Below are 206,921 nucleotides of genomic sequence, written 5' to 3'. Positions count from 1 at the left end.
AGAGGGAGGGAAAGCCAAAGGGAGGAGCAAGGCAGGAAGACAGGGTGCATGTGCATGTTCCCCCACTGCCTGCAGCTTTGCACTGTGGGGCACAGCCCAGACAGCTGGCTCCTCCCCATTCCTGGCACCGAGGAGGGAAATCGAGGCACAAAGGGGTGGAGAAAGCACTCCCCCGAGATGGGTCTCCCATATACCAGCACATGGGGCGTGGAGAGTTCTCGGGAAACAGCCACTCAATTTGAAGCCGCAGTCAAAAAAGCGAAGGGAATGTCAGGAACCACTGGGAGTGGGATAAATAATAAAATGGGAAATACCTTGTGGCCACCATATAAATCCAGGGGACGTCTACACCTGGGAACTGCCTGCAGGTCTGGTCACCCCATCTCAAAGAAGATACTGGGAAAAGTAAAGCAAAGGGCAACAAAAATGCTTTGGGGGATGGCACAGCTTCTGGTTGAGGAGAGATTAAGAATACTGAGATCATTCAGCTTGGAAAAGGGAGGACAGAGGAGGGATATGACAGAGGTCTAACAAATCTTAAATAATGTGGAGAAAGGGACTAGGGAAGTGCTATTTACCCCATTCACATAATACAACCACCCAATGAAATTAATAGGCAGCAGGTTTAAACCCAACCAAAGGAAGTACTTCTCCCCACAGTGGACAGTTAACCTGTGGAACTCCTTGACAGGGGATGTTGTGAAGGCCACAAGTATAACTGAATTTTTAAAAAAAGAATTAGAACAGTTCCAGGAAGACAGGTCCATCAATGTCTATTAGCTAAGATGGGCAGGGATTCAACCGTATGCGTCTGGTGTCTCTGAATCTCTGACTGCCAGAAGCTGAAACTGGACAGGATCACTTACTAATTGCCCTGTTCTGTTCACTCCCTCTGAAGTATCTGGCCATGGCCAGAGTTGGCAGACAGGACACTGGATTAGGCAGACCATTAGTTTGACCTAATATGACCATTATTATGTTCTGAAAAGGAGCAATCACATTAGCATGTGGCAGTAGTAGGTTATTACCCTGTATGTATCCAAGCCTTAGGGGGAACCTGACAGCCTCATTGCTGGTGTCAGCCAGGTTTTATGTGAGCATGAGAGGCCCCCTTCCCTGAATGACAGAGGGAACCTGCTGCACCCCCTTCCTGCCTGATGACACCAAACAGAGCCCCTCTTGCTTTCCTGAGGGACATGCACAGAGCAAGCTGTGTGGGACTCAGCAGGCTGCAATCAAAATAGAGACATGAAGGGAGAGAAATAGGCAACAGTGTCCATCGCCTGTATGCATCCCCAAAACTTACCCATGGCCACCCTCCACATGCATCTCATCCAGGGGTTCTCAGCAGGTTTGAACCCAGGACCTTAAATCCACACCCAAGCCACTTCCTGATTCTTCCCTAACAACCTCCCTTCAGTGGAGTCATTTTGTTCTCTGCTTTCGTTGCTACCAATTTACCCAGTAGAATCTGCATCACATTCTCTCTCCCCCGACCTGGTTCTGAGGCTTGGAAAGGGCAGGTCGCACTCCCCAGTGAGTAGCTCGGAGTGAGGGGCTGACTCCCACCTGGCCCTGATAACTTATAACTCTCTACTTTAGTAGTTTGTTCCAAAACCTCCTCTACTGACACCTCAATCTTGGACCGCTCCCTTGATTTGTCACCTAAAAAGATGGCTCAGGGCTGGGAATCTCCCGCACGTCCTTTGCAATGAAGGTGGAGGCAAAGGATTTGTCTCTGCAACCGCCTGGTGTTCCCTGAGAGCCCCCTTGGCACTTCCATCCACCAGTGGCCCCACTGATTGTGGGACAGGTGTCCTGCGTCTGCTGGGATGGCAGTGGTGACAGGCTGGACGATGGTGGTGGAAGGCCTGGGGTTCAGAGCTTGCTGTGACCCATGCTGGAGTGGGTTTGTGTGTTTCCTGGTGGGGTTGGGGAGGGGGGTCCCTCACTCTGTGCTGCAGGTGGGGTGCCCAGGGCCTGCTTATCCATGGCTCTCACTCCAGAAATGCTCTGCCTGTCCCTAGAACATCTCCCCCTGCCATGCCCCACATCTCCCCCCGCAATGCCCCACACAGCTACAAGAGCTTGCGCATGTGCGATCTCCTCTGGGGACAGATGCCCGGGCAGGCGCAAGCCTCCAGTTCTCCTGAATTCCAAGCATCCCCATGCTGGGACGAATCTGTCTGAACTCGCTAGGCCAACGTGCAATCCCCCTAGGCCCTGTGGGAGCCGTTAATGCTTAACCGGTTCAGAAAGAGGGACGCTTTGGAGAGATCTGCTGGGGGGGGAGCAGGGGGAGGAGTCCATGACCTAGAGCAGAGGCAGGCTCTGGAATGAATCCTGCAGGAGGGGCAGGCTAGTCATTTCCCTGCCCCAGCCTGCAGGAGGTGCTGTAAGGAGTGCGTATGAGAATGGGGGAGGGGCAAAGTGGGGATGGACAAGAGGTGATTCCAGCTGGTAGGGGGGCAGCCTGGTCCCACCTCCTTGCACATTTACAGCAGAGCAGAGGGGGCCCTGCCGCCATTTGGCTGTAGTGGCCTCAGGCCAGTGAGATCCAGAGGGGACACAGTTTCCTCCAGCTCTGGGCATCTCACACGAGACGGAAGCCAGGTTTGAATCGATTAGCCGCCCCAAATGTCAGTTCGTGCAGCCAAGGTCGCCCAGCAATTCCCTGTGCCTTCCCCCAACATGGCGAGCACCTAACCCTACCCCTCTGAAGCCCAGGCACGATGAGTTACGGTCCCTGCCACCCTGCCGCATGGCTTCACTTCTTCCCCCGTGGGCCTCGGACAGGCTCAGCGCAGGCAGCGTAACCCGGAGAGGTAACATGCAAGCCTGTAAAGACTTGATACCTAACCAGCACAGAAAGGACGTCTCCTTTCCCAGTATGGCTACGTCCCGCAAGGGCCAGACTAAGGGGTGGGTTAGCTGGGCAGCTGCCCAAGGCACCAACCTGTGGGGGCTGCAGCGGCCGTCCGGGGCAGAGGCCGTGTTAACCCCCGCAGCACCGGCCAGCAGCACCCTTCCCCCCGTGGCCGCAGGGCCCTGCCTGGCCAGGTGCAGCCCACCCCGGGTGGCCCCAGGCCGTGCACCATCGACAGTGGCCAGGCCAAGCGGGCAGCACATGCACCGTACGTCAGCTCACGCACCTCGGGGGTGGGCCCATGCATGCGCCATGCGCCTGGAGGCAGGGCCGTGCACCCCAGGGGCAGCGCTGTGCACCTGAGGCCCAGGGCGCCAAAATGGCTCGGGCCGGCCCTGGTCCCACAGACGCGGGGCAGGGCCTGGCCAAATGCAGCCTGCGCTCGTGTATGCAGGCTGGGTTATTATTGTTGGAGAGGCGTAGGCGGGGTTGCCTCCAAAACCAGAGAAAGGCCTAGACCCGCATCCCAGAACATGTCCAAGGGGGAAAAAAGGTAGTGAACTGGCTTTGGGCTCTGGGTGTGGCCCAGTCCCGCCTTCCAGCTTGGCTGGAAGATGCTTAGTCAAACCCAGTTTAGGCTCGGCCCAGGGGAAAGTTGCTGAAATTATCTGGCCTGCAATATCCAGGTCAAACTCCCTGATCCTGTCCCTCCCCACTCCCAGCCCCACAGTTTCTGACTCTCCAATAAGCAGGCGTGTGCCATGGTGAACACCGCCGCCGTGTTCCACGGAGCTGCACGGCCACCTCCCACTGCACACGTTCCGCCCGCCTGCGCTGCGCTGCGGGAGCCAAGGAGAGGTGCGTGCGTGCCGTGAGGGGTCACGGCCCCCCCTTTCCAGGGCACTGCATGCTGCAGCAGAGGTGTGAGGGGTCTTGCCCTGCATTGCAGCAAGGGCTGAGGATCCTTCACAGGCCTGGGGTGAACCCTGCGGGCAGGGGCAGCAGCTCCCCTTTCTATTCCTGCCCCTACAGGGGGAAACACAACCAGGGCACCCCCTACAGTCAGGGCACAGCGCTGCAGGAGTTCTCCCACTGCAGCCCCTGCGTCAGTGCCCAGTCATAGAGCTGAAGGCCAGAAGAGCCCCACCAGGTCATAAAGTCCAACCTCCCAGCACCGGTCCCCAACCCAACAGCCCACGGGCTGCTAGACTGTTGTGTGCCATGGGCAGAGAACAGGGGGGATCCAGCATCCGAGCACTTCCCCCACTTCAGTGGCCAGCTCATCTTTCCAGTGCAGAAGAGTCCAATTGAAAGTCAAGCCACCGGAAGGTTACTGGGCCTCACCTGGGCTTCCTCGGAGCTCGGCTTTGCCCTGGCTGCTTAGCACTGCTTCCTCCAGGCCAGATCCCCACTGCCTCCCCCAGGGACCCCTGGCTTCCAATAGAGCCTGCCCTCAGCAGCATGGGCCGGTCTGCCTGCTGGCGCTAGCTCCTGGATCACTCCACTGCTCATAGTCCTTTTTATAAGGCCCAGGAGTTCCTCAGGCTAACACCAGACTTTATTAGTCAGCCAGGAGGCAGGTTATTTTCGCACCGGTGCAGCTGCCAAGGGGCTGTGATACTGGCCAACATCCACTGAGGCCTTAGCAAAGAGCCAGTGTTAGGCTTTCCCCTGCATCGCTCACAGGCGATGCTCCCACAGGGCTCTGTAACAGGCTAGTCTGGGCAAAGGGCAGAGTTAAGGTGATGTTGCAAGTCTAGTGTGGCCCTTAACTCTGTATTTCCTGGATTTACATTTAGCCACGTGCCACATTCTGGAAAGGCTGCGTCAGTGGCAGCATTACATAAGAACAGCCACACTGGGTCAGACCAATGGTCCATATAGCCCAGTATCCGGTCTGCCTACAGTGGCCAATACCAGATTCCCCAGAGGGAGGGAATGCAGCAGGTAATTCTCATGTGATCCCTCCCCTGTCACCCATTTCCAGACAAACAGAGGCTAGGGACACCATTCCTACCCATCCTGGCTAATAGCCATTGATGGACCTAACCTCCATGAATCTATCTAGCTCTTTTTTGAACCCTGGTAAAGTCCTAGCCTTCACCATATCCTCTGGCAAGGAGTTCCACAGATTAACTGTGCGCTGAGCGAAGAAAAACTTTTGTTTGTTTGTTTGTTTTAAACCCGCTGCCTATTGGGCAACATTAAGTCTGCACTGAGAAAGTATTTGAGCATTTATTTTTCATACTTTTGAAACATTAAATCTCACCCCATCCCACTGGCCAGCTCTTCCCTCCCACTGCCTCCGGCACCTAGGCAACAGTTGTTCCAGCCATGAATGTCCTGGCTGCTTTGGGTGCCTTCACGGCCCTGCAATGTCTCCACACCCTGCCTGTCCAGGATAGCCCCCCACCCCCTCCACACTATGGAGAGGGACCTGCCAGTCCAGCCACTGAGGAAAAGGAGCAGCGATTAGCATGGAGTGGGAGGGGGGGATGTTTTTGAGGGGTGGGGCCAGTGAGATAGGGCAGCGTGAAAGGCAAGCTAATCTAGGAGGTGAGACACTTAACATAGCACAGGGAAGACCTGGTTCAAGTCTCAGGTTGTCCATAGTACCGCCAGGATGAGGTTACACTGGAAGTAATACTTTTCCAAAACAGCATGTGCTAAACCAGCCCCCGCCTCCTGAGATAAAGGTGCCGTCCCTGAGGGTATGTCTACACTACCCCGCTAGTTCGAACTAGGAGGGTAGTGTAGACATACCCTGAGTGCCCCTGGTGGGGCAAAGTCCTACCTGACCCTATACTGCTGTAAGGCTAGGGGGCAGGGTCTGTATTCACGAATGCCGTGAATAGCACTAGAAGGAATCTGACCCTACCCTTAAACCATCACCCCCCACACCTGTAACAACCAACGGTTTGGGGGAGGGGCTGCTGGGTCCCAGGCCACCCCACCCAAACCCATCTGGGGGCTCGGCCTGTGCAGCACCTTATGCTGGGGGGGCCTTAGCTGAGGGCCCCCGTGTTTGGAGGGGTGGGGGGAGCAGTGGTGTGTGAGGATGCTGGAGGAGGAGGATGGGGGGTGTCTATGAGGCTAAAGAGAGTGGGGCCCCTGGTGGGGGAGTTCTCAGAAGGTCCTGGGAAGTGGAGTTTCCTGTACAGGAGGAAATGAGGGTCGCTGGGGGGCGGGGGGCTCAGCCCCAGGGCTTTGTCTGCCATTTAATGGAATGTAGACATGCCCCTCTCTGGGCACAGGAGAAGAAAGGGCCATTTCAAGGCAGTAAAGGGATTGAGCGGGGCTAATCCATCCCGCGCATGACTGACCGCAGGGAAACGCACGGTGTTGGGGATTAGGCCTGGGGGGGCTGGAGGCCGCTGAAGAGCCGGGCCTGCGTGCTGCTCATTTCACAGCCAACTAACGCCACGTGGCCCGGAGCTCCTGGCACCTCCTAGAGACAAGCGTGGGGATGGGAGGGGGCCCAGAGCAACAGCTCTGGGTGCAGGGCTTGGGGAGGGGGCACAATTGGTGTCTGAGCCCCTGGACCATTGCGGGGGGAGATAGCCACAAACTCCTCCATCAAATAATCCATTGCCACAGAGCCCTGCCAGCCACTGTCTATACTTCCCATACAGGCCCCTACTGACCTTATCCACTGCCCCACACTGCCTTAGTCACCCCCACACGCCTGCCAGTCTCAGCCTCCCCCTGCACTCCCTTAACTGCCACAGCCACCCCCACACACCTACCAGTTCCATCCACCACCTCACACCAGTGTTCTCTTTTCCATCCATGTGCAGAATAACTGTTGTTATGTGCACCAAGTCATGTGTGAATGAACACCACCAGGAGAAACACAAACCTGGCTGTGGGTACTGTGCTAATTAGCTGGGCAGCATTGGGATTTCTCCTGAGTGTCTGCATAAGCATTCAGCTTACAGGGAACACTGCCCCACACCCCCTTACCTTCTTCATCCACCCCCCACACCTGCCAGCCTCATCCACCCCCCCACAACCTCTCACCTGCTTCAACTATCCATCCCCCCACACCTGGTGATCTCCTCCACCCTCCAGCCTCACCCCCCAACCCCTTATCTGCCTCATCCACCCCCATGCTCCTGCTGATCTGATCCCTCATCCCCACCTACCTCAACCTTCCCCCCACCCTCATCCATCCCCACCCATCTCTTCCGTTCACCCTTACACCCATCATGGGCTTGCTCCATCGACCCCCGCCCCTCTCCTCTTGCCCATAGGGCCTATGCCGGCCCGGACCCCTGCCCTCTGTGTGTGGGGGGAGGGTTGCCCCCTGGGCGCTCTCACTGCGGGGGAGCCGGGGGGCGCTTTCCCCCGGTGGTGAATCCCACCCTGGCAGCCCCTTCCTCCCCGCAGCCCCCCATCACCGGCCTGGCACCGGCATGCCCCATGGCAATAGCCAAGCCAGCAGCAGCCCCTGCTGGACAGACATGGAACAGCACCCTTCTGGCCCATTGCAGAGGCTGGTCATAAAAAGGTGTGTGAGAGAGAGAGAGAGCGATAAAAGGGTGTGTGTGTGTCTGTGTGTGTGTGAGTGTGTGTGAGATAGAGAGAGAGAGAGCGATAAAAGTGTGTGTGTGTGTGTGTGTGAGAGAGAGAGAGAGAGAGAGAGAGAGAGAGAGAAGTGTGTGTGTGTAATCGGCTGGTCATAAAAGATTGTGTGTGTGTGAGAGAGAGAGCGATAAAAGGGGTGTGTGTGTGTGAGAGAGAGAGAGAGAAGTGTGTGTGTGTGTGTAATCGGCTGGTCATAAAAGATTGTGTGTGTGTGAGAGAGTGATAAAAGGGGTGTGTGTGTGTGTGTGAGAGAGAGAGAGAGAGAGAGAGAGAAAGGTGTGTGTGTGTGTGTGTGTAATCGGCTGGTCATAAAAGATTGTGTGTGTGTGTGTGTGAGAGAGAGAGAGAGAGAGAGAGAGAGAGAGAGGTGTGTGTGTGTGTGTGTAATCGGCTGGTCATAAAAGATTGTGTGTGTGAGAGAGAGAGAGCGATAAAAGGGGTGTGTGTGTGAGAGAGAGAGAGAGAGAAGTGTGTGTGTGTGTGTGTGTGAGAGAGAGAGAGAGAGAGAGAGAGAAAGGTGTGTGTGTGTGTGTGTGTGTGTGAGAGAGAGAGAGAGAGAGAGAGAGAGAAAGGTGTGTGTGTGTGTGTGTGTGTAATCGGCTGGTCATAAAAGGTTGTGTGTGTGAGAGAGAGAGAGCGATAAAAGGGGTGTGTGTCTGCGCCTGCGTGTGTCTATTTCCTTTGGTTCTCCAGGGGAGTCACTGCGGAGCCTCAGCCGGGATGGGTCTCACAGCCAACAGGGAGACACCAGGGACAGCAAAAGGCGGGGGGGGGGGGAGGGGACCGGGACTGGGGTCCAGCTGCTGAAACGCTGCCGGTTCCCGGCGCAGCCCGGGACCGCAGCCACTTTAGGCCCCGTTCTCACAGCTTCGGGCCCCCCCGGGCCGCCTGCAGGGGATCCCCGCCACGCGAGCCTGCGGTTGGCATGCGGCGAGGTCCCCTGGCTGGGAGTGTCGCCCCCTCCTCGCTGCCCCCACAGGCCCCCCAGCGACATCAGCATCTGCGCACCCCTCGGCCGACCAGTCACTACGCGTCAAAGGGCCCGATCCGGCCGGCGGGGGTGGGGGTCCCCTGGATTTGAACGGAAGTAGACTCAGGCACAAAGGCCCACACAGACTAGCTGAACCAGGGGCCCGGGACAAGGCCAAGGTGTCCGGCCCCCGGGCCCTGAACCGCCTCCTCTCCCGCCCTGAGGGGACGCACGTGGGGTGGCCGGTCATACACACAAACCCCATCGCTGAGGGTCGCGCGGGGTTGGGGGGCTCAGGAGGCCCCTCTGTGGGAACCTCCCCCCAGCCCGGCGCCCACCCCGCCCGGAGGCCCTGCGAGCCCCGGTCCAGCTTCGTCGGAGACCGAACATGGACCCCCCAGTCACTCGGCGGGGAGCATCCCGGTCCGGGGGTCCGCCCCCCACACCCCGCCTGCAGAAGCTCCGGCGTGCACGTGGGACCACAGCCGGTCCGGCGGGCACCGGCTCTGCGCGCCCCCTCGGGGCTTCTCTCTCCGGGGATTGAGGGGGGGGGTGCAGCCAGAGGGGGGCTCTCCAGGTGGGGGGCGCAGCCCAAGAACAGGCCCCTTTCTCCAGCTCTTTCCATGCCCCGTTCTCCATTCCCTGACAGCGCGGGGCACCGCTCCCGGGCGCCCTGGCCACCTGCCCGCGGCCCTTCTCGCTTTGGCCGGGCAGGGCCGCAGGGCGCCTGGCAGCGCTCGTCTTTCGTGCCAGCCTTTGACTTGTTTCTTTCCCTCTTAGGCGACCCCCTCTCCAGCCCGGGGCTCCCGCTCGGGGAGGCCTCGGGGGACGGGAGCCCGCGCGCTGCTGCGCCCTTAATTCGCTACAGCTGCTCGGAGGGGCTGGGGACTCGCTCCGGTTTGATCTCCCGGAGCGCCTGCCTTGACCGCCGGCCCCGTGGGACGCGAGGCCGCAGCGGGTCCCGCCAAGCCGAGCGCAAAGGCGGGATGACGTCTGGCGAGGCGCAGCCAAGCGCTGAGCGAAATCGGAGTGGGACCCGAGCGGCCGCAGAAGCCTCAAGAGCCTAGGGAAGCCAAATGTGGCCACCGGAGACCCCGGCTTGCCTGTGAGCGCAGCACCCCGGGGAGAAGCGCAGCAGGAGGCGGCGGGACCCCGCCAGGAAGCCAGGGACCATCTGCAGGGCCTGAGCCCGGGTCAGCCTCAGCAGGGGGATTTGGACCAGCCCGGAGACCCAGTCTGCTGCCCCCAGCCTTGTCCAGCCGGCAGATCCGAGCTGCGGCCCCTTCCTCCGCAACCCCTCACCTCTGGGCTCCGCTATCCCTTGCGCCAGGGGCAAGCCCTTATTCCGAACTCTCCTGCTGCGGGGGGGAGGGCGGGGGGGGGATGAGTTGGAGGGAACCTCCTGGACTCAGCCGGGGCCGAACAGATGCTGCTGCTTGGAGCTGGCTAGGAGAGGGGTAGGGTGGGGGTGGGGTGAGGGGGGGGCGTGTGAGTGACAGACACTCACATTCATTCCCCCCCTCCCCATCTGGATTTGCTCCCATGCAGAGAAGGATTTCGGAGCACCCGATGGATTTACACAGCCTGGACACTTGACAGAATTAATCTCGACCCGGGGTGATGGACAGTCTGAGAGCCCCGCGCGGGCTGCCCCATAAGAAGGGACGCGTCTCTTCCCCTTCCCATTGTTAGCATGAGAGCGCTGTCTGGGTCCGACACAGATGTCCCGTTCCACGGAGACCCTCCTCGCCGGCTCTATAAGAAGGAAGGGGCGCTGGGGTGCTCTGGAGATGGCTGGAGGATGCTAAGCGCTCCACAGCCGTAGACCATCAAACTTTCCCCTAGCGGTTTAATTCCTCTCTGGGGAATCATTTCTAAGTGGCTGCCAGAAACCAGAAGATTGGAGCCTTTCCTCCAGCATTTTCATACTTCTGGGGATGCCAACGCTACTGCGAACTCCAGTGGGACACCACTTCTGATCTCGAGTCTATTTTTAGCCTTTTTTTTTTTTGGAGTGTCTCTCCCTGGATCTATAGATTTATGGATCTATAGATTTATCCGCCGCCATATGCATCATCTCGCCGTGGGGACCCAGCAACCAGGCAGCCCAAGAATTCTACTCGCAGCAGGACTTTCTAGGTCGATATTTTCTTTGGTCGTTTTTATTTTCTTTTGGCCTCCAGACAAACTAGGCTGGGGAAATTTTTATGAGCCCCTGCCCTGCCGCCCAAGCCATGAGACCTGTGGCGTTAATGGTAGGGTTGAAGACATTGTGGGTTCTGGCATTTTCGTCTCTTTCCAACACGCTGGCGGTGAATAACAGCGGGAGATGGTGGTAAGTGTCGGCTCCTGCATTTCGGTCCCTTTTCAGGACCCCGAGCTCTGGCGTTCTCCCGTGGCCGGTGGAGGGAGAGCGGAGCCCAGCAGACAAGTGCAGAGGGGGGCTGAGCTCGGTGCAGGCAGCTGCTCTCCATAGGAGCTCAGGTGTTGGCTTCGAAGGAGGAAAAGCGCCTTTCAAGGAGCCTGGACCAGTTTCACCCACCCCCAGTCCCGCCAGCCCCTCCAGCCTTTTCCCCTGCAGACCGATTACACCAAACCCTTTTCTGTGCCCCTCTGTCCACGGGGAGAGGGGGAATTGCTGAGGGAACTTTCTATAACTTCCCCCCAGACACCCAGCTCCATCCATCCCCACGCAGCCCGGGCGGTTTAGACCCACAGCACGCGCGGGGCGCATTCAAGGCCCGTCTGAGCCCGCGCCGGACACCAAGGGTCTGTCCACACACGCTAGACGGGCCGACACCTGCTGCACCGCTCCGCGCGGACATCCCGCCCTGCGCGCGCACGGCGAGGCGCGCACCCGCAGGGCCCGGCAAGGGCTGCAGGTGTCTTGCCAGACAGCCGCTGCGTCGGTGCTGTACGGGTGTGCGCGGGGGCATTAGGCTCCGTGGAGGCACATTTGTCTGACGGACTATCCCATCCCTGCGGTTGCTGGGGGTGGAGGGGGGGGCAGCGGCAGCTCCTTCCCCTCCCTGGCCGGCTCTGGGAAAGGCTTCGCCCTCCTCTTGTTTTAATTACTGCCTAGTCCGGGCCTGTCGGGCTGATTTAGGGCGGCGGCTGGGGGGGGGGGGGGTACTTGGCTTCTCCTCCGGAGCACAGCCTGGAGCCAGATCCTGCACCCTGGCACCTCGGAGCTGGGAAGGGCTGTCAGAGCCTTCCTTTTGGGGTCATTCCTCGCCCATGAGCCGGCTTAATGGCCAGCTTAGGGCACGTGTTCTGGGGGTCCTAGTGAGCAGAGAAGAGGGGGCTGGGAGCCAGGATTCCTGGGTTCCACCTGGAGGGGAGTGAGGTTCAGTGGCTAGAGCTGGGACTCAGGACTCCTGGGTTCCACCTGGAGGGGAGTGAGGTTCAGTGGCTAGGGCTGGGACCCAGGACTCCTGGGTTCTACCTGGAGGGGAGTGAGGTTCAGTGGCTAGAGCTGGGACTCAGGACTCCTGGGTTCCACCTGGAGGGGAGTGAGGTTCAGTGGCTAGGGCTGGGACCCAGGACTCCTGGGTTCTACCTGGAGGGGAGTGAGGTTCAGTGGCTAGAGCTGGGACTCAGGACTCCTGGGTTCTACCTGGAGGGGAGTGAGGTTCAGTGGCTAGAGCTGGGACCCAGGACTCCTGGGTTCTATCTGGAGGGGAGTGAGGTTCAGTGGCTAGGGCTGGGACCCAGGACTCCTGGGTTCCACCTGGAGGGGAGTGAGGTTCAGTGGCTAGAGCTGGGACTCAGGACTCCTGGGTTCTATCTGGAGGGGAGTGAGGTTCAGTGGCTAGGGCTGGGACCCAGGACACCTGGGTTCCACCTGGAGGGGAGTGAGGTTCAGTGGCTAGAGCTGGGACCCAGGACACCTGGGTTCCACCTGGAGGGGAGTGAGGTTCAGTGGCTAGAGCTGGGACCCAGGACACCTGGGTTCCACCTGGAGGGGAGTGAGGTTCAGTGGCTAGAGCTGGGACCCAGGACTCCTGGGTTCTACCTGGAGGGGAGTGAGGTTCAGTGGCTAGAGCTGGGACCCAGGACTCCTGGGTTCTATCTGGAGGGGAGTGATGCCTAGTGTTAGATGGGGGTTGGCGCTAGGACCCCCAGGGTCCCGTTGGTCTGTGCAGTCTCTGGCGGGCAGGGGAGGGGACTGCACTGATCACGGCCGCTCCTGCGGCTTGCGGCATGGCGCCTTATCCCCTGCCCCCGCCGGCCGCAGGGGCATCATCAACGTGGCCTCGTCCACCAACCTCCTGACGGACTCCAAGAACGTGCAGCTGGTGCTGGACCCGAGCCTGCAGCTGCTGAGCCGCAAGCAGCGCAAGCTGATCCGCCAGAACCCCGGCATCCTGCACAGCGTGAGCAGCGGCCTGCAGAGCGCCATCAAGGAGTGCAAGTGGCAGTTCCGCAACCGCCGCTGGGACTGTCCCACCACCCCGGGGCCCAACATCTTCGGCAAGATCGTCAACCGCGGTGAGGCAGCAGGGGGCTCCCGGCGGCGGGGGTGGGGGGAGGCTGAGAGGGGGAAACTGAGGCAGGGAGGGCGGCAGGCCCAGGGGCTCCATGTGCCACGCGGCCCCCTCTCCCTGCGTGGGTCACACGCCCCTCCCCCCGCCTAAATTGGGTGTTCCCTCTCCATCCCCGCGCGTCACACAATTGGCCAGGGATGTGACATGACGTCACCTCGCCTTCCCTGATTGGACGCGCTCCCCCCCCCCCCCGCCACACGTGCTCAGGGGATTCCTCTCCCCACGTGTCCCCGGCCCGCCAGCGGGGAGACTCGGGATGTGCCAGCCCCAGCGCCTCCGCCTTCCTCGGTCAGTGGCTCCCGGGTTCTCTCCCGGCTCTGCCCTGCCACTGTCCCGCTCCCCTAGCCTAGGGGGCCCCCGGTGGAGGCCTGGTCGGTGCAGGCCGGCTGCACGGTAACACGTGCCCGCCCAAAGGGCGGTGCTAGTGTCCCCTCCCCACGAGACGCCAGGGAGAAAGGGCCAGTGACCTGGGGGGGGGGGGGGGGGTCCTTTCTAAGGCAGAAATCCCGCCCTGCCAGCCGCCCCCCCCAAGCGCAGGAGTCCTGGGGCCCAGACTCTTCCATCAGAAGGAAAACAGGCAAAGGTCAGGCCTTGTCCCGGGGTGCCCCCACCCCAGAGCGCCTGGGGCGAGCCCCCGTGATGGCTGCAGCCTCCGCCCCGCATAGGGCCCCCCCCCCGGTCACAACCCACCTTCCCCCTTGAACAGCCTCTGCGGCTCCCCGGCCTCTCAGTTCGCTGGGGGGCACCTACGCCTTCCACCCCGTCACTTCCCCCTCTCCACCGCTAGGGGGAGCCAGGGAGCGCAGGATACAGGCGAACCTGGCCTCAGGTGGGAACCCACCTTTCCTGGGCCCGTCTCAGATAGAGGATGCGGGGAGCTTCCACCAGCTGGCACTAGGTGTGTTACCTGACCCTGCCAGGTACTTCTCCAAGGTAGAGCTGGGAGGCAGAGGGACTCAGGCCCAGCCTGGCTCAGCCACCCCCCACCCCGCCTTTGCTCCATTGTCATCTCTGCCCCCCCTTCCAGTGGCTGGCCAGTGTCCTCGGGTGCTCTCCAAAAGGCCGATGGGTGCAGTGGGGGTTTGGCAGCTCCTGGTTAGCTCACTGCCGGCTGCAGCACCAGCAGGCTGGGACCAGTCCCTCTCCTGCACTCTGGGGTGTCTGCATTAGCCCCCACACAGTGCTGGTGCCTGAGAGCCTCTGTTCCCTACCCCCAGGCTGCCGAGAGACGGCGTTCATCTTCGCCATCACCAGCGCCGGCGTCACCCACTCCGTGGCCCGCTCCTGCTCCGAGGGCTCCATCGAGTCCTGCACATGTGACTATCGGCGCCGCGGCCCCGGGGGCCCCGACTGGCACTGGGGCGGCTGCAGCGACAACATTGACTTTGGCCGGGTCTTTGGGCGCGAGTTCGTGGATTCCAGTGAGAAGGGGCGGGACCTGCGCTTCCTAATGAACCTGCATAATAACGAGGCGGGAAGGATGGTGAGGCACATGTGTGCACGGGCGGGTGGGCACGCGGAGGTGTGCCTGCCGCAGGGGCGGGGAGACCACCTATGCGTGTCTGTGCACGGGTGTGTATGTCCGGGCATGTGGGGAGGCCTCATCTCTGAGGCCCTTTGCCAGCCCGTGTGGTCAGACATACACTGTACACCATTCAAAGGGGACAGCGGGAGCCCAGGGAAGGGAGGGTGGAGGCGTGATGGGTGGAGCAAGGCTGGGGCTGAGCCAGGACACGCCAGCCCTGATGGGCAAAGCCAGGGCTTCAAGTCCAGGCGTGCTGCCGCGCGTGACCCTGCCGGCATCCAGCACATGTGGGAGGAAATGACGCCAATTCCTCTAATTGCAGTAAAACCCCCCTGGACAGGAGCCCTGGGAGCCTCCGCGGGCTGCCTCGGCATTCCAGCGTGGGGGCAGGCGGAGCGCCGCAGGGACGGCGGCTGCGGAATGGTTCTGCTCAGAGCAAACCGCCTCTGGCCGGAGCTGTCAGACGTGCTGGCTAACGAGCGAGCATGGGCAGGGAGGGCGCGCACATAGTGGAGGCTGCCATGGGCACCGGGCTAGGGAAGATGGACTGGGGTTCCACCTGGGCACTGTTATGGGGAAGCTCACAGCACCAGGGCACTGCTGCTGGGAGGTTCACAGCACTCGGCCCCTGCTCACCACGCCGTGCCTGTCTTGCAGACCGTCTTCTCCGAGATGCGGCAGGAGTGCAAGTGCCACGGCATGTCAGGCTCCTGCACCGTCAAGACCTGCTGGATGCGGCTCCCCACCTTCCGCACGGTGGGCGACTTCCTCAAGGACCGCTTCGACGGCGCCTCCCGCGTCATCTACGGCAACAAGGGCAGCAACCGGGCTTCACGGGTGGAGGGGCCCCACCTGGAGCCTGAGAACCCAGCCCACAAGCCCCCCTCCCCACACGACCTCGTCTACTTCGAGAAGTCGCCCAATTTCTGCACCTACAGCGGCAAGGCGGGCACGGCGGGCACGGCGGGGCGCTTCTGCAACAGCTCCTCCCCCGCTCTGGACGGCTGCGAACTCCTGTGCTGTGGGCGGGGCTACCGCACACGGACCCAGCGCGTCACCGAGCGCTGCAACTGCACCTTCCACTGGTGCTGCCACGTCAGCTGCTTGAACTGCACCAACACACAAGTGTTGCACGAGTGCTTGTGAGCCGGGGCAGGGCAGGAGGAGGGAGACAGAGGCCACTGACTTCCCCAGGGGGGGGATCAAAATCAAGACCCCCACCCTGCCCAGCGAGAGCATTGGCCCCGCTGCAAGATGGATTCTGCAGCCCCTGTAAGTGCAGGGTGGCTCTGAAGCCTCCGCTCCCAATGGCAGACCTGGCTCCCTCGCCGCAGGCCTGGTCCAGCCTAGGAGCTCAGATCCCGAGAGGCCATAAAGACACTGAGAGGAAGGGGAGGGTCAGGCAGACATGGTGGGAGGGACCATCCCCTGACCCCTCCAAACTCGTCCAGCCAGGACCACTACAGGGAGGCGGAGATCCCTCTGTGCCACCCTGCAGGTCTTATCCCCGGGCACATCTGGATCAGCAGCCTGGATCCCGTCCCTGGCTAAATACCTCCCTGGGTCCTTTGCTGATGCCCCTCGCAGAAGGTGGGGGTGGGCCCCTGCACTTGGGGGCCGTCACTGCGGAAGGCCAGCCCCTCCTCCCTGCTGCTCCCAGCCCTGGGCAGAGAGGGTGCCCACAGATGTGACCTGCCCTCCGTCCGCCGCCGTGGCCAGGCCAAAGGCAGCTCGCAAAGCGCCCGGCGCCCGCCCGCGTGTTTACAACTCTCACCGATGCCACCTGGCCGCTTCTCGGAGGCAGAGCATTTTGCCAAGGCCACGGGAGGAAGTCCTGCTTGGTCCCAGCTGGGCAGAGGCCGGGGGAGCTTGGTCCGGAACGTGCACTGACGAAGTGGTCGGTATCGCCAGCCTGGTTTTGTAAATAGAATATTTATTGTGAAGGGTTTTCTGTCCCTTAGCCCAGGCCGGGGCGGGAGGGGGTCCCCTCGCCTGTCCCCCTCCTCGCGGGGGAGAAAGAGATCCCCCCCCTTGCCTTTTGGTTTCTAATTAAAATAATCAACAATGCTTTGTGACGGATCTCATTCACCGCGGGCTAGGGAGGAATAAAGGATATTATTTTTATCGACCCGGTGGAGCTTAATGTGGGGAAGGGGGGTTAATTTGCACGCCGTGGTGGCATTAACACCAGTGCAAAGTGCACAATAGAGCCACCCTGAAGGAGCAGCACTTTCCCACAGCTGCTGCACTAGTGGTAGTGAGCCCACCGGGAGAATCCACCCCACGCCCAGGACAGCTGGTTCCAACGGTCGCTGGGACTTATTTCCAGGTTGAACTGATCCCCTTCTGCGTCCGGCCACTGGCCTCAGGCGCCCGCTGCCTGTGGGGAGTCTCACGAGGGCCGTTGACACAGAACTATGAACGCTACACCAATAGCTGTGCCGAGTGGCTGCGAACCAGTCGCCACGCTCCCCCCAGAGGTGGCTGCATTCTCCCCTCCCCCAGGCTCCTCTCAGCCGCCTGCATCAGACACACTCTCTCCGCTGGGCCGGGTTGGGAGATCTCTAGCTGGGTATGAGCTTTGGATTGGGCGGGATCCTTCTTTTACACTAGAGACAACCTGCATTCCCCCCACCCCTTGCTGCCAGACCGAGAGGGGAGCTGTGGCACCCAGAGCTCAGCCTGTCACGCGCCCTGCGCTTTGGCTTCGGTGCAGGATGCAGAAGACCTGGATCCCAGGCACCACAGCTCCTGGGCCACATCGCCCTGCCCTGATCCCGGAGCCTCAGGCGGGACCTGGCTGCACCTGGGGGCTAAAGCAGGAGCAAGGAGCAGGCCGCGAGGTGGCTGTGAGCCCACGAGGCTACGTGCTCTGCCCTTGCCGCTTGGGCCTGGCTCCCCCCTCCAATAGCCAGCCCCCAGGATAGCGAGTCCCCTGCCCCCGGTCTGGCACACTTGGCTCCCCACCGGCTTTGGGGTTTCAGGAGCGTAAGCGAGTGCGTAGGGAGCCAGGCGCCTCAACCCCACAGCTCCCTTCTGACAGGGAGAAAGAAAAATCCCAAGGCCCTGCCCCCGCCGGGCGGGATCAGCCGGAGAGCAAACCGCCCGCCAGAGCCAGCACTAAGTGGAAGCAGGCAAGGAGCTGGGGCACTGTCTGGGTGGGGAGGAGGGAGCCACCGTCACATCCCCCCGAGGGCCTGGCTGCCAACATGCTGTCAAACTCCTTGCCACAAGCAAGCACATGTGCTGCCTGATGTGCAATGCCGGCTAAGGCCACTGTCCCAACCTGCACCATCTGGTGTGCAATGCTGGTGAACACCCCTGCACCAGCCCGTGCTGCCCAGTGTGTGATGTGGGTAACACCCCTGCACCAGCCTGTGCTGCCCGGTGTGTGATGTGGGTAACACCCCTGCACCATCTCACACTGATCAATGCACAATGCTGGTGAACACCCCTGCACCAGCCCGTGCTGCCTGGTGTGCGATGCGGGTAACACCCCTGCACCATCTCACACTGATCAATGCACAATGCTGGTGAACACCCCTGCACCAGCCTGTGCTGCCCGGTGTGCAATGCGGGTAACACCCCTGCACCAGCTCACAGTGATCAATGTGCAATGCTGGTGAACACCCCTGCACCAGCCCCTGCTGCCCGGTGTGCGATGCCAACGAAGGGCCCTGCTCTAGCTGGCCCAGTCCTGGCTGGTCGCCCTGGGGAAGAGGATGTTGAAGAGCCAGGACACTCCAGACACAGTTCCTCCAGAATTGCTGCACACAGGAGTCACCGCGCCCGCCATGGACTGCAGCCCCCTCTGTGGTGGAGGGGGTAGCTGGTTAACAGCCACACAGTCATGATGCGTCCTTTCAAGGTCTAACCTAATCCATCCATAATGCTTGTCCGTCTCTCAGCAGTTCTCCTGTGCCCCTCACCGTGCCATCCAGGCACCCTGATACAGTGGGAGATCTGGCCTTTGGCATTTGCTTGGGGCTGTGGGGCTGGTGCCAAGGGGTTTTAGCGACCGCTGGAGGCAAAAGATGCCAAGCCAGTGAATAAGCATTGGCCAACGCTGCCCCCTGGCCAGGAGCCAACAGCTCATGGGCAGCAAAGCGAGGGAGCGGGATGTTATTGTAGGGTGCCCTGCTTTCATGGAGCCTGATCCACTGGGGCAGGGCCTCTAGGGACAGTGTTTTCCCCTGCTCTGTGGGGCCAGCTGGGGAGGAGCTGCTGGCTGGCTTGTGCCAGACCTGGGCCCTCCACCCTGCACCTTTCCCTGGGCAGAATTTTCCATTGGCTTTTTTAGCAGGGTGGGCAGTGAGCGCGGTGCCTGTGAACCCACCGTAGTGGTTGGCAGGTTGGTGGGTTCACCCCCAAGCCCAGTGGGCACCCACTAACTGTGGCCACTCGCAGGGGAACCCCGACCCTGACCCAGCATTACAGCCCCAGGTACAGGGAGGTACACAACTCCCATTGGTTTCAGTCCTGGAGACAGTCCCTAGAACACTGGGTGCTACGCTCGTGAGATGTGGCCCTCTGTGTTAGCGCTACCCCGAGCAGAACAGGAGGGGTTCTCCAGGCTGCTGACACAGGAGGGGCTGGGCCCACTCCCTTGGGGCAGGCCAGGCCAGGCCACACCACTGGTGGTTAAACCAGACAAATGCCAGCTGGAAGAAAAGCTCGGCCTTTTCCCACTGATACCGCCGAAGGGAAGTGGCTTTGCCCTGTCTTGCCAGCTCCAGCTGCTCCTGGTCCCCTTCTGATCTCTGTCAGGGATCGGCACTTGGCACCCCGCCCCCCCCAAGAGCCCTACGGAGAGCAGGAGGCAGGCCACGAGCCAGCGAAGCAGCATCGCACACGGGACAGTACCAAACGCTCAGCAATGACACGGGGTGCGGGTCCAGAAATACCTTCCAGTGGCGCTAGTGGAAAAGCTGATGCTTAGAAAGAAGAAAGAAGAAAAAAAGTCCCTTTCTCTTGCCAAGGTAAAAACATTCCCTGAAGAAATGCACGAAAAAAAAAACCCCGACTGGAAAGAAACACATCCCGAAATAACCCTCCTGTAGCATCCCCGTTGTCTGCCAGGAGCTATCTCTCTGCTAAATTCTGCCATGGTCGGGGCATGAAAATAACCCTGTTTGCCTGCGGTGGAGAGTTAAGAATATAGATAATGACATTCTTATAAGTCACCTCTGTTACTCAGTTTTTCCAGCGGGCTTGCTGGGCCGTATCGCACCTTCAGCAGACAAAGCCCCCTGAGATAGACACACTCACTCACAACTGGACTGCAGGGTGCAAATTAGCTGGGCTTTTATAAATACACCGGGTGCCTTTAAATATAGCTCCCCGCCCCCTCCTCCAGCCTGCACTGTTCTGGGCCTGAGCTGGGAAATGCACGCCCTGCCCTCCCCAGCCAGTGGAAAGCCCAGCACAGCTGGGAAGCTGCGCACATCTGGAGCTGGACTTTCGAGAAGGGCTTGTTGTTGTTGGGGGAGGGTGGGGTTTGGGAGCTGAGCGCTGCAGGAAACGTGCCAGCTTTTCAGCGCACGAAATCGTGCGTGCTGGTGTCACGCACACTCGCCCTCGCCTGTGCCACACACTCCCTGCGAACTTCAGCTTTGTGCTGCGCAATGGAGGCTGCGGCGGTGGGGCCCGAGCACCCAGGAAAAGTTGGGCCGTGAGCGCCATCGGTTTGCCGGGGTGGGGGGGCTCTCTCGGCCAGCGGCTCAGGGAGAGAGCAAGCGAGATAGGGGGTGGGTGAGCTAGGATGGAGAAGCTGCGGCCTGCACAGGGACCCATGGGATGCCATTTCTGGGACCAGCCAGGCCTGCCCTGGGACAGACTCGGAGAGGGTTCGGGAGAGATGGGTTAAGGGTACCTGCCATCAGGGTGCAGGGGAGCTTGGCTGTGTGAGACGAGCCAGCCCCCTTACCAAGCTGGCCAGGGCAGCTCCTGTCAGTACAGCACTAGCAGCTAGAGGGTGTCGCACGGGCCTAGCCAAGGTAGCCTGCGTCGTAAAGCCCAGGGTGGGCAGTTCCTCTTTGCTCCTGTGGGCTCCACCCTCTCTGGTTCCTCCTGCCCCAGCCAGGCCTGGCACCACTGTGTCATGAAACAGCTGCTGTGCTCCATCCCAGAGGTGGCTGCCTCTCAGCAGTGAGAGAAGCGAGAGGAGTGGCTGGCACCAACCCAGCCTCTCTCTCGGGGAGGACAGGGGGGTTCCCACCTTTTCAGCTACATTGGTGCAAATTCCCTTCACGCCAGGATCACGCCTATCACCAAAGGGGCTCAAAGGAGGGAGACCCCCCTCCTGGACGCCAGCGGGTGCGCAAGATCGGGGCCCTTAATACCAGGGAGGGGGAGGAGAGACCAGATGTGGCGTTTAGTTCATGTGCCCCCAGCCACATCCTGGCCCAGGGGAGGGGGCTGTGGTGGGAACCCAGGAGCCGCTCCCCTGCACCGATTACTCAATGTCGGCTTTAGCTCAGCCCGGTTCATATTAATCCTCGGAAGTAATTTAGCCGTCTCCGCTCGCAGCCCCGTCATTGTGGCCCAACCAGCCCCTGGCCTGGCTTCTAATTAACTCCTTGCGCCTCCGGTTTTGTGTCCCGCGAATACCCCACCTTGTCGGGCCCGCCTCTCCGCTTCCCCCCTCCCCGGGAGCATTCCTGTCCCGACGGGCCAATGCGCCCCAGCAACCGTGGCCGGGATCGGCAGTAATCCGCGGGCACGCCGGCATCTGCTGGGAAGGCAGCCCGTCACCTACTGGCTGTTAGGTGACCAAGGCCTGAGAGAAACAATTAGGGACAAAGCTGCGAGCCCCAGGGGTCTAATACAAACCTTCATGGGACGGTTGTGTGGCATTTGGGGAGTTTAATGAATTGTCCATCATGCTTTTCAGGTCTGCTCGGCCGGGCTGGATTAATCTGAGAAACCACAGTGGGTAGGAGCCACTAAGCCTGTATTTATTACTCTTCCATTGTAACTAATTGAGGTAATTATCTGTGACTCCAGCCCTGCCTAACAATGCCGCTTTCACGCCGCAAAGCTGTCCCCCCCCCCACGCAGCTCCTCTGAGCCGAGGGGCCGCAGCGCAGCGCAGCATGGGAGAGCCGGCAACAGCCCACAAGGCCCTGCGCCTGCCAAGGGGCAAACGCAGCCCCTGGTCCGGCCACGGGCATCTCTGGGAGCGCGCGAGGTCTCCCAGCTGGCTCAGTCCGCCTGGGCAACGGGCTCTAGCCAAAGGAGGATCTAGGCCGGGCGGGGCGGAGATGGAGGCCCCGGATTCACAGGCCTGCTCCTTTCCCATGGGCAGGTTGCTGCCAGCCCTCTGGAGTCCTGCGGGGGGAGGGGGCTGGTGTGCCCAGATGCTGGGCCAGGGGTTCAGGGCAGGTGTGTTGATTGTGAGTGCCCCGCCCCGGTGCCACTCATGCCTTGCCAGAGCAGGTGTTGTAGCTAAGGGGGGGGGAGGGCAGGGCCAATCCTGCAGCAATCTGAGCCCGTTGGTGCCCAGGCTGTTCTCCCCGCACTTCTCCCCTGCACGCACCTTGCACGGGTGAGAATTCACCTCCCTAAGGTCCCATGCAGGACTCCCCCCCCCCGTAGTGCTGCCTTGGCCTACTGCACAGCGCCATCTTGTGGCCACCCATGGGTACCGCACCCCAGGAAGGCGGGCTCTCGCTCTCCCTGTGCCTTGCCCACCTGCACACCCCCAGATCCCCCTCCTCTATTTCCCCTTCTCCACCCCCCTCCCCAGCCTCTGCTGCCCTCCCCACTCTGGCCAGCACCCCGCCCCCTCCCGGGCTGGCCTGCACAGTGCTGAGCCGGGGGTCCCCACCACAGGGTGCCTAGAAGGTGGGGAGCAGCCGGCCCAGGTGCTACCCCCGTGGGGACAGGCAGGGGGCAGGGAGCAGTGTGGAAGTGGAGGGGCCCTGTCACAGCCCAGCCTAGCACCATCTTCCCTCTGACTCCCCCTCCCAGCTGCAGAGAGCAGGGTGCTATGGGGTAGGGGCAGGGGAACAGCTGAGCCAAGCACCCGGCGCAGCCTGCCAGCCCCACAGTGGTGGTCTTGTCAGGCCCTGAATTGGGGCAGGGAAGGGAGCTACCAGCACCCCACTGGCCCCCGCCTCTGCCCTGCTCCCAGCCTGGCTGCCCTGCAGCGGGGTGGCCTGGCTGGCACAGCACACGGCAGGGAGGCCTGTGATCACAGGCAGGTGCTTGGCTCCGGGAGGGTCTGGCACATTCTTGCGGGCAGGGCCAGGGTCCACTTGCACACGCACCCCCCTCCCGTCTCACACACACACACTTGTGCACCTTCACCTACCCCCTCAAGCTCTTTGTGCTGGGGCTCCCACCTGGCACTGTCACGAGGAAGCTCACAGCTCAGGCCTCAAGAGGGCACTGCAGGGAGGAAGCTCAGGCAGGCTCCCAGCTCCTCTTGCCTTCCTCGCCTGATGCTGAGCAGAGGCAGCAACTCCTGCGGCTGGGGAGGGGGCAGGAGATAGTGCTGGCCCAGCAGGACACCCCATCGCCTGCCCTGCAGGGGGGCAAAGGCAGCTTGGTGGGGGAGTCAGGCAGGCTCCAAACAGGTGTCCCTGGGGGCCAGAGATGGAGCAGCCTATGGGTGCTCTGGGCGCTCCCCAGATTTGGTTTACATGCCTGGGAAGGAGGCAATCTAACCAGCTGCTCAGTCTATGGGGCACGGCTGCAGGCTGGGAGCCCGCAGCCCCCAGAGAGCCCCCTTCCCATTCCCCATGGCCTGGGCACCAGCACAGCACAGCACAGCGCAGCAGCCTGACACCTACCCAGAGCTGCCCCCCTTGCCAGGCCAGCACCAGCTGGGCCCCAAGGAGAAGGGGCTGCTGCCCCATCTGCTCAGGAAGCCGACCCTCCTGGCCTGGCCTGGGGGCTCCAGGAAGGAGCAATGCAGCATCCTCCATGTAGGGAACTTCCAGGGATCCGGCCACCCCAAGCAGCCCCGTGTTAACATCGCCCCAGGGTCACAGCCCCCTCCAGCCCTGGGTCTTGTACTCCCAGGACCCCCAGATCCCACCTCGGGGACTAGCTGGAGCCTGAGGGCGGGGGCTGGGAGAGGGGAAGGGCAGGGGCCAGATCCTGCTTTTAGCTGCAGCACGTTATTGGATTCCAGGGCAGCCCAGCTGCAGTGAATCTGGGCCCCATCCCTGAGGGGTCAGGCTCATGGAGCAGCAAGGAGGGGGGGCTGCTTAGCCCTTGGCCCCTGGGGCTGCACAGAGCAGGTGGGGCCTGGGACGAGCAAGCAATGCAGCTCAAGGGCTGGCACCCAGGGATCCCACGGCTGGCACCCAGTGGGGCCTCCTGGACCGGCGCTCAGCATCCACTCAGACCTGCCCCCAGTATCCCAGCCCTGCCCCAGTGATCCCTGCCCCCAGTGCCTCCCCCTCTGGCCTGACACCCACCACCCCTTACACCCAGTGTCCCCCCAGCTCGGCCCAGCAATCCTGCCACCTCCTCCCCCCTGCGCTCCTTGGCCTGGCCCCCAATGATCGCTGCACGCAGGGCGAAGCTGGAACCAGACCTCCCTGCATGAGGCCAACGGCGGGAGCCTTGCACCAGCCCCCAAAGCCTGAACTTCCCCGGCAGAGACCTGCGTCCCCCAGCAGCAGCACAGCTGAGCCCCCCGTAGACAGCCTGCCAATGAAGGTCTCCCCAGCCTGGCTCCCCTCCCCACAGCTCTCCACCCCCCACCCCCAGCCTCCTCTTCAGTGTCCCTGTGAGCAGGGCTCTTGTGTGGCCACTCAGGAGACATTCCAGTGCCGCCCAGCTGAGCACCAGCACGCCCATGGCTAGGGGCTATTTATATGGGTGGTGCACATTCACACATGCCTCGGTGCACATACAATTATTCCGCACATGGGTGGAAAAGATTAGAGGGAACATTGCCCTGCACCCCTCCAGACCAGTCCCCTGCAGTTCTGTACCCCCCAGCCCAGCTCCCCACAGGTCTGCGTCCCTCTCAGCCCCTGGATAAATATCAGGCATATGGAGTCCCTGGTCCCCACTGAGAGCCCCTCCCCAAGGTTTATCAGGCACTGAGGTTACACAAGGCTCTGGGACTGTCAGAATCATTCTGGTTGTCGCTCTGCAACGTGCCCATCACCCTGGTATTGTGACCCCAGCCTGCCACTGTGCACCACACTCCTCCTTGGCCAGGCAGGAGGCAAGCTGGCTTCTCCCCCCCCTGCCAAGGGCCAGGCCCTGCTGGCATTGGGCCCAGCTGGCTCCATGCTGTGGCAGAGGCCTGGTGGCCAGCAGGGTGGGGCTGGGAGCGAACCCCAGGCCTCAGAGGGTGGCTGTGGTCGAGTGAGCAGCCGTTCCCGGCTGTGGTGAGCCAGGGCCCTGGGCGTGTCGCTCGCTCGTGGGGGCTGCTTGCTCTCACTGGGCAGTTCAGCAAGAGGCCAAGCCTGGCCTAGCCCAGCCCCAGCCTGTGTGGCCAGCAGGGAGGGAGGTCAGGGCTCCCCCAAACCGGGGGGCTGCAGGGAGGAGGCTGGGCCTGGGGAGCTGTTCCAGCCTGCAGGAAAGCAGCAGGGAGACATTGGCCCGGCCCTCTCCCCAGCCAGACTCCTTGGCTCTTGATGGCTGGGACCCCGATCCCAGGACTCGCTGCATCCAGAGGCAGAGTGCAGAATTCATGGCCACACAGAGGGGTGCAAGGCTTGGATGTGTGCATACACAAGTGTGAACTCACACGTGGGCATGCACACACCCATGAACGCACACCCACACACATGCGTGAACATACACATGCATAAACGAGCATGTACACACATGTGCATGTAGGCACATATGCGTGCACACATGAGTGTCAACACAGGCACATGCTCACATGTACACATGGGCTAATGCACACGCGCATAAACACGTGCACGTGCTTTCGCAGGTATGCGCGCACGCACACACGTGCACAAGCGTGCACATGCACACCATAGGGCCAGCACCTAACGTTCACCCTGGTGGGCTGACCTTTGCTGGGCCCGGCTCTGATTCCTGCCTGGACAGCGCCTGGCAGCAGACTCCCGGCGATCCCCACCTGTCCAGCAGCTGATGCAGCAGCCGCGACAACACAACCTTCTGGTAATCAGGGCCAGATTGCAGGCTGGGGCCTGGCGGGACGGACCCGCCTTGGCACAATTGTCATTTGGGACAGACAACAACTCGCGTCACTCCAAACGCGGCAAGGCCGGCGCCTGAGGCCTGTGGATGGGAGGGGTGGGGGCAGGGGGTCTCGGCCACCTCCGGGCACTGGAAGGCAGCTGAGTCTGGGCCAAGCGCAGGGCCTTCCTGAGAGTCCTCTGCTCCCTCCCCAACCACCCACCAGGTGAAGGAGGATTTATCTCGGCCTGTCTGTCCTGGAGGACGCGCCAGCCCAGGCAAATTGGAAGCAGATTGCCCGGCCAGCTTGGGCGTTACAGGAACAGGGCGGGCGGCCGCTTGCTGTGACTCAGGCGCTCACTCCGGCGGGCGGCCACGCTCCTCTGCGGGCGGCGGGTTCACATCTGGAGCCCCCTTACTGTCTCACCACAGAACACCTCATTCCTACCCCCTCCCCTCCAGAGCTGGCTGGGGCTGCTGGCTGCGCTGTTTTTCGTGCTGCCGAGAGAGAGAGACTCAAATACAGCTGAGCCAGAGAGCAGCAAGCAAAACACAGTGCCAGCAGGGGGCGCTGTAGGGTGGGGGGGGTTGGCTGCAGGGCAAGTTCCCCACTAGTCCAGCCCTGGCCCCTTGCAGCAGGGGGCGCTGTGGGGTGGGGGCGCTGGCTGAATGGGGAGTTTCCCACTAGCCCAGCCCTGGCCCCTTGCAGAAGGGGGCGCTGTGGGGTGGGGATGCTGGCTGCAGGAGGAACTCCCAGCTAGTCCAGCTCCAGCTCCCACCAGCAGGGGGCGCTGTGAGGTGGGGGGTGCTGGCTGAATGGGGAGTTTCCCACTAGCCCAGCCCTGGCCCCTTCCAGCAGGGGGCGCTGTGGGGGTGGGGCAGGCGCACTGGCTGGGGGTGTAGGGAAGTGAGCAGCAGGTCAGTTACCCAAAGGGCTGTGCGGCTTTTCTGTGTGTTTGGAAATTCAGCACTTGGCTTGTGCCCGGTTCACACCAAGCGGCATAAGACGGTGCAGGACCCACCGCCGGGGGGGGGACGTGCTGCCCCGTTCCACTGCCCCCGAAACCTCATGGGATGGCCATTTCCCCTGCCCTGGGTTGGGCTGGCTCCAATCCCGATGGCTCACCCAGGCCAGGCATGCCGGAGATTCCTGTGCTGTGCTTAGGGCCGGCGGGGTGGAAGGGGGGAGGAGACCAGGCTGGACAGACCAACAGGACAAAGGGGGCTTGGGACATGGGGGAGTCGGGGGCTCCTTCCTCTCCCTAATGGGGCCCCCTCCTGCCCTGGCCGCGGTCTCCTACCCCCGCAGGAAGGGGGAGTTTTCCCAGCCGGAGGGGGTTGCAGTGGAAACGCGACAGACGCTGCTCAGCAGAATCCACCCAGTGACGTTGTGCTGCCCCGGGCATCCCAGACGAGAGGCCCCTGTGGTCAAGCTGGGATCTGTCCTAATTGCAGGTCTGCCGGCGGGCGCGGGCAGCTCCTGTGTCACCCGGCACAGTCAGAGGCTGCGTGGCCGGGGCCCTGGGCAGCTCGCCCAGCCCACCTGTGGGCACCGCCGCCCGCTCTTCCGCCATGGCTGGGGTCAGGGGTCAGGGGAGCCCATGGGCCCAGCCCGGCTTGTAGAGCTGGTGTATTGTGCGGCACCACACTGTGTGTCACGTGCACATACCTAGCACCTTACAAACACACGCTCGCCCACCAAGATGTGCACACGCGCGTGCACGGTCCACGCACACGGCCAAATGACACCCACTCACCCATCAACGTGCATGCACACACACATACACTATCCATGCACATGCCCCAGTGACGCGCACACTCACCTACCAACATGCGCACGCGCACACATGCAATCTATACACACCCCAGTGATTCATATGCTCACCCACCTCCGTGCACACACAATCTCTCCACACCCCCTCGTGACTCACCAGTGTGTGCGTGCACCCCCCCACCACAGCCGTGTATTGTGCCAGCATTTACCTGTCACCATGTGTGTTCATGGGTCCCATGTGTGTGTCCCGGGGGCAGACTCCGAGCACGCACATGAGGAGGTGCGTGATCACACCCCTGGGCACACCCTCTGCGGGCAGGAGCTGGCCCTGGGTATGGCGTTTGGGGCAGCAGTCCCATGGGGGGAGCTGGGGGGAGGACCCAGCGCCCGCCCTTGGCCTATGCTCAGACCCCCGGGAGGGCGAATGAGTGATTCCCGGGGGCGCTCTCTGGGGGCTGAGGTCAGGCAGCAGGACCTGGGTTTCGGGGTAGCGCAGGGAGGGAGCAGACATTCTGGTGCGGGCCTGAGCTGGATTGAGAAAACCATTTTCTCAGCAGGGAACAGGGAGGGTTTGGGCTGCACTCGGCTCATGGAAACCGTCGGCCTTGCCTTCCCCCGCTGTCTGTGGCATGCCCACTGCAACGGACCCCCAGCCCCAGGGGGCCTGACACCCCCTTGCTCACAGCACCCAGGCCCTCTGCTCCACCTCCCCCCACACCCACTCACCAGGTGGTTCACCTGGTTCAGCACCGAGCCCAGCCCAGCACCCTGTGCTCCCTGAGCTGACCCAGTCCCGCAGGGCTCTGCTCCAGCCTTAGGTGGGGCTAGCCAAGGTGTTGCCACAAACCCATGGCTGCCTGGCTCAATGCAGATCCCTGGGATGACTGCAAGACCGCAGGCACACGTCTTGAGTGTCCCTGCCCCGGCCGCTCCCACTGGCGGAGAATCCCTCCTAACCGTCAGCACTACAGGGCTCATGACCCACAGGAGGGTAGAGCTTATTCCAGTCGCCTGGGCTCTGCGGTCTAACCTGGGGACAATGGGGGACAGGCCTCAACAGGAAACATGGGGGGGTGGAGAGCAGATCTCAGGGACCCCCTGCCTTGCGGCGCATCGGTGGAGGGAGGGCTCAGCAGGCCAGGCAGGCTGGCCAGTGGTTGGAGCCTTTCTCCTGGGAGTGGCTGGGTCCAGTCTAGGCCTTGCTCAGTGGCTCTGGCAGGGGGCTCCCATGTGAGTCGAGTTGGGTGGGTCTCAGCTTGTCACAGAAGCGCCTTGCTGGACCTGCCCGGCCCCAGCAGAGGAAGGCGCCCTGGGCCCAGCGTGGCCAAAGCCTTGCAATCAGGCCCTGCCGGTAGAGAAATTCAGAAAATACCGGACACGTGCAATGTGCAATGTCCGGCATGTTCTGCATTTCCGGCTGGGTGCCGGATGGAAGCCAGGCGGGGGAGCGACTGGGAGGCGGGGCCACGATTGGCGCTAGGAGCCTCTAGTCATGTGCAAAAGCTGGGGGGAGGTCAAGGGGGGGGCTGGGACTCCCAGCCACTCCCCCCACCCGGCTTCCACTAGCAACTCGAGGGAGTGCCTGCCGGGGCGTGGCCCCTTGGACTCCGGCTGCGGTCAGTGGCTGCACCCCCTTCCTCGCCAGCTCCACTACCCGCCCCCCTTCCTCCGGGCCCCACCTCCTCCCGTCCAGCCCCATGGCCCCCGACGCTCCTCAGCTCTGCTTCCCGGCCCCCCTTCCTCCCAGACCCCCTGCCCGTTCCTCCCGGCCAGCCCCGCGGCCCCCCCAACTCTGCTTCCTGTCCTCCCCCTTCCTCCTGGCTAGACCCCCCCGCCAGCTCTGCTTCCCGCTCTGCCCCCCCCCCCCGGCCAGCCCCACCCCCCTCCCGGCCGATTTCCCCATCAAGTGTGTCCGGTTTTTTGGTGGGGTCTACCTGGTAACCCTACTCAGCACCTGCACCTCTGGGGTTCTTCCTGCTGTGGGCTGCATTTTACCCCAGGGCAAGTGACCCCTGGGGAAGGCGGGGGGGCGTGATGCAGGAATCAGCACAGCTCCTTGTGCAATGGGGACCTGGCCCTACTGGGTGTCCCCCCCGACACCCAGCCCGATCCACAGGGCCAGCGCCGTTCCCACTCCACCTCCATCCCAGCTGGCTGTGTTCATGCCTCGTGCCAAGGGGGCAGCCCACAGGTGCTGTGGGACGTGCCGTCCAGGGGGCACCGAGCCCTGCCCGTGCTACAGCCAGATGCTGGGCAGAAGGGCAGGTGGGCGCCACGTGTGAGGCTGGCTCCCAGGGGAGGACCGAGGCAGGACTCCGTTAGGGGGCTGCTGGGCACAGCCCACACCTGCAGTTCTCCCTAGTGCTCAGCCAAGCGGTGCCTGCCAGGCCCTAAGGGCCAGAGACCAGAGTCACCAGCTGGGACTCCCAGCCTGGGCCATGGACAATTGGAATTGAGCGCCCAGCTCTCCCGCAGAGCCGAGGCTGAGCAGAACTTTGCACTGGGGCCCTGGGGCCACGGGACTGGCAGCGGCCCCAGCGGGGAGCCCTCCAGCTGGGGGGAGAGGGAGCATAGGCTTTTTTTAACCTGCCGGGTCCCTTTAAAAAGGAACAAGGAGAAAAGTCATCGCAGTCCTGAAATAGGGCTGGCGGGCACCGCAGGGGGCGGGCGAGCGGCCAGCGCCAGGCCTCTGTGTTTGTGGGCGGAGTCCTCGAAAAGGCTCCTTAAAAAAGGAAACGGTGAGTCGCTGGCTGCAGGGTCCCGCCGGGGGTGGGGGTGGGGGTGGGTTATTTACCCGCCTGACTCAGCTCGCGCTCACCCTGCCCAGAATCTGGGCCAGCGCGGCGGGGGCCGGAGTCGGGGCCGCCTGTGGGCTGGGGTTAGCTAAAGGACAGCGAACGTGTCCCCACCGCGAGCCCGCGGCCTGGAATGGAGCCCTTTGGCTGAGGGCCAGGCAGGGGCTCCAGCGACGGAGGGGGGATGCAGGGCTGGAAAGGGAGGCGTCGGACTGGTTGAGGGGGATGACTGGGAGCAGGCCCGGGACACCTTATTTCCACTGACAGGAAGAGAGTGGGGTCTAGTGGTTAGAGCACAAGGGCCCGGCACCAGGACTCCTGGGTTCCCTGGGGACTGGGAGCTAAGCGGGTTGGCTCCGGGGGAAGCAGGACTCCTGGAGTCCAAGTTCATGCCTGGCACCTCCTGGCTGCCCTTGCGCGTGAACTCCCAGCCCGGCCGCTGCAAACCTGTGTCGGGTAATGACAGGGCGGGCGGGAGGGGGAGGAGCTGGTTTTAAATAAAGTGCAAATTGGACACATTAGCCCTGCGGTTTGTTTTCTTTCCAGCTGGGGGATCCTTGCCCCATGGGCAGCATGAGTAACAGGTGGTGGCTGTCCCAGCGGAGGGGGGTTTGTCATCACATTCCCCCCCTTCCCCGGTGACTCACTCACTGGAGTCCCAGCAGCACCCCCCCCCCCCCCGTGCTCCGTGAGGTCAGAGCCCTCAGCCACTGCCCAAACCCAAACGGGGGGGGGGGGGGCATTTCACTCACCAGCCACACTAGCCGGAGGGGAAACGAGGGGAGGGGAGTTGCAAAGTCCCAGCACTGAAATACTACCCCAGGATTCACGCATGGGGTGGGGCCAGGACTCCTGGGTTCTAGCTCTAGATGGGGAGTGGGATTTGTTGGGTTGGAGCATGTGGGGGGTACCAGCCTCCTGGGCTTTCTCCCAGCTCCGGGAGGGGACTGGGGACTAGTGGTTAGAGTGGGGTGGGTGAGAGCCAGGATGCCTGGGTTCTTGCCCTGCTCTGGGAGGGGACTGGGGACTACTGGTTGGGTGGGGGGGCAGGACACCTGGGTTCTCTCCCTACTCTGGGAGGAGAGTGGGAGCTAGTGGTTAGATTGGGGGGTGCTAGGAGCCAGGATGCTTGGTTTCTCTCCCAGCTCTGAGAGAGCAGTAGCCCTCAAGGGCTCCTGTTATTAATACAGGTTGCTTGAGGGGACGCCTGGGCCTGGGGTGAAGCACCAGCAGACATAGAACCATGGAACCCAGCTGGGCCTTGGAGGGCCCCCACCTTGTGCAGCGGGTGGGGGGCTGTGGCCAGGTGTGTAGCAGAAAGAAGATGAAAATTGGGTGCCTCATGCCCTCTAGTGGCGGTTCAGGGAAAGGCACCTCCCAATTATTGGGGGGGGGGGGGCTCCCACCTACCCTCCCTTGGTGTATTTGGCTTTGACCTTTGCACCAGGGATGGGACGCTCACCCCGCCCCTCGGGGACTCAGCCACTAATCATGTGCTGCTTTCACATCACAGGAGCCCAAAGTCTCTTTCCCCAGCACTCACTGCCTGCACCCAGCACTTACATGCAGCTGCCTCTTGGGTGGGGCACAGCAGCTGCTTGGAGGCCCAGGGAATCCCTCACCCAGCAGTGAGATGCAACCACCTCTGGGGGGGAGCCCCGCAGCTGTTGCACAGCAATACTGCACAGGAGTTTGGGGCAAGCCTCTTAGCGGAATCCAGGGCCGGAGCAGCCGCAAGTAGTGAGGGGCTGGTGAGGTATAAGCTCACAGAAACAGCAATAAGTCTGGGGCAAAGGCCGCCAAGGGGTTTATTTCTCTGCAGACCATTTTACAGCAGGTTGGAGTGATACAGATAAGTCTGGGGACGGACACAGACCCCTCCTTTAACTGCCCACGCCAGGGGCTGGAGCTCTGGCAGGGCAGCTGGTCAGGGTGCAAAGCTGCAAAGGCAGAAAAACGATGAAGAAAAAATCCCCGCCTGATGGGGGGGGAGGGGTGCAAACCAGCTTGCTCACGCAGATGCTAAAATTCCCAGGTACGGCTATGCCAGGAATCGTGCCGAATGGGCACCGGGGAGGTGCACCCGCCCCAGACTATGCAGGAGGTGAAGAGGGAGCCCAGCTGGGCGGTCTTGGGTCGAACGCCGGGCTCTCCCTCCAGTCAGCTCTCTGGGCTGGGGAGACCTTCGGGGGGGTCGGCCTGCTCCTCCCAAAGCAAAATGGTATTTAGCCTGGGCACACCCTCCCAAGCTAAGCCATGCCAGGACCTGCTCCTCCCTGGTACACCCTCACCTCTTCTGGACACACCCTGCCAGGCCCCACCCACTCCTGGGACCGCCCCTCATGGGTTTGCCCCAGGCCCTGGACATGCCCTGCAGACCCCAATGAGGAGAGAGGAGGGCAGGAGCAGTGGAGAGGAGCGGGGACCCTCCGTCACCCTCAGTCCCGTCTGAGTTCTGTGTCTCTGCCCAGCTTCAGCTTGTCCCCTCCTGGCCCAGCTCCCAGGCTTGCAGGCTGGGTCCCGCAGCCACCCCTGGGGGCCCCCCCTTGCCGGCAGGGACCACGGTGGTGTCAGAGCCGCTGCTGTCCAAGCTGCTGCTGCTGCTGTAGGCGCAGGCCTCGTGGCGCGGCCGCAGCCTCCGGGCCATAGGGCCACGCAGGGCCGGGTCCTCGGGCTCTTCGTCCGTGTCTGAGTCGGGCGCCGTGTGGCGGCGGATGCGGGACACGGCCTCGCGCAGATCATGGGTGCACAGCGCCGGGCGCTTGGCGTAGGGCCGAGCATGGGGGGGCATGGCCCGCGGATCCCCATGACTGGGAGATTCCCTAGTGCAACGGGGGCCCGGCTCCGTGGGGGGCTTGGCCCCAGGCCCAAGGAGCCCCCTGGGGGTCTCCCTGCCACCCAGGTGCCCAGGAGGCTGCTTGGGGGAAGTGGCCTGGCAGGCCAGCCCAGGCGCTGTGGGGCCCCCAGCCAATGGCTCCAGGCTGCTAGGAGGGGCTGCTTTTGCCTGCTGGCCCCAGTGCCCAGGGGTCCCACGCAGGGCACCGGCCTCCTGTGGCTCCACCAGATCTAGTTCAGCAGCAGGGAGCCCCAAGATCCGGGCTGCCCGCTGCCCCAGGGAGCTGTGGCCAGGCGAAGGGGGTGGGGGCCCCGCTGCCTGCTCGGAGGCCCCAGGGTGGGGCCGGTTGGCCTGGAGCAGCCTCTGACAAGGAGAGACTGGTTCCCGGGGTGGGGGGGACCCCAGGAGTTGCACCTGCTCCCGCCGGGGAGGCGGGATGTACTCGGCCCGGATCACCACGCAGGTGGCATCGATCACAAACACCCCTCCGTGACGGCGTTGGCCTGGAGTGGTGGGGGACTGGCCAGGCGCCTTCCGCCTGGGGCAGGGAGAGGGAAGCGTCCCAGGCCCTGCCCGGCCCCTCTGTTCCCAGCCCTCCTGCTGCCCGCTCCTGGCACTGCCCGCAGGGCTGGGCGCATAGCCAAACCCCCAGCCAGAGGGCAGCCGCTGCCAGCCTGGGGCAGAGCCGGTCCCCGCCGTCCCCCAGCCGTGGGCCTTGACAGACCCCCCAGCTGCCCGGGGCAGCGTGTGGCTACCGCCATCGGGGCTGGACAGAGGGTGGAAGAGGGACTCGGCTGAGCAGCGCCGGGCTGCACCCGCCAGCCCCGATCCAGTGCGGTGGCCGAGGGAGCCTGACCCGGCGTGGTAGCTCCAGCCATTCAGGACTTCCTGGGGAAGCCTGGGCCGCCGCTGATGGGGGGCTCCTGAGCAGCGGGGGGGCTCCGGGCTGCCTCCGGCAGGTCCCTTCCCACGGGGCGCTGCCCGGCCCCGCTTTGCAGCCGGTGGCTTGGGGGTGGTGCGGGGCCGCTTGGTGGGGAGGGTGCGGTGGGGCGCGTCGTAGGCGGGCGGCGAGATGTAGGGTGGGGGCCGCAGTTCGTTGGGCTTGCGGCTGCTCTGCTCCACCCGGAGCCGCCTCAGCATGTGGGTCTCGTAGCTGGGGGGCCCAGCCGGGAGTGGCCCCCTGGTGTCCCCTGCCAGCCGCCGCCTGCCTGGCATGCCTTTCAATGCCGCTTCCCCCAGTCTCTCCGGGGGAGCTGACCAGCCTAGGCCCCTCCCGCCCACAGAGCCGCTGCGGGGCTTTCTCTCCTGGGGGGCGGCCTGGTGCCCTCCTGCTGCTCTGCCCAGCAGCCGCAGGCTCCGGGGGTCACAGCCAGAAGGCGGCTGGGGCTGGGGAGGTGCCTTGCTCCACATGGGGTCCTGGCGCTCGCAGGGCCTCGGGGACCGGGCTGGCCACAGCTCCGCTGCGAACCGCTTCTCCAGGCATCTGCGGGGCAGAGACAGCCGCTCAGGGGATACATCCACACCACCCACTGGCAGCCCGGCTGCAAGGGGGGCTACGGAGAGGCCACTGTGGGGGCAGGGATCCTGCTAACTGGGGCGCCACGCAAGGGTGGAACATGGGTGACCCTGGCACCACCCCCGCCCAGCCTGGCAGACGCCCTGGGGCTTTCCTGGCCCACGGGGCGAGTGGAGGTGCCCTGGCTGAGTCTGTGAAGGGTCTGTAGCGGTCAGGCAAAAGGAAGCGTTGGCCAGCAGTGCAAGGGGGCACCCTGTGTGGCAGGATGTCGGGGAAAGTGGAGATGCAGCCCGACCCACAGCCCCATCCTACCTGAGTCCTGGGCTCCCCCCAGCTATGTCAGTGTCCCCCACTCCTAACTCACAGCCCCAGCTAGACCAGCTCTGGGCTCCCCCCAGCCCTGCCGGTACCCCTCACTCCCGCTCACCCAGTCCTGGGCGCCCCCAGCCCTGCCGGGACCCCTCACCCCTGCCCCGCAGCCCCTGCCAGCCTGGCCCTGCCGGTACCCCTCACCCCCGCTCACCCAGTCCTGGGCGCCCCCAGCCCTGCCAGTACCCCTCACCCGTGCCCCGCAGCCCCTGCCAGCCTGGCCCTGCTGGTACCCCTCAGCCCCGCCCACCCAGTCCTGGCCGCCCCCAGCCCTGCCAGTACCCCTCACCCCTGCCCCGCAGCCCCTGCCAGCCTGGCCCTGCCGGTACCCCTCACCCCCGCCCCACAGCCCCTGCCAGCCCAGTCCTGGGCTCTCCCAACCCTGCTGGTGCCCCTCAGTCACGACCTGCAGCCCCTGCCAGCCCGGCCCTGGGCGCCCCCAGCCCTGCCGGTGCCCCCCCCACTTCCCACCAGGCAAGCATAGGGAAAAGCTTTGCAACATGGTGCCCTCCGCCCCCGCCAGGATGACTGATCTAGCGAGACAGGCCCTGACTCACGCGTACTCCCCCGAGATGCTCCGGTAGATCCAGGGGGTGCCGGGGGCCTGAACAGGCCAGTGCCCTGGGTCCATGGTGCTTCCCTGGCTGCAACAAGAAACTGTGTTAATCTCGAGCACCAGGAGGTCCGTCCGCTTGCAGATCTGCAGGCGCCCAGGGCCTGGTCCCCGCTGCTGCCCGGGGCCCCCCAGCGCCGAGCAGCCCAGCATGGTGCCAGGGGACTTGCTTGTCCGGTCGCAGGGAGCCGGGCGTGCCCACGAGGCAGAGCTGCAAGGAGAGGGAGGGATGGGGGCTGCCTGTGCCCACGGGCTGCTGGTGAGCCTGGGAGCTGAGCGCCAGGGCTGTGTCGGCAAGAGGAGCAGCTCTTTGTGCGGGCGGGTGAGTGCCAGCCTGCCAGCAGCCGGAACAGAGCGTGCACACGGGGAGACAGGCACACGGCACGCAGCGTGCGCACACCCCCGCCCCTCCCCGTGCAGACACACAGCCCTCCAGCAGGGCCTGCAACCCGGCATCAGCCAGGACGCCTGGCACGGCCCCTTCTCCCTCTGCCCTGCAGGCGCCCCGACCCTGAGCTGCCCCCACGTACCTGCCAACAGGCACCTGCTGCAAGCCCAGCCGGGCAGAGCTCAGCGCGTTGATGCGGATGCCTCTACAAGGGACAGTTACCTGCGGCCTGTGACAGCCTCTGGAAGGGGCCCCGCAGACAGGACCCCCAGCCCTGCCGGCACCACATCCCCCCAGCCTGCTGATGGAGGGGGGGGGGGCACTCAGAGGCAAGCCTGCCTAGTGGTTAGAGCCAGGTTCTATTCCCGGCTCTGGGAGGGGGCAGGGGGCTGGGACGCCTCCCTCGGCTAGGGCCAGCACCGCCTGTGCATGGAGGCTGGGAGCTGAGCCTGCCATGGGGGAGTGGCGGCATAAACACCCGGGGGAGGTCGGGGCTCAGACCCACCCCAGGCCTTGCACAGGGACCCCCCCACATCGCCCCAAGAGATGCAACAATCACACAAATTATAAGGTTTGGCACAACGTGCTGCAGCCCACGCGGGCTCGGAGCGAAACCTAGCAACGAGGCGCCGGCATGGCAACCGTCCCGGAGCTGGGCTCCAGCAAGGGATGCACCGAGGGGGCTGGGGGTTGTGCCTCTGGGTAAAGCCGCGGCGCGGGGGCAGGGAGGGGGCAGGGCGGGGCTCTGACCGGCCCCTGCTCAGCACAGCGGCCAGAGCGCCCAGGTGAGCGGGTCGGCTCAGGGCTCCCTCCTGGGCCAGAGCAGGATCTGGGCCCCAGGGCACAGAGGTGCCAGGCTGGGCCTAGTTCTGGAGACGAGGTTGTACCCAAGTAGGGAGCCCCCTGCGCCCATCCCAGCAGCGGCCCCGTGTGCATCACGCCCCGGGCTGGATCAGAGCCGGCACCCTGGGGCGCCCCGGGCACCCTACCTGGCCTTGACGCCAACCCCGGCTGGGTTGCAGGGCCCTGGAGCCGGGCCCTTCGCACTGACGAGCAGGCGGCTCCGGGCCGTGCTCTTAGGCAGCCCCCCGGAGCCTCCCACCCGGCAGGGAATGTGCCTCGCTCAGCACCGCCCGGGGAGGCGCCAGGGCTGTCGGCGCCATGCCAACGGCGGGGGAGCCGGGGACGGAGATGCCAGAGGACTTGGGGGGATCGAAAGCCCCCCCCTGCCTTGAGACCCGTGTTCTCAGCAGGCCTGTTAGCGGCGCTGCCCGGCTTGGCGCTCACTGGAGCTGCAGACCCCTGACCCGCCTCAGCCAGCTGGGTCAGCCCCCCTCGGGAGCTGCAACCCGAGCCTGGCACCCCCCTGCACCCAGCCCCCACCCCAACACCTCCCCCTCTACCCATCAGCCTGCTCCCAGCCCCACCACCCTGCAGTCTGTACCTCACCCCCTGGTGAACCCCACCCTGCAGCCCGGACCCATCACCTGCCCTCCCCACCCCCCTGCAGCCTGTGCCTGGCACTTACCCCCCCACACTCATTCCCTGACTCCCCTCCCACAGCCTGTATCCATCACCTCCCCCCTGCAGTCTGTGCCTGCTACACCCCCCACGCCCTGCAGCCACTCCCTGACCCCCCCCCACACACCCTGCATCGTCCTGCCCTCCACAAGCAGCTAATTAGTTCGTTCTGCTCCCAGCCTTGCCCATCCCCCACCCAGTCGACAGGAGGGTCCAGTCTGGAGGGAGTGGGGGAGACTGGCAGTTGCTGCCCTGGGTGTTGGGGGAGGCGTGGGGGGGAACTGGCCCAGGAGCGGGGTTGCTGGGCCCCAAGGAGGCTCGTGTGAGCAGAGGGACCTAGGTGTCCTGAGCACGAGCCAGGCACTTACCTCCAGCTCATGTTTCTGCCCAAGTGCCCTGGGCCTGCTCTAACCACTAGCTCATGCTCCCTCCCTGCAGCCACCCTCAGCCCCTGATGCCCTGGCCACTTCTCTCCGCCCAGCCGGAGGCTCCCTGCTGAGACAGGGGGATCAGGAGCTGCTGGAGCCCGGCTCTAGCCCCCGCGCCTGGGGGAGGGGTCCGGCAGCCGCTCTGGCTTCCAGCCTTTTTAGAAAACCCACGGGTGGAACAAACAGGGATTTACCGGCTGGACAGTGGCGCAGGCTCAGCAGCGTCCTGTCCCAGGGATGGTTACATGGAGGGGCAGGGAGGAAAGCAAACCCCCCCCCCCCGCCCCCTGCTGGCTGACCCACAGGGCTGGGCCAGAAGGGGCTGCAGCGGAGCTGGGGAGCGGGCACAGGCCAAGCTGGGGAGAGCCTCCTTGGGGGCTGCAGGATTCTGTTCCGCTCCATACAGGGACTTACTCCTCCCGTTCTCAGCTCCCTGCTACCTGAGCACTAGGCCACGTGCCCCCCAGCTGGGCTGGGGGTCTCGCCCGCCCGGGGAGGCAGCACAGACGTGCAGGGCAGGGGCTGTGGGGGTAGGGCTAGGAACCTGCCCCGCCCTGACAGGGACCTCCACCCAGAGCGGGGGATTTCCCTCCCGGACCCAAACAGTCCCCAGGCGGCTGAAGCCCATTGCAGGTCCTGGCTCCAGTGGCCCCGGAGAACCATCGATCCCTGGAGTTGTCGCACCCCCCCAGCTACGCCGCGTCCACGTGAACAGCCTCTGGCCAGTAACCGCTCCTAGACACAGGGCCTGGTTTTTATTAGACTTGCAATAAATGAACAGTGATGGGTGCAGCGGGGGCCGGGGCGGGGGCCCAGACACAAGCCCCTAGACGCTCCTCGCCCCAGAATCCCCACAAGCACTAGCCCAGACCCGCCAACGCCAGGCGGGATGGGTTCCAAACCTGGGCCCGCGAGGAAGAGAGGGAGCCAGGCCCCGGCCCACACCGAGCCAGCTCCGGAGACAGGCTACAAAAATGGTGCTCAGTAAAAACCGCGGGCGCACTCTCTGGGGAAGGTCGTGGCAGATGCCCAGGGGCACCGGCCATGCAGTGCTGCAGGGCAGGAGCTGGCTGAGGACCCACACTGGGGCCGGGAGGAAATAAGGAAACGGATCCAGTTCCCAGATGGGAACGTCGAGGGTCCCGGAGTGCAGAAATGGGAACAGGCCTGGTGCTGGGGGGCAGCTGATCGCAGAGGCTTTCCCTGGCCAGGCAGGAGGGGCTGGCAGCACCACCACCGGGTGCCCGGCCAGGCTCCACCCAGGCGAACGCCCACATGGTGCTGGAAAGGGCTGGGCCCGGCCCTGCCCCATGCCCCGTGGAGGGAGCAACCAAGCCTGCCCCGGAGAAGGGGCTGAGTTTATTGCTGGTTGTTGGCTGGCATGACGCCCCCCCTCCCGCTGGCTGGGGGAGAGGGGGAAGGAGGCAGGCATGATGCTGGTGGAGCCGTGGCAGAGCCAGCAGGTGATGCATGGCTGGGTGGGGGGGCCTGGCCTCCTTGGTCCCTGTTACTCAGGCCCCCACTTCAGCAAGAGTCTCTCTGCAGGCAGCACGGGGCCGCCCTCAGGGCCGGGGGCCTCCCGGGAGCACCAGCGCCTGCAGGATGTCCGAGAGCGAGATGATGCCCTTCACCACTTCCCTCTCGTCCACCACCACCAGCCTGTGGACCTGCGCAGACAGACAGACGGACGGACGTCAGACGGGGCGCTGCAGCCCACGGCTCCCTCCCACGGCAGTGCAGACCCAGAGGCCGGCCGCCCAGCACGGACGCTGCCTTGGGACAGGAAGTGCAGGGAGGAGGCGCTGGGGGCAAACGGGGGACTGGCTAGGACAGTGCAGCTAATGCCACACCCAGCCAGGCCCTCCCCCGGGCTCCCATCCAAGCTGCTGGGCTGTGTCCCTCCCCAGGAGTTACAGGAGGGGCCCTGCGGGCCACGGGGACCCCAGGGGAAAGGAAGGGCCATGAAGGGTCCCAGGGTGGGGGGAGGTTACCTCGGCCTCCACCAGCCGGTTGATGATGGTCTCCAGGGTCTCGTGTCGGTAGCAGGTGCGGACGCCCTCGAAGTACTGCGAGCGATGCCTCAGCGCCTGCGTCACCGTCACGTCCAGGTTGTTGTAGGTCTTCTCGGCCGCCAGGTTCTGGGGGCGGGGCTGGGGGTGAGCCAGGGCAGGGCAAAACCTGCCTGCTCCCCTCACTCTGCCCCACAGAGACCGCGGCACCCCCCCACCCCGTTCCACTGGCCCGTGCAGGCAAGGTGCCCCGAAGGCCCCCCCCAGCCTGCAATCCCTCCTTGTCCCAGCACCCGGCACCCCCCCACCCCGTTCCACTGGCCCACGCAGGCAAGGTGCTCCAAACGCCCCCCCCTTCCCAGCACCTGGCGCCCCCCCCACCCCGTTCCACTGGCCCACGCAGGCAAGGTGCTCCAAACGCCCCCCCTTCCCAGCACCTGGCGCCCCCCCCACCCCGTTCCACTGGCCCACGCAGGCAAGGTGCTCCAAACGCCCCCCCTTCCCAGCACCTGGCGCCCCCCCCACCCCGTTCCACTGGCCCACGCAGGCAAGGTGCTCCAAACGCCCCCCCTTCCCAGCACCTGGCGCCCCCCACCCCGTTCCACTGGCCCACGCAGGCAAGGTGCTCCAAACGCCCCCCCCTTCCCAGCACCTGGCGCCCCCCCCACCCCGTTCCACTGGCCCACGCAGGCAGCGCCCCCTAAGCTCTGCATTGGGGTCAGTACCCGGCTACCCCTGGAGCTCCAGTACTTACAATGACGTCGAACTTGGAGTATATGTCAACCACCCGACCTAAGACAGAGGGGAGACACTGGTTAGATGAGCACAGGCCCCCCTCCCTGCCCCACAGTGGCTGCAGGGTGGGAATCCCTCCCCCTAGCCAGATGGGTCCGTTCCAGCCCTGCGGGCTCTCTGGGGGCTGGGCCTGGTTGTGGGAGCGCAGAGTTGGGGGGGGGGTAAGGGTGTGAAATTGTGGTTAACCAGCGAACTGTGTAGTCGATACAATTGGAGAAGGGCCGCTCTGCGGAGCCGCAGCAGGGTAGCTCTGGCAGCCCCCCGCACCGCAGCTCAGCAGATGCCGGGTCCTTCCTACATTTCAAGTGCAGCGTCCCAGGCTGGAGCGAGCTGGGACTGCTCGGTCCCGGCTCACGCTGAGTGAGCCAGCCCGGGCCGCTGCAAACAGGAGCTGCTGCCGGAGCAGCCTCCCCTCGCCCCCCCGCCCCGGCTGCCTCCGCAGCAGGCGGCACCACGGAGACAGTGCTGGGGGGAACTGGCTTTTAAGCCAGCTCCCCCCCAGCACCATCTCCCGTCCCCAGCCTTGCTGCCTCTGTATGAGAGGCAGCAAGACGGGGAGGAGCGGGGGGGAGCGCGAGTGGTCGAGTACTCCACTCGCGGATACACTCACGTTACTCCACTGCTCTGTGACATCCCTACTATGGGGCCGGGGGCTGGCTGGTGTCTGGGCCAACGTGGGCTGGGACTGACAGCAGTGCAGGTTGCTGGGGATCCAGGTGGCCAGCCGGCACCTCGACGGCGGCTCAATTCCCATGGCGGTCTCCCCACGTTGCCTGGCAGCTCCCGGGAGCCCAGACTGAGCGCCAGGAACGTGCGGGTCCATCATGAGCTTCCCGCGAGGGGCACCTGCAGCCTGAGGAGGGGAGGGACATGGAGCAGCCAGGCAGCCCAACCTGGGGAGCCACGGGAAACCGAGAGCCCTTTGCAAAGTCCTGCTGCAGAGACGGAGCAACGCTCTGGTCTGGGGGTGCGCTCAGGATCGGCATGTTCTTGGGGGGCTCTGGTTCCGCACCGGGGGTGTCTCAGCTTGGCCTGGCCCCCCGGGGGGGGGGGCTCAGCTCAGCACCCCAGGAGAGGCAGAGGACAAGCTGGCAGGTAGCCCAACGTGCTGAGGAATCAGTCGCAGCCCCAAGAGCCCCCCGGAGCAAGGGGCTGGCAGTATCCTGCCGCGAGGGGAGGCTCCAGACCTGCCCCCTGGGGGCGGGGGGAGACAGAGACCACAGGCTCAAGGGGGCAGCGGGTTCTGAGCTGGGACACGCCATGTTCTCCACCCCCCCATCCCGCTCACCTGACTCGTCCACCACCGGCAGGGCGGAGACGCGGTGCTGCACGAAGATGCCCAGGGCCACGTAGAGGGGCGTGTTGGCACGCACCAGGGCAATGTTGCTGTAGGTGCCAACCCGGAGCTCCTCCAGCGTCTTGGCCATGAAATCCGGCTTTGGGACCTCGGCTATCTGTGGGGACCGGGGGGGGGGGGGAGCCGTGAGCCATGGGGCACGGCCCAGCCCGGGGCGCCCCCTGCAGGGGGAGGGCGGGCGGGGCAGGACTTACGAAGAGCTTGAGGAATTTAAGGATGCGTTTGTGGGTGAGGATGTAGAGCGTGTTCCCCGAGGCCGGGTCGATGACGGGCAGCCGGTGGATCTTGTTGCGGATCAGCGAGGAGACGGCGTCGAAGAGGCTGCGAGACAGAAGGGGGCAGGGTCGGTGGCAGCAACGCCACCGGGACTCCTGGGTTCTCCTCCCAGCGAGGGCGGGCCAGGCCGGGAGCTCAGCGCAGGCCTCTGGGGCCGCTCTGCCAGCAGTGGGTAGCAGCCTGCAGCCCCAGAGCAGCCCGCCCCTGCAGCACGAGGAGCCCCCCCCCTTCCCACGGCACCCTGGGCTCTAGGGCAACGCACAGAAATAATCCCATCGCCCCCTTTCCCAGCGGGCACGGGGGGGCGCCAGCAGCGAAGGCCTTACCTGGCATTGGGGGAGATGCAGACCAGGGGCTTGAAGGAGTCTTGCAGATACACCTCTGTGGGGAGAGAAGCCGTGCTGAGCGAGATGGTGACTCACGGGCCTCTGCCGGGGGTGGGGGGGAGGGAGCTGGTGGCGACCCACGGGCCTCTGCCGGGGGTGGGGGGGAGGGAGCTGGTGGCGACCCACGGGCCTCTGCCGGGGGTGGGGGGGAGGGAGCTGGTGGCGACCCACGGGCCTCTGCCGGGGGTGGGGGGGAGGGAGCTGGTGGCGACCCACGGGCCTCTGCCGGGGGTGGGGGGGGAGGGAGCTGGTGGCGACCCACGGGCCTCTGCCGGGGGTGGGGGGGGGGGGAGCTGGTGGCACGGTGCCCGTAGTGCAGGGGGGTCCCAGGCAAGGGAGGAGCCATGACAGGTGGGCTCAGGGTCCAAGACGGATCAGCTCTGCCCTCGGCACAGGGGGCTCGGCAGCGCCCAGGGGATCCCAGCCCCCCATCCTTGGCAGCGCCCCATAGCCCCTGCTTCCATTCCCCACACCCGGCACCACTGCACCCGCCCCCCAGCACGGAGGCCCGTGCACCCCCCTCACCTCGCCACGTCTCAATCTTGTGCTCCTCCAGCTCGTAGATTTGCACCTAGATGAGGGGGGAAGGGTGTCAGGCGACCGGGGCGTGGCTTGGGGACTGCGAGGCAGATGCAGTCCCCAGGGCCAATACGTGGCCAGGAGCAAGGGGCCTGACCCTGTTATGGTGGGGGGGGGGCCCTCAGCTCCACAGGAACGAAGCTGGCAGGGTCCTTACCAAGGCCGACTTGTAGTACCGATGGAGGATGTTGATGAAGTCGGTGATGGTCAGCATCCCTGGTGGGGAGAGCGCGAGTGAATGGGGCAGCCCCAGGCCCTCCCACCCCCGGCTCTTCCACCCCAGCCTGGACTTACCCACAAAGCTTTGCGTCTTGCTGTCCCACAGCGGGGCGGCCCGCACGCCGTTGGTAACCAGAGCAAAGAAAGCTTTCTTCACCTGCAGCCCAACACATGCCCCGCGTCAGACCCGGGGGGGGGGGGGGGGGCACACCGGTCAGAGTGCCTGGGGCGGAGTGGGAGAGGGCAGGGGCAGTGCCTGTCTGAGCTGTGGGGGAGGGGCTAGGATGGGGGAGGGGCAGGGGCAGTGCCTGTCTGAGCTGTGGGGTGGCAAGGGGGGTGGGGAGTGATCAGTGCTTGCCAGAGCTCGGGGGGAGGGGTTAGGATGGGGGAGGGGCTGGGGCAGTGCCTGTCTGAGCTGTGGGGTGGCAAGGGGGGTGGGGAGTGATCAGTGCTTGCCAGAGCTCTGGGGGGGGGGGGGGGGCTAGGCCGGGGGAGGGGCTGGGGCAGTGCCTGTCTGAGCTGTGGGGTGGCAAGGGGGGTGGGGAGTGATCAGTGCTTGCCAGAGCTCTGGGGGGGGGAGGCTAGGCCGGGGGAGGGGCTGGGGCAGTGCCTGTCTGAGCACTGGGGGCCGTGCCCAGGGAAGCCCATCTCTGGGCCTTGTGCCCCCCAGCCTATGCCCATCCGTGCCGTGGAGGACCCACGCTGGGGCGTGGCACACAGGACGCCCAGGCGCGCACCCACCTGCAGGGAGGTGTCGAAGACGACCAGCTTGGAGCTGGTGGGGATCAGGTCGTAGCAGCGATGGGACTTCATGAAGCAGGAGTAGACCCCACTGCCCGGCTCTGCCTCTGGGGGGGGGAAAGCAGGGACCTGCTTCAGCAGTGAGCCGGGCGGGGGGAGCCATGACTGCGGCGGGGAAAGTCTGAGGGGCCATGGGGGGCCCTGGGGTTTTGCTCCTAGTCAGGGCACATCCCCTGCTGCATGGCCCTACACCCCGGGCCTAGCTCAGGCTCCCAGCCTGCCTGGGTACTCGCAGGGCAGAGAGGAGGGCCCATGGGAGACAGGAGAGCTACAGACCAGCCCCCAGGACATGAGCGCCCCGGGCTGTGAGCCTGCCGAGGGGGGAGCCGGGGCCAAGAACTGCGCCGGCCGGCACAGGGGGCGGTAAATCATTCTGCCATCAAGGGCAGGGCAAGAAGCAATGGGCTTGAAAAATCGCCCTGCCAGGGCCGGTCTGGATACCACAGGGCTGGGGCCTTCCCGCCCGACACAACCCACCCCCCGGGGAACCAGCCCTCACCTTCCGGTGCCAGGGGGCACTTCTGGGCAGCGCTCTCAGGAACCGGGCCCTGCAGACACAGAAATCAGGGGCTCCCCGGTAAGCCACAGGCCTGCGCCCCAGCTCGAGACCCTCCCGCAGAGCAGAGCCGTGAGACGAGCTGCACTCCCGCCCTGTACCACGGACCCAGGGCTTTGGGAAGGGAGCATGGCAGCCCGGGGACCTCCCCCTGCCCAGCCCTGCTATGTGGGCATCCCCCAATTGCTGCTCAGCCCTGCTGCTGGGGGCAAACCGGCTTCCCCCCAGCCCTCTCCGGCCCTGCTGCTGTGGGCAAACCGGCCTCTCCCCCCGCCCCGGCCCTGCTGCTGCGGGCAAACCGGCCTCCCCCCAGCCCCCTCCGGCCCTGCTGCTGTGGGCAAACCAGCCTCTCCCCCCTGGCCCTGCTGCTGGGGGCAAACCGGCCTCCCCCCCTCCCGCTGCTGCAGGCAAACCGCCCCCCCCCCCCCCCCCCGCGGCCCTGCTGCTGCAGCACCTCCAAATGATTTGTTAAGGAGATTTTGGAAAGCCCCCCCCCCCCCCCCCCCCCCCCGGAAGCAGTGGCACTGGGACCCTCTGCACCATGCCCGAGCCTACCCTCCCCGCTCAGGGCAAGGAGCGCAGGATGCAGGGCAGCCGGTTCCCTTCCCCTGCCTGCTCCCAAGGGGAAGCCCCGCTCCTCCCACCAGCGGTTGCTGGGCCCAGCTGACTGGGAGAGCGACTTGCCCACACAGGGAGGCAGCCTTAGGAGAGGAAGGAATCCAGGGGCCCCGGCTCCCAGCCCTTGCTCTAAACTGCTCTTTCCCCAGTGCACTGTTAGCTCTTGGAGCCGGCTGGGACAGTAACTGCCCCCCGCATCGGGCTGGCAGGGCCCACTCAGCCAGGGAGCTCGCGGAGGGGAAGAGAAAGCCAAGCCGCACTTTTCCTTTTCCGAGGCAGAACTTGGCTCCATCCCAGGGCTGGCCAGGCTCTGGAGGAAGCTGCGGGCCTTACTTCCTCTCCAATTACGCTTCACAAACCGCACCCAGGAATCGCTTCGCATGCCTCCGACAGGCAGCCTAGCGCTCTGACGCACCTAGCGGCCACGTCCTGGCAGCATTGCCCCATCAGGTGAACCGCTGCCAGGGCGGGGCCCGGGAACCGGCCAGTCCTGGATCAGGCCAGGCCAGCTGCATCTCAGCACAGATGCGCTGGAGACCAGAGACCACCGCGGCTCTAGGCCCAGTCCTGTTAGCTCATCCCACCATGGCCATTTTCACACAGGCAGGACTTAGACCAGACTTGGCCGCTCAGCCACAATCTTGCTAACCCCCCTAGAGGTGGTCGCCTCGCTGGGACTCGGGCTGACTGCAGACTCCCGGACACCCCTAAGCAGAGGGCTCTGCCCCTTTAAGATGGGCATTGCTCCAGCCTGCCCAAAACAAACAGCTGGAGCTGCCCCTCCCAGCACCCAGCTTCAGCCACACACCTGGCCTCTGCTGCAGAGGAGCGTGGCCTTGGGGATGCCTGAAAGGGCCCAGCTTGGCCAGTCAGAAGATGCTCCCCCAGCACCTCTCAGGTCTGTGTCTGGAGCCAAGCAGCAGGGCTGGAATGAGCACTAAGGAACAGGGAGCAAGTCCCGCCCGGCGTGGTACTCTCCAACCTCCATTGGCTGCCCTGGGCTGCATGCTGGGAATTTAGCCCCCTGCCCGTGCCTGGCTAGGCCAGGAATGCTGCTTTCAGCCCAGGAGCCCAGAACCTGGCATGCATCAGCCTCTTGGCTGGGGCACGGGGGAAGCTGGGCTGAGGCACATGAGTCCACAGCGCCTGGCTCAGCCCAGCAAAATCCCAGGAGTGGGAGATGGGGGATCCAGGCGATACTTGAGTTGGGCCTTGAACACAGCGGAGGCTGGGCAGGGGCCTTTCCCGTGCACAGCGCCAGGGTGCCACTCGCTTCACTGGCACGGGACAGCCCAGAGCCCCTCCGCAGGGCTGCGCACACACGTCACAGCTGACCAGCGGGGACACAGGCGCCGGGGAGCGCACTGGGCTTTGGGCAGGAAAGTCCAGGCTCCCCGCCAGCTGGACGGGCCAGGGCGGCAGAGGGAGGAAGAGAAACACCCAGCTCCCGTCACCCAGTCGGAAAACTGCCCTGACCCCGGACTCTCAAGTTGGTGGCCGGCCAGGGAAACGCAGCAGCCCAAGGGCCACCTCGGGGGTCACTGCGCTGGCCCGGCCCAGGGCACCCTCACCCCAGCCCCAGCCCCAGCCCTGTTCGGTTCCTGGCGGCTTGGCCTTTGGGGGCCCGATCCGGGGGGGGGGGGAGGCGAACGCAGGAGGGGGCCCTATGGGGGGGAGGGAGCGAGGGCCCGATCCAGGGGGGTGTCGAAAGATGAGGGAGAGAAGGGGGGGCCGATCGGGGGATGGGGGGGCCCGATCGTGGAGGACGGAGGGCTCGATCCGGGCGGGCGAACGCAGGAGGGGGGCCCGATCCGGGGGGAGGCGGGGGACGCGGGAGGGAAGGGGGGAGGCGGCCCCGATCCGGGGGGAGGCGGGGCCCGATCCGGGGCTGGCGGAGGACGCGGGAGGGAAGGGGGGAGGCGGCCCCGATCCGGGGGGAGGCGGGGCCCGATCCGGGGGCTGGCGGAGGACGCGGGAGGCGGCCCCGATCCGGGGGGAGGCGGGGCCCGATCCGGGGCTGGCGGAGGACGCGGGAGGCGGCCCCGATCCGGGGGGAGGCGGGGCCCGATCCGGGGCTGGCGGAGGAAGGGACGCGGGTGCCCGATCCCGGGGGCGCCGGGCCCCCCCACCCCGGCCGGGTCGGGCTCTTACCGCCTCCATGGCCGCTCCAGCCGCGGCTCGTCTCGCTGCCGCCGAACGCCCGGGGGCAGCAACGGGACCGGGTCACTTCCGCCCGGATCTACTTCAGCCATTTCCGCCCGCAGAGGTCATGTGACCGGAAGTAGGCCGCGCGGGGGAGGAATTGACGCCTGAGGCCGGTGACCTTTGCCCCCCCTCCCCTTCCGGAGCCTGCACGACCTTCCGGTTCACGAGAGCCGGGGCGGCCCCGCGGAACCCCCCGGCCAGCAGGGGGCGGGGCGGGGCAGGAGCCTCGAAGTCTCCTTCGGCGCTGGGGAGGCCGCATCTGGAGCGTTGGGTCCCGTTCTGCCCCCCCCCCCCCCACAGACTGGACGTGGCGCTTTGCAGAGGGGCCAGCGGGGGGGGGGGGGGGCGACCCAAATGCTGAGGGGGCTGGAGCACGTGACCTACGAGGAGAGGCTGAGAGACTCGGGTCTGTTCAGTCTGCAGAAGAGAAGAGCGGGGGGGGGGGGGGGGATTTGAGAGCAGCCTGCAGCTCCCTGGAGGGGGGTCCAGAGAGGCTGGTCTCAGTAGTGACAGATGCAGAACAAGGAGCAATGGGCTCAAGCTGCAGTGGGGGGGGGTCCAGGTTGGATTTTAGGAAAAGCTGTTTCCCTAGGAGGGTGGGGAAGCACTGGGCTGGGTTCCCTAGGGAAGTAGTGGAGTCTCCATCCCTAGAGGTGTTTAAGTCTCGGCTTGACAAAGCCCTGGCTGGGTTGATTTAGTTGGGGTTGGTCCTGCCTAGAGCAGGGGGCTGGACTTGATGACCTCCTGAGGTCTCTTCCAGTTCTATGATTCTATGATAAGGGGATGGTTTGAGAACATAACAGGATCTTGGTAACTAATTGACCATTCATTATCAGTGGGAAATAGGTCAATGGAGGGATGATAGAGAACTTTCTGGGTGTCTGGCTGGTGAGTCTTGCCCACATGCTCAGGGTTTAGCTGATCGCCATATTTGGGGTCGGGAAGGAATTTTCCTCCGGGGTAGATTGGCAGAGACCCTGGAGGTTTTTCGCCTTCCTCTGTAGCATGGGGCACAGATCACAGCTGGAGGATTCTCTGCATCTTGGGACCTTCAAAGTATTTGAAGGCTTCAATATCGGAGATATAGGTGAGAGGATTATTCTAAGAGGGGTGGGTGAGATTCTGTGGCCTGCACTGTGCAGGGCGTCAGACTAGATGATCATAATGGTCCCTTCTGACCTTAAGGTCTATGAACCCCAGGACCCAGGCGCCATCGAGTCCAGGCCTCTGCCCAAGGCGGGACCAGCCCCACTCGGTCACCCCCGCCAGGGCTGCATCCAGCCGGGACCTCGGCCCCGCTGGGGCTGGAGAGTCCCTCCCCCCCTCCCTAGGGAACCCGCCCAGCACCGCCCTGCCCGCCTGGGGAATCATTTTTCCTCCTCTCCCACCTGCCCCCTCCCCCACTGCACCTTGAGCCCATTGCTCCTTCTTCTGCCACTCTCCATCCCCTGTGGAACCTCCCTTCAGGACCGCTCTGCTGTCAAACCCCCCCTCCCTCTTCTCTTCTGCAAACCCAGCGCACCCCCCTCCCCCCACACCCAACAAATGGTCTGGTAGCACTTTATAGACTAACAAAACATATAGATGGTATCATGAGCTTTCGTGGGCACAGCCCGCTTCTGCAGATGACCGAAGAAGCGGGCTGTGCCCACGAAAGCTCATGATATCACCTACATGTTTTGTTAGTCTATAAAGTGCTACCAGACCATTTGTTGGTTTTTTTCTGTACAGACTAACTCAGCTACCAGATCTCTCAGTCTCTCCTCTTAGGTCATGCACACCAGCCCCCTTATCATTTTGGTCGCCCTCCGCTGGACCCTCTCCAATGCATCCACATCCTTTCTGTAGTATGGGGCCCCCAGGTAGGGGCCAGTTCCTGGGTTATGTGTTGCACCAACTCCAGGCATTCCTGCAGAGTGCAGCCTTGGGCACAGGCTGGGACGGGTGCACCTGCCCCTTGTTATAGCAGCAGGGAAGGAGCAACCGGTCCTGAACATTGGAGGGAGGGAGGGGAAGAGTTATGATCCTTTGGGCACCTCCAGCGCCTATGCAGCACTGGGCCAGAGTGACGGTCTCCAAAATCTCTTCCCAGAAGACCGTATGGGAAGCAGGAGCCAGGAACTTGAGCCACATTTCAACTGAGGAAGTGGGGGAGAGAACACACACAAGCAGAAGTCCAAGATCACCCAGTATTTAAAATGCACCTTTATTTTTTTATTTAAAAACAAACTCAGAAGCAAAATTTGAAACGCACTCTTTGCCTCTTTAAACATAAATTATATACATTTCAAAATTATATCCAATACAAAACATGCCACATACAAGTTCATTTTTTTGTTGTTTTTCTTTAAAAAAAAAGGAATAATTTTATTTCCCCTCCATTCTTTTCTTGGTTACGAAGGACAACCTCGCTGTACAGGATACACACACACACACAAAATAAAACCTCAAACACAAAGGAAGATTCCTCACAGAGTCCACACTTGCCATAGTTTTATTTTAAACTTTATTTTTTTTAAAAAACCAACAAAATAATAAATGGTTATTTCAGGATCATAAAAGGTAAAACTTAAAATATAATATCTGCAACTGTAAACAAACAGAAGTATTGGACAAGGCTTTGAATGCAATTTTACAAGCAGAGAACTTTAAAAAAAATCAAATGTCAGCTCTGGGACTGGATTATAGTTTATATAAAAATTAAAAACTGTATAGGTTTTCCTCCCTCCCCAGCTAAAATCTACAGAACTATTTTATACTCTAACCATAGTCTAAAAAGTCAGACAACCTGCTATATTCTGTTCTTTACTCTCTCCCAGCTTTAATCCTTTTTTGTAGTACTTTTTAAAATTTTTTATTTTATACACTTTACAGCCTTCCAAGTTAATGGAAAAAAAACAAAAAGTTATACTGGCTTTTTCTCTCTCACGCATATTTTATTTTAAAATAACATCCAGTGGTTTTATTATTGGTAAAAACGTTTTTTTTTCTCTACACAGCTCCCATTTTATTTACAGTTTTAAATTTAAATTTTTTGTATATTTTTTATTTTATTATTCCCTGCCCTCACCCCAAGTTTTAACATTTCATTTTAAACCTTTTGCAGCTTTGAATAGTTGCGGAAGCAGCTTTTTAAAAATGTGACAGCTCTTCTCTCTCACTCAAAATCTTTTGATTTAAAAACATAAAATGCCCTGGGCTCCCTGCCCCCAGATTTCATTCCCCCCCCCAAAATAATCTCACTTCATTTCATTCCCCCTCACACTCCAAGAGAGCAAGGAAGTTTAATACAAAACAGAACCCTCCTCAGCTGAGTCAAGCAGCCGTGGCATGGGAGAGCAGAGAAGAGCAAGCTCAGAAGTTTGTTTCTGATTCTTTCCTGGGGGACTAGGGGTGTCATGCCTTTGTGCGTTAAGAGATGTCAAACCCTACAGTTTAATGGAAAAGGGCAGTGAGAGCAGGACCTCCTGCCCCATCTGGTTTACAGCAGTCTTTGAGGGGCCCTCCTGGACGAGCAATAGGATGCTGTGGTGGGGAAGGCCAGAGCAGGAGAAGCGCTGCCCAGTTTGTAATGCCCACCAATCCTCTCTTCTCCCCAGCGAGTCCGCCCCTGGCAGGAGGCCCCTGGACCTGTCACATACGGGTTTTCTAGCTAACAAGACAAGAACAGCGAGCAGGGAAGAGATTTGCTTCCCCCAGTTTAGTTATGGGACATGCTCCCCTCCCCCACAGTCCAAGATCTCAGCCAAGCAGAGCACAGAAGAGAGCCCCCATAGATTCTAATATATACAAGCTAAGGTATAAATAGATAAATACCCCCCATACCATGCCGACATGACAGACACAGGCAGCCTCCAGAGGCCAGCCTAGAGCAGCAGTTCTGGTAGCAAAAGGGGGCCTGGTGGGTGGGGGAGCGGAGTGGCTGGGGCAGGACCCAGAACAGCCCCCCTACCCCACAGCCAAACTCAGGAGTGCGGCGGTGGCAGCCAGCTCTCTGCCTCAACTGAGGATTCCTGGAGCTCGGCCCCCAAACCCAGAGGCTTGACAGGGTGCTCAGTGCTGGGGGGGCTCTCGGCGGCTGCTTGTGCCATGCTGGGGAGGTGGGTGGAAGCAAGGGGAGGGTCTTGGCACATTCTAAGTAAAGCCTCAAACCGCCACCTCTCCGGAGTGCCCAGCTTTGTGCATGGTGGGAGAGCAGCCAGGAACACCCGAGCATCCAACTGGGGGGGCTCTTGGGGGGTGGGGGGGAGGGATCCTGAAACACTCAACTTCCCAGCTGGAGGGGGATGGAGATACTTTAGGGTCTCTCTCCTTCCAGGTCTGCGTGCAAGGCTACAATCTCCCTCAGGCTGCCCTAGGCTCCACCCACTGCCACACCTTGGATTCCCCAGGCTCCGCCCACTGCCACTAGTTCTCATTCAGAACTAGGAAGGTTGCATGTGGTCAGTCTCGGAGGGAGGGTCACATTGAAAACAGCAGAATCTAACACTTAAAATGAGGTAGGTTTGGGTGCAGATGCTCCTTGCGTCCATGGGGGAGGGGGGACTTTTCTGCACACGGCTCTCCCCAGCTCTGCTCTGGCAGCTGGCGCCTCCTTCACATGCTCACGGTGCTTCCATTGACAGAACAAGAAATAAACCGAAACCCAAGCGAGCTCTGTCTGTCTCCAGAGAGCCCAGCAGAGCGGGGCTGGGAGTTTTGGGATTGTCAAGCTCAAGGAGTCTCTTTGTTACCTTGGTAAGTTAGCGAGCAAATATTATTAGTTTTGTTTTTTTTTTAAAAAAAAAAACAGACTGGATCTGACCTCCCCGTGGGTCCGAGAATGCGGCCGCCCCACCCCAGATCCGAGGGGGAGCACCCCACTCGCCCCGCATCCATCCAGTTATTTACAGGTGCTTCAGTGAGCAAGGCGGACAGAGCTGGTTTTGTTGATGCCACAGGCCCCGTCCTCCTCGCAAAACAAAACAAAGAAAACCCTGAGTTGCCAGTTCATCAGTTCCACTTGTGGCGCTGCAGCCGCCCACCTGGGGAGAGCAGCACGCTGCCAGCAGAGAGCCAGGGCCACGGCGCGCCAGGCTGGAGTGGCTAGGGAGAGAACCAAGGTCCCTGTGCTTTCGATATGCCCTCCCTGTGGAAGTTAGGAGGGCGGCATCTGCTGGGGGTGGGCAAGGACTGGTGCCCCCTGGCCGTTGGAACCGAAAGCGGCCCCGGCTGACCCACCTGCACCAACCTCGCCTCCTGGGTTCCAGATGTGGGCGTTCCCCCTGGGCCAGCTCTGATCCCCCCTCCCCCTGCATGGCAAAGGGGGAGGAGAACCTGCAACAGAGGCCTCCTCGCAGCAGGCTCTGCTGCCCACCAGGGGCTGCTTGTGACTGGTGCCCCCGCAGCGGCTAGTTCATCCATTTCCTGCAGTTCCAAGCTCCGCAGTGGCAGGGGATCTTGTGCTGATCGTCTTCAAAGTCAAACTGGTAGTCGTAGGTCAGCTGGGAGAGACAGGGGCGGAGTCACCTGGCCAGCAGTCATGCCACCAGCTGCCAAGCTGCCTCACCCCCCCCCAACCCCAGAGCTCCTGGCCCAGGGCAGCCCCCACCCGCCCAGTGCACCCCCTCCTGTCACAGTGCAGCCCTGCCCTCCCCCGGCCCAGTGCACCTGCCCTCCTGGCCTCGTGCAGCCCCGCCCCATCCTGGCCCCGTGCAGCCCCCTTTCCCCACATCCAGTGTAACCCCTCCCCCTGCCCAGTGTAACCCTGTCCCGCTCCTGGCCCACTGTATCCCCATCCCCCTCTTGGCTGCCCCTGACTCTGCCCCCTCTGAACAGAAGCCAGTTCCTCTCAAAGCGCCAGCGCTCCCCCCGGGGGGGATCTCTCCCAGATGCTCTGGGCAGCCGGCAGGGTAACGCGCCAGGCAGACGCTGCCAAGGAGGACCCTACCCAGGGCACCAAGCTGCATGCCAGGAGCCCCTGGCTCCCAGCCCTAAAGCCCCACCCCCTGCATGCCCAGTGCCCTACCTCCTCCCCTTTGGGAATCCGGCGGCTGGAGATGATAATGATCTTATCTTCCTTGTCAAAGGTCACGACCTCAGCCACGCAGTTAGGGGCGCAGGAGTGGTTAATGTACCTGGTGGGAAGGGCGGAGAGGAGGGCATCAGAGCAGGGATCGGGGGACAAGGAGTGAGCCCAGGTGGGGGGTCAGGCCCTGTGCTTCTTTCTCTCCTCCCCCTTCAGGTGGCTGGGCACAGCTTGGGGGTCAAAGACAAGACTTGAGCTGTTGACTCAATGCCCCCATGCGGATTGGGAAGGGAAAGGTGCTGGACACATGGGGTGGGGGGCTGGAGCCAAAACCAGGACTCCTGGGTTCCAGTCGCAGCGGTGACACTGCCGAATCCCCGTCTCACTCTGCCCCCCGGAGCCCTCCGCTCAGGGGCTGAGGCGGGCCAGGCTGGCAGTGACGCGCCTGGGCAGCTGGTCTTTCAACCCCAGATCACGCAAGACTTGAACCCCTCAGCCACTGCCCCGTGCAGGACAGGGACCTGGGGACTGCAGAGCACCTCAGCCGAACCAGTCCCCTGCCCTGCCACACTACCCCAAGCAGTGCGCCCCCCCCCCCGGTACGCCCCAGCCCCTCACCTAGCTGGGCCCCCTGTCAGCGTGGCGTCGATGACGTGCTCGTTGTTGATGCGGAACATGTAGATGCCGCGGTTCTGGAAGCCGGAAGAGCAGAGAGAGCTAGTTACGCAGCCGCAAGGCACAGGCGTCCCCGGGAGCCGCCCAGGATCCGAGACTGCAGCCACTTCCTGGGCCGTCTCCCCGGGCAGGAGATAGGGCCACCCGCTGGATGCCCTCCCTCTCCCCCCCCCCGCCCCCCGGGCAGAAGATGGGTCCCTCCCAGGAGGCTGCCCCGCGCACCTGCTCCTCATAGATCTTCTCGCGCCGGTTGGCCACCTCGTTGCGGATGATGGTGCCGATGTACTCGATGACCATGGTGTGCTTCTCCAGGTCCTTGGCCGCGTACAGCCCCAGCCCCTGGATGCGGGAGCGCGCCAGGTACACGTTGTTCTTCCACTCGGTCTTGAGACGGCGGTACTGCGAGGACTTGGAGTGCACGAACTGCTTGCTGTAGGGCGTGTTGGTCTCGCCCGTGAAGGTGCTCTGGTAGGCCTTGGACATGCTGGTGCTGTTCAGTGTGTGGGGCCTGCAGCAGGCAGGAGAGCATGGGCACGGGGCAGAGGGGAGCGGGCGCAGGGCACAGCGGGGCGGAAGGTCCAGTACTGCCCCCCTCTGCCAGGACATGAGGCCCCAAACGTAGCTAGGAGAGCCCAGCCAATTGGGCCCCGTCTGCACCGGGCCTGGGTAATCCCAGCTCTAACCCAGGCCAGGGCCCCCGCCCCAGTGCCTCCCCCTGCCCCGCTCACCGTTTGTAGTGGGTGAGGATCTTGGGCTCGGAGCGGGCGCAGCCGGTGGGGTTGATCATGAGAGGCAGCTCCATCAGCGGGTGGCGCCCATAGCGGAATAGGTAGTTCTGGCAGCTCTCCACGCCCGGCAGCTGTGAGGGACGGAGCAGAGCCCGTGGGACGGGTGGCAGCGCCACAGGCCTGGTGTCCAGAGGGGACCCCTGTACCACACCCCGGCTTGGCAGGGTCTGAGGGCTTCCTGGACACGCCAGCAACACCTGCCCCTCCGCTGGGCCAGAGGGCCCCACCCAACGGCCCTGCCACTCCCCAGGGGAGCGTGGATCTGAACGTAGTGCTGGGTGCTGTGTCCCTCCCACCCCCCACTGCAGGGAGACGCGCCGCCCCCCCCGCTTCCCCCACTGGGCAAAGGGGGGCAGCTCCCTGGTACGTACGGACTCGGCGATGCGCAGCACCGCGTGCACCGTGAGCCCAAACAGCTCCTCTCCCTTCAGGTATTCAGGGAAGAGCCGCAGCATGTTGGCCTCCTTCCTCATCGCCGCCACCGGCTCAATGATGCGGTTCCAGACAGCTGGGGGGAAGAGGGAAAAACATGAGACCCGGCTTCCTGACCTGCTGTCCGCCACCGCCCCTGGCGCTGCCCTGTGGCCTGGCAGGCCAGCCCAAGGGATCAGCTCCCCACCGCTGGGAAATGCAGCCAGAGATCTGCTGCCAGAGACGGGTCACCCCATGCTCCAATGCAGCCACCTCTAGGGTGGGACACGGCAGCTGTTTATACAGGGATCCTCTGGAGCCCGACCGGCAGAGAGCCGAGAGCAGCCTCACCCTGCGGCGAGGAGTCAGAGAAGACCAGGTCCTCCAGGCCCTGCTCGATGACCTGCACCACGAACTCGGGCCGCCCGTTGTTCTCGCAGATGGTGCAGCGGTAGCAGCAGCGGCGGTTGTTGGTGCGCAGGCTCCAGTAGATGCGGGTGGCCTCGAAGCCCACGGGGTAGAGGGCCGTGACACTGTGGAAGTCGGCCATCTGGTGGGGCAGCAGCTGGCCGATGGCGTGGAAGAGCAGGCCGCCCACGCGGAACATGTGCAGGCGCTCGCCCCGCTGGATGATGCTGGCGATCTGCTTGACCTCGTCGCGCTCGATGTAGACGCGCCGGAAGACGGTGAAGGTGCTGAGCTCCTGGTCGCAGGGGCCCTTCAGCTTGTGCAGCGGGCACAGCATGGTCTTGTCCTTGAAGAACATGCACTTGGCCCGGATAGCGCAGGCGAAGTGGTAGACGCTGGGGCAGCGGATGCGGTTGCAGCTGTTGGTGGCGCCGGTTTTCTGGCACAGGGAGCACTTGGTGAGCAGGCCCCGGTGCAGCGCCCCCTCCACGTTGATCAGCGCCCCGCCCTGCGTCTCGTACACCTCCGTGGACCACAGGGCGCAGTTGAGGTGCACCCAGAGGTCCAGGTCGAGGTTGAGGAGGCGGGCAGGCCCGTCGGTGGCGCCGTCCCCCTCCTCGTGGCAAAAGCAGCACTTGCGCAAGTCCCGGGGCACCTTCTCGGGCCGCAGGGTGGCGCCCAGCCGCTCGATGAACTCGGCGAGCTCCTTCTCGCCGTCCTGCTGGGCGCCGCCCTTCTGGATGGTGACGAGGAAGCGCAGCCGTTTCCACCGCACCCCTTTCCACTTCTTGAGCCGGGGCCGGGACTCCTCCCCGTCCTCCGGGGGCCGGGAGCGCTGCTTGAGCTTGGGAGGCGAGTGCGCCGCGTCCTCCCTGGCGGGCGGGGAGGGGGCGGGCGGGGAGGGGGGGCGCCGGGGCCGGGGCGGGGGCTGCCTCTGGGAGCCTGTCCCTGTCGGCGGGGCTGGAAGGGGACGGCACGAAGGGGGACAGGGGAGGGGACGGCTCCTCGGGCAGGGTGGAGAGCTGGCGCACGTCCAGGTTGGAGACGTTGTTGACGTAGCAGTGCTGCGCGGCCTTCTCCAGCGCCGGGCTCTCCTGGGGGCACAGACGAGGGCGGATCAGAGGGCGGGCCCAGGGCCTCCCTGCCCCGCGGAGCCAGACGCTGCCAACCCAGAGCGCAGCCGGCCCCGTACTCTCCTCCCGCCCCCCCGGCCAAGAGACACGCCCTGCACGTGAGAAGCGCCCCCCCACTGACCTGTTTGAGCAGCGACAGGATGTCCAGCTCGTTCTTCAGGCTGTATCCCGGCAGCATGGCGTCAAACTGCCTCAGCCATTCAGGGCCGGCCTCGGGGCCTTTCCCAACCAGCGCCGCCTTGTCCTTGCCACCCAGCGCACCTACGAGAGAGGCGGGTCCGCGTGGCTGCACTGCAGGCCCCCAGCACCCGGGGGCGGTGCAGAAACCCTCTGTCCACAGGGCTCCTCGTTCCCTGGGGGTCCCAGGGCTGGCACCTCCCCGTGGGGCTGCCCGGTACTCACTGGCCCCGTCCGTCTCCACCTTCTTGGCCTCGGGCCCGGTGCCGGGGAACAGCACCTCGTAGGAGCTGGGCATCTTGACGCGCAGCAGCTCCGCCACGGCCACCATGACACCGTTCAGGTTCTGGGGGGAAGAGGTGGGGCTGGGTCAGAGACGTGACCTCGCTGGGGCCCCCAGCCGGGGCTGTCGGCAGGGGCCGCAGGGAGCCCCAGCCCCGCACGCACGACTTGCCCACCTTAGCAGCTGCGGCCGAGACGGTCAGCATGACGGAGACCTCGCTGCCCTTGCCCTTCTCCCAGGCGAGGCCCTGGGCCAGGGCCACCTTCGTGCCGCGCTCCCCGAAGGGCTCCAGTGCCTCAGGGGGCTTCGTGTCCGAGAACACTGAGAGCAGAACAGACAGCTCAGGTGTGCACAGCGCCCGCTCCCGGACCCCGGCAACCAGCCACCCCGAGAGGTCACCCCTGTCCCCTCCCCCGGCACCCAGTCCACCTGCTCCCAGACCCCAGCAGCCAGCCACCCCGAGAGGTCACCCCTGTCCCCTCCCCCGGCACCCAGTCCACCTGCTCCCGAACCCCAGCAGCCAGCCACCCCGAGAGGTCACCCCTGTCCCTCCCCCGGCACCCAGTCCACCTGCTCCCGAACCCCAGCAGCCAGCCACCCCGAGAGGTCACCTCTGTCCCCTCCCCCGGAACCCAGCCCGCCCGCTCCCGGAGCCCGGCAACCAGCCACCCCGAGAGGTCACCCCCCTGTCCTCTCCCCTGGCACCCAGCCCGCCTGCTCCCTGACCCCAGCAGCCAGCCACCCTGAGAGGTCACCCCCTTGTCCCCTCCCCCGGCACCCAGCCCGCCCGCAGGGCCCCCCATGCACACACTGGTCCCAGCCTCCCCTCACCCACCTCGATATCCCAGCTCCCTCCTCTCCCCGATCCCCAGCCCCATCCCCCATGCACACACTGCCCCCAGCCGCCCCTCGATATCCCAGCCCCCTCCTCCCCCGATACCCAGCTCCACGGGCACCCGCCCCATGGGCTATCCCAGCCAGCTGTGCCCACCTGGGATGCTGGCCCTGGGGATGATGGGGATGACGGGCGACAGCACCCGCTCCTGCTGCTCCTGCGGAGCCTCGGCCAGCAGGGGGAAGCGAGGCGGCTCCTCGCCCAGGATGCTCTCTGGGGACGAGGCGGGGACGATGCTGTCGGGGGAGTCGCTCTCCTCATCGCTCTCCATCCTGAGGGACGACGCTGGTGAGACCTCAGGGTCCCCTCGTCCCTCCCCCACAGCCCCAGGCCAGAGACACCCCCACGCCCACAGCCTGGGCCCCTCACCTGACATCCTCCGTCTGGTTGTGCGGCGGAGTGGGCAGAGCTGCCAGCAGGTCCAGGCTCTTCACTTCCACGGCAGATGTGTCTGGGCAAGGGAAGGAGGACGAGGGTCAGGGAGCACCAAGGCCTGGCACCGGGGACCCAGCATGTCAGCCCCTCCCCCCACCTCCCCAGTGCTACAGCCCTGCCCCCATGGTCGCTCCCCCATCCTACAAGTCCGCCCCACCCCCACGAGCCCTGGAAGAAGCTCCTCCCACAACCCATCAGTGCTTCGCCCAGGCTGGCCAGCAGGGGGCACTGAGGTACAAGCAGCCCTCCCCCCCACCCCAGAGCTCACTGCTCCCCTGGGGAGGGAGCAGGCTGGCAGCCCCAGCTACACCCTTGTTCTCACCTTTCCGGCCTTCGGCTTCCTGGGCCTGGCCCGGCTCCTTGGGCTGCTCAGCCAGCTCCTCCGAGGAGGTGACGCCGTTCACCATCTTCTGCTGCACCGAGGGGGGCGGGGTGGGGGGCAGCGAGGAGGGCGGGGTGGGCGGGTTGCTCAGGTTGTTCTGCCAGGAAAGGATCCATCTCAGTCAAGGAGCATCCTGCTCCCTCTCTCCAACCCCGCCCCCCCCACTCCTGCTTGCCCGCCCCCCAGCCCGCCCCCCACCCAGCAGGTGGCTCAGCTGTTAGCACAGCCACAGATGGAGAGACCGAGGCAGGACCCTGCCCAGGTGGGGCTGGTCCGCGGGGCCAGCCCGGCACGGTACCTTGGTGAGCAGCTGGCTGTAGTAGTCGGGGCTGCTCCCCAGCACGGCGCTGCCGAACGCCCCCTTCAGCTGGTTCTTGCCATTGATGGGGCTGCTGCCGAAGGGCGCGAAGAGGCTGAAGTTGGCCGTGATGGTGGGCTCCACCAGGGGCAGCAGGGAGAGCTCCTGGGGGCAAGTCACAACGTCAGCCCAAAGCACGGGAGAGTGGGCAGCTTAACCCCTCCAGGCTGGGGCATCACCGCCCACGCCACGCCGGGCTCCAGCCGGGCTCGGGGCCCCAGCGTTTGCATTCCCGCGCCAGACAGAGGACAGATGGAGAAAGGAGGCCCAGACGCGCCCCCCTATACTGAGGCCGGGGAGCCCCCCCCAGAACCAGGCCAGGCTCCGCGAGGTGCTGGGGGCATGTCAGAGGGGAGCGGGCCGCACGCAACGGGGCCGTTACCTGCTTCAGCTGCTTCATTAGGGCCTCGCTGGATTTGAGCCCGTCCTCCTTGCGCAGCTTCTTGCGGGAGGCAGCCACCCGCTCCCCACTCTTCTGGGCCCGTTTGGGCTTCGGGGCCAGGGGCTTCTTGCTGGCAGAGGGATCCTGTAGGGAGAGGGAGAGTCGTCGTGGTGCTGGCACAGCCAGTGCCCCTGCCTTGCTTCCTTGCCCCACCCAACCTCCCGGGCACCATCCCCCAATCCACACCTGGGGGCAGGGAATTGAGCCCTCCCCCCCCAACCTGCACGGTGGGGCATGGGCGCATGCTCTGGACACCACTGCATTTACCCCTCACTCGCCCCCCTGGGACTTAACCCCCCGGCTCACCTCTCTGCCGGGAGGAGCCGCCTGCAGCCGCTGCTCCAGCCCCGAGAGCTTGCTGTCAAGGTGCCCATTGAGCTCGGGGTGCAGCCCCTCGGCAGAGCGCTGCGACGCCAGCTGCACGTTCTTGGCCCGCAGCAGCTTCTGCAGCAGCAGGTGCCCGGCCTCCGAGCGGGCGCCGGCCAGCAGCGAGCCGCCCATCAGCAGGTTGTTGGCGGGGGCGGGCGCCGGCTCGCCGTTGGCCTCGCGTTTCACAGCCTGGCCCCCGCCCAGCACGCACTGCGCCAGCTCCTCCTTCGGTTCCTGCTTGATGCTGACCCCGGGGGCCTCAGCGGGCAGGGCACCCACTTCAGGAGGAGAGGCCGGTGGGCCTGGCCTGTCTCCCACCTGCCCGTTGACTTGACTCCCGGCCAGGCCTGGGTCTGCTGGCTTGCGCGCTGCATCCGTGGGCTCCATGCTGGGAGGGGAGCGGGGGCCCTGCGTGGCTGGCTCCCAGTGGCCAGGAGTCCGGGTGAAGGGCTCTTCCCCAGTTTGGCTGGGCGGTGGCCTGGGGACTGGCTCTGCCAGGAGACTGTTCTGGGTGGGCGTCAGCCTATGCTCGGGCTGCACCCCGGGACTCGGTGCCACGCTGGGCGGCCTGGCCACAATGGGCGGGGAGGCCTCCTTTGGCTCGTGGGGGCTTGGCTCCTCGCTAGGCGGGGGGTGCTGATGCAGAGAGCCCAGGCTGACCATGCCCATGGGCGGCTGGACCGGGGCGGCTGCCGGCGGGGCCGAGAGTCTGAGCACGCCCTGCTGCGGGCTGCGTCCCGCCAGCGCCGTGTGCACCAGCTCCGCCAGCGGCTGCTGCGGGGAGCTCCCTGGCCCCTGGCTCAGCGGCGCCCTCTGCTGGCCGGCGGGCCCCTGCTCCATGACAAACCCCGGCTGCATCTGCTCCGCAGCGGCCGGCCGGACCTGGAACACCGTCCCCGGCTGCCTCAGCTGCTGACGCACCAGGGAGCCCTGCGGGGCGGAGGGAGGGTGCTGCCCCGGTTCCAGTGATGCCGGCGCCTGCCCAGAGAAGGGGCTGGCCTGCCTCAGCGCCTGGCTCTGCTGCAGCAGGCTCTGCTGGTGGCGCTGCACCAGGATGGCTTGCAGCTGCTGCTGCTGCTGGGGCGTGAGGTGCCGCAGCTGCGGGTTCTTGGAGATGACGCCTTGCAGCTGAGCTCGGATTTGGCCCATCACCGGAGCCGAGACCTGGCTGAGGATGCTCTGGGCGTGGGACACGGGCGGGACCAGCATGCTCTGCTGCGGCTGCCCCAGCAGCCCGGCTTTGTGCTGCCCCGCTGGGCTCGGCAGCCGCTGGCCCGCCAGGCCTTTTGCTTGCTGCTCTAGGCTTTGTGCTGGCACCGGACCCACAAGTCTTTGCGGTGGCTGCTGGACCATGAGGCTTTGCACCTGGCTCGTCACGCTCCCAGGCTGCTGCTGCTGCTGCTCCGCCAGCAGCGAGCCCTGCGGGGCCAGCAAGTGAGGCCCTTGGGCAGGGTCCGGGTGAGGCTGCTCTGGCCTCATGGTGCCCCCCACGGGCGCAAGCCCCCCGCCACTCTGCAGCGGCTGAGGAAGCAGGGTGCCTGGTGGCTGAGCCCCCTGCGCGCGTGGCAGCTGGTGCGGTAGTGAGCTCACAACATTCGGCTGTGGGGAGGGCAGCAGGAGGTGCTGCGGCGGCTGCCCCTGCTCGGCCTGCTGCCTCGATGGCTGCTGCTCTCCGCCTAGGGGCGCCAGCTGCTCCTGGCTGGCCAGCGCCGAGGGGTTGAGGTTCTGAATGCCCTGATGCTCCTGAGCGCCCATGGGCGGCTGCCCCCCGAGGTCCTGGCTGCCCAGCCCGCCCACAGCGGCTGTCAGCTGAACCTGATGCTGCCCCCTGCCCTCGGTGCCCTCTGGGGGCAGCACAGAGCTCTCGGGCCCTCCCTGCTGCTCCCTGGCAGCCATACCCTGTGGGGCAGGCTGAACTCCCTGACTCAAGTGTAGCAGGGAGGGGGACTGGCCCAGGCTCCCGTGCTGTGAAAAGTGCTGCATCTGCTGCTTGGCAGCCTGCCCCATGAGGCCCGGCTGGGTGGCCTGCCCCTGCCCCACGAGGCCCGGCTGGGCAGTCTGTCCTTGTCCCTGCCCCACGAGGCCCGGCTGGGCAACCTGCCCTTGTCCCTGCCCTATGAGGCCCGGCTGGGCAGCCAGCCCCTGGCCCATGAGGCCCGGCTGGGCCTGGTGCTGTGCTATAGAGTTCTGCTGCTGCTGTGTCAGCAAAGTCCGTGATGGGCCCAGAAGTCCTGCCTGCTGCTGCTGCTGCTGCTGCGGTGTTAAGATCAGCCGGTGGCCCATGAGGCTGTGGGTCTGTGGCACCAACTGAGGCGAGCCCAGCACCCTCTGCTGATGGGGTGCTAGCAGTACCTGTCTCGGGGGGTTCTGGTGGCCTGTGACACCCTGGTGCTGCAGCATGGACACCTGCGAGTGCCCCAGCATCCCGGGCTGCGGGGAGAGCTGCTGGACCAGGATCCCCTGCGGCTTGGGACCCATGGGCTGCCCCCCAGAGCCCTGCTGGGGAGCAGGGGGCTGCTGCTGTTGCTGCTGCAGCGAAACCTGTCCCAGCATGCCTTGCTGCTGCTGCTGCTGCTGCAGTGACACCTGTCCCAGCATGCTCTGCTGCTGCTGCGATACCTGTCCCAGCATGCTTTGCTGCTGCTGCGACACCTGTCCCAGCATGCTTTGCTGCTGCTGCTGCGACACCTGTCCCAGCATGCTTTGCTGCTGCTGCTGCGATACCTGTCCCAACATGCTTTGCTGCTGCTGCTGCTGTGACACCTGTCCCAGCATGCTTTGCTGCTGCTGCAGTTTCTGAGCCAGCTGCATCCTCTGCAACTGCCTCTCTTGCATGAGCCGGGTGTCAGTGGCCAGCCCCCGGAGCGCGGGGTTCCCAGGGAAGAAGCTGTTGGAGGGGCCGGGGAGGGCTGCGTTTCCCAGCTGCTGCTGACCCATGAAGGACAGGCCCTGCTGGGCTGCCACGGAGGCACCACCCTGGGGCAAGCGCAGGTTGCTTGCTTGTCCTGCCAGCTGGCTGGGCTGCTGGCCCAGGCCTTGTGCCCCGACTAGGGCTCCAGCTTGCTGGGGGAGCTGCTGCTGGACCCCATGGGCGGAGAGCAGCTGGCCCGGGAGCTTGGCCATAAGCCGGGGGCTCTGCGAGGGGCTGAGGGCCAAGGCGGCTGAGCTCTGCTGGTGCTGCTGCTGCTTGTTGCGGTACTCTGCCATCAGGTTGGTGTGCTCCTTCTGCTGCTTCCGAACCTGCCGGGGGGAAGGGCGGGGGCGCCGAGTAATGTATCAGCCTGGCCTTCCCTCTCCTTATGTGCCTTGTCCCCGACCCGCCCGGCACAGCCCTCTGGCCTCCCCGCCTCCCCCCGACCCGCCCGGCATAGCCCGCCTGGCACAGCCCGCCCGCCTCTCCCCAACCCGCCCGGCACAGCCCGCCTGCCTCCCCGGCGCCCCCCGACCTGCCCGGCACAGCCCGACCGCCTCCCCGGACCCCCCCCGACCCGCCCGGCACAGCCCGACCGCCTCCCCGGACCCCCCCCCGACCCGCCCGGCACAGCCCGACCGCCTCCCCGGAGCCCCCTGACCTGCCCGGCACAGCCCGACCGCCTCCCCGGAGCCCCCCGACCTGCCCGGCACAGCCCGACCGCCTCCCCAGACCCCCCCCCCGACCCGCCCGGCACAGCCCGACCGCCTCCCCGGAGCCCCCCGACCTGCCTGGCACAACCCTCCTGCCTCCCCGGCGCTCCCCGGCGCCCCCCGACCTGCCCGGCACAGCCCGACCGCCTCCCCGGCGCCCCCCGACCCGCCCGGCACAGCCCGACCGCCTCCCCGGAGCCCCCCGACCTGCCCGGCACAGCCCTCCTGCCTCCCCCCGACATGCCCACCCTGCCCTCCCTTGCTGTGCTCAGTGCCCCCTGACCCAACTGGCACACATCCCACCCTGCCCATTTTGCCCAGTGCTCTTGACTTGCCCGACACACCCCGCCCAGCCATTCTGCACAGTGTCCCCGACTCACCAGTTTACCTCCCCCCCACTTTGCCCAGAGCCCTCAACCTGCCCATCAGTCCCAGCCCAGGGCCCCACCTCCCTGCCCCCACTGGACTGTAAGGGTGTGTCTAGACTACAGGGTTTTGTTGACAAAACTATCTGCGTCCACACTGCCGCTGAGTTCTGTTGACATAACATCGACAGAACTCAGCAGTTTTGTCGACGCTGGTAAACCTCATTTTACGAGGCATAACGCCTTCTGTCGACAGGTGTAAACTGTCCTTTGCGTCCGCACTACCATGTCAACAAAGCAGCTTGCTTTGTCGACAGAACTCAATGTAGTCTAGACGCTCTTTGTCGACAGAAGCCTGTAGTCTAGACGTACCCTAACAGTCTCCTCCAAATGCTGTAGCCCCAGGTGGTTTCTAGGCTGCCTCCACCCCTGCCCTCTCGGTGCATCCCCCACCTGGTCCAGCTGCTTCTGGATCTTGCTCTGCTGCTCCGTCACCAGCTTGAGCTTCTCGGCGTCGGCCTCGGGGAACTCGCGGCCGGCCTTCTTGGCCGTGCGCTGCTTGGCGCACAGGGCTTTGCGGGACTTGCGGTGCACCCCGATCTGCTCCTCCAGCACCTTCAGCTGCATCTGCAGGAGCTGCTGGGTGTGGAACAGCCACTCCTCGTACTGCCGCTGGTCTGCCTCGTCTGTGGAGAGGGGCACGGGGGTAGGACGGAGCCGTGGAGATGCACTGGGGGAAGGGAGCCCCAGCACCCCCGCCCCAGCTAGAAAAACCATCCTCTCCACTCTCAGCCACGCCCTGCAGCGGCCATCAGGAGGGCAGGGCTATGCCCAGAGCCAGCCCACACAACCCTCCACATGCCCCCTGACCTGGCCGGGGCCCCCCAGCACCAGCTACTTACTGATGACGCCCTGAGCGAATGTAGGTGGGTTGGGGCGGGCCTGGGACAGGTCGTTGCCAGTTCGCTCCTAGAAGAGGTGGAGAATGTTTGTGACCATGTGTACCCTCCCCCCACGCTCACACACTGCCACATGCTGCCCCCACCCCCAACGCATCCCTGCCTGCTGCTCCCCCCCCAACATCTCTCCTGGCCCCCCACTCTGACCTCCTCCTGCCAGAGCCCGTGCACCCCAGCTGTGAGGGCGATTCCCAGGGCAGAGGGCCGAGACCCTCCCGCTTGTCTCTGGAATGGTGGAGGAGACGCCCTGGTACTGGCTGGGCAGGAGCCGTGCGCTCACCTGTCCGCTCCCAGGTGGGGCGTGGTTCTGCATCTCGGCCGTGGCTGGAGCTCCCGAGAGCCGCTGAGCCAGCAGGGACACCTGCTGCCTTTGGAAGCAAAGCGCGAGAGAGGAGTGAGCCAGGCCCGGCTTCCGCCCCGGCCCCGGCCTCGGCCGCCCACCCGCCCCCAGCCCGCGCCCCCCTTACCTGCTCATCCCAGGGGCCACCCCAATGCTGCCCTGAGCCATCACCTTCTTGATGCCCTTCAGCGCCACCATCTTCGCCTTGGCGATGGGGTCCATGATGTCCTCCGCAGCAAACTTATCCAGGTCTGCGAGGAGAGAGCGTGAGGCTGCTTCCCCCGGCCAACGCCCAGCAGCGCGCCCAGCCCATGGGAGGAACGGCCGCCCCCTGTGCAGGCGTCTTGGGGCCCCAACCCAGGGGGGAAGGGCAGCTCCCGCGCACGGCACACGGGCATGGCGGGAGGGTACCAGCTGCAAGAGTCTGCTTGACGGGCCCCGGGCTGCCCCTGCCGCCCACGCGGATAGCCTGCTCAGATGGGGGGCAGGAAACAGGACGGCTCCCCCCCGTACGAGCTGTGGAGAAGCAACTCAGCCTCCGCCCGCGTTCAGCCTCGGCCGGCCAGCTGTGGCGGCCCCGTGCCTGTGGGTCACCCCGGCTCCCTCCGGCTAGGGGCCCAGAGTGGGGCAGCAAGGTGTGGCCCTCTCCTGCCCAGCCTGCTGGCTCCTACCTGTGTCAGGGAAGAAGCTGTTGGCCAGTTGCTGCTGCTGCTGCTGCATGAGGAGCTGTGGGGGTTTCATGCCCATGGGCGCCGGCTGCACCCCAGGCATCTGCTTCTGCACCAGCACCTGCTGCTGGCTCTGCTGCGGGGCCAGGGCCGGCTGGACGCCGTGCTGGGCTGCGAGGACGTGGGGCTGGGGCTGCGCCATCGCCATGTGGGGGGCCAGTACCTGGCCCTGCTGGGTTCCCACCACCCGCTGCTGCTGCTGCTGCTGCTGTGGCGTCATCAGGTTCTGCTGCCGGGCCACCAGGCCCAGCTGCAGCTGCTGCTGGGGCCCTACGAGGCGGGGAGGCTGCCCATCCTGGGGCTGGCCCGGCCCTGCCGGGTGCGCCAGCATGGAGTGCGGCGGCGGGGGCTGCCCAGCCTGGAGGTGCGGGGCGCCCCCGGGCAGGTGAGCCGACATCTGCTGCTTCTTCTGCAGCTCCTTCTTCTCGTGCTCTAGCAGGTCCTCGATGAGCAGGGGCAACTCGCTGGCCACCAGGGAGCTCTCCATCTTGTCCAGGTCGTCGGGCGGCGAGTGCTGGGCGCCGGCCAGGCCCAGGGTCCCCCCATCGAGGTCAAGGAGGGCAGCGCTCTGGCTGGGGGCCAGCCCGCGGCCCGGGGCGGCATAGGGGCCCTTCTCGGAGCCGGAGGTGGCAGCGTGGCCATTGGGAGGGAAGGGGGCTGTGCCGAGCCGCGCAGGCCCTGCCCCGGGACTCAGCAGGTTCGGGCCGGGCTTGAGGGTCAGGCCGAGAGAGGCCGCCATTTTCTCCGCCCCTTGGAGGGCCTCTGACTTGATGGGGCCTGGGAGGCGGTCGGAGGCCCTGGCATTGAACTGGCAGGGGGGCGTCTTCAGGCAGCCTTCCTCCAGCTTGGGCTGGATGTTGGCTGGCAGGGAGGCCGGCTTGGCTCCCAGGGCGCTGGCCTGGGCCTTGCAGGTCAGGTGTGGAGCTGGTGCCGTGCTGGAGGGGCAAGGGGCGGGGGGCCCCAGCTCCTTGGTCTCCCCAGGGCCCTTGAGGCAGGGCCCCACCGGCTCCCTCTTGAGCAGGGCCTCGCGCTCGGCCTTCTCGTTGGCCGACTCCACCAGGCGCAGGTGCTCGTGGAAGATGTCCTTCTTGTCGCCCGTGTCGAGCTCGGGGTCGGTGTAGGCCAGCAGGTCGAACTCCTCGCTGTTCAGCAGGTCGTCCAGGTGGGGGTCGTTGGTCTCCAGGCTGTCCAGGGTCCCCAGCTCGTCGTCCCCCTTGGCCACGTCTGGGTCCAGGCTCAGGTTGGCCAGGTCGTCGTCGTCCTCCAGGTCCTTGTGGGCATCAAAGTCGTCGTCCAGGTCAGGCTCCACCGGCACCTCGCACGGGAGCCGCCCCCCCTCCAGCGCCAGGTGGCTTCTGCCGGGAGCCGGAGCCGGGGCCAGCGGGGGCTCCGTGGCGGGGCCGTCCTTGGGGCCGTCGGGGCGCAGGCCGGAGCCGGAGGAGAGCGGGCGGGGCGGGACATGCTGCAGCTCCTGGCCGGCCGGCGGGGGCAGCGAAGGGCCGCTTTTGAGGTGAGGCCCCTGCGGGGAAGCAGCCGAGGGAGGCAGCGGGGCCGGGAGCTTCTGGGGCGGCAGGCCCGGGGCTGGCAGAGGCATGACGGAGGCGCGCAGGGCCTGGCTGGAGCTCTCGTCGCCAGGCAGGAAGAAGCGGGGCCTGGCTGGAAGGCCCTGCTGGGCGAAGGGGGCGCCCATGCCCCCGGCTGCACTTTTCTGGGCGTTGTGCCGCAGCTCGATGAACTGGGCCCCGAGGGCGCCTGGCGCAGGCTGGATCGGCTCGGCAGGGCCCGCCAGGCGCGTGGCCAAGCCGCCCAGTGCCGGCCGGCCGAGCTCATGGCCGGGCGGCTGCTGAAAGCGGGCAGGGCCGGGGAGCCGCACGGCCGCCTGCTGCTGCTGCCACAGCTGCTGCTGAGGAGAGGGCCCCTGGAACATGCCGCGCGGGAAGAAGGTCTGGGGGGCTCCCACTGGTGGCCTGCAACACAGACAGAGAGTCAGAGAGGCACCCAGCGACCGGCCAGCATGGGGCTCAGGGCCACCGGCCGCCTGAGGCAGAGTCACAGCCAAGCAGCTCCCTACCTCGCCCTCCCCAGTCAGTGGCATCTGGGGGGGCTGGAAGTGGCCAGCACGACATCCCCCACTGAGGGGCTCTTGTCCCACAGGCTGAATCCGCATCGACCCCACTGATGCCCCCCCCACACCTGCCACCCGGGGCCTCCGCAGAAATCCCTCCCGCCCTTGTGGATTCGGGAGAGGGGAGCAAGGCCTCCAGGACTCTATTTGCAGGCCTCAGTTTCCCTACACGTAGACGAGGGCAGGGCCTCCCGGGTAAGCCAAGTGCCCTGGATTCCCTCCCTTTAGAGGGCAAGAAGCCAAGGCCTGTGGGGTCCACAGCACGCCTTGCCTGCAGCAGCTGGGGGTCACGCACCTGCTGTTGAGATCCATGGAGGAGGGTGTGGCAGCGGGAGGCGGGCGGGAAAGCCGCTCCTCCGGTGCGAATGCTGCGGGCACCATGACTGGGCCGGGGAGTTTGCCACTGCTGGGGGTTGCAGGCAGGTTCCCGAGGGTGTTCTTATCCTGGCAAGGAAAGAGAGTGAGCCCGCTTGCATCTCGACTCCTACAGACCCTCCCCACTCCAGCAGTACGGGATCCCAAATTCCCTCCTGACTCTAGCCTGGGCTGAGCTCCTCTGCAACCCCCCTGCTGCCCTGGTTGAGGATAAGCCCCATCCCATTCTCCCCAGGTGCTTTGCCCAGACAGATCCTGCTGCAGGGAGTTCCCCAAGTGACAGGGCATGAGTCACAGCACACGTTACTCTATACAGGGCAGTCAGTGGCTCTCCACTTTTTGTGGGGGGGAGCCCCAGAGTGATTCCCCTTTGGAAGTCACATCAGATTGCGCAGGGGAGTGGGGTTGAGGTTGGAGGCTGACAGCTCACGACTCCCCATCACAGGCTATGGGATGCCCCTGCCATCTATCCCATTCCCAGAGGGGCCTGGCGGGAATGTGGGGCTTGGCGAAGGGCTGGGATGGCCAGTGTGGACGGCCACAGCCACATGGGTTGGCGCCACCTGTCAGGCCAGCAGCCCTGGGGCCAGCACCATGTGGTCCACATGGCTCAGGTGTGGCTCTCCTGGTGCCCCTCTGCCCTACCTGTGCAGGCTGGTAGGATGCCAGGCCCCTGAGCTGCTCGAAGGCCTGGCTGCTGGCTTCGGCGCTCCATGGAGCCTGGGAGGAGCCCGTGGCGGCGGCCGCGCTCTCTTTCTCCTGCCGCAGGTTGTTCCTCTGGATTTGCTGGCGGATGAGGAGCTCGCGGAGTCTCTGGCGCTGGGAGATAAGGGATGCACCATTACAGCAGGGCCCTGACTGCCCCTGGACAGCACCAGGGACAGGGGAGGGGACAGAGCATTCCCTGGAGAACGTGTGCCTAGATCGGGAGGGGAAACTGAGGCACAGAGTGGGAGAGGGAACTTGCCACGGAACTCTGGCCATGCAAGGGGATTAGAGGGCAAAGAGCCACGTCCCTGGCTCCCGCGCTACTTCGTATCCTCTAGGAGTCATTACCGAGTCCCTCGGATCGGCCCCCACCTCCGCCCCCTGTGCCTGGCTCCAGGAGGGCAGTGGAGTGCAGCGGTTAGAGTGGGGGGGCTGGGAGCCAGGAGTCCCACCTCCGATTCACCATGTGCCCGTCTATGCTCTTGCCCCGCGCCAAGCCACCCCCGGGGGCTCAGGAGAGAGCCGAGTCCTCACCTGCCTCTGCTTCTCCAGCTCCGACTGGCTGATGTTGCTGAGGGTGCTCTCCTGGCTGATGGGCAGCTCGGGCAGCTCCCGGCTGGGGACAGCAGAGACCCCCGACACCACCTCGTCCCGCTTGTCAGCTGGCGGCGCCATCCCAGCTCGGGGCAAGTAGGCCAGGGAGCCGTCCTGCTGCTGCTGCTGGGGGTGAGGGGGCTGCTGCGGCAGCACGGAGGGGGGCCGCAGGGGGGAGAGGCTGTAGGTCTCAGCAGGGCAGCTGCCAGGCCCCAGGGGGCTGCCGGCCTGGTGGAAGCCGGGTGAGGAGGCGTAGCTGGCGCTTTGGGGCTTGCCCATGGGCTGGCCGGAGGCGAAATGGCTGTTCATCCCGTGGGGCTGGTGGGAGGGGGAACCCTTCAGGGGCTCCGAGACAGCTGGGGGGAAGGTGAAGCGCATTTGGGCCTGGGCGCCAGGGAAGACGCTGGCTCCGGGGGAGCGAGCGAAGGGGGGCTGCTGGCTCCCCAGCCCCTTGGAATGAGGGTCGCTAGGCTGGGCTGGGGGGAAGCCCCCTCCCGCTGGGGGATTGTGGGGGACCGGAATCGATTTGAAGCCGGAGTCGGGCATTTGGGGCCGGGGCGGCTTGTGCAGAGGGGCAAAGGGGTCCCGGGACTGGGGGCGCGAGGGGGGTCTGGAGTAGGGGTCAGGTGACTGGAAGCGAGGGGTGACAGGCGACTGGCAGCAAGCCTCGTTGGAGAGTGGCCGGGGGGTGAGAGGGGACTGGGAGCTGGACTGGGACTGTGGGCTGGCGGGGACGCGAGTGAAGGGGTCGGAGGGCAGGGACCTGGGGGGGAGAGGGCAGCAGCTGTCGGGAGGCTGTGGCCGGGGCGTCAGGGGGGGCTGGGAATAGGGGTCCGAGTAGCAGGACACGGAGGGCGACTGCCTGTAGAGGTCGGAGTGGCTGGGGGGCGAGGGGGCCAGGGACTGGGGGTGGGGGTGCGCCAGCCCTGGGCTCTGAGGCTCTAGCTGAGAGACCCGAGGGGTGAGGGGGGCTTTGAACACGTTGGCTGCCTTCAGCTCGGCGGCGGAGAGCTGGGAGGGGGAGTCAGCGTAGCCCATGGCGGCCACGTAGCTCGGAGAACACATTCCCAGGCCCCCTTCCTCCTTCTTCACCTGCAGCCCCCCGGCCTCCAGGCTCCTCTTCTGCTCCCCAAAGGGAGGGGGCGAGAGCAGCGGCTCGGGGGGCCTGGCCCCCGGGCTGCCCGGCACCGACAGGTTGTCCAGAGAGCCACTGAGGCAGCGAGGTTTTAGGAAGGGGTCTGGGGTGGAGGGCTGGTGCCGGGGGGTCCCGGGGGAGGTGGGGTGGAACTCTGGGGGCTGGGGGCCCAGGGCGGGCCGGGAGGCAGGCAGCAGCTGCTGCTGCTGGCTGGGAAAGGGCTGGAAGGCAGCTGCAGCCGTGGGGCTCTGGCCCAGGGGCGAAGGGAAGCGCGTCTCCAGCGGGTAGGCGGGGGCCATGCTGTAGGGGTCGTGCGAAGGCACTTGGGCGGGGGGCTGGGCAGGAAGCTTGAGGAAGAGCTCGCCGGACTCAGCCCCGGCTTCGGCGCCCGCTGGGGGCTTCAGGAACCCGTCGGCAGAGCCGGGCAGGGCCAGCGGGCTGCTCATGTAGACAGGCTGCCCCGCAGCGCCCGGCAGCGCCCCCTGCTGGGGCGGGATCCGCAGGTGCAGCGAGGGTCTCTCGGGCTTGCGCAGCACCTCCCCTTTGGTCTGCTTGTTGATCTGGCTCTCGGCCTGCTGCAGAGACAGTGCGGGACAGGGTCAGTGCCCCGGGGGCCACGGGAGCCTCTCTGCAGTGCAGAGCCCCAGGGGGCGTCAGGTCAGAGTGCCCCCCACCCCCCTACCTTGGGCTGTGGAAGGGAGGGGCCGGCAGAGTCGGAGAAGGGGCCAGCCACTCCAATTCCCCCCCCCCAGTGGGTCTCTGCCAGGCGGGCCTTGGGAAGGAGGGCAGAGAAGGCTCCTGAGCGCACCCCCCCGCACGTACCTTCTGCACCTTGTTGATGCGATGAGCCGCCCGGTTATCTTTGGCCTTTTGCTGCACAAAACACAGATCAACGCTCAGAGGAGCCATGAGACACCCCGTCGCCCCGGGACCGCCCCCCGCAGGCCCGCCCAGCAGACTCACCAAGTAGGGGGCTTTGTCCGGGGGAGGGACCTTTCTCCAGAGCTTCATGATCTGTTTGCAGCGGCTGGACCAGTCTAGGAGGGGGACAGAGATTCACGTTACAATCGCCCCCCAGTCGCCAGCCCCGGCAGCCTCCAGCCGGAGCTTCCTGCAGTCCAGGGTCTCCATCAGGGCAGCGGGAGAGACGTGCCCCCAGCCCGGGTTCCCCACGACGCAGCATGAAGGGCTGCGTGCAGCCAGTGCGGAGAGCTCTAGGGGTAAATTGCTCCTTAGCCAACTTGAACGTGTCATGCCAAGAGGACAATGGGTAAGGACTCCTCCACCCCGGAGAAAGCACACGAGGCCCTCACGCCGGAGAGGACTATGGGTAAGAGCCTCCACTCAGCCAAGGGGGTCACGACAGGCTGGTTGTTGAACCCCACGCACCAAGCCCAGCTAGCACCACGCCCGCCCCCGGGGGGGGGCACAGGCAGCTGCCTACCTGGGTAATCCTGCTTCAGGCTGGGAAAGTTCATGTTGGCATAGAGTACGGGCGAGATGGTGGACAGCTCGCCCAGCTCCTCGTCCTTCTCCCAGCGCTGGAGGCTCCGCTGGTTGTAGGAGAGCCCATCCCCCTCACCCTCCGTGGTGGGGGTGGTGGGCGTGGAGGGGGTGGTGGCGGCCGAGCTGCTGGCCCAGGGGCTCTCGGGCTCACAGTGGTCTGGGCTGAAGAAGCCGCTTCTCTCCCTGCACGGGGGGCAAAGCCCACAGCTCGCGTCACCCGGGGCGGTGGGCAACGCCAAGGGCACATGCCAGCCGGGACGGATTCCAGCCCCTGGACTGCAGCTGCAGCAGCCCCCAGCTCCGAGACCCACATCCGCCCCAAGCCCTGGAGGACCCACATCCGCCCCAAGCCCTGGAGGACCCACATTCGCCCCCAGCTCCGAGACCCACATCCGCCCCAAGCCCTGGAGGATCCACATTCGCCCCCAGCTCCGAGACCCACATCCGCCCCAAGCCCTGGAGGATCCACATTCGCCCCCAGCTCCGAGACCCACATCCGCCCCAAGCCCTGGAGGACCCACATCCGCCCCAAGCCCTGGAGGACCCACATCCGCCCCAAGCCCTGAAGGATCCACATTCGCCCCAAGCCCTGGAGGATCCACATTCGCCCCAAGCCCTGGAGGACCCACATTCGCCCCATGCCCTGAAGGACCCACAGTCGCCCCAAGCCCTGAAGGACCCACATTCGCCCCATGCCCTGGAGGACCCACATTCGCCCCAAGCCCTGGAGGACCCACAGTCGCCCCAAGCCCTGAAGGACCCACATTCGCCCCATGCCCTGGAGGACCCACATTCGCCCCAAGCCCTGAAGGACCCACATTCGCCCCATGCCCTGAAGGACCCACATTCGCCCCATGCCCTGGAGGACCCACATTCGCCCCAAGCCCTGGAGGACCCACAGTCGCCCCAAGCCCTGAAGGACCCACAGTCGCCCCAAGCCCTGGAGGACCCACATTCGCCCCAAGCCCTGGAGGACCCACAGTCGCCCCAAGCCCTAGAGGGCCCACATTCCCCCCGTGCCCTGGAGGACCCACATTCGCCCCAAGCCCTGGAGGACCCACATTCGCCCCAAGCCCTGGAGGACCCACATCGCCAAGCCCTGGAGGATGCCGTGATCTGTCCTTCCCGAGGGCATCAGCACCACCCGCCTGGCAGGCGCCAACGTACCTGTTATCGAGGAACGGGGACTGGCAGACTCCCGAGTAGGGCTCTATGGGGACAGCGGAGGAGAGAGAGCCCAGAGAAACACTCCCTAGGAGGGAAGGCAAAACATGTGGCAAAGCTGGCAGTAGGCATTAGAGCCAGCCCCCTCATCTCCAGCCCCCCTCCCACAGGCCCCTGGCCAGGGAGAGCAAAGCCAGGCAGCTGTCTGGCCCCTGAAGAATCCAAATGCCTACCTCTCCTCGCCCGGTACCACCCACTTCATTGCACATGTTGCGGAAGCTAAGGTTCGGGAGGGGAGGCCTGCCCCCAGCGACATGGCACTTCCATGCAGGAAACAGGTCCCCCAGGGCTGTGCTCCAGCCCCGAGGCGACTCTGCCTCTGCTTAAACCAGGCTGCACAGCAAGGGGCTGGCGACGGGGCAGTAACAGACAGCACCCCTGGAGGACAACCCTTTCACGGGGCTTTGGGAGGCGGGTGCAATTTAGCAGCCAGCTGCCCTGAAAGGCAGCACAGCCTCCCCCGCCACGCAGAGGATAGACAGCTGACCTTGCAGGAAGGGCCGCTGAGAGAGCTGCGCCCGGTTGGGGTCTCGCCCTGCCATGCCGGCCTCCAGGCCAGCCGTCACACAGTTCAGCTGCTGCTCCCGCTCTGCAGAGCCCAGCACGTCCTTGAAGAGCTGCTGGACGTCTTTGCTCTCCATCTTGGGCAGCTCTGGGGGCAGGAGGAAGGTCAGTGAGCGCAGGGCTGGGGAGCTGGGTGGCCTTCCGCCCTCCTGTGTGCAGAGCCACCCCCATCCCATTCTCACCACCTTACAGGGCAAAACTGAGGTGCAAGATGCGAGACACCCCCCGCACGCAACTGGCAAAGCCAGCCAGGGACTCTTGAGCCCTCCCTACTCTAACTACTAAACCCCACCCCCTCAGAGCCCTTTCCAAGCAGATGAAAAGGTACCTGGACAAAACAGAGTCACCACCATCCCCTGCTTGCTCGGCAGCTGCTCTGTGTGACAAGCTGCAGGAATGGGCGGCAGGTAGGGGAGGCTGAGCCCCGGACAGTCAGGCATGGCCCCCACCAACACTCGCTCCCCCAGGCTCCCACTTTGGCTGAGCTGCTGGGGCCACGCCACCCGCCTACCTGGGGCTGGGGGACTGTAGCATCGCTGCATGCTCTCCCTCCCGGTGCTCCAGGGCTGGGGGGCTTCAAGCATTAGCAAGCCTGGGGCAGGGGCTGGTGGCCATGGCGGGGGGGTGGGGGGGGGGCACAACGATTTGGGATTCCAGGGGGCATGGAAGGGAGGAGGTTTCAAGTGGAAGGGGCAGGGCTGGGGGTGAAACTCCCCCAAGCCAGGTGGTTCATGCACTGCCCATGGCTGCAGGGACTGGTCCCTCCACACAGCCAGGAGCTTCAGCAGAGGGGAGCCACAGGATCTGACTTGCCTTCTGATCCCTAGGAGCTTCTAGCTTGGGAAGCTGGCCCAGGCAAGCCCCCTTGCCTTCGAATAGGACACTGCACCTTCCAGGGAAGCTGGCACCAGGCCGGCAAGCCACATTCTGGGCTCCAGTACGTTTGCTGAGGCCCCACCGTCTCCCACTGACAGACATTAAGGTCTCCCCAAGATTGGGGCCCGACTTTCCCCTTTTTCCCCCTTCTCACCAGCCCCAGCTGGCGTCACCACAGAGCTGAGGGATGGGAAGCAGGGAGGTGCGAGGGGGAGTAGGTGGCCTGACCTTCTGTGGGGATCTTGTCAAGGTCGGAGCTGAGAGCACCCTCGCCTGGTGTCGCCGGCTTCTCGGTGTCCCCGGGATCTGGAGAACCTTTCGGCTCCTCTGCCCCTGGGAGAGCAAAGCACACAGGGCCATGACCAGTGTTCCCTGTAAACTGAGTGCTTAGGCACCCGCCCAGCTGATTAGCACAGCACCCACAGCGGAGCCTGTGTTTCTACTGGTGGTGCACGTCCACACGTGCCTCGGTGCGCGAAACAACATTTACTCCACACGTGGATGGAAAAAATTAAAGGGAACATTGTCCAGGATCCCCATCCCCAGCCGGCAGGGCTAAGTGTGTAGGGTCGTGACCCCCCCCACCCGGCGGGGTGAGTCCACCAGGCTGCACCCCCCCACTCCCACCCAGCAGGGCTGTGGGTTGATCCTCCCAGGGGCTAGGAGCCCTTCCCAGCAAGAGTAGGAACTGAGGGTGATGTTCTAGGCCACAGCTCTATGGTTCCAAAGATTCACTCTAGGACTCCAAACCATAGAGACTCCAAATCCTCCAGGACCAACCAGAAAGGTGCCATAGAGTTGTAGCTAGAGTGGCACAGCTCCATGGCCGGGACTACTGGGGGGGACACTCTAGGCAGCATCTCAATGGTCAGGGCAGCCGGTCAACAAGATGGGGCGCTCTAGGCTGGCTGCATTTATGCAAATGAGAACATGCATATTCAAAGGAGAGGGCCACTTCATTTGCATAGCCTCTCCAGCTCTCTGTGCCAGCCTGCCATAGTGCAGAACCCGGCCCCGCAGGGCCACTCTGCAGCCCCGGATGCCACCCCACCCCTCAGCTCTCAGGGGCCAGGAGAACTCTGTGGGCCAGCCCAGCAGAAGGCGCTCACCTGGGTCCTCAGCCTTTGCCTCTGCCCCTTTCAGGTCCTCCTCTTGGGCGCCCAGGGTGCTGCTGTCCATGCTGTCGTCCCCTGTGGAGTCAACGGAGGGGAACATCGAGCCAGCCCATGGCACCTCCCTCCCGGACACCAATCCCAGCCTCCTGGCACCACCCATCCCATACAATCCAGGTGCCCGTGCCCAGCCCCTCAGACCCCTCCCCACCAGGCCAAATCCCAACAACAAGCCATGCACTTTGCCAACCTCCACCCAGAAGCCAAGGGCATCTCTATAGATCCTTTACCTTTCGGATGAGTGGGAGTCTCCTTCCCTTCTCCAGGTGCCTTCTGCAGTGCGCCAGGCACACCAGGGTCCACCCTGGGTCTGGGAGCCCCCTGGCCAAAGGGCGGGCAAGCTGCTCCATCTCCCACACCCCCTGCAGCCAGCAGGGCCTTCCGGCTCAGGTCCATGAGTGCCTTCCCGAAGAAAGCTTCCTGCCGAAGGAGTGGGGAGGGGACAGAAGGGGGCGGGAGGAGACGGGGGACACGTGCCAGAGTTAACAAATGGAGGACACCCACCCTGCGAGGAGCCAGGCCCCCTCCGCAGCTCTCTGTCCAAAACTCCCCCATCATCCCATACCCCTCGGCCCCCAGCAGCTGGGACACAGCCCTGTCCCCGCCACAGCCTGGCTTACCTGGAGGTAGGCTGGGAACATATCCTCCAACTTGCTCTTCTTCCTGCCTCGGCGTTTCTTCTTCTCGTCCCCCTCCGTGGCACCCTGCTCCATCGCGCCTTCCACGGGGATTTCTGCTGGTGGACCTGTGAACAGCAGCTGCTGTTACTTCTGCCCTCCTGGGGGGGAGCAGACGAGCCCAGAGACCTGGGGCCTTCCTGAAACGAGCCAAGCCTCCATTGCCTCCCCCACACAAGCAATGGTGCAGCCCCACCTCCCTGCACAAGAGTCCCAGAGCTAAGGGGGGAAGGGTTGTGCTCTGTCCCAGCCGCAACACAGAGGTTAATGCCAAAGAGCCAGGCACTGCCTGGGCACACACGGCTCCTACCGTCCTCCGGGTGCCCCTCGGCGCTCAGCACCTCGCGACACGCCTCCACCAGCGCCACTGAGCCCTTCTTCGGGCGGGTATGGGACTTGCGCTGCCGCACCATGAACCCCCCGATACCTGTGGGAGGCAGAGCAGAGCGAGAGGAGTTACAGGGGAGGCTTCGCCCCACAGAACCAGGCTGCCGGAACCAGCACCCCTCGCTTCCCGCTCTGATGGGCTGGATCCGTCTGGACGGCTCAGTGGCGGAGGCCCAGAGGGGCCCAGCTGATTCGCGAGCAGGCGCAGGAGCACTCACCAGGGCGGTAGGGCTTCCGCTTCCTCTTCTTGCATTCCTCCAAATCCTCCAGGCCTTTCCCCGAGTCCACGTCGGCGCCCCCATCCCGGTCCGGGCTGGCAGCAGCTTCCAGCTTGATCTCACACTCCATGTGCTCTACGCCCACTGTGCACCGGAGGGGACACGTTAGAGCAGGACACCCCCCCACAACCCTCAGCCCCACTACGGCAGAGGGAAAAAGTCAACGGACAATCCAGACCCCCTGAACTCCACCCCCCCAACCCACACCCGGCCCCACACATTGCAAGCCCCTTCTCCCCACACCACCGACCCTGGAGGAGCTGGTTCTGCCTGTCAGTGACAGAGGGGCCCCCAGGGTACCCCTCTCTCTGGTGCATCCACCCTGTCAGGGCCCCCCAAAAGCCAGCAGCCACCCAGCTGGGCACAGCAACCAGCTTCCCTCCACCCCCACCCCACGCAGCTCTGCCAAAGGGCCAACCTTTAAAGCAGGGGTGGGGGACCTCAGGCCCATGGGTTGGATGTGTCCCCGGCTTGCCTGGGCATGGCCCCCAAAGCTCAGGGCTCCCTTCAGCACAGGGGGGTCCGTGCAGGTGCTCCAGTCCCCCTGCTGCTCACCCGCGGGGCTGGAGCCACAAGACCCACTAGCCTAGGCCGCTCTTGGCTCTGGTGGGGGAGGGGAACGTGGGGCCCCTCTCCTCAGTCGGGGGCCACAGCTGGGAGGGTTCGGGGGGTTATCTTTTTGCTTCTCACTTGTGTGCGTCCCCCGACTGATTTTTCTGTGGGTCAGTGGCCCCCGACCCACAAAAGGTTCCCCACCCCTGCTTTAAAGGGAGCAGTCCCCACGAGACCCTCCCTCCCACCCCACAGCCCCTCCTGCGCGAAAGGCTCCCTCCTCTGTGCCCATCCCTCACAGCGCCAATGACCTCAGGCACTGAGCACAGACCTGCCCTTCCGGGCACTGCAGGAACGCATGGGTGCCACCAAGAAGGCGGCAGGGGGCAGCACCCCGGGGCGCCGTGCCAGCCAGCGGCAGGGAACGGGGGCCGCGCGCACTCGCGGGCCGGAGGCGGAGGGGAGCGCACCTTCACCCTTCAGCGGGTCCTCCCCTTCCAGATCCCCGTCCTTCTTCTCCTCCGTGCCCAGGCCGTCGCCCCCCTCCAGGCCGCCCTCCCCACTCAGGGGACCCAGCCGGCTCTTGCGCTGCCTGCGCTTGTGCAGCGGGGACATGGACAGGTTGCGCAGCACGGCCATGCCCGTCTCTGTCAGCCAGACGCCTTCGAAGCGGAAATACTGGGGCTCTGCGGGGGAGGCAACGGGGCCAGACGGCCGTTACAGAAAGCAGGCTCTCCGCTTTGAGGCCGCAGGGGGCCGGGGGTCAGGGGGCCTGGGTTCTATTCCCGGCTCTGGGGAACCTTGGGCCAGTCCGATCCCACTGGGGCCGGGTGCAATTCAAGGCGAGGAAATCCCACAACGCTCCCCATCCCCAGGAGCCAGGAACGGAACCAGAGTCCTGGCTCCCTGCCCTAACCATTAGGCATCACTCTTCTCTGGGCGTCAGGAAGGAGACAGCCCCAGTGAGCCTGGCTCGTTCCATCCATCCCAAGCATTGACAGGACTTGGGGCTGCTGGGCAGCTGGGAGAGGGCAGATCCTCCCCCTCACCCCACCCTGGGCTGAGGGCCGGTTCAGCCAGAGCCCCTTGGGGTTAGGGTGTGGGGCTCTTGCCACGCCGATGGGGCAGCGAGTGTCGCCTCCCCCACGTGCTTACCCGGCTCCTTCATCTTCACCGGGATGATCTCCGGGGGGGCAACCGGAACTGGGGAGGGAAACAGGCAGCGGTAAGTCCCCAGAGCTCCTGGACCGCTCCCCCCGCCCAGCCCCTCCCCACCGCCCCAGCACCTGCCTCCCGGCGCAGGGGAGGCATGGACGCACCAACTGGCTTGACCACGTAGGGCTGGCAGGAGCTGCAGTCGAAGCCCTCGTCCGCCGCCTGCTCCACCTCCTCCTCCGTGAGGAGATTGTTGCACAGGGCATGGAGCCACCTGGGGGAAGAGGGTCAGGTAGTGGACAGGGCGCACCGCGGGGACGCACTTGGCTCCAGGACGCCCTTTGATGCAGGCGAGCAGAGGCGCTGGATCGGGCCGGGGCGGCAGAGCTGTGCTGCTCCCGGAGGGCAGGGTGCCCCCACGTGGATCCCGAGCGCCCCGGGATCCCTCCCAGCTCCCTGTGCTGGGGGCACCGAGGAACCAGCTGATCTCATCCCTTCCTGTGACCCGTTGGGGCAGGGGCCAGCCCCAAACAGGAGCTCTGCAGGCTCCAGCTCAGTACAAGCAACTCTGGTCAGACCCCCCCGCCAGCGCAGCCCACGTGGCGCCCCCCCGCCCGGCAGAACCCCGAGTCAGGGTCCACAGACAGCCTGAAACGACCGCGCCCGGAGGCACAAACCACCCGGCTCTCGGGAGGGCCGTCGACTCTGGAACCTAACGCTGCCCTGGGCGTCTCCGTGGCTCGGACGCCGAATCTCACCCATCGGCCCAAGGAGCGGGGACGAGTAGAGCTGGGGCGCTCATTTGCATATTCCGCTGGACGCTGTCCCAGGATCCCTAGCGGCTGCTCCCAGACCCAGGGACCTGCCGCAGGGCTGAGGCCCAGAGTGCACGAAGGGGGCTGGGGCCGGACTCCCGGGACAAACCCCAGCTCAGGGTGTCGGCGGGGAGAAAAGGGGCTGGGCCTCACCGGTCGCAGTGCCTGCACTGGATAAGCAGGTCGTCTTCCACGTACTTCACCCGGCACACGGGGCAGGCCACGAGGCTGGCGCAGGGGGCGCAGTGCGTGTAGTTGTTCTGCCACTCGCAGTGGAATCCGGGGGAGACCGCCCCGCACTGCACGCAGCACACACACCTGCCAGAGAGACGGGTCAGCACCGGCACAGCCCCTCCCTGCCCCCCTCGTGCCGCACCCCACCCCTCCCCCAGGTCTCACTGCCCTCTGCGAGCCCCACAACTGCCCAGCACTGCGGCTGCCCAGCAGCTCCCCCCTTCACTCGACTGGGGCGCCGCTCCTGTCTGGCCAGGGCCCCGGCTCTCACCACTTGCACTTCCAGCCGCCCTTGGGCACGGTGTGCAGCGGCGGGTCCAGGCAGTAGGTGTGGTAGCTGATGTCGCAGTCGTCACAAAGCAGCAGGCGCGAGGGGTCGGAGGCCTTCCCACACACCTCGCAGACGATGCACTCCACGCAGCGCCAGCCCTTCAGCAGCATCACCTTGGTGATCTGGGGGGCACAGCGGGGCGGGCGCAGTGAGGGGCAGGGAAGAGGGAACCCGCCCCCGCCAGGCCCCGCACGGGGAGGGGGAGGATCGATGGCACAGAGGACACACCCAGCTCAGAGCAGGTTCCTGGGGCAGAGAGGGAAGAGAGGGCCCAGGCACGCCGCCTGTGGGGCCCGCGCTTGGGAACCCAGCCCCATGCAGGGCTCTCGCTGCAGGGGGCCCAGCAGCACGGAGGCCCAAGTGAAATGGAAGCTGACAGAGAACCTGGGTGCAGGGGAGCTTGCGGGATCTGGCACCTCCCACTCTGCCTTACCTTGCTGTTGACGCAGTAGGGGTGGTAGCACTGGGAGCACTGGGAGCAGGCCAGGAGATGCCCCTCTGCCCCGCGCCCAAAGCTGCCGCACACCACACACATGTCCTGCCGGGAGAGACGGATGTTGGGGGGCTGGGGAGATACACACAGCCCAACCCCCTGGCCAAGCTCAGAACCTGGCTCCTTCCCCCTCTCCCGCCCAGCAGAGCCTAGAACCCGGCTCCTCCCCTCTCTTCCCAGCTAAGCCCAGAACCCGGCTCCCCCCGAGCCGAGCCCAGAACCCGGCTCCTCCCCTCCCTTCCCGGCTGAGCCCAGAACCCGGCTCCTCCCCTCCCCCCCAGCCGAGCCTAGAACCCGGCTCCTCCCCTCCCTTCCTGGCTGAGCCCAGAACCCAGCTCCTCCCCTCTCTTCCCGGCTAAGCCCAGAACCCGGCTCCCCCCAGCCGAGCCCAGAACCCGGCTCCTCCCCTCCCCCCAGCCGAGCCTAGAACCCGGCTCCTCCCCTCCCTTCCCGGCTGAGCCCAGAACCCGGCTCCTCCCCTCCCTCCCAGCCGAGCCCAGAACCCGGCTCCTCCCCTCCCCCCCAGCCGAGCCCAGAACCTGGCTCCTTCCCTCTTCACCCCTCTGGCCAAATGCAGAACTCGGCTCCTCCCCCACCCAGCTGAGCCCAGAACCTGGCTCCTCCCCTCCCCCTCCAGCCGAGCCCAGAACCTGGCTCCTTCCCCCTTCACCCCTCTGGCCAAAGGCGGAACCTGGCTCCTCCCCTCCCCCTCCGGCCGAGCCCAGAACCTGGCTCCTTCCCCCTTCACCCTCCTGGCCAAACCCGGAACCCGGCTTCTCTCCTCCCCCACCCGGGCTGCTCCCCTCCCCTCCCCGTCCAGAGCCCGAGGCCCGGCTGCTCCACCTGCATGAGGACAAACTTGTCCGTGTTGGAGAAGAGCACCACGGTGTTCTGCATGGTGTCGTCCTCATCATCATCATCGTCCTTGCTGGGGGAGCTATCGATATCTGCCAGCTGGGGGAGCAGGAGAGGACGGGGTGAGAACATGTCACCCCCCCGAGCCAGGCACCCCGGGGACGCCGCTCAGTGCCAATCCAGCTGGCTGAGCAGAGCCGAGAGCACTAGGTCCTCCCTGGAAGGCAGGGTGGGGGGGTGGCTTACACACTGGGGCAGGGAAGCAGAGCAGCACAATGGGCCCATACCTGCGCTGCAGCACCCCCCAGCCTACAAGGCACCCCCTCTTACCCCAGCCAGCCCCCCCACCCACCCACCCACCACAGGGCTCGTCAGACCCAGCACCCGGAGGCCTCTCTTCCTGGCCTGGGATCTGAGTCAGTGCTCGCCTCTGGACCCCCCGCAACCCATCCCACGACTACCCAAGGTAGAGAAACTACCCGGAGTGTGGGCCACTGGGGGGGCGGGGGGGTCGTTGGAGCCAATCAGAAGGGCCCAGCTCCCGATTTACCCCCAGGGGGTCGCTCATCAACCCCAATGCTCCTGACACCGGGAGAGGGCTGGGCCCCCACAGATCCCACCCAGGGGAGTGGGAGGCCCCACAGCAGCGGCTCCCAAGGGCCGGTGGGGGGGCAACTCTGGGATGCAGCCACCTCCCCCCGGCCCAGCCTTACCGCGAGGGTCTCAATGGATGAGGTGGTTGACTTCAGCCGAGCTCGGCCCCGGCCCCGGCCCCCCTGGGTCCCGCCTCGGGGGCGCCTCCTCCCTGGGAAGCTGCTGCTGCGACCCTAGGGCCAAGGGAAGGGGGCTGGTACAGCAACGCCCAAGCAGCCCAGAGCCACGGGACCTGCTCCAGCCGGCGCAGCCCCCAGGGAGGCACCAGGAGATGGCACAGCATCCCCCCATGCCGCGGGGAGACTGCCAGGGGCTGCCCCTATTTCCCCTACACCCCACCCCCCAGTGCCCGTTAACACCTTCACAAAACAGCCACCTGGGGATGGCGCTGACAGCTGGGCGGGGGGAGGTGGGGGCAGGGCCCCAGCATGGCTCGGGATGGAGCCAGGGCCCCCTCCCTGCCCCACAACTTGGCTGGGCTGGCAGGAGCGCCCAGCGCCAGAGAGATTTATCTGGACCGAAGAGCCAGGCCCAATGGCAGCGGAGGCCGAGAGACGACCCCCTGCCTGGTGCCCCTGCCACCCCCAGCCCACCCCCCAGTTACCTGCTTGACACGGGAGCGCCCCGGGGAGCTGCGCCGCCGCCCTTTCTCGCCCTCGCCCTTGGCTCCGGCGCCCGGCTCGAAGAGCAGCGAGTCGTCCGTCTCGGCCAGCGAGTCGGTGCAGTGGGGCAGGGAGCCGGCGTCGTCCCTCTGCAGGCTGATGTCCGTGGACGTCATGCCCAGCTCCATGGAGAGCGAGCCCCCGCCCTCGGGGTCCGGAGAGCCCAGCAGCGGCTCCGAGCCGGGGAAGCTGCTGCTGGTGTCACCCTGGCTCAGGTTGGAGATCTCGTTGACAATGTCCGACTTGATGAGGGTGGGGCGGGGCCGCAGGACGGGAGGCTCGGGGCCCCCCTCCTCCCCACGCTCCAGCAGCTTCCCGCCTGCCTCGTACGCCTCCAGCGGGGTGGCTGGGCCCAGCTCCTCAGGCTCCAGCAGCATGGGGGAGCCTTTAGGCTCGCTGGAGAAGCTGACCGGCGTCTGGCTGGACTCGGGGTCTCCTGCCCCCCGGCTCTCCTCCAGCCCATCCTCGCTCAGCTGGGGAGAGCATCGCCCCTCGTCCCCCGCCGGCTCCAACCCGGTCACTGCCGCCTCCTCCTCCTGGGCTGGGCCTGGGCTGGGCAGAGTGTCCATCTCCACAGGGCTGGCCGGGCACCCCTCCTCGCCGCCTGCTGTCTCCATTGCCTCCTCCTCCTCCCTGCACTCCATGGCTTCCTTGGCCTCCGGAGGGGCTGTGGGGGGTGTCTCTGTCCGGGGTGGGGAGGCAGCAGCAGACTCCTTCTCCATGGGGGCCTGGGGGCTGCCCGCGGGCTCCAGCGGGGTAGCGGTGATGGCAGGGGGTCCGGCTGGCTGCTCCGGGGCTGGTTCCTCTTTGGCACCTGGCGGCAGCTCCTCCGGGCAGGCGGGCGACGCAGCAGCGGGGTCTGGGGAGAGAAACAAGGAGGGCGTCACTTTCGGGGCGCTCGGATTCCCCAGGACCTCCCCCCCACGCACCCCACTTCACTGGGTGGCTGAAAGCCTCCCAAGGGAAGGGCCTGACTCCCAGAATGCTCTGGGGCAGCCTCAGCCCACTGCCCCCTCCCCCCCCAAGACAATGTCAGAATCCACAGACCCTCCCCCCCCCGGGACATCCGTGGGGCACCCCCTCACCGGCAGGGGGCGGGGCTGGTGGTTCAGGGGCCGTCTCGAGGGGTGTCAGCTCCGTCACCTCGTCCTTGGCAGGCGCCTCCTCGGTCTCCTCTCCCTTTGGGGTGGGACCTGCGGGGCAGGGAGTCTGGTTGGGGGAGCAGGAGGCGGCCCCCCCCTCCCCCCCACCTCACCCACTCCCTGGATCAGCAGGCCCGAGCGCAGGGCCCAGCCACTGCAGGCCGAGCAGCGCCACCTAGTGCCTCCTGCTAGGCAGCACCAGTCCCCACCCCCTCCCACAGGGGCCAGGCTCAGCCTGGGGGTCCCTCAACGCCACACCCCACCTGCCCACCTCCCCGGGCTCTCCCAAGCATCAGCCACTCCCAGGGTGGGGGCGGGGGGGTAGAGCTACCTAGACAGAGGCAAACACAACCCCTGCTTATAATGGGAAGAAACTGAGGCCCGAGGGGAAGGGTTGGCTGAGGATCATGCCTTGCCTCTCATCACGGGGCTCCTTCCTCCCAGCTGGTGGCGAAGAGGAAGCCAGAGACTCCTGGCACCCAGGGGTAATTCTGACAGGCCCAGGCCGAGGCCAGGGCATCCCCACTGCTGTGGGGCCAGCACAGGGAGGGGCAGACGCTCACCTAATGGTTTGGCTTCGCTCTCCAAGGGCCTCTCCTCCTGGGGCACGGCCCCATCCGGCTGCGGATGTTTCTGTTGCGCTTGGCAAGCCACGCACGTGGGACCCCCTGCCGTGTCACTGCCATCCGGGGGGATGAGCCTGGGGGGGGTAGAGAATGAGCCACGTGAGGCGTGTCCGAGAGCCCCCGACCCTGCCAGCGATGCTGAGGACTGGGGAGGAGGGATCCAGCCCTCTCTCCGGGCTCCCAAACCAGGGCAGCAGCTGGAAAACTCCCTGAGCCCCAGCGCTTCCAACACCCACCTCCCCTCCCCGGCAGCTGTGGCACTGGGCAGGCCGGGCCCTGACCCTCCTGCACCCAGGAGCAACTCACGTCTGGCAGCTGTGGCAGCACCGCGCGGCATCGGTGCCCCCGGCCGTGCTCCGCTGCCGCTGGCGTTGGCATCCCTCGCACACCGAGTAGTTCTCGTACCAGTGGCACCCGGGGTCGAGCGCCGCGGGCCGCGAGCCGCAGTCAGAGCACACCCGGCAGCTCTGGAGGGAGAAGCGAGTCAGGGGGGGCCAGCCCGCACGGGGGGCACACGACCTTTCCCGTAGGGGACACTGGCCCTGGAGCGGGGGGGACTGGCTGGCTCAGCAGGGTGGAGAATGGGGCCTTTCCTCTCTATGGGCCCTGGCTATACCCTGGCTGCAAGGGTCAGGGACTGGCCAAGAATTTTTTCCCAGGGGCTGCTTCAGAAATTTTTCCCCGGGGCCACACCGGAAGGGGCGGGGCCTCAAGCGGAAGGGGCGGGGCCAGGATAGTCTGGGGGTGGGGGAGCACGTGAAGTCTCCTGCCCTGCCAGGAGCTCATGGTGCTTCTAAGCTCCCTGCGCTCCTGGGAGGAAACTTCATGCACGTCCCCCGGCCCTAAACAGCCTGGTGGCAGGCGAGCAGCAGGGCCTCCGCGGGCTGGCTCAACAAGCTTGGTGGGCCACAGCCAGCCCGTGGAGGCCCTTTTGCCCACCCCTGCCTTACAGGTCCCGGCTCTGACCTGGCCCCAGTGCAGGGATGGGCGACTGGCTAGCTCAGGGTTGGTGCTGTGCAGGGATTTCTTCCCCCCTCGATTAGGCGTGGGAAAGACGGGGGGGGACACGTCCCTGTCCCTTCCCCTAGACACTCCAGCTGGGACGCTGGCATGGGGTGAAGCCGAGCAGGCCCAGCTCTGTGGGACGACCTGGCAGGGTGGGTGTGGAGCCCACCTTGCACTTCCAGGAGTCGGTGGGAAGGCTCTCGATGGCCGGCTTCAAGCAGAACGTGTGGTAGCCCTTGTCGCAGGCCTCGCACACCAGCATCATGGAGTCCGCGCCGGGCTGTCTGCGGGGAACAGGCTGCCGTCAGACCAGCCCCAGGCCCCTCAGCACCATCCCGGCCTCCCCCCCGAGACCCACAGCCTGTGGAGAGGGCTGGCGTGGCATGGGCACCTTCCCAGCAGGTCCAGAGACATGGAGGCACCCAAGGACAAAGCAGCACAACTGAGGAGAAAACCGAGGGGCCCGAACTCCCAGTCCTGCTCCCCCTCACCGCACACACACACTCTATCCCACAAGACCCCAGTCCCCTCCCAGAGCTGGGGAGAGAACCCAGGAGTCCTGCCCCACCCCGCTCTAACCACTAGACTCCACTCCCCTCCCAGAGCTGGGGAGAGAACCCAGGAGTCCTGCCCCACCCCGCTCTAACCACTAGACTCCACTCCCCTCCCAGAGCTGGGGAGAGAACCCAGGAGTCCTGCCCCACCCTGCTCTAACCACTAGACTCCACTCCCCTCCCAGAGCTGGGGAGAGAGCCCAGGAGTCCTGCCCCATCCCACTCTAACCACTAGACTCCACTCCCCTCCCAGAGCTGGGGAGAATACCCAGGAGTCCTGCCCCATCCCGCTCTAACCACTAGACTCCACTCCCCTCCCAGAGCTGGGGAGAGAGCCCATCCCAGCCCCCACTCCCCAGACCAGGCAGGCCAGTGCAGGTCACACAGGGCCACCTACCTGCATGTTTGGCAGACTTTGCACTCGGGACACTGCCAACCGGAGCGCTTGCGGGGCGTGATGGTGATGTCCAGGCAGGTGCCGTGGTAGTGCAGCCCGCAGCTGGTGCAGAAGAGCAGGTCGCGCAAGTCCCCAGGCCCGTCGCACACCATGCATCGCGAGTCCTCTGGGGGTGGGGGCAGGGAGTCAGAGAAACCAGTCCTCCTGCTGCCCCACCACCCAGAGCTCTCCTCCAGGATCTCACAGCGAAATCCACCCGGTCCCCCAGCTCTACCGGCACAGCACTGCTAGATCCAGGAAAAGCCCCCAGGAGTCTGGTTCCCTGCCCCTCCCCCCACCTACTCTAACCACTAAACCCCACTCCTCTCTGTGTCGGGGATCAAATCCAGGATTCCTGATTCAGAGTCCCCCCCCCTCTTACCACTAAACCCCACTCCCTTCCCAGAGCTGGGAGAAAACCTAGACTCCTGGCCCCAGCCCCTCCCACTCTAGCCACTAGACCCTACTCCCCATGGTCCCTTAAGGTGCACTTTATCCACACCCAACCACCACCAGCCCCCAGGCAGCCCGTCCCCGCCCTTCCTCGTGCTTCACGGCACCCACTGCTCAGAGACCCCCGTGGCACCTACCCATCTGCACCGCCTCAGCCACGTGCTCCGGGCATAGGAGCCGGAGGGTTTTCATGGACTGGAAGGAGCCACTGGCAGCTGCGCACGGGAAGTGGTAGTGCCGCGGACACCCCTCCGAGTGGCACTGAATGGTAGCACCCATCCTCTGACAGTGTTCACATTTCTGAAAGCAGCAAGGACCCCCCCCCCCGATTAGTGATGCAGACGGACGGACAGCCACTGTCGCAGCCGGGGAACCCACCAGCCCTGATATGCAGCCGCCTCTGGGGTGGGGTGCAGCAGCTGCTTAACAGCTATGAAGCCACATGAGGCAACGATTCCTCTGAGATGCAGCCCCCTCTGGGGTGGGGCACGGCAGCTGGCTCAGGACAAATTCACAGCCTGACAGATTGGGCCAGGAAGTGAAGGAGAAGCTCTTGGCTGTGCATAGTCAGGGAGGTGACCGCAAACACCCGGGGGGCGTCTGTCCAGGAGTCGTGCCAAGCCCCTAACCCGCCTCAGAGGTCTCTCCTCGGGGGAGGGGGGGGGGAGGATGCCAGGTTGACCCTGCTCAGCCAGACACCCAACATGAGCACAGCCCAAGCGGTCACCTCTCTCCCAATGCCAGGGGGCCCACAGGCTCTCCCCCCTTCCCATCTGCAGCCCCCTCACCTGCGAGATCCCTGAGAAAACAGCTTTGCCCACGTCACTCGGCCCGGATCCAGTCTGCGGCTGCACCCCCACCGACCAGGCCGCGCACCAGTGGTGGGCCCAGCAGTGCCCTGTAAGGGGAGGCAAGGGGTTAATGGGGCATGCTCAGGGAGGAGTCCCCCTTCCAGAATTCTGCCTGGCAGGCGGAGTGTCCTCCACAGACACGTCTTGGGATGCCCCAAGGGGCACAGAGCGTCCGAAAAGAGATGCCTGAGCTTCACAGCAGCCTTTGCACCCGTGTCCCCAGGATGGGGGAGCACTGGCAGAACGAGGGGGTGAGGGAGCCTAGGGCTGGAGCAGCATGGGGGGCAGGATAACAGAGGCTCCACAGAGCCGGGGGTGGGGAGCCTAGGGCAGGGACGGCATGGGAGAGAGGTGGCTGGGGAGGGCTACTGGGGGCACCAGCAGAGCCTAGGGCAGGGGCTGCAGTGCACGAGGCAGGAAGACGCTCACCCCGCGCTGCTCACCTGTTGGCTCGAAGAGCTCTCCTGGCGACACCTGCTCCGAGAAGCCGATCAGGGACAGGTCGTCCCCAGGGGCCTGGGCTTCACCGGGGCCCCTCCTGTCCGGCGGCCCGGAGGGAAGCTCGGCCCAGTCGGGCGCCGGCTCGAAGCGCCGCAGCTCCCGCTGCCCATGCAGGCTCCGCTCGCCGCAGTTGCAGAAGGCGCAGCAGCGCCTGGGCAGGGCGCTGGGGCGGAGACGAGAGCAGAGTCAGTGGGGCCTGGGGAGGGGGCCCCAGAAACACATGCCCCTCCCCCTCCAGAACACTCCCCTCTCCCCTGTCCCTCATGGCCCCAAAGCAAATAAGCACAGGCCAGGGGGCTCCTTTCATGTCCCCCTGCACCCGGGGGCAGAGGTGTCCCAGCATCCCCCGGAGCTTTGGGGTCCCAGCACCAACGGGACAGATCCATTTGGCTTCCCTACAAAACAGGGGATCGGAGGCCTGAACTCCAGGCTGGACCTGTCTGTGGCACCCTCCCCCCCATACCCAAAGTGGGACGATCCACTTCCCACATCCAGCCCCTGCCCCAAATCACAGCACCCAACCCCTGGCTCTGCCCCGCCCAGCATCACGAGCGTCCCATCCCCCAACCGCTTGCACCTGCAGGCCTGGGGCAGCTCCTTGGCTTCCGGTTCCTGGGCAGCAGGGACCCCTTCCGGGGGCTTCAGGGGGTCTCCTTCCGCGCCGCCCCGCTCTTCTGAACTCGTGCCCCCGTCGGCTGCAACGGGAGAGCTGCCCCATCAGCAACGGTGCCCCCCACTGCTACACCGATCACCCCCCGCTGCCAGCACAGGACAGCCCCTGCCACCAGCCGGGCCGTGGCTCAGCACAGGCACCACCTCGTGCCTTCAGGGCTCCTGGGGCTTGTCCCTCCGTTGGGGAATCCCTGTAACCACACCCCACAGCTCTCTGGCATCCCAGGTAGCCCCCGGGACACAGCCCAGCCCCACAGAGCCCCTATCAGGACTGGGTAATGCCTAGCGGGCTGCCTGCTTCACCAGCCATGTCTCCAACACGCCATGGATTGTTCCTCCATCAGCCCCTCCAGGCTCTTCACCCACAGCTCACCGCTGCCCCCTGGAGACAGGGCTGGGCTAACTTCAGACCCATTGCTCGGATGGAGTAACTGAGGCACTGCCAGTGAGACTAGAACCCAGGAGTCCGGGCTCTAACCTCTTGACCCGACTCTTTAGGGGAAGGTGTGTCAGGTAAGCTGGGACCGCATAAGACCTGGCAATTCCCATGTAACAAAGCCCCGAAACCCCAGGTCAAATGTGGCTCCCTTGGCTGTTCCTGTGGGAAGGAAGTGGGGACATGTGCCCCCAAACTCAACGAGACCCCAGAAGGCGAACCCTTTGCCCAGTGCACTCCTGTCAGGCCATATGCAGCCCCTGGCACCGGCTTGGGGCAGCCACCAGCCTCCAGCACAGCTGCAATGGGTGCCCCCAACGATGCCCTGTCTGGCTCCATTCACTGCCTCAGACTCACCTGGCACCTCACAGTCTTTGGCCTGGTTGGGCGGTTTCCGATCATCCATCCCGTCTCCTGCCGTCCCTCCCAGAGAGACCTGCCCGGCGAGGAAGGGACATGTCAGCTCATTAACTCGTCACGGCCTGGCCCACCGTGCCTGCCCCGGACTCTGGACTAGTCCCACCCTCCTCCCATCGGCACGCCGGGCGCTCGGCGGGTGGCACAGACCCGGTGCTGCGAGACGGAGCCGCCTGCCCGAGGGACAGTCGCAGCAGCTGTTTGAGCGGGGCAGAATCATAGAACACTAGAGCCGGAAGGGATCTCGAGAGGTCATCGAGTCCAGTCCCTGCCCCCACAACAGGACCAAGCACCGTCTAGATCATCCCTGGTAGGTGTCTGTCCAGCCTGCTCTTAACTATCTCCAGCAATGGAGATTCCACAACCCCCCCGGCAACTTTTTCCCTCTTCCTTGTAACCCTTTTAGGTCTCAGCCCAGCTCCCTATAGGCAAGGGAGCATGTCACAGAAACCAGCCTCACAGCCCGACTGCCTCTAGCCAACCCTCCTGCCCCCCACGTCCTCCCCATGCTGGTGTCTGCTCACAAGCATGTGCAAACCACAAGGCCTATCTGCACTGGCTGGGGGGGGGGGTCGCAGGGTTGCACTATTGCAAACGAGTGACAGGGTGAAGGGTGCTTGGTCAAGCCACTTCCACCTCGGTGCAGCACATCTGGCACCAGCAGGTTAGTGACCCGTTAGGACAGCCCCCCTTGGCAGGGGACTGGACTAGTTGACCTCTTGAGGTCCCTACCAGTCCTATGTTTCAATGTGGGACTCAGGAGAGGGAAAGGAAAGGAGGGCTTCAGCATCCAGCCATGTGCCCCCACCCCGCCACCTTGCGCATCCACTCCACACATTCCTCTAACACTCACCCTGCTAAGTCCTTTGGGGGCAGAGACCCCATCTTCGCACCCACCTACAAAGCCCCATCTACCATGCCTCCCCCAGAGGGAGTGAACAGAACTAGGACCCGTCAAGCGATCCCTCCCCTGGGACCCATTCCCAGCTTCTGACAAACAGAGGCTAGGGACACCATCCCAGATAATAGCCATTGATGGACTTATTTAGTCTCCATACGGGGGGCGGCATAGCTCAGTGGTTTGAGCATTGGCCTGCTAAACCCAGGGTTGTGAGTTCAATCCTTGCAGAGGCCATTTAGGGATTGGGGGCAAAATGTGTCAGGGATGGGACTTAGTCCTGCTGTGAAGGCAGGGGACTGGACTCAATGACCTTCAAGGTCCCTTCCAGTTCTAGGAGATAGGCAATCTCCATTAATTTATTTATTTTAACTTATCTAGCTCTTTTCTGAACCCTGTTAAAGTCCTGGCCTTCACAACTTCCTCTGGCAAGGAGTTCCACTGGTTGACCATGCATTGCAGGAAGGAGTACTTGATTTTGTTTGTTTTAAACCAGGTATTATTTTCATTTGGTAACTTCTAGAAGGGGATTGGGCAGGGACTGGGGGGTGGGAGCAGGCATCTGATGCTGGGAGGGCCACAGGCATTATTAGCAGTAAGGATATTAAATATCGGTTAATTGAATAGTCGATTAACCTCATGAATTCTTATTGGTTACGTGACTATTCTATAGTCCCCGGCAGTGGAGCCAGCAGTCGGTGCCCTCCAGCCCCACTCCCAAGGAGCCTCCTGCCCCTCTGTGCAGCTGCCTCCGTATCAGAAGCAGCAGTGTGGAGTGCCAGGTGGGAGCTGGTCCATGAGGGGAGCCAGTTTAAAAACCAGTTCCCCTCACAGACCAGCTGCCTGTCGCCCTATGCAGAAGCAGCAGTGTGGGGTGGCAGCAGCCCCTGTCCAGGGCAGGATCTGAACTCCCAGACCTGGCACGAGCCAGGCTGCCTGCCGCCTGGCTCCTAATACACTTTAGATGCAGAGCCATTGTGGGGGTAGGTCCCAGACTCAATGCGAGCCAGGCCACACACCAGTTGGGGGGAGGGAGGAATGCATGTAGTCTATAGCATTAACCTACAAGCTTTGGCTTATCAGTTAATCGACTACTCTATTCCTTCCCTGATTAGCAAAGAGTCACACAACATATCTCGGTTTCGAGGTGGTGCAGCTAGCACCAGGCCTGGGGTAGTGTCAGATCCACAGGCCTGGAGCCTGCAGCTCTCTGTTTAGCTAGAGCAAGTGCAGTCTGGGCAGCAACATGAGACGCTTCCCTGCCACACATGCAGCCCTGTCCCCTTCACTGCCTGTTGCTCGGGCAATGCCCAAAGAGATCCTTGCATGTGAACGGAGTCCTGGCAGATTCTCGGTGCCTCTGGGCTCATCACTTAACACCTCCCCCCTCCGAATCAGAACCAACTCCCTCCTTCATCAGCTGGGCCGCAGACAGCAAGCAACTCCCAACCACAGTGGGAGCAGTCCCAGCAGGCTTTGCTCAGGTACACGTTTCACAGGACCCTTGCTCCAACTGGATGTGCCTCTCCAGCCTGCATGGCTGCCTGTCCCCATAACCCTAGCCGCCCACTTCTCCTACAATGCTACTGAACAGCTGAGGGCTGTGTCCAGGTGCATCATGGGAGATGTAGTTCTGCCATGCCTGCGCCACTGGCATCAAGCTGAGACATGGGCCCAGGAACCCACAAATAGGAAGGGGTTGGCACAGCATATCTGGGGCAGGGTGCTCCCAACAGGGGGGGCCTGAGGCATCTGCTTGGACTGACCTCAATTACAGCCACCTTCTTTGCCAGCGCAGCTTGCAGCAGGAGTGGACACCCCCAGCTGGCTCATAGGCTGCGGGGGGAGGCATCGCTGAGACACCATGCGGATGGGCTCAGGGATCCCAGGTTCCATCCCCCACTAATGTGTGATCTTGGACAAGCTATGCCTCAGTTTCCCCCACCCAGGGTTTTGGAAAGATCTTTGAACAGCTCAGAGGGAAGTGCTCGTGCGACCTGCCCCAGGCTCTTGTAAGGAGTGCAATGGGACTGCTCTGTAAGCTCAGTTTGAGGAGATAGAGCTTCCTGGAGCAAAGGGAAGAGCACCCCCCCACAAACACACCAAAGCAATCTGTACTGGTCTCCCTTCCAAGCAGTGAGCAGGCCTGACCCTGCTTAACTTCTGAGAAGCTTTAAACCCTCAGCAGGGGCTAGCTGCACAGACAGCAGACCAAGAGCACCAGAGGGAGGGATTAGACAAGAAGAACCAGAGATAGGGAAGGGACATTACCCCTCCCCACATCCCCCCTAAGTACCCCTAACAGATCTCCTTGCCCTGACCCTGGAGCAGCTGGCCTCAGGCTCTGTCAGAGATGGGACACCAGGCTAGATGGATCCAATCTGCCGCAGCAGCTCCTCCGCTCTGCCTTGACCTCCTGCGCCATCTCCCTAGGGAGGCAGAGCAGGTGCTGGCCGAGTGGGCCACGGGGCAAAGATCCCTAAACCCCCCACTGGCCTTTGCCCACAGCCTGGGCAAGCTAAGTGCAACTTTATTCAACCCAGGAATGCCAGCCATGATGGTGGAAGAGGACAAGAACTAGATCCAAGTATGGGGCTGGAGTGCTGCCCCCACCCCCACCCCAGCTGTGGAGTCTGTCCAGTAGGAAGCAGCGAGGCCTAGTGTTCAGAGTAGAATGGGATAAGCGTGGGGGTGAGCAGGGGGCTGGGCTCCAGGATGCAGATCAAGTCGCAACTGGGGCAGCTCGGAGCTGGCTCCAAAACTGAAAGGCTGTCAAGGGACGGTGGCGGGGCTGATTTTCTATAACCCCCTCAGAACATCACCCCTGCTCCCACAGGGGTTCTAGTCTCGCGCAGTGGCTCTCCAACTGCAGGGCGTGATGCTGTTTTAATGGGGCCTGGAGCCAAAGCTGAAGGCTGAGTCCCACTGCCCCTGGCTTAGCCCAAGGGGTGAGAAGGCTCAGGTTACAGGCCTGGCTGGGCCTGAAGCCCTCGGGCATCAGTTTTGTGTCCCTCCCACCCCCCCACATAGGTCCATGGGGCTCAGGCTTTGCCCCCTACCCGCCATGGGGGCTGAGTAGGCTCGGGTTTTGGTCCCTCCCTTCCCCAGTCTTCAGCTGTAATTTTTGTTGTCAGAAGGGTGTCATGGCACAAGGAAGTTTGAGAATCCTTCTAGTACAAGTACCAAAGGCCTGGAGAAGGAATCAGCGTGGGGCGAGCTGCAAAGTCAGTGCCCCACTGGGCCTCACCCCAAGAAGGCTTTGTTTTTAAACTAGGCCCTGCAACACCTCATCCTAAAATGACCAAATCAGAGATCCCCCCCCCAAAAAAACAACCTAGAAAAATGGCTCATGTGAGCTGGGTAGCAATAGGGACACAGGGGGTAGGGCTGATAGAGAGAGAGAGGAAGGCAAATGGATGGAGCCAACACTCCAGTGTTCTAGTTGCAGTGTTGTCCAGTGGTTGGAACAAGGGCCTGGGCGTCTGGTCAGTAAACCAGATGCACAAGATGCCTACTCAAAGCAAAGGGATTAGGTAAAAGTGGAACCAATAACAGGGTTTAGGTGGACTGTGACAGCAGGGACACAAAACGCTGAAGTCTGATGGGACCCAAGCACTACCCCTTCCCTGCTTCTCCCTCCCCTCCCCTCTGCCCCAGCTCTCCCAGCAAAAATGTGGAGCGACAAACCGTCAATGGAGTAGCTCCAGATGCAGATGAGAACCCGGCCTGCTGCAGTTTTAACCTGCATTAATTTAAGCTGCACGTCGCGTTTGTTTATCTATCTCTGGGGGGTGTCCGCTTTTGAGCCTGGACTCTGGAGGTGAAATGTGCAGCAAATTCATCTTGCTAAACCTAAGCAAGCATAGGCTGTGCTTTCTGACACAGCAGCCCTTGGGACTCTTGGCTGTGGCCTATTCATGGGGGGGGGGGGCAAACCCAGCATTACTCCCTCTGTGTGTGCTCCCCACCCCAGTATCCCCCACCCCCATGTGACAGGCGAGGCAGCAGGAGGCCTAGAAGCTCTGGAGCGGCTGGGTGGCACCCACAGGGAACAGCTAGACGGCCAGCACATACAGGCAGTGCAACAGGTGCGGCTGCATCCTGAGAGCCGAGACAGAGAAAGTGTTTGTGGATTTGCTGGGGCAGAGGGTGTCCTGTCGTCCCCCCCCCCCCCAACACACACACACTCATTCACAATTCCACAGCACAGGGGACACTCAGCCAGACAGGAGCTGGATTTAACTGGGGAGAGACGCACAGAATCTGGGCCCCTCAATCTTAAGGGTCGGATGCCAGCGATGGGGGAGGCGTGGGAACTGCCTACCCAGGGCTGTTGGTTCTGCTTCTCTGAAGCTCAGGGATCAGAGAGAAGCTGCCAGGGAACAAAAGCCTGGAAAAGCCACATTTCTGCCTGGGAAAGGGGGAAGAAATAGCAAGAGCTTCCCCCCCCCCTGCCCCCCAATCCCACCACTTTCTGTTGGAGCAAATCTCCTAGGACTCCCTGCTAATCCACTGGGGATTACAATCATCCCAGGAGGATGGCTGAAGGCCACCTAGGCCGCACAGAGGGTCACACGGTTTCTGGGGGGAACTGCTCCCCAGCATAAACTTCCTAGTAAAGGGTCAGTGTGGGGAATGTTGGAGGGAGAAGCTGTAGAAAGGGGGAGCCCATTTTCCTCCCCGCCAGCATGTTGGGGGGGGCACAACCAAAAACTGCAAACGAGAAGGGGAAGGGAGTGAGTGTTGAATCAGTCCCCCCATAAAACTCTCTACATCCCGCTTTGGGCCAGGAATGAGCCCCAACTTCACAGACTCCACATGCAGCAAAATTTAGGGGTGATTCAGGGCCAGTGCCCATGCCCCATGGAGAGAAAGCTCAACTTGGCCCTAAAATCAGGAATTGTACATGAAAAAGCCCCCCCCCCCCACAGGGCCACCCTACAGACTGCCCTCCCCCCGTGCCCAATTCCCCTTCTCTCCCCCCCACCACACCCAAATCTACCCCCAGCCTCCTGGAGAACCCATGGCTGTGCAAAGAGATCTCCAACGCCGCCTGGGCCCTGGGGGTGGGGTGAGCAGCAGAACCCCACTACCCCACCCCCACATGCCCCCCAACTCCGCTAGAAGCCAGAGAGAAGCGGGGGGCGGGGGTCCAGTCCGCCGGGGCCTGGGGACAGCTCTCGACCCGCTCCTGATCTAGAGCAGCAGCGAAAGGCAGAGGCCTAGAAGCAGGAGGAAGCTCCGTCTAGTTTACTCCGAACGCTTCCTCTCAGCCCCTCCGGATCCCCCCGGCTACCGGCACCGGGCAGCCCAGAACCCCGCCGCTCGCGCACACAGACCGCCCCGTAAAGCGGGGAAGGGCGGGGGGCTCTGCGGGAAAATCAGGCAGCTGTCCCCCCACCCGCCATGGAGAAAGGGGGCCCCACATCAAGGGAATCCCACCTACCTCTTTACAAGGCCGCCCAGAAATCCTCACCCAGTAAAATCCACCGGCAAGCGGCCGCCGAAAACATTGTCCACAAAATAATTACAAAACAAAAGGGGGGGAGGCGATTTTCCTTCCCCCCCCAAAAAAAAAAACCACCCCACGGTTCACGGAAAGCAGAAGAATTCGGTGGGCCGAAAACGATGTTGCAGGCTAGATCCAAATCCGGGGATAACACCGGGGAAGGGGGGGCTGCGCCCAGCCCTCCTCCAAGGGCGGCGGGGGGAGGGGGGGCTTCACGTCCTTCGGCCGCGGCCTCTTCGGGAAGCCCCCCAGCCCCGAGAGCGGGCGAGCCGGATCCCGGGGCAGACACAAAGGGAGCTGCTCCGGGTTTGCCTTTGATCTCCCAGCCGCCCGCATCCGAGGGACAAGGCCGGGCCGCTCCCTCCGGTGGGGGGGGGGGGGGGGGCCGCGCACCGAGCCCGGCCTGGGGGGGAAGGGGCCGGGAAGTTTCTTGCCCCGGGGGAAGCGAGCGGCCGCCGCGGGCCTGGCTACATTGTAGCCTCCCGGCCTGGGGAGGGGAAGGAAATTGACACAAGAGACGCGCAACACCCGGGGACCCCCCGCCCGCCTCCCGCCCGGGCCCGGCCCCCTGCTCCGGCCCGGGGCAGCGGTAGAAGTGGGGCAGGAGGGGGGGTGCGTAGCCCCGCCCCCCTCGTGGCTGCTCCCCGGCCCCCCCGGCTGCAATAAAGGGGGGGCTCAAAGGGGCATCGCCTCCTGCCCCCCCCCCCGGCCGGGGCTTCAGGAAACGGAGCGGAAAGTGTCCGCCGAGGCAGCCATTTTCGGAGAGGAAAGTAGTCCTGCCGGGCCCCCCTGGGCTTGCTGCCCCCCCCCCCCCCGCGAGGGGAGGGTGGGATCCCGCGTGGGGACCGGCCCCCTCCCCTGCCGCTGGGCCGGGGGCTGCCCCGCACGGCAGGGCTGGCTCGGGACGGGCAGGGTGGGGGCTCCGCGCCGGACCCCCCTTCTCTAGGGGTGGGGGGCGGAGGAGGGGGCCGCGGCTCTATTTTGTGTGGGGGCCCGGGCGGAGGGACACGCTCGCGCAGCGTTGCAAGAGGAGGGGAGGGAGGGATGTGACGGTACGGAACCGGAGCGCACGCTCCGCGGGATCCCTCCGCGCGGGTTAACCCTGCGCTGGCCGGGCCGGCTGGTGGCGAGCACGTGGGCTGAGCTGTGCGCGCTGCTCCCTCCCCTCCCCCCCCCCCCCCCCCGCCGAGCTCCCGGGGGCTTTGGGCCCGCGCGCTCCTTCCCTGCAGGGAGCCCGGGGGCCAGGCGCGCGCGCTCCCCTGCAGCAGGTATGGCTGGGCGCGGCCCGAAGCCGGGTCACCGGGTGGACACCGGTTCGCGGCCCCCTCCAGCCACGCTGGGCTGGGTGTAATTCCCGTGCAAAGCCCAGGGGGGCGCCCTCCCCCAGGCACATGGCTCTGGACGCTGTAGACCCAGCGAGCGCTGGGGCGGACCCCGTCCCACAGCGCCCCCCGCGGTGGGAGCCCGCCGCTTGACGGGGAACCTGCTGCCGCTTCCCCCCTTCAGCAGGCCTGTGCAGGAGCCGGGTTTGCACGGCTGCAAGCAGGGAGCCCTTTGGACCGGAGACTCGGGCAAAGCCCAGGTGCGGGGGTGGCGGAGATCTGTCCCTCGCGGTGTGTTTGGAAGCTGGCGTCTGTTCCCAGCTGGGTGCGTGAGCGCAAGGGAAGCCGCTGCGTCTGCCCGTGCCTCAGTTTCCCCACCTGTAAAACAGAGGGCAGTGCTCATGCACAAGGGTGCCGCAGCTTCATTGATGAATGTACCGCAGAGACCAGGCCGCGAGGTAATATCTTTTGTTGGACCAGCTTATGACGGTGAAAGGGACAAGCCTTCCAGCTGCATGGAGTCCCCCTTTGGCACAGGAAGATAAGTTTTCCCTTTGCCAAAAGCCCCAGCCCCGTCCATGCCAGCTGAAGGAGAATCTCCACCAAAGGTTAACAGCATAGGATCTAGGATGCATGGTTGAGCAGTTCTGGTTCCATCCAGTAGAGGGCAGGGCTGCACAGGAAGCAGCATGTTACAGGGTACCCAGAAATACCTGCTTCTAAACACATGGCTGAGCTGATGGCAGGAAAGAAACCCTTTGGAACTGCAGCAAGCTAGCTGCAGGTGTGCAGGTGGTGCCAACGGGGCACAGTGACGTCACTGAAAGGCAGGAGCTGCTGCTCAGAGCTTTGCCAACATAAAGTTGTAAAGAGGAACATGGGGGGCGCACGGGATGTATACACGGCATGTCACACTTCAGACTGTCCTGCCCTGAAAGCAAGGAGTCACCCCCTCTTGGAGAATAGGGTTAATCTTCCCCATATTTATAGCTTTCTCTCTCTTTGCATACAAGGATAAATTAGGCTACACATGCAGGTTATAGCAGGGCCAGAAATGTGTCCCCCCCCAGTCAGTTGCTCAGCACCTTTTGGACTAAGGAGCAGTGAAGCTGGAGAGTCCAGGACACTCACGGGCAGAGATTTTTCAAAGCCACCTAGCGGGATTTCAGTGCACATCCCCCATTGAAATGGAAGGGAACCGCGTGTAAATCCCCGACACGGCTTGGCAGTCTCAGCCTTTGGCCCTGATCCTGCAGTGGGCCCAGCCCAAGCAGGCTGCATGGTGCTTTTGGAAGATCGGGGCCTTGCTTTCTAAAACGCAGCCTCAGAAGGTACAATAATGCCAGGGCAGGTTTGGGTTGGCGTAGGATTTTGTTGTTATAATGCAAATCCCTGGGAAGACACCTTGGTTGCCAGGGCAGGGCCGGCTGTGCAAGGACCTGGGCTTGTTCCCTTTGCTCCCACAGGGCTTTGGAAAAAATGGTTCCAGCTTCAAAATCGTCTGTCCCAGCAAGAGTGGGGCAGGGACAGTGATCTGCCAGCTCCCACGCCACGATCTTCCAGCTCACGGACCTTCCGCTGTTACCGGTATAGAGCAGCATGCAGTTGGCCAGTGCTGATTCCCTCCAGGAGAGGGCGGTGGTACCCAGCCGATAGCGAGATATTGGGGTCCCTCCAAGCCCTCAGCTGTCTCAAGTAGCATGGGGGTGGGGTCGTGGCAGATAGTTCTGTACACATACAATGGCTGGGAGGCCGGGCCCCCGCTTTGCAGAAGGGCAGCCCTGTTCGAGAGGGAGGCAGGGCCGAGACCCGCTTAGTGCTGGGCCTCTCAGACAAGGGTTCAGGAAGTGGCACATGTCGGAGGCAGCGAGTGCATTTCACTAAGCAGCCCTCAGCCGGGAGCAGCCTTTAGCAGCTGCGGCTTCACGAGAGGGGAAGAGTCCCCTGTGAATCCTTTGGCCAGATCCCCCCTCCCCCACTCCCAGCCAAGCCTCCTTCCCTTTGTGACTGACAGGATGTGGTCGCTTTGGCTCTCTCCTGCTGCTGGGTGGATGTAGATCTCATCAGCTGATTCCCCCCAGCCGGTTCAGTTCCCCACCCCACTCCAGCTAGTGGCCCCCTGGATACTTGGGTCCCAGCTCAGAGCCCAGCAGTCATAGAGAGCAAGCAGGAGGCTTGGGGTGGAGCTGGAACTGGGTTGAGACCGCTTCCCCCAGTGTCCCCCCTAGCCTAGGATCCCCCCCCTAGGATCAAACCCACCCACTGAAGGGACATCTCTGAGGGAGCTAAGCCTTGAGCCGGACACTGATCCAGGATGGGGGGGGAGAGGATGGAAGGATGAAGAATGCCCCAGCTCGCTCATGCCAGGCTAATACCCCTTGGAGACCTGCAGTCAGGGGAAAATAAAAACCCAGCCCTCCCGCCCAGAAGGTGGTGATGGCTCAGATAGTTTTACAAGAATGGGTGTTGTGGCACCGTAGGCTTTGTGCCATCCTCAAGCAGCTTCTCAGTCAGAGAGCGAGTACGGCACAAGGAATGAACACCCATGGCCCTCATTTTACAGAGAGGGAAACTGAGGCACGGAGCATTAATTTGCTTAAGCTCGCGGAAAGAATTGAGAATAGAAGCTAGAGTCCTGGCCGATGCTTCCTCTAATCTTTTCCATCCATGTACAGATTTTTTTCCTTGTTTGTGCAGAATAATATTGATGTGCTCCGAGACTTGCGTGAATGTGCACCACCAGTGGAATCAAAACCTGATTGTGGGCACTCTGCTACTCAGCTGGGTTGCATTTGAATCTCCTGCACAAGCGCCCAACTAATAGGGAACACTGGTCCTAGCACCCAGCCACCTGCTATAACCACTAGATCGCACTCCCTTCTAGAGACTGGAATAGAGCTCAGAAGTCCTGACGCCAAAAACTGGGGCACTAGTCCCTACAGCCAGCCACTGACCTACATTACAGTGTGCTCTACAAACTTTCTTTTACAACCAGTTTCCACCTCATGCCCTGGGGCTTTGCTTGATGCTAGATCGCGGCACCATTATCAGCACCTGTTCTTTACCAGAGAGTAGGGAAGACAAGGAAAAGCCAATAGACATGAAATGCCTAAAACCCAGTGATGTACGTAGGAATTGCTCCGCCCACCACTGAAATGCAGCCACCTCTGGGGTGGAATTGGGCAGCTGTTTGACAGCAGTGTAAAACAGGATGTGAAGTATCAGCCTGTATCCAACCGAAACTGCAGAGGGAGGTCAGAGACCAGGGGATGGGTGCCAGCAGAGATTAGATTAGTGTGTACGGGATCCATAGAGCAGATAGGGCTGATAAAGGGGTTGAATTAGGGAGACAATGGTAAATACTTTCCAAAGCCCCGCCCACTATACAACCCCGCCCACTTAAAATGCCAAATGAGGGCCCGAGTAGATTGTGCAGGTGTTCAAAGTACGATTGCACCAGTGCTGGCTCCTTGTGCGTCGCACCAAGGGAGCCCAGGGCCCCTGGGGCTGGGCTCCTGCCTGACTGGAGAAAACACCTAAGTGTTGGGGGCTGTCCAAAGCCCCTCTCCCCTCTCCAACCGGCCTGAGTTAACGACAATAAGCTGCAGCAGGAATCGCTCCCCGGAGCAGAAACCCAGCGTAAGGACTCAACCTGGCACTTTCCACTTGGCTGCAGGGACACATGGGCCCAGGGTGGCTTGCGGAGAGGCTGAGGGAAAAGCAGAGCACTGGGGCTAGGGGAAAAGCACAGGGCTGGAGCTGAGCAGGGAGCCGGCTAGAGCCCAGATTAGTGCCTACAGCCAGCTGCGCTCTCTCTGCCAGCCTGCCGGATTAGCCCAGGCTCCATCTGCCGACGCTGCTGCACTGGGATTTCCAGCCCCACGAGTGGATCCCAGTGGGCTGGGAGCCAGCTCCTGCTGGGGATGAGGCCCTGGCTGCCCCATTGGAGTGTCTGATGCACCCACCCACCCCTGGCAGAGCTTCCCCTATTCCACTGCAGGCAGACTCCCGGGCCATCACCTCTCCCTCACCAGCTCTGTGGCTCTTCCCCCCCCCCTCCCCAAACCCTATTGGGACGACTTCTGCTGGGGGGGAGGCTGCTAATACGTGGCTCCCCCCTTCCTGATCCAGGGGGCCAGAGGAAGCCAGGACACCTGGTTCTGTTCCCAGCGGGGGGAGGGGTTAGAGCAGCCCAAGACTCCTGGGTTCCAGTCCTGACTCCACTGCATGAGCCTCTTCCTGCTCTGGGCCTCAGTTTCACCAAAGCAAGGGTGACGCCCACCCCCACCTCAAACGAGAGTGCTGAGTGCCTGCCTTAGGCAATGCCACCTCCGCCCCCAAAGTGCTGCCCCCAGCTGAGGCAGTAAAACAACCCCCTGCCCACTAGGACCTCTCCTCTCGGGCAGGCGCAGTCTGAGGTGACCAAACATGGGCTGGTTTGTTTCCATGACAGGTTTGCAAGGCCAAGAAAGCAAGTGGCTCTGTTGCTGTGAGGCTGTGGGGTGAGTTGCCCCAGGGCTCCTAGCTCAGAGGAGGAACCCGCCTGCTGTATCAGTTAACACCACAAAACCTCCATGGGGTACAGAAAAGCCCTTCCCAGCTAGCCTATTATTCCTCTAAACGCCCAAGCCTCGTTTAGAATCCTGCAACGCTCCTGGCCTTGGAATCCTGTAGCAAGGAGTTCCACAGGTTATTTGCAGCCTAGATAACAAAAAGCTTGTAAGCACATTCCCTGTCCCGTGTTTTTCATACCAGACTCTTTCCTTGCACTGAACTCACAACGCTTTATGACCAGACTCTGCCCCAGACTCTGCCCCAGCCTGTTCCACATTTTGCAGCCCTGCCATGCTGCAGCGCACAGAGAGGGGCCGTTCCTCAGCTCTTTCTGAAGTGACTAGCTGCAGCACAGGGAGTTGTTCCCATTGCCAAAGGGAGCAGTGCATAGTGCAATAGGCTGTGTTGTCTTCACTTGCATTGCTGCAGCACCCAGAGACCCTGGCCAAGATCAGGGCCCCCTCCCACCAGGCACTGCCCAGAGCCATGGTGAGAAGCACCTGCCCCCCACAGCCAACTGTCTGCAGACCCAGAGCGGGTCTCTGCCCAACGTATCCCAGCAGGGCAGTGGCTGAGTCGCCCCCTGCAGCCCTGATTCACCCCACACTGGCAGCTGCTTCCAAGGCCTTGTCTAGATTGGCACAAAGAGGACCTTGCACCAGGTGAGCCACACTCGTGCAAAGTCCTTGTGCTACATTCCCAGCAGCATCCACACAGCCCCGAGGCTCAGGTCCGCTGCTCCTGCCCAGCAGAGCGAGTCGCACAGGCACAAGGGTCAGTGACAACCCAAGCTGTGCAGAGGATGCTCCTGTACCACCCTGATCCCCGGCTGAGCTATGTTGCCTCGTGCCCCTCCCTCCTCGGGACATCACAACTCCATGCAGGGTTTCGGATGCCGGCTTGGCACTAACGCTGCACTTTGAGCACTAAGCGACGGAGCCCCCACCAGCTGGACCAGTCTCGCTCTGCGACCCTCCGTCTCTGGAAACAGCTCCTGGCTCTCTGCACCCCTGGGGTGCTGGATCCCTGACACAGCGGTCTGAGGAAGAGACCCTCTGGACAGCTTCTGCTGCCTTAACAGCACTTCGAACGCAGCCCTGTCTAACGCCAACAGGTGGAACCGAACCTAGGACCAGGCTGAGACGTAGAGGGATTCAAATACCGCTCAGCTGATTAGCAGAGCACCCAAAGCCAGCAGCAGGTGTTTATGGGGTGGTGCATATCCACACATGCCTTGGTGCACAACAAATTTATTCTGCACACAAATGGGAAAAGAATTAGAGGGAACACTGCCTGGAACCTGCGGCACTTGGTGCATGAGCCTCTACTGCATGAGCTAGAAGCCAGCTGGCTGGTAGCTAGGGCTGCAAAACAGACTCATTCTCTCGTAAGTGGTCTCAGGTTCACTAGTTGGGACAGTGCAGCACACCCAGCAGGTAGGTGGGTCACACCTGGAACCCTCCAGTGAGCCCCTGCTGCCCCCATCCCACAGACTTCACCCCACACTAAGGATGTGAAATCCCATTTAATTGGTTTACTGGTTATATGTAACCAGTTAACCAATTACATGGGGCAGGTGAGGGGGCAGGCTGGAGTCCCCACCCAGACTGGGGCCCAGCTGGAACACCCCTGCCAGTGGTGGGCCCCAGGGGCGGCTTCAGCCCCCACCGGTTAACCAGAACCCATAAGCCTCACCCATCAAGGCTGTCTGGTTTAACGCCTCCGTGCCTCTCGGAGGCGACTCAGAGCTTTGCCCCTCTGGGGGCTCCTTGGGGCCGGGCTCCCCCCTCACCATGTCTGTGAAGCGGATCAGCCCCTAACACAAGCCAGGCAAGAAACTGAACCACCCCAGTTCAGCCACGAGAGGGCAGAGTTTTCATGCTTCCCTGCAGTTTCAGAGGTCTACCCCCCACTCCTGGCTCGGGGGGGGGGGGGGGGGGCGAGGAGGGGGGTCAGGGTCCCAGCCCCCTCCCCCGAAGCAAGGGGGGAGTTCCGTCCAATGAGGCCCCTGGCCAAGATGCAGTGGGAACTGGAAGACAGCTCCAAATGCCGACACTGCCACGTGTCTGTGGGCAGTGGCACAGGCAGTCTGGGGCACTTGGCTGGGCTCCCTGTTTAGGGTTGACAGACAATGACGGGGGTGGCAGGAGCCATTGGGGCCATCTCTCCCCTCTCCAGCCCCCTAGAGCATAAACACCCTGGCCAGGGACCTTGGAAAACGGGGGGGGGGGGGGGGGGGCTGAAGAAAAGTTCACAGCAGCTGTTTAACACTCCACAGCAAGGAAGATCCCTCTTCTGAAAAACGTTACAGAAAACAGGACAGCGGCTGCTCCAGCAGGAGTTTGGCCAAGCCACAGGCAAGCCCCAGCTCAAAGGGACAGGGCTCTTCCTGGGCAGGAAGGAGTTACCCCTGATAAGAAAGGAAACTGAGGCACAGTGACACCCACACAGGACCAAGCATGGGTTCCTGCTGCTGCCGTCTGCTCCCTGTGCCTTCGGGCACTCACCTGGGTAGCCAGGCCATGCCAATTCCCAGCAGGCAAGGGGGCCCCTTGCTCATAGTGCCCAAAACCTACCCCAGGCATCAACCACAAAGCAGCAGTTGAGTTCCAGACAGAGCAGGGACAGTAGCTCTGCAAGGCAGGAGAGGCCTCCCACCCTCCAACATCCATCTGCTCCTATTGCCCCAGACCAGTCCCTCTCCCCATAGGACTGCCCTGCAAGGGGGCACCTTTTGCTGCTAATAATCTCCCACCAGGGGCAACTGATGCTGCCCCTTTGCTCACAGCAGGGTCGGGGTAATTAGTGAGGATGTGCAATGCTTGGACCAGACCACCCCACTCCACCTGGCTGCCCTCTCCCTGCTCCTCTGATCAAGCACCATTTGCCATACGCTCCCCCTCTTCTCTGCCCCTTAGGGACAGGCTACCGGCCACACTCACCCTGCAGAGCCAGGGGGCTGGTTCTGACCCCAGCTCAGAGGGAGCCCAGCACTGGCCAGCTGCAGGTGTCTAGTGCACCAGCCAGCCCACCTGTCCTCCATTCACCCAGGGCTGGACCACAGCGTTTTGGCACCCAAGGCAGGGAGCTCAAATGACACCCCCATGTCCCCTCACTTGGGCCAAAACTTTGAAAGGTCTCAATTCTCTGGGTCCTAGTGGCATCCCCCACAGTCTGGCACCTGAGGCGGCCGCCTCAGTTCGCCTCATGGTAAGGCCAGCCCTGCCCTGCATTCACCCTGCACAGAGCCCGGCCCTCTAAGCACTGGGGCCTGCCCCTCCCCACACATGTATGGGGCTAGCTCACCTAGAAATAGTCCAGGCAATTGCTTATTGACGAGGGCCCTGTTCCCCTTCCCACGCTACTCCCTGCAGCCCTGGCCAGACCCCCAGCGTACCACCCAGGGAGAGGGTCTGCACTGGAGCCTGAGACCCACAGAGCAAGAGCCCCCCTCTCCCCAGCTCCATTCACAAGGCGTCCCAGCAAAAAGCAGCCAGACCCAAGGGGATTCATGCAGGGGTGTCACTGTCTGGCCTGCTCTCAGTGGTGCAGAGACAAGGTGCTGCCCTCCCCCAATCATGGGCCATTCCATGGACTTCTTTCCCCCCCCCCCCCCATGGGCCATTCTATGGGCTTCTGCCTCCCCCCCCCCCCCCAATCATGGATCATTCCATGGACTTCCTGAAACATGCTAAAGAATGGGGCCTAATTGGAATAGGTTCGATGCGAAAGGCCTCATGCAAGGGGTCAGTGGAGAGCAGGTCATCTAGGATCCCCTCTGGGGGTGGGAGCATCATTCCAAGTTAGAAACATGGACAGCAAACTTGTGTTAAAAGTTCTCCTGCTAAGTGGGGCCATTAATGGTACTTCAGGATCTTGATGGCCCATTGGCAAGCAACCAAGGACCCCCCCCCACCGGTCAATGGACTTGTTTGTCCTGTAAGCCTGGGAGGAGGTAGGGGGGCTCCTACCAAGTGGCCCTGTCACCTGATGCTGGGGCCCATCTTGGACACAAAGGATTCCTGCCTTGGGCAAAATTCTATATAAAGGCAGGAAGCAGGACTCCCCTGCTGACCAGGGAAGAGGGCTGCTGGAAACATCCAAGATTTTGTCTACACTTAAAAAGCATAAAGCCCAGTGCTCTGTGACACCCACTTCCAAGAGGGGAGTAGCTCACAGCACTGGGAACAGGACTCCCAGCATCATAGCCTGGTTCACACCGGGGCTTTATGGGGCTGCAACTTGCTGAGTTGGGAGGGTGGGGTGGGGTGGGGTTTTCACACCCTTGAGCCAGAAAGTTACAAGTCTTGTAAAGTGCCCGGGTTGGTGTGATCTTAGTGCATTGTTTTATTTACTTGGGCATTGTTTATTTGGTTTTGTTCTGTCAGCTGTCTCTTATCACCTCTTAAACCCTACCCCTTTGCTGCTTAATAAAATCACTTGTGTTACAGCAATCGTTGTAATCAAATATCAAAAAAGATATTTTGGCCTTGGAAAGGATTCAGAAAAGGGCAACTAAAATGATCAGGGGTTTGGAACGGGTCCCATATGAAGAGAGGTTAAAGCGACTGGGACTTTTCAGTTTAGAAAAGAGGAGACTGAGGGGGGATATGATAGAGGGATATAAAAGCATGAGTGGTGTGGAGAGGGTGGATAAAGAAAAGTTATTTATTAGTTCTCATAATAGAGGAACTAGAGGACACCACATGAAATTTTAAAACTAATAAAAGAAAGTTCTTCACACAGCGTGTAGTCAACCTGTGGAACTCCTTGCCAGAGGAGGCTGTGAAGGCTAGGACTATAAGGCTACGTCTACACTGGCCCCTTTTCCGGAAGGGGCATGTTAATTTCAGAAGCCGTAACAGGGAAATCCGCGGGGGATTTAAATATCCCCCGCGGCATTTAAATAAAAATGTCCGCCGCTTTTTTCCAGCTTTTAAAAAAGCCAGAAAAGAGCATCTACACTGGCCCCGATGCTCCGGAAAAAAAGCCCTTTGAAGTAGGAATAAGATCCTCCGGAAAAGGGCTTTTTTTCCGGAGGATCGGGGCCAGTGTAGATGCTCTTTTCCGGCTTTTTTAAAAGCCGGAAAAAAGCGGCGGACATTTTTATTTAAATGCCGCAGGGGATATTTAAATCCCCCGTGGATTTCCCTGTTACGGCTTCTGAAATTAACATGCCCCTTCCGGAAAAGGGGCCAGTGTAGACGTAGCCTAACAGTTTAAAGAGAAGCTAGATAATTTCATGGAGGTTAGGTCCATAAAAGGCTATTAGCCAGGGGATAGAAATGGTGTCCCTGGCCTCTGTTTGTCAGAGGCTGGAGAAGGATGGCAGGAGACAAATCGCTTGATCATTGTCTTCGGTCCACTCTCTTTGGGGTACCCAGTGCTGGCCACTGTCGGCAGACAGGCTACCGGGCTAGATGGATCTTTGGTCTGACCAGTACGGCCGTTCTTATGCATGTTATGTTACAGTACATCTCTCTCTCTCTCTCTCTCTGCCCTCAGAAAGAGGCCAACAGGAGCTTACCTTGTGTACAGCAAGACAGATTCATCTGGGGGCCCAGCCCAGCCCCACAGAGTCTGTACATCTGGGTGCTGAGGCAAGTCCAGCTGGCTGAGCCGCCCAGAGCTGAGCTGAAGTGCAGGATCCCAGCAAAGTGCTGCGACCCCCTCTCTGTGGCAGAGCTGGAAGGGGCTTGCTCAGCAGGCCTCAGTTAAGGGGCACCCAGGAAAGCAGGCTCAGTGGTATCTCAGCCCATTGAGTGATGGGCCTCCCACTAAACAGCCTGAACAGGGGAGGCCCAGGCCTTCCCTTTGCTCTTCACCCACGCTAGGGTAGAGCAGGACACCTGGGTTCCAACCCAGGCAGCGTGTTGTCAAGCAAGTTACTCGCTCCTAACTCAGTTTTCCCTAACCTAGAAATAATTCTGATGCACCCCTCCCAAAGCACTTTAAGAGCCTTGACAGGACTAATCCCAGGCAGAGCCCAGTGGGTGTTAACTCTGAAGCCTAATGATACATTGTTTTATTGCCAAGCTGAGATGGTGGACGAAGCATACCGCCAATTATTCCTCTTTCCCTCCCCACCCCTGGATAGTCTCAAGTTTCACATATAGCACCCAGTACTGTGGTATCAGATCGCTACCCAGCTTTGGCGGACGCTTGCCATGCCCCACTATCCTCCCCCGTCCCCCAATTTCTCTCAGAGCCTGAGCACAATGATTCCAGAACATTCTTTTTTGCATACAAAAAACAAACTTTAATCCCTCCAGTCACACCACCCCCAGCTCCCACCAGTGCTGCCCTTTCAACAGGGCTTGGTGAAGAGACTCTGACATCAGGAAAGACGCCACATTCTGATCCCCCTTACGGACTGAAAGCCTCAACAGTTTCTTGGTTTTAGGGAGAACTAAGGCAATAGATGGTGAGGCAGGTGGGCAGATCCCTGGCCAGATCTGCGGTCAGCTGTGCTGGCCGTGCCCGAATTGAGACTGGACCAGGTCTTGGAAGGATGACTGGAAAACTGATTCCGGTTCTAGCAGCATTAGAAATAAACGGAGTCCCGTTCTGCCCAGGAGACCCAGCCAAGGGGAACTGAGCCCATGGTGGGGGCCGGGGCAGAGACTACTGTAAACATGTGCGTGCAGGCTTAGATATCGGCTATAAATATCCAAAGCCCCCTCCCCCGCCCCCTGCCCAAAAAACATAAATACATTCCACCGGACGCCCCCCCTCTATACACGTGCTGCACCAGAAACAGATTGCTTTCGAGCCGGGGATGTGCAAACGCAGGCCCTGCCCCCCGACAGCATAGGCCAGGCAGTGAGGTACAGTGTGTTTGCGGGTTACCCGTAACATCGCCGGGCCAGGCAGCTCTGACCCTGTCTAGCGCTGGATTCCACTGGCAAGGAAACTTCCAGGCAGAGGAGGGGAGCAGCCACGGTCCTCGCTCCTGGTGCCCCCTCGGACGACGCAGCGAGAGGCTCACATGAGGCAGCAGCTGCGCTCGGCCCCGTAGGAGTTATCCACCCGGTCGATCTCCTCAATGATCTTGGTAAAGATTCCCCGGGTCATCTGCAGGGATGGGGTGGGGGAGGGGTGTTTGAGTGAGAGCAGGGAGGGCCCCCCTGCGGGGTGGGATAACGGGGGGGGGAGCCCCCTTAGGGGAAGTCCCAAGGAGATCCACCCGCCCTGCGCCTCAAGCATGAGGGTCCAGCATCTGCCAGCCTCCTGCCCCATGTCCCCGCCCCAAGGATGCCTGCATTTGGGCAGGGGCTGCAGAGCTTGGTGGAATTCAGTCACTTTACCCCTGGGGGCTGCCCCCTGCCCTCCCCCAACCCCTCGGCTTTGTGGGGATGGGCAGATTATATCCTCCTCCCCCTGTAGGTACCAAGAGATCCTGCAAAGACGGGCCATTAGCACCCGGGGCAATTCAGCACCTCTCTCCGCCCCAACCAAGCGCCTGGGCTGAGAGGTGAACTAGACCAGACCTGGTTCTCTTTGGCCGACGACTCCAGGAAGATGGCCCCCCAGGAATCTGCCAGCTTCTTGCCCTCGTCTGTGTTCACCTCGCGGCTAGAGACACAACAGGGGGTTGAACAGGAGCCGGCCGAGGAGGGACCCCCCCCTCCCCCGTTAGGCCAGAGCTGCCCTCCCGCCAGGAACGTGGCAGCGCGAGCAGGTGGAGCCAGAGCTTGGTGGGAAGCTCTGGGGAGATGGGGTGCAGGGGGAGCAGGGTCACAGAGCTCACGGCAGAGCCGCTTCTTACCTCTCCATGGAGAGATCAGCCTTGTTCCCAACCAGCACCACCGGCATCCTGCAGGGTAAGAGAGGGTCACAAGAGCCAGGAGAGCAGAGTGATCTGGGATCCTGCCGCCTCTGGCCTGCGCCTCCCCAGCTCAGGTGGACTAGAGCCCACGCACCCAGAGCACCAGGGGCCCAGCCCCGCCTGGGAGGAGCCCCGAGGCAACAGCCCAGGTCAGCCACGGACCGGGAGGTGGGGGGGGGGGGGGGAGAGGAGGGATTTGTGGTGCAGGTACATGCCCTGTTTGGAGTCCAGCAGCCAGGGATGGAGCAGGGTCACCCATGGAGCCAGCCTCTCCCCACTTTTCAGCACAGGTGGGGCCCGCACAGGGGAGGGCGACTCTTACCTGGTTTTCCCTCTGCTTTCATACAGCCTGTTGTGAAGGGTCTTAACCACCTGGAAGCTGCAGAGAGAGGAGAGGGAGCAGACTCTAAGGAGAAGCCACAGAGCTGCAGCCGCATTGCTCCACCCCTGGGCTGGGCCGCTCCGGACTCAGCCCATCCCTGCTCCCCTCCTGTAGGCTCAGGGTGGGCCAGTCTTCCCGAGACCTGTCTGGAGTCACACATGGGAGCCAAGGGCCCCTCCGGATCCTCTACTCCAGGAACAGCACCCATTGGAGCCGACTCTGCTCCGATCTGGAGATCTGGCCCCTAGGACACGGAGCTCACGGCCCCTACAGTCAAGCACCAATCCCACCCCCCAGGGGAGCCCTCACCTTCGGAGCGAGGTGACGGAATAGACCAGCACGTAGCCGTGGATGCCGATGCTGAAGGAATGGGGCAGGATGGTGTACTCGTCCTGGGGCGCCGTGGGCAGGAGAGAGTCGCATGAACAGCGGCGGGTGAGAAATAGACAAGACAGCTTCTTCCCCCACCCCACTTTATTACAGCATCCCACCCTGCCGAGACACGGGAGCCCAGCCCACGCTAAACAGAATCGAGCCAGGTTGGCACATGGGTGGGAGACCCTCCCGCAGACCACAGAAAGCCCAGGTGGTGGGTTTTTTTTTGGGGGGGGGGGTACTTTTCTCTCTAGGTGGCTAGTGCCCCAGCATGATGCTACAGGACACTACTGCTGCTGGAGGTTAATTCCTTTGGAAACACAGAACCACTGAAACGGTGTTATTTTTGGGAGGGGGGAGGGACCTGACCAAATTCTACCCCCCTCCCTAACTGTCCTTCTGGTCTTGAGACAGGATTTCACCCTTCCTGATCTAAACGGCTGCCATGATAAGGGAAAGGTTCCATGCCAGAGATGGCTGCATCATATATCCCTTTTGGGGGTGGAGAGGGAGACCCGTCAGGAGGAAGCACCATGTGGAAAGCTACACCCGTTTCCCCCCCAGGTCTTACCTGCCCTGCAGTATCCACCAGCTGGAGGTGAAATTCATCCTTTCCCACCATCAGCATTTTGTTGTAGGCTGGGGGAATCAATCGCAGAGACCTGTTACAGGGAACAGTCCCCACACCCAGCCCGACCGCTCCCTGCTGCCCTCTGGTGGCCAGGCCAGGCACAGGCTTACAAGTCCACTCCTCCCCATAGCCAACAGCCTGGCCCTTTGGACCCAGAGGTCCCAGGATCAATCCCTGAAGGGCATCCGCTCCCGCCCCGGGTTCCGGTTGCTGAAGGAGCAGTGACTAGGAGACAAGCCCCTGGGCTTCTGCGCACAGCCTGTCGGATGCAGCTCCCCCCACTGGTGTGGGTCCTGCTGGGCTGGTACCAGGGGGCTGTACCAGTCCCCCCAGGCTTAGATCAGCTCTCCTGTCGGTTGGGTTTGTCCTGCCCAGCTGGCTTCGCACAGAACCAAAGCCCAACTTGGAAACATTTGAGCTGGAGGAGTCCCAGCGGATCCTGCCCTCCCTCCTCCCCCCAGAAGGGATGCAGCTTCCTCTGCGGATGTCAACCAAGAGTGGATTTGCAAGCATGAGGCAGCCACAGAGACTCCACAATGCGCTAAGGGGAAGCTCTGGCCTGTGGTACCCTCTACGCCTAGCTGGGACCCAGCAGCTCTCCTGCGATTTCACACACAGGACCTGCTGCTCCACAGACACTAAGTGCAGCCGGAGGAATGGCTGCGTTTCCGGACAACAGGCAAGCCTCAGTAACGCCCACCCAACCGCCTCGCTCTATTGGGGGTGGAGGGCTCATGAAAAGCAGGAAGGGGCTAGAAACAGCCAAGGGCAGGAAGGAGGGAGGGGTTTGCAGCAAACGCAAAAGGAAACACCCCCCGCCACCCCAACCCACATGCAGCACGTGGCCTTTCAGCTTAAAGGCCCCCTTGAACCAGATTCTCGCCCTCGGTCGCTGATCCCTGAAGCTAGAGATGGAGCCCTGATGGAGGTAACCCTGCCACCCGCCCTGCCTCCTGCAGAAGGCTCTGGATTCCAGGCAAGGAAGTCACTTTCTCCCATATCCCATCCCCAACAGCTGGCACTTTAATGGGCATCTGAGCACTTGTGAGTTCTACCCTAGACACCGCGTGTTCCTAGACCTATCCAAGAACCACAGCGTGTGCATCCGGCAGGCTGGTCGAGTGGATGGGTGCTGAACAAGGCTCTGTTGACTCAGCTGCATCACTTTGCCAAGTCCCCTCCCCCCCACTTCAGTGTTTCTATTCCCCCAAATCTTTAAACAAGGGGGGGGGGAATCTCCACAACACCTCCCCTGGAGGCCAGTTTTGGTGGGGGCCCTAAGCACTATGGGGATAAATAAGCGCAATGCAATGCCCACTACAGGCTCACTCAGCCTGAAAAGGGCCCTGGACTCACTGCTTTCCACTGTAGGGTCATAGCACTCCAGGAATTCCCCGTCGATGAACTGATGAGCCAGGGAGGTTTTACCTGGAGGGAAGAGATTTGAAACCGTGTTGCTGTGAATGCGGCAGGCACAGCGCACACGGCAGTCAGACCCCTGCAGCTGGCCCGCGCCAGCTAAGAAGCTAGTCAATTACAACGTACACCAGGGTCCTTACACCAGGGTCCTTGAGACCGGGGCCCCCGCCTGAGCCTAATGGACAGGCCCTTAACTTTTGCTGCTGCTAGGAGCCCCCTCCTTGCCCTTTCACAGAGACCAACATGGCAAGGCCACCCATGTGTACACCCCCATAAAGGTGTGCTGGGAACTTCCAAACTCAGCTTCCAAATTCACACCAGCACTAAGGGCATCCCTTCTGCTTGGCCATGTCAGGGGTGAGGGGTTTAGAGGCAATAGTTTGAGCAGAAGCAGGATTTAAACCCTCTCGCCCAAACCCCATGCTGCCGACCCACTGTTGGAGATGGGGGCTTCTGACTTTAGCAGACTAGCCCCCCCCCCCCTTTGCCTGCCCAGGGCAGGCCCTTAGGACTGGGCACCCAGGCACACAAGTTACAGACTAACAGGACTATCCCTCTGAGACTTTTTTTTTTTTAAAGCTGAATGTTAGAAACTAGATCTAAGGAAATGAGCCACTTCCCAAGGCCGACCTCTGACCCCGGTCATTTCCTCCCTCTCCTCGCAGGCCATGTGGTTGAATGGCAAACTGACCCCACATGACCCCTAGCCTCCCCTTCCCCCCCCCAGCTCCTCCCGAGGGAGGATCAGCTGGGGGGGGGGGGGGGGGGAAGACAGCAAAGACTCAGAGGGCAGCACACCCCGGAAAGTGGCCATAACTTCCCCAGCTCCGGGGCGCGCCTGGGGGCAGCTGAGCAAGACCCCCCCCCCCCCCCCCCCCGCCTGCCACAGATGCTGCTCATCAGCTCCAAGCGTGCGAGAGCTGGGCCAGGAAGCCGGAAACCCACAGCGCAGGCTGCTCGTCCCCACCTCACATAGGAGCCACAGCCCCTCCCCACCCCACGCCAGCCCCCGCGGCTTCCCCCTTCCCTGCAGAGCCCCTCCCGCCCACGGGCCCCGCAAGCGACCCGTGCATCGCCCCCCTCCCCCCGCCGGCTCCATGCACCCCCCCCCCGGTCCTGCAGGGAGACCCCCCCCCCCACTCACCCACGGAGCGGTAGCCCAGGATCACCACCTTCCGGTAGCGCACCAGTGGCATGGCCCGTGCGGACAGCGCCCACGCCGCGTGGGGCGGGAGGGGGCAGAGCAGGGCGGGCACCACAACCAGAGCGATAAAGAGCCCGCCCGGGCGGGGCCGTCGTCGCAGCCACAACACCCGGCCTCCCACGTGACCACAACATTGCGAAGCCGCCGCTGCTATTGGCCGACGTCCCTGCCGGAGGGGCGGGGACGACTCCGAGGAGGGAGGAGAGCGGGGACGGCGCATGCGCTCAGGGAGCGCCAGGCTCCATTCATTAAACCGAAGGGAAGGAAACGGGACCACGTGGTTCTACACACACACAAGCACAGAGCACGTGGGAGGTCTCCACTCCCTGACTCTTCCACCACCACTCCGCATGGACCCCCACCGCTTCCAGAGCTGCTTCCACACTGACTGCCTCGATGGTTTACCCCCTGCCCTACTGTGTATCTGCCCCCTTCCGTCAAGGGTGCCATTTAAGAGGGGAGCAGGGGAGGGGGGAGACTGTAGCCCCACCTAAAGTTTGGACTCCTGGATTTCATACTTGAGGTCTGGCACCTGCCCTGGCTCCAGAGGCAGCTCTTAAGCACACCAGAGTTGGTGCTGCTCCCAGCTTGGTATTTGGGGGCAGGGAATTTGTTTATAAGCAGAGGGAGGCAGGCTGAGTAAGAGAAAAGGGCTTGTCCTTCAGGTAACTGAGGGATCCTTAGATGATCATGAAAACATTGCCAAGCACTCCACTTGAAAGAAGGGGGGGGGAGAGAGTAGTAATAAATAGTGGTGTGTTCCTGGAGCACTGCTGTTCAACTTATTCATAAACTAGAAGATTTACCCAGCCTTGCTCAGGTTAATTTTTTGTTTAAGTAAATTGAAAATGTACCCACTTCACTTAAATCATTTCTCTGGGCTGGGGGAGACAATTTGCAGGCTGCCCTGAGGACAACCCCAGCCCTCTCTCACCTCAGCAGCTTGGAGCCAGGTGAGAAGTGCCTCTCCCTGGCTGCTCAGTGGGCACAGCTGGAGAGGGGTGCAAATCCCCTGGCTGGGGCAGGTCCAAGTTAATCTGGGGAGAGGCCATGTAAGGACAGGACCACCTGTCCCCTGGCAGTAGCAGCTCTCAGTTGGGTGCCATGGCTTTTTATATATATATATATATATATATTTTTATAATGGAGATTGCCTATCTCTTAGAACTGGAAGGGACCTTGAAAGGTCATCGAGTCCAGTCCCCTGCCTTCACAGCAGAACCAAGTACCATCCCTGACAAATTTTTGCCCCAAATGGCCTCCACAAGGATTGAACTCAACCCTGGGTTTAGCAGGCCAATGCTCAAACCACTGAGCTATCCCTCATGCTGGGGGAGAGGTGCCCCCTCCTCTGGTCCCAGCATGGAGCAGATGAAGTTGGGGTTGGGGGGGGCATCCCCCATCCCCTGGCTCCAGCACAGAGCTCCACAGTTAGGGCGGAGGCACAGCCCTCTCTAGACCCAGCCTGTGCTGGAGACAGCAAACAGAGGTGGCTCCTACATACCTGCCCTGAGCCCCTACCCTCCCTCGGCCTGCCCTGAGCTCATTTCCTACATTTGCTCTGTTTTGTCAGTTTTGAGGCCTGTACTTGATTTGGTGATTCTGTCTCTTTTCAGTTTGGTTTCATGAGAATCCTGTTCCAGGCACATGCTGTTTGGGGAGGAGTGTGAGTCCTGGTTCATCTGCCCCCTGCACTCCCCAGCCAGAGTGAGGAATGCAGCAAGCTGTGCACTTTCCCCCTTGCTCCCTGACAAAGAGGAACAGCCAGTAATGTTCCTGTAGCAGCCCACTGCTCTCCTTAAAGGGTGCAGAGGCTTGGGCAATCTCGGGGGAGGGAGAAGCACCCCCAGCCAGACCCTTTTACCTGCCTTATGATTCTTTTTCTTTTCTGGATGGTTTTCTGAGACGCAATTCATCCCATTCCATGCACATCCCATTTTCCTGACACAACCAAACCCTGACCTTGCTTTAAGTCAGGGCTACTCAACACACGGCCTATGGGCCGCATGTGGCCTGTGGCCTGTTTGTTTGCAGCCCATGGGTGGGAGCCAAAACAAAAAAGTAGTCAATATAATGGTCTTCTGTTGATATGTGTTTTAGTAGTTAAATTCCTGGACTGTCATTGCTCATTAAAAGTGCTGTCAGATGGGTGGAAATTGGGTATATATTGCACTTAATTAATATCAGCAGAGCTGACTTAGATGGGCCCTACGTTTTGCCTTAATCTTTCTATTCATAACCATCAGTGTGAGATGCTATTTGCATATATTTGCATATATATTTGCATGTATTTGCAACCACATTTAAGTTGTGGCCCTCGGCATGTGCTGTGAGTATCACTGTGGCCCCTGTGTCTTCCAAAGTTGAGTAGCCCTGCTCTGAGTTATGATCAAAGGAAGTTGTATATCAAATTTGGTGGTCATAGCTCTATTTAGGAGAAGCTCTTGAACAAACAGACAGATGGATAGACAGACAAACTCACTCAAATATGTAATAGATGATCTTGAAAAAGGGGTAATCAGTGAGGTGAATGCACATGGAAAAATATAGTATCAACTATGCCTACAAAAATGATGGGGGGTCTAAAATAACTGTTACCACTCAAGAAAGAGATCTTGGAATCATTGTGGATAGTTTCCTGAAAATATCTGCTCAGTGTGCAGTAGCAATCTAAAAAGCTAACCAAATATTGGAAATCATCAGGAAGGAAATAGGTAATGAGAGAGAAAATATATTGCCTCTACATAAAGTCATGATTTGCCCACATCTTGAATATTGCATGCATTTCTGGTTGCCCTATCTTTAAAAAAAAATCTATTGGATTTGGAAAAGGTACAGAAAGGGCAACAGAAATGATTAGGGGTAAGAAATATCTTCCACGTGAGGAGTGATTTAAAAGACTGGGACTTTCCAGCTTGGAAAATAAATGACTAAAGGGCGGGGGGATATGTTATAGGATTAAAGAATCATGAATAGTGTGGGAAAATAGAATAAGGAGATGTTATTTATTCCTTCACTAACATAACACAAGAAGCTGCCCCAAAGACATTTATATGTTTTGATTTAAAACAAACAAAAGACATTATTTCTTCCTGGTCAACCTGTGGAACTCTTCACCAGAAGATGGTAAAAAGGCCCAAACGATAAGAGGATTCCAGTAAGAACAAAATAAGTTAATAGGTCCATCAATAGCTACTAGCCAGAATGGGCAGGGATGGTATCTCTCGCTTCTGTTTGCCAGAGGCTGGGAATGAGGGACAGGGGATGGATCATATGGTGACTGCCTCTTCTATTCATGCCTTCTGAATCACCTGGCTCTGGCCACTGCTGGAAGACGGGATAGTGGGCTAGATGGACCATTGGTCTGATCCAGTATGGCCGTTCTAACGTTCTTATATAGAACCCAGCTGTATCTGGCCCCTGCCATAACGCACTGAACCCCACTCTGTTTCCAGAGTTGAGTGCCAAGGAGTCCTGACAATCTCTCTGTCTACAGATCTAGTAACAAAATAAGAACAGATATTAAAATGTTAAGGCTGGCAAGTGTCCCTTAAGTGACTTGTGAGAAGATGTCAGACCATGTTAGTTTCGGGGGGTGGCGGGGTAGCCCTGTTAGTCTGTAACTGGAAAAACTTAAAAAACAACAAATAGCCCTGCAGCACCTTAGAGACTCACAAAACATGCAGATGGTCTCATGAGCTTTCGTGGGCACAGCCCACTTCTTCAGATGAATGGAGTTTAGGGAGTCCAGTTTTCAAATAAAGAGCACAGACCATGTTAGTACAGTAATTCCTCATTTAACACGTGCCTGCTTAACACGATTTCGCAATAGCACGATTTTTTGGGGGAACGTTTTTTGAATTACACGACCGTCCCCAGAATAACACGACTTCCCCAGCCGGCCCATTGCCTCCCTGCAAAGCAACGGAGGGTTCGCCACTTGCGGCGCTGTTCCCCGGCGACTCCCCCTCGCCGGACGCAATGCGGGTCCCGGCAGACCCGTCATAGAGGCATTCCCCCAACCCAATCCCCTTCCTCTCTCCTCCCCTTTCCTTCCCCAGAGCCAGACACCTCCCCTCCCTGCTATAACCCAGTCTTCTTTCTCCCCCAACCTTATGTCCCGGTCCCAACAGACACCACCGCTTGAAACGCAACTATTTTTAATGGGAAAATTGAACACATTTTCACTTAACACGATCATTTTCTGAAACATATCTATAGTGTTAAATGAGGAATTGCTGTATTAGACAATGTTAGTATTAGAGCTAAGTGGGTCTGATATTTATTTAATTTTCTTTCTTTTATATAGGAATTAGATACAGTGCTCCTGTCAGCCAACTGCTAAATTATCTGCTAAAAAAACTTAAGAGTTTTCCAGTGCCTTCATAGCTCCTAGAAAGAGGGGATGTGTGTACCTTTTTCGACAGATCCCTTATGCCTCCTGCAAGGAGGTGCTGAATCGGCAAAACGTGGTGGCCATTTTTATGCAAATTAGGCACGCGATATTTAAATCCCTGTCTCATTTGCAATGTTGACCTGCCTAATCATGAGCTTTCATAGGCACAACCCACTTCATCTAGTCTACCTGTCTTGTTAGTTTCTAAGGTGCTGCAAAACTATTTGTTGTTTTTTAAGTTTCATCGGACGAGTTGGAGTGGAAATAACAGAAACTAATATAAAACAGCAGAAGAAGTACCTGTCAATTGTAGGACCCATGTTAACGAAGCTAATTAAGTGAGCTGGATGTGTCCCATACATAGCTTTTGATGTAGAAATGCAGATATTAATGGCAGGACAAATTGGCTTTGTAACGCACCAATCAGTGAATGTCTTTGTTTAAGCCCAGGGTAACAGTGTCAAATCTGTGAATAAATTCCAGTTCTGCAGACTCTCTGTAGTTATTTAGTTAAATTCCTTTGTAGAAGAATGGCTACTTTTAAATCAATGATTGAGTGGGTTAAAATGTTCTCTTACATGTTTATGTGTAAAAACCAACAAATGGTCTGGTAGCACTTTATAGACTAACAAAACATGTAGATGGTATCATGAGCTTTGATGGGCACAGCTCGCTTTTTCAGATGACCGAAGTTGACCAGATGAATGTGTCGGATTTATGTCCATTTATCCTTTGTCATGGAGACTGTCCAGTTTGGCCAATATCCATGGCAGAGGGGCATTGCTGGCACTTGATGGCATATATCACATTAGAGGATGTGCAGTTGTATGAGTCCTTGATGTGGCTTATGTGATTAGGTCCTGTGATAGTGTCGCTTGTCTAAATGTGTGTACAGAATTGGCATCAGGGTTTGTTGCAGGGGTAGGTTCCTGGGTGAGTGTATTTGAGGTGTGATGTGTGGTTGCTGGAAAGGATTTGCTTCAGGTTGGGGGTTGTCTGTAGGCAAGGACTGGCCTGTCTCCTTAGGCCTGTGAGAGTGAGGGATCATTTTCCAGGATAGGTTGTAGATTGTCAATGCTGCATTGGAGGGTTTTGACCTGGGGGCTGCAGGTGATAACCAGTGGTAGTCTGTTATTTTCCTTGTTGGGCCTGTCTTTGCAGTAGCTGACTTCTGGGTACTTATCTGACTCAACCCAGTTATACTTTTGGCTTCACAACATCCCCTGGCAAGGAGTTCCACAGATTGGCTGTGTGTTGTGGGAAGAAGTAATTCCTTTGGTTTGTTTTAAACCTGCTGCATGTTAATTTCATTGGGTGGCCCATGATTCATGTGTGACATGGAGGGATAAGCAATGTATCCTTATTCATCTTTTCCAAACCAGTCATATATTTATAGCCCTCTATCGTATCCCCCATCAGTCATCACTTTTCCAGGCTGATGGTCCCAGTCTTTAATCTCACTTCAGATGGAAGCTGTCCAATCCCCTAAGCATTTTTGTTGCCCTTCTCAGGTTTCCTGTCAATTCTAATATAGCTTGTTCAGACCGTGTGAACAAAACGACAGAGTGTTCAAGGTCTGAGCATCCCATGGATTTACATAGTGGCAATATAATATTTTCTGTCTTCTTATCTATCTCTTTCTTAATGGTTCCCAACAGTCTATTAGCCATTTTGACTGTCGCTGCATGCAGAGTAGATGCTTTCAGAGAACTCTCCATGAGTCCAAGATCTCTTTCCTGACTGCTAACAGCCAATTTAGACCCCATGACTTTGTATGCATGATTGCGATCGTGCTTTCCAATGTGCACTACTTTGCACTGATCTACATTAAATTTTATCTGGTGTTTCCTCGCCCAGTCACCCACCCGGTTTTCTGAGATCCCTTGGCCGTCTGCTGTGCTAATCACTAATTTGGCATCATCTGCAAACTTTGCCTTTTCACTGCGCACCCATTTTTCCAGCACACTTACGAATCTGTCACACAGCACTGATCCCAGTGAAGCTCATTGGGGGACCCCGCTATCGAGCTCCCTTTGCTGTGAAAACTGACCATTTATTCCTATCCTTTGTTTCCTAGCTCTTAACCACCGATCCAGGAGAGGACCTTATCCCATGACTGCTCACTTGGCTTTACAACCTCTGATGAGGGGTCGTATCAAAGTTTCTGACAGGCCAAGCACACTGTATCTCCTGTCCACACATTTGCTGACACCCCCCCCTCATCCTGGAGAATTCTAGTAGACTGGGGAGGTGACTTCGCTTTACAAAAGCCGTGTTGACTCTTCCCCAACAAACCCTGGTCCTCCGTGTGGCTGGTAGGTACGTTCTTTATCACCGTTTCAACCACTTTCAAGCACTCCCCTCCCTCTCTTTCTGTAGGTCTCGGTCTCCATGCTAGTATGATGGGCATGGCAGGCCCCAGAGACCAGAGCCGTCCTTACATTGTATGGGCCCCCCCATGTGTGACTTCTGCTGAGGCTCAGGGCTTCCCTTTCCACTCAACTCCCCTCCTGAATGGCTTCCGCCTGGGGCTTGGGGGTCCCCCCCCATGGCTTCTACCTGAGCTTGGGGGGTTCCCTGGGGCCGGAGTGGAGCTGTGGAGGTTGTGAGTTCCTCTTTACTCCATGCCCGGCTGGAGGGAGCCTCACTAACAGCCAGCTAGGTAGCTGGGGGAGGGAAGAGGGGCAGGGAGCATCAGTCCTGCACTTGGGACGGAAGAATCCCAAGCATTGTTACAGGCTGGGGACCAACTGGCCAAGCAGCAGTTCAGCAGAAAAGGACCTGGGGGTTCCAGTGGATGAGAAGCTGGATATGAGTGAACAGTGTGCCCTTGTAGCCAAGAAGGCAAATGGCATATTGGGGTGCATTAGGAGGAGCATTGCCAGCGGATCCAGAGAAGTGATTATTCCCCTTTATTTGGCACTGGTGAGGCCACATCTGGAATATTGTGTCCAGTTCTGGGTCCCCCACTATAGAAAGGATGTGGGCGCATTGGAGAGGGTCCAGCAGAGGGTGACCAAAATGATGAGGGGGCTGGAGCACATGACCTACGAGGAGAGGCTGAGGGACTTGGGTCTGTTTAGTCTGCAGATGAGAAGAGTGAGGGGGGATTTGAGAGCCGCCTTCAACTTCCTGAAGGGAGGTTCCAAAGAGGATGGAGAGAGGCTGTTCACAGTGGTGGCGGATGGCAGAACAAGGAGCAATGGTCTCAAGTTACAGTGAGGGAGGTGTAGGTTAGATATTAGGAAAAACTATTTCCCTAGGAGGGTGGGGAAGCACTGGAATGGGTTCCCTAGGGAGGTGGTGGAATCTCCATCCCTAGAGGTGTTTAAGTCTCGGCTTGACGAAGCCCTGGCTGGGTTGATTTAGTTGGGATTGGTCCTGCCTTGGGCAGGGGGCTGGACTTGATGACCTTCTGAGGTCTCTTCCAGATCTAGGATTCTATGATTCTAGGAGAGAGGAGCTGCGGGTGGTGGGCAGAGAGGAACCAGGCAGGCTGCAGCCGAGGTGATAGGGCCATACATAGGCAGGCAAACACATACAGCTGAGTAGGAGCACCTGAAAATTTGGTGCCCCAAATTTTCACAGCCCTACACGGCCACGTATTTTGTGTATGTTCACACGTGCGGTGAGTTTGGAAAGTTCTCAGACTGGCTCCTACATGGCACACGCTGGGCAGCCCGGACAGAGGTGCCAGGGGCCTTGCCCCCAGATGTGCTCTGGGCTGTGCCAAGCGGACCACTGTAATGGGCAGGCTGGGAGGTGGGTGACCAGGGAGAGAAGAGATTGCAGGGGGCACGGTGAATGGGGGGCACCCGGAGAAGGGGAAGGCGGGGCATTGTCTGAGCTGAGTGGCTGTGTGGGCAGGGGAGATTCTGCCTGTCCTGGTGCATTTGAACCCGTCTGCCCATCGTTTTATCCCAATTCCGGCACAGCTTAGCCTCCTCCCCTTACCCCCGCTCGCCTAGGGCCCATCGCTAGCCGCCTGGTGGGCAGAAGGGGCAATGAAACAGCTCACTCCTCCCCCACCCTGTCCATCTCCCCGGGGTGGCAGTGGGTCCTGGGGACAGATGCAGGGGGAGGGGCTAGAGGAGCTGTTCCTTTCAGGGGTGAGGCCTTGCTTGCTTTGGGCTGAGGCTGGGGTGAGACAGCAAATGGGGGGGGGGATTATTCCATTGCCTAAAGATGCTCACAGTGATAATGGGGGGGGGGGGGAGTTTCTACTAAGTCCAGCCACCTGGTCAACCCTAACCCACCCCCATTCTCCTGCATCATTTCCTCAAAGGGGCTCAGACGTGGAAATGGCTCAGGTGCTGCGGAGCGGGAGGGGGGGAAGGGCGCATTTCCCTTCTGCACGCAGCCCCTGGCCTTCCAAATCCAGCCCCCTGCCTCCAGGCCTAGAACGCCCCTCAGGCTCCCCAAGAATCTCCACACTTCAGGACGGCCCAGACGGCAAAGAGCTCCGGGCTTGGTCCCTCCAGGGTGGCCACACGAGTCGCCCCTTCCCCCGGCGGGAGGATGGTGCTGGTGCTCCGGAAGGGGCTGGTCTCGTGCCGGTGCCGGGGGTGGGGGAGGTTCAGTGTAAGGGGGGAAAAGGCACCTGGGGTGGAACAGATGCCAGCCAGGCTGGGGAGGGCGTAGGGTGCTGCTGTTCCTCCAGTGACGCCAGCCCCACCCCTGCTGGCACTTGGCCGTGTGCTCGCCCCCAGGAGAGGAGCCAGAAGGGAGCAGGGCCTGAGGGAGAGGCCCAGCCAGCCTCCCTGGGCGCAAACACTGGCTGCTCTCACAGGCCCGCACCCACTTGACCTTCACTATGCAAATGCGAAGCGAGGAATGTGCAGTGGGATGCTGGTGGGGGAGGGGCTGGGGGCAGGATCTGGGGCCCCATGGGCGGCAGAGAGGCAGGAGCTAGGACTAGGTGAGGGGCGCGTCCAGGGCACCTGGCTGCTTTCCCCTAGGCTAAGCAGTGCTGGGTGTGACCTGGGGGGGTGGGAGACACAAGCTGTGCCTGGTGTCAGTGCCATGGGGGTCAGTAGGGGAGACATGGAAAACCCAGGCCTGAGTGCCCCTGTGCCTGTTGCCACCCATGGCACGGGGGATCTGGGCAACTTCCAGTCTGCTCCCCCACCTCCCCGGGCCAGAGAGGAACTAGCCATGTCTGGGGGGAAATGGGGGGGAAGGATGCAGCTGCTGCGGCCTCTCTCTAGGCTACACAATCTCTTTATTAAAAAAATTAAATATGATTTGAAAAAACCCCCAGAGAGTTAAAGCATCTTTAACCCCCGGCCGGGCGCACGGCCCTGACAGCCCAGGGCCTGGCGAACCGTGTGCAACATTATATTACCATTTATAAATAGAAAAATAAAACTCTGGAGCGGGGCGGGGGGAGTTACGGGGTTAGAGCCACAGGGCCCAGCAGGGCAGAATGAACCTGTTACCAAGATACATGCACCCCCCCCCCCCCCCACATGAGACCATCTGGAGCAATAGCTCTTCCCCCCTCTGCCCCACCCATTCTGGGGAACAACTTGCCTCCGTTTGGCGCCCCCTGCTGGGAGAGACCCATCCCCTGCCTGGCGCTGCCCACACGGAACAGCCCAATTCAGCCTAGCACAGGCTGCCAGGGAGCTCACCCTTGTCGGGTAGGATGCTAAGACATGAGCGTTGCTGTGCCAGTGCTAACGCTAACACACACACACACACACACACACACACACAAAGTCCTGACTCCCGGTCACCCCACACTGATCTGACCACAAGCCTGTACTCTCCTCCTGGAACCCAGGGGCCTCTAGCCACTAGTCCACACTGCCCCACAGTAGTTGGCTCCCACAGTTCCCAAGGCAGCCTGGCCAGGGTCTGGCTTTTCAATTCAATGACACTCCCCCTCCCCCCGCCACCCAATGGGGCCCCTCGGAGTTCAAAGCTCAGGGGAACCCTCAGATGCCCAGTTCCTGCCCCAGTTGTGGGGCTGCTGGGCCAGAAGCCCTCGCCGGAGCCCTCCCTCGCCCACCGCCCCGGGAGCTCGTTCTGAGTCCCCTTTGGGGGGATGTGGGGGAGGCACGCACAGCCCACAGCGGCTGCCAGAGTGGCCCAGAACGGCAGCTGGGCAGAGGGTCGTGGGGAGGGTGGCTGCCTTCCCCGGTAGGAGCTGGCTTCAGGGACCCCCTCCCCTTTCCACCTTCCAGGCACTGTGCAACCCTTGCCTTGCCCACGCTCCTTGGTAGGGCACAAACTGGTCCCAGTGCCCCCCCTCCTGAGGCTTCACAGGGGGCAGCAGTGCCAGCTGGCTGTACCCATTGCCAGGATCTCCCACGCACTGGGCGGGGGGGGGGGGTGGGCAGCAGGGAGCCGGCAGGGACAGAATCTGCTGATGGGGGAGACGTGAGGAGGGTGGGTAGGTAGGTGCCACACTCACAGAGCAGCAGAGGGAAGGGTTGTGCCAGGACATGGGGAGGGGGGCAGCTGCAGGACGAGGGAGGGAGGTGCAAGGAGGTTTTAGCAAATGGAGGGGCTGGTCCGGGCCCAACCTGCTGCATTCGGTGGAGTCGCAGCTGGGGGGACTGCAAAGAGCCCCCCCCCCGCCCCGCCCATCTCCGGTCAGCACACCTCTCTGCTGAGACTTCCTGTGAGGCTGTAGCAGGGACGCCAGTTCCCCCTCGCTGCCCTGCTGGCGGCATGGGCCAGGGGTTCCCCTTCAGGGATCACAAGGCACTTGGAATAAAGCCTGGCAGCTGCTTTTGTCCAGTTTGTTACATGAACTTTGTCTGAGTCAGGGATGTGGGGGGGAGGGGCCGCTAGGCGCGGAGGGAGTCCTGGCCCAGCACCCCCCATGCCAGCCGGTAGAGCAGGCGTGAGTACCAGTGCATGCCAGTCTCCGGCACACTGCAGTTCTTGGCCTCGCCACCGGAGGGCAGCAGCGAGAGGAGGCCATGCAAGAGCCGGAGGGGGGCGAAGGCGTGGTGGGCCCAGCGGTGACTCTCCAGGATGGCGTAGCAGGAGGCCAGCACCCCGTTGACCAGCAGGGTCCCGTGGGAGGTCAGCGGGGCGTACACCCCCACGCCTTCTTCCCGTGACACCCGCAGCACCCTGACTGGCTGCAGCCCACCTCTGCCAGAGCGGTGGGCCAGCACCGAGTCCCCCGCCTGCACCCGGCTGGCAAAGACGGGCATGAAGCCGGCTGTGCCGTTGGCCTGGGCCGCGAACACCAGGTGGGAGGGAGTGAGCAGCAGCCGGTGGGCGGGGCTCTCCGTCTCGATGGCCACGAAGGACACGCGCCGGCGCAGGTCGCGGTCCAAGAAAAGCAGCACCTCGGTGGGGACCACCTGGCCGCTCCGGTCCACGGCCAGCACCCAGTCACCTCGGCGCAGCGCCGACAGCCCCTTCCGCTCGCCGCTCTGCAGGGTCACCGTGGCGTGGCCCGGGAAGCAGCCGCCGGCCCGGATGGCCAGGGAGTTATCTGCAGAAAGACGGAGGCTGCCGTTAGCGCGGGGAGGCACAGGTGGGTGTCGGCACCCTGCTCGCCACCTGTCCACATGGGGAACTTGCCGCTGCCTCGCTCGGATGTTGCACGACCTCCCCCGTGCAGAAGTGCTGCACCAGGTTATAACAGGGCTCGCCCGGGGGCAGTTTAATCCAGCACAAGGCCTGACACACACTGTATGGGGGTTTGCTCTGGAGCAGAGAGCCCAATACCCGGCCCAGTCAGGCTCCATGTGGTGCACTCACGTTGGGGGCAGAGCAGCGCCTGCAGCTTTCTGTGGTCCGGGTTTGGTCAAGCTCACAGCTGCCAGGATCAATCCAGAAAGAGGCTAGTGGGGCCCCGTGCTTGGGAACCCCCCCCCTCTCCCACCGCTTAACAAGGTACTTCCAAAGGGATCCAAGAGTTTTCTCTCCCCTCCTGCCTTGGAGTGCGGCTGCTCAGTGGGGAAATTTTGAGATGTAACAACACCCCCAGCTCTGCCCCTGGGAGGTTAAAACCAAGAGGCATGATTGGGTGGCAGCCTGGGTGTTGGCCACACCAGTCCACAACACTCCCCTGTAAGCCACTACCTCCACTTGGCGCCAGCAGAAACTACAAGGCAAGGTGCCGCGCACTGGCGCATCAGGACCCAAACCACAGCCCCCGTGTATGTAGGCCGTGCAGGATCCTGCCTGCTGTTCACAAGGAACTGAACAGTGTGTGCAGGAGGATCCAGCCAATCTGCCATAGAGAAGGGTGGTTTGAAATGGGCCACAAAATGACACAAACACAAACTAGCTCTTAAGTGACAAAGCCCACGCTTAAAACACACCACAGCGGCAAACACACCACACGGAGCAGCTCTACTCCTGTCGCTAACCACACCTGAAATGGTTCACGCTGAAATCAAGTAATAGCCCTGAGGACTTTCCAGTGCTGATGGGTGTGTTTTAGTTCTCATCCCGGGCTGGTTCGGGCACAGGGTCTAGCTGGGTTTCTGGGGGCTGCTGGAAGGGAAGGGGGGATTTAAAAAAATACATTATTAGGATTTTTTTTTTAACAATTACTAAGAGCCCTTCTTGCATGGAATTTTTTTTACAGAAGTTGTAAGAATGATTCTATTCATGTTAGAATTTTGTAAAGGCCTTAACCGTAGAGGGAGGTGTAAGGAATTCAGCTGCAATTATTATTGTAGTGTCTAGAAGCACCACGCAAGATCAGGACCCTGGGCCCTACAAAGAGAGGGTGCTGACAGTCTGTATAGACAAATGGTAGAAAGGGAAACTGAGGCATGGAGCTGGGACGAGACTTACCCAAGGTCACAAAGTAGGTCATTGGCAGAGATAGGACTAGAACCCAGGACCCACAGTCCACACCTAGTCCTCTGCCCACTGGGCATGAAAGGCTATCGAGGGGGTTGTGAGGGATTTCAAATGAAGACATAGCAAATCCATCCTCTCCTGCCCCCCACACTCTCTGCCATGCGCTGTGCCCCACTCAGGACACAGCCTCTGCGCAATCATACAGCTGGGCGGTGGCAGCAGCTGCACAGTTTTCACTCTTACATGTGAGCAGAAGCAAATTTCTGAATTTGCACAAAGGGTCGTCAGCCTAAAGACACCCACCAACCAAGGCAATGGGTCCATGGTATCCGGCACGGGGGCTGCCTGCCCCCCCACGTCATCACCCCACTTCCAGGTACCTGCTTTCACCGACACATGGATGTGGGACTTGGACTCATAGTAGACCCAGTCGAAGCCGGCCTCCACGGCCAGGCGTGCCAGCATGCCATACTTCTCCCGGTCACGGTCAGATGTGGTGATGTCCAGCGCCCGCCCCTCATAGTGCAGCGAGTCAGGCAGGTGGTGCCCGTCTTCATCCCAGCCTTCCGTCACCCGCAGCTTCACGCCAGGCCACATGTTCATCACGGCAACAGCCAGCACATTCACACGGTCCCTGCAGCGCTGGCGAGGGAGAGGGGGCTGTTAACCCTTGCTGCTCCGGAGGGACGGGAGAGGCAGGGGGTAGATGGAAGGGAGCTGGCATTAGCGGAGGGAAATTCCCAGATCACCGGGGACTGCAAGGGCAGGAGACTGACACGAGAGGAGGAACGGTCCAAGGATGTGCTAGCAGATTTGGGTGCACTGAGGGAGGTCCAGATGGAGGATGGTGGGGATGCTGCGGCAAGGCGCAAAGGCCACTGGTGAATTTTTAACTCCTTGGGGCTGGCCATTTTCACCGCCACAATGAGCGGGGGAGACGGGAGGGCACAGGGAGCTGCGCCCCCTTGATCTCTCAGGCTTGCTGGTTAACGGGCGCGTGCCAGCCACACACCTACTGGGAGTAGTTCACTGTCTCATGGAGTAGCACTTAGACCATTTACAGAGAAAGAGATTGAGTCTGGTCCACAGCCTGAGCTGAGCGCCGGCTGGCTTTCAGCCCATGCGGTAGAGGCTCATGCGCTGCGCTCCAGAGGGCCCAGGTTCGGTTCCGCCTGTTGGCGTTCCAAGAGCAATACGCACGGGAACGTCAGCTGGTGCCCCCGAGCGTGGGGACTCACAGGGGCTGGCAGGCCAGGGGCGTTTCAGCAGAGATGGAGCCTCGGCCGTGCTGGGCCCTGCATAGACACTGGCACCCCAGTGGTGAATGCCTTGTGGAAATGAAAAGTGCCCTCCACACCCAGAGGTGGGGCAGTGGGTAGCTTCCACCCAGCATGGCAGACGGGTCTCCTGGAGCCAGCCTGGGCCAAGGCCACACCTGTCTCTGCAGTGGAGCCCTGGCCCATGGGCCAGACAAACTCGGGGGGCAGGCAAACACAAGGGGAAGGGACTTTGCCCCAGGGCACAGCACTGCCAGGGACAGGGCCCAGGAGTCCTGGCCTCTGCATCCGACGGGCTCCCCTAATGCCTGCGTGGCACAAAAGTCCGGGGGCTGTGGTGACCCTCCCCACAGGCCACAAGCTTGGGAGCTGAGTCTGCAGCGCAAGCCTGGAGGGGCGATTTTTCCCATGCCTGCCCGGTGCTTCCATTGGCCCTTTGCCAGCAGAAACCCGGGCCCCAGGGGTGTGACACCTGCAGCCCCACTCCATGCTTCACCCCCCCCAAGCCACACATGGCTGCACTCACTCTCTGCTGGCTAGTGGGGACCAGCACCCTCCCCCCCCCTCCTCTGCTCCCCCTCCTTTCACCTTCTCAGCAGACCCCTCCCGCCTACCCCAAGGGTCCCCTCCCCCAGCCCGGCGAGGAGATGCCATGGGCCTTGGTACAGAATGGGCCAGGCCCCCAGGGCTGAACTGGGTCAGGTTCTGAGCTCTCCAGTGAGACCCGGGGCGGGAGGCCGTTTCTCCAAGTCCTGGCTTGTGGTCAGAGGCTGGCGGTTTTGAAATCCCCTGGGCAGGGACACTGTGGGCACACAGAGCCGCGCGGGGAGGGGACATGGCTGGCCTGGCTGCAGAACCAAAGCAGAGAGGAGGGGAGGGGGGGAAGAGGAATAAACTGGGCCTGCCTTCCCCCACCTGGGCAGCCACATGGAAACAGTCTAAACCAGCGCTCACCAGCTCCCCCCAGACCGCTCCTTAATTGGTGATTAATTAACTCGGGTCAGGCCCAGAGGGAATGGCTAATCCGCCTTCCAGGAGCATGGGAGGATACTTGTTTGAAGCGGCTCCCTCTAGAGCAGGGGGCTGGGAGCCAAGACTCTGGGGATCTAGCCCCATCCCCACTCACTCAGGGGCAGTGTAGGAATGGGGTAACCAAGCTTCCCCGCCTAGACAAAGCCATGAATCTCTGGATTGGACAGACATCCATCCTGCTACAGGCCATGGACACTTTGTCTTCAACCAATGTCCAGGTTATTCCGCTAGAATGTCATTCCTCCCTCCGAGAACTGCAGCCACCTCTGGGGTGAGGCAGAGCAGCTCAGTATAACACCGAGAGGGCACAACCACTTTTTTGAAAAACAGTGGATTGAAATCAGAATCCCACTCGATCCGCTCCCCGCTCCCGGGTTCCTTTCACTGACCCCTTCAGCACCCAGCAGTAGGGCCAAGTCCTACAGCCAGATTGCAGAGCTAGGTTCTGGGGGACAGATGGGGTGGGCAGGGAGGAGTGAGGGGAAGGAACAAAAGAGGAGCAAACGGAGAGATGGGGTGGGCAGCCAGTGTTTGGCCACTTAGGAGAGATTCCAGTGCCGCCCCGCTGATTAGCAGAGTGCCCACAGCTAGGCTTTGTTTCTACTGGTGGTGCACATCCACACGCGCCTCAGTGGACATAAAACTTATTCCACACATGGCTGGGGGAAAAAAATCTGCACACGAATGGAAAAGATTAGAGGGAACATTGGTGGGCACGGGTGGCATTTAAGCCAAGGGAACAAAGTCAGATTTATGGCATGCAGGGGCGGCAGGAAAGGACCGGAGGAGGAATGTGCCGCGCATCCCAGCGCCTCGCGCCTCACAGCACAATAGCTGTTTTCCAGCCCAAGAATTACTTAACTCGGCGAGAATTTCAAACCCTCCGGTTCAACAGGGAAATAACAGCAAAGTCATCAGCTTTGCCACAAAAGGCCCATTCAGCGGCTCTGCACCCCCTGGCTGGTGTCAGCGAGGGGGAAAGTGCTCTATGGGATGGGCAGCCATGGGACCCCACTCTCCGGCCAGTCTCCCCCCTTCACGGAGAGCAGCTACTGACCAGGATCTGGGCTCTGCAAGGGTGGGGGGGCTGGAGCAGGGGACGAGGTGGTTGCTGAGCTAGCCACCTGCTTGGGGGTATCAGGCTGGAGAAAGAGTCGAGTATCCCATGGGGGGAGAAGTGCTTGAGGATCTGGGGGATCCATTTAGCCGGACTCCCCCTCCCTCCTCACAGCCAGGCTGGGGATCCTCCCCCACCCCATAGCCTGCACCCTCTATGGGGGTGCACTTTCTGGGATACCCAGGCCAGCCAAAGAATGGATGCACCCCCAGACCCTGAACCCTCATGGCCAAACATCCCATAAAAGTCAGGGTGCAGCAGCCATATTTCAAGGTAGCTAATTCCATTCGGTAGCCTTCAGCACCACCTGCCCGCACACTTCCAGCAGGATAAAATGTGTCCTACACAGCCACTGCTGTTAGCCAGCTGCCACGCTCCATCCCAGAGGAGGCTGCATCTCAGTGCTGGGCAAGGGAGCCCCTTTGCTGCATGATTCTTGGGCAGCTTCTGTGCTCTGCCCCAGAGGTGGCTGCATTGGAGTAGCAGGGGAGAGGGCTGCCCTCCAAGTCCTCCCACAGACCCCCAGGCTGCAGTTAAGGGCTGTTGAAACCTGGCTTCCTTCCACCCTCCCCAAGACACCCTTATTCCCTGCCCCAGCATGGCAGCCTTAGGGAGAAACAGCCCAGAAGAGGGCAAGACAGGAGGGAGGGGAAATCATGCCAGCTGCGCGCGCGCACACACACACACACACACACACACACACACACACACACACACACACACACACACACACACACACACACACACACACCCCAGCAAGCCCAGGCTGGGAGAGGAGGTTTATCACTAAAGGAATAATCAAATAAAGAAACAAGTAACCACTTCCCAACAGCCTTGACATTCTCATACCAGGAGGGCGAGGCTGGTGCAGCGGGAGCATGGGAAGGCGCGAGAGAGGGACAGGCAGTGCAGTGAGCACTGGAGCGGGGGAACAAGGGAAGGGGGCAGAGGAGAATGGCTGAAGGAAGGAGAGGCAGGGAGCAGGGCTGATGGGCAGAGGATGGAGACAGAGCCAAGCAGCCTGGACCAGGGAACCCGGGGCAGCCTCCTCTCTTACCATGTCTCTATGCAGCCAAGAGCACGCCCCCGGCTGCCCCATAGCCCCGGATGGGGAGCCCCAGACAGGCCCCCCGCCCCCTGTTGCCCCAGCAGGAGCCCGTGACCTTCACTTTCTATTCCGAGTCCCTGCATCCCCCGTGGCAGCCAGCTGACCCCAGCTGCGCCCACGGGAGCCCTGACCTGCGGAGGCAGCTGCCGGTCACAGCTGTGGAGCCAGGCCAGGGCTGCCAGGCGCCTGGTCCCGGAGCAGCTGAATAGGGGCATTTTCAGGCACCTCTGAAGTGGGGAAACCAAGAGAAGCAGAAAGTGCTGTCAGGGCAGAGGAGGGGGGAGTGACCCCCCTAACTGCAAAACCCTTGGCGCGGGGAGCCTGGGCACTGCGCAGACCCCACCCCGTGCAGCTCACATGCCAGAGGTATCCAGTAACCTGCCAGCTCCCCCTCATCTGAGGTTCTTAGCACAGTCCCAACGCCTCAGAGCAGCCCTGGGATATGGGTACCAGCTTATCCCCATTTCAGAGCTGGGGAAACTGAGGCACAGAGCAGGGCAGGAGCTAGCCAGTGAACCCAGGCTGCTGGCAGGGACAGAAGCCAGCCATTATTAACACGCTGGAGGAGGGGCTGGACAGCGCCGGAGGGAGGACACCAAAGGCCCAGCCTACAGGGAGGGATCGCTCACGACCTGCCCTGCTTAGTTTACTCCCACAGAAGCCTCTGGCACCATGGTGATACAGCGCAGGGCCTTTGGGTGCCAACCCCAAGGATGAAGCAGAACTGGCCAGACGAGGAGTGGCTGTAACACACGAACGTGCCCAGGAAGTGAGCTGGCATTTAGCCCAGGAAGAAGGACTTGGGTTTGTCCAATTCCGGGGTTTAGCATTCTCCACCCACTAGGCCCCACTCCCCTCCCAGTGCTGCAAACACAACCTGGGCGTCCTGGCTTCCATGCCGACCAGCACCAGACATATCCCATCAAGCTAAGGCTTGAATATCACAGTGTCCAGTTCGTCCCTGTGAGGGACAGTCCCACCCCAGAACAGCCCCCTCACCCTAGAGAGCAGAACGGCCAAAGCGCAGACTTTCCTCGCCCCAGCATCAAGGCATGAGTGGCAAGAAACTCACCCTGGTGCGACTGGTTCCCATTGCTCTCCATGCCCCCCCACCTCTTTGTCTCTTCTTTAACACAGCCAGCTCATTCTCTTTCCAGACCCACCACGCCCACCATCCCGTGCCATCCAGACCCAGTTTGGCTGCCAGCCACCCCCTCGCCCAGGCGACGGGCATCGGGTGACTCAGCAGGAGGAAATGAATCTGTGATGCAGTTCATATGCCCACCCACAGGCACACAAGAGGCAGAAATGTCACTGGCTTGCACAGCCGGAGAGCCAGAATTCCCCTGGCACAGCTTGGACCTGGCATAGGGCACCCTGGGGGCGGTTACACCAACCGTCAGAGCAAAGGGGCACAATCAAGCCAACTCAACTACTTGCTGCTAACACTGTGTTAACCTGTGGAACTCACCGCCCCAGGATTCTGGCAGGCAGATTTTTTGGACACAGAAAGCGCAGACAGCTGTGCTGGGACCTGAAACTCTGCTTTGTGCATGTTTCAATCCTACTGCCTTCAGCCACCAAGCAGCCATTCCCCCCCAAACAGCCCTGCTGGGGGCACTGATTCAGCTGTCCAGGGGACTTTTCTTCCCCCCTTTGCCCTAATGTCCGAGCATCTCACTATTCACATGTTTATCCTCCCCACCCTCCTGGGCAGCCAGAGCAGGGCTGTTATCCCCATTCGTGCAATGGGGAAAGTGAGGCACGAAGAAGCCGCGTGACAGCTGGGACTGGAGCCCAAGTCTCCTGGGGCTAAGCCACTGGCCTAGTTGCATCCTCTTAACCTTTGCAACAAACCAAAGCAACACAGCAGTCCTCCGTGAATGTCTCCAGGGTTGCCCGAGTCTCAAAAGCCTAGAGAACACATCCAGGGAGGGGTGGAAATGGGCCCAGGCAAAGGTTTCCTGGGTGCTATCTTAGGCTATGTCTACACTAGTGGGTTCTTGCACAAGAACATCTTGTGCAAGAGTTCTTGCACAAGAACCCTTGCCCAAGAACACGTCCACACTGCCATGTGCTTTTGCGCAAGAGCATCCATGGCAGTGTGGACGCTCTCTTGCGCAAGAAAGCTCTGCTGCGCGTCCAAGAGAGCTTACACTTGTTAGAATAGAGCATAGCTCTTGCACAAGAAACCCCCTCTTACCACGCTTTACTGTAAATCTTGTGCAAGAGCAGGTGGGCCGTGTGGATGCTCTGCGGAAGAATGGCCGTTCTTGCACAAGAACCCGCCAGTGTAGACATAGCCCTAGTGTGCAAGCCTGAGCCCAGTTAGCAGGGGCCAACAGTGGCTTCATTGTAAGCCAGGCTCCTGGCACATTTCAGCCAGGCCAAGCCTCAGCAGGAAGATGAGGTGGGATGGGACATCCCTGTCCCCCCTCGCTCTCCTTGCCTGCTCTGCGGCTGGGTCTCCGCTGCTCCCCCTGCTACTCCCACCCTGTCCAAGGAGCTGCCTCTTTGGCCATGTGTATCTTGTCCTGGCTGCATCATGGGGAAAGCTGCCTGGGCCCTGTCTCCACCGGGCTCTGACAGCAAGACAGCACACACCCAGGGGTGACAGCAGGACACGCACGCGCACAGACACACATACGCTGCCAAAGAGAAAGTGGCCAAAGGGCCAAACATCGCAGGGTCCATGTCAAATGCTTAAGCCAAGGACCAGGTTTCTTCTGGTGTAAAACCAGGCTGGTCTCAAGAGTCAGATTCACACCCAACCTGTCCCCCCGCATCCCTGCTCCTCTCCCAGAGTTGGAACCAGACTCCAGCTTCTCTGCTGTAACCTCCCCTTCTCACCAGCTCCACCCCCCAGCACCAAGCCAGTCGCCCCAAAAGGGGCATGAACTGCTTCCAATAAGTGTTTCTCATCCCAGTTCTGCCCCACTGGCTCCAATGGGTCCCTGGGCTGGGGAGGGGCGGGAATCAGAGCTCTGCACCCTGCACAGACAGAGGGGTCCACCCTGGTTTGCCCAGCTCTGTGGCAGGCATCCTCCCCCCAGACACTGAGCACTTCCCTTAGCACAGAGGTGCCAAGCCACAGCGCAGGGCTGGGAAGCGGTGTGCCTGGGCCTAGCAGCCCTACCCGGGACTCAGTTTCCCTGTCAGTGACATGGAGGACGCCCTAGTGAGTCTGGAAACTGGGAACTGGAACCTGCTAAGTGCTTCCCCAGCCCCGGGTGCTCCAAGGCACCAAGGATCAAAGGATCACTAGAACCAGCCCTGCCCCCCTCCCCGGGGCTCCCAGGGCCTGTGGCTGGTTCCTGATCCTCTATGGCTCAGAGAGCAAAGGGGGGGGGGGGTGGCCTGAGCGCCCCCCAGCTGGACCCCTCCCGGGAGCCTCCCGTGCCCATTGTTGCTGGGGGGAGGGGGAGTGTCTCAGGCCACTGGTTTGGGGCTGGTGGTGCGGGTCTGGGAGGGGGGGCAGCCTCCTGGTGTTTTAAACCCAGCCAAACCTCCGAGCTAAGGGGCAGAAAATCGACAGGGAGGGAGGGGGAGGAGACCAGCCCTAGAGCAGCTCCCGTCTGGGAACAGGTCCCCCTCATTCCCAGCCAGGCCCCTTCTGAGCTGGTCCCCCCCCCAGTTCTCAGCAGGTCCCCCTCATTCCCAGCCAGGCCCCCTTCTGAGCTGGTCCCCCCCCCCCAGTTCTCAGCAGGTCCCCCTCATTCCCAGCCAGGCCCCGTTCTGAGCTGGTCCCCCCCCCCAGTTCTCAGCAGGTCCCCTCATTCCCAGCCAGGCCCCCTTCTGAGCTGGTCCCCCCCCCCAGTTCTCAGCAGGTCCCCCTCATTCCCAGCCAGGCCCCTTCTGAGCTGGTCCCCCCCCCAGTTCTCAGCAGGTCCCCCTCATTCCCAGCCAGGCCCCCTTCTGAGCTGGTCCCCCCCCCCCAGTTCTCAGCAGGTCCCCCTCATTCCCAGCCAGGCCCCGTTCTGAGCTGGTCCCCCCCCCCCAGTTCTCAGCAGGTCCCCTCATTCCCAGCCAGGCCCCGTTCTGAGCTGGTCCCCCCCCCCCAGTTCTCAGCAGGTCCCCTCATTCCCAGCCAGGCCCCCTTCTGAGCTGGTCCCCCCCCCCCAGTTCTCAGCAGGTCCCCTCATTCCCAGCCAGGCCCCTTCTGAGCTGGTCCCCCCCCCCCAGTTCTCAGCAGGTCCCCCTCATTCCCAGCCAGGCCCCGTTCTGAGCTGGTCCCCCCCCCCCCCAGTTCTCAGCAGGTCCCCTCATTCCCAGCCAGGCCCCCTTCTGAGCTGGTCCCCCCCCCCCAGTTCTCAGCAGGTCCCCTCATTCCCAGCCAGGCCCCGTTCTGAGCTAGTCCCCCCCCCCAGTTCTCAGCAGGTCCCCTCATTCCCAGCCAGGCCCCTTCTGAGCTGGTTCTCTCCCCCCCCCCCCAGTTCTCAGCAGGTCCCCTCATTCCCAGCCAGGCCCCGTTCTGAGCTGGTCCCCCCCCCCCCAGTTCTCAGCAGGTCCCCTCATTCCCAGCCAGGCCCCGTTCTGAGCTGGTCCCCCCCCAGTTCTCAGCAGGTCCCCTCATTCCCAGCCAGGCCTGGTTCTGAGCTGGTCCCCCCCCCCCAGTTCTCAGCAGGTCCCCCTCATTCCCAGCCAGGCCCCTTCTGAGCTGGTCCCCCCCCCCAGTTCTCAGCAGGTCCCCCTCATTCCCAGCCAGGCCCCGTTCTGAGCTGGTCCCCCCCCCCCCCCAGTTCTCAGCAGGTCCCCCTCATTCCCAGCCAGGCCCCTTCTGAGCTGGTCCCCCCCCCCCAGTTCTCAGCAGGTCCCCTCATTCCCAGCCAGGCCCCGTTCTGAGCTGGTCCCCCCCCCCAGTTCTCAGCAGGTCCCCCTCATTCCCAGCCAGGCCCCGTTCTGAGCTGGTCCCCCCCCCCCCAGTTCTCAGCAGGTCCCCCTCATTCCCAGCCAGGCCCCTTCTGAGCTGGTCCCCCCCCCCCAGTTCTCAGCAGGTCCCCCTCATTCCCAGCCAGGCCCCTTCTGAGCTGGTTCTCCCCCCCCCCCAGTTCTCAGCAGGTCCCCTCATTCCCAGCCGATCCCCCTCCCCATTCCCAGCCGCCCGGGTCCAAAGGTCTCTATCGCGAAGTCCCGCCCCGGTCTCCCAGAAGGGATCGGGCTGGACTCGCCCTGTGAAGCCCCGGGCCCCGGCCGGGCTAATGGGGCAGAGGGCGCAGGCAGAGGGGCCCCGCCCCGCCCCGCCCCGCCCCGTACCTCGCTCATGAGCCGGTCGGCCCCCGTGTTCTCCTCGTCCTTGAAGATGATGTCGGGGTTGTAGTTGGGCACCAAGTCGCGGAACCGCTCGGAGCCGCGGCCCAGCCTGCCCTCGGCGCGCCCGCTGGCCGCCAGGGTCTGTTCGGGCACGCCGGGCACGCTCTGCTTGTAGCGCAGCGGCACCAGGGCTCTCCGGCCCGGCCGCCTGCGCCCCGGCGGGCCCCGGCCCGGCCCGCAGCCCCGGCCCGGCAGCAGCAGGCAGCAGGCCAGGCACAGCAGGCAGAGCGCCAGCGGCCGGTGCCAGGGCATCGTGGGGCCAGACCCCGGCGCTCAGGGGCCGGGGGCGCGGGCAGCCGGCGCGGGCATCGCGGAATTCTGTCCTGCTCCTGCCTCGGTCTCAGCGGCCCCGCATCGGCTCGCAGCCAAGTCCCCTCGGCACTCCCGGGGCCCCTCCTGGCACCGCCGCCCCTATGGTCTGGGGACCCCTCCTGGCACCGCCATGCGCAGGGACGCTGGGTGCCAGGCTGCGCCCCGGGCAGCGTTCCCCTGCTGTTCCCAGGCACTGGGCAGCCCCCAGCTCCGCTGCTTTGCCCGGGCCAGGCAACCGGCTCCGCCTTTAAGTGTCCGGCCCCCAGGAGCGCCGGCCACATCCCCCCGGTCACGGTGCCGCCCCCGCGGAGCCCCGGCCAGCGGTCACTGGCGCGCCGCGCACCGAGCCCCGAGCGCGTGTCCCCGTGCACCCTGTGTGCCCCCCCGCGCGTGACTCCTGGGGACCCTGCATGCGCGACTGCCAACCCCGGGGCACCTGAGCGCGCTCTGGCGACGCGCTCCCGCGCGGGATTCCAACCAGGCGCGCGCTCTCACCTGCTTCCAGCGGGAACGCGCCTTTGCCCTTGTCGGGAGCGCGCGCTCCCAACAGGTGTCCTTACTCCTGTCACAGCCAGGCTCAGCCCCGCGCACCCCACTCCCTGCCCCCCGATTCCTCGCACCCCACTCCCTGCCCCCCCCCCTCCGGCTTCCACCCAACGGCTTCCCCCTGCACCCGCCTCCCCTTCCCAACACCCCAACCCGCGGCCGCTCCTTCGTAACCCCCGCCCCCCTGGGGCTGCCTGCCCCCCCCGGGGGCCCATTGCAGATCTAGCCCCCCCAAACCTCAACCGGGGGGGCCGGGCACTCCAGCTGAGCGGGGGTTCCCTCCCCCACGGGGCCATAACACCCCCTCCCCGGCCTGGGGGCCAGACTGCATGGGGGGGTAGGGTGCGCCTTGCGCGGGAGCCGCTGGCTGCGAGCACGGCTGGATCCTGCGCTGAGCCAGCCTGGCCGTCCCCAGGGGTCCCCTCCAGTCCTAGCGGCTGCTGAGAGGCCCGGCGCGCGGCGCAGCTGCAGTTTCCGGGGAGGTGAGGCTCCCCAAAATTCACCACCCAACGGGGGGGGGGGGGGGATGTCGGTGCGTGCCCTGCAGCAGTTCCGGCTCTGGCCAGCAGAGGGCAGGCTCCGCGCAATCTCTTTGGCTCTAGGTGCTGTTAAAGGGGCCCACAGTGAAATAAATTCACCCTAAAGCAGCGCAGAGCATCCTCTGCCCCCGGTTCCCGCACTGCCAAGCCCAGGGCCAGTAGGACCTGCACCCAGGGCACCCGCACCCCAGCTGCTCCCCCGGGCTACTCTGGGGCCCCATGCAGCAGTGGGTGGGTCCAGGGCCCATGCCCTGGGCTCCCCCCACGTGCCACCAGCCCCTAGGCAGGAGAGATGCAGGCTCCGGCAGTGCCTGCTGCTGGGGGGGGGGGGGGTGTCCCACTGCCAGGCTGGGGCAGCTGGGAGCAGAGCCTGTTCCAGGGAAACCAGACAGCTCTGGCCACATTTCCTGCCCTACCCACCCAGCTTCCTGATCAGCCCCTGTGAAAACAGGAGGTTGGGCAACGGGGGGCCGCTGACTCCCAGCTGTGACAGCCAGGGCGGGCCACTTCCCAGCCCCCTCTGGCCACTCCCCATCCGGAGAGCCAGGGCAGGATGGGTGGGAATGTTTGGCACTAGGCCAGTTTCCTCCCCGCTCAGAGTGACAAACACCCCATGAAACAGGGGATTAGGCTGGACGTGTCACTGCCCCCCATGCTATAGCTTGGTGGGAAGGCCCAGCCTACCACAGGGCTCATGGAGGGTAGATCCATCAATGGCTACTAGTCCGGATGGGCAGGGGTGGCAGCTGTCACCTGCTTGCCCCAGGCTGGGAATGGGTGAGGGGGGAAGGAGCAGGGGGGGAGGGTCTTTCTGTTTGTTCCCTCTGGGGCACCTGGCATGGGCCATGCTGGGCAGCCAGGACCCTGGGTAGATGGATCTTTGACCATTCTTGTATTCATTGGTGCAGGGAAGAACTAGCAACCCAGGTGGCCCATAGATCAGAGTAGAGCTGGGCTGAAAAAGCAAACAAGTCACCTTGGCTGCTCTCCCAGCCTTGGGTCCCTCTCCCCACTCTGCTCTGCCACTGACTCAGCCCAACGCCCTCCCTCCATTGCAGCACGACCCAGCTCACAGGTTACCTGCTCCCCTGCCCCAGCACAGCTAGCCCCGGCCCTTGCTGCCTGAGAAGTCTGCCATGATGCTGCTTGTGGGCAGCGGGGAGGTGGGAAGGGAGGAAAATAGGCCCCTCAAAGCCAGGAACCTACCCAGCTGCCCAACCCTCACCTTTGCCCTGGCTCATTTGGGGGTGTAGGGACCGGAAAAGGCTCATTAGCTACAGTCAGGAAAAAGAGTAATTACAGGCAAAAGTGGGGGGGGGGGGGGGGGAGGAGGAGAGATTGTGTATGCAAATGGGTGTGGGAAGATGCATGTGCCAAAGAGCAGCTAGGCTGCTGCTACAAACAGCACCCAGCAGGCCCCCCAGCAACCAGAGCAGGGCCAGAGCTGGGAGGGGGTGTTTGTCTGCCTGTAGCTTAGCATGTGTCCTAGCACCTAGGAGAGGAAGTTGTACCCAGGTGGAGAAGCAGGGAACCAAGGGCAGGCAGGGGGCTCAGGGGCAGCAGGTGAGGCTGGGGGTAGCTTGGTACAGAGATGGGTGGGGGAGGGTAGATGAGGGGGGAATTCAGTGGCCCAGGGGCTGGGAACCACACATCCATCAGGGATTTGAACAGAAGGAACACCTAACTTGCAGGCTGCTGGCTACCCACCAGCTATTTTAAAAAAAGAAAGACACTTTTTATTTAAATAAAAACAAAACAACACAGCAATTGATTGCCCTGGGCTGCTGCCCGTGACAACAGGGATGAGCTGAGACCTGACACACGCACTAGATCAGCAAAGGAGCCCAGGTGTGCTAGAGGGCAGGGCTGAGCACAGGCTTGCTCTAGGAGCTCCTGCAGGAAAGACAGAGGATCCCACCCCAGCTCCCAGGTGTTCCCCAAGGCCTGTAATCCCCCCCAGGCTACATCTATACTGCAGTCTTCTTCTACAAAAACTTATTCAAATGAAGCAGAGTAAAATATTTGCATAATTTTCCATTTTTACACAAGAGGCTTTTGGCACAAGAAGGAGCAGCATAGGCGGCTCCTGTGTGTGCAAAAAACCTCCTCTTGTGCCAGAGCTGGTCTTCCTGAAAAAATGAGCTGTCTACACCACTCCTTTTGGCACAAGAGCCTCTTGTAAAAAGAGCTAGTTAATTATGCAAATGAAGCACAGATCTTCTACTCTGTGCTTCATTTGCATCAGCTTTTGCAGAAGGCAGCTGCAGTATAGACACCACACACACCGCAAGGTCAGACAGCAGCCTGGCCAGCAGCTGGAGGAGGGTGTGTAGGCAGCACTCCTTCCTTTCCCCAACCTCCCCCAGCACCCTGGGTGCAAGAAAGAAGATGCCCAGGCCCTGCCCGGGAGAGGAGGGACAGCAGAGGATCTTTAAAGTGTTAGACTAAGGAGCCCCCCTTCCTCCCACACCACACAGACACCTCCCTGGCTCCATGCCCTGCCTGGAGCCCCACTCCTTTTAACCCAAGTTAAGTCACTAGAGAAAGGAGTAGCCCAGGGCTGGGGGGGGGGGGGGGAAGAAAAGGGGGACAGTATTTCACAAGTAAATACTAGGGTAGCAGCTATTAAAAAAAAAAAACCAAACACAAAAGACAAAGACCCAGCCGGAAAACAGCTGGCAAAGCAGCCAGGAGGCACAACCTGTGGCCACCTGGTGCACTTGAGTGAGGTATGGAACCAGGCCTCGGGCCTGCTTGCATGGGCCAGCCCAGGGGCGAGCAGAGAGCTTCAGCAACTACTGTAGTGAGGCAGCTTCTGGTCCTGCTAAACCCCTGCCTTGCACAGCGCCCCCTCTGTGCCCTGCAGGGGCCCCAGCTGGCCATCGGCTCCCATGATCATCCTGCAGCGTGCCTGAGGCCTCCAGCTAGGGGAAGGAGGAGAACGGGGACAGGGAGCCCTGCTCAGCAGCAGTTCCAGCGGGGGGGGGGGGGGGCTGATTCCCCCCCCCCATACCTGGGCAGCATCAACACCCCAGGAAGACACTGGCCCCTTCCTCGCCAGCAGGCCACTGGTCCAAAACAGGAGGGTGGCGTCAGGCAGGTCCCCCATCCCTTCCACCAGGCAGGGAGTCCCTGATTCCCCGGTTCTTCGGCTCAAAATGCAGGAGACAAATAAATCCAGCGCGTTGGAGCTAGAGCTGCCCTCCTTGGTCTGGTGGGGCTGCAGTATCCCCCAGCTCCCCTCCATCGGGTGGCCCCACAGCATCCTAGCCAAGCTTGCTGGGCTGGTGGGCACGTGTCACAGGCAGGGGCAGCTTGTGCAAACCTGGGGGAGAGACACAGATTAGGGGCTGCCCTTACATTTCCCCTCCGTGCCCATCAGCCTGCCGGCAGCCAAGAGCCCCTTCACCCACAGCCCCAGCTCCCCACCCAATCACCCCCCCTGCAGGCCGGTGGGACAGCTGCCAGGGCTGGCTCCCGGTGGGCACAGGTGGCCACTCACCCAAGGCTCGGATGAGCTCGGCCTGAACGGCCCATGTAAACTTCTTCACCAGGCACAGGGTGGCAAGGGCCGCAAAGAGCATGTTGTAGAGGAAGACGATGTAGAAGTTTCCCAGCCAGTTAAACCTGCCAAAGTCGCCCAGGAGGTCAAACCGTGTGATCCCTGTGAGAGAAACAGGCTGAGCGCTCCTCTCCATGGGCTGGGCTCCACTGCTCCCAGCCCTGCCAATGCCCCTCCTTCCTGGCCCCCCACCCCTGGTCATCCCAGCCCCAGGCACCCCCACACAGACGCTCTGACATTGTCCCTTAGTCCCTGTGCAGTGCTCCAAGGGGCAGGACATCCCCAGTGGCCCAGTTCTGCTGCCCATCCCGAGTGTATTGGGACCCATCAGTTCCACCCTGGGGGTGCCGGGTGTGCAGCACAGCCCCAGGAAACTCACCCAGCGTCCTGGAGAAGACGGGCAGCGCGGAGCTAAGCACCAGTAAGGACACACAATTCCCAATGATCTGGGTGGGAGAGAAAGGCCTTGAAACTTGGAATCCACCCCTGCCCAAATCCGTGGTGCACACTGGTATAGGCACCGGACCTGATCCCCCCCAAACACCACAGCAATTCCTCCCTCCCACAAGCCACGCACAACCCCCCCTCTGGCCAGGGTCAGCAGCTGCACCCCTAGAATTAGGGAACCCCAGCAGGATGGGGTCCCCCACTTAGATGGGCTTTTCCCCCATTCAGCCTGGCACCAGGTACATTGCACCCTCGTGTGGTGAGACAATGCAATGCAGCCTCTGGCAGTGGCCCAGCTGGGGAATAGAACCCAGGAATCCTGGGTACGGTCCCCCACCCCACCATGGTCCCTAGTGGCCAGCAGTGTCAGCAGCTCTGATGCTGTGTCCCCAGCACGGGGCTTCAGGCAACCAAGGGGCAGGTACCACTCACCTTGGTCATAGGGGTATCCTGCCTTGCAGGGAGCAGCCTCATGAACATGGGGGAGCTGTAAAAGCCCACAACGGAGGAGACCATCAGGTAGCTGAGCCCAGGGTTAAGGAGGAAGCCCAGGAAAGTGCTGGACCCAGGGAGCTGGTGCAGGGATGGGGACGCGGGCACAGGGAAGGAGGGGCGGGACTGGCCAGGCAGTTACCAGCTGGCAGAGGACCTAGAAAGAGCAGCCCCTGGCAGGGCTCAGACACAGGGGGTGGGACTGCACCCCACAAGGATACAAGATGAGGACCACCTGCATGGCAGCACCAAAGGACCCAAAGATGGAGAAGGAGACCTGCCCCAGGGGTGCGTCCTGTGAGGAGAGAGAGAGAGAGAGAGAGAGAGAGAGAGAGAGAGAAGGCAGTTGGTGGGGGGCAGTCAGGAGCAGGAACCAGCCAGCTCTAGGTTTGTGTCATGGGACATCCCGGCACCCCTCCCCCATGGATCCATGGGGCAAGCACTGCCTACACAGTGCATGGTGACTCTCCCCCTTCCTTCCCACAACCTGGGGCTAAAAAGCTGGGTCACCCTGGTGCTGATGGGAGCTGGTCTGAGACCCAGCAAACTTGTTCCATGCATGGGCCCGAGCAGCCTTAGCAGAAATGGGGAAGGCGGGGGTAGAGGAAGGGCCAGATTCCACTCAGAGCCCCCCCCCCCCTCAAGTGGTACCTGAATACCCCGTGGCATTGCAGCATCATCCAGCAGCAGCTCCAGTGTGTGGAAGCAGACAACTAGCACAGAGATGCCCTGCGAAGGAGCAGAGGTAGGTCAGGAAGCACCATCAGGGACCACCCCTCCCACTCCAGACCAGCAGGGAAACTGAGGCATGGGTGTCAGGCATGGCTCCCTCCCCACCCAGCACCTACCGTCAGCACCAGGAGGCACAGCATGGCCAGGGGGTAGCCCAGGTTCCGCTGCCAAGGTGAGGCCCGGCGCCGCAGCTCTGCCAAGAAGCACAGGACAGGCCCCGGATGAGCAAGTGCCCGAGGCTCCACCCCTGCCCCAGCCAACACCAGCCTCCTGCTCCTCCGGAACTTCCCCTTTGGGAATGAACACTGCCCCTCCCCCACCTGGATCAAAGCATCAAACCAATCTCACCGCCTAGCGAGCTAACGGCATGGCCGGGAATAGAACCCGGGAGTCCAGCTCCATCCCCTCTTCCCCCCACTCCTTACCCAGCGCGAGTCTCCGGCTCTGGATGGCCAGGAACCGCTCCCGCAGCACAGCCACACTCAAGTTCAGCCAGCAGGAGGTTGTACCTGGGGAAGGAGAAAGGCCGGGAGGGATGACGTTCCGGGGAGGGGGAAGGAACCCTTGGAGCAAGCCGGGATCTTGCCAGCCTGCTGCCTACTCTCCTCCCCCCCGGGGTGGGGGATGGAGACACTCACTGGAACAGATCTTGCGGGAGAGGGCGGCTTCCTCAAACACTGTGCAGTTCAGCTGCTCGTCCAGATCCTCCAGCAGCTGGGGGGCAGAGGGAGAGCACACCGCCTGTTAGTCACCTGCAGTTGGGAGAGCAACACCCTACCCCTCCCTGGCTGAGGGTTGCACCCACAGACACCCCAACCCCCACTGATTCCCCTGTAGCATAGGAAGAGACTAGACCAGCCGCAGGCACCACCATCAGGCGCTGCAGCAGGGGCTTGACCCCAGGAGTTAGTCTTCGCTCAGAGCCCCCTAGCAAGGGTGGGGGGTGTGGGAGATGGGGCAGCGGCAAGGCAGGATGTGGGAGCCTTACCCTGGGCTTGACCAGCAGCGTCCCGGTGACCGTGAACATGCGCGAGAGACCGACAGGCGTGCACACTGCGGGGCCAACAGAGCAAAGGAGCAGGGTGAGAACAGGCAGCCCTGCCCCCTTCTGCCAGCAGGTGGCGCCGTGCCATCAGCAAAAGGGCCCACAGGGATCGGGCCCTTCTGCCTCCCAGCAGGACGGGTCCGAGCCTGGGGCTGGGACATAAGAGACTCTGCCCTGGACCTCCTCATGCAAGGGGGGGTGGCCCCCCTGGCAGCGCATCCCCGGAGAGGAGCTGGCAGGGCCAGGATCTAGCCGGTGTGGGCACACGGGAGGGACGGACAGGCACCCAGAACTGGAAAGACAGCCCTGGGCTAGGACAATAAGCCCCCACCCTAAAATCAAAAAGGGACGGGCAGGGAAAATCCACCCAGAGTTTCTCTAGGTCGGCAGGGTGGTGAGGCAGGAAGAGGAAATCCTGAATTCCAGCCTCCACCTTCACAGCAGGGCTAGTCTGGACCAGAGCCAGCTCAGAAGCTCCTGGAAAACATCCACCAACCGAGCCCATGCAGCCCCTCCCCGGGTTGGGCCAGAGCTAGAGGCTGCGTCTGGCCACAACAGCCTGCCCGGGCCTCTGTTTGGGTGAGGGGGCAGACAGCCCTGCCCCCAAAATCTCCCCATCTAACTGCGCAAGACAATTTCATAAAGGCAGAGCAAGAGACACTCTCCTTAGGTCTGCCAGGCAGCTGTTGGAGATGGGAACAGAAGCCCAGCACCCCAACCCTATGGCCAGCCTGCCCCCCTGCGTTGGTTGGTAATTCAGCCTGGACCCCCTGGTCCAAAGAAATCAAACCTGTGACTCACCCAGCAGCAGCAGCACCCCAAACAGTGAGATGCAGGAGTAGAGGTAGGGGAGGTAGTATTCCCACAGGTCTGTGGAGAGGAGAGGGTTAATGTTACACCCACGATGGGGTTAGCCATGGGGCCTGAGAGAGCCCTGGTGCCTAGCCTGGATTCCCTGGGGCGCAGCGGGTGACATCCCCTGCCAGCGGAGCAGGGTGGGGGAGGACAGGGACTGGCAGTTCTGACAGGGTGTGTCATCTTTTGATCCCAGAGCATCACAGCAAGGGGATGAGTGGGAACCAAGCACCCCACTTTGCACACAGGGAAACTGAGGCACAGAGCAGCGCAGAGATGAAAATCCAACTCAGGAGTCTGAGCCCTAGCCCCCGGAACACGCTCCCCTTTCCCAGAGCTGGGGAAAGAACCCAGGAGTCCAGACCCCTCTGTCTGAGAGCCTGCACCACCACGCCCCCCCGCGAGGCCCCACAGAGCCGGCTCATGCTGCCCCAGGCACCCACCATACAGGGATTCCCGACTGGCCGTGTCGTTGTCCAAAATGGCCAATGCCACCCAGACCATCCCCAGCACCAGCAGCGTCAGCAGCAGCAGCACCACGAAGGTCTCGTAGACTCGGGCCATAATGCCCTGTAGGGAGAGGGGAGAGTTTAACATGGTACTGGCGGCACCGGGGGGGGAGGAGGGGGGGACAGAGGCTGGGCAGCTGGTACCTTCTTGGATCCCGCAAAGCCCTCGGCCTCGGTGAAGAAATAGGCGAAGGGCATGAGGAAGACCAGGGAGAGGTTGGAGAAGAGGAAGACCAGATTCCAGAGGCCTGGGGGAAGACAGGCAGGTTGGCATGGGCTCAGCCCGGTCTCTCTGCAGGCCAGCGCAGGCCCAGCCCCTCGGCTGGGTAGGGCTGAGGGGTGGGCGGCGCTCACCGTGGATCAGCGAGCCGTTCAGCCACTGGATGTAGTAGTTCTGCGGGAAGAGCAGCAGCACCTCGTTGCTGACAATGGAGAAGGGCAGCAGCAGCACGGCCCCCAGCGAGACGGCCAGCGTGAAGGTGCACAGCCACAGCCTGGGGGATGGGGCAGACAGGCATGAGTCTCACCCTGCCCCCACCCAGACCCTCTGTCCCCCCCTCCCCGCCAGCCTCCCTAGGCTCCTCCCACCCCCCAGCCGGTAGGGCAGGAGACACCTCACACCGAGACCCCCAGCACGTTGGGGGAGACGCTCTCAGCACTGGACTCCCTGCCCAGAGCTAGGGAGAGAACCCAGGAGTCCTGAGTCCCCCGGCTGCTCTAACCACTTCACAACCTGACCTGGCCCAGCACACCAGGAAGGGGGAAAAAGAGACAGCCAGGCACTTACGCAATTCTGTTGACAGCAGCATCTTCGTCATCCTCCACTGCAGAGAGAGGGGGAGAAACCCCATTAGCTCAGCTGAGACTCATGCTCATTACCTCTCATGGGACAGAGTCGGGGCAGCTCCGGCTAGGAGCTGCAGCAAGGTTTGGGGTGGGGAGAGCAGGGATTTGCTGCTCAAGGGCTGCCAGGATTCAGGCATCCAGCTCTGCTAGCTACTCCCAGCGCAGCCCCTCTGCCCCCCAGCTGTATGATGGGGAGAAGGCACCTCTGTCTGCTCGCCCGTTGGAAACACACCGCTTGGGGCAGGGTCTCAGCTTGACCTGGGGGCTGCTGGAATTCCCAGGCCAGCAGCTTGTCCCAGTCCAATCCTCCCTCGCTGCGCTGCTCCTGGACAGGCTGGAGGGGACAGGGCCGGAGATTGCTGGGACCAGCATTACTCAGCCAAGTTACGTGGTGTTAAGGGAAACCAGGCTTCCATCCCCTGCCTCTGTCCGAAACCACATTCCACCCAGGCCGCCTGTGTCCTCGGGGCACACGGAGAACATCTGAGGTGCATGCCCATGCGAACGGGCAGGATTGTTGCCAACGCTCGCTTGGCAGGGGTTTCTGGCAGGCTGGGACAGTCAGTGCCGAGTGTGCGGGAGCACTGGGGTCAGAGGGCACAGTAATTGGGGGAGTTTGGGCCCATGGTAACATGCACGTGTGCGTAGACAGGCAGACAGACACACCGGCAGCATTACACTGCTGGCTGGACCCCTGGCTCCATGGTGCTGGGCAGCAGTTAGCCCCTCGTGTTTGGGCCAACGAATCTGACGGCCAGGGCATCTGGCTACCTGGGACCGCGCGACATTTTATCAGTGGCACCCCCCGCGGGTTCAGCACAGAGGAGAAACAGCGGGAAAGGGACCATGAGCAAGCTGGTGGACACCTCCAAGGCCTGTGTGCAGAGACCTCCTGCTAACAGCTGATCGCCTGGGCAGCTACATGGGCCGGGCCGCAGGGGCAGGGGACAGCTCTGTCCTGTGCAGCTTGGATCTCACTGAATCAAACTGCTTCCGAGAGGCTGAGCGATAGGAAGAGGCTCCCCAGAAGACAGCACCACTCAACAGGGCTCAGCCGCCTCCCCCCCCCCACCTCCCTGCTCTACCAAGCCGCCAGAGCCTCCCATCTGTATTCAGGTCACACATGGCTCCTCTTCCCTTGCTCCCTCAGCCCGACCCACCCGGCTCCCTGCCAGCATGAATGCTCACAGCCTGGTTCCCATCCCCCCACCATGCTCACCAAGCCCCCCCCCCCCCTTCCCCAGCCCCAGCTGTTCCTTCCACCCTGGGAGCCCTCCCTGCTGCAGGCAACTCAGAGCCTGGAAGGGTGTTTCCACCCCAGCACCGCTCACCGGGCAGCAAGGAGACCTAAGGAAATGCTGCACAAAGAACCCCACAAAGGCAGCCTGGGGCACGGCCAGAGCGCAGGGCAGGGAACCGGGAGGCTGCATTTCCTTGTCTGACTGTCCCCTCCGTTCGCCACCCTCGGCGTGTCTCCAGCCTGCTCCAGCCCTGGGCCCCGCTCTGCATTTCCAAGGGTGTGTCCATGCGGGCAGATCTCAGCACATCAGGGCAAAAGCCGGGCACCGTCACCCCCTCCCTGCAGCAGCTCACCCCCGCCAGCTGTTTATATCAGCACAGGAGTCCCCGGGCCAGCCAGTCCCACACGGCACCCAGAGACCCCGGCTGAGGATGGAAAGCGATTCAGGGGTAGCAACGCCAGTGGAAAAAGCCAGTGAGCGCAGAGGAGGGGGAAGGGCATTGAGGACGATGTGGTGGGGAAGGAGGGCTCTAGGGACACACAGGCAGTCTCAGCCACCCACCCCCAACCACTGCCAGTCCCCCGCCTCTCATTCAAAGGTGCCAAAGCCCCTTAGAGATACCAGTTAAGCCCCACATCTCCAGTACACTGCAGGTAAGGGGTTGCTGCCCCCACCCTGAAAAGCAGCCACCTCTGGGGCAGGACACGGCCTCTGATGAACAACCCACATCACTGTGCCCCCCCCCCCCCCCCCCCGCCCCCCAACCCACTCACACCGCCAGGATTCACATTTGGTCAGCAAGTCGGGCTCAAGACACGGACTTATGGGTCCTGGCATCTTCGCCCCCCGGCCAGGAGCTTGGGTCCTGCCCTTCCCCAGCGGCAGGATCCGCTCAGAGGGAAGCGCAACTGAACCTCTTCCACGCTGACCCCCATCCATACCGCACCTAGGCTGCGGAGAACGGGCTGGGAGTCGAGCTCTCAGCTGGGTCACTGCAAGGGCAAGGACCCCCAGAGCAGACCTCCCACCCAGGGGGCTTCCCCCTCCCCCAGCTAGGCCCCACTCCCATTCAGATGCAGGGGGCTGCCAGACAGGACTTTCACTCAATTGGGAAAGGGACCAGTTGGAAAGGTGTAGACAGGGCTGGGGGCAGGGCCGGATTAAGGGTGGTGGGAGTGGCTAGCTGGGCAGCTGCCCAGGATGCCAACCTATGGGGGGGGGGGGCTGATTGAAGTGGCAGAGGGGTGCAGCATGCCTGGGGGCAGGGCTACACATACGCCTTGCACCCAGGCACACGACACCCCTTACCACTTCAATCAGGTGCCCCTCCATAGGTTGGCGCCTGGGGGAGGGGTCGCAGCGCCCCTTACCATGTCAATCAGGCGCCATGCACCTGGGGGCGGGCTGCGCATGAGCCACGCGCTCGCAGCGCAAATATGGCTCAGTCCGGCACTGGCTGGGGGGGGGGGGGGGGGGGAAGGGGACAGGACTCTGAACCTCTTCTCACCAGCCCGAGCTGCTGCACCAGCCCAGCTGGGATAGGAACCCAGTGGTGGGGGTGTCTCTGGATTGCAGACCAGATGCTTGGGCCCTGAGTCACTCACCTTGGCTTATGGGCGGGGAAAGGAGAAGAGTTGGGAAGGGTAGGTCAGCACGTAGCCAGAAGAACCAGGTTGTCAACATGTGCATGGGGCAGGAGGGACTCTGAGCTAAGTCATTTATTGATAGGTAGGGCCCTACCAAATTCATGGTCCATTTTGGTTAATTTCATGGCCACAGGGTTTTAAAATGTTAAAATCTCATGATTTCAGATATTTAAATCTGAAATGTCATGGTCCTGTAATTGTAGGATCCTGGCCCAAAAAGGAGTTGGGGAGGGGGGGGGTGTTGCGGTACAGCTACCCTTCCTCCTGCACTGCTGCTGGCCATGGTGCTGCCTTCAGAGCTGGGCAGCTGGAGAGCAGCAGCTGCTGGCTGGGAGCCCAGCTCTGAAGCCAGAGCTACCAGCAGCAGCAACAAAGCAGTAAGGATCACCTGGTACGGTGTCGCCCTCTTACTCCTGTGCTGCTGCCTGCAGAGCTGGTCCTTAGTCACCACTCTGGTGGCCCAGCTCTGAAGGCAGCAGTATAGGAGTAAGGGAGACATGGGTATGGTTCTGCCACCCTTACTTCTGCGCTGCTGCTGGCAGGGTGCTGCCTTCAGACCTGGGCACCCGGCTCTATTGTCACCACCGCTCTCCAGTTCTGAAGGCAGCACAGCAATAAGGGTGGCAACACCGTGGCCCTTCTAAAATAACCTTGTGACCCCTGCAACTCTTTTGGGTCCCCGATTTGAGAAACCCTGGTCTCCCCTGGGAACTCTGTACATCTGCTTTTACCCTGTGCTGAAGGCCAGATTTCACATGTTCTGCAGGGCTGTGAATCTGGTAGGGCATAGATATGGCCGTGCCAGCAGGCCCTTGGTGAATCCCTGGGAGAGACAGGTCCCCAAGCCAGTAGGGCACAGCAGGAGCCAAGACCTGGCCTCAGCACAGGAGACAATGGGAAAGCGGGGGGTGGGGGCAGATCCACGGATCCACAGAACCCCCAGGGGAATTGCATGCAAGGGGCCCATTGGCAGGGAACACGGCCCCCGCCCCAACGCACCAGGAATGGCCAAGGCTACTGATGCAGCCACAGACCAGAAGACGCTGGTGCCAGCCTCACTGCTGATGCCCCCTGTGGAGAGGAGGGTGCTATGGTGCAGATGCAGGGTGCTATGGGGCAGAGGGTTTTCCCTTCCTGGGCTCTCACCAGTATCCCTCTCCTCATTTCTGGCCACACCCTGTTCTGTGCCCAGACCCCCTCTTGGCTCTTGCCCACCTTAGTTCACAGGATGCTGGGTAGACCAGCTACATCCCATGCAGCCCCCAGCACCGTGAGGGGAACGCCAGGGACAGGACAGGAGGGGTGAGACACCTCCTCCTGGACTACAAGGATGCCTCTCCTGCCATAGGCCCTGCCTGGGGTTTCAGTTCCCATCTCCCCACGTCTCCCACCAGCCCCATTGACACCCGGCTCTGGGCTCGCTGCAGAGCCCCGGGAGGAAACCGTGGTGATGACACCGTGCCTAGCGACAGAACCAGGCAACACTTCGAAGAGGCTGGTCTCCCAGCCCAGCTCCCAGGGATGGGGGGGGTTGCCCATGGCAACTGCAACACAGCAGCCATGTAAACAAACCAAGAGGGGCCCTCCCAAGCAGGATGGGGTCTCCCCTGGGGTGGGCCAAATAGACACACAGCAAAGCTGCCGCAGGAGCTTCAGCTCCTGGCTCGGGTAGTCGGGAGTGAGGGGAGTGACGTGGCGGGGGCTGCTGGAAGGCTAGGAGTTTGGGGGAGGGAAGCTCTTGTGGCTGAATGCAGTGACCTGAGCAAGGAAGCCAGAGTTCATGGGGCCTGCCAGCTCCCAGGGGTTCAGGTGTGGGGGTGGGCAGGGCTGGGAGGGCACTGGCAGACCCCGGCTGGGCTCCGGACCACGCCCTCGCCCTGAAGCAGGGCCCAGTCCGTTACCTGTGGCAAAGTCCGTGTGCTTCTTGAAGCAGGTTATGATGAAGTGGCAGAGGATGTAGAGGCTGGCGAAGAGCAGTGTGCAGATCTGTAGGGAGACACATGGGTCAGAGGCCACCCAGGCAGATGGATTCTCCTCACCCCCCAGTTCCTCCCCCTTCCCCCCACACACATTTTCTGCTCTCCAAGCCCCTGGCCTGCCCACCACACGATACCCAGCCTTGCTCTGGGGGAGGGGGCAGTTTCTATGCCCATTTCTGCCTGACCCCATCCCAGCTGGAAACAGGAAGCCCTGAGGCCTGCAGGCCTTTACAGGTTTAGCAGTGGGCACTGTCCTGGGGCAAACCAGTCACTTTGCCATGCCCATGGATGGTGAGGGGTTAATGTCTCAGGCAGGAATTCTCTGCTCCTAACACTGCCAACCCCAGCTGGAGAAAACCAGGGGACCCACAATCAGTGCCCTCCAGATCGATGTCCAGAAATCCAGGGGAGGGACTCAGCACCCTGCCAAGCTCCCAACCAGATGTGCCCAGCATCCCCATGGAGGAGGAGATGCCCCTGCAGATGTTGCCCAGCGCAGAAGGGTGGGATGCATGCGGCTCCAGTTTAAAGACACCCTCCCCTAGGATCAACCCAGAGCTGCCAGCCTGGGGCACAGGGATGCCATGATGCCCGTGTGGGACAGGGCAGAGCTTGCAGTGGGCACAGACCCATCTGCTGGGTTCCTGTTCTAGCCAGCGTGGCTCTGTGGGGAGCTGTTGTATTAGCCCCCCAGCCAGGATGGGAGCAGCTGAAGGGCAGAAACACCCAGCAACACACATTAGGCGGATTGGGGCAGGGCTGTCAACAGGGGAGCTACCAAGCCATCCGCCCCCCCCAATCGCTGCAGACAGCCATGGGGCAGGGGCAGGGAAGGAAGGGATTGTGTGTGTGTGTGGGGGGGGGGTGCTGCATTTTGCAGGTGCAATTGGAGCAGGGCATAGCGGGGGGAGGGGTGTCACTCTCAGGGCAAGCGGGAGGAATCAGTCTCTGAACAAATAGAGCGGATTTGGCCCCGGCCCACAAAGGTATTTGTGTTGCTGGGGTCTGGGTTACGGTGACACTGCAGCCAGGCTGGCTGCTCGCTTTCTCTTTGCCGGGTCCAAGCCAGGCCATGCCAAGCAGGACAGAAAGCAGCCACCACCTGGCAGCAGACGCAAGATAAGTTCAGCAGGTCCCAGCCCGGAGGGTGAGCGACAGCCACACAGAACACCCCCACTCGGTCATCCGCCTCTTGTGGGGGGGCTGAGAAGGGGCCATGCCCAGGACCTTCTGATGTACGCGAGGGCCCAGGGCTGACAATCCAGCCTACCACCAGCGCTAAGCCCATGGCAGTGACTGGAAGGAAGCCGGCCAAGCCCCTTACAGAGCTGCAGGCAGCCCCAGAGAAGTGGGACATGGCTCACCCGCGCTGAGCCGCACTCCGAGGTCCAAGCAAAGCCGGCTACGTTTTAAGAACGCACGGACCTTTGCTCCCTCGCGGCGCGTGTCAGACAGGCGGGGCGCAAAGGTTAATCTGAACCCACTGGCTTCATTGCATCAGCACCAATTCACTGCCCTTCCCACCCTGCTCGCTCCTGTCCCCCCAGGTCAGTTTGAGGCCTGCCTGTAGGGGCGCAGACTGTCCAGGAGAGCGCCAGCAGCCTCCCACTGGGCTCTGGACCCTGCCCTTGTGGTTGAGGAGGCTCCTTACACATCAGCACAGCCAGAACTGCTCCAGAAGTGGCACGTCCCACTGGCAGCCCAGTCCCTCCTACAGCCTGGCACACGGGCAAAGGAGTTTAAATCTCAATTAAATGGAGGCCAATGGCAGCTAAGAGCTCAGCTGCTGGAGCAAGCCCAGGTCGGGTCTCCCCACCGCTGTGCTGCATCCCTGGGCAAAGAAAATGCCTCTGGGGACAGGCAGCCGTGACATGAGCTGGTGTCAGGCTGGGGATGGGCAATTCGGCAGGTCTGGGTGGTTTAAATGTAGGGTTCTCTAGGCGCTGGCCCAGGGTTAACCCCTCAAAGGCCTCACCTAGCTGAAGGCTCTGATGTCACACCCACTTGGACAGTCCTCCTAGTAGGTCTGCATTAGAAGCCAGCCGAGAACCATTGGACCTCTCTTGTTGCTGGGAAGGAGCCAACCAGCACCACTAGCAGGCAGGGGGGAGGCCCAGTGGGCCCTGCTGCCTAGACCTACACAGATTCCCTTTTACAGAGGGATTCAGCAATTAAAGGGCAGGGGCAGCTCAACACATACAAAGGAAATCTGTTAATCACACAATACTTAGCCTGCGGAACTCACTGCCACAGGATCGTAGAATCACAGAATACTAGAACTGAAAGAAACCACAAGAGATCACCAAGTCCAGTCCCCTCACGGCAGGACCAAGCACCAGATGATCTTTGACAGTCTAACCAGCTCTTACGTTTCTCCAATGATGGAGATTCCACAACCTCTCCAGGCAATTTATTCCAGTGTTTAACCACCCTGACAGTTGGGAAGTTTTTCCTAATGTCCAGCCTAAACCTCCCTTGCTGCAGTTTAAGCCCATTGCTTCTTGTCCTATCCTCAGAGGCCAAAGAGAACAATTTCCCCCCTCCTCTCTGTGACACCCTTTTAGATACCTGAAAACCACTACCACGTCCCCGATCAGCCTTCTCTTTTCTAAACTAAAGAAGCACAGTTCTACCCTCATAGCTCATGTTTTCTAGACCTTTAATCATTTTTGTTGCTCTTCTTTGGACCGTCTCCAATTTCTCCACATCTTTACTGAAATGTGGTACCCAGAACAGGACAATACTCCGAGGCCTAATCAGTGTAGAGTAGAGCAGAAGAACGACTTTTCATGTCTTGCTCACAACACTCCTGCTAATGCATCCCAGGATCATGTTTGCTTTTTTTGCAACAGTGTCCCACTGGTGACTCATTTAGCTTGGGGTCCACTGTGACCCCTAGATCCCTTTTGTCCTTCCTAGACAATCACTTCCCATCCTGTATGCGTGAAACTGATTGTTCCTTCCTAAGTGGAGTATTTTGCATTTGTCCTTATTAAACTTCATCCTCTTTACCTCGGACCATTTCTCCAGATCATTTTAATTATGACCTTATCCTTCAAGGCAGTTGCAACCCCTCCCAGCTTGGGACCATCTGCAAACTTAATCAGTGTACCTCTATGCCCATATCTAAATCTTTGATGAGGATTTGGGACCGGTTCTGTTCAATAACGGAACTCCACTTGTTATGCTCTTCCAGCACGACTGAAGCTTAGAGCCTTCTCACCAGGCTGTGCCCAAGACTCTAGAGGTTAGGATCCTGCACAGGGGTGGTCACACGGGGGCTTCCCAGAGGGCTAGACAGAGCCAGCTGGGCCTCAGCTTCCTGGCCTGGCCCCTACACCGGGCCCATTTGTGAGGCTCTCTTCCCTGAAAGGAAGGCTGCCCGGGCTCCCCCTTCTGACCCACATCTGGCCCCTCCTCTCTGCTATACACTGGAGCAACCCAGATGGGGAGGATCCCTCATCTCTTTGCCCAGCTCCGCAGCCCACTGCCACCCCAGCAATCTCCAACCCCCAACAGGCATCCCTGGAGAAGATACATCCAGCAGGGAACACAGGATGGGACCGGCGCAGAGCACACTGCTCTCGGAGGCGGGCGCAGGCACTGAATGGCCGTGACCTCATTCTTGAGCAGCACCTCCCCTCCCCGACACCCGCAGAAGCTAATGCTCTGAGTGGCTCTTTATACCCCCTTCCCAGACCTACAAACGTGTCATCCCTCCCCCCCGCCCCAGCCCCAAAGGCCAGGCCTGCTGCTGGACCACACGGCCCAGCTGGCATCAGCCTGTAGCCCACCTTATCCTGCAGCCTTAGCCCTTATGACAGAGGGGGAGGGACCCAGTTAAAACTTGCCCAGTTGGGAATTCCAGGAAGGCCAGGCAGGAAAGAAATTAATGGGATTCAGCAGGGAAATAAAGGGGCTTCCAGTCTTCCCCCAGCCCCAGGTAAACTACCTGTGGCCACAAGGTCCTCTCCTGTGCCTCCCCTTGTGAGCACAGACCCTTGTGCAAAGTCCTCCAGCCCCTCCGCAAGGCCCCTGCATCCCCAGCAGGGAGAGCTCCCGACACTGCTGTGTAAAGCCTTACGCAAGCCAGAGCGTGCGTATGCTGGATGCTCAAGTTACCTCCTCGCGGCTTGCGCCAAGCAAAGGCGTTTCTGCCGCCCCAGCAGCACAGCCAGACAGGGCTGGGCAGGTCGTGGACTTTGGCTTCCCCCTTCCTCTCTGACACAGGCCCCAGGCCAGGAGGAACAGCAGCATCGCTCCTTCCTCCCAGGGTCTCTCCGCAACCCCAGCCTGGTCTCACCCCATCCCCGGTTCTCAGCCCCTTCCTGCAGAGATGAGTGACCCAACCAAGGTAACACGGTGAGTGAGTGGCAGAGCTGGGAAACAGTGTCTTGAGGCCACTGCCTTGCGTTAGCGGTCACATCCACCTATGCCAACCCCCTGTCAGATGGGTGGAGTCACTGATCATCCACCCATAGGTCAAACTCTGACCTCAGTTCCAGCTGGGCAAACCCACAGCAAGGCCACTGCCTGCAGCAGAGGGTGGCATAACCAGCACAACCACCCATCACGGCCAGGACCCCTACAACCAGTGTGAGCTGGCTGGTCAGAGAGAAGCCATGCCAGGGTACACACACACATACATAAGTATAGGGACTTATGGGGTGGGGCCCTACATTTGCCCCCTCTCCCCCCCACACACAAAATCTGGCTCCTACCATTAGTTTTACCTCCAAGAGCCTGCGGCCAACTCTCCTCTTTGGAGGACCCCTGATTGACAGGCACCAGTGTGACTACCCAGCTACAGCACAAGACAGGGGACCAGAACTCCTGGGTTATCAACCCCCTACTGTGTCCGTGGCTCTGTGCCCCCCACCAATCAGGCTGACTCCAGCCCACTTTTGCTGGGGGGTGCTTCAGTCTTAAGTGACATCATTTAACCAGCCTGGGAGGAGGAGAAGGAACCAGCTAAACAGCACCCCTCCCCCATGGAGCATCAGCCATGCGGATTCCCAGGCCAACCAAGATGGGCTCAGGCACAGCTGCGTGCAAACAGATCAGCCCGAACAGGGGGGTGGGGAAATTCCTGAACCCTTTAAGTGATGTCACTTCAGCAGGAAAAACAAGCTCAGCAGCTTCTCTTGCTGGCCCCCTCAGCCTGCCAAGCAGGATACGGCCCCGGCAGCATGGAGAAAACCCCGGCTCAGCTTGAGCACGACCCTGGGAACAAGCAAGCGAACTGCATCCCTGAGCTGTGCCAGGCCCATCTTGGGTTCAGTCCCACGCACACCTCAAGCCTGAGCCAGGGGTGACAGCACCAGCGGGCTGCCGTGTGCACCCAAATACCCGCCCCAGCATAGCTTGTTTCACAGCACAGCCAGGCCCCATGGCACAGAGCTGCCAATGCTGGTGGAGGAAGGGTTCGAACCCACAGTCCAGCTGATGCTGGAGTCACGGTGGGTTGGCAAGGGTGCAGGTGTCAAAAGGTTCTAGCCTGTTCCCTTCCCTGACAGCAAACAGGGCCTGTTCCTAGACTCGGTGGCCAGCTCCCATCCCAGCAAAGAGAGGGGAGTTTGAGGCAGGCATCCTGCAGAGTGCCCCAGAATTCCCAGATGCTCCTTGCCCCCGCCCAGCCACCCTGTGGCTGGCATATGGAAGGGTCAGAGGGCGAGAGAGCACAGCAAACGGCTCCAATGGACGAACCTCTCTCCCGCTGCCAAACCTTCCGAGCACCGTGGCACAGAGACGAGCCGGACAGCTGTCTTTGGGCACAGGCACAGGCCGAAAACAAGTTGCTCGCCAGATGCCCCCGTTTCTAGCTGACACTGGGAAACCGAGCCACTGCAGGCATCGGGTGTCAAAACACAGTCCACAGCTGATGCAGTCTGGATGCAGCCTGCTCTGCACTCAGACCCACTCCGCCCAAGCACAGCCTGGCCGTCATTGACATGTGGCCAGGCATGATAGTCCGACACAGGTGTTGGCTGCATCCCGATGACAGCCCTTCTTGGGTGGGGAAATGGCTTTGCAGCCACCAAAAGGCCACAATCTCTAAAGGCAGCTAGCTGTAGCTGAACACAGCTCCAGAAGAGATAAGCAGGGCACCAGGAGAGGGATGGGTATCCAGTGCGGGGAGAATGGATATGAGCAATGGAAGAGCAAGGCACCCAAAGACAGATATCACACAGGGTGGGTGCCAAAGGCAAGGCCCATAGTGGGCCCAGCTACTCAGACCAGGCTGCTTCCCTGCTCCAAAGCTCCCTAATGGGTTTCTTGGGGCACAGCGGGGTGAGAGCAGAAACATGGCAGAGTGGGACAGGAAGTGTATGTAGCTCTCAAGGAGGGTCTTGCCCTGCCACGCACCAGAAGTGGCTGCATTTCAGCAGCAGGGTCAAAGCAGCTCACAAGCAGGCCTGTGCAGTGGGTGGGGGTGAAATGCGTTACACATGCACACGCTGCTAGGAATGCCCAAACAAGGATCTTTTCCGCACAGCGCCCCAGCTGGAGGGCTGAAGAGGGGTGGGGGGAGTTTTGTTCTTCTTGCTCAAGTGCTGATCACCAGCTCAACCCAGCCCCTCTGTCAGCGCTGCCCCCACATAGACCTGGGCCCAGCAACTGAACCCCTGAGCAGAATTCGAGGGCAAACGCCAGCACCCCCACTCCTGCTGCCCCAGGGCTCAGTCAAGGGGGGAGAGGTGCGCTGAGATCCCTCAGGCCTTCCCTCTCTCTGCCCAGCTCCCCCAACCGCCGAGCCGGACCGTGCCCTGTCGGGAGCAGAGGCGGACCCCCGGAGGGTGGCCCTGCCTATCCTGCGCCCATCACCGTGACACCGCCCCGCACCCTCAACGCCCCCTCCGCAGCTAAGCCCCCGCCACTCACCAGGCACTCCCGCACCCGCTCGTGGAACAGCTGCTCCTGCAGCCCCAGCACGTCCACCTCCGCCGGCTCCATTCCCCGCCCCGCATGGCTGGGGCAGGACTTGCGGGGCACCCCTCGGCTCGGTCCCCGCGGCCCCTTTAACGCGCCGCCTGCGCTCGCTACACTGTATCCACGCAGGGAGCGCCGCGTTCTGCTCTTAAATCCCCCCCCCCCCCGCCCGCGGGCAAGGGGGCCGGGCCGGGGGCGGGGCCACGCCTTCAATCGACCGTGCTAAGGGCTCATTGGCTGCAGGTTCAATGGGCCCGCTTCTCATTGGCCGAGACGGGAGGGGTACTCGATAGGCCGAGCTCGCAGCTCCGCCCGGAGCCGGGATAGGACCCCTGCCGGCTGCTACTAGAGGTAGACTTGGGGGGGCCGATCTCGGAGCCCGGGGATGGTCCCGTCTTTGCCCACTAACCCAGGGCGCTGCCCCATATTTCCGGCGTGACCGACCAAGGGGTCTGATCCAGTACGGCCGTTCTTATGTTCTCATGTAATCACCTGGCCCCTGTGTGCCTCAGTTTCCCATTTTACCACGGGGTGAAGGCAAGTGCCTGGCCGTGCTTCGGAGAGCAGATGTCCCCGCATCCCCAACCCCCTCGCCGCTGTCAACTAGTTAAATGTTGCCCATTTAGTCATTTTTCAACCCCCCCCTTCTAAATTTAAATACCCCCATACATTTAGCTCCTGTGGAAAACACTGAATGGGCCCAGATTAGCACTAGAGGTAGCAATCTGGTGCAGAACCAAACCCAAGTCAAGGGGCAGAGCCCAGGTCGTAGCTCCTACAGCTTTCTGATACAGTTTAGTGTCCTGCTGTATTCATTGGCACCTTACCAGCCTGTAGGGCAGTGGTCACCAATCAGCAGATTTGGATCCACTGGTAGATCTTGGAGCCCCTGACAGGGGATCGTAACTGATTTGGCCAAGAGGTTATAAAGCCCAGCACTTCAGCTGCCCCCCACAGACTGCTGCACATCTCCCCTGCCCTTCACCTTGGAGCTGGTCCCTCAAGAGCCTCTGCTTTCTGTGCAGGGGAGGGAGAGGAGGGTGCTGATGTTAAGATACCCCCTCTCCCACATTGTATCCTGTCTCCACAGAGCAGAGAAGGGGCACAACAGGGCTTGGGATGGAGTTTGCTGGCTGCTTTTGGGAGTGGTGCAGGGCCAGAGCAGGGCTGAAGCTGCCTTAGCCCCACTGCACCCAAGAGCCACCTGAGATAAGCAGAGCCCACATCCTAAAACCCTACTGCAGTCATGAACCCCCTCCTGCAATCCAGCCCCTTCCCTAGCCCCGAGCAGCCCTGCATCCAAATGCCCTCCCAGAACCTGTATCTAGAACCCCCTCTGGCATCCCAACAACCTGCCCCAAGCTTAGCGCAGAGCCCCTCTCGCACTCCAAATCCCTTAATCCAAGACCAGAGCCTGCACCCCAATCCTCTGCCCCAGCCTGGTGAAAGTGAGGGAGAGTGGGGGAGGAATGGAGAATGGAGTGAGCAGGGGTGGGGCCTCAGAGAAGGGGCACAAAGGAGGCGGAGCCAGAGTGTTTGGGTTTGAGGTAGATTTTGGATTGCACTTAAAGTCAAAAAGTGATCATGTGCTTCGAAGGTTTGGAGACAACGGCTGGAGGTTCAAAGTGACAACCCCCCTTCCCTAAGGCAGCCTCTAAGAATCCTTTATAGTTCTTACAATTAGGCCAGTGCCTGACATTTACTCCCTGCCTCAGTGGGAAAATCTGGCCACAAACAATGTCATCAGGCCCACAGAATCTGCCCACTCCTGCCCCCATCTTACTAGGTGCTCATCCCAGGACCAGATGCACCCATGAAAACCCAAACAAGCCTCATGCTTTTATTGCTAGCTTGAGCACAATATTCGGTGCTTTTCATAAAGCCCCGGTACCCCTGCGCACATCATTGTGAGGAGAGCCTTCGTTCACTGACAGCTACTAGCCTGCATGGTAGGGCAGAAAACGTTGGAAAAATAAACTCCAAAAGCTACAGCAGCAAAAATGCAAATCAAAAGACCACAGCTGTTATTACAATCTTCATGACGTGTAAACAGGGCTCTTGATTTTTTTGGAACACACAATTGATTTTTTTTAATACAAAGGTGTCGCACTTGCCTATTACTTCTTAAAAAACAAACTTGGGGAAGAAAAAACTCCCCAGAAACTTCAAACTAGGCAATACTGCTACCATATTGGTAAAGATCCATGTTCTACAACGGGGGTGGGGAACCGCAGGCCCGAGGGCTGGACGCCCCTGAGGCTCGCTTCCCGCCAGCATTAGGGAGTCTTTGCTGATGCTCCAGCCCTCCCGCTGCCCCACCACAGGGCTGGAGAGCACAAAATCTACCAGGCGGAGATCCCCTAGGTGTGCGACAAGACTGCGGACAAGACTGTCTTTCTCCTTCTCAGTTGGGCGCCACATCAGAGAGGGGGTTTTGTGTGTGGCCCTTGACTGATTTTTCTGTGGGGCAGTGGCTCCCGCCCTAAAAAAGGTTCCCCACCCCTGTTCTACAATATGTAATGTCACCTAATGAGGGGAGGTATCAAGCCCAGCAGAAATGCAGATCGCACTTATCTAATGCAGGGTAACAACATAGGACCAGCTGCCAGAATATCCTGTTTTCATTCTCTTCCGATGACCAGTCAGAGTTGATGCAATGCCCAGATCAGAGCACACCCTCACCCGTGTCAGGCCCTGATCCAAATCTGACTTTCCATTGGAAAGAGCCATGTGCAAATAGCACCATCTGCAGGCCAAGGAAGAGGTAGAAGAACAGTAAATACTGGAGCAGCTGGGGTGGACTTGGCTAAGAGAGAAAAGGGAGGTGAGGGATTGGACCAGCTGCTGGTGGTGAAAGACAAAAATGTTCAAGCTTACACGGAGCTTGTCTTTAGATTTTCTGTGGTTCAAAAGCTTGTCTCTCCCCATGTGATGGGGCGAGCCGCTTCCACCCTACAGAAGCGGACCCGCCCCACACTGATCCCACGGTTGCCCTCTCGCTCATGGGGGCAGCCCGGGGCACAATTGGCGTGCGGTCCTTGCACTGCCACCGCCGCTCAGCTAAGCGGCAGGTGCAGGGCATCAGCTGGCACGCGGGCAGCAGACAGGGGCGACGGAGCACGTGGCGTGCGCGCGACTGACGTCATGTGCTCCGGACGCCGGCATAGGACATTTAAACCTGGAGCAGGGAGGAGAGGCATCGGAGGCTGGGAGGCAGCGGAGACAGAGAGGGGAGGAGAGAGACTGTGAGAGCCCGCAAGTGTGGCCGCAGGGATGGGGAGAGGGCACGCCTGGGAAGGCTGAGCTAGGGTCAGTGGTCACAGGGAGACCGGAGTATGGAAGGAAGGTAAAGGGGGTAGGAAGTAGCCCAGGGCAGGGCGTGGAGCCAGTGAACTGGTGAGTTTCGGGCGCTTGCCCCACCGGTTGGACAAGTCCCCGCGAACCTGTCCTCAGGGCCCTGGGCTGGGGTTGGGGAGCGAGGGTGGGCCCGGACCCCCCTGCTCCCACAAGCCAGGTCTCTGGTACATCCTATGCTTTGTGGCGGGACTGAAGTAGCGTGATTAGTGAAAGACCTACGACGGACAACAAGGTACGGGGGGGGGGGGGGGAATACGCTGACCCCCACACTCCCGCAGCAGATGTTGGTCGCATAAATAGGAATGACCTCCCCCACCTACAGCGTGCAGGACAAGTGGATTTGATGCCATCTTTGTTACTGAATAGGGATTACACACACAACTTTATGTATGCGTATTGTACCATGCCTTGGAGTCCCTCTCTTGACCCAGTGTCTGGTTAGGGGCAGTGCACGCACAAACCACAGGCAGCGCCTCCGCAGAACGCTCACCTACTACGTAAGAACTGAGAACACTTTCATATGCAAACTGGCCAGTTTTGTGCCACTCCAGATTTCTCTCAACTTCAAATTCCAGGACCAGTTTGCTCTCTCCACCTTCATCTTTGTTTTCAAGCTTCTCATATTGTGTTCTTGCTACACCACCACCCATAAGGTTGCTCTTACTCCTGATACCCCAAAAACATACCTCCGTCCTTCCCATTCTCTTGCTTTGTGGGAGAAGCATTTCTTCCAGGAACGTTATACACCATGATATCAAAGCCAGACTATTCTGAAGCCGATTAATGTTTTCAGGCAGGGAGCATGTGATTGTACTTATACACCCAATCACATGCTGACTGTGCTTGCTGAAGTTCCCTGCAAGGTAAGAGGTGGCAGGAGTGAAAATATCTGAGCCCCTTAGACCACGTGCTAACCCTCAACAAATATCAGTTGTACAGCTAGTAAAGCATATTGCCTCCAGCCCACAAGAGCATGGGTGGATGCTGTCATGAGCTTTATAGATTAGAAAACATTTTATAGTATTCTGCATATTAAAGCCCCATTTTAAAATGTATTTACACCAGAAAGTTAGCTCCTAGGGCATTTTTTTTAAGTTAACAATCCCCTTAACAGGAAAGATTGTACATTTCGTTTGAATATTTAGGACTAGTGGATGGAAAAATGACTCGCTAACCTCCTCTGCTCCAGTTTATGCTTGGGGCCCAGGGCCTACCCCAGCATTTCTAAAACACTGCATGTGGGGGAGGGGAAGCACTCCCTCTGTTTTTTATTCTGGCTGGATGGAGCTAGAGGTGACTGTGGACAACAGCAAGTCTTTGGAGTCTATTTACATCTAGCTACAGAGGTGCTTAGATGGTGGAAAAGACAGGTACCTGCTCTGTAACTAAGGTGTGCATCAAGATGTGTTCCTCATGTCCTTTCCAGTTAGAGGTAGGTAGGTAGGGGTGCGTCTGGGAAGGGTTTAATCCCCTGACAGGTACCTGCTCTGTAACAGGTGTGCATCGAGATGTGTTCCTCATGTCCATTTCCAGTTAGAGGTAGGTAGGTAGGTAGGTAGGGGTGCGTGTGGGAAGGGTTTCATCCCCTGCACAGGTGCCAGAAGCTTTTTGCTTACCAGTAGCTGTAGGGGACCAGCTCTCGTGACCCTTGGAATAGCATCTCTGTATCGCAGCATAAGGGTACCATGCTCTCCTCCCATCCCCTGTTCCTTCTGGTCAGAGACTCCCGGGGAAGGACGACAGATTGCCTGCCTTCCCATACCTGCTCCATCTCCTTGCCCAAAGCCCTCTTGCCAAGCCACACATATTAAGGGACTGTGAGGGTGGGGGGAGGCCTGGGGCAGTAGCAGGGGTCTGCCTCCCCACCGTAACAAAGAGCTGGAGTGATCCAGCAGCCTGCTCTATCACCCTCTCCCGGCCCACCGTGCTCGGCTTCCTGTCATCAGGGTCTGAGACCCTGATCATGCTAAAAGAGGGCATAGGGAGGGGTTGGGGCAGAACAGGCACCACACTGAGTAGGGGCGGGGGTCCTTGCTGCCACCCTGTGCCAGATTGTAATCACTCGGGCCACCCTAGGCCCTGTCCACAAGATGGTTGAGAACAGCCACCGCAGGGCCCCCTGCTGGTCACGAATGTGTGCGCAGAAGGCCATGCTGTGACTCTTCAGAACAAAAGCACAGCATGCAGCCAACAAAGTCAGCGCCCTTGTCCAGTGAGACCGGCAGCGACAGGACGCACTGCCGGCTGTAGCATGCCATAATGCAGGAGGTGATCCAACTGGAGACCCTCTGTGTAGACACTAGAAGGCCCTTTAACCCGCCTTGAAGAGTTTGGACGATTTCCCCAAAGGCCTGGTATGCTGCAGGTTTTTAAAAAGAGGGGGACAGGGCATATCTGATGCCTGGCATGTGCAGCCTCCTCTCCTTGCTGTGTGGCTTAGGGTAAAATACAATGGAAGGATGATACCACCTTTCATAAAAAGGCCAGGTAGAGTCAGAGCTGGACCATGTCTTTATGAAACACTAAAACAATGGCTCTGAAGTCAACACTTTAAGCTCTGACATCACTGCCATGAGGAATGCAACCTTCCATGGTAAGTGAGCCAGGGAACGTGAGCTCAGTGGCTAAAAGGGCCCCTTACGCAGCACCCAAGAGGCGCGATTCCAGGAGTCTCCACAGCCAGCAACCTAAAGAGGATCAGATTGAGGTCCCATTGGGGAATGGAGTTCTTGACCAGAGGGAAGAGCCTTTCAAGAGCCAAGCCAACATCTTATGCAAAAAAAACAACCTGCCCTGAATCAGAGGGTGGAGTGCCAAGATGGCCTCTAAACAAACCTGAAAGGAAGAATCAGGGCCTGTCCCTGCCAGGAGAAGCAGGTATTCCAGTAAGGCCTACAAGGATGAGTCTATGGGGGAGATACTCAGCTCCATCACCCCAAGGGAGAACCTTGCCCATTTAGCCATGTCAGTGCCCTAGGGAAGGGCTTCCTGCTGCCTAACTATCTCCTGTCCTTCCCTAGAGCATGCCTGCTCCTCCAGGGTCAGCTATGCCATGAGGTAGAGGAAGGCGCAGCTGGAGTGCAGGAGATGACCATGGTCCTGCAACAGGCAGTCCAGGTAATCACCTCTGCAGGGCTATAGCCAAGTCCAAGAGCATGCCATTGCCAACCAATGCTGGCATGGTTACACCCACATGATCAAGATGACTTGGGCCTTGGGTTTAATCTTTGCCCGGACTCTGCTGATCAGAGGAACAGGCATGAATGTGGACATCAGGTCTCCAACCAAGACAGGAGAAAGGCATCTGAGATTTGCTCCCTGTGGAGTCCCAGTGGCAGAGCTAACTGACAACACTGCATTTTGCTGCATGAGGAGCAGGTGCACTTGGGGAGTCCCCCCACCTCTGAAGAGCATTCAACCATCTTTGAGTGGAGGGACCACGCATAGGGAGGCAAGAAGGAGCTGTTGAGGAAATCCACCAATGGGTTCAGGAAGGTGAAACATCTCCAGGTGTATCGTGTGTTGCATAGAGGATTCTCAAATGTGGCTCCCCACCCCTGCAGAGGGCTGAAGAGCACACGCCTGCTTGTCTGATGTAGAACATGGAGGCCACGTTGTCTGTCAACACTCTCAGCCCCCACAGTCCTCCAGCTGTGGGCAGAATTCTGTGCAGGCTCTGCAAACTGCCCTGAGCTCATTGTTTATGTGCAATGTCAGCTCCTCTGGGTACCACATACGTTGCATTTGCATCTCTCCAAGGTGCACCTCATATCGAAGGCATCCGAGCTCTGGGATACTGAAGGATGGGGGCGGTCAAATGGTATCACTTGGAAGACCATTTTTGGGTCTGTCCACCATTTGTGCACAGCCAGTGGAATAGTGATCCCTTTGTCCACCATGTGATCCCTGAATGAGACATAGACCACCACTAGCCACTGCCAGAACAGTCACACCCATGCACGCTGCAACATGGCCCAGCCGTCTGAGACCCTGATTGTGTGGGTGGAAACTCCAACTATGAGATCCATGCCTAGAACCTGCTTAGCAGCACAAAAGCCCACACCCTGGTATAAAATCTAGGTTCACACCATTGAACAGGGGCGAACGTTGATTTTTCTTCATTTATCAACAGGCCTATCCATTTGCATGTGGACTGCAACATCTCAACTGTGTCCATGACTTGAGACCCAGAGTGACCCGTCAACAAGTCATTGTGGAATGGATAGATAAGGATGTTCCAATGTCTGAAGTAGGCCACAATCACTGCCTTGCGTTTTGTAAAAACCCAGTGCCATAGCTAGGCTGAATGGCAACACAGCAAGCTGGTAAGGCACTTGACCCACCATGAAATGGAGGATGTGCTGGTGCCCTTGGAAGAGCGCTATGTGGAAGTAAGAGGCCTTCAAGTTGAGAGCAGCATACCAGTCTCCTGGATCCAGGGAGGCCATACAAAGTTTCAACTTCTTGAGCTTTTTGTGGAGATAGTCTCCATCCAGGATGAGTAGATCTCCCTTGGCCTTTGGGATTAGAAAGTAACATGAGAACCCCTTGTCCCTGAGGTTGAAAATGCCTCCTTGGAGCTATGTGGAAGGCAGTAAGGCACCTGTGCTGAGAGGAGGGCTGCTGACCCTGATGGCACTTGTAGGGTTTCCCCTTTCTGTGGAAGGGGTCCTGCCTGGGCTGACTATGCTGCTGGGTGCAGCTTTACCACTTTCTCTCCTGCCCTGGGATATAAATGCTTAGGACCCTAAGTTTGGTACACGAGTCCAAACCTGTGCAGCTCCTGCTCTGCAAACGTGGGCCAGGCCATCAGAGGGGAGGCCCCACAGAGTTGTGCCTTACCACCACTCCTAAGGACTGGAGCCACGTCACCCTCCCCATAGTGAGTGGCACGGTCCATGGCCTCTGCCATGAGTCAGCAGCATCCAAAGCTGTCTGTAAAGCCACCATAGCCACTCCTTGGCCCTCTTCCAGGACTTGGAATGCTTTCCTGGGACCCTGGGGAGGGAGGAAACATTTGGCCACAGAGTGCCAGAAATTGAAATCACAACAGCCCAATAGAGCATGATGGCTTGCCACCCTAAGCTGTAGGCTCACTGATGAATGAAGTCTTCAAGAGGCCTGCCTCCTGGGGAGTGGCTTGTCCCTGCCCCTCTTGCTCAGTCACTGCTGAAAACTGCAAGCAAGTGGCTGGTAGGGACTATACAACCTGCATCACTCAAGGGCCTCCAGGCTCAATAGCATTTCCAGGTGCCCGACTCCAGTGCCACCATCCTGCTTGACCAAAGCTGAGACGCAATGCCTTGTAGGCAAGGGTCTAAGCTCACCTCCTGCCCTCTCCTTACCCTCACAAGGAGGAAGCCAGCCTCTCCAGGTCTTCTGACAGATGGTGCTGGGGACGTGGATCATCAGGGTTCCAAAAGTGGGAACAGCTGGGCAATGTGGCCACAGCACCCTGCAGAGTCCGACTCCAGTGCCAGCACCGATCCCATAAGAAGCTCCTCCAGTCTAACATCTCACTTTTCCCATAGGTGGCTTAAAGCTCTTACAAATTTGACACCTATTGTAAGGTAGGTATCCCCTAGGCAACGTAAGCCAGGAGTATCAGGGTGGGGTGTCACTGACCAGCATTGGCTTCTTATACGGATCAGTTCTTAAACCCCAGGACTCAGGGCAGGTCTACTGAACTCCAGCTCTGAGAAGAAAATTATTTACAACACTGTTCACAGCAGTAACTAGGAAAAGGAACTGCTGAAGCAGGAGAGAATAATCAATGCACCATCACTGGCAGTAGGAAGAAACTGAGGGTGAGGGGAGTATATGGCATCCCTTACACCCCATCATAAGGGTGCCACTCCAGGGGTCACAAGAGTCCCTGCCCCACAGGTACTGCTAAGGGATAAGCTTCTAGTACTGGTGCACATGGTACATACCAAACTTGGAATGGACATGAGCAAGCATTCTATAAGGGGCTTGCTCCACTAGCTTACCAGAGCAGATCCCACTTAAAACAAACTTCACTTGCAGCTGTAGCAACAGAAATACATGGGTTTAGAGCTTCCTAAAGCAGAAAGGCCCTAGGGCTTTCATTAGTCTCCATGTAAATGGGGGGTATTTGGAGCTGCAGCAAGAGCTGGTGCACCACACAAGAGGAACACAAATCAGGTGATGATTCAGATGGCCAGAGAAGGAAGAGCTGCAACAAGGAATTACAAGCTTTGTATTGTTGCTAGAGACCCATTAACCTTTCAGATGCTGTTCTAATCTGTTCGTAACAGTAATTCCAGCCCACCGGGCCATCTTGGCAGAAAGAGGCAACAGTGTGGGGCCACTGAGCAACTGCATAACCCTTCAGGTCAGGAATTGCCAGACCCATCTCTTTCTTCTGCCAACACCAATCACTGCAGACTGGAATCTCTAGGCCTGATCATGTCAGCTGTGAAACTGAGCCTCACTTTGGAGTTGTGCAGTAGTAGCCTTTGCTGTAAGCCAGTCTACCTCCCCCTGCCTGAAGAGGCAGAAACTGTAGTTGTCCTTCAAAAATGTGTAGTTGCCTTGACTGGGTTTATTCAAAATGCAGCCACAGCTCTGTCCTGCTGGGCTATTGCAGGTGCTGAACACAAGCTTGCTTTAAGAGCATGTTAAATCCTAGCTTTCAATAAGCTGATCTCCAGAACTTTGTAACAAGCTGTGTCACTCAAAAAAAAAAAAAAAAAAAACTCAGCCATAAGCAGGTTCATTAGGCACCTGATCAGGCCTCTTATGCCTACACCATGATCCAGTGGATGGATTGATGCCTGGTAAAGCCTAGCTTTCAAACAGGAACATTCCACCCTGTCCTTTATGTCACTGAGCATGTAAGGCCCTTGTCACAATGCAGTGCCTTGTGTCCATGTTTTACCTTGCCAGGAACACTACCTGCGGAGCAGAACAGTTGAGGCTATTTTCTGACTAACTGGACCTGTGACTATCCCTGAGGGATATGTGTTTATAGTAAAGATTCTCATTCACACGCAGGGGCTCTTAGTGCAATGAGGAACAGGAGGCTCATGTTTGTGTTTAGTTTTTGAAGGAAGCTAACCTGACAGAGGCATTATAAACTAATTGGCCAAAGGTGCTCACTGCAGATTCTACCAACTGATCTATGAGCTACAGTTTAAACTCTAAATGCACACACACTACAGTATTTTAAAGCTTTTATTTCACAGACATGATTGTTTACAAAGACAAATGAAAAACTGACATGATCACGTTGTGAAACTGTGGGACAAGCTAGTCAGGTTGCTGTACTCCTTAAAGGCTTGTTCATACCAATGTGGTGCCATCCCTACTTCACAAGCAAGCTAAGTGTTTTAAGATGAAGTTTTGTGGACACTGAACATGCTGCAGGGATTTAAGAGGGTTAATCTATTCCTCCCCTTCCTCTTCACCCTCCCCTTCAACAGAATCCACACCAACCTCTTCATAATCCTTCTCCAGAGCAGCCATATCCTCCCGCGCCTCCGAGAACTCCCCCTCCTCCATCCCCTCCCCTACGTACCAGTGAACAAAGGCACGCTTGGCATACATCAGGTCAAACTTGTGGTCCAGACGAGCCCAGGCCTCAGCTATGGCTGTGGTATTGCTCAGCATGCACACAGCCCGCTGCACCTTGGCCAGGTCACCGCCGGGAACCACTGTGGGAGGCTGGTAGTTGATACCAACCTTGAAGCCAGTTGGGCACCAGTCCACAAACTGGATGCTACGCTTGGTCTTGATGGTGGCAATAGCAGCATTGACATCTTTGGGAACCACGTCCCCACGGTACAACAGGCAACAGGCCATGTATTTCCCGTGGCGAGGGTCACATTTCACCATCTGGTTGGCTGGCTCAAAGCAAGCATTTGTGATCTCTGCTACAGAAAGCTGCTCATGGTAAGCTTTCTCAGCAGAGATGACAGGGGCATAGGTAGCCAGAGGGAAGTGGATACGGGGGTAGGGCACCAAGTTGGTCTGGAACTCTGTCAGATCTACATTCAGGGCACCATCGAATCGCAGGGAGGCGGTGATGGAGGACACAATCTGGCTAATCAGGCGGTTCAGGTTGGTGTAGGTCGGGCGCTCGATGTCCAGGTTCCTGCGGCAGATGTCGTAGATGGCCTCGTTGTCCACCATGAAGGCGCAGTCAGAGTGTTCCAGGGTGGTGTGGGTGGTCAGGATGGAGTTGTACGGCTCCACAACAGCAGTGGAGACCTGGGGTGCTGGGTAGATGGAGAACTCCAGCTTGGATTTCTTGCCATAGTCAACAGACAGACGCTCCATCAGCAGGGAGGTGAACCCTGAACCAGTGCCACCCCCAAAGCTGTGGAAGACCAGGAAGCCCTGGAGACCTGTGCACTGATCAGCCTATTAGAAATGAGATTAAAAAAATAAATAAAAGAGGGATATAGTAGAGGTCATGCTGCACACATGGAATGAGGAAAAAAGTGGTCTCCCATCTGTCACTGATAATTTTCTTCCAAATGTAAGGCATCTCATCAGTAAATGCTTACATTTAGGACTTGACAAAGTATCTACTATTCCCCCAGCAGAGTTTAAATCTGTTAGTGCTGTGGACAGGTTCTCGTCAGTCCCCAGTCAGTTAAATGCACTGCCCATCTGCCTTTTATCCCTGAGATCTATCCAATATGGATCCTTAAGCTACTAGTATACAGTGGCACTGTCAGACTTCACTCGTGTATTCCCCATAAACATGAGCCTGTGAAGCCTTGAGGCCATTACAACTCTGGAATGCACCACCACAGGGAGAGCGCGAGAGCCATGCTGCCATCTACACAAGATGTTATCGCATACTCCAGAGTAGATCAAAGCCCCAGTCCTGGACAAGTCCTCCATTGTGCTAGGTACTGTAAAAAGCACCAAAAATGACCTGTCCAAAGACCTCACCATCTAAGTAATGCACATCTCCCATTTCTACAGGTAGGGAGGATGGCACGTCCTTTAGATGACATTTGTGCTAACTGCTAGTCATAAGAACAACCATGCTGGAGCCAGATCAAAGGTCCATATAGCCCAGTATCCAGTCTTTGGACAGTTACACCCGAATAAACAAACAGAACAGTGATCCATTCCCAGCTTCTAACAGAGGCTAAGGACGCCATCTCTGTTCATCCTGGCTAATAACTTCATGGACATTAGGTCCATCAATGGCCATCTAGCTTTTTTGAACCCTGTTGTAGTCTTGGCCCTCACTACATCCTCTGGCAAAGAGTTCCACAGGTTAACTGTATTATGTAAAGAAAAACTTCCTTCTCTTAAACTATCAGCATATTAATTGTATTTGGTAATCCGTAGTTTGTGTGTCATGTACAGAGTAACTAGTAATTCCTTACTCATTTTATAGACTTCAATCATATCCACTTAGACTATTCAGCTTAATAAAATAGCTTTTCCAATCTCACACAGAAGCTGCTCCCTACCCCAATCATACTGGTTATTCTTTTCAGAACCTTTCCCAAATCCACTATATCTTTCTTGAAGGGGTGACCACATCTGCATTAGTATTCAAGATGTGGACATACCATAGATTTTAGAGGCATTAGGTTTTCTTCTCTTCTATTCCATTCCAACATTCTGTTTGCTTTGACTGCCACTGCACAACGATGACCCCATCGTTTTATACGTATAGTTTTTCCCGTGTGCATTACTTTGCATTTATCAACATGAAATGTCATCTGCCACCATTCTTTGCAATCTGCCTGGGACTTAACTACTGTATCTGAGTAGTTTTGTATATTTGGTACATTTTGCCACCTTACCATTTACCCCTTTTTCAAGACTAGATTAATATGTGGACTAGGATTGTCCCTGTATAGACTGAGGACACCACCATTTACCTCTCTGCATTCTGAGAACAGACAATTTATACCTATCTTGTTTCTTACCTTTTAGCCAGTTACCAAGCCATGGGAGGACTTTCCCTCTTATCGCATGACAGATAACTTCGCTTATGATCCTTTGGGGTAGAGGGAAGGTCTTCTCATGGATTGGTAACTGTCTCCCTTTAAGTGCAGCAGCATATAGTTATGATTGTTAGCATATTCCATTTGGATTTGGGCTCCAAGGGCATGTCTTTGCTAGACCCATTAAATCGAACCCTGGAAGATTGAATGCTACAGCATCAATTCTCCCAGTAGTAAATACTTGCATACCGATAGAGATGCAGCCGTGTTCGTCTGGTCTAGCTGAAACAAAAGACAGGACTATGCAGCACTTTAAAGACTAACAAGATGGTTTATTAGGTGATGAGCTTTTGTGGGCCAGACGCACTTCCTTAGATCAATATGTGGAAGAAAATTGTCACGACCATATATACAAAAGTGGGTCTGGCCCACAAAAGCTCATCACCTAATAAACCATCTTGTTAGTCTCTAAAGTGCTGCATAGTCCTGTCTTTTGTTTCAGCTAGTAAATACTAGAGATGTTAAAGTGTGGATAATTAATTACGACTGCTGAAAATTCCAGCAGTTACACATGGGGCAGCAGCCAGCTCCCCAGGAACCAGCTTTTAAGCCAGTTCCTCTGACCTGCCCATGCTGTTGCCATGGATACACAGGCAGTGGTTATGGCAAGCACTCTTTGGGAGTTTGGGTAACCAGTTACACACAGCTACATTCTTACATCCCTAGTAAAGAGCAGCTACATTGAATGCTGAGGCTCCCACCCTCGCTGATGCCCATACACCTCGATTTAGGAGGAGTAAGGGAAGTCAACAGGAATGTTTGCTCCCACTGTGGAGATGGCGCCAAAGGTCAAATTAAGATACATGACCACCTCCAGCTATAAAACTAAGATAGCTAGAGTTGCGTATCTTAATTTGACCTTCCAGGTAAGTCTAGACATGGCTTCACTCTCAGCGAGGCTCGGCTTCCCAGATGGCTTCGGATAGCATCTCACAGCCCTGCCTGCAGCCAAAAGCCATGCACTCCCAGTGAGCTTGGTACTTCACTATTACTCCAGGATAAGGGGTGCAGGCAAGTATCAGGGATATCATGACTCTGTTCAAACACTTGAGCGTAGAGTTAGAGGCCATACTGCCCCTCTTAGATGACATCAGGTGGAAATTCACACCCTGTAGAAAGTTCTAAGGATGTTAACTAATGAGTAGTTTACTAGTCGAGTAGTTGATGGAAATTCCATCAACTACTCAATAGGCACTGCCGCATTCCTCCCAAGAAGTGTACAAGAGCCCCAGCCAGGGCTCTTGTATATTTCAAAGGAGGACTGAGGAACTCTGCCTGCAGCCTGAGGCCAGCAGGAAGTCCTACTGACTCTGGAATCCACAGGGTCCTTGGGCATTTCAAAGAGTAAGTGCACTCGTGGAGCCTGGAGTCAGCAGGACTTGCCACTGGCCCCAGGCTGCATGCAGCGTGCCAGTTTTGAAATGTACAAGAGTCTCCAGCAGGGGCTCTTGTGCATTTCAAAATGGAAACACCCTCAGAGTCCCCCGCTGACCCCAGGCTCTAGGCAGTGTTCATGGGAACCCAGGATCAGCTAGGGAGTCCCCAGCTGAACCCAGGCTCTGTGCAGCACTGCTGCTTTGAAACACTGAGGTGGCGTTTCAAAGTGGCAGCACCACATGGCACCTGGGTATGGGCTCTGTACAGTGCTGCCACTTTGAAGTCCCCTCTCTCCCATCTGCCCCCCCCCCTTTGTTGCCTCTGATAAGAGGCAGCAAGGAGGAGAATGGACTAGTTGACTCCTATCCTATCCGATAAGCATTTGTTTATTGGATAGTCAACCAGTCCTTAACATCCTTAACGTTCACCCTAAGGCATGGAAGACGCCTCCTAATTCTAAATCCCTCCACTTGCATACTGTGCAAGATTTACCAGAGCAATGCTGCTAGAGGGTAGCCAGCAAATTTCATTCCCAGAAGGGAATGAGACAGAAGTGCACAGTAACTCTACTTCAAAAACTACAGGTTGCAGAAGCCTGAACACAGAAGACACCCTCACAGCCTCACATCTGTTCAAAGTCCCTTCTATGGCAGCAGTCCTAGTAGGGCCACAGCAGATAGTTTAGTTGTGGCACCCAGTTCTTGTTTAGGAAAGCCAAGTCATTCAAACAGAACATCAGATGCCATAGGAAGGGGGATGAATCATTAGCAAGATCACCCAGAATTACCAGTTCTCCCTCCCATTAAATATCAGGTCTCATTCTTCCAGGAACATTTGATGCATGAATGGCAAGCAGACATTTTGAGGGGGGTCAAATTTCCATTGTGTAGGTAAAGAAGGTCAATGGGAGATCTGCACAGAAACCAAGGGTAGTAGGATTCTTGAATGCAGTAATTATCTGCTCAGTATTCACTGAACTCAGTTGGGACGATGTGCACCACTTACAGTGTATCTCCTTGTTTCCCTGCCTTTACATTGCCTCTCCTCTGCCATCTCCTTGACTGCACCACTTTCAGCCTGTCACTCCCATGCTGCTCCAATATCAGAGTGCTCAGGAATGAGACTATTTCACAGGTAAGATGTTACTGTTAAGATTTTTAGTTACTGCCCAGTGAGAGGGGTAGTTAGAAATGTGTGCATGGAGGGGTTCCTCACTTCAGAGCTGCTCTTCTACCTTGTCTACACTGCACTGGTTTACAGCCAGGGGTTACAGGAAGTTATTCTAATAAAGGCTTAGATTCGACAAATCATAAGTCACAAGCCACGAAAATACTGAGTGACCTAAGCATCAGACACCTCAGTACTAGAACATGCAGAGACCTCCACCAAATGTAAACACCACATAACCAATATTTGACATTCCTTCAGAGCCACCCCCAGGCTCTGACTACTACAAGACTAACCCTCCAAAAAAAGGGGGAGCTAGCAGCAGGCCCTTAGACTCCTCTGACATGGCAGCTGTCCCTGAAAAATGTAACCAGAGGTAGGGGTGTTACAGATTTTTCCCTTCCCTACCACACATCAATAGATACAGAATTAAATCCCTTATGAGCATTATTTACCAGCTTGCGGATTCTGTCAAGAACCAGGTCGATGATCTCCTTGCCAATGGTGTAGTGCCCACGGGCATAGTTGTTGGCAGCATCTTCCTTGCCAGTAATGAGCTGCTCAGGGTGGAAGAGCTGGCGGTAGGTTCCAGTGCGTACTTCATCTGGGGAGAGGAAATGCAGAGAGTCTGTCTCTCCCCATCATCCATACATAGTAGCGTCTGCTATCTGCATGTGAGTTTACAGGGGAGCCCTGAAAGCAGTTAGATGATGGCTTTGCATACCTACCTATCACCGTTGGCTCCAAGTCCACAAAGACAGCCCTGGGCACGTGCTTGCCAGCACCTGTCTCGCTGAAGAAGGTGTTGAAGGAATCGTCTCCTCCACCGATGGTCTTGTCACTGGGCATCTGGCCATCAGGCTGGATCCCATGTTCCAGGCAGTAGAGCTCCCAGCAGGCATTGCCAATCTGGACACCGGCCTGGCCGACGTGGATAGAGATGCACTCACGCTGTGGGAGGAAGTGAAGGAACCAGTTTATGACATGTCTTGTCTTTACAGAGTCCCTGAAAGCTTACTGCGACGCAAAGAGCATGGTCTAAGGCACAAATGATCTCCGGCTGTGTCTAAAGACACCAGTGACAAGGGTAACAGAGTAACATGGTCCAACTGGCAAGTACTGCAGTGGGAATGAGGGGAACCACATTCCGTTCAGTTTCCCCAGTCGCAAACATTGTCATTTCCTCTAGGTATATTCACCTTCAATGTCTATAGAAGATTGTCCCTTGTCAAGTTACAGTGCTCATGTTATCAAGGCCCTGTCCCAATCTAAGTAGCCTGTGGTCAATGCTTCAGCAAGAGATCTTTTGAGTCCCAACATGGCCTTTGAATTTCTGGGATCCTGAAGTAGTAAGTTTTGGATCTGCAGTTGTTAGTCAACTAGCCTCTGGCCATATTTCTTGAACTCTAGAAAGGATTTCCATGACACCCATTGGGAGAGGATCATCATTTTGTATCAAGATACTATGTGTCCCCTTTCCCAAGGGAGGGGATTTCTCTATGTAACTCAATAAAGAATGTGGCATTTCATGGCATGATCACAGTTCTCATAGCACAGAAAGTCTTAGTCAGAGAAGGAGGAAATAGGCAATGGATTTTTCCATTCTGTGATCTAGTGAAAAATGAAGAAGCATTTCAGCATACAGCGACAACTGCACTGTCTGCAGCCAGCCTGAGTGGCTTACCGCAATCACACCACTTGCAAGCCATCAGCTGACCCCCTCCCAGAAAGAGAGAACGGATACAGTCAGCTTCCTGATCTGCGAAGCAGAAAGGTCTAAACAAATTATTCCTACAGAGAATAAATCTATGTGTAGGGAGAGGAACATCTGCCACCAGTAGCCCTTTCATAGGATTATCCTGGGCCTAGATTTAGCCTACATCATTCCCTAGTACAATCCACTTACATTCCAAACACACACACCCCTCCATCACCTGCTCTAATGCATGCCTGTCTTGCAAAGAATCAGCATGGACAGATGGCACTTGTGTCAGATGCTACTGCCTTTTGGGACTTTAGCCAATCTAATACAAGGGAATTATTGCTTTCACAGCATCCAATAAGCCTCCCCAATGCAGCACTTAAGTTTCCGCTGCACCACTTGCCCAATGACTATTTCTCTTTCGCGGAGAGGAAGAGGGATCTTAGCGAAGCACGCAAGGGGAAGCGAGCCTGCTTTCTGTGTCCCCCGTGCCTCAACATCACACTCGAGCCAGATCTTATGTTTCGTTACGTTTTCCCAGCATTTTGTTTCCTCCCAACCCACGGAACGGCACGCGGCTTGAAACAGGCAGCGCAGCGGGAGACATTGCAGGAATGAAGGCAGCACCAACGGGGGGGGGGGGGAGAATCTGCAGCGAGCAGAGGCGGCACCAGAGGCTGTGAAGCATTCCTAAGGCTGGGCAGACTGGACTGCATGGGGGGGGGGGGGGCGGTAGAGGGTTATGCAACGTGTTGCGCAACTATCCGCAGTAGCGGGGTGCGCGTGGCCAAGCACGCACCGACCGGGCACGACACGTGGCCTTTTACAAGGCCCCGCCCTTTGCAGGGATGGAGAGTGCGCGCGCACCCAGCTGCTGCAGCCGCCACGCGCCCGCGTACCTCCCCGCGCGCGGGAAAAAACGTAACGGCCGGCGGGAAGGAGGCGCCAATGGGAACTGCGCGCGCGCGTCCTCCCCCTCCCCCCCCGGGTGTTTGGCGCCAACGCGCTCTCCTCAGCCCTCTACATGCGTTCACCGCCACCGCCCCTCCCCCCTCCTGTAACCCGCAAGCGCCCCCCATTCTCCCCTCACCATGCTGCGGGGCGGGCGGTGGGGCCGTTACTTCTCCCGACAAGTGAAGAGTCGCTGGAAGTAACCGAGTGAGGTGGGCAGCCGCCGGCAGCTCCTTTTATATCTGCGCCCCCGGAGGGCGGGGCCTAGCCGCCTGCGTCAGACCTAATCCCGGCTCCCATTGGCAGGCGGGCTTGTCCGTCTGTGAGCTCACCATCGGGGGGGGCGCGCTTTGCTAGGCGTTGCTGCACCCATTGGAGGGACCCCCCCCATTCACCCCTCGCGGGCCCCTCCCCCAGTGAGCCCCCACAATTAGTCAAAGAGTCTGAGTTTCGGGGCGCCCCCCAATCGAGTCATCCGGCCCCCCCTGCGCCCCAGAGGCGGGGGCTCCCCAGAGCAGGGCAGGGGGTCCCCTAGAGGCCAGCACCCCCTGACCCACCAGGTAAGGTGAGAGGGGGCTCAGGGCGCCCCCCTAGCCAGAGGGCAGGTCAGAGGCAGTGCCCCCATATTGCAGAGCAGACCCCCCCTTGCATTCCCCCCGCAGTGCGAACATGGGGGGCTGTTTGCCCTGTGGCTGCGGGAGCGTGCACCGGGGCTTCTCGCCGTGCTCATCTGCACCCCCGACGCGCTTGGAATGAGGGGGGCAGCCCCCTTTCCTAATCGTGGCACTAATCTGCAGGCCCCCTGGGGAAACCCGCCGGTCTATGGTCATGCCAACCTTGGGGGGACCCCTTAGCTTAGTCCACAGACCCCCAGACCAGGGATTCCAGGCCACAGACCGAAAACGGTTACTTTGAACAAATAACAAAGGACCCTTTCATTACAGGACGGAGTGGGTTGGGTTTTTTTAAATAGATCACTGCGAGCTCTGCGGATGCTGCTGACTCCATGTGGGTGGGGGAAGACAAATGTCTGGCAGCTGCCAAGGGCTTTTCTGCACATTTGGCCTCCAAATAACTCAGATAGTTTCAGGCTGAGCCACAGCTGAAACTCTAACTCCAGCCCCCAGTCTCCGACCACCTCCTCCCTGTAGATACCAACTTAGATTCAGGGTGACCAGACAAAAATGCAACTTTGCAAGCTTCTGTAAAGCTCCTAGATACAAAATTGCAGCTGCTGAGTTAGGAGGTGCTTTGTGATGCCAGCCGGGGCAGCTCAGCCAGCCTTTGTTCTTGGCTTTAAAATCAAACCAATAAAACTGCATTGTCATGTGCAGAGGATGAGACTGACTGAAGAAGAGGAAGGGCAGCTCAGTCTAGGTTCCCGGATGCCATCAATAATGGAGCAAGCTGCAGAGCAGTGTGCATACAGAGGGAGAGCTGGGCCAGGCCGCCTGACTGGGACTGCGGCTTCAGGCTGCAGAGAAAAAATGCGGCAGCAGGAACAGACGTGGCTCTGCCTGGTTCCCATGGGCAGGGCGGGAGGAGGAAAAAAATGCGCAAAGAAACGTGCCAGCAGGGAGGCAAGGATGGCTGAGTCTGGGCTCATACCTGGTTATTTCTGTGGGAACCACTCTGGATTAGCACTCTGGCCTCCTGGAGCTCGAGGGGGAGAAGATCTAGGTAGAGAGAGAAAGGGGAAACAGTGGTTCTCCAAATGCCATCCCTGCCAGTTCAGGTGCATGCACCCACCACCTGCTAGACACGTGCTGTGGCACTGACCCTACCCCCCTATAACCTCTGCCCTTTGGCAAGAGCACGCCAGGAAGCAGCATGCCCCTCTAGCCAGGAGTACATCCTATAAAGATCCTCCTGCAAACACTGGCCCCCTTCAAATATAAAGTATTTTTTCATCCTCCTGTTTCTTCCTCCCCTGCTGTCCCTGGTCTGACTCCTGGGCAGAGCTCCCCTCTAGCCTCCACCTCCTCTGTTGCACCCCAGAGCAGCTTAGCTTCCTCACCCCTTCTTTCCTTTGGGGAACCGTAGCCCCAGCATGGCGGGTTTGTTGTTTACCTTTGTGCCCACCAGGACAACTTCAGCAGTCTGGCCTGCCAGTGTTGCCTCGATTCCCATTTCTTTAGGCCAGGGGTCTCCAGCGTTTTTAAGCATGAGATCCCTTTTTGAATTTAAGTGCAATCCAGGATCTACCTCAGACCCAAAGGCCCTGGCCCTGCTTCCTTTGTGCCCCTTCTCCGAGGCCCCACCCCTGCTCACTCCATCCTCCCTCCCTTCCTCCCCCATCCTCCCTCACTTTCACCAGGCTGGAACAGCAGGTTGGGGTGCAGGCTCTGGTCTTGGATTAAGCGATTTGGAGTGTGAGAGGGGCTCTGAGCTGAGCTTGGGGCAGGCAGTTGGGGTACCTGAGGGGGTTCTAGGTGCAGGCTCTGGGTGTTTGGGTGCAGGGGTGCTTGGGGCTAGGGCAGAGGCTTGGGGTGTAGGAGGGGGTTCATGACTGGGGTAGGGTTTCGGGATTTGGGGTCTGACTGGACACTGCTTACCTCAAGTGGCTCCTAAGTGGTGGTGCAGTGGGACTAAGGCAGGCTCACTCGTGCCCTGGCCCTGCATCACTCCCTAAAGCAGCCAGCAAACTCCATCCCAAGTCCTGTTGTGCTCTGGAGATAGGATATAGGATGGGAGAGGGTGCACCTTGACATCAGCACCCCTACTCTCCCTTTCCTGCCCTGCACAGAAAGCAGGAGGTTCCCGAGGATGGGGGTGGCAACTGCAAGGCAAAGGGCAGGAGATGAGCAGCATTAGGTAGAGGGGCAGTTGAAGTGCCTGCACTTGATAGCCTTTTGGCCAAACCAATCAGGATCCCCTGTCAGAGGCTCCACTATCTACCAGTAGATCCCGATCTACTGGTTGGTGACCACTGCCTTAGGCAAAGCGCAGGCGTGACCCACTTCCCCTCCTTGTGCTGCACGGAGTCCACCCAGAAGCCAAGGAACAAGGAGCAGGCATAAAGTCCCTCGTCTCCCTGTGACCCTTCAATAGGAGAGGGGGATTTCATAGGCACCGATAGTAACCTGGTTTAAAAAAGAGGCTACATGGTATAGTTTCTTTATTGCCTGAGCACTATCGTGAGTCTTTTCCATGTTGACATGTGGCATGTTGCAAATATGACAGATATCTGCAGTGCCAAAATCCTATAATCTACCTAAGATTTTAGGGGGAGTGACCCTGCAAGGCAGGCCTGGGTATTGGGTGATGGCTGCAATGCAGGCCTTTTAAAAAATTGCAAGCTGCAGTGGTGCTAGAACCCAATACCTATGTCCCCCATCTGGAAAGGCCCCCTCCATACAAGGAAGCCAAATGGCACTGGATGGGCCTTGCTCTACACTGAAGATCATGGGCCTGACACATGTAAAAAGCATCCTGCTTGCATTCAGCGGGGCCACGCTCACCTAGGGCACACTCTGGGGAGGGCAAGGGCTACCAATCTGTGCTGTCATTGGCACAACCGTTTTCTCCCAAAGGAGGCCACAAACACAGCCCAAAACCGTGTGTGTGTGTGTGTGTGCATGCGCACTTGTTCTAGACATTTAATCACTGCTTGTTTCTGGAACTTGGACTGGGGGCTCTGTGTCACCCCCATTGTAATCTCTTGCCCTTACCCCCAAGCTGCCCAGCCACCTACCTTCCAGGTCTTCTGACGTGGGTCTTCCCAGAAACTTGTCAATGTCACTCTTCAGTCAGCCAGAGGAGACACTGTTGAGCTATGCAAAGCTTTCTCTGCTCCCCCTCTCCTCCTGCCTCTCCCGCCCCTGACAAGGAGGATCCCTTGGTAGCAATGACTTAGTGTTTGTTGTAAGATGTGGAGCTTTCCCCCAAGGTTATTAATAGAAATGAGAACTTGCTTGGTGCAGTAGCAGCAGGCAACTTATTGGAGATGTGCACTGCTCAGATTCCAAATGGGGCAGGCTGTTTTTGTAGCTACAGAGAGGATTGTGTCAGTAGAAGCCCTGTTTGCTATGTGTCATGTTACCTTCTAAAGGCTTGGAAAATGGACAACAGAAAGGAAACCATATCCTTCCCCTTTTATGCAGAGTTTGAAGGGCTTTTTCTGTCCCATAGCTCAGCCTTGTCTGAATAATGGGGGTTTTTTTCCCTAAAATTTCCCACTGTTGCTGTGACTTGTGGAAGGGCATTGACAGCAGGCAGCTGTGAGGATTTGAAGGGAAAAAACAAGGCTAGTGCAGAGACAGCCATAGAATCATGTGAATGTGTTTGGCTGGCGGTTTGATCACATCAACATGCTTTCCCTTCCCTCGCGGAATCTGCAAATGGCTCCCGCTAGATGTGCTCTTATTTTACTTACATTTTATGCAATGAATAAAAGAAGGGGGAGGCCACCATCCTTTCAGTGGTTTATAAAACCAAAATGGTCCATTTTTCACTCGGGCAACACTTTAACCCTTTTTCCTCTCTCATCCAGGCCGCCTCTGTACTGAAATGTGTTTTGATCTAATCTCTTACACTGCTCAGTCTAACTGATCCTATTTCCTGTTGTTTTTTTTCAGAGCGGTTTATGAATACCCTCAGTGCTCTCTCACCACCAGCTGCAAAGAACCATCTGTTTTCACACAATGGCTGCTTCTACACTGGCAAAGCTGGGACCCCCTATTTTACCCCCACCCTACTACTGCAGTACTGCTGGTGAAACTGAGATGCATAGACAGGGCTCAGCTTAGTCTGTACATTTTTATCACTATGCCATCAGCTACCATGCTCTAAGCTCCACTGCTACCTCTAACATCACTACCCCTGGTTGGAGTATTCCAGATTCCATTTTTGCCCATGTGGACAAGACACAAAAGGAGGACTGGATTGCACTTTTTACCTGCAAGCAAAAGCAAACTACATGGAGTAGGTATAGTAAAAATGGTTTAGTTCCTTATGTTGTCCTAGGGTATAGGAAGAAAAGATCTTTAGATTAAATCAATGAAAATCACTAATTTGTACACCCTTTAGTTATCCGGTGGAACTCACAGCCATAGTAAACCAAGTCAAAGGAACTGATAGATTTTATAAAGGCCTGGATAACTGACTGATCAACAACATTAACAAAACAAGGTACATAATAATCTCATGCTTCAAGCTGTAAACTGACGTCCTTCATGACACATCAGCAGAAAGGGAAGTTGAAATTCACACGTGTTTTTAAGAAACTTGTTAGGGGGCCAGTTAATGCAAACCTGCCAAAGATTAGATGTTTGCAGGAATGAACATCCACTCAGTCCTGATGAGTACAGGCAGTCCCCGGGTTACGTACAAGATAGGGACTGTAGGTTTGTTCTTAAGTTGAATTTGTATGTAAGTCGGAACTGGTACATATTGTAGGGGAAACTCTAGCCAAACATTTCTCCAGAGCTCAGTTTTATTCTCCCACACCTCACTTCCCTCAGTCCTTTATTCTCAAGCTGAGTGTCTGCTGAGAAAAGCTGCTCCGCGTCTGCCTGGTCTGCTGGGGGGGGGGGGGGGGGGGCGCTAGCTTCGCGTCTCCCTGGTCTGCTGGGGGGAAGCAGCTAGTGTGGGGTTGCCTCACCCTGTTTGTAAGTAGGGATCCGATGTAAGTCGGATCCATGTAACCTGGGGACTGCCTGTAATTGCTTTCTACAACCACTCATAGAAAGAGTTGTATGGATCATGTATATTTGTCTCCATGCCCAGCCACTGGAGGACAGCATAGGTGCATCTGAACAGCTCCCTGAAGCATGCTTCCCGTGCATGCATGAATTAGTAACTTTAGACTCATGACAAATTATTCCAGCTCCAGCAAAGAATTTGGCACTTTATGTTTCATTGCATCTGGCATCTCTGACTCGCCTCTGGTGGCTATGTTGCTGGACAAGAATACTGGAGAAAGTCTTTTAGTGACTGTCCTCCACTTAAAACTTTAAAAACAACAAATAGTTTAGTAGCACTTTAAAGACTAACAAAACATATAGATGGTATCATGAGCTTTTGTGGACACAACTCACTTCTTTAGATGACCTCCAGTTGTAATTCTCGTATTGATTAAACATTCAGAAGTGCTTTAGTGCTTTAAATACAGAAACAAAATGCTGCATCTCTACACAGTAAAGTTCTTCTGATAGTAACTATTCAATCACACTGGGAACTCATTTATAAGCTGCAGTTAAATGACAGCAGGCAGTTACAAAATGCTGTATTCAAAGTGGCATGCCTGAATAGAATTAATTCTTCTCAAGCTGGGAACACACAGAGCCTTGTGTTCATTGCATTCAGTAGCTTCCCTGAGACCATTTTTGTTGCGAATATGAGCTTTTTTTCAAAGGCATGACAAGGGCCTGCTACTCTTTCTCTCCTCTCAAATTTCACTTTGTTTGACTTCCATTATTTATTCGACTTCTGGAGCAAAGATGGAATAGCAAAGGTGTGACATTATGTCCCTTAAGCAGCCTCTTTTTTAATTTTTCAACCCAAAAAGGGTTTTTTGTGCAAGTGGCTCTAACTGAATGTAGCTTTAGGCAGCATTCTTCTCTTTAACTGGTAGGGTTTGTTTGGAAGGAGGGAAGGCTGTAGGGGCTGGCAATGCTGTAGACTGGCTCACAGTATTATTTGACAAAAAGGTACAAGATGCAAATATTGCAGTGCTGCTACTGAGAAATTGTCTTCCCCTTGAGTGTAAAGGGCTGTAAAGACCAGGCAGGTTTTGCAAAAACAATAAGGGATTTTTTTTAAAAATTCTACTCTTCTGTGTTATGGAAGTGAAACATAGAAACAAAACAAAGAAATTAAACTTAGAATCCCTAGTCACTGCTTCACTCCTACTTTGCTACCAAAACCCTCACTGCAGCACTGGCATTAGCCTGTATGTAATTAGTCTGAAATATAGATGGCAAGTAAATGTTTCATGAGGCAAATGTCTAAGGCAGGGGCATAGTACACAGTGCCTAATTCTGCAGGCAGAGGTACGCCCAGAATAAGGGAAGGCTCTGGGATCTCTATGAAACCAAGAGGGAAAGTGACTTCAATGGGCACAGGTCCAGGGCCCACTTTTAGTATTTGTTGATAATGACCAAACCCACCTCTGGGGGATACTCTGGTCCCCTTGAAGTTTTATTAGTAGGGCCAGGATTTCACCCTGTCTTCAGTCTGTTTCTCCCTCTGCCCCTAGTGCATGACATGAGGTGGCTTTTAGTGGCAGCTAGAGGCTATGTGCAAGGGTAAATGGTTCAGAGAACTCCCATTTATAGAAAAAACATTCAAGATATTAGCCAACCCTTTTTAAAGATCACCTGCATTATCCTTTATTCATGAACTTTAAATCCTTCTTAATTTCTTCTCCCTCAGGGTTCAGTTAATGCAAATGAAAATGGAAAGAGTCTCTTAAATGTAAGAGCAAACAGCAACATACAATTACCAGAAAATCAGCTGAGAAGGTGCTTTTATTTCATGACTGCAAGCATCTGCCCTTTGTTAAGTGTCACTGCCATGCTAAAACCTGCATTTAGCAAATTCTCTGCCCTGGATGATACAAACCACAGCTTAGATGGCTAAAGCAAAGTATTTGAAAGATTTAATTTGCTTTTGGTCAAATTGAGGTGGTTGCCAATGGAGACTGTTTCCATTTGTTTCTACTCAGTTTCATTCTTGGGTTCTCATGCACAAGGACAATGTTGCAGATACTACAGGGGGAATATTTGTTAGTCAAAGAAAGTAGTTTAATGGAAATGCTTCCAGGCATCTTTCTCTTATAAATATCCATTGAGTTTTAGATTTTGGGGCAAATTTGACCAGGGTGCTTTTAATGAGTGTCTTAGGTTACATGTAGAGAAATAGTCTGAGGTTAATAGGATGAAGTTTAATAAGAACAAATGCAAAGTACTCCACTTAGGAAGGAACAGTGTGTTTCACACATACAGAATGGAAAGTGGTTGTCTAGGAAAGTACTGCAGAAAGGAATCTAGGGGTCATAGTGGACCACAAGCTAAATGAGAGTCAGTGTGACTGTTGCAAAAAAAACCAAAACAACCCCCCCCACACACACACACACACACAAAATACAAACAAAAACCCCACAAACATGATTCTAGGATGCATTAACAGGAGTGTTGTGAGAGACACGTCATTTTCCTGCTCTACTCTGCGCTGAGTAGGCCTCACTTGGGGAGTAGTGTGTCCAGTTCTGGACCCCACATGTCAAGAAAGCTGTGGAAAAAATGGAGAGAAGAGCAACAAAAATGATTAAAGGCCTAGAAAACATGAGCTATGTGGGAAGACTGAAAGAACTGGGCTTGTTTAGTTTAGAAAGGAGAAGACTGAGAGGGGACATGATAGCAGTTTTCAAGTATCTAAAAGCGTGTTACAAGGAGGAGGGTGAAAAATTGTTCTCCTTGGCTTCTGATGATAGAACAAGCAATGGGCTTAAATTGCAGCAAGGGAGGTTTAGGCTGGACATTAGGAAAAACTTCCTGTCAAGGTGGTGAAACACTGGAATGAATTGCCTAGGGATGTTGTGGAATCTCCATCACTGGAGATATTTAAGAGCAGGTTAGATATCAGGGATGATCTAGATCAGGGGTTCCCAACCTTTTTCGATCCCATGCCCCTTATTTAATATGAAAGGAAATAAATTCTAGACTCTAGAATCCACAGCTTTTTTCACTAACACTACTACTTTTGGAATATTTCAGTTAGGATAATCTAGTTATTTACCAAATATTCCCTGTACCCCCTTGATAATGCATACCCCAGGTTGAGAACCCCTGATCTAGATGGTGGTTGGTCCTGCCATGAGCACAGGGGACTGGACTTTCTTGGTGTCCCCCTTCCAGTTCTAGTATTATGATTTTATGTCAGTGTCACCTGGTTAGCACTGTAGTTTTGGTAACAAGTCATGATTTTCATTATAAGCTTCTCATTGAGGGTGAGGGGCTGAGTGTCCCTTAGTCATCTTGAAATAAGATGCTACAATTTGGATTTGGTTACTTTAGATGTTGTGTTAATGATAGGCTAGGCTGAAACCCTTCTCATCCCCAAATGGCTACAATTGAAAGTTCATTAAGCCAGCTCTGCAGTGAATACAGGCCAGTTTCCATGCCTAGTTCATATTTTGACTTAAGCTTACAGAATGTGACAGGGGCAGAGCTGGTCTTCCCTGCAGCAAAGCTGCCCCAGTGGCTCCTTGTACTCCTGACAAGTTGGTGCAGATTCAGGACTATGCTAATATGCAAACAGTTCAAACACAAGGAAGCAGTGATGGTTTACAACCATTGCAGCTGGATCTCTCCTACAGGCACGGCCTTCAGCCATTGAAAAAAACTTACAAGAATAAGTTTTCAAATTCAGCTTTGTGTGTTGAATTTGATAAGATGTGTGCAGTTTTAGATTTTACAGAGGGCAACTTTACTATCTTGGGTCTACTGTGTTCAACTACATGTTCCTGTCAGTGCTGTGGAGGTTTAAGACTTGATTTTTTTTCGTTTTGTTTTGTTTAAGGAGCACGTTGAGTAAAATACACAAGACAGATCCTCTAACACAGGGAATGCTTTTTTATTCAAACCCACAAGAAGTGGATGGTTTGGGTCTGTAACAAAAACTTCCATGATTTTAAGCACAGATCAGTTACCATACGGCAAACACACACAATTGGGCATACACTGCTACATACAAATTAACTGATCGGACCAAACATTTTGAATGTTTAGAATAGTTTAAGCTCCCTGTAAGAGCAGCACCGTTGTGACATTGTACTTTAGTATTCCTCCCCTTCCTCTTCACCCTCCCCTTCAACAGAATCCACACCAACCTCTTCATAATCCTTCTCCAGGGCAGCCATATCCTCCCGCGCCTCCGAGAACTCCCCCTCCTCCATCCCCTCCCCTACGTACCAGTGAACAAAGGCACGCTTGGCATACATCAGGTCAAACTTGTGGTCCAGACGAGCCCAGGCCTCAGCTATGGCTGTGGTATTGCTCAGCATGCACACAGCCCGCTGCACCTTGGCCAGGTCACCGCCAGGAACCACTGTGGGAGGCTGGTAGTTGATACCAACCTTGAAGCCAGTTGGGCACCAGTCCACAAACTGGATAGTGCGCTTGGTCTTGATGGTGGCAATAGCAGCATTGACATCTTTGGGAACCACGTCCCCACGGTACAACAGGCAACAGGCCATGTATTTCCCGTGGCGAGGGTCACATTTCACCATCTGGTTGGCTGGCTCAAAGCAAGCATTTGTGATCTCTGCTACAGAAAGCTGCTCATGGTAAGCTTTCTCAGCAGAGATGACAGGGGCATAGGTGGCCAGAGGGAAGTGGATACGGGGGTAGGGCACCAAGTTGGTCTGGAACTCTGTCAGATCTACATTCAGGGCACCATCGAATCGCAGGGAGGCAGTGATGGAGGACACAATCTGACCTATCAAACGGTTCAGATTGGTGTAGGTTGGGCGCTCGATGTCCAGGTTCCTGCGGCAGATGTCGTAGATGGCCTCGTTGTCCACCATGAAGGCGCAGTCAGAGTGTTCCAGGGTGGTGTGGGTGGTCAGGATGGAGTTGTAGGGCTCCACCACAGCGGTGGAGACCTGAGGTGCTGGGTAAATGGAGAACTCCAGCTTGGATTTCTTGCCATAGTCAACAGACAGACGCTCCATCAGCAGGGAGGTGAACCCTGAACCAGTGCCACCCCCAAAGCTGTGGAAGACCAGGAAGCCCTGGAGACCTGTGCACTGATCAGCCTGAGAGAAGGTGGAAACACAAAGGAAGCTATTGTTAAGACACAAGAACAGACATCCTGGGTTTGACTAATGGTCCATCTAGCCTAGTATCTTTTCTTCCAACAGTGGCCACTCCCAAGTACTTCAGAGGAAATGAAAAGGGCAATTCCTGAGTGATCCATCTGTCATCCAGTCCCAGCATCTGGCAGTCAGAGGCTTTGCAACACCAAGTATCCAGTTGCATCCTGGACCACCTTAGCTAATTGTCACCAATGGTCACCAATGGATCTATTCTTAATGATCTAGATTTCTTTTGAGCCCTGTGATCATTCTGGCATTCACAACAGTCCCCCAGGAAAAGAGTGCCACAGCTTGACTCTGTGCTGTGTGAAGCATTTCCTTTTGTTTTAAACCTGCTGCCTGCTAGTTTTGTCAACTGATTGGATCATTGAACTGGATTAGTTATTTCTTGGGGGGGGGGGGGGGGGGGGAAGAGAGAAGAGTTCTTACTTTCTTCCCATCCTAGACATTTTCCCCCTCTTAGAATCCAAATTCTGTTCTATTAATCTGGGCCCACTCCATCATTCTTAGAGGAGTTTCATCAGTGTAAATCCAGTGCAATTGGAAGCAATGTAATAATTTATCTCTTAAAACATTTCTTGTCTGTATTCACTGTCTGGTATTCTTATCCCAAGATTGCTCTGAGTAACTACTCTATTCCAAAGGAGTTTTAACTTCACCTTGGGACCACCTACAAATATGGTGGCAATAAAAACATTAACAATATGATTATCTGGAATTGGAAATGGGGGAAAATCCATCAGCAGTGAATTTACATTCTTCAATCAGCTTTCTATTCACAACCTGCCCAGATTATGCTAAAAGGAGATGGTATCTACCAGCTTGCGGATTCTGTCGAGAACCAGGTCGATTATCTCCTTGCCAATGGTGTAGTGCCCACGGGCATAGTTGTTGGCAGCATCTTCCTTGCCAGTAATGAGCTGCTCAGGGTGGAAGAGTTGGCGGTAGGTTCCAGTGCGCACTTCATCTGGGGAGAGGAAAGGCAGAGAGTCGGTCTCTCCCCACTGTCCATGCACAGTAGCTGTCTGCACATGGGCTTACAAGGGGAGTCCAGAAAGCAGTTAGATGATGGCTTTGCATACTCACCTATCACGGTTGGTTCCAAGTCCACAAAGACAGCCCTGGGCACGTGCTTGCCGGCGCCTGTCTCGCTGAAGAAGGTGTTGAAGGAGTCATCTCCTCCACCGATGGTCTTGTCACTGGGCATCTGGCCATCAGGCTGGATCCCATGTTCCAGGCAGTAGAGCTCCCAGCAGGCATTGCCGATCTGGACACCAGCCTGGCCGACGTGGATAGAGATGCACTCACGCTGTGGAGAAGAGAATGGGAGGCAGGGAAGAGATGTGAACACATTGGCCTGGTCTGCAATTGCATGTTAATAAGTAGCAATGGAGGTATCTCTAGAAGATCCCTTTGACACTCCCATGTTTGCCTTTTTTGGCTCTTCAGTGCTTATAACTGTAGCAGCAGTATCAGGGGTTAAGCTTTAGAGAGGGGCATGCTCTGAAGAGTCAGCAGCACAGTCACACAGATGCTAACTCTTTGTTTAACACCACATGGTCTAACCACCATATGCTCTCAAAATAGGGGGGCAAAGGAAGAGTACAGAGAGAAGAAAATACTTGTTAACCCAGACAGGTAGGAGGTAACTGGAAACCCTTTTGCAGCATCACACTTCTTGAAATGTGCCCACCTGCCACGCCCTTTTTTTATCTGTAGGGCCTGATTCTTCTCCCAGAGAACTGGCAAAACTGATTTGGATAGAGGATTGGGATGGGACTTCTCATGAATAAGAATCCCAGTCTACAAAACAAGGCAAGCCAGACTTCCACCCCCCACAACTCTGGTGCCTCATGGAGAAATTGGCCCCATTGTGGATGCTGAATCCTTTCCCAGCAGGTGCTCAGCAGTTGGTAAGTTCACCCTCCAAACTACTGATTTGCTTTCTGTGCCCCCAGTACCTGGCCCTCCCTCCCACATGCCAATGGCTCTTCCCCAGCCAGGAAGGCTAGCCTAGGGAATAATGAATGGAGCTACCACACCCAGCCTGGGAACAGGCTCATTTGGTGCAACTGAGAGACCATTAACTATCCTCTGCCCCATGCCTGCCGGAGTCTGTGCGGACAGCCCTGGCTTAGCACTGGCTGGTCTATTTCCAGCATGATCTCATTAGACTGGTTTGCCAATTCCCCTCCGCTGACCTCATCTGGGAACAGACCCGCCTAGGAGCGGAGACAATCAATGGATCAGCCAGAACAAAAGTCCAAGCTAACTCACATGCCAAGCAAGCCAGCATCTGCGGGAAGGGGCTGGCTGCCATTCCCCAGCCCCGACGCTCCGCCTTTAGTGCGCAGAGAGCGGGGAGTTGCGAACTCGACCATCGCCCTGGGGATGCTGCCGAGGCGCTAAAATGCAGCCCTCGTGCACCGAGCCCAGCGATACAAGGACTAGGGATATGCGGGTCGCCTACACGGCACGTTTCCCTCCCAAGCCCCATCCAGGCAGCTGCCTCCTGCGCCCCAGAACCATCAGTGTGGACCCAAGCGCCTGAGGCCCCCTCCCCCTTTGTCTGCTGGGTCAGGGCCCCCTCCCCTGCGCTAGCTAGTGGGGGGGGTTGAGTGGGGAGCAGAGGCGTGGTCAGTGCAGCCCAGCCCGATGCTGAAATGGGACCTCGGTGGGAAACCAGCCCCTGGCTCAGCTGCTCTGTGGGCAGGGGGCCGGGCAGCCCGCCCTCCTCTGGGACGCCAGGGCGTGGCCCTCCATCCCCCGCTAGCCCGGGCAGCCACGGCTGCTCTGCTGGGAAGGATTTTGCAGCCGGGACCCGGCGGTTTGGCACGTCCCCCTCCCGCAGTCCAGCTGGTGCCTCCGCCCAAAGGGGGAACGGGGGAAGGCGGAGCAGAGCCGCCGGCTGCGATCCGGCCAGCGAGGCGGGGAGATTGGGAGCTTTTGAAAAGCGCCTGCATTTGCCCTGCCCTGCAGCCAGCGGGGGGACAGCCGCGCCCCCCGGGAGCCCTGCAGCCAGCGGGGGGACAGCCGCGCCCCCCGGGAGCCCTGCAGCCAGCGGGGGGACAGCCGCGCCCCCCGGGAGCCCTGCAGCCAGCGGGGGGGACAGCCGCGCCCCCCCGGGAGCCCTGCAGCCAGCGGGGGGGACAGCCGCGCCCCCCCCCGCACTCCCTTAGCGCCCCATTTCCTCTCTGCTCTACCGCGCCCCCCGTGGCGTGCAGCCCCGCACGCGCCCCTTACCATGCTGGCTGCGGGCGGGGCGCTGGCCGCTTTCTTACCGCGCGACTCTTAGGGGATCGCTGTAAGAGAACTTAGGGTGTGCGCGCCGGCCCGCCTCCTTTATACCCTTCGGTCACCATGGCGACGGGCCTGGGCTGCCAGCCATTGGTCCGCCTCGACCGTTTCCGCCCGGCGATTGGTGCGGAGCGCTCAGGATGAGGTCATGGCCCCGCCCCCCAGCTTGCAGACAAAGAGCGGGCGGGGCGGGCGGCTTTGCAGCAGCTAGATGCTGCAGTCAGCCCCGATCCGGAGCGTGCGTGAACCCCCTCCCCCGCCTCCAGGTTCGCGCCGCATTGTGTGGGGAAAGCTGGGGCGACACCGGAAGGGAAGAGCCTTTAGTTGGGGCCCCCGATGAGCCAAGAGCGTGTGGGGATCAAGTACATGGTCATCCAGCCCCCTCCTCCCCGAGGGCTAAGTTTAGGGTCGGGTGAGGCAGGTTCGGGGCTCCTGACTGGTACCACATGGAATTGGGCTGTCAGGGATCTCCCACCCCCGAGGAGATAGTCTAGGGTCAGTCCTGCTCTCTGCCAGGTGGGGTGCTCCCATGCAAGTGACTTCCAGCCCCTGCTCCCTGTGTCGTCGTCCCCCGAAATACCCACGGGATCCCGCACTCACCTCGCCCCCCAGCAGCAGGGAAGAGCCTGGCTGGGACTGGGGGGGCTGCCACCCCACCGACTTGAGTCAGTGCTTCCTATCAGTTCCAGGGTTTGCACTTTGGTTCAAGGGTTCTTAGCAGCCTCTAGGTCTGGGGAGGTTCCTGACCTGGGCTACAGCTGGTCTGGCAGCTGTGCTTGTAGGGAGCACTTGGCATCTTGGCCATGGGAGAATTATACAGGGGAGGGTCGGGTGGGGGCATAGGGTTGCAAGTACCAGATCACCCTTCCAGTCATGCATCCCCATCTTCAGAGAACCGCCCACGGCCCACCCCATGGAGCTGGCTGTTCCCACCCCACAGGGTTGTGATGGGAAGTGTCTGTCCCTAGGCTGGTGTGTAGTGAGTGTCATGGCTGGTCCAACTTACAGCAACCGTGAGCTGAGAGTTAGAGCCCCGACCTCACCTTCAGGGCATGCAGGAGTGTGCTGCCAGAGCTTGGCCAGCACAGCTGCTGGGCTCCAAATAATGTCCATCATATACAAGGTTTGCAGTTCTGTTCAATGGCTCCCAGCCTCCTCCCCTCCCGCCCCACACACACTGTACAAATTGTTCCACTACACCCGATTGCAAAGGGGAGGCTAGCACAGGGAGGTGTCTCTCATCCCCAATTTCCCCCTTTTCCACAGGGCGAGCTCAGATCCTCTTTTCCAGGGCCGGAGGTGCCTTTCTAGCTCCATTTCTGCAGAGCTGGCAACTGAGGCGAGGGGGTGGGGAGGGGACAGGCAGCAGCTGCTGCAGGTGGAGCTGTGAGACTGGCTGCTTTGTTGCAGACTGGTGAGCAACATTTTCAATCCCCCTCACAAGAAATCACGATTTTCTACACATTTCCCATATTCTGCAGCCTGCTCTGGGTTCCTGCTCCCATGCTTCTACTAGTTTGACACATTTCTCTCTAACAGGCAGGAAAAGTAGCCCCAGCCCCCTGGCTATTTTTTTGCACTAACATCCCTGTGAATATTGGCCCCCTGTGGCATGACAGCACATACAGACTGTATCTGGAGTTGCTCCTGAATCATAAAAGGACAAAGGACCTACATTCCCCAGGGAACTGATGAGGTACAAAGAGACTCCAGGATTCCATAGGCACAGCTGAACAAAGGAACTTCTGGGGCATTCTGAAGAACAGATGGTCAAATCCTCAGCTGGTGAAAATGAACTTCAGTGGTACCTCACTGATTTACACCAGTGGAGGATGCTGCTCAAAGAAGAGGTGGATAGCTAGCATTGCAATTTGGCCATGTTCAGACCTGAGTTTTTTTCGTCAAGTTCCTGTCTACCCACAGAGACCTGTAAATTTCTAACCACATTGTAGCGAAACAAATAGAAACAACAGCCTGTGATCCTGCCCTGGACTCTGGCCTGTGCACTACATAGAGAGCCATCTAGTTATACTCCAGGACACAGCAAAATGCTACATTTACCTTTACATGTACAGCAGCTTAGAGTACAACATGCTGCTTACTGGATATATATACCTCTTCCAGGGAGAGGGAGAGGGGGAGGAGGAGAGCTCAGGAAATTCAATTTCCTGTGGAGACCTGTCAAGTTCTCAGGGTCATTTTACTCTAGTTTGTAAATGGGCTTTGCAGTGCATTAGTGACCGGAAGATCCCGAGCTGAAACTCAATCATCCATTTGAACACTCACCAAAATCAGTTACATGTTTATGGGCTGGTGCACAGGAAATGCTGCTGGCCTTTTTTTCCTCCCTGACTTCCTTCTTTTCACTCTAATCTATGGCCTTACCTACACCAGGGACCAGACTCTCAGCTGGTCCCAATTCACACCTTTCAAGAATTTGCCCTGGTTCCATCCGTGAAAATAGCAGCTTCCTCTAGGATTTTGCACTGGGACAGCTACACCTACTGTAACCTACCTTTGTGAGCCAGAGAGGTGCCCAGTGGATGTATTTAGGGAGGGAGTATTGTTCAGTGGTTAAGGCACAAAACTAAGAATCAAGAGACTTAGGATCTCCAGGGCAAGTTCATGAGCCCTACTGTACCTCAGTTTCTCTTTCTGCACAATGGTGGATAATAGAAAGCTGGTGAGGTTTAATTCCTTAATGTTTGCAAAATGCTTTAAGAGCCTGGAGTGGAAGGAGTTTGATATGGGCACAGTACTGTGGTCCCTGACCATCCTCAGGCCCAGCACAGAGGCAGAACTTGCCTAAGTGAATGCTAGCCTTGAAATGCACAAGGAAGCAGACTTGGCCTTCACAGCAGCAGCTCCTCCTCCCCTCTTTCCCCCACCCCAGCCCATCTGGTTTCACAGGAGCTTGCGCAGCACAACACTGCTTAGCCCTGCTTAAGATGAGGGCAGGGTAGAGCACAGCGACTGGATATAGAAGCCGGGGAGGGTCAGGCGGGGGTTAACAAGGGTGTTGATCCTGGCTCCATGCTGGCTGGGCAGGTTGCAGACAGCCGGCTCTTAGATCCTTTTATAGAAAGCCTTGCTGTCCACCCCGTCTCAGGCATGCCAGGCTGTGCCCTGCTGCTTTTTCCAGCTGTGCTGTGTGTCTCCTGAGGGGTGTGTGGAGCATGAAGCATCTCTTTGGGTGCATGGGGACACCTCCCACTATATTGATGGGAGAGGACACTGTTCTTCTTTCCACACATTCAGGGCCTTCCCCACAAGATCAATCCCTGTGCCAGCCTCATGCAAGGAGCTGGCATGGCTTCATTCCCATGGCAGCTTAGGGGGCGCTGTGTTGCTGCTGATAACGCCAGCCTTCAGGAGAGAGCTAGAGCAGAGATCTGGGCAATCAGGACTCCTTGGTTCCTTTCCAGGCTCTAGGAGGAAGAAAAAACTGGGACTCCTGGGTTCTGTCCTTTGCCCTGCTCTGTGACCTTGTGTGAGTCACCAAATCACCGTGTGCCTCAGTTTCCCCACCTGTAACATGTGGGCTGTGTCTAGACTGGCAAGTTTTTCTGCAAAAGCAGCTGATTTTGTGGAAAAACTTGCCAGCTCCCGTTTGGGCAAAAGTCCTTTTGCGCAAAGCTTTTGCGCAAAAGGGCCAGTGTAGACAGCTCAGATTTGTTTTGCGCAAAAAAGCGTCTAGATTGGCCACGGATGCTTTTGCGCAAAAGTGTACATGCCAATCTAGATGCTCTTTCCGCAAATGCTTTTAACGGAAAACTTTTCTGTTAAAAGCATTTGCGGAAAATCATGCCAGTCTAGACGTAGCCGAGGGTTGTACCGCTCATTCCTCTTCCAGGGGAGCTGTGAGGCAATTCACGAAAGTCTGTGAAGAGTCTTTAGATCCTGGGTGGAAGGTCTTAGGGCAGGGCAGAGGGTTGTTATTAAAGCAAGAGGCAATGGCTCTGCCAATGCAGCAGAGGGATCAATGAACTATCCCCTGGGCGCTGTGGAATAAAATCAATGGCTCCATCTCAAGGACACAGGCGCCTCAGAGGTGCTTGCTCTCTAATTAGGTTTGTAAGACAGAGCCCTGCTCACCCGCTGCTAGGCAACGAGTTGTTCAGTTGCTAGGAGACAGAACAGGAATCCCTGGTGGCATTTGGTCTTCCTTTATCACCTTGCAAGTCATATGACTGAGCCCCAGGAGAAGCTGGCCTGGGAAGGGGAGAGGGAGGAGAGAGGCTGGGGAGAGATGAGGATAGAAAAAGCCTGGAAGACAGAGAGACAGCTGGGGAAACAGGGAGGGGGGCCCCATGAGAAAGCAATTGTCCCCCCCTGGCTGGCTGACATTCAGATGTTAATAAGACAGGCCAGATCCAGGGGGTTTCTTTTCTTGGCAAGAGGGGGTCACATTATTTCTCCAGACACATTCTTGGGCCTGGTCCCTTTCTCAGCCCCACCCCCATCATGGATTGCTGAGGCTGCTTTTCTCTTGCAGTCTGGGGACTCCAGCGCAAAAGCCAAGAGGCCGGGGATAGAAAGAAGGAGGCGCATCCAGAGCGGAGCCGCATGCACCTACGTTCCTACCAAGAGAGCTCGGTGGGACTGATGTGACTGGAATGCCAGTCAGACCCGGGAGCAAGTCTCGAAGGGTTATCACAGCACAGGCTAACGCTGTTCCCAGCTGGGAACGTGGTGACGTTAGCGAGGCAACGGTAGGCACAGACAGACAGACGCTCATTGTCACACCCAGACAATGCCACGCTCAGAAGCGTACAGGCGGCGTTCTGCACACAGTTCTCCAACCCATGAGTGTGCGTACCCCCTCAGTCCTCATGGCAGGGCAGCAGTGACTCACAGGCCATGGCCCGTGTACAAGGAGTTTGGTGGATCTCAGCCCAGCTCCCGTTAAGTGCCCACATCTCAATTAGCAGGGACTGGCCCCTTTGCAGGCAGTTTCAGTGCATTAGCCTGGGAGTGAACTCCCTTTCCTTGCCAGGGGGTGGGGGTGGGGGCCACCCAAAGCAGGTTGAACAAGGCAGGGGCAGGCTGCCTTGTACCATTGACTGAAGCAGCCAGGAGGTAAGAACATAAGAACATAAGAACGGCCGTACTGGGTCAGACCAAAGGTCCTTCTAGCCCAGTATCCTGTCTGCCGACAGTGGCCAGCACCAGGTGCCCCAGAGAGGATGGACCGAAGACAATGATCAAGCGATTTGTCTCCTGCCATCCCTCTCCAGCCTCTGACAAACAGAGGCCAAGGACACCATTTTATCCCCTGGTTAATAGCCTTTTATGGACTTAACCTCCATGAAATTATCTAGCTTCTCTTTAAACTCTATTATAGTCCTAGCCTTCACAGCCTCCTCTGGCAAGGAGTTCCACAGGTTGACTACACACTGTGTGAAGAAGAACTTTCTTTTATTAGTTTTAAACCTGCTACCCATTAATTTCATTTGGTGTCCTCTAGTTCTTCTATTTAGGGAACTAATAAATAACTTTTCTTTATGAGGTAGGAACTAATAGAAGAACTAGAGGACACCAAATGAAATTAATGGGTAGCAGGTTTAGAACTAATAAAAGAAAGTTATTCACACAGTGTGTAGTCAACCTGTGGAACTCCTTGCCAGAGGAGGCTGTGAAGGCTAGGACTATAACAGAGTTTAAAGAGAAGCTAGATAATTTCATGGAGGTTAGGTCCATAAAAGGCTATAAGCCAGGGGATAGAAGTAGTGTCCCTGGTCTCTGTCAGAGGCTGGAGAGAGATGGCAGGAGATAAATCGCTGATCATTGTCTTCAGTCCACCCTCTCTGGGGCAGCTGGTGCTGGCCACTGTCAGCAGACAGGCTACTGGGCTAGATGGATCTTTGGTCTGACCCAGCACGGTCGTTCTTATGTTCTTGTGTTCAGCTGTAGCTGCCCATGTGGTTCCCCAGGTTCCAGGCCTGCCCCTGTGCCAGGTGCTTGGAGCACCTCTCCAGAGGGTAGCTGGAGTCCTGGAGAAGTGACTTCTCTTGTGCCTCATGGGGATCTCTTGTTCCCCTCAGCCCGGGGCTCTCCACTTTCCTCACCTTGGGCCTTGCAGAACAGAAGCACACGCAGCCCTTGTCCCACTGTGTCCCTAGGTGTCCCCCTGACTCTGCTGTGCCCTCTGGACATTACCATGGGCCCAACATCCCCACTAGAAAGAACAAGCTTCCTTTTTGGCTGCATTTTGTATTTTGTTGGTAGCAACCAGCAGCTCCCTAGCGACCGTTGCCTGGCCTCTCTGGCTGTGTTTGTAGGCAGACGGGGTCAATGCCAGTAAGGCAAAGATAAACCTCACTTGAGGAACGCGTCCAGGGCTGTTAGGAACTGGCTACCCCCCAACGGCCATGTGGCAAACAGACAGACAATGCATGGGAGTTACACAGAAAGGAAAGGCTGCTGCAGGTGGAGGGGAGCCCCAAACCGCAGCCAGGGAGGGGAGCACCAAAGCCTGGCCAAGGAGGGTAGCCCCAAACCTCAGCAATTCCTCCAGAGTTCTGCTTACAGACCTGGTGCAACGTGCAGGGAGCAGCTCTGGACAGTTAGCGCTGGTCTAACCGGAGCTGGAGAAGTGGGGTCCAGCTGGCTCAGGGCTGGGCTGGGTCCAGAGCCTTTCACCCTAGGTTGCTAGTTTCAACAACTAGTGGCTGTAGGGTGGCCCCTGGCCTACACGAGGGAGGGAGGGTGTGTCTCCATCAGCTCCCAGTGGGTACCAGCCTCACCAATCACTCAAGAGTGAGCTCAAGGTCCCGCAAGGCAGAGAGGAGGCAAGTGGCTAGGAAAACCGGCTCTGTGCCCTGGGGTTCCCAGGAGGCTCAGTCAGAGCCTGGCTTTGGGGGGACAGAGAGCAGTGGCTGTGTTGGTTACTTGCCAGTGGGGGATCTTCCCCTCTCTGAGGGTCTCCATTTAACGGGGAAAGACAGATCGAGGGCATGTAGGATCCGGATTAAGATCATCCCAGTTCCCATGTGCCCCAAGTCCTTGCATGCCAGCACTTTTCCATGGGGTACGTGCAAGTGAACTTAGCCCCACTGCCCTCAGGTTTGGCCCAGTCACCCCTCCCACCCTGACGCAGAAGCCATGGGGGCGAATGGCAGCATGCAGGGTTGCAACCTAGTACACCAGGTTGTGATGACGCTGGGTTCGGGTGCTCTCCCACACTGGGGTGTAGGGCAAAGTGCCTTTTTGCCCCCCTTTTGCTCTGTGCATAGTTTGTACAGCTGTGGGTACCAATGCCCCTCCCCATGGCCTCCCTGATGGGGTGAGACTGGGAGCAGAGATCCCCAGACCTGGCAGCTCCAACCCAGCCAACCTCCACCTTCCCTTCTACAATATTCCTGGGGGCTCTGCTGAGCCAGAAACCAGAGCAGTATCCACTGACCGGGACCCCAGAGGGCTAGCAAATTTGGATCGGGAGCAGCGGTCCCTGTAAGCTGTGCACTGGTGCAGCTGCTCAGGAGAGATTCCAATATTGCCCAGCTGATTAGCAGCGTGCCCACAGTTAGGTTTTATGTTTCTGCGGGGGGGTGCATATTCGCACGTGTCTCAGTGCGAATTATTCTGCACACAGATGGAAAAGATTTGAGGGAACATAGATCTGGGTCTAAGGTTCTTGTTTGTTCCATTGACGAGGAGGATCCACCCTGATGCTTCCATGTCTGGAACCTGGGCAGAGGTTTGGGCTCCTCATAAAATCCTTTGTTCCTGTTAAGAGACTAAAAGGCACAATTAAATTGGACCTCAGAGATGCTCCTAACTCTAATGGAAGGATCCAGCTGCCTCCATGGACTAAAATATCAGTTCCCTTCTCTCCAAGCGGGGGGAGGTCCTCAGTAAAGCTCCACAAGGGCACTGAGGGTGCCCAACAATGTTCTATCTATGTTTTTTTGCAATTCATGTGTGGAATAAATTTTGTTCTGTGCACCAAGGCATGTGTGAATGTGCACCACCAGTAGAAACACACGCTACTGGCTGTGGGTGCTCAGCTAATCAGCTGAGTGGCATATGATTTTTCCTGGGCAGCTGCCCAATCACCCAGTTTACAGGGAACATTGGTCCATCTGTTTGCATGCTGCTTCTCCTGGGTTTGGGATCCAGCTCTGCTCCTCCCCTCCACTGTTTCCCTTAGTGCTTTCACAGAAGGGCTGGTGCTTGCAGCACTTCCTAGTCTCTCCGCACAGAGACCCAGAGCACTTGGCCCTAGTCATGAGCCTCATCTTGCACGCATGCTGCAGGGCGCTGGACCCTGCTGTTTGCCCTGCTTTGTCCCAGCCACCTGTGTCCTTGGGCTGCAAAGGCCACAATTGTTTGACAGACTGAAAACATCTCAAATAAATAACAAATAAACAAACAACAGGGTTGGGGGAGCCCCCCAGAACCTCATCAGCCCCCCCAGCTTCCTCCTGTTTCATGAAGCTCCTCCCACTGCTATTCCCTGCTCTCCCTCCACAAACACCCCCCACATCCCAGCCCTACCTGGCGAGTACCAGCTGCTTGGTGTGGCAAGGGGGAGCTGTGGGGCAGCACTCAGGCGCCCCATGGAAGCCAAGGGGGAATCCCCCCAGAGAGCAGTGGAGGATGTCCCCAGCCCTGGTGCAGAAGGATGGGGAAGGTAATGCCTCCAGAACTGGTGGGTTTGGCAAGGAAATGAAGGGAGCGGTGGATGGAGCCAGGTTCCTACTTAAGGGTGCAGGACGTAAAATAGAGACGCAGGAACCAGGGACATGCCCAGCCCCACAATAGACGGGGAGATGTCCTGATTCCCTGCAGGGGGATCATCTATCACCCACGTCTTAAAGCAGAGATTCTCCAGGCTCCCTCCTGCACAGCGGCCCTGGGTAGGGAGAGCCTGGCGGAGTGCCGGGCCTTCCACAAACTCCAGCTCAGCAATTCCTCTTTCTCTTCCCTCCCTCCCCACCCCCTCCATATCCAGATGTGCAGCTTCAGGAGCAATCAGATTTTCCAGATGCTGGATCCAGGACCATCCAGAGGGGCCAAAGTTCCTGTCTCCCACGGTCACACGCATATTTACAGCCAGATGCAAGCCGCCCCCTTGATGGTGGCTGCACTCCAGTGCAGACAGCCCCAGCCCCGTGATTTCGTGACCAGAAAGCATTTGCTGCAGACAGCAGCACAGGCAGGGGAGTGGGGCTGGAGCAGGGTAGGGGATGGGGGGCAGCTGATCAGTGTTGGCCTAAGAGGGCAGAGCACTTGCTGGGGATGCCAGCACAGACTCACAAACAGGGCTGTCCCTGGGGAGGCCTGGGGCAACCCCTTCCCAGGTGCTGGGCCCAGGCCCCACCCCCTCCCTTGCTCCAGCCCCCCTCCCCCTTTTCCCACCCCTCCCCCGAACAACGTGAACAGCAAGATTATGGGCAGCAGGGGTCACTCTCCCTCACACTCACCCCAGCGGTGGGGGCCAGAGAGGCCTGGCAGCCTTCTCCGCTCCCCCCTGCTGCCTCTCCCAGCCCACTGCGCTCCGCTTCTCCGCTGGGTGCTCCGCTTCCTGCTACGGTGGTGGAGCCAAGCACAGCGGTGGGGCAGGGCAGACTTCCTGGTTGCTCAGGCTCCTGCCACTGTGGTGAGAGCAGGAGGGGCTGCCACCCCACACCAGCCCCCTCCCCATAGATAATGCCCCGGGCCGCCCGTCTATAGGATTTTGGAGGTGGTTGCTATGGGGGTGTGACATAGTGGGGGGGCTGTTCACTCTTATGGCCCTGGATCCACTCCGGTTGCTGTGTTGTGCTGGGTGTGACCCCTACTGCCCTAGCTGGTCTGCAGAGACACAGTGTGTGTCTGTGCGCAGTGCCCCGTGGGGGGGATGGTCCCTGAGGGGAGGCCCCCTTGACCCAGCCACTTGCCACCTGGGCTAGGTGGAGGCTACCTGAACAAAGCAAGGGGCATGGTTGCTGGGGGCTGGGGCAGTCTTGGCGGGGGGAAGCATGAAGCGAGCAGACTAAGTCCTGTCCAGGGGGGTTCAGAGGCCTGTGAACCCTTTCCCCCACAAGGGCTAGGCTGTCTGCCCTGGCTCCTATGGCAACATGGAGCCTGTGCTATGCTGTAGATCTGAGAAGCAATAAAACCTTCTATTCTACTGGCTGCGGAGAGTCACACCTGGCTGTGGATGAGGGTGCAGGGTCTGGGGCTCCCCGACGTGCCGTCACGGGGGCACCACAAAGTGTGGGGCCTAGGGCAGCCGCCCCGAACCATCTTATGGACAGGACGGCTGTGCTCCCAGACCACACCATGCTTAAACCTGGGGGGTTGTTTGGATTCCCCTCCCTCTGCTTGTGCGGCTACGGGAAAAGAAGTTAAACATGTTCTAATCGTACACTGGAACCGTCAGAAAGAACACAGGCCCCCCTTCCCCCCCAGCCCTGTCATGTTTATAACATGGTCTGAGCCTGCCTGTCTAGCTGGGGAAGATTCCAGCTAGAGCACCAACAGCTGAACCCCCCACCCCGAGTTTCAGTCTGGTGATCTCTGCAGTAGGGCTGGGTCCTGAGGACTGAGCTGTCTTGGTCCACGCATGTGGCCCATGCTGGATTTCTGTCCTGAGTCAGGGCACCACCATCCCCCTTAGTGCATGGCTGAGGAACTGAGGCACGAGGCAGAACTTGTGACTTGCCCAAGGTGGGATGGGGGTCTGTGACTAAGTGAGAAGCCCACTAGACTCCCAGGCCAGGCCAGTGTTCATCCCACCGGGCCACTTCCTTCCTACTCACAGACAGAGATGGCAAAGACCAGTTAGCCCATCAGAGACAGGGCAGGCTTCAGTCCCCTGATACAGAGGGGCCTTGCCTTGGCTGGAGCATGAGGCTCAGCCAGGGGCTCCTGGGTCCCTGTCCTAGCCCTGGCTTGCTGGGTAACACCACTCCTCTGTTTTGCCTTCTGTGAAATGGGAGTTAACCTCCTGGTGAAGGGTGAAGTGCTTTAGGATCCTTCAGGAACCTTGGCTAACAAGGCAATAAAAGGTGTTCCTCACCCTGCTCACGGGTAGCCTTTCAGGTCCCACAGCAGGAAAAGCCACAGGCTAGTGAAGGAAAGGGGGAGTGTGGGTCAGGACTGATGGGACCAGAAAAGAAGAGGGACCAGGAATCCTGTGAATTGCGCTTGGCCGGGTTAGTTCTGCTGGCTGCTGTCCTGGCCTCTGAGCTAACCTAATGGTGCAGAAGGGAACCATTCTCCCCAAGCTAACCGGTGTGCATGCGGGGAGCGGAGCGAGGGCAGGATGGTGAGGAGATGGAAATGCGTGTCTGCAAGACGGCAGGCTTCGGGGAAGGAAGCTGCTTTGTGCCACGGCGGGTTGGGGGCAGGGCTAGCAGCTCAAGCCCTTTGCATCCTTTTAAGTGTGCGTGTCACAGCTGAGGCTGATGGGTCCCCGTGCATGGTTGCTCTGCTTTGCAGGTGAGGCTGCACGGGGCCCAAGCACGTTGAACCGGTGTGTGAGTGTGTCCATGGAGATGGACGCTTTGGAAACAGCGCAGCACACACGACGTTGTGGTTTCTATTCAGGCAGTGTACAGCGGCACTGGACACGCCTGTTATATCCTGGCACCAGTGTGTTTTAATGATTCTTATGCTTAGTTTAAAATCAGTGTCTAGCTGGTACATTATTCCACTGGCCTGATCCAGTTCCTGGATTCCCATTCCACCCGAAAACCTTCCAGTGCATGTCTAGCTTGCTAGCTATCCCCAGACAGACCTGTCTATGTGTGTAGCTAGCTATCTCCTGACAGACCCATCTAGCTATATAGCTAAGCTAGCTATCCCCACACAGACCTGTCTAGCTATACAGATAACCAGCTATCTCCAGAGAGAACCTCCCTGGTCTGGTGGCACTCTCGGAACCCGACTGGTCCTGAATGAGGGAATTTGCCAGATCAGGGGAGGTCCCCTGCCACCGGCCTCCCAGCTCTCTGCCTCTCTTGGTAGCTGGCTCCACTCCAGCCCCACAGCCACTGGGCTGCAGCTCCGCTGCTGCCTGGCCTGGTCTCGGGCACAGAAGGCTGGCTGGGGCTCTGCCGGGACGGAGTTCCCCAGCTGTCGTGGCCCTGCTGCTGCTCCACCCAGCTAGGGTACCCCAGGACAGGGCTCCCTGGCTGCTGGTGGCCCTGCTGCCGCCCTTCCCTGACAGGGCTCCCTGGGGACAGGGTTCCCAGCTGCCACTGGCCCCAATGTTGGGGCTCTCCACTGCTGGACTCCCAGATGGTTCACACTCCCAGCACCGCGGCTCTCTGGTCCAGCCACATCTGTGATCCTTCCAAACCATGGATGTTGCTGAACCAGAAAGTCCTGGATTTAGGAGGTTTAACCTGTGTGTAGCTAGCTAGCTATCCCCATCTCCAGACAGACCTGTCTATGTGTGTCGTTAGCTAGCTATCCCCATCCCCAGACACACCTTCTATGTGTGTAGCTAGCTAGCTATCCCCATCCCTAGACAGACCTGTCTATGTGTGTAGCTAGCTAGCTATCCCCATCCCTAGACAGACCTGTCTATGTGTGTCGTTAGCTAGCTATCCCCATCCCCAGACACACCTTCTACGTGTGTAGCTAGCTAGCTATCCCCATCCCTAGACAGACCTGTCTATGTGTGTAGCTAGCTAGCTATCCCCATCCCTAGACAGACCTGTCTATGTGTGAAGCTAGCTAGCTATCCCCTGACAGACCCGTCTATTTATATATGTAGCTAGCTATCCCCAGACAGAGCTATGTATGGGTTACCTGTTTTTCGCCAGCATGGCTGTTAAATCATGTATCTTGCTCCACTGCCAACGGTGAAACCACACTACAACCATATCAGCAACAAGCATCACAGGGAGGAAGCACTTCTGTGCTTGACAATCGGTATTCACCAAAATGGCTGTTCGCACAGTTGGAGCTCTGGTAAAGACAGCCTTTCCCCCTGCCTCTCTAACCCCAAGGAACTTTCAGTGCCGAGTTAAAATCCTTGAAAACCTCCATTTACAATGGCAACACAGAGCCAGACCGGTCTTCTTTTGTAAGCAAAGTTGTGTGTAGGGATTGGAGCAGAAGATGGGCCATCAATTAACTTAGACTCTCTAGTCCCATGTCTTCCACTGACTGGGCAAATTAGGTTTGCCCTGTGCCTCAGTTTCTCCATGGGGTTTGAAAGGGAATTGTGGCACTTAACTCACCACTTTGTAAAATGCTTTGCACTCTCAGGAGAGGAGCACTAGGAGGGGACGGAGTGGGGGGGGGCAGATTCCAGGGCACAGCCAGCTCTGCCCATGTGCTGTGAGCTCTCAGGGTGGGCTGGCATTGCAGAGGGAGGCTCAGTGAGATCTGGTCTGGGGGCAGAGCTGTAGGATGACACTCGAAGTGCCCAGCACCAAGAGAGAGGCAGGCTTCATGTGCCAGCCTCAAAAGGCCTGGCTACACTCTCACTTCCCCTTGGACGCTGCAGGGATGTTTGGGTTAAAACTCAGCTCTGGGCCTGGCCACAGGAACTAACCACGGTTCAGCCACGTCCCTAAACCAGGTCACTAGGCTGCCAAGTCTGAGGAAGGGCGGCCTAGTGGGCGCAGCTTCCAACTCAGCCTCTGTCCCATCCCGGGTCTGTGACCAAGGCTAACCCTTCCCTGCCTGGCTGGGGCGCTGGGAGGCTGGTGCATAGAACAGGGCCAAGGGGCTAGCACTGCAGTGACCAGGGCTCCAGGTAGACAGCAGCTAGAGCCTGGGCTGGTGGGACCCAATTAAACCAAGGGCCGAGCCCGCCCCCCAGGAGGGGCCTTTGGAAAGGTCTCAGATCCCCTCCTCCACCTCCAGAGAGCCCTACCCCCGCACTGCAGGACAGACAGTTGGGGAGGGTCTTGCCTGACACCCCCACCCAAGACAGGGACAAGACAGTGCAAGGAGCCCCGCTCTGATCTCCTGTAGGAGCCGCTGAGGTCTGGGGGTGACCCCGGAGTGAGGATCCCCCCCCCCCCGCCGCTCTGGTTTCAGGTCCCGACAAGCACTGGACAAGGGGGTTGTGCTGCGGCAGGACAAAGGGGCCCAGCTCCCTCCGCGGCAGCCCCCTTGCCCTTTGTCTGCGCGCCCCTCCCCTGCCCAGGCCCTGTGGCAGGGAGGGAGGCGCTTGGAGGGATCTACACACCAGCTGGCTGCTCCTAGGGGAGGACACGTTGGCAGCCGCTCCCTTCCCACTTGCCGCCCTGCTCCTCCCTTCCCCAAGGCCCGGCAGGGGCAGCGTGTCCGGCTGGCTGGGGGCTGTGTCCGAGATGCTGGGAAGGAAGACGTAGGACTCCTGCTCTGTTGTAGGGGCCTGTCTGTCTGGGCATGGGGGGGGGGGGTGACTGGATTTCTAGTTCAGGTAACTCCCCTGCCCCGACAGACCCCTTATCCTTCGGCTGTCCGCACTGCAGAGCCAGACCCACCCACCCAGGGCGTACCGCTGTAGGGGTTAAAGACCCTTCGCCCCTGGGGATCTGGATGCCGGGGACTGAGGCGGCCTGGGCAGAGCAGCTCAGCACCAAGCA

At 59.9% G+C, this 206,921-nt stretch overlaps 9 protein-coding genes across 11 annotated transcripts; 1 reads left to right on the top strand and 8 right to left on the bottom strand.

The window, feature by feature from the left end:
• Window positions 1–9,995: 9,995 nt before the first annotated feature.
• On the top strand, window positions 9,996–16,623 carry WNT1 (Wnt family member 1). The gene is made up of 4 exons (XM_075901982.1): window positions 9,996–10,758; window positions 12,661–12,914; window positions 14,188–14,453; window positions 15,153–16,623. The coding sequence occupies exons 1-4, from the start codon at window positions 10,631–10,633 to the stop codon at window positions 15,639–15,641; spliced, it is 1,137 nt and encodes a 378-aa protein (XP_075758097.1). The 5' UTR covers window positions 9,996–10,630; the 3' UTR covers window positions 15,642–16,623.
• A 15,351-nt stretch (window positions 16,624–31,974) lies between these two features.
• Window positions 31,975–37,249, bottom strand: DDN (dendrin). Of its 2 annotated transcripts, none has more exons than XM_075901979.1 (3): window positions 36,897–37,249; window positions 35,464–35,550; window positions 31,975–34,504 (listed from the first exon to the last, which is right to left on the bottom strand). In XM_075901979.1, exons 2-3 carry the CDS (start codon window positions 35,535–35,537, stop codon window positions 32,659–32,661), a joined length of 1,920 nt encoding a protein of 639 aa, XP_075758094.1. In that variant the 5' UTR covers window positions 35,538–35,550; window positions 36,897–37,249; the 3' UTR covers window positions 31,975–32,658. The 2 variants fall into 2 exon arrangements, with proteins under 2 accessions (XP_075758094.1, XP_075758096.1); XM_075901981.1 differs by lacking the exon at window positions 36,897–37,249 and adding an exon at window positions 36,050–36,466.
• A 1,340-nt stretch (window positions 37,250–38,589) lies between these two features.
• On the bottom strand, window positions 38,590–47,747 carry PRKAG1 (protein kinase AMP-activated non-catalytic subunit gamma 1). 2 transcript variants are annotated; one of them, XM_075901978.1, is made up of 12 exons: window positions 47,604–47,742; window positions 44,778–44,826; window positions 44,219–44,325; window positions 43,553–43,634; window positions 43,416–43,474; window positions 43,205–43,250; window positions 42,620–42,674; window positions 42,212–42,338; window positions 41,949–42,114; window positions 40,620–40,657; window positions 39,848–39,994; window positions 38,590–39,523 (listed from the first exon to the last, which is right to left on the bottom strand). In XM_075901978.1, exons 1-12 carry the CDS (start codon window positions 47,610–47,612, stop codon window positions 39,419–39,421), a joined length of 990 nt encoding a protein of 329 aa, XP_075758093.1. In that variant the 5' UTR covers window positions 47,613–47,742; the 3' UTR covers window positions 38,590–39,418. The 2 variants fall into 2 exon arrangements, with proteins under 2 accessions (XP_075758093.1, XP_075758092.1); XM_075901977.1 differs by having other exon boundaries at window positions 43,416–43,634; window positions 47,604–47,747.
• Window positions 47,748–50,135: 2,388 nt separating this feature from the next.
• On the bottom strand, window positions 50,136–98,328 carry KMT2D (lysine methyltransferase 2D). Its single transcript, XM_075901976.1, is given in 56 exon segments — window positions 50,136–53,140; window positions 53,665–53,773; window positions 54,283–54,356; window positions 54,562–54,847; window positions 55,068–55,198; window positions 55,499–55,635; window positions 55,890–56,853; window positions 56,855–57,040; window positions 57,201–57,340; window positions 57,482–57,602; window positions 57,715–57,860; window positions 58,531–58,706; window positions 58,804–58,885; window positions 59,192–59,348; window positions 59,550–59,714; window positions 59,992–60,135; window positions 60,358–63,660; window positions 64,863–65,095; window positions 65,312–65,378; window positions 65,649–65,736; window positions 65,836–65,959; window positions 66,380–68,403; window positions 68,857–69,005; window positions 69,582–69,755; window positions 70,179–71,948; window positions 72,196–72,246; window positions 72,337–72,410; window positions 72,818–73,062; window positions 74,047–74,131; window positions 74,591–74,755; window positions 75,772–75,876; window positions 76,653–76,733; window positions 76,946–77,135; window positions 77,336–77,460; window positions 77,703–77,819; window positions 77,998–78,141; window positions 79,080–79,295; window positions 79,765–79,812; window positions 79,929–80,038; window positions 80,733–80,897; window positions 81,085–81,266; window positions 81,578–81,682; window positions 82,481–82,591; window positions 83,206–83,319; window positions 83,751–84,667; window positions 84,894–85,001; window positions 85,514–85,650; window positions 85,883–86,043; window positions 86,751–86,865; window positions 87,533–87,698; window positions 88,162–88,324; window positions 88,813–88,922; window positions 89,319–89,539; window positions 89,954–90,071; window positions 90,842–90,920; window positions 97,246–98,328. Coding segments are annotated over 55 exon segments (15,741 nt in total). The 5' UTR covers window positions 90,891–90,920; window positions 97,246–98,328; the 3' UTR covers window positions 50,136–53,047.
• Window positions 98,329–109,416: 11,088 nt separating this feature from the next.
• On the bottom strand, window positions 109,417–115,159 carry RHEBL1 (RHEB like 1). Its single transcript, XM_075901975.1, has 8 exons — window positions 114,964–115,159; window positions 113,757–113,828; window positions 112,341–112,408; window positions 111,704–111,786; window positions 111,335–111,391; window positions 110,953–111,000; window positions 110,675–110,759; window positions 109,417–110,258 (listed from the first exon to the last, which is right to left on the bottom strand). Exons 1-8 carry the CDS (start codon window positions 115,013–115,015, stop codon window positions 110,169–110,171), a joined length of 555 nt encoding a protein of 184 aa, XP_075758090.1. The 5' UTR covers window positions 115,016–115,159; the 3' UTR covers window positions 109,417–110,168.
• A 10,742-nt stretch (window positions 115,160–125,901) lies between these two features.
• Window positions 125,902–138,908, bottom strand: DHH (desert hedgehog signaling molecule). The gene is made up of 3 exons (XM_075901974.1): window positions 137,991–138,908; window positions 128,584–128,845; window positions 125,902–126,878 (listed from the first exon to the last, which is right to left on the bottom strand). Exons 1-3 carry the CDS (start codon window positions 138,297–138,299, stop codon window positions 126,217–126,219), a joined length of 1,233 nt encoding a protein of 410 aa, XP_075758089.1. The 5' UTR covers window positions 138,300–138,908; the 3' UTR covers window positions 125,902–126,216.
• Window positions 138,909–139,834: 926 nt separating this feature from the next.
• On the bottom strand, window positions 139,835–159,862 carry LMBR1L (limb development membrane protein 1 like). Its single transcript, XM_075901973.1, has 17 exons — window positions 159,681–159,862; window positions 152,721–152,805; window positions 147,874–147,910; window positions 147,441–147,580; window positions 147,231–147,334; window positions 147,021–147,147; window positions 146,524–146,592; window positions 145,666–145,730; window positions 145,316–145,391; window positions 145,103–145,186; window positions 144,794–144,870; window positions 144,597–144,674; window positions 144,167–144,240; window positions 143,886–143,976; window positions 143,386–143,452; window positions 142,947–143,108; window positions 139,835–142,769 (listed from the first exon to the last, which is right to left on the bottom strand). The coding sequence occupies exons 1-17, from the start codon at window positions 159,750–159,752 to the stop codon at window positions 142,711–142,713; spliced, it is 1,467 nt and encodes a 488-aa protein (XP_075758088.1). The 5' UTR covers window positions 159,753–159,862; the 3' UTR covers window positions 139,835–142,710.
• Window positions 159,863–170,268: 10,406 nt separating this feature from the next.
• TUBA1B (tubulin alpha 1b) lies at window positions 170,269–178,568 on the bottom strand. Its single transcript, XM_075901971.1, has 4 exons — window positions 178,423–178,568; window positions 176,359–176,581; window positions 176,086–176,234; window positions 170,269–171,470 (listed from the first exon to the last, which is right to left on the bottom strand). Exons 1-4 carry the CDS (start codon window positions 178,423–178,425, stop codon window positions 170,493–170,495), a joined length of 1,353 nt encoding a protein of 450 aa, XP_075758086.1. The 5' UTR covers window positions 178,426–178,568; the 3' UTR covers window positions 170,269–170,492.
• Window positions 178,569–187,840: 9,272 nt separating this feature from the next.
• On the bottom strand, window positions 187,841–192,503 carry LOC102456974 (tubulin alpha-1A chain). Its single transcript, XM_006131169.4, has 4 exons — window positions 192,346–192,503; window positions 190,189–190,411; window positions 189,921–190,069; window positions 187,841–189,042 (listed from the first exon to the last, which is right to left on the bottom strand). Exons 1-4 carry the CDS (start codon window positions 192,346–192,348, stop codon window positions 188,062–188,064), a joined length of 1,356 nt encoding a protein of 451 aa, XP_006131231.2. The 5' UTR covers window positions 192,349–192,503; the 3' UTR covers window positions 187,841–188,061.
• Between the last annotated feature and the right edge of the window lie 14,418 nt (window positions 192,504–206,921).

This window comes from Pelodiscus sinensis, chromosome 19 (assembly GCF_049634645.1).
Source record: "Pelodiscus sinensis isolate JC-2024 chromosome 19, ASM4963464v1, whole genome shotgun sequence".
Lineage (NCBI taxonomy): Eukaryota > Metazoa > Chordata > Testudines > Trionychidae > Pelodiscus > Pelodiscus sinensis.
The sequence above is the reverse complement of the archived record's forward strand: the minus strand, read 5'-3'. Positions and strand labels throughout refer to the sequence as shown.

Coding starts and splice junctions, on each gene's coding strand:
- RHEBL1 (XM_075901975.1), bottom strand. CDS start 115,015: ATGCCACTGGTGCGCTACCGGAAGGTGGTGATCCTGGGCTACCGCTCC. Junction 112,409..113,756: donor TGACCCTACAGTGGAAAGCA/GTGAGTCCAGGG, acceptor TGATTCCCCCAG/CCTACAACAAAATGCTGATG. Junction 110,760..110,952: donor GCTGATCTCTCCATGGAGAG/GTAAGAAGCGGC, acceptor TTGTGTCTCTAG/CCGCGAGGTGAACACAGACG.
- WNT1 (XM_075901982.1), top strand. CDS start 10,631: ATGAGCCCCTGCCCTGCCGCCCAAGCCATGAGACCTGTGGCGTTAATG. Junction 10,759..12,660: donor AATAACAGCGGGAGATGGTG/GTAAGTGTCGGC, acceptor CGCCGGCCGCAG/GGGCATCATCAACGTGGCCT. Junction 12,915..14,187: donor CGGCAAGATCGTCAACCGCG/GTGAGGCAGCAG, acceptor CCCTACCCCCAG/GCTGCCGAGAGACGGCGTTC.
- LOC102456974 (XM_006131169.4), bottom strand. Junction 190,070..190,188: donor CTTGGAACCAACCGTGATAG/GTGAGTATGCAA, acceptor TCCTCTCCCCAG/ATGAAGTGCGCACTGGAACC. Junction 189,043..189,920: donor TCGACAGAATCCGCAAGCTG/GTAGATACCATC, acceptor ACCTTCTCTCAG/GCTGATCAGTGCACAGGTCT.
- TUBA1B (XM_075901971.1), bottom strand. Junction 176,235..176,358: donor CTTGGAGCCAACGGTGATAG/GTAGGTATGCAA, acceptor TCCTCTCCCCAG/ATGAAGTACGCACTGGAACC. Junction 171,471..176,085: donor TTGACAGAATCCGCAAGCTG/GTAAATAATGCT, acceptor CATTTCTAATAG/GCTGATCAGTGCACAGGTCT.
- LMBR1L (XM_075901973.1), bottom strand. CDS start 159,752: ATGGAGCCGGCGGAGGTGGACGTGCTGGGGCTGCAGGAGCAGCTGTTC. Junction 145,392..145,665: donor CGCTGCTGGTCAAGCCCAGG/GTAAGGCTCCCA, acceptor TCTGCCCCCCAG/CTGCTGGAGGATCTGGACGA. Junction 144,675..144,793: donor TGTGCCTCCTGGTGCTGACG/GTAGGTGCTGGG, acceptor GCTCCTTCGCAG/GGCATCTCTGTGCTAGTTGT.
- DDN (XM_075901979.1), bottom strand. CDS start 35,537: ATGGACCCAGGGCACTGGCCTGTTCAGGCCCCCGGCACCCCCTGGATC. Junction 34,505..35,463: donor AGCATCTCGGGGGAGTACGC/GTGAGTCAGGGC, acceptor TCTGCCCCGCAG/ATGCCTGGAGAAGCGGTTCG.
- DHH (XM_075901974.1), bottom strand. CDS start 138,299: ATGCCCTGGCACCGGCCGCTGGCGCTCTGCCTGCTGTGCCTGGCCTGC. Junction 128,846..137,990: donor CCGACCGGCTCATGAGCGAG/GTACGGGGCGGG, acceptor CTCCCTCGCCAG/CGCTGCAGGGACCGTGTGAA. Junction 126,879..128,583: donor CCATGTGTCGGTGAAAGCAG/GTACCTGGAAGT, acceptor GTCTTTCTGCAG/ATAACTCCCTGGCCATCCGG.
- PRKAG1 (XM_075901977.1), bottom strand. Junction 43,251..43,415: donor GGTACTACAAGTCGGCCTTG/GTAAGGACCCTG, acceptor CCCCTCATCTAG/GTGCAAATCTACGAGCTGGA. Junction 42,675..43,204: donor CAAGATTGAGACGTGGCGAG/GTGAGGGGGGTG, acceptor CTCTCCCCACAG/AGGTGTATCTGCAAGACTCC.